The sequence below is a fragment of the Macaca mulatta genome, chromosome 20, assembly GCF_049350105.2.
Source record: "Macaca mulatta isolate MMU2019108-1 chromosome 20, T2T-MMU8v2.0, whole genome shotgun sequence".
NCBI lineage: Eukaryota > Metazoa > Chordata > Mammalia > Primates > Cercopithecidae > Macaca > Macaca mulatta.
The window spans coordinates 29,841,870-30,124,173 of record NC_133425.1 but is presented as its reverse complement, the minus strand read 5'-3'; the positions used below and the strand labels follow the sequence as shown (position 1 = coordinate 30,124,173).

The window sequence follows — 282,304 nt, the reverse complement described above, 5'->3', positions numbered from 1 at the left end:
CCGCCTTTCCTCCTCTAGGCTCGCTTCGCTGCCCCCCAGCGGTGGTGCGGCCCGGCCCCGGGACCGACTCCGAGAACCCCAAGCCGGGCCGAAAGTGCGAGGTCCTGACCGCGCCGCAGACGCGGGTTAAAGAAGAGGGTTAAACCTACCGAGAACGTTCGCTGCCCCTTCCTAGGGTGACGGGCTTGTGGAATTTTCCGTTTCCGGAGCTGGACCCCGGTATCCCGAGTGTCCTCCGCTCTGGACGTGGTCGTGAGCTCAGGAGCTGGCGTCTAGGAAACAGGGAGTTCTTCACCCGTAGTGCAGTCGGCTGTGCCAGAAGAGACAAGGGAGAATCCGGACGGGGCGGGGCGGCGGGGGAGCGGGACGTTAGCATCGCGGGGAGCCCCCAGGTCACCCCTGGATTGCGAGGTGGCTCCGCCTGAGCAGCCCTTCCTGGTGTGGCAGGGGCAGCTGCCCGCCTGGAAAATGGTCAGGCTCTGGCCCTGGGGAGGAAGAAGCCTTTGCCAAGAGCAACCGTCTACAAGCCCCAAAACCTGCGAGTGCCGGAAGTGTGGGCTGACCACAGCCTACCTCCCCGGCTTCATTCACCGCCAAGGCAGCCACGCTGGTGACAAGCCTTACCGTTGTCCGGGGTATAGCAGAAGCTTCCGATGTGGCTCTGATCTGGTTAAGCACCACTGGGTACACACAGGTCAAAAGCCATACTCCTGCCCTAAGTGTGACCATCGCTTCAGCCCTACACCTGTGCCTTGTGTGGTAAGACTTTCAGCGTCACCTCAAACCTGATCCAGCACCAGCGCTTACACACCGCTAAAAGCCTTACCGCTGAAGGGACTGCGGAAAGAGCCTCAGGCTTAACTCCAACCTGTTGCAGCACCTGCGGTCCGCATGGGTAAGAAGGCCTCTAAATGCCTTGTTTGTAGTAAGAGTTTTGTGCACAGTTGGAATCTGCTGCGGCACCAGCACAGTCACAAAGTCCGGAAACCTGATGTTTGGTGATGAGTGTGGCCAGAGCTTCCACCAGAGCTCCCACCTGCGTCGTCCACTACGCAGCCCACAGCGGCCAGAAGCCCTGCATCTGCCTGCAGTGTGGCAAGGCCTTAGCCGGAAGCTCCAACCTGGGCCAGCACCGGCGGACGCACCAGGGCGGCAGCCTCTGCCAGTAGCCCTGGCTTCAGTTTTAGCTGAAACTTCAGCTCTGACTCTGGTTCGGACCTCAAGGAAATGGAAGGAACCAGGTCTCTAAGCAGACCCCCTTCTGCTCCCCTAGGGCTGTTGATTTTAGAGCTAATGATGGGATTTGGTTGGGGCGGAGTGGGGGGTCTCCACATCTTTTTGCCCAACCCTTTGCCGAGTCAAGGAACCCCAGTCTGGGCTGGGCGTGGTGGCTCATGCCTATAATCCCAGCACTTTGGGAGGCCAAGGCTGGCGGATCACTGGAGGCCAGGGGTTCGAAACTAGCCTGGCCAACATATTGAAACCCTGTCTCTACTAAATAAAAAAAGCCAGGCGTGTTGGCTCTCGCCTGTAATCCCAGCTACTCGGGAGGGTGAGGCAGGAGACTCACTTGAACCCTGGGAAGTGGAGGCTGCAGTGAGCGAAGATCGTGCCACTGCACTCCAGCCTGGGCAACAGAGACTGTCTCAAAAAGATAATAAATTTTTTTTTAAAGAAAGGAGCCCCAGTCTGGAAGAATCTGAACACTAGAGCTGTCTGTGATCACTGCCTTCAAAGAGCCCACCCAGCTAAGAAGGCTTAGGTTTGTTCTTTGAAGTGACAAAGGCAAAACGTCGACCAGCTGAAGGGAGACTTTTGGGATGGCAGGAGAGAGTTTTGGACCCAGCGTGGGTCCATCATGGACCCAGCTGCCTGCAGATCTGGCAGTAGCTGATGCAGTCGCTTCACAGCCTAGGGAGTGATGGGGTTAATCACACCTAGAACAACAGGTACCTCTTCCCAGAGGAGTGGGACCAGAAATCAGGCAAGCCCCGTGAGGAGTGCCGGGGCAGGGCATTCCTAACCTCCAGAGGGAACCATGAGGGAGCTTGTGTTCTGGCAGACGGGCCAGAGAATTTGAACTTGGGACCATTGTGTGAGCCCTGGGTGTGTGAGCCCTTCAAAAGTCCTCTCAGCACGTGACAACTATCGTTATGGGTGATACTATGGTGGTGGGACCCCCAGAACAGACCTGTATGTTGAGTTCAGGAGATGCTTTGTTGCATTTCTGGGCAGGAGCAAGAGGCCCCTTCCCCTTCCTTATCCCCTTCCCTTCCAAGTTCCCCAGGGTCCTTTCCTGCCACTCTGTCAAGAGAGGGAAGAGTGGTGAAGAGTCACTTGTGCTTGGACACTGGGGACTGAATGTGGCCCTTTTGCCTGGGCATTGCCGAAACATACGTTTCTACTGGTAAAACGTTGTGTATGTGTGGGCGGCAAGCCACCCAGGTGCCAAGGCAAGAGACCGAGGGCACAAGCTGTTCAGTATAATAAAGAAAATATATAAAATAGGAATAGTTATATTAGATATAAATCATAGATGTGATTATATGTGAATATCAATCATTAGTTGTAGCAATTACTTTATTTTAATTATCTTTATTCCAATATTATAATAATGCTTGCTCTACAATCATAACCTAGGGAAGGCCAGGCATACAGAGCTAGGAGCTGAAGGGACATGATGAGAAGTGACCAGAAGACAGGAGTGCGAGCCCTCTGTCATGCCCGGACAGGGCCACTAGAGGGCTCCTTGGTCTAGCGGTAACGCCAGCGTCTGGGAGGACGCCCGTTGTCAAGCAGACCGTGGTCTAGCCCTAGCGTCAGTGTCAAGGAGAAGCACCTGCTACCTAGCAGACCGGGAAAGGGAGTCTCCCTTTCCCTGGGGAGTTTAGAAAAGACTCGACTCCACCACGTCTTGTGGAGGGCCTGACATTAGGCCCACCTGGAGGCGTAACCATCTCCCTGTGATGCTTTGCTTCAATGGTCATGCTCCTGGTCCACTTTCATGTTCCAGCCTGTACAGCTGGCTCTGCCCTCTAGATAGCAGTAGCAAAATTAGTGAAAGTACTAAAATAATGGCGTAAGCTGTCTTTCTCTCTCTCTCTCTCTCTCCCCCCCACCCTCTCTCCCCGCCTTGGCTGCTGAACAGGGAAAGACCCCCTGTCCAGTGGGCATGTGACCCACATGACCTTACATATCATTGGAGATGGCTCACACTCCTTACCCTGCCACCTTGTCTTGTATCCAGTAACAGTGCAGCCTGGCATTCGGGACCACTACTGGTCTCCGCGTCTTGGTGGTAGTGGTTCCCTGGGCCCACCTGTCTTGTCTTTTATCTCTTTGTCTTGTGTCTTTATTTCTATGATCTCTTGTTCTCCGCACACGGAGAGAAAAACCCACCAACCCTGTGGGGCTGGTCCTTACTGTATGTGGGAGCCGGGGGGAGGCTTCCCAAGCACCTACCTGTGCTCAGAGCAGAGACCAAGCAAGGACCTAATGCCCACCCCTGTGGGACAGTCCTACCATCAATCCAGGCATCTGGTCTGCTGCCCCCAAATTTTACCACCTTTTTTTTTTTGAGACAGAGTCTCACTCTGTTGCCCAGGCTGGAATAGCACAATCTCAGCTCACTGCAACCTCCGCCTCCTGGGTTAAAGCTATTCTCCTGCCTCAGCCTCTCGAGTAGCTGGGACTACAGGCATGCACCACAACGCCAGCCAGTGTTTGTATTTTTAGTAGAGAGTTTCACTATGTTGGCCAGGCTGGTCTCAAACTCCTGACCTCAAGTGATCCACCCACCTCAGCCCCCCAAAAATGCTAGGATAACAGGCATCAGCCACCACGCCTGGCAATTTTGCCATCTTTTATCAGGCCTTCTGTGTCTAGGATGCTACCCACATAGAGTAGAAGCTAAAGGGAAGGGATGTGAAGTGACCTCGCCCTCAGCTTCTAGCTCATGGTGTCAAGGCTTGTGTGACCTTAGACACGTCTTCCTCTTCTGAGCCTGTTTCTTCATCTGTAAAACAGGGATGGAGGTTGTGGTAAAGATGCCATGGGAACACCGCACATGCACGAAGCAGTTGGGCCAGGGATGACTCAGCAGACCTCAGTTTCCCTCTCCCTCCTGCCTAGAGCTCTGTTAGCAAGCATCATGCAGCTCACATGAGAGCTCCCCACTGAGGTTACAGAAATGAAGGTAGCAGCCTCAGTCCTTGGGTAGCTTGTTGCCCCTTGAAGGAAACATACTCAGGATCAGCAACAGCACAGAGTGAATGACGCCGGGGTGGCGAAGGGGCCTTTCCTGGGGCAAATGCGGGAGGCTTCGTGGAGATGACATGTAATGAACAGCACTCATCTCAGGCTGGGAGCAGCACATGCCCCTGGCAGAGGGTCAGTGATGAGATACAGGGTTCTTGACATCTTCCTCACCCAGGGCCCTTCAGGGAGTACAAGCCAGGGTTTGAGTGAAGGGCCTGAGCCCAGCACACGCATAGTAGGCACTCAATGAATAATTGTCATGATCAGGTCCTTTTTACACTGCTTACTAGTGGCCTTTAAGCCTCAGTTTCCTCAGAGTCGCCTTGAGTAAGTGTCAAGTGTTGTAGACCTCTGCAAAATTCGTAACTGCTTAGGTATGGGTAGAGTAGCGATGGAAGGAGGATTCAGAGACCTGTAAGCGAATTTCTCACATTAGGGCAGGTATTCCTGGAACCCCTCTCCTCTCCAATTGCATACAACAGGTTCTGACCAGAACAGGGAGGCAGGCCAGACTTCAGAAGCAGAGGGACGGGCTTAATCTAACAGGAGTATATCCCATGTCCTGCATGCACTGTACCCTGTGCTGGGTTTAGAAGCAGCTTCACTGTCCAAGCTTGTGACCCAGTGTCCAAACCCGAGGTGCGAAACACATTAGTTTTGGCTGTGTGTGTTTGTGTGTATGTGTGTGTTTTCAAACAAGCCAAGATTTTTACTTTTTGAGGTTCCATTGTGTTGCCCAAGCTGGTCTGAAACTTCTAGGCTCAAGTGATCCCCCTGCCTCAGCCTCCCAAAGTGCTGGAATTACAGGTGTGAGCTACCACGCCCGTTTATTTATTTATTTTTATTTTTGAGACAGAATCTCACTCTGTTATCCGGGCTGGAGTGCAGTGGTGCAATCGTGGCTCACTGTAGCCTCAATCTCCTGGGCTCAAGTGATCCTCCCACCTTAACCTCCTGAGGAGCCGGGACTACAGGCATACACCACCACACCTGGCTAATTTTTTTGATTCTTAAAAAATGTTTTGTAGAGACGGGGTCTCACAAGATTGCCCAGGCTGATCTTGAACTCCTGAGTTCAAGTGTTCCTCTAGTCTTAGCCTCCCAAAATGCTGGGATTACAGGTGTGAGTCACCTAACCTGGTCTTTTTATTTTTTTAAAGAGCCAATGTTTAAATAAGGAGATTTCACATCACAGTCGATTTCTGGGGTTTGGTTTGTTGTTTACTCTTATTTTTTTTTATTTGAGACAGGATCTCGCCAGGTTGCTGGCTGGTCTTGAACTCCTGGGCTCAAATGATCCCCTGCCGGCCGGGCGCGGTGGCTCACGCCTGTAATCCCAGCACTTTGGGAGGCCAAGGTGGGCAGATCACGAGGTCAGGAGATCAAGAGCATCCTGGCTAACACGGTGAAATCCTGTCTCTACTAAAAATAGAAAAAATTAGCTGGGCGTGGTGGCGGGTGCCTGTAGTCCCAGCTACTCAGGAGGCTGAGGCAGGAGAATGGTGTGAACCCAGGAGGCAGAGCTTGCAGTGAGCGGAGATCCTGCCACTGCACTCCAGCCTGGGTGACAGAGCAGGACTTCATCTCAGGGAAAAAAAAAAAAAAAAAAAAAAAGATCCCCTGCCCTGGCCCTTCCCTCCCCAACCCGCCTCAGCTTCCCAAAGTGGTAGTATTACAAGCGTCAGTCACCACGCCCGGCCTGCTTTATTATTTGTATCAAAAGATGCTGGAACATTGGATCTTTATGGGAGCAATTTGTCGAGTAGTGGCTGTCCTGGACATGGGGACGGGGACACTCCCTCTTGCATCCCTGACTCAGTGCATTTCATATGTGTTACTTGCCCGTCCCCTGCAGAAAAGCACTTGAGGTTACGGTCTCCATCCCACCCCACTGTGGGTGAGAAGGACTTTTCCATGCAGTGAAGCCACTTTTCCCCTTCCCTTCACCTCTCCCTGTTCCCTACTCTGCCATTTTCCTTCTTCTCCCCCACAATTCCTCTATGAAATACCTGACCTCCTTCCCTGAGCCCCTGCCACCCCACCTCCACTCCCTGCTATGACATCACCCCCTCATTTGAAGCTCCTTTCCCTATCTGAAGGGAGGCAGAGACAGAGTGCACAGGCTCAGCTAGGCAAGGCAGACCCTTGCATACATGGGTCAGAGGTCAGGGTCCCTGGCAGACATTCCTCCCAGAGCGACTGTAGGAAGCAAGCCAGTATAGAGGTACTCTAAACGCTAGACAGGAGGGGGTAGCGTCGATTCCTCTGGCCCTGCTCCTGCTTAGCTCTGGGCATAAGACTGACTCCAGTACAGTCACAGTTACGTCTCTGAGCTCACCCAGTCCCAGGTCCCAGGTTCCTGGCTCTGAGCCTGGTGAGACACACAGAGGCTGGTGCTGTGGGGTGGACGTGGTCACTGGAGCCCACCCACCCGGAAGCTCAGCTGTGGTGAGGCAGGCAGTTTTGGAGGGGTACTTGGGATGCTGGAGGAGCGTCCCCCGTCCTAGGCCAGATTCCCTCCCTCCGTCCCTTCCCTGGACATCCCCATAGGCATTCTCCAGGAGGACAGAGACTGTTGTCTGCACTGTCCCTCCTAAGTCCCCCACATCCCACAAGGGGCAAGCATAGAGAGCCACGAGAAAGGGCCCCGCACTGCCGAGGTGATTGGCAGCTTCTCTTTCCTGGGATCTGGGTCCCTTTCCCAAAGGAGTGGAGGAAGAGGGGGAAGCTGTCCCAGGAAGGGCTGAGGAGGGGAGGCTGGCTCAGGGCAGCCCTGCCTACCTTCTACCCCAGCGCAGCTGCAGGGCTGAAGGCCCCAGGGCTATTCAGCCATGGGCGCAGGTGAATCCCTAGCCAGGGACAGAGACCAGGGTCCATTTCGGAAGGGGATGGCTGGCAGATCCAAGACCTGCAAAAAGGAGGTCAAGGATTCAGTTCTGAGAAAGAGTCATGTAAAGTGACTCCAAATGCTGATGGAGTCAAGAAACCAAAGAAGGAGGCAGACAATCCAGTTTGCCGGTATTGGGTGATTTATTAGGGAAACTTACAGGCAGAAGCGTGGTCTACCTGCGAAATAGAGGTCTCTGCACTGCAAGGCCCCAGACCCAGGACTTATATCGTGGGGAAAAAATATGCATGCCCTGGAAGGAATGTCTAGGTGGTTGTGAGTGTCACAGCGTCTGATTTCTGGAATAGCACAAGGGTTGTTTTGGAGGAAACTTACAGTGAAGAGGTCTTTCTACATAAAGAGTAACCCATGAGGGCCAGGCGCGGTGGCTCACGCCTGGAATCCTAGCACTTTGGGAGGCGGAGGTGGGCAGATCACCTGACGTCAGGAGTTCGAGACCAGCCTGCCCAACGTGGAGAAACCCTGTCTCTACCAAAAATATAAAAATTAGCCAGGTATGGTGGCACGTGCCTGTAATCCCAGCTACTTGGGAGGTTGAGGCAGGAGAATTGCTTGAATCCAGGAGGCGGAGGTTTCAGTGAGCCAAGATCGTGCCACTGCACCCCAGTCTGAAAGAAAGAGTGAAACTCTGTTTCAAAAAACAAACAAACAACAACAACAACAAAAAACATCAGCTTGACATTTTGGAGGCATTCCCAGACTCAGGGTTAGTTAGCAGATTAGCGTTTAAAAGAAAGTCTTGTCCCCACAGATTCCCTGACCTCAGCTACCATGAAGGGTGGGAAGAGGAGTCCTTAGCAAGAAGTCCAGGAAGTTGACAACCTCCTCGGACCTGATAGGACACTCCCCTCTCCACCCTACCTCCTGGCTGATTTAATCTCAGGGGTGTGAGGACCTCTGAGATAGGTCTCTGCTGCCTGGGAATGGCTCTCTCTGATTCTTGGGAATGGGTCTCTGGTGCCTGCAAATGAGTCTCTGGTGCCTGGGAAGTGCCCATGGGGTCTCCCTTCCTCTCTCCTTCCACTGCTTCCCCACACACGCTATTCCAGATCATGGACATGCTGCCTCTCACCTCCCTCCACCCCAGGCGTGCTTGGGCTCTTGTGCTGTAGCCACTCAGAGTTGGAAGGGGGTGGAGGGGAGACAGCAGCTCCATCTGGGGCCATGCCCTCATGAATAACTTGAGAATGGAGAACTTTCACTCATCATGAAGGAGAAGCAACCCCAACCCCACTCCAGTCATCATCTGGGCAAAAACTCGGACCCAGAGGCTCCCAGGCTCCCAGTGTTTCCTGCTAGGATCGGCTGGAAGGAGCCAGGATTGGGATTCCAGGAATCCTGTCAGCAGAGAATCCCAGACTCCTCCTCTCCTGGACCCCAGGAGTCTCAACCGCACCACTCATGTCTCAGGGTTAACCAGAGACTCCCTGAGACAGATCCTAGAGGATTCCCAAGTGATAGGATAAAAAGAGAGGTACTGAGACCTCCTGGCGTGGGTGACCTCTCCCACGCTGGCCAACCTCCCTGATTCATGAACCTTGCTGAGCTCCGGGAGTGAATGAAGTAAAGGGAGCCCCTAGGAGTTCAGGAAGCAGAGATTTCCAAGTCCATGCACCAAAGCTCATGCCCTCAATTCTCAAGAAGGACCTCACTCAGTTAAAAAATTTTGTATCATGAAAGGGTAAATGAATGAATTAGTCAATCTGGTTTCTAAGCCAATGGTTTACTAGAAATATTATAGTAAATTAGAAAAAAAAAAGGTGGTGGCTCACACCTATAATCCCAGCACTTTGAGATGCTGAGGTGGGAGGACGGTTTGAGCCCAGGAGTTCGAGACTAGCCTGAGCAACATAGCAAATCCCATCTCTAGAAAAAATTAAAAAACTAGCCAGGTGTGGTGATGTTCACTGTAGTTCCAGCTATTCAGGAGGCTGAGGCAGGAGGACAGCTTGAGCCCAGGAGTTTGAGACTGCAGTGAGCTAGGATTGTGCCACTGCACCCCAGCCTGGGCAGCAGAGTGAGACCCTGTCTCTAATATATATATATATATATATATATATATATATATATATATATATATATATATATTTTTTTTTTTTTTAAAAATAATTCTTCAAAGGAGATCTGCTCTTCCTTTCCTACACCCATTCCCTTTCCTCCTTTTCCTGAACAATGCTGTCTTACAGCCTCTAGAGGCAGGCAGAGCCAAAGAGGCATCTGCTGGATGTGGGGAGTGAGACGCAGGAGGCCAGAGCGCGCATCAGAGCTCCAGCAGGCGGGGGGAGGGTGTCCACACGAGAGGGTGGCCTGGCTCCCCGTGGCAGAACCTGATAGGATTAGGAGGGCATCAGCCACGGGAAGGAGATGGCAAGAGAGATAAGAAACTGCTTCCACCAGCTATTGGTCAAATAAGTACACATATGAAAGATAACGACAGGCTTCTCAGTGTCAAAGAAAACCGAGACACAGATCAGGAAAGGGAGAGAATGTGGGTGGCGCTTGTGTGTCGAATTGGAACTGGAGGTATAGGAGTAGACTCAGGATTTTCAGAAAGTGTTTAGATAGACATAGAAATTAGTATGGGTGTGTATATGTGTATGTGCACGCAGATGTGTGTAAATGTCCATATGTTCCCTAGCTCTGGAAGGCCTTGGAGCAGTGCCATCTCAATAACAAAAAGGTTTTTATGGTTTTTTGAGATAGGGTCTCACTCTCTCACCCAGACTAGGGTGCAGTGGTGTGACCACAGCCCACTGCAGCCTCGACCTCCTGGGCTCAGGTGATCCTCCTGTGTCAGCCTCCCAAGTAGCTGGGACTACAGGCACATGCCACCACACCAGCTAATTTTTAAATTTTTTTTGTTGAGACAGGGGTTTTGCTACGTTGTCCAGGATCGCCCCGAACTCCTGGGCTCAAGCAGTCCTCCCACTTCAGTTTCCCAAAGTGCTGGTACTACAGGTGTGTAACAAACAGTTTTAAGGTAATCAGAATCAAGAAATGGTTGAGGTGATGCTCTGGAATAATGGAGACTAGAGAGTTGTGACAACTAAATGCAATGTGTGGTGTGGCAGCATTTTTCTGGGCTGTAGTCCCTAGATGGGTAGAGAGGAAAGCCCCGGGGAGGGTGAAGAGGTGGGGGTGTGGAAGACATCAGAGAGAGCACAGGGCAGAGCGCAGAGAACTGCGTCCATCACAGGCTTCGCCGCACCCTCGGCATGGCTGCTCCACACCAGCAGATGCCCTCGCTTCCCAGCAGTGGACACACGTCACTGGATCCTCACAAATGAGCAGCTGGGAGAATGTTTGCAGCCTGGAGATTCGGGGCTTTGTCAGCACCCTGGGAAGGTTTTGTTCTTGGGTTTCGGGTTTTTGGTTTTTAGATTTTTTTTTAGTAACAATATAGCTGTATTTATTCTCTACGGTACACTTTTAAGTTGCTTCAACATTTTCCCCTCAAAATAAAAAAGAACAACAAAAAAGAAATTCCAAAGCTTAGAACTGAATTATTTGGCCCTTTTTTTCTCTCTCTCTTTATTTTTTTGAGATGGAGTCTCCCTCTGTTGCCTAGGCTGGAGAGCAGTGGCACGATCTCGGCTCACTGCAACTTCCACCTCCCAGGTTCAAGTGATTCTCCTGCCTTAGTCTCCTGAGTAGCTGGGACCACAGGCACATGCCACCACACCCAGCTAGTTTTTTGTTTGTTTGTATTTTTAGTAGAGACAGAGTTTCACCGTGTTAGCCAGGATGGTCTCGATCTCCTGACCTTGTGATCCGTCCCCATTGGCCTCCCAAAGTGCTGGGATTACAGGTGTGAGCCACCGCACCCAGCCTTGGCCCTTTCTTTTCTTTTCTTTTTTTTTTTTTATCTCCTTGCAGTTCTCTCCCTTTTTTTTTTTAATTGAATTTACAAATAGAGGCGAGGTCTTGTTATGTTGCCCAGGCTGGTCTCGAACTCCTAGGCTCAAGGGATCCTCCCACTTTGGCCTCTCAAAGTGTTGGATTACAGGTGTAAGCCACCGCACCTGGTCCCAGCTCTCTTAATCGCCAGCACTCCTCTTGGAAGTCCCTCGTCTTGATGACCTTATTTAAGGTCACCTTCTCACAGGCCCTATCTTTTTTTTTTTTTTTTTTTTTTGAGAGGGAGTTTCATTCCTTTTGCCCAGGCTGCAGTGCAATGGCGCGGTCTCGGCTCACTGCAACCTCCGTCTCCTGGGTTCAAGCCGTTCTCCTGCTTCAGCCTCCCAAGTAGCTGGGATTACAGACGTCTGCCACCACACCCGGCTAATTTTTTGGAATTTTTAGTAGAGACGGTATTTCACCATGTTGCCCAGGCTGGTCTTGAACTCCTGACTTCAGGTGATCTGCTTGCCTCGGCCTCCCAAAGTGCTGGGATTACAGGCGTGAGGCACCATGCCCAGCCAGGCCCTGTCTTCAAATACAGTCACACTGGAGGTTAAACTTCAATGTATAAATTTGGGAGCGATACAAACATTCAGTCCATAACACCCCCTATCCCCCAACCCTAGGCAACCACTACTCTACATCTTATCTTTACAGATGACCTATTCTGGACAAGTCATATAAATGGAATCATACAGTGCATGATCTTTAGTGTCTGGCTGCTTTCACATAGCATAACGTTATCAAGGTTCATCCACAGCGTAGCATCTCATTTCTTTTTATTAGGAATAATACGGTTTCACTTTATGAATTACTGTGGTTTGAACATGTTCCCCCAGAGTTCATGTGTTGAAAACTTAACCCCCAATGCAACTGTTGAGAGGTGGGAACTTTAAGAAGTGATTAGGTTATGTGGGCTCTTCCCTCATGAATGGATTAATGGCATTATTGCATGAGTAGGTTAGTTATCAAGGATAGGTTCTGCCCCCACCCCATCCCCTCTCTTGCACTGTCTTACCCTTCTACTTTCTGCTGTGGGATGAGGCAGAAAGAAGGCCCTCACCAGATGCAGGGCCCTTGACCTTGGACTTCCCAACCTCTAGAACGGAAAGAAAGATATTTCTATTCTTTATAATTTATCCAGCCTTAGGTATTCCATGATGCAGCACAAAACAGACTAAGACACGGATATGCCACTTTTGTTTCTTCAATCATCAGACAGACATTTGGGTTGTTTCCACTCTGGGGCTACTATGAATAATGCTGCTATGAATATTCATGTACAAGTATTTTGTGGAATATGCTTTTATTTCTCTTGGTTATATATCTAGAAGGGAAATTGCTGGATCATATAACTCTATGTTTAAACATCTGAGGAACTGCCAGACTATTTTCCAAAGTTAGTGTACGATTTTACATTCCAACCAGCCATGTGTGAGGGTTCCAATCTCTCCACATTCTCATAAAAACTTGTTAATTACTTGTCTTTTTTGTTTTGTTTTTTTTTTTTTTTTTTGAGTCAGAGTCTCACTCTGTCACCCAGGCTGGAGTGCAGTGGCGTGATCTCAGCTCACTGCAACCTATGCCTCCCAGGTTCAAGTGATTCTCCTGCCTCAGCCTCCCAAGTAACTGGGATTGTAGGCACCTGTCACCACACCCAGCAAATGTTTATATTTTTAGTAGAGATAGAGTTTCACCAAGTTGACCAGGCTGGTCTCAAACTCCTGACCTCAGGTGATCCACCCGCCTCGGCCTCCCAAAGTGCTGGGATTACAGGCGTGAGCCACCACCTGTAAATATTATCATTTGTAAAATATTATTTTTTTAAATTATTTTTTATTATTATACTTTAAGTTCTAGGGTACATGTGCATAACGTGCAGGTTTGTTACATATGTATACTTGTGCATGTTGCTGTGCTGCACCCATCAACTCGTCAGCACCCATCAACTCGTCATTTACATAAGGTATAACTCCCATTGCAATCCCTCCCCCCTCCCCCCTCCCCATGATGGGCCCCGGTGTGTGATGTTCCCCTTCCCAAGTCCAAGTGATCTCATTGTTCAGTTCCCACCTATGAGTGAGAACATGCGGTGTTTGGTTTTCTGTTCTTGTGATAGTTTGCTAAGAATGATGGTTTCCAGCTGCATCCATGTCCCTACAAAGGACACAAACTCATCCTTTTTTATGGCTGCATAGTATTCCATGGTGTATATGTGCCCCATTTTCTTAATCCAATCTGTCACTGATGGACATTTGGGTTGATTCCAAGTCTTTGCTATTGTGAATAGTGCCGCAATAAACATACGTGTGCATGTGTCTTTATAGCAGCATGATTTATAATCCTTTGGGTATATACCCAGTAATGGGATGGCTGGGTCATATGGTACATCTAGTTCTAGATCCTTGAGGAATCACCATACTGTTTTCCATAATGGTTGAACTAGTTTACAATCCCACCAACAGTGTAAAAGTGTTCCTATTTCTCCACATCCTCTCCAGCACCTGTTGTTTCCTGACTTTTTAATGATTGCCATTCTAACTGGTGTGAGATGGTATCTCATTGTGGTTTTGATTTGCATTTCTCTGATGGCCAGTGATGATGAGCATTTTTTCATGTGTCTGTTGGCTGTATGAATGTCTTCTTTTGAGAAATGTCTGTTCAAATCACAAGATTCTTATACACCAGTAACAGACAAACAGAGAGCCAAATCATGAATGAACTTCCATTCACAATTGCTTCAAAGAGAATAAAATACCTAGGAATCCAACTTACAAGGGATGTAAAGGACCTCTTCAAGGAGAACTACAAACCACTGCTCGGTGAAATAAAAGAGGACACAAACAAATGGAAGAACATACCATGCTCATGGATAGGAAGAATCAATATCGTGAAAATGGCCATACTGCCCAAGGTTATTTATAGATTCAATGCCATCCCCATCAAGCTACCAACGAGTTTCTTCACAGAATTGGAAAAAACTGCTTTAAAGTTCATATGGAACCAAAAAAGAGCCCGCATCTCCAAGACAATCCTAAGTCAAAAGAACAAAGCTGGAGGCATCACGCTACCTGAATTCAAACTATACTACAAGGCTACAGTAACCAAAACAGCATGGTACTGGTACCAAAACAGAGATATAGACCAATGGAACAGAACAGAGTCCTCAGAAATAATACCACACATCTACAGCCATCTGATCTTTGACAAACCTGAGAGAAACAAGAAATGGGGAAAGGATTCCCTATTTAATAAATGGTGCTGGGAAAATTGGCTAGCCATAAGTAGAAAGCTGAAACTGGATCCTTTCCTTACTCCTTATGCGAAAACTAATTCAAGATGGATTAGAGACTTAAATGTTAGACCTAATACCATAAAAACCCTAGAGGAAAACCTAGGTAGTACCATTCAGGACATAGGCATGGGCAAAGACTTCATGTCTAAAACACCAAAAGCAACGGCAGCAAAAGCCAAAATTGACAAATGGGATCTGATTAAACTAAAGAGCTTCTGCACTGCAAAAGAAACTACCATCAGAGTGAACAGGCAACCTACAGAATGGGAAAAAATTTTTGCAATCTACTCATTTGACAAAGGGCTAATATCCAGAACCTACAAAGAACTCAAACAAATTTACAAGAAAAAAACAAATAACCCCATCAAAAAGTGGGTAAAAATATTATTTTTAAATATTATTATTATTATTATTATTATTTGAGATGGAGTCTCCATCTGTTGCCCAGGCTGGAGTGCAGTGGTGTGATCTCAGCTCACTTCAGCCTTCACCTGCCAGGTCCAAGCGATTCTCCTGCCTCAGCCTCCTGAGTAGCTGGGACTACAGGCACCCACCACCATGCATGGCTAATTTTTTGTGGTTTTAGTAAAGACTAGGTTTCACCATGTTGTCCAGGCTGGTCTCAAACTCCTGAGCTTAGGTGATTTGCCCACCTCGGTCTCTCAAAGTGATGGGATTACAGGCATGAGCCACCGCTACTGGCCTGATTACCTGTCTTTTTTATTATCACCATCCTAATATGTATGATGTGGCACCTCACTGTAGTTTTGATTTGCATTTATCTGGGGACTAATGATGTTGAGGGTCTTTTCATGTAATTATTGGCCATTTATATAACTTCTTTGAACTATCTATTCAAGTCGTTTGCCCATTTAATTTTTTTTCTTTTTCTTTCTTTTTCTTGAGACAGGGACTCCTCTGTTGCCCAGGAGTGCAGTGGCACAATTTCGGCTCACTGCAGCCTCCACCTCCACGGTTCAAGTGATTCTCAGCCTTCTGAGTAGCTGGGACTAGAGGCCAGGTCACCATACCGGACTAATTAATTTTTTCTCTTTCTTTTTTTTTTTCTTTTTTTCTGAGACTGAGTCTTGCTCTCTCACCTAGGCTGGAGTGCAGTGGCGAGATCTTGGCTCACTGCAACCTCTGCCTCCCGGGTTCAAGTGATTCTCCTGTCTCAGCCTCCTGAGTAGCTGGGATTACAGGCACATGCCACCATGCCCAGCCAATTTTTGTATTTTTAGTAGAGACAGGGTTTCACCATGTTGTCCAGGCTGGTCTAAAACTCCTGACCTCAGGTGATCTGCCCACCTCAGCCTCCCAAAGTGCTGGGATTACAGGGTTGAGCCACCACGCCCAGCCGAATTCCATTTTTAAATTGGATTATTTGTCTTTTTTGTCATTGAGTTGCAATAGCTCTTTATATAGTCTAGGTACAAATCCCTTACCAGATATATGATTAGTAAAGATTTTCAGCTGCTCCATGGGTTATCTTCTCCTTTTCTTTTCTGTTTTTTTAATCCTCTCCTTTTCTTAATAATGTCCTGTAAATCTCCTTGAAGTCTGGGTATTTGGAAAGAAAAAGAAAAAAAATTAAAGAATGTCATATGAAGCACAAGAGGTTTTAATTTTGATGGTGTTCAGTTTCTGTATTTTTTTCTTTTGTTGCTTGTGCTTTTGGTGTCATGTCTAAGAAAGCATTGCTTAATTCAAAGTTATAAAGATTCTAAGAGTTCTAACATTTAGGTCTATGATCCAATTTGTGTTAGCTTTTATATATGTTATGATACAGGGATCGTCTGTTGCTGAGGCTGGAGTGCAGAGGCACGATTGCAGCTCACTGCAACCTCTGCCTCCTGGGTTCAAGGGATTCTCGTGCCTCAGCCTTTCGAGTAGCTGGGATTAGAGGTGTGTGCCACCATGCCCAGCTAATTTTTGTATTTTTAGTAGAGACAGTGTTCTGCCATGTTGGCCGGGCTGGTCTCGAACTCCTTGCCTCAGGTGATCTGCCTACCTGGGCTTCCCAAAGTGCTGGGATTATAGGAGTGAGCTACCTCTCCCTGCCTATTGTATAATTTTTATTGAGAGTGCTATGGTTTGAACGTCACCTCCAACTCATGTTGAAATTTAATTGCCATTGTAACAATATTAAGAGATGGGGACTTTATGAGGTGATTAGGTCATGAAAGGTCTGTCCTCATAAGTGGATTAATGCCATTATCATGGGAATGAGTTAGTTATCACAGGGGTGGGCTCCTGATACAAGGATAAATTCAGCGCCATTTCTCTCTCTGTCTCACATCTCACATGATTGCATGCCTGATGTGATTTGGTTGTGTGTCCCCACCCAAATCTTGCCTCTAATTGTAATCCCCACATGTTGGGGGAATGGCCTGGTGGGAGGTGACTGAATCATGGGAATGGACTTCCCCCTTGCTATTCTCGTGATCGAATTCTCAGGAGATCTGGTGTGGCTCTTCCTCTTTGCTCTCTCTCTTCTGCTGCCATGTAAGACGTGCCTTGCTTCCCTTTTGCCTTCTGCCATGATTGTAAGTTTCCTGAGGCCTCCCCAGTCATGTGAGTCAATTAAACCTCTTTTTTTTTTTTCTTTTTTTTGAAACCGAGTTTCAATCTGTCACCCAGGCTGGAGTGCAGTGGCACTGTCTCAGCTCACTGCAACCTCTGCCTCCCAGGTTCAAACTATCATCCTGCCTCAGCCTCCTGAGTAGCTGGGATTACAGGTGCCTGCCACCACGGTCAGCTAAATTTTTTGTATTTCTAGTAAAGACAGGGTTTTACCATGTTAGTGAGCCTGGTCTCGAACTCTGTACCTCAAGTGATCTGCCCACCTTGGCTCCAAAAGTGCTGGGACTACAGGCGTGAGCCACCGCACTACTATTCTTCTTCTTCTTTTCTTCTTTTCTTCTTCTTCTTCTTCTTCTTCTTCTTCTTCTTCTTCTTCTTCTTCTTCTTCTTCTTCTTCTTCTTCTTCTTCTTTCTTCTTCTTCTTCTTCTCCTTCTCCTTCTTCCTTCTTCTTCCTCCTTCTTCCTCCTCCTTCCTCCTCCTTCCTCCTCCTCCTTCCTCCTCCTTCCTCCTCCTTCCTCCTCCTTCCTCCTCCTTCCTCCTCCTTCCTCTTCCTCCTTCTTCCTCCTTCTTCCTCCTTCTTCTTCCTTCTTCTTCCTTCTTCTTCTTCCTTCTTCTTCTTCCTTCCTCTTCTTCCTTCTTCTTCCTTCTTCTTCTTCCTTCTTCTTCCTTCTTCTTCCTTCTTCTTCCTTCTTCTTCTTCCTTCTTCTTCCTTCTTCTTCTTCTTCTTCTTCTTCTTCTTCCTTCTTCTTCCTTCTTCTTCCTCTTCTTCTTCTTCCTTCTTTTTCTTCTTCTTCTTCTTCTTCCTCCTCTTCCTCTTCCTCTTCTTCTTCTTCTTTCTTCTTCTTCTTCCTCCTCCTCCTCCTCCTCCTCCTCCTCCTCCTTCTTCTTCTTCTTCTTCTTCTTCTTCTTCTTCTTCTTCTTCTTTTTTTCTCCTTCTCCTCCTTCTTCTCCTCCTTCTTCTCCTCCTCCTTCTCCTCCTCCTTCTTCCTCCTTCTTTTCTTCCTCCTCTTCTTCCTCCTCTTCTTCTTCTTTCTTCTTCTTCTTCTTTTCTTTTTTTAATAAATTACCCGGTCTCAGGTAGTTTCTTACAGCAGTGTGAAAACAGACTAATACAATGCCCTTCCACCTTCTGCCATGGATAACCCTTGATGCTGGTGCCATGCTGTCGGACCTCTAAGCCTGCAGAACTGTGAGTCAAATAAATCTCCTTTCTTTATAAATTACCAAATCTGTGGCATGGTTATAGCAGCAGAAAATAGACTACACCAGAATATAGAATATATCAAGAGTGTAGAAACACAACTGACTTCGGTGTATTGATTTTGTTGCTACAACTTTGCAGAATTTGTTTATTAGCTCTACCAAGATTTTTTTTTCATGGATTCTTCAGGATTTTCTATAAAATTACCTCATCTGTAAATGGAGATAGTTTTACTTCTTCTTTTCTGATTTGCTTGCTTTTTATTTTTCCTTGCCTGATGGCAAGAGCTTCAAGGCAAGAACTGGTGAGAGCTTCCAGTACAAGGCTGAATAGATGTGGCAAAAGTGGGCATTCTTTCTTGTTCCTGATCTTAGAGGAAAAGCTTTTATTCTCTCACCGTTAGTATGATGTTGGCAGTGGGATTTTTCATACATGACCTTTATCACGTTAATTGAGTTTCCTTCTATTCCTAGTTTTCTATTTTTATGATGAAGGGTGCTGAATTTTGTCAAATGATTTTTACACCTATTGAAATAATAATGTTTTCCCTTTATTATATTGATGTAGTGTATTAATTCATTTTCATAGGTTAAGCTAATTGTGCATTCCTGGGATAAATCCCACCTGGTTATCCTTTTTATATATTTCTGAATTTTATTTTCTGGTATTTTGTTGAAGACTTTTATGTCTATATTCATAAGATATATTAGTCTCTAGTTTTCTTGTGATGTCTTTGTCTGATTTTGACAGTATGGTAATACTGAACTCAGAATAAGTTGGGAAGTTTTCACTGTCATGACTTTTATAACCTAATTATAAGTAATTCTGGTCAGGTACCGTGGCTCATGCCCACAATCCCAGCACTTTGGAAGGCTGAGGTGGGTGGATCACCTAAGGTCAGGAGTTCGAGACCAGCCTGGCCAACATAGCAAAACCCCATCTCTACTAAAATTACAAAAATTAGCCAGGTGTGGTGGCTGTGTGTGTAATCCCAACTACTTGGGAGGCTGAGGCACAAGAATCGCTTGAACCCAGGAGATGGAGGTTGCAGTGAGCTGAGATCACACCACTGTACTAGAGCCTGTGTGATAGAGCTCTGTCAAAAACAAAAACAAAAACAAAAAACAAAAAACAAAAAAACAAAAAAAGAAAGAGAGAGAGAAAAAAAAAAGAAAGAGAAGAGAAAGAAAGAAACTCCTTCTGTAGTATTCCACAGGTCACAAAGACCAACCCTGGTGCACTGTGGGAAGGTACTAACAAGGGTGTGAACACCAGGAGTAGGATCACTGGGAACTATCTCAGCAGATGGCTGCCATAGCTACCAACTGACTAACATTCACTGAACACTTACCATGAACCAGACATTGTGCTAAGCTCTTCACGTGGCTTATCTCCTTGAATCTTCCCAGCAACCTTATGAGCTAGTAGGTAGGTGCTGTTATTATTGCCATGTTACAGATGAAGAAATTGAGATACAGAGATTAGACTCACCAAACTGCCCAAACTCCCACAGCTATTAACTGGTGGAACAGGAATCAAACTCAGTAGGGTGTGTGTATAATATACTTTGGGGTTGTTTTGTTTTGTTTTATTGTTGTTGTTGTTGTTTGAGACAGGGTTTCACTCTTTCACCCAGGCTGGAGTGCAGTGGCATGATCTTGGCTCAATGCAACCTTCACCTCCTGGGTTCAAGCGATTCTCCTGCCTCAATCTCCTAAGTAACTGGGATTACAGGTGTGCGCCACTACACCCGGCGAACTTTTGTATTTTTAGTAGAGTAATTTTTGTTTTTTTAGTTTCACCATGTTGGCCAGGCTGGTCTCGAATTCTTGACCTCAAGTGATCCACTACCCTTGCCCTCCCAAAATGCTGGGATTACAGGCGTGAATCACCGCGTCTGGCGTTTTTTTTTTTTTTTTTTTAAGAGACATGGTCTTGCTCTGTTGCCCAAGCTGGAGTGCAGAGGTGCCATCATAGCTCACTGTAGCTTCAACCTCCTGGGCTCAAGTGATCCTCCAACTTAAGCATCCTGAGTAGCTGGGACCACAGGCGCCCACCACCAACCCCGGCTAAATTTTAAATTTGTTTGTAGAGATGGGAGTCTCGCTTTGTTCCCCAGGCTGATCTCTAACTCCTGGCCTCAAGCAATCCTCCCGCCTTGGCTTCCCAAAGTGTTGAGATTACAGGCGTGAGCCACCGCGCCCAGTCTGTTTATCTTGATTACTAAATTTTGGGGTGCCTCCTTAAATTCTGTGCCAGAGGCCAGTGCCTCACTCGCCCTACCCTAATCCCAGCCCAGTGACCCAATGTCCCCCTTCAACCTGCACCATGGAGCTCCCCAGCCCGGCTCCTCGAGCCTCCTCCCGCCCCTAGGGGTCGCCGTCGCGCCGTCATTCGCTTCCCTGCGTTCCCCGGCAAGACGCGCGTCGAGGCGCGGAAGGTGGGAGGCGGTGAGGCCGGGACGTGCGCATGCGCATGGCGCCGACTCCCTTGGCCTGGTCAGGGAGTGAAGAGGTTGGGTCTCAGGTGGCTGTTTGCGGCGTCCTCACTTCCTGGGTCGTTTCTCCCTGTCTTGGTGGGGACCAGGGGACAGGTCGGGGCAGTATTTGGGGGAAGCGAGAGGCAAGCAGGGCGGGCTGGATACGGAGCGCCCTATGGCTTGAAGCTAGGGAGGACGCCCGAGACCCCCGGCATCCTGGTCCTGGGGCGTGGGCCCCGGACGCCCGGCCTGGACGCCTCCAGCTCCCAGGGTCCCTTGCGGGGACCACGTTTCCCCGCAGGCCCCGCGGCGGCCGGGTCCTCGCCGCGTCCCCTTCCCGGAGCTACGTGCCTGGCTGCGTTCCAATACGCCATGTCCCTCGGGGGCGGCTCGCGGGGCAGGGGCACTCCCGGCTCGGCCGCACGCCCAAGTGCCATGTGGGAGGTACGCGGGCACGGTACCTCACTGGGTATGAGCGAGCTAAGGGACCGGGCGCGGTGGCTCACGCCCGTAATCCCAGCACTTTGGGAGGCCGACGCGGGCGGATCACGAAGTCGGGAGTTCGAGACCAGCCTGGCCAATATGATGAAACCCCGTCTCTACTAAAAATACAAAAATTAGCTGGGCGCGGCGCGGTGGCGTACGCCTGTGGTCCAAGCTACTCGGGAGGCTGAGGCAGAAGAATCGCTTGAACCCGGGAGGCAGGGGTTGCAGTGAGCCGAGATCTCACCGCTGCACCCCAGCCTGGGGAACACAGCGAGACTCCGCCTCAAAAAAAAAAAAAAAAAGCGAAGGGCCGCAGCCCGGGCCCACTGCCTCCGCCTCTGGACACGCGCCACCGCCGAGCCCCCGACCCCGCGCCAGGCGAGGCTTGGTGGGGCGTTCCGTGGACTCCACACGCTCATCGGTCTTATCAGGGAAGGGGCGGCCAGCACCTCCGCCGCCTTTGCGGCCGTCCACCCTCCATTCTCCTGCTGGAGCCGTTTCCCAGAGATTCTCCGGCAGTGCTGCACACCTGCCCGCCTTAAAATCCCGGCCTCCTTCCCCGAGTTCTGCCCTTAACCGCATCACCGCCCCCCCCCACACACACACACACATAGGCATGAACACCCATCTTTTCACACGCCCCGTTTTCTTTCTCAGAACTTAGCAAATACTCTTAAGCTGAGAGGGTTTGGTGAGGTTAAAATTTACCTTGTGACATTGAGTCCAGCAGTTCAGAGCCTTGAACACCTCAGTTCATGGCCTTGACCACCTCAGTACATGGCCTTGACCTTAGTTGTTTACTTCTGTATTCTGCTGGGCGTTGTGGCTCACCTCTGTAATCCCAGCACTTTGGGAAGCCAAGGCAGGAGGATCGATTGAGCCCAAGAGTTTGAGAGTAGCGTAGGCAACATAATGAGATCCTGTCTCCACTAATTATTAAAAAAAAAAAAAAAAAAAAAAAAAAAAAAAAAATTAGCCAGGTGTGGTGGTGCACACCTGTGATCCCAGCTACTCAGGAGATTGACAGAGGATCGCTTGAGCCCAGGAGGTCGAGGCTGCAGTGAGCCATGATGGTGCCACTGCACTCCAGCCTGGGCAACAGAGGGAGAGTCTGTCTCTAATAATAATAATCAATAATAATACTGTACGGTGTGCCCATTCCTCAGGAGGCACTGTAGTAGAAGGATAAGCTGTGGAGGTAACTGAGGATAAACAGATAACCATTTAGCTAAAAAGGTTCTTAACCTTTGCTGTATGTTGCTATTCCTGGGTACAGCACAGGCAAAATAATTTTGAAAGCTCCCAGGTAATCCTAATGCGCAGCTAGTGCTGAGAACCACTGCTTTAACCCCTGAGCCGGATAGGTAGGGCCTAGGGTGGCCCGAAGCGCTAGGCCGGGCACCGCCAGTAGGGAGCAGTCTCAACCCTTTATCCCTATGAGTTGCTCAAATTGTAACATTTTCTGTGGGTTCCATGCTGTGAAAACAGGAAGCACTGCCCTACAGTAACAAACATGCTGGACAGCCCTTGTGTCAGATCATTCATTGGAAGAGAGGGGAATCAAATCACAAAAGGCCAACTGGAAAACACACTCATCTAGGGATGAGATCAGGAAAGCCTGGGCAAGGCTGGTGACAGGGAATGTAGGAGAGGAGTTAGAGTCACAGGAAGAATGTTGGGTGCTAGTGGAAAACTAGATGGAAATTTCTGGCAGCCTGTGGTACTTTCAATTGGCACAAGGACTGATTTCGGTAATATGTCCCCGTTGACTCCCAGAGGAGAGTTGCGGGAATTGCTTTGGTCTTCCTAGGGCCCTCAAGACCATGAATGGCTGGAGTCTGGACCAGTCTTAGGCACTAACAAATTGAACAGTAGCTCATTCATAGTAGTATAAAAGCTGCTGCTTTATTGAGGCCAGAGGCCCTTTCTTATACGGGGCAGCAGCTGCGCTCCTGGGAATGATTCCTACATAAAAGATTCCACAGGAAGGCCGGGCGCGGTGGCTCACGCCTGTAATCCCACCACTTTGGGAGGCCGAGGCGGGCGGATCAAGAGGTCAGGAGATCGAGACCATCCTGGCTAACATGGTGAAACCCCGTCTCTACTAAAAATACAAAAAAATTAGGCGGGTGTGGTGGCAGGCGCCTGTAGTCCCAGCTACTCGGGAGGCTGAGGCAGGAGAATGGCTGGAACCGGGGAGGCAGAGCTTGCAGTGAGCCGAGATTGCGCCACTGCACTGCAGCCTGGGCGACAGACTGAGACTCTGTCTCAAAAAAAAAAGGATTCCACAGGGGAAAAAACTAAGCTCTGTGCATTCCATGAAGATGCTCATTACAGCATTATCTCTACTAATGATCTATTCCAATAATAAAGGAAATTAATACAATATAACATGGTATTTCAAACAAAAAAGCCATTAAAATAGATCATTATGAAATAATATGAATGAATGAGAAATGTTCATAAGTTAAAAAAATGTATATCTTTCAGAGAGCAAAATTAGACTCGTCTGTTGCTTGGAATGGCTTCCTCTTGCTCTGTGTCTAAACTATGATTATGGAGTAGTTAAAATGAGTATGCATGTTGGCAAAGCCTGAATAAAATATGCAAATGTGAAAATATTTTTTGTAGAGATGAAATTATGGAGGAAGGGGTGTGTCTATTTCAAAATTGTCCTAATGAGAAGTATTGTGGCGTAGTAGTAAAGAGGAAGCTCCCTGGAGCCAAAAATGTTTTTACCATATGTATGGCTTTTTAAAATTATTTAACCTTTCTATGCCTCAGTTTCTTCATCTGTAAAATGGGGTAATCGTTAGTGTCCTGGAGAGTTGTAGTGAGGTCTAACCAATATGTGGAAACTCTTAGAATGGCACCTGTCACATAGTAAGTACACGGTAAATCCTGGCTATTTCAATTCCATTTTATTTATAGCTTAATAAAATCTTGTAAAGATAGTTGGCCAATCAGCACTGATACTCCTGTCTACCTGTGTTACATCTCTGAAAAAGCTTAGCCTATCTGTGTCGACACCTTACTGAAGTATAAGTTATATATAAAACACACCCATTTTAAGTGTACAGGTTGCTGGGGTTTGGTGAATGTATACACGGGCATAACCATCACCACATTCAGGATGTGAATGGACTTTGCCATCACCCTCTCATGCTCTGTGCAGTCAGCTGCTCTCTCCCTGACCCAGCCACAGAGAACCACTGGTCTACTTTCTGCCCCTATTAATAAGTTTCGCTTTTTGTAGAAATAGAATTTCACAGAAATTGAATCATATATTATGCATTCTCTTGTGTCTGGCTTCTCTGGTTTAACATAATTTTGAGATTCATCCATTGCTTGCAGGTAACAGCAGCTCCTCTTTGTTGCTAGTATTCTGTTACATGGGTAAACCACACTTTGTTTATTCTTCCACCCATTGATGGACATTTGGATGTTTCTAGCTTATGCCTATTATGAATAAAGCTGATATGCACATTTGTGAAAAAGTCTTTGTGTGGACATACGTTTTTATTTTCCTTGGGTAAATCCTAAGAGTAGAATTATTGAGTCATGTGGTAAGTGTACATTTAATTTACTGTTAACCGAAACTGGTTTACAAAGTGCCCAGGCCATTTTACATTTCCCCAGCAAACGTGTGAGACTCCATATCCTCAGCAACAATTAGCATCATCGGTCTGCTTGATTTTAGTGGGTGCATAAGGGCACTCACTGTGGTTTTAATTTGCATTTCCCGGGTGACTGATGGTAGCTCACTTCTAGGGAAGGAAGGAGAGGGATGATTCAAAAGAAGTTCCACCGTTTTTAAGCTTAGGTGTCCAAGAGAATGAAACTGGTGCCACCGACACAAGTGAAATTAGGAGTCAGTGATTTTTTGGCATAGGGGTGTTACATCTGAAGTGATGGCAGGATGTTAAGGGGGAAATACCTGGGTGGCAGCATGCTTTGCAGGCTTGGAGCTCAGTGGGAGGTCAGGTCCTGAGATAAGAGCCAGGTATCCGCTGTGAGGTGACACACAAACAGGGAGAGAGAGAGAGATGAGTCCCAAGGATCAAGCCAGGGCTCAGAGTGGCCAGAAGCATCTGTTCCCCAGCCCCCATTTCCAAGTAATGGAAAATCCAGACTGATAGACCTAGTAGGCCTAAAAATAGATAAAATTAACCCACTTATATATGAGCCACTGGAGTATTTTCTAGTCCTATTGCAAACTCTACTCTTGGCTAATTTGATTGTTAAAATTGTAAATTACAAAGTTATCTATACCCTTTTTAAAAAAGAGTTTCAATATGGTTAGTGACAAATCAGTTAATTATCTTTGTGACCCGAGGGGCCTCCTTCTTTTAATCACCGTAACCAGTAAAGCAATAATGGCTTTCTGAAGTTGATTCTTTTTGATGGTTTGTGTTTGGATGTTCAAGGTTAATGAGAAAATGATCCTTACCACACTTTTGTAATTTTAATACAGACAGGGTCTTGCTTTGTTGCCCAGGCTGGTCTCCTGGGCTCAAGGGATCCTCTGGCCTCAGCCTCCCAAAGTGCTGGGATTATAGGCGTGAACCACTGTGCCCAGCCTCTTGCTACACTTTCATTCAGGATAAAGATGGTAATATCCAAGACTACTAAAAGTCTTATAACCACAATCCAAATTTTAAAATAAATCTTACTATTAAGAAGGATTGATTGGCCATGTGCAGTGTCTCACGCCTGTAATCCCAGCACTTTGGGAGGCCAAGGTGGGCAGATCACGAGGTCAGGAGTTTGAGACCAACCTGACCAACATGGTGAAATCCCGTCTCTACTAAAAAACCAAAAAAAAAAATTAGCCAGGCATGGTGGCAGGCACCTATAATCCCAGCTACTGGGGAGGCTGAGGCAGGAGAATCGCTTGAACCCAGAAGGTGGAGGTTGCAGCGAGCCAAGATAGATAGCACCACTTCACTCCAGCCTGGGTGACAGAGCAAGACTCCCTCTTGGGAAAAAAAAAAAAAAAAAAACATTGATTATAGGAGGCCGGGCATGGTAGCTCACGCTTGTAATCCCAGCATTTTGGGTGGCCTAGGCAGGCCAATCTCTTGAGCCCAGGAGTTGGAGAACAGCTTGGGCAACATTATAAAAACCGGCTTCTACCAAAAAAAAAAAAAAAAAAAAAAACCTGGTGTGCACCTATAGTCCCAGCTACTTGGGAGGCTGAGGTGGGAGGATCACTTGAGCTGGGGAGGCAGAGGTTGCAGTGAGCCGAGATTGTACCACTGCATTCCATACTGGGCAACAAAGACAGACCCTGTCTTTAAAAAAAAAAAAAAAAAAAAAAAAGGAAAAAGTAAAATAATAATAAAGAAGCATTGATTATAGGATTCGGAAAGCAGTCTCCTTAGTCTCCTTTGCAGTTTGTAGTAAAATTCTTCTGTGGTTTTCTCTCCCTGTGGAGAGAATGATGGTTCCAGGATCTGAAATCTTTCCTTCCGCAGGAACTGGGCACAACAGTGAGGACCAGCTTATCCAAGAGGACGGACTTAGTGAGGGTAACACCCAGGGACATGCCTGAGAGCCTCAGGAAACACCTTCAGATGACATTGCCCAGAGTCTTACATTAGAGAACTCTCCAGACAGCCTTTGAGGCCTGGGGCTGGGTGCTGCTCCCAGACTGTGAGCTACTGGCCACCGGAAGCCTGAGTCCGGCAGAGGCCCCACAGCGGCGCCGAGTGCGGCAAGAGCCTCCCGCGCAGTTACTCCCTGAGCGGTCATCTCCGAAGCGGTGCTCGCGAGAAGCCTTCCCCCTGCTCTGACTGTGGAAAGCGTTTCAGCCAGAGCTCCGACCTGCTGCAGCGCCGTCAGATTCACCTGGGCCGTCAGCCCTGCAAGTGCGGGGCCTGCGGGAGAGGTTTTACTCAGAGTGCATCCCTCCTCCAGCACCGGTGGGTCCGCAGCGACTGGCGAGAGGCCTTGTCGCTGTCCCCAGTGCGGCAAGACCTGCTGTGTCCGCTCCAACTTCATCAAGCACCAGCGAGTCTACTCAGGAGAAGCCATTCGTCTGTGGGGAGTGCAGCAAGGGCTTAGCGGCCAGCTCTGCTGCTGGCTCGGCCAAAGCCCTGCGTCTGTCCCCAGGGCCAGCAAGTTTTGGGGGACCGGTGGAAGCTGATCCGCCACCAGTGAATTCACACAGGAGAGCGTCTCTTCTGCTGCTGCAGTTGCGGTGACAGCGTCAGTGAGAAGACCTCCCTCTCCCAGCGTGTCCTCCCGCACCCAGGGGAGAAGCCCTGCAGGCGTGGAATCGTGGAGAGCGTCAGCCTCGCACCCAGCTCAGTCGCCCCGGGCAGCACCTCCGGGCTCCGGCCTTGTGGGAGCCCCGGGTCCTTCCTTCAACATCTGCCCCCATCCACACTCCTGCCTCGACTTCCTTTCCTTTATCCTGTCCCCCCACTCAGTCTCCAGCCTCTGGTTCCACCCAGCCTTCCCCAGATTCCTCCTCGCGCCCCATCTGGTCTCCTTCACTCATCGCCCACGTTCCCCAGCATGGAGCAGCCCGCCCTCAGCCCTCCTCCACTCACCCCTTCCAGATCCCCTGCAAAGCCCAGATGCGAATCCGCCGTCGGTGGGGAACTGGGGGCAGCCGTGTCCGCCAGTTTTTTCCTGCTCCGGGTGCGGGAAGCTTCTCCCGCACCGGCACACCCACGTCGGGGAGCAGCCTTGCCTCTGTTGCACCCAGAGTTCCTCCTCGGTCCAGCGCAGGGAGACCCACTCCGCCGAAAAGCCACACCTGTGTGCGGAGGGCGGCCGCGGCTGCCCAGCACGTGCACCTGGCCAAGCCCCAGCGCGTGCACCCCGGTAGCGGCCGTTCCCTGCCCGCAGTGCCTGCAGTGCCTCCGGGAGGCCTGGAAGTTGCCCAGGTTCCGCCAACCGCCCAGCCGGCAGCTCAGCAGGAGGGGGCGAAGGGGCCCAGAAGCTGTGCGAGTGCGGGACGGGACTCGCGGGAGACGGTTCAGGCCCCAGGCTACCCTGAGCCAGCCCGGGAGGCCTCGCAGCACAGAGCGGCCTGACCGCTCTGCCAGGCCGGAGCCAGGCTTCGGCGACAGTGCCAAGCTCTTCCGCCGCCCTCAAACCCACACTGGAGAGGAGCCCTACCAGTGTTTCCGGTGTGGAAGGCCTCCAGCCGGAAGTCCAACCTGGCCCAACACTGTAGAACTAGCGTGCTGCAGCCCCGGGTGGACTGTGGATCTGAGATGCAGTCCCCTCCCTCCACACAGACCCGCTCAGGACGGCTTTTCTGTACCGCAGATCTTTCTCAGAAGTGCTGGGGGCTATTTTGTATGTTTGTTTTTTTTGTATTCCCCTGAATTCTCGCTCCTTTCCCTTGTGCATTAAGAGATTTAGGCAGGTGAGGCTGCGGGCGGTGACTCACGCCTGTAATCCCAGCACTTTAGGAGACCGAGGTGGGAGGATCACGTGAGCCCAAAGAATTTGAGACCAACCTGGGCAGCATAGCGAGACTGTGTCTCTGTGAAATAAAAATAAAACGAGCTGGTGTGGTGCCACTGGCCTGTAGCCCGTGCTACTCAGGAGGGTGAGGCTGAAGGATTGCTTGAGTCAGAGAATTCAAGGCTGCAGTGAGCTATGATCAGGCCACTGCACCCCAGCATGGACGACAGAGTGAGACCCTGTCTCTCTAAAATAACTAAAATAACAAAAGGATTTAGGTAGGTAGTAGGCAAAGGTATACTAGTGAAGTAATAATAATATACAAGGTATATTCTTGGTGTGGACAAGAATAATATTGTGTTATCTTAATATTAGTGATTAATATTTATTTTTATTTTTTTATTATACTTTTAAGTTCTAGGGTACATGTGCACAACGTGCAGGTTTGTTACATATGTATACATGTGCAATGTTGGTGTGCTGCACCCATTAACTTGTCATTTACATTAGGTATATCTCCTAATGCTATCCTTCCCCCATCCCCCACCCCACAACAGGCCCCGGTGTGTGATGTTCTCCTTCCTGTGTCCAAGTGTTCTCATTGTTCAATTCCCACCTATGAGTGAGAACATGCAGTGTTTGGTTTTCTGTTCTTGTGATAGTTTGCTGAGAATGATGGTTTCCAGCTTCATCCATGTCCCCACAAAGGACATGAACTCATCTTTTTTTATGGCTGCATAGTATTCCATGGTGTATATGTGCCCCATTTTCTTAATCCAGTCTATCATTGATGGACATTTGGGTTGGTTCCAAGTCTTTGCTATTGTGAATAGCACTGCAATAAACATACGTGTGCATGTGTCTTTATAGCAGCATGATTTATAATCCTTTGGGTATATACCCAGTAATGGGATGGCTGGGTGAAATGGTAATTCTAGTTCTAGATCCTTGAGGAATCGCCACACTGTCTTCCACAATGGTTGAACTAGTTCATGGTCCCACCAACAGTGTAACAAGTGTTCCTATTTCTCCACATCCTCTCCAGCACCTGTTGTTTCCTGACTTTTTAACGATTGCCATTCTAACTGGTGTGAGATGGTATCTCATTGTGGTTTTGATTTGCATTTCTCTCATGGCGAGTAGTGATGAGCTTTTTTTCATGTGTCTGTTGGCTGCATAAATGTCTTCTTTTGAGAAGTGTCTGTTCATATCCTTCACCCACTTTTTGATGGGGTTGTTTTTTTCTTGTAAATTTGTTTGAGTTCTTTGTAGGTTCTGGATATTAGCCCTTTGTCAGATGAGTAGATTGCAAAAATTTTCTCCCATTCTGTAGGTTGCCTGTTCACTCTGATCGTAGTTTCTTTTACTGTGCAGAAACTCTTTAGTTTAATGAGATCCCATTTGTCAATTTTGGCTTTTGTTGCCATTTCTTTTGGTGTTTTAGACATGAAGTCCTTGCCCATGCCTATGTCCTGAATGGTATTGCCTAGGTTTTCTTCTAGGGTTTTTATGGTTTTAGGTCTAATATTTAGGTCTCTAATCCATCTTGAATTAATTTTTATATAAGGTGTAAGGAAGGGATCCAGTTTCAGCTTTCTACATATGGCTAGCCAGTTTTCCCAGCACCATTTATTAAATAGGGAATCCTTTCCCCATTTCTTGTTTTTGTCAGGTTTGTCAAAGATCAGATGGTTGTAGATACGTGGTATTATTTCTGAAGGCTCTGTTCTGTTCCATTGGTCTATATCTCTGTTTTGGTACCAGTACCATGCTGTTTTGGTTACTGTCGCCTTGTAGTATAGTTTGAAGTCAGGTAGCATGATGCCTTCAGTTTTGTTCTTTTGACTTAGAATTGTCTTGGCAATGTGGGCTCTTTTTTCGGGTGGCTCACGCCTGTAGTACTAGCACTTTGGGAGGCCGAGGCAGGCAGATCACTTGAGGTCAGAAGTTCAAGACCAGCCTGGCCAACATGGTGAAACCCCATCTCTACTAAAAATACAAAAAAGTAGCCAAGCATGGTGGTGTGCACCTGTAATCCCAGCAACTCAGGAGGCTGGCTGAGGCAGAATAATCACTTGAACATAGGTAGCAGGGGTTGCAGTGAGCCAAGACTGCACCACTGCACTCCAGCTTGGCGGACAGAGTGAGACTCTGTCTCAAAAAACAAACAAACAAACAAACAAACAATCACTGTGGCCTGGAGAATAGAATGCTCTGATTGGGTAGGCCTGGATCATGTGGCCCTTCTTGGAGCTAGAGGAGGGAGTTCATCCCACTTGAACTGTGAACTGAGAATAAGGTGGGCAGGAGGGTGTGTCTCAGTATCAGAAACAAAGGCATAGATATATTGGTCATATGACACAAAACAGTAGACATCCACTATTACATAGCTGCTGGCCCCTCCCAAGTGCAGAGGGAGCTCAGAGCCCTGTTTATTTAGCGTCTATGCCCCTGTTGCCACTGGACCCCACCCCAATGCTGTCTGAGCTCCAACTCTCCCTACCTGTTCATTCTAGCTAACCCATGTCCTGTATCACCATACAGTTGTTTTTCCAGGACAATTTCAATTTCAAATACGCTGTCCCTAGGGCCCCCATAAACATTTATACTTAGTAGATCACATGTTGTAATCAGTCTTTGCTTTAGAAAGTGTGGTCACAGTATGCAGCATTCCAGGAAGAGGGCACAAGAGAAACTGACCCTGAGTCATGCCTTCACCTCCTTCACCACCAACAGCTGAGATATGTCTGAAAAGAGGCTGAGATGCTGCCCTCCGGGGTTGATTTAGCACCTGGTGAGTTTGTTCTTCCCTCTGCCTAAAGTGGAGGAAAAATTAAACCTCTAGAAACTGAAAGTGTTGGCAGCAGCCAGGTTAATGAACTGTGTGAGTGAGAACTTACAAAAACAATGGTGAGTGCACAGCCTGGAAGAGACAGCTATGCACACCTTCTAGAGAGGCAGGTAAGATGGTGACAGGCCCAGAAAAGCACAGACTACCTGAGCAGCCCAGGACAGGAGTGGCCCTCCTCAGGGCATTCTCAATGTCTCAGCAAGAAAACCTCTCCATAGGAGCTCCCAAGCTGAGAACAAAGGGATGGGAATTCCCAGGGAATTGTTTGGCAACAACCACCAAAACTCTGAGGGGCCAGAACCTTTTCTTCCTTCCTTCCTTCCTTTTTTTTTTTTTGAGACAGTCTTACTCTGTCACCCAGGCTGAAGTGCAGTGGCACAATCTTGGTGCACTGCAACCTCCACCTCCTTAGATCATGCAATTCTCCTGCTCAGCCTCCCGAGTAGCTGGGACTACAGGCACACGTCACCACACCCAGCTAATTTTTGTATTTTTAGTAGAGACAGGGTTTCACCATGTTGGCCAGGCAGGTCTTGAAGTCTTGACCTCAAGTGATCCGCCCGCCTCGGCCTCCCAAAGTGCTGGGATTACAAGCGTGGGCCATCATGCCCGGCCTCTAGAACTTTTTCAAGTAAAAATACCTGTCTTCATATCTGTTTTCTCCAGGAGCCATTATCTTATATATGTAGGGAGGGCGCTATGTGTAGAGGGAGATGCCAGGTATCTTTAACTGGAATAGGGCCCCATCTTCTCTGCAACAATGCCAAAGTCCAGTTGGGAAAACAACTGTAGGAAGAATTCTGTTATAGCTCAGTGAGAGCTCAGGAATAATTTTTGTAACATTGTATAACATTTGACTGCTCAAGGAGGTTATTTTTCAAAAAAGTAGCAGCAGCAGCTAAAGTTGGGTGGAACCTACTCTTCGGTTTATTACCAACAAGAAACTGGTATAGAGCCCCTTCTTGAAAGTGTACCTTCCTCGTTTTTCTTTTGTATATTAAATTCAGATTATATGTCTATATAATTCATTTTTCTTTTATATATTAAGTTCATATTAGTACATCAGCCCTTGATGAAAGCTGGAAGCTTCCTATTGGATTGTAATTCTGAAAAGGCATTGCTGTAGGGTTAACCAAAGTAACAAGGTTCAAGCATTCATTACATACATATTTTTAGAACACCTACTTCATGCCAAGGCCCATGCCGGGTGCTGAGGACAGAACAGGCAGATGTCATCCCTGCCTGGTCTTGTGGCTTTCTCGTGACCTGCTTTGATAAAGGGTTCACACCGGCCCTGTGTAGGCTTTCTTTCTCCAAGCAGTCGTATTTTTCAGATTGAAATAATGCACTTTGCAGTAGACACCTGTCAGGCTTGTGGCTGCCTGGAACCTTTTGAATACTCATCCTAGACCTGGAGATTTTCCCTACAATTCCTGCCTCCCTAAGGCAGAATCCAGAGCTCAGTTTCCCAACCCCTCCTGCAGCTGGGGCACCTAGGGGTTGCCAGTTGGTGCAATCACATAATTCTTTTTCAGAAAAGAGCGACCCAGGATACAGGTTACATGAATAATCCGTTTTCAAGAGGGGATGAGACTGGAAGATTCTGGCTTTCCAGGGCAGCCTTAATGAAGCTTTTGGCATCCAGGCTCCAGCAGTGTGAGCTGTGGGGGTGTCACTGCAGCTGGCCAATGGAATGACTTGTTTCTGACTGTGGAGACTGTAGGCCTCTCTGGCTATACCAGACATGACTTGTTTCTGACTGTGGAGACTGTAGGCCTCTCTGGCTATACCAGACATAGTGAGCTACCTAAGATTCTCAATTACCTATCTTTTAAAACTAGTGAGAGTGAGTTCTGTTCTTTGCAAAGAACTGTGACTAATACATACACTGAACTACTGTTACCTGACAAAATCCAGGTTGACACATTCCTACCTTACATAAACTTCATAAAAATCATGTAAGGGCAGGGTGCGGTGGCTCATGCCTGTAATCCCAGCACTGCGGGAGGATCACCTGAGCTCAAGAGTTCCACACCAGGACAGTTTTTCCAGGACAATTCCAATTTCAAATACACTGTCCCTAGGCCCCCCATAAACATTTATACTTAGTAGATCACATGTTGTAATCAGTCTTTGCTTTAGAAAGTGTGGTCACAGTATGCAGCATTCCAGGAAGAAACTGACCCTGAGTCATGCCTTCACCTCCTTCACCACCAACAGCTGAGATACGTCTGGACACAACAGCTAAGATACCAGCTTGGACAATATAGTGACATCCCCCCGCCTCCATTATTTAAAAAATCTTTTCAGGTACGAATTATACATTTTACAGCTGAAAAAACAGACTCAAAAAGACACTTAATTCATTCTACAAATATTTATTAAAGCCCAACCGTGTGCCAGCCACTAGGCATAGAATAGGGAACAAAATAGTTTCCCTGCAACTATATAAAAAGAATGGCATATTGTACTTTAAATGCCCCTTTGCCAAAATAAGAGGCACAGGACAACAGCTGTCTGGAGACGATCTCAAGCTAGTCAGGACCCATTGTAAATATAGAAACCTCTAAAAATAGCCGCTCGTGCTCCAGACTCAACAGGTGATTGGCCCAGAGAGGGGAGGGGACCCCAGGCCACGGTAAAGGGAGCGAGGACAGCGCTGGTTCCCCGCTCCCCGTACCGCCATGGCTCTGCCTCTGAGGCCCCTGACCCGGGGCTTGGCCAGCGCTGCCAAAGGAGGCCACGAAGGGTCAGCAGGTGAATGGGGAGCGGGCGGATCCCGGGGATCCCCTACCCTGCCCACTTGTTCCCGGGCCCGCCGCCCCAGGCCCTGCGCGCTCACCCCTCTCCATCCGCAGCTCGCACCTGGCGCCTGCTCTCCTTCGTGCTGGCGCTGCCCAGCGTGGCCCTCTGCACCTTCAACTCCTATCTCCACTCAGGCCACCGCCCGCGCCCCGAGTTCCATTCCTACCAGCACCTCCGCATCCGCACCAAGGTACGCGGGACGGGCGCGCGGGCGGCCCGGGGGTGCTGCGGGGTGCATGGGGAGCGTGGGGAGCGTGGGGCGCGTGGCGGGGGAGGCGCGGACTCCGGACTCACGGCGCTCACGCGCTCTCCCTCCTCCGCTCTCTCCACAGCCCTTCCCCTGGGGGGACGGTAACCACACTCTGTTCCACAACAGCCACGTCAACCCTCTGCCCACTGGCTACGAACACCCCTGAGGCCCCGGACGCCCCCGGGCGCAATAAAGGTGTGAAGCTTCGTGTCTGAGGCTCTATGGGGAGGGCGGGGCCACTGGGAGTGCACCCGGAGGCGCCTGCTCCGTGCATGCGCCTTGCGCGGTGGGCGCTCCACGTGCTTTTCCCACATGGCTGATACTGGGGTGCTTGAGGAAGCCTCCTCCACGCACAGGTAGGCGATCCCAGCTCACTCTCACCTCGTAATAATGAGGCCTCTGTCTCACGCACACCTATTAAAAATTAGGGCTGTAGGCTGTAATGGGCTTCCTCATACACTGAATCCTCACAGTAACGCTGGGAGTAGGGTATAATTTTAGTTCCCCTTCTCCAGAGGAGGACCTGAGATTCTCGGGAATTAAATGACTTGTCGAAGTTCAGGCAGCTTGCAGAGCCCCCCTGGGAGCCCAGGGCTGCAGATCCTGAAGTCCCACTTCTTGCCTGACACCTGAGCCGCTGGTGTCTGTGAACCCCAGCTATCTGGATTTCAGACGGAGGCTCCACAGTCCTGTGTGTGAGGCCTCGGGACCTAATGCTGGATTTGGAATCTTTTGGTCATTCTCTATAATCTTTCTTAATGGGTCTTCTATTTGGGAAATCACATGCTCCAAGCCTGGCTTTCCTGGCTTCTGAATACCCCATGCAAGGGGGACAGGAGTTCAGATGAGCTCTGGACATTTCTTCACCTCCTAGGACAGCCTGCCCACTTACCATTACGGAGGAACCTGAAGTGTGTGCAGAAACCCACGGCCAATGCATCCTGCGTGCACGTGCATGCGCACGCACACACACACACACTCTTTGACTCTCCCCTGAGACGCCTCTCAGCCCCATCAAGAAAAGATGACCTCAGGCTCCCATCACCATAGAAAGTGAGAAAACTTTGTCAATGCCCACAAACAGGTTCCCCCAACTATTGCCAGAGAGGCACTCAGGTCCCTGGGTTATAGCTCTTCCATGCAAGGAAAGTGTGCTATAAACATCCTCGTTTCGTGTGACAATTCTTATGCACGTGAAAATTTATGCTGGCACCATGCCTGTTTCTGTAAAAAGTGGGTCATCACTAAAAAAGGTGGACAGATATGCAAAAATATTACAATCTCTACCTCTCTCGGAAGGTGCTTAGCATCTGGTAGGTTGCTCAGGCCAGTGCAGATCTATGCAGAAGTTGTTTCCATGTAAGTTGATTTATGGTTGCAAGCAAGACCAGCCCACGGGGGTAGAGATAAACAGGAAAGTGGATTATTAGGACAAAGGCACATTTGGGGACCCACAGCTGAAACCTTCCCCGCTGAATGTGGCAGTTTCTTCAAGCTTGTCCTCCAGCATTTCCTTGTAGTGGCGTTTGAAGAAGCCAAGCTATCAGGGGAAATAAGTGAGAAAAGCTGGGTAAGGCCGGGTGCGGTGGCTCACACCTCTAATTCCCAGCACTTTGGGAAGCTGAGGAAGGTGGGTCACTTGAGGTCAGGAGCTGGAGACCAGCCTGGCCAACCTGGTGAAACCCTGTCTCTACTAAAAATACAAAAATTAGCTGGGCATGGTGGTGCGCCTATAATCCCAGGTACTCAGGAGGCTGAGGCAAGAGAATCGCTTGAACCCGGGAAACGGAGGTTGCAGTGAGCCGAGATCATGCCACTGCACTCCAGCCTGGGCGACAGAGCAAGGCTCCATATAAAAGAAGAAGAAAGGAGAAGAGAAAAAAAGAAAAGAAAAAGAAAAAAAAGAAAGAAAGAAAATCTGGGTAAGAGGGCAGGGAAGAAAATTGGGAATAAGAAGAAGCTGAGAGAGGAGAGAAGGCAACAACTAAGCTAACTTACATTTGTGTGCGAGAACCTTTATGTGAACAACAGCTATCATATATTGAGCATCTGCTGGCCCCAAGCACAGTGGGTACACACACAACCCGTGGCGGGACAGCATAGATCCAGGGCAGATCTGTGCACATGCCCTGATCTCATTTCTCTCTCACTTCAGCCACTCTGTGATATAAGCATTATTATCATTTCAAAAATGAGAAACGGCGGGGCACAGTGGCTCACACCTGTAAACCCGGCACTTGGGGAGGCCGAGGTGGGCAGATCACATGAGGTCAGGAGTTCAAGACCAATCTGGCCAACATGGTGAAACCCTGTCTCTACTAAAAATACAAAAATTAGCCAGGTGTGGTGGCGTGTGCCTATAGTCCTAGCTACTTGGGAAGCTGAGGCATGAGAATCTTTTGAACCTGGGGGGTGGAGGTTGCAGTGAACTGAGACTGTGCCACTGCACTCCAGTCTGGGCAACTGAGTGAGACTCCACCTCAAAAGAAAAAAGAAGAAAAAAAAAAGAGAGAGAGAGAAACACGCTCAGAGAGGTGGAGCAACTTGCCTAACATTAAACAGTGAGTACATGATAGAACCAAAATGTGTGTCCAGGCCTGCCTGCCTCCACAGTCTGAGTTCTCACTATACCACCCAGTCTGTAGAAGGGCTTGGGTTGGATGCTGGTGGTGTCAAGAGTGGGATAAGGCCGGATGTGGTGACTCACGCCTGTAATCCCAGAACTTTGGGAGGCCGAGGCAGGCGGATCACCTGAGGTCAGGAGTTTGAGACCAGCCTGGCCAACATGGTGAAACTGCATCTCTACTAAAAATACAAAAAACTAGCCAGGCATGGTGCAGGCCACCTGTAATCCCAGCTACTCGGGAGGCTGAGGCAGGAGAATCACTTGAACCCGGGAGGTGGAGATTGCAGTGAGCCAAGATCACACCATTGCACTCCAGCCTGGGCAACAAGAGTGAAAACTCTGTCTCAAAAAAAAAAAAAAAAAAGAGTGGGATAAAACACTTGCCTTGTACAGTGTGGCTGTGATGAGCGCCAGCAGTAGCAGAGCCCCCACAGAGCTGCCCATGATGATGGGAATGGCGTTGTAGACCTCGTATTCTTCTAGCACCATCTCCATCTGATTCGGAGATCAGAGAGCGTCTGGCCTCCTGCCATCCCGGATGCCTCCCAGGTTCCCCAACCTTTAACTCCCTCCCCTCCTCCCTGAGGCTCTGCTCTAAGGGTTGAGACGCAGCAGCACCCGTGCCCTGAGAGACAGCTGTCTTGCCCAGAGACCTTCACCCTCCTCCCCCAAGGCTTGCAAACCCCCACCCAGCACCGCGGATGTAGCCCTAGGGGCCCTCTTTCCAGCCTGGTCGCTGCCCCCAACATGGTCTCTACCTGAGTTCTCATAAATGCCTCCTGTCCTGGAAGCTGGGAGTACACGGATGTGTCGAACGTAATTTCAGCCACACTCACAACCGACACCTTCTTCTGCGATGTCTGCAAAGGGGTTGGGGGAAGCCTGTGGAACTGGCTCTGGTGGAGGCTTAGAGCTCCAGGGATGCCCTGGCTTGCAGATGGGCACAGACATGCCAGGTCCTGCCTGAGTCCGGGGCAGGTGCTCTGCCACTGCCCTCACACACCTGGCGGACCCAGCCGAAACTGAGGTTGCCCTTCAGGGTGAAATCCAGCTCCTCCTGGACGCTGAAGGAGGGGATGTCACAGCGGAACCGCAGGCAGCCAGCAATGGAGCAGTCCTGGGGACAGAAGAGGGGTGAAGCTGAGGGGTTCTTCACTGAGGAAGGAACCATAGGTAAAAATATGGTCAGGTTTGGGGTGGGGAACAGATGAACAGTTACAGGACATGCACGGAACTCTGCGGCCTAGCGGTACATTTCTCGGTATCCCTGGTGGGGGCTGATCTTGCGGTGGGGGTTCAGGGACTTTCTTACCACCACAGGACTTCTTGAAATCTGGGTCAGGAAGTCAGAATGCTGGGGAGGTTTTCTCTCTGATACACAGGGGAGACTCTGGGGAGAGAGAGAAGCAGTTAGCCACAGAATGAGCAACATGTCCCTGGTAAGAGGCAGTGCCGTGCTGTGGGATGCCAGTCTGAAGAAAGAGGAGAGGCAGGCAGATACCTGGGATGGGGCCTCCACGACCACATCCCACACGGCCACCCCGTTCAGCAGGACAGGAACCCAGAAGTTAATGCTGATGGACAGATCTCGCTGGCTGAGGTTATTCACCTGCAGGAAATCAAGGCAGAGTGCTATTGTGGTCTCTGGAGCCTCCCAAATGCCACTTCCCTCCTGGCCCTACCCCAAGCTCCTCTCCATCTTCTCCGCCAACTTCCAACTTTATCCACACTGTGGAAGGCAGACAGGGATACTCCCTAGACTCTCACGCGGTATCGATGCTCAGCCTCTTTCATTTTCTTCTCATCAGAGGTTGTAAAGTTGAAGTACTTGGTGGATTCTTCCTGTCTGGAGAGAGAGCCTGTGGGTGAAAAACAGCCCTGAAACTGTCCCCAGTTGTGCCCTGTCCTACTGCAGAGAGCTCTGTTTGGCCAGGCACATTTCTCAGGGAAATAATAATGGACATTATTTGGCTGGGTGCAGTGGCTCATGCCTGTTATCCCAGAACTTTGGGAGTCTGGGGCAGGAGGATCGCTTGAGCCCAGGAGTTCCAGACCAGCTGGGGCAACATAGTGAGACCCCGTCCCTATTCAAAATAAACAAATAAAAGATGGTCCCACATAACCTTTGCTGCCTCGGCTTCAGCTCCCCTCCCTCCGATGTCCCTTGCCCCCATCACCCAGATCCACTAGCTCTGCCCTGTACACCTCTGGCTCTTTCATAGTCTCATGAGTTTGCTCAAGCTCTTCTCCTTGGAATGTTCTTACTATCTCCCATTTTGGAAATTTACACTTAAAAACCCAACTTAAACCTCACCTCTCCTACATGGGGCAAAGGCGTTTGCATTGCTTTCTCTAATAGGTAGTGGTTGGCCTCTGGTAATGCTTACAGAGATTGCAGCAGAACAAGTTAGCCTAAGGGGACTCTAGGAAGGAGAGCTGGATCACTCAGGAAGACATGGAGTGAGGGCCCCTTCATGGTGGGAATGAAGAAAACAGATTCGGCTGTCCTGGGGCAGGTGAGTAAACGTGAAGGAAGATGGTGCCTGTGCACAAGCCTATGAAAGGGACATCAGTGTTCCAGAAGGCAGGTGGGGTCTTTCCACCCAGACTTCCTTCAGCAAACACAGGCTGTGTGGTTGGCACTGGGGGTTCAAGTTAAGCCATACTCCCTGGTTTTAGTAATAAGGAGCAAGCTGGCCAGGCGAGGTGGCTCACGCCTGTAATCCCAACACTTAGAGAGGCTAAGGCAGGAGGATCGCTTGAGCTCAGGAGTTCAAGACTGGCCTGGGCAACATAGAGAGACCTCATTTCTGCAAAAAAAAAAAAAATACAAACATTAGCTGCACGTGGTGGCACACGCCTGTGGTCCCAGCTACTCAGGAGGCTGAAGCAGGAGGATTGCTTGAGCCTGGGAGGTCGAGGCTGCAGTGAGCTACGTTCACACCACTCCCCTCCAGCCTGGGCAACAGAGTGAGACCCTGTCTCAAAACAAACAAACAAAAAGCAAAAGTAAGCAGAGCAGCAGAGGGGCCTGCACCTCGCACGCAGCAGCCAGACCAGCCGCACAGAAACGGCTCCAGCAGTCCACCCCCCATCAGCCTGATGACTAAAAACACGGACTCCAGTGTCAAACTGCCTGGGTTCACATCTCAGGTCGACCACTTCCTACCTGAGTCACTGAGGCAAGCCGCTTCACGTCTCTGGAACCTGTAGCTTTTCACTCTTTAAAATGGGGATGCGAACCATAGCACCTCCCTGTAGTAGAGTTGTGACCAGGGCTTGGTAGTGCCCAGCACACAGGGAGTCCTCCATAAATCTTAGGGGTTTATTTTTCCCTAAGTATGCCGGTTTTCCTCTGTGCCTCCCACCCGAAACCCTTCTCTCTGTGCTTCTGTTTTCTCACCTTAAAATCTAGTTCTAAGCCTCTTTTCATTTTTAAAATTTTATTTTATTTTCATTTTAAATTTTTTTGGGGTAGAGATGGAGTCTCGGTATGTTGCCCAGGCTGGTCTTGAACTCCTGGGTTCAAGCCATCCTCCCATCCATGCCCGTAATCCCAGCACTCGGCCTCCTAAAGTGCTGGAATTACAGGCATGAGCCACCATGTGCAGCCTAAGCCTGTTTTCAGATCGAAGTAAACCACTCAGCTTTCCCCAGTGCTTGGAGAGGCATGCCATATACGGCATAGGCATGGGCTCTGCAGCCAAACTGTCTGGGTCTGATTCCTGGTTCTGCTGCTCACTTGGAGATTGACAGGAACAAAGTATTTCACTTATTGATGTCTTTGTTGATGAAAATCGGGTTAACAATATAATTATTGTGAGGATTAAATAAATGTAAATACATATAAAGTACTTAAGATGATGCAAGAAAACCACCTTAAAACAACAGCAACGTACAACGATGCCTGACATGGGTACATATAACTGTAAGCTCTTATTGTAAGTATTTCCCTGTGGATAGAAAAGGAAACGTACGTGTGACTTGAAAAGACAATGACACTGCTTGATCTCCCTCGTTCCTTCCCCTAACAACTTAATACATCAGAAGCAACAGCAGCCAGGTGTGGTGGCTCACACCTGTAATCCCAGCACTTTGGGAGGCCATGGCGGGCAGATCACCTGAGGTCGGGAGTTCGAGACCAGCCTGACCAATGTGGAGAAACCCTGTCTCTACTAAAAATACAAAATTAGCCAGGCGTGGTGGTGCATGCCTGTAATCCCAGCTACTTGGGAGGCTGAGGCAGGAGAATCGCTTGAACCTGGGAGGTGGAGGTTGTGGTGAGCCCAGATTGCACCAATGAACTCCAGCCTGGGTGACAGAGCGAGACTGTCTCAAAAAAAAAAAAAAAAAAAAAAAAGCAATAGCAGCAAACTCTGTCCCACAGCAATGTTATAGGCTTTCAGCCCAGTGTGTGGGATGCCTTGCTCTGCGTCCAGTCTGGCCTGCCTCTGCGCCTGTACCCACCTGAAATGCCCTCTTGCCTTCAGCCCTACACTTGCCCTTCCTGCGCTGCCTCAGCCGGGCTCTTAGAGACCTTCCCAACAGTTTCTCACACCTCTGCCCCACTCTGAGTTTTATAGAAACTCGACCTTTCCTTTCTGCTGTGTGGTGACAGACCATATCCTGTTGGGCACAAGCTCCCCAATTCAGGGTGCTCAGAAAAGTCTTGATCTCCATCTAGCAGCTTTGCTTCAGCACATTCACATTTAATACAAAGGACAGGATGTGTTTCATGTTAAAAAAGGAAGCCTTCCTTTTGGAGGCAGAGGGGGAAAAGAAAGGCACAGCCGTGGCAAAGTGTGTGTGTCCCACCAGCAAGTCGGTTTGAGAGAAGCAGCAAGAGCTATGGTATATATTATTAGGGTACAAATACACCAAGGATACATTCCGAGAAATTAATCGTAAGGCAATTTCTTTTTCTTTTTCTTTTTCTTTTCTTTTCTTTTCTTTTTTTTTTTTTTTTTGAGACACAGTCTTCCTGTGTTACCCCCGAGCTGGAGTGCAGCGGCACGATCTCAGCTTACTGCAATCTCTGCCTCCCAAGTTCAAGCGATTCTTTTGCCTCAGCCTCCCCAGTAGCTGGGATTACAGGCATGTGCCACTGCACTGGGCTAATGTTTGCATTTTTAGTAGAGACAAGGTTTCACCATGTTGGCTAGGTTGGTCTTGAACTCCTGACCTCAGGTGATCCACCTGCCTCAGCTTCCCAAAGTGCTGGGATTACAGGTTTGAGCCACTGCGCCTAGCCTTAGGCAATTTCATCCTTGTGCAAACATCATAGGTTACACTTACGGAAACCTAGATGGTAGAGCCTACTGCACAGCTAGGTGATATGGTGTAGCCTATTGCTCCTGGGCTACAAACCTGTGCAGCATGTTACTGTACTGGATATTGTAGGCAGTTGTAACACAATGGAAAGTATTTGTGTATCTAGACATAAAAAGGCAACGAGTTGCACTACAATGTTACAACTGTTATGGCATACCTAGGAGATTTTTCAACTCCATTATAATTTTAGGAGACCATCCATAGTAAATGTGGGTCCATTGTTGACAAAAACACCTTTTTTTTTTTTTTTTTTTTTTTTTTGAGACAGAATCTTGCTCTGTTGCCCAGGCTGGAGTGCAGTGGCGTGATCTCAGCTCACTGCAACCTCCACCTGCCGGGTTCAAGAGATTCTCTGGCCTCAGCCTCCTGAGTAGCTGGGATTACAGGCATGCGCCACTATGTCCAGCTAATTTTTTTTTTTTTTTTTTTTTTTTTTTTTACCAAGGCTCACTCTGTCACCCAGGCTGGAGTGCAGTGGCATGATCTCTGCTCACTGCAACCTCCGCCACCCGGATTCAAGTGATTCTCCTGCCTCAGTCTCCGGAGTAGCTGGAATTACAGGCACGCGCCACCACGCCCAACTAATTAATTATGTATTTTTAGTAGAGATGGAGTTTCACCGTGATGGCCAAACTGGTCTCGAACTCCTGACCTCAGTTGAACCACCTGCCTCAGCCTCCCAAAGTGCTGGGATTACAGGCGTGAGCTACCACGTCCAGCCCAGAAACATGTTTATGCAGCATAAACGTTATTATATATGGCTGTTCACCCACAAAGGCATCCCAAAACAGGAGAGCTTAGATGTGCATCATTGGAAGAGCAAGCTGGGACTCAGAGGGAGTACCAGGCGTAGAGGAAGGCCAGAGGTCCACGGGGAGGGCCAGGGACTGGGCACCTGCTGATCACAGTGTGGACTGCGTACTTCACCGGGAGCTCCAGCTGGAAGGTGGCCTTGCTGCTTGAAGCCTTATTGTTCTCGCTAGAGAAAGAAAGGGGGGACCAATGGGAAGGAATCCAGGAGAGGGGTCTCTAGCCGGGGCATGAGATGGAGGGTGGGGGCACCCTGGCCTGCACCCACCTGCTTGCACTGGCCCTCATAAGCATCCTGTCTCCCAGGGTGGCCTTGTGGGAGACATCGAATGTGACTATGAAGGTGCCCTGAGGGAAGGAGAAGGAAAGAATGGGGATAAAAGGAAGGGCATGGTGGAGTGAGGGACGGATTGGGACAAAGGAGGACAGTGATGGGGATTTCGGGGGAAGCACTGACGTTAGAGCCCTCATGGAAGATGGGGTGGTTGATGCTGCAGCGGCTGCTCCTCAGGCCCTCGTCCTCAGTGGGCACTGTCTCACATGCCAGGCGCAGGGCACGCTGATGGGGCTGCTTCTAGGAGAGGAGAATGAATTTTAAAAAGTTACCCGCATGCATGTGTGGGCTTGATACACAGCAATGGTGACACTGCAGAGCAGTAGGGAAAAGGACAGAGTTTTCTTTTTTTTTTTTGAGACGGATTCTCACTCTTGTCACCCAGGCTGGAGTGCAATGGAGTGCATGGTCCACTGCAACCTCCACCTCCCAGGTTCAAGCAATTCTCCTGCCTCAGCCTCTCAAGTAGTTGGGATTACAGGTGCCTGCTGCCATGCCTGGCTAATATTTTTGTATTTTTAGTAGAGATGGGGTTTCACCATGTTGGCCAGGCTGGTCTCAAACTCCTGACCTCAGGTGATCCACCAGCCTTGGCCTCCCAAAGTGCTGGAATTACGGGTGTGAGCCACCTCACCCAGCCAAGGACAGACTTTTCAATCAATTTCCATCAATGCCAGGAAAATGGACCCAAACAAACAAACAAAAAAAAGTAAAGTAAAGAAAGAACAAGAGGAAGAAGAGGAGAAAGAAGAAAGAAGAAAAATAAATTGGATCCCTACCCCACTCCATAAATTAAAATAAATTCCAACTGAATTAAAGACTTAAATGTGAAAAAGCAAAACCATGAAGCTTTTGGAAGATAATATAGGGGGCTATTTTCATAACCTGGAAGTGTTTCTTAAACAAGCCCACACACAGAAAAAACATGGTCAGGTGCGGTGGCTCACGCCTGTAATCTCAGAACTTTGGGAGGCTGAGGCGGGAGGACTGCTTGAGCCCAGCAGTTTGAGACCAGCCTGGGCAGCATGGTGAGACCCTGTCTCTAAAAGAAATAAAAATAAAAAGTAAATAAATGAAAAATTAGCTGGGCGTAGTGGTATGCACCTGTAGTCCCAGCTACTCAGAAGGCGGAGGTGGGAGAATTGCTTGAGCCCAGCAGGTCTAGGCTGCAGCAGTGAGTGGTGGTTGTGCCACTGCACTCCAGCCTGGGTGACAGAGTAAGACTCCTTCTCAAAAAAAAACAAAAAACAACAACAAAAAAAAAAAAACAAGAGAGGGAGGAAGGGAGGGACGGAGGGAGAGAGGGAGAAATACAAGGAAGTGATGACCACAAAGTCAGAATAGTGATGACCTTTGGGGAGAGGATGGAGCTGTGATAGGGAAAGGTGCACGGGGAGGGGGTTCTGGGGATACTAGCAGCGATTTATTTCTTGACCTGGATGTTAACTCTATGGTTTGTTTAATATTATTCATTAAACTGTATATATGCTTTATGCACTTTCTCATTCTCTCTGTGTGTGTGTGTGAGAGAGAGACAGACAGAGAGAGAGAGAGAGAGTACATATCATCACAGAAGAATTTTGAAGAACACTCTGTAACTCCCAGGGCTACAGGGCAGGGGAGAGGCCCCCTCCCACTAGAGCCTACAGCAGTTGTTACCTGGGCTCCCAACACCCGTCGGTGGGACAGCCCTGCTGGATAGTAGAGGCTGACCACAGTTCCATAGGAATCCTCGCCCGCATTCCACACAGTCACAATCACATTGAGCTCCAGGGAGCTCCCCACGGTCAGGATCTTCAGGCTGAAGGGAAAGGACTGGGAGTGGAACTCCACTGAACGGAAAGGCTGGGAGTGGGACTCCACTGGAAATAGACGGGAACTGGGAAAGGCAGGGCAGCCCTGGAAACTCTGGGCCAATAACATCCCAGTCAACATCACTTTTGTTAGAAAGAGAGCCAGAGAGCAGCGCAAGCATCCCAGGAGGATGGGGGACTCGGAAGCCCGAGTGTCTGGATATGAAAGGAGTTACAGCTCACCCTGAGAAGCTGAGGGTGACACCCAGGTCCCCTTCACAGAGGCCATCTTGCCCACAGTTCTTCTCAAAGGGGAGCTGCAGCAAAACAGTACATTCTGTTCCCATCTGACGTCTTAGTCTTTCTCCAAGACCCTCCTTAGAAGCACCCACCAACATTGAGCATTACTAAGCCACTGCCCCCAGCACTTTGCTGGACACCAACAAGGGGCGCAGGTGCGGTTTGGAGGTTGGCATATAAAAGAAAGATAGGACAAGATCCTTGGCTTCAAGGGACAGAAAGTTCAGTTGAGTCACATCCAGCTTATCCTGGAACAATTATTCCACAAACATTATTAAGTGCCAATAATTGTGCAGGTTCTGGGTTGGGTGAGGGCTGAGGGAAGGTGGAAACGACAGGCAAATTCAACATGGTTCCTATGCTCAAGGAAACTACAGTCCCAAGACAGCCTCAAATGTAGATGCAGATGGTTATAACAGCTGTGTGATACCTGCTGTGGCACCACCTTGGCGTAACAGGGACCAGAGAAGGAGCGGCAGCTGCTGAGTGTGGCCTTCAGAAGAGAGGGAGGTGAGGCTGGAGCTTCGTGGGGAGAGGGGAAGAGAAGGCAGAAGGCAGTGTTTTCCAAATGAGGGGCGAGAAAGGAACAAAGGCACAGAGGTAGGAATGAGGAAACTTGGGAGGGATATGGGAATGAACAAGAGACACTGTGCTAGGGAAAAGTGGGAACCGCCTGGGATGTGAGGTGGAAGCAGGGCCTAAGACCAGAAGGGAGAGCAAGGCTGGTGCATTTACCAAAAGCATGCCTAGTAAGGGGGAGTGGGATGCTGTGAAGCCAGAGAGGCCAGGAGGCCAAGTCAGAGAGGACATCAGAGGGAAGGACCGGGGTCTTTGTAAATGCAAGGGGGATTACGCAGGGGATTGAAAAGCCTAGATTTGCATTTTAGGGCCAGTTGACTCTAGCTCCTCTATGGAAAATGGGTGGGAGGGTACAGGAATAGATATGGGAACCACTTTGTGTTGACTCTGGTGTAGGGAGGAGAGAATCGAGGGGCTGGGGGAAGCAGCAGCTGGGACCAGGAGGAGAATGGGGTGGACTTCAGGTCAGTCCTGGAGACAGAACCCACAGGCCTGGGTGTGAGGAGGAGGGGAGAGACTGGAGTCAGGTTTCTGGGCTGGATGTGGTTGGGTGATTGGGAGCTACAGTGGATTCTTAAGTGCATGGAGACAAGATGAAGTCAGGACATCCCTGGGACTTCATTGGAAAACTCACAGAAGCAGTGAAGAGGTCTTGTGAGCCCATGGCCAGCACAGGGCGCAGGTTCTGTGGGGAGGAGATGGGCTCTCTCACCAGCGAGAAGTTGAGGTGCAGAATGATGGGGCTCAGCACGTCCTCCACACAATCCTGAGGGAGAACAGGCTTTCAAGAACCTGCAGTCCTCTGCGCTCCACCACAAGTCCTCCTGCACTGCATCCACTCCCCACTGCCCTGACAGTGCCCCTCCAAGAGGTGGAGCCAGGTTCTCCTGCCCCAGCTTTCCTCTCTCCAGCCCCAACATCCTAACCCTTCCCACCTCGCTCAGCAGAGAACGGGGGTGCTCCAAGCCACCCTTGGGCTCCTCCTCCCTCCCCCTTCTCAGAACCCGAAGTCCTCACTTTCAAAAGCAGCTTCAGGGTTTCACAGTGAACCCCCAGTCCCAGGGTTTTTCTTCGAGTCAAAGTCGGGTTCTTGGTTTCATCGAAAATGGCACGAGAAGTCAGACGTCCTGGGTCCAGTGCCAGATCAAACCTGACAGAGCTTTGGACGTCACCTGAAGTGCAGGGCAGAGTGGAAAATGAAAAGGCAGAAATAACCTAGAATGCTCTGTTTTCATTTATTTGTTCATACAATACGTGTTTGCCGGACACTTTTACAGGCCATGAACTGTACCACGTGCTGGGGATACATGTGGAGAAGATAAATGGACAGATGGATGATGGATGGATGGATGGATGGATGGATGGATGGATGGATGGATGGCTAGATAATAGATAGATGATAGATTAAACAGGTGATAGATGATAGATAATAGATGATAGATTTGGTAGATGAGAGATTAGATAGGTGATAGATCAGATAGATAGATGATAGATAATAGGTGATAGATGGGTAGATAGATGATAGATTAGATAGGTGATAGATTAGATTAATAGATAATAGATAGATGATAGATTTGGTAGATAGATGATAGATTAGCTAGCTAGATGGATATGGCCCCACTCTCACGAAGCTCACAATCTAAGAGAGAAACCAAGCACATGGGCCGTGATGTCACAGCGTGATCAGTGCAAGGGGAGGCTCTCCTGTGGTTCTAAGGATAGCATGCTCGCTGGACCTGGCCAGGCTGCCATCCCAGATGGACCATGGCTAAGCAGCCACCCAGAGAATGAGCAGGAACCAGGTGAGGAGTGGGGAGAACGTCTGGGACCGTGGAGACAGGGCCTAAGACTGGAAGGGAGAGCGAAGCTGGCGCATTTGCAAAAAGCGTGCCTAGTAAGGAAGAGTGGGATGCCGTGAGGCCAGAGAGGCCAGGAGGCCAAGTCAGAGAGGGCATTGGAGGGAAGGACTGGGGTCTTTGTAAATGCAAGCGGGGGTTACTCAGGGGAGTGAGGAGCCCAGATTTACATTTTAGGACCAGTCGACTCTAGTTCCTCGGTGGAAAATGGGTGGGAGGGTACAAGAAGGGATATGGTAACTGCTTCATGTCATGACTTTGGTGTAGGTGGAAGGGAATCAGGGGCTGGGGGAAGGCAGCGGCTGGGGCTCAGGAGAAAACTGGGTGGACTTCAGGTTAACCCTGGAGACAGAACCCACAGGCCCAGGTGTGAGGAAGAGAGGAGAGAATGAGCCAGGTTTCTGGCACAGGTGTTGAGTGGATGTGGAGGTGAGATTGGTTCCTGGGCCCATCCCATCCTCAGGATGGCATTGGGGCCCCTAATGGGATGAGGGGCCGGGGCACCTTTATGGGGGAAACACACCTAGTTGGTCCAGTGAGCTTTTCTGGATGGTGAGACAGATGGTGGCGTCCCCAGCTTCCAGGGCACTGGGCCCCTCTTCCCAGCACCAGTACACAGACTTGGCCACCTCTCCGGGGCTGAATCTCATGGTCACCCCCACTTTCAGCACTGGCAGACTCCTGAGGGGCAGGGTAGTGGGGAGGACAGAACACTGGCCTCTGGGAAGATAACAAGGCAGGGGGGGCCAGCACCAGTGAATCAGACACAGCACGGGAGGGCAGGATGTTGGGGAGTTGCTACCTGAGCAGGAGCACCTGGCCCCGGGCCCCCACAGCCAGGTCCATCAGTCCGTCCTGGGTGAGGTCCTGACCCCCGCTCAGCGCCTGCCCAAAATACTGCAGCCTGGGGGAGAGTTGGGAGCCGGCGATCCGCTGGCCAGAAGAGAAAAGTGTGAATCAGGCTGGAAGGTGGGGGAAGAAGTTGGAAATAAGTAACAAGGGGAATATGGAGGTAGGACCGTGGGAAAGGGAGAGAAGGGGTGAGTTGTGAACAGATGTCACCAAGAAGAGCCTGAAAAGAGAAGGTAGGAGTCGGGAGATGATTGCTAAGAAACAGATATAGGAGTGGAGATCAGAAGGGTGTCCTGGTGACCCAAGTGTCATTCATTCAATCAGTCTCTAGTTCCAGTTCTGACTCCTCCACGTATGAACCACGAGGCCGTGGGCAAGGACTCAATCTTTCTGTGCTTCCATTTGCTCATCTTTCCAGCGACCCGCTGGCCAGAGAGATGGGAGAGGCGGAAGTCAAAGGGAGGCGATGTGAAAAGTTTGAGAAGAGAGATTTGGAAAAGAGATTGTGGTGAAAGAGGATCTGAAGAGAGAAATTGGAAAGGAGAGATGTGGATGTGGGGATAGAAATTGAAAGCAAATAGGCCGGGTGGCTCACGCTTGTAATCCCAGCACTTCGGGAGGCTGAGGCGAGCAGATCAGCCTGACCAACGTGGTGAAACCCCATCTCTACTAAAAATACAAAAATTAGCCAGGTATGGTGGCCCACACCTGTAATCTCAGCCACTCGGGAGGCTGAGGCAGGAGAATTGCTTGAACCCAGGAGGCAGAGGTTGCAGTGAGCCAAGATTACGCCACTGCACTCCAGCCTGGGCGACAGAGTGAGACTGTCTCAAAAAAAAAAAAAAAAAAAGACAGAAAGCAAACAGGGTGAGGACCTTGGGCTCCCCAAACAGAGAAGGGGGCTCTTTGGGTCCGACCCGTCATGAGAGTAAAGGTTGGTGAGGAAGTAAGAGCATAATAATAGGCATAGAATATATTTGTGTATTCATCACTGGTCAGGTCACTCGTGAACCTTCAGTGAGTGCAGTGGTGATTGCCTTAGCACTCTCTGTTATTTCTACAAGAAGACTAAGGAGTTGGTTTTATCATTTCTGCATTTTATAGAAAGAAACTAAGGCTGACCGAGGCTGTCAGTCACCTGCCTAAGGCCACACAGCTCAGGATGGCTGGCCAGGCCAGGGATTTGAACTGACCTCTGACCTCAAAGCCTGCTCTCCTAACCATTAAGCTGCCCACACAGATGGAAGGCTTTCCAGAACAGAGGAGAGAAGAGAGATGACGTGTGCTTAGCTGATGAACCACTGAAACAAGGAAGGGAATGGTGACAGAGACAGGAGGCTGCGTTCAGTGAACTCAGGACATGGGAAAGAGCTGGGACTGGAAGAGGCTGAACACAGGGGCCTCACCTGGCTGTGGGAGGGGCTGATGCTGGATTCTGAGGCTCCGTGAAACAGGTAGACAGCACCCCGGTTCTCCTGCTCTCCCGGGGCCCCAATGGCCACGTCCGACAGCTTGTCCCCATTCACGTCCCCCAACACTGTCAGGGCTGCCCCAAAGCGGCCCCAGGGGTGGCCCTGCTCCCCACAGAGAACAGCTTCACACTGCCACTGCACCCTCTGCTGAACACAAGCAGTGTCAGACCCCGACCCAGGCGACCCCTCCACCCACACCGGACCCCACTCAGCCCAGGTCCCATCAGCCACTCACCCCCCTGGGCAAGGGACACACGGACACCTGGCCCCCTCGGGTCTGCTCGTAGTAATGGGGGGCCCCGATGAGGATCAGGTCAGTGTTGCCATCACCGTCCACATCCACGGAGCAGAGGGAGGCCCCAAAGTAGGAGCCGATCTGGGGGGCAGAGCCTGGGTCATGCTGCCTGTCCCCGCCAGAGGCAGCCCTGTGGGCAGGTCCCACCTCTCCTCAGGTACCAGGACCTCCCCCAAGGCCCCCAAAGCCCCTCCATCCTCTCCCCGGCCCCAGCCACGGTCCCCACCCTCATCTTCCCCTCTGGCTCCTGTCACAGCCAACCTGCGTCCCCGTGACTTCGGCCTTCAGCCTCCACTGCCCGGACACCTGGGTGAAGATGGCAGCCTTCCCGGTGTGCTGGTAGCGGGGGGCCCCCAGGACCAGGCTCTGCACCCCCTTCCATAGGGCTAGCTCAGTGGAGTAACCTGAGGGGCCCAGGCCTCAGCACAAAGGTCCCCATTCCCCCCACCCAGAACCCTGGACCCCACCCTGGGCAGCACAGCCCCCTTCTCCCCTCCCCAGAACCCTAGACCCCACCTCAGGCAGCGCAGCCCCCTTCTCCCCTCCGCAGAACCCTGGACCCCCACCCTGGGCAGCACAGCCCCCACCCATCTCCCCTCCCCAGAACCCTGGACCCCATCCCAGGCAGTGCATCTCCCACCTGTCCCCAACCCCTGGCCATTTCTCACCGAGGTAAGAGTCCCTCATGTCCACATTCTCCTGAGACATGTTGATGAAGGTGGGGCTCATATTTGGGGGGTACAGGAAGGCACCTCCAGACCAGCTAAAGCTCCCCACAGCCCCCAGGACGAGGCCATCCTGGGAGGAAAGAATTCCAGGGCTGAGCAGAGGCGGGAGCAGGAAGACAGTATGTCCCAGAGACACGCCTGCCGCCCGCATCACTTGCCATCCAGGCCTTTCTTCTCTGTCTTCCCAGCCCTCACCAGCAGCCTCTGTCCCCACAGCCACTGCTCCGCCAGCTCACTCTCCTCTCACTCACCGCCCTGTGTGCCCCCGCTGTGCTCACCGCTGCCCCTCTGTCTACTGCCCCAGTGCCAGGCTTCCCCAAACCCAAATGTGCAGCCACCCCTGCTGGAAAACCATCGCCAAGGCCCTTCCGGTGGCACCTAGGACCCTTCCCCATCAAAGCCATGGAGCCTCCCTCTGTTCCAAAGCACATCAAGCCTTTGGCCGGGACACCTCCCTCCCCTTCTCGTTTTCTGGGACTCAGCTCATTTCCCCTCCCTGTAAGAGTCAACTTCAACTTCACCTTTTTTTTTTTTTTTTTGAAACAGGCTGTTGCTCTGTCACGCGGGCTGTGATGCAGTGGCACAATCATAGCTCGCTGCGGTCTTGAACTCCTGAACTCATGCAATCCCTCCTGAGTAGTTGAGACCACAGGCACGTGCCACCATGCCTGGCTAATTTTTTAATGTTTTGTAGAGACAGGGTCTCACTATGTTGCCCAGGCTGTTCTCAAACTCCTGACCTCAAGTGATCCACCCGTCTCAGCCTCCCAAAGTGCTGGGATTACAGACGTGAGCCACAGTGCCCGGCCCAATCTGGATCCTTTGAACACACATGCACTTTGAAACCACATCTTTGATCCCACCTGGTCCTTCTCAGCCTCCAGCCCTCTCCTTCCAGGCTGCCTGGGCTCCCTGGGCTCTGGCAAGCCCCTCTCTCTCCCTCCAAGAACCTGGACCCAGGTCCGCCTGGCACTCGCTTTGTCCCGTGGCCAGAACAGTCTCCCCTGATTTGTCCAGGGCTGGCCTTTTCCATTACTGAGACTCCTCTGGCCATCTCTCTCTCTACCCTGATGCTCAGTGCTGTCTGAGAGGCTCTTGCTTACTGTCTCCTCCACTAGAATACGTGATCCTTGAGAGCAGGAACCCAGGCCACCCTCTTCCCTGCTGTGCTCCTGGCCCCTAACATACAGCGTGGAGGCCTCTCCCCAGCGAGAGGGTGAAATTGAGGACGGGGTCTGATCTTGTTTATGTCTGGCTCCCAGCCCAGGGTGGGCACAGAATTGATATCCAAGAGCTGTGGATTGAGGGCAGACTCTACCCACCATTGTGAGGGCTGCGCTGAAGCCTTCTTGGGACATCTCATGCTGGAAGGAGCTGCTTGCCCTGGACTGGGTTCCTGTAGGGAAACAAGTCAGTGAAGTTCCTAGAAGCCGTGAGACACATGAGGACTCAGAACACAGGGAGGAGAACATGATCTGAGGCTTGGGTTCTGGAGAGCAATTTTGAGTGAGTTGTGAACAGGAATGGCCCATCAAGACTGCGCGGGACAGGCCAGGAGCGGTGGCTCATGCCTGTAATCCCAGCACTTTGAGAGGCTAAGGTTGTCGAATGACCTGAGGTCAGGAGTTCGAGACCAGCCTGGCCAACATGGCAAAACCCCACCTCTAATAAAAATACAAAAATTAGCTGGGCATGGTGGCGCATGCCTGTAATCCCAGCTACTCGGGAGGCTGAGGCAGGAGAATCACTTGAACCCAGGAGGTAGAGGTTGCAGTGAGCCAAGATCGTGCCACTGCACTCCAGCCTGGGGACAAAGTGAGACTCCATCTCAAAAGAAAAAAAAAGAAAAAAAAAAAAGACTGCGCGGGACAATTGGGTGGGGACCCCTTGGCTCCCAGGAGCCCTCTTGCTCCCGTTTACCCTCAACTGCATAGATCTTCTCCTGCAGCTGCTTCTGGATGCTGCTAAGGGCTGCAAAGTTGTCCACCTTGAACACGTGGTCCTGTGGAGGCGCTGAGCCGATGGTGTTCAGCTCCTGCCTGGCGGTGGGTTCCTGGAAAGCGCGTCCCACCTGCAGCAGAGAGGCAGCTGAGGAGGAGGAGCCCAGCAGCACTGCACCTGCAGGAGGTGCAGGCTGAGCCTGGGGCAGGGGTGAAGAAGAGGCGCACCCCGATAGCGTAGCGAATGATGCCAGCCTTCTCTGCCTGGGGGATGACATCTCTGTATTCCAGGGGGTCTTTGTATTTCTGCCCATCTGTGATGACAATGAGGATCTTCTTGGCACTTTTGCGGGCCCCGTTCTTATGATGAAATAGCTGTGTCCTGTCAGGGAGGAAAGGAAGATGACTCTACTGAGATGTGACTCTACTGAGATGTGACCCTACTGGAAAGACGTCATTTGCCGTGCTCTCATCTGGAGAGGCTGCGGAGTCCTGGCACCCTCACAGTCTATCAGGCATATTAAGGAACTGATTTGGCCATTTTTGGTTTTCTTTTGAGACAGAGTCTCACTCTGATGCCCAGGCTCTGGAGTGCAGTGGCGTGATCTCGGTTCACTGCAACCTCCACCTCCCGGGTTCAAGCGATCTTCCTGCGTCAGCCTCCTGAGTAGTTGGGATTACAGGCGCCCACCACCATAACCAGCTAATTTTTGTATTTTTAGTAGAGATGAGGTTTTACCATGTTAGTCAGGCTGATCTCAAACTCCTGACCTCAAGTGATCCACCAGCCTCAGCCTCCCAAAGTGCTGGGATTACAGGCGTGAGCCACCGTGCCCAGCTAATTTGGCCATTTTTGAAAGCCACACAAACCATAATTAGATCAATAATAAAGGAAGTCACATTCTTTGTTTCTAAATTCTATCCAAGGCTGAGCTCTCTTCCCCAGAGGAAGTGTGGTTCAAAGCAGGGGCTTTGGAGTCAGACACACTTTGGGGATGGGACTTAACCTCTCCAGGCCTCTGCCTCTCTCCATGTATGATGAGGATGACTGTGCTGTAGCTGTCTCTAAAGATGGCCCCCAGTGAACCACACCTGGTTCCCTCCCACAGTGGACCTGGCCTCGCTGAGTCCCACTCTCATCAGCAGCATGTGGTGGAAGTGACACCATGCCAATCATAGGTCTCAGAAGCCTTGGTTTCTTTTGCTTTTGCACTTTTGGGAGCCCTGAGCCACAATGAGAGAAGTCTGGCTGCCCTATTGGAGGCACCCATGGAGTGGTCACATGGAAGAAGGCCACCGGAAGTAAGAGGCTCAGCCATCCCCACCAAGCCTGCCTTCCAGCATATCCCCCCCAGGCACCAGACACTAGCTTAGTGCTGGGTTGTTTAACCCACTTAATTTGGGGATGGTTTGTTAGGCAACAGTAGATAACTGAAACAAGTAGTGTCAGGTTATCCCGAAGATTAAACAAGGTCAAGCTTTTACAGTGAATGGCCTGTGGGTGACTACTAATTAGATGACAGCTGTAACAAACAATTAAACATGTACCTATCGGCCGGGCACAGTGGCCCACACCTGTAATCCCAGTACCTTAGGAGGCCAAGGTGGGAGGATCACGAGGTCAGGAGTTTGAGATCAGACTGACCAACATGGTGAAACCCCATCTCTACTAAAAATACGAAACTTAGCCGGGTGTTGTGGCACGTGCCTGTGGTCCCAGCTACTCAGGAGTCTGAGGCAGGAGAATCGCTTGAACCTGGGAGGCGGAGGTTGCAGTGAGCTGAGATCACGCCATTGGACTCCAGCCTGGGCGACAGTGAGACTCTGTCTCAAAAAAAAAAAAAAAAAAAAAAAAGTAACTGCCTGCTCATGTAACTCTATAAACTCAGAGCAAATACACACAGGTGCCAAATATGATATTGGAAATAACCCAAATATCCAACACTGGGTAAAGGGTTTAGCCAGTCATGACCTATCCTGTTAGTAGACACAGCCATTTCAAAGGAAAGCAGTATGGGAGGCCGAGGCAGGAGGATCTCTCGAGGGCCAGAGTTCAAGACCAGCCCGGGCAACATAGCAAGACCCGTCTCTACAAAAAATATTTTTTAAAATTAGCCAGATATGGTGGCATGCACTTGTGATCCCAACTCGGGAGGTTGAGTCAGGAGGAGGCTGCAGTGAGCCATGATCGTGCCACTGCACCCCAGCCTGGGTAACAGAGTGAGACCTATTTCAAAAAAAAAAAAAAAGAAAAAAAAAATTGTGGACCTAGATGAGGTGGGGAAAAAACCCAAACAGGATGAAAATAGTTTCTGTCCTGAATGTGACCATACAAAATAAGCCTGAATAAAGATGGGGATGGAAGTGGCATTGTGCTATGCGGCTGAGATTTATTGATTCACTTGCAAGTATCCCTTGATGTTACTAAAATACTATAGGGTGGTTGACTAGAGGGACTGTGGGTAATATAATACTTCTTTTTTAAAAAGTTTCCTTACTGTTATTGCCATTTGGGTTTTGCTTTTTTTTGTAATAAAACTTCTTTTTAAAAAAAGAAGAAAAGAAAGAAAGGGAAGAAAAGAAGGAAGAGAAGGAAGAGGCTGAGCGTGGTGGCTCACAACTGTAATCCCAGCACTTGGGAGGCCGAGGTGGGCAGATCACTTGAGGTCAGGAGTTTGAGACCAGCCTGGCCAATATGGTGAAACCCCATCTCTACTAAAAATACAAACATTAGCCAGGCGTGGTGGTGCAGGCCTATAGTCCCAGCTGCTCAGAGTCTGAGGCAGGAGAATTGCTTGAACTGGGAATACAAAAATTCGCCGGGCATGGTGGTGTGCACTTGTAAACCCAGCTACTTGGGAAGCTGAGGCAGGAGAATCGCTTGAACCCAGGAGATGGAGGTTGCAGTGATCCAAGATTGTGCCATTGCACTCCAGCCTGGGCGACAGAGTGAGACTCTGTCTAAAAAAACAAGAGAGAGAGAGAGAGAAGGAAGGAGGGAAGGGAGGGAAAGGAGGAAGGGGAGAAGGGAGGAAGGGAAGAAAGAAAGGAGGGAAGAAAGAAAGGAGGGAAGGAGAAAGGGAGGAAGGGAAGGGAAGGGAAGGGAAGAAGGGAAGGGAAGGGAAGGGCCAGCAGCAGGGAGGTCCAATCCTTGGCTGAGTCCAGCCCTGAGATGGGCTTGGCTCTGGGGAGCAGAGGCTGCTGGGAAACTCCCTGCACTCTGGGCTTGAGAACATCACTGGAGTTGGTGAGAACCACTTGGTCACCTCTGCCTCATTCATTTTTTCTCCCAGGCCCCACCACTGGAAGAACTTTGAGGGGTGAGGTGGAGACTCCAGGAGGGGGACACTCCTGTATTACTTTAATCTTACAGGACGGACGGAGGCCTTCCTCTGGGTTGCTGAGTCACAGGGGGCCACCGTTCAAGGCAGAAGATCCTCCCAGAAGTAAAGATGGTGCGTTTGGCAGGAGCATCTCTTGCTTAAGCCAAATTCTAGCAGCACCCCATGGCCGCTCCCAGGGGTGTGTGCAGGAAGCCAAGGATCCCCGACCTTCAGCCCAGCTCCTTCCCACAAGAACCACATGCCCTTCTCGGGGGCCCCACCTCCTACATCATTTTAGGCATAGACCGTATGTGCATAAGGCAGGCCCATGGTGAGTGCCTGAGTAGCACAGGGGTTGCGCAGGGGTGAGGGATGCAGGGGAGGAGGTGAGTAGGGAGAAAGGCACCAGGACGACCTTGGGTGACAATTCCTGAGTCCCTGACTGCTCCATTCTCTGATAAAACCTCAGGCATTTATCTGACACCTCCTGTGTGCCCCGAGCTGAGCACCCCATACGCATGATCTCAATCCTAAGCTGTGAGCTTATCCTCATCTGAGAGTCACTGAGACTTAGAGCCCGTCACTCCCAGGGTTACACCCAGAGTAGCTCGTGGGGAGCCAGGATGGAAGCCTGATGTGTCTGAGCCAAAGCCCGGGCCTCTGGCTGCTGTGGGGTGGGGAGGGGTTCTGGGATCCAGGCTCTGCAGAACCAGGCAAAGGGGAGGCACAGCTGCAGAGGAGCCTCGTCCTATATTAGGGAGACCGGCAGTGAGGCAGCCAGGAGCACCCCGGGGGGAGGTTTTCCCTGCAGCCCTGACATGCCCCTTGGTAGCCCCTTTCCCCGGAGCCTCCCTCAGCCTCTGAGAAGAGCTGTGCTGACCCAGGGTTAGGAAGTGGGGGTGGCAGCCACATTGGCAGGCCGGGGTTGGGAGTGCTTACACCACTTGCAGGATGCCCGTGGCTGTGAATGTCAGGCCTTTCAGTTGGACGATGGGATCCACCAGGCTCTGCTGGCTCCGGCTGGTCTGGAATTGGGTGAAGGTGAAGTGGATCTTCGGGAAGTTTGAGTACTGCATCAGTGCGAACTGCAAAGGCCAGCGGGGAGGGCCCAGGGTTCAGTGCCTGTTTCTATTGTTTATTTTAATTTTTTGTAGAGACAGGTCTCTCAAGCTCCTCGCCTCAAGTGATCCTCCTGCCTCAGCCTCCCAAGTAGCTGGAACTACAGGCACACACCACCATGCCTGGCTTTGTTTTTTGTTTTGTTTTGGTTTGGTTTGGTTTTGGTAGAGACAAGGTCTCACTATATTGCCCAGGCCGGTCTCGAATTCCTGGCCTCAAGCAATCCTCCCACCTCAGCCTCCCAAAGTGCTGGGATTACAGGTTTGAGCCACCACACCAAGCCATATTGTTTTTAGTTTTAATAAACTTTATTTTGGAATTATTTTGGATTTACAAACCATTTCCCATGTGTTTTGAGGCCCTACAAATAATATACTGAAACCCAGAGAAGAAAATTCATTGGCCCAAAAATACAAAATATAAACTGGAAAATCTAAACCAAATGATGTTTCCTTCACAGTTTACTAAAAATAACCTTGCCAACCACAATATTTGCTACCCTTAGCTTATAAAAAAATTTATCACACATTAAATCAATTTGTGTATTTCCTTGATTCTCAAGTATTTGTGGCTGGGCGTAGTGACTCATGCCTGTAATCCCAGCACTTTGAGAGACCAAGGTGGGAGGACTATTTGAGCCAGGAGTTGGAGACCAGGTTGGGCAATATAGCAAGACCCCATCTCTACAAATAAAAATTTTAACAAATTAGCCAGGCATGGTGGCATGCACCTGTAGTCCCAACTACTCAGGAGGCTGAGGCAAGAGGATCACTTGAGCCTAGGAGATCAAGCCTGCAGTGAGCGATGATTGCGCCCCCACACTGCAGCCTGGATGACAGAGCAAGACCCTGTTTAAAAAACAACAAATGGGGCGGTTTTGCACATACACAGACACTAGTTATTGGAAAATAAAATAATAAAAGTATATCATTAGTTACATAGAAAATACAATAAATCATCAATCAGTTGACTGAGTTATAGTCAGTCAAATTTCATAGCAAAATTATTTTTTAAACACTTTCAATGTTTTTAAACAGCAGAAACATTGTATTTCCTGTAGCTTTTGGATACATATTAAATGCCAAGGGGTGTCGCCTCCTAGGTCAGGGCTCAAGTTGGGCCTGCGCTGGGACCATAGCTTCATCCTCCACTCCAGCCCCATGGCATACGGCTCCACTGGCCTGCCCCCACCCCCTCCCAGGATGCCTCTCCCAGGCCAGCCTCCCCCGTCCCCCAACCCCCAGCCCCAGGTGCCCAGTCTTCACCAGGGTGTCAGTGCCCGCAAACTGGTCCATGACAGCTTGGACAAAGCCCTTCATCCGGTTAAAGTCATTTTGGTTAATGCTTCCAGAGCCATCGATCAGGAAGACGATGTCCATCTCTTGATGTGGACACTCTGTGGGGGAATGGGGAGGAATTGGAGACGCACTGTGGGGGCCCAGCCCTGTCCTGCAGCTCCTGCTCAACAGAACCTGGGAGCTGTTCTTGGCATCCCCACCTGGTTTCCGACCCCTCCTTGAAGGAGGCCCCAATCTGCCACCCCAGCCCCCTGCTCCCTCCCTCCCACATGGCCTGGAAAGAGGGAGATGAGAACCCAGGGCCCAGGTGGGCTCCTCATTCATTTAATCAATAAATATTCATTAAACACAGATGCTAGGGGTGCCACAAGCATCACGGGTGAATGTCTAGCAAAGTGGTTCAGGGTGCGTGTTCTGGAGCCAGTGTGCCTGGGCTAAACCCCAGCTCAGCCATGTGCTAATTGGTGAATTCAGGCACATTACTTAACTTCTCTGGACTTCAGTGTCCCTTTCTGTAAAATGAAGGCAATAGCAGTGGCTGCCATATGGGATTACTGCAAGGATAAAGCAACACACACATGGATGCTGGAGACAAGTCCTGGCCCTCCGCCAGGGTCAACCACTGGCACAATTCTCACCATGTGCCAGGCACCTTCGAGGCCTGTAGGATATGCCTGTAGGGCTGCTGTGGGGGTGGGGCAGGGATCCACCCCAGACCCAGCCCTAATCCCCGGTCAGATCAGAGGTCCTCATTTCCAGCTATGTGGAGTTGGCTCTGAGCTGAGTCCCTTCCCAGGAATCATGCTAGGCAGAGGGGAGCTCTTGCCCACGGGGACACCTCCTGCACCTGGAGGTAGCCTTTAGCAATGACTGGTTCAGTGTCTGAAGGGCCAGCTGCACTCTGAGCCCCCCAGGCATTGGCTGAGGCCTCTGGTTTATTCATTTTTTGTTTTTTTGAGGCAGAGTCTCACTGTCACCCAGGCTGGAGTATAGTGGTGTGATCACAGGTCAGTGCAGCCTCGACCTCTCCAGGCTCAGGCAATTCTCCCACCTCAGCCTCCTGAGTAGCTGGTACTACAGGCGTGCACCGCCTTGCCTGGCTAATTTTTGTATATTTTTGTAGAGACGGAGTTTCATCATGTTGCCCAGGCTGATCTCAAACTCCTGGGCTCTAATGATCCACCCACCTCGGCCTCCCAAAGCGCTGAGATGACAGACAAGCACCCCTGTGCTGGCCTTGGGCCTCTGTTATGATTGCATTGCGTCCACCCTTCACGCTCCCATGGAAGCGGCACCCAAGAACATTCCCAGTTGGGCGTGGTGGCTCACACCTGTAATCCTAGCACTTTGGGACGCTGAGGTGGGTGGATTACTTGAGGCCAGGAGTTCGAAACCAGCCTGGCCAACATGGTGAAACCCCATCTCTACTAAAAATACAAAAAAATTAGCCAGGCATGGTGGCGGGTGCCTGTAATCCTAGCTATTTGGGAGGCTGAGGCAGGAGAATCACCTGAACCCGGGAGGCAGAGGCTGCAGTGAGCCGAGATTGTGCCATTGCACTCCAGCCTAGGCGACAGAGTAAGACTCTGTCGCAAAAAAAAAAAAAAAAAAAAAAAAAGGAACATTCCCAAGTGACCTCAGAGTCTGTAGAGTTCGCTCTGCAATTGTGAGGACACATCATATGCACATAAACAAACAAGAATTTTCATGCTGTCCCCAGGCTCATGGGGGGTGTGGCCTGTGTTCAGGGCCCAGTTGGTATCTCCACCAGCAGCCACATCCTGTGCTGCCCACAGGGCGGTGGGAGATCAGGCCATCAGAGCACTAAGGTGTGAGGCCCACACTGCAGGGCTGTGGTTTCTGCCCCGCGCCCACCACTGCAGAAAAAAATGCCTTTTCCTCTTTCCTCTCCCCCACCCCACCTGCTCAACCACTTGGTGCTTCAAGGGTGCTGGGGAGAAACAGAAGGTCACCTTCCTTCCTGCTTCTTCAATCACCAGCAAATCTTGATATCCATGGGGCAGGTTGCGGATTCCCCAGGAGCTCCCCTTTTTTGCCCACATCTGGGCAGCCAATGTCTTACACTGGTACTTGTTTTTTCAGCTGCATCAAGAAACCACCCTCTCATCCTCTCTCAAGCCAGGTCTGTGGCAAATCCTCTCACAATGTCTCTTCTGTTTTCTTGGTCTTTTTATTGTATTCCCTGGGCTTCCACTAGCAGAAGCCTGGACATGTCCTTTTGAAAAATGACCCCACCAATCAGGCAAGGATGGCTCAAGCTCTGGGCTCTGCCTCTTTTTATTGATGGGAACTTAGCTATCTGAACCTTGGTTTTCTCATCTATGGGAATGGGCCTGCCCACCACCCGGGATGTTGTGAGGATGCAATAAGGTGATTCCTACCAGGTACTCAGCACTGCCTGGCACACAGGTGATGTTCAGTGGACCCTGGTCCCTTCCACTTGGACCCACACCCTCCTTGCCTGCACCAGGTTTATGCTCCAGTCCCATTTGCATCAGGCACCCCACCTCATGAGTTCCAGAGACGGCTGTGAGAAGACATTTACCCCTTGTTTTTAAGTGCCACCTCCCTAACCTGGCTTCACAGACATCTCAGGCTGGGCACGATCCCCCCCAAAAGCCCTAGATGTCTCTTCCCCCTTCCCTCAGTCCCCTCCATACACTCCACCCTCACCATTTGCTCTTCTGCTGCTGCTCCACCTTTGTCTAAAGGCCCAGCATGCCTGTGGTCATGGCCTCTCTGGTCTGAATCAGAACTTTCTCTCTGCCCCCATCAGAACTTTCACTCCTCAAACCGGGCATGAGGACTCATGCCTGTCATCCCAACACTTTGAGAGTCTGTGGCAGAGATTATTTGAGCCCAGGAGTTCAAGATCAGCCTGGGCAACATAGCAAGACTCCCATCTCTACAAAAACACAATGTTTTAAAATTAGCCAGGTGTGATGCATGTACCTGCAGTCCCAACTACTCGGTAGGCTAAGGGAGGAGGATCACTTGAGCCCAGGAGTTCGAGGCTGCAGTGAGTTATGATTGCACCACTGCACTCCAGCCTGGGTGACATAGCAAGACTCTGTCTCAAAAAAATTAACAGGGTGTGGTGGTGCATGCAGCCTGACAGAGACTCTGTTTTTTGTTTTTTTGAGATGGAGTTTTGCTCTTGTCACCCAGGCTGGAGTGCAATGGCACAATCTCGGCTCACTGCAACCTCCGCCTCCTGGGTTCAAGTGATTCTCCTGCCTCAGTCTCCCGAATGGCTGGGATTACAGGTGCACACCACATCCGACTTTTTTTTTTTTTTTTTTTTTGTATTTTTAGTAGAGGGGTTTCACCACATTGGCCAGGTTGGTCTCGAACTGCTGACCTCAGGTGATCCTCCCACCTCAGCCTCATAAAGTGCTGGGATTACAGGCCTAAGCCACCGTGCCTGGCGGGGACCCTGTCTTATAAAGAAAAAAATTGTAAAGAAAAACCCTACAAAGAACTTCTACCCTGGAGCAGCAGGGCTCCTGCCTGAGCCGCCCTCCCCTCCTGGCTTCTGTCCTAGCCACACTTGGCCCTCCAGGGAGGGCACATGAGCCCAAACACAGGCCTCATGCCTGCTCACCCTCAGTGCCAGCATGTGCTCCACAGGGAACCGTGGCCTGCCGGGAACCTACCTGGCAGGGCGTCGGGGACTGTCTGGATGATCTCCCAGTGCGAGCCCAGCAGGAGGCAGGAACCCTTTGAGTACGAGTTCTCCCCACAGACTCTGTGCAGGGTCGGGCCACAGGCCTGGAGGCAGGAACCTGTGAGCCAGGAGCCCCTAGCACCCCCTCCTCCTTCACCCCCAGCCCCAGCCTCCTCCCCTACAACCCCCCTCCCCGCCACCGTGGCCCAAAGCACTCACTCACCAGAAGCCAGGAGCGGTTGGTGGAGGCTGCTAGGGTCAGGCCCAAGGACATGTTCACGGCCTCGGGGTGGACTGCGAGGGCAGACACGTGGGGTCTCACTCACAGCACACACTTATTTGTGGGGAGGGTCTGGACTGGAAGCTAAGCGGGGGCACAGTTGGGTCCAGGAGGGTTGAGGGGCCCAATTCCCAGGTGGTCACTCACTGTGCAGCGGGATGGGCTGGCACACTCCGGTGGCAGCTGTGCAGTCATACAGCCGTCCCGTCTGGTTGGCCGCCACCACCTCCAGGGGTGCTCCCACCACGAGTCTGGAGACACAACCGTGGCCATGTCACTGTAGCCACAGGAGCGGTGGGAGCAGCAGGCACTGGGGGCGAGGAAGTGTCCCTCCATGGGGAAGTGAGACTTTGTGAGGGAAATCTTCTGGCATTTGCCATTTGGCAGAATATTCAGAAATCAGGGCCCGAGTATAACCCACAGATGCCCAGGGGTCATGCTGGGGTTTATTTGGTTTTGAGTGTGCATACGTACGTATGTGTGTATTTATGTTTAGAATTTTTTTTTTTAACATTCACCAAAAAGAAAACTATTTAAAGACCAAAATGGCATTTCCCAATCATGGGTAAGTACACTGCGTTTCTGAGTTGCCATTATTTTGAATCACCCAAGAAATAAGATCATCTCAAGTTAATTGGAACGATTTCCTGAAGACATGTGCTTTCAAAACCAATAGTTGATTCTGTAATTCATTGGACCAATTTAAATATTATATAAGCAATTTCAATTGGTAAAGCAGTGTACTAGGATCCATAACTATATCTAGAGTTATGTAGAGTCCATGGTTTATTTGCAAAAATCCTTGAGTGGGAAAGTTCTTTAATTTCGGAAATGTTTTCTCACTACCCACAATCTCCTCACCCCGGTGAGAAAAACAGACAAATACTGGTGTATGTTAATGCGCCAAGCAAGGTTTCATTAAATGGCCATGTGAGGGCTCCTTCTAGGTGCCGCTCCTTTACAGAAAGCTACAATCCCTGTGCATCATGATTCAGGGGATGCCTAAGGCTTTGTGATGAAAATCTGAGCATTGGCTAGAGAGGCAGCAGTTTGGAACCTGCTGATACAAACGATGAGCAAACCTTTAGGGTAGCCCATCAACCCACATGTTTTTTGAGATGGAGTTTCACTCTGTCGCCCAGGCTGGAGTACAATGGCGTGATCTCGGCTCACTGCAACCTCCACCTCCCAGGTTCAAGCGAATCTCCTGTTTCAGTCACCCAGCTAACTGGGATTACAGGCATCACACCAGGCTAATTTTTGTATTTTTCAGTAGAGACGGGGTTTCACCATATTGGTCAGGCTGGTGTTGAACTCTTGACCTTAGGTGATCCACCCACCTCAGCCTCCCAAAGTGCTAGGATTATAGGCATGCGCCACCACACTCAGCCAATGTATTCTTTTTTTAAAATGTGGCCTAAAAAACTGATGGTGCAGAAGTCTGACCACTGGTTCTCTGGGTTTGTTGGGTAATGAGAAGGGGTCCATGGCAGCCCTGTGCCTGTGGGATTTTACACAGGAGCAGCTGACCTAGGTGGGGCTCACCCAGGCACAAACATGTGTATCCCTCATCAAATTGGGTCTTTCGGATTCGTGCACTTCAGTTGGCCACATTTCGCAATAAATAAAAACAAAACCCTGGTGCCTGGCACTTGCTTCCATCCCCCCAGACTGCCGGTCACATGAGGAAGGGAGAGGGATGTGCAGCTGGAGCTCGGTGACCTCTCACAGCTCCTTGTGACCAACTGAGCCTTCCTGTCCACTGGGGCTCACTGCCAGCACCACTTCCTCCATGGAGCCCCCCTGGGTCTGCTGTCTCCCTGTCTGCGCCCCCCAGACCTTGGTGACGCCTGTGTCACACTGTGACTGGAACTCTCTGGGGCAGGAGAATGTGAGCTCCTGGAAGCGGGGATAGGCTCATCATTTGTGGGTCCCAATTCGAAAGAAACATGTGGGGTCTCTTGGGCTTGAGGGGCTCTTACCTTTCTTCTGTTCTCTCCCTCAACCTCTCCTGGGGTTTTTTTATTTGCTATGCAGTGTCCCACTCCCTCAGGGTACTCCCAGGGTGAGCGCACCTAACTGACTTTACCCAGCTCATGCCAGGGGTGGAAGGTGACAGTGGTCATTGCTCCCATGCGGATGGGGGAGCCAGCAGCTGATACCCCTTCCCTAGGAGGTGGTGGGAGGTGGGGCTGCTGCTGAGCTAAGGCTCCAAACCCCCAGTGCGTCTCCCTTCTCCCATAATTCTTTTTTTTATTTTGACGGAGTCTCACTCTGTCACCCAGACTGGAGTAAAGTGGCGCGATCTCGGCTCACTGCAACCTCCACCTCCCAGGTTCAAGCGATTCTCCTGTCTCAGCCTCCTAAGTATCTGCGATTACAGGTGCCTGCCACCATGCCCAGCTAATTTTTTTTTTTTTTTTTGCATTTTTAGTAGAGACGGGGTTTTGCTGTGTTGGCCAAATTGGTCTCAAACTCCTGACCTCAGATGATGTGCCTGCCTCGGCCTCCCAAAATGTTGGGATTATAGGCGTGAGTCATGGTGCCCAGCCCTGCCATCATTCTTTACTTACAAAACACAAATGCACAGATAAAATCAAGAATTGGCAAGGCAGTGTGGCTCACTGTAATCCCAGCACTTTGGGAGGCCAAGGCAGGAGGACTGCTTGAGCCCAGGAGTTCAGCCAGTCTGGACAACATAGCAAGACTCTGTCTCCATAAAAAGCAAAACAAAACAAAACAAAAAACAGGCATGATGGCATGCACCTGTGGTCCCAGCTATTCAGGAGGCTGAGGTGAGAGGATCACTTTGCCCGGGAGTTTGAGGCTGCAGTAAGCTGTGATTGCACCACTGCACTCCAGCTTGGGCAACAGAGCTGGAGTAAAAATAAAAATAAAAATCATCAGGAATTTCAAGAGGTTAAGGGCAGAACATTAAACTCCAAACTTAATGAGTGTGGGCCCTGTGTGACTGCACTGGCCCCCAAGAAGTGGGCCCTGCCTGGAAGGCAGGTTCAAGGCCTCCCTCCTGAGATAAGGTGGGGTCTTGTCTAGAGTTTTGTGGCCCTTCCTGGGATTGAGAATAATACATGCTGGTATCAGGGCCTCCAAGGAGCCAAGGAAAGATTTCTTACCCCTGCTGCCCTTCCTCCAGGACGCCTCCCTGGGGTAACCCGTGTGTACCCATCCGCAGGACATGATGCAGTGGAGGTTGGGGAAGGAGGGTGAGTGGGGCCTACCGAGATCCACCAAACTGCACCACGCTCTGCCCAAAGCCGCCTGCGTCCTCCTGGAAGATGGTGGGCTCCTCCACATCCAGGTTGAATCCATGAAAAGAAGCCAGGACTGAGGAATATTTGGTGGGGGTGGGAGGGAGTGAGAGTTAAAGAAGCCCCAATCCCTCGGACCTCCCAGCCTCTTTTTTTTTTTTTTTTTTTTTTGAGATGGAGTCTCGCTCTGTTGCCCAGGCTGGAGTGCAGTGGCACAATCTCAGCTCACTGCAACCTCCATCTCCTGGGTTCAAGCGATTCTCCTGCCTCAGCTTCCCAAGTAGCTGGGATTACAAGTGCATGCCGCCACGCCCCGCTAATTTTCGTATTTTTGGTAAAGACGGGGTTTCACCATGTTGGCCAGGCTGGTCACAAACTCCTGACCTCAGGGGATCTGCCCATCTCCCTCCCAAAGTGCCTCCCAAAGTGCTGGGATTATAGGCATGAGCCAGCGCACCTGGCCAAGCCTGATTTTTGATGGCACGTGAATGTGGCTCTGATGCAGTTTTCAGCAAGGGGACTCTTCCCTACGTGCAGTCAGGACTTGGGGGAAACAGGCCCAGGGAGATGATGTCCAACCTTTCCCCCTCCCTGGTGGCTTCTGTGGCCTTCCATTCCCGGAGGAGGCTGGGGAGACCTCTCTTGCCCACACCAGAGACCCCATCAGCGGGAGCGGGGAAGCCTGGGACAACATAGCCAGCTGAAGAGGTAGCTTAGTTGCCACGTGAGCACAGCCCCTGAGCCCCTCTTCATTCAGGTCACACTCTCCCGACTCTGGGCCACTCGCACACGAAGCACTCCCCTGCCTCAGCTCCTCATGAGAGTGGTGGGAGCCGTCCACCAGCCCCCAGCCTGCCCTCCCAGATGGAGTCCCCTCAGAATCCCTCCAAGCTTCTCCCCAGCCCCCTGGCCCCACTCACCACTCAGAAGAAGCACGGTGCCGAAGGTCATCCCTGAGCAGTGCGTCGAGGGGAAGTGAAAGGTTGGGGCCACAGCACAGAAGGTGCTCACCCTCCCAGGGGTTAGTTGAAATAATGATTCAGGGCCACCACGTGGCAGGAGGAGGGGCACAGTGGGTAGGAGGGCCCTGGTTAGTTAAGGAACAGAAGTGGGGGCAGGGGCCAATGACACCCTGGGGAAAAACCCTCATCCTGTCCCCCTCCACCACCTGCAAGGGACTTCCTTCTCCCAGAAGACCACCCGCCTCCAGGCCTCAGGAGCCAGTTGGTATCCAGGGAGCCCCATAGCTCTCTGACGTCCCACAGGAGTGGAAGGGCAGGAAGCAGAACGGCGGTGGAGGCCTCGGCGTGTGGATGTGAGCCTGGAGAGAGGCAGGGAGAAGGGGAGCTAGGCCAGGGTGTGGTTTCACAAAGTAGAACCCATCCAGAGGAGAATGGACACCCAAAATAACAAAGTCATGCCATGGGCTAGTACTCAGCAAGAAACAAGATCAAACTACAGACCAGGTGCTGCCGCTCATGCCTGTGGTCCCAGAGCTTTGGTGAGGCCAAGGCAGGTGGATTGCTTGAGTCCAACAGTTCGAGACCAGCCTGGGCAACACAGCCAGACCCTGTCTTTACAACAAATAAATAAATAACAAAAACAAACTACAGTTCTGTACAACAACACAGGTTAACTCAATTTTATCTTAAGTGAAAGAAACCAGACAACAGAATGCCTAATGTCTGGTTCCTTTCATATACGAGTTAGAGAATGGGCAAAATTCATCTACAAAGATGGAGACCAGAAGAGTGGTCGCCTACGGTGGGGCAGAGAGGAAACTTTTTTTTTTTTTGACAAGTTTTGCTATGTCGCCCACGCTGGAATGCGGTGGCATGATCAGGGCTCACTGCAGCCTCAAATTCCCAGACTCAAGCAATTCTCCCACCTCAGCCTCCCAGTCATGGGATTACAGATGCACACCACCATGCCCAGCTAGCTTTTTTTGTTTTTTGTAGAGATGAGATCTTACTATGTTGCCCATGCTGATCTTGAGCTCTTGGACTCAAGCAGTCCTCCTCACTCCTCCTCCCAAAGTACTGGGATTACAGGTGTGAGCCTCCACATCCAGCCAGGAGCCTTTAGCATGTGTTAAATTTAGCATTTGACATAGTATTTTAACATTTATACATGGGGTTGGGGAGAAGATAAATAAGTGGTTGTTATTTATTTTCTGTGATTTTCTGTATGTTTGAAATATTCCATGATTAAACATAAATGTTCCTTTAAAATGTGAAAAAAAAAAGTTCTATATATAAAAGGCTAGGAATAGGCCAGGCACGGTGGCTCACACCTGTAATCCCAGCACTTTGGGAGGCCAAAGTGGATGGATCATCTGAGGTCAGGAGTTTGAGACCAGCTCTGGCCAATATGGTGAAATCCTGTCTCTACTAAAAATATAAAAATTAGCTGGGCGCGGTGGTGCGCACCTGTAATCCCAGCTACTCGGGAGGCTGAGGCAGGAGAATTGCTTGAACCCAGGAGGTGGAGGTTGCAGTGAGACGAGATTGCGCCATTGCACTCCAGCCTGGGTGACAGAGCAAGACTCTGTCTCAAAAACAAAACAAAATGAGACAAACAAAATATTTAAAATGTAACTAAACATCAAGTGCAAATAATACAAAACAGTTTTCTGTAAAAAAATTTTACATCAATATACTTGAGAGCTGACATTTAATGGACAGAATAAATTAATTGTGATGCATTAATGATGCCCTTGCGGGAAACCAGGCCGAGGGATGTGATTGCTAACTTCGAGACTGACTTATCTACTGCCTTACAAAGACTGCCAAGGCAAAGTGGAGCAGCAACTTTCTCCCTCTTGTGCTGAGGGGTTTGTAGCCAGCAGTACCCCGTCATCAGTTCTGTGGATCTGTGAACTTCTCCCTGTATTTGGAACCACAAAATAATTTGTTGATGATTCTTCATAATTCAAAAATTTAAAAATCTATTCATTTTCTCCATCTTCACTGCATCTCATCTTTTACACGTTTCTATATCCCCTTTAATTTTGGGCTTCCTTCTGTAAGCAGTGTTTGAAACTCACAATTTGCTGATATCAGCAACTGTAAAATTCTCCAACTTTGCCTAACTCATATTATCGCTTGTCTCAGCAAAATTTTTTGTTTTCCACTCATTTTTGGAGAGCAGTGATAAGGGAAAACTGCAGTAAGATAGTCAAATGCTCACAATCACCGCACGCTGCCAGGAAATCATCTTTCTCCCAGGCCTGGAGCTGGAGCTGCCAAGGCTCGGAGTCCACAGCAGCTAAAGGTGATGCCCCCAAATTCAGTGCATCCTCCGGGGACTTGATGGCAGCTCCACCCTTAAAAGGACCACCAGCTATCAGTAAATTTTTAATTAATTAATTAATTAATTAATTAATTTTTATTTTGAGATGGAGTCCTGCTCTATCACCCAGGCTGGAGAGCAGTAGCGCAATCTCGTTTCACTGCAACCTCCGCCTCCCGGGTTCAAGCGATTCTCCTGTCTCAGCCTGTGGAGTAGCTGGGATTACAGGCACACACCACCACGCCCAGCTAATTTTTGTATTTTTAATAGAGACGGGGTTTTGCCATATTGGCCAGGCTGGTCTCGAACTCCTGACCATACGTGATCCACCTGCCTTGACCTCCCAAAGTACTGGATTACAGGAGTGAGACACCGTGCCCGTCTTCTCTCAGTACGTTTTTAAAAGTTACACTTAGATAAATAAGAAAACAACAAATTTATGTAATTGTTTTCAAATCAGTGTGAAGGAGAATATTTTTGCAGCCTTTCTCCAGAATGAACTGTGTCTGCTGGAGAGCACAACTCCATGTCCCCATGCCTTAGAGGCCACAGCCAGGGTTTGGCTTTGTTTCTCCTGGTCTTCCCCTCCTCCCGGGAAATTTGGCTTTATTCTTCACATGCATTCATAATTCTCTCTCTCCAAATCACTTTTTCCCCCCTGCATGAGAAAAATACATCCATAGTAATGTATTCAAGTTGCCTGCTTCCAATTCTCCCCTTTTCCGTTTGGGGTATGGATTAGATTCCCTGGAATATTTGCATTGAATTTTACCTATTCATCTACTTTCATCATCACAATGATCGCTGAGGGAAGCCAGGCTGTCAATAGACACATCTAAAATACAAAGTTGATAAGAAGGGTAGAGTTTGCAAATGAAAGTAATTAAATGAATTAGTCTAAAGCAGAGAAAAAGAAAACCTAGCCAATAGTTCATCAGATAGAAAAGGTTTTTCTTGATGGAAAGATATCATGAAACTGACAGTTAAAGTAGAATTAATTTTTGTTGTTGTTGTTGTTACGAGACAGAGTCTCGCACTGTTGCCCAAGCTAGAGGGCAGTGACATGACCATAGCTCACTGCGGCCTCGAACTCCTGGCCTCAAGTGATCCTCCCACCTCTGGTTTTTTGTTGTTGTTTGTTTGTTTGTTTTCTACAGATGGAGTCTCACTATGTTGCTCAGGCTGATCTCGAATTCTTGGGTTCAAGCAATCCTCTGGCCTCCCAAAGTACTGGAATTACAGGTATGAACCACCACACCTGCAGCCACTGCATCTGGCCTCGAAATTATTATTATTATTATTTTTTGAGATGGCGTCTCACTCTGTCACCCAGGCTGGAGTGCAGTGGTGCAATCTCAGCTCACTGCAACCTCCAGGTTCAAGCAGTTCTCTTGCCTCAGCCTCCTGCGTAGCTGGGATTACAGGTGCATGCCACCCACGTCTGGCTAATTTTTTTTGTATTATTAGTTGATATAGGTTGGTCTGCAACTCCTGATGTCAGGTGATTCACCCTCCTCAGCCTCCCAAAGTGCTGGGATTACAGGCATGGGCCACCACGCCCGACCCAGAATTAATTTTTATATCATCAGGTATAAAACCCTTGTCCAGAGGGCACAAATACAGACGTTGACTTCAAATTCTTGGTCATGTCACACTATATACTATCCTGAAGATTTTCAGTAGATCCTTTTACTTATCTGTTCACACTTGTTTTGTGCATTTCTTCATCATGCTGAATTCCTGACAGGTTTGTATAAACCATGTTGTGTGGAGACAGCTTTTTCCCTCTGAGCTGATAAAGTTTATAAAATGTACACATTCACTCAGGCTAGAAACGAAATCATGACTAACTTGGATTCTGTATGTATGCCTCTCTTGAGAATCAGTTTGGCCACTTTGCCCCACTCACCCATGGGTGGGCTAACAGGCACAGATGAACAGGGGCCAGCAGAGAACACCCACGACCAGCAGGCACTAGGCATCCAATCTAGTTAATGTATTTCTTTCTTTTCACTCAGTTATCCTAAAACCACCAGCCCATGTTCCTTGCTGCAAAAATTGCCAGGTCATGAGTTAAGTCATAAAAAGTTGGATGCTCAACTTTTTTCTGGCTTTATAGATGTGCATTTTGCAGACATGCAACATTAAAGACAATTTAGCTAGGCCGGGCATGGTGGCTCATGCCTGTAATCCCAGCACTTGGGGAGGCAGAAGCAGGAGGATCACTTTAGGGCAGGAGTTCAAGACCAGCCTGGGCAACACAGCGAGACACTATCTCTACAATTTTTTTTTTGAGACAGAGTCTCACTCTGTCACTCAGGCTGGAGTGCAGTGGTGCAATCTTGGCTCACTGCAGCCTCTGCCACCCGGGTTCCAGCAATTCTTCTGCCTGTAGCTGGAACTACAGGCACATGCCACCATGCCCAGTTAATTTTTATATTTTTAGTACAGACAGGATTTCACCATGTTGGCAAGGCTGGTTTCAAACTCCTGACCTCAGGTGATCCACCTGCCTCAACCTCCCAAAGTGCTAGGATTACAAGCATGAACCACCGTGCTTGGCAAAATCTTTTAAAAATTAGCCAAGCATGGTGGCACACACCTTTAGTCCCAGAAGCTCGGAAGGCTGAAGCAAGAGGATCACTTGAGCCCAGAAAATCAAGGCTGCAGTGAGCTCTGATTGTGCCACTGCACTCCAGCCTGGCAACAGAGCAAGATTCTGTCTCAAAAAAAAATTACCACGTGATTTATCAATTCCACTTCTGGGTGTATACCCAAGAGAATTGAAAGCATGGTCTCGAAGAGATATTTGTGCACCCATGTTCACAGTGCATCATTCACAAGAGCCAAAAAAAGCAACCCAAATGCTCATTGATGGGCAAATGGATAAACAAAATGCGGTATACACACAATGGAATATTATTCAGCCTTCAAAAGGAGGGGAATTCTGACACATGCTACCACGTGGGTGAACCTTAAGGACATTATGCTAAGCGAAATATGCCCATCGCAAAAAGACAAACACTGACATGCCAAAGCAGTCAGATTCACAGAGATAGAAAGAATTGTGGTTGCCAGGAGTTAGGGAGAGAGCAGAATTGGGAGTTGTTTAATGGGTATAGGGTTTCAGTTTTACAAGACAGAAAGAGCTCTTGAGATTGGCTACACTTAAAAATGGTTAAGATGGTAAATTTTATGTTATGTATATTTTATCACAATTAAATTTTAAGTTCCAAGTAACGATCTTTCTCTTTGACACTAATGTGAAAAGCAATCTCCTGCTTGCCTATTTCTCCATACAACACTGAAAAGATGAATAGGCAATGGCCATGATTTGATCCTGTTCACCATTTTCTCTCCTTTCTTAAGCAGTGAGTCAAGGGCGAGAGGCATCCTGTGAACTGCCGTGTGCTCTGTGAATACCGCCCTGCAAGCATCAGCCTCTTTAGCCTGAGTGCACCATAAGTAGTTAGCCCATCCTACTGATGCAGGGCAGGCAAGCTCCAAAATTGGGGCTTAGCCAGGGAGGGTTCTTAGCTTTACTCAGGAAAGAACTGAAGAGTGAGCCTGTGGTGGAAGAAAGCATGTTTATTGAAGCAGCAGTGGCAGCAAGGTGGCTGTTCCTTGCAGAGCAGGATGACCCACAGGCAGTGAGCCCACAGTAGCAGCCAGTGGGCTGCTGGCTAACTGTACTTCTACTGACTTTTAATTACGTGCAAATTAAGGGGTGGGCTATTCAGAACTTTCTGAAAAAAGAGTGGGGAGTTTCCAGAACCACAGGAGGTAACTTGCTGACCGTTGCTATGGGGTGTTACAATGGCATTTGTAAACTGTCATGGCACCAGTGGGAGTGTCTTTATGCTAATGCAACACAATAGCCAACCCTGAAAATGCAAACGTAATAAATGTACACAATAACATACAAAGGAAGAATATCAGAAAATAACATCTCGTCGGCCAAGTGCAGTGGCTCCCACCTCTAATCCCAGAACTTTCAGAGGCCGAGGCGGGCGGATCATGAGATCAGGAGTTCGAGACCAGCCTGGCCAACATGGTGAAACTCATCTCTATTGAAAATACAAAAATCAGCTGGGCGTGGTGGTGCATACCTGTAATCCCAGCTATTCCAGAGGCTGAGGCAGGAGAATCGCTTGAACTTGAACCTGGGAGGCGGAGGTTGCAGTGAGCCAAGATCATGCCACTATACTCCAGCCTGGGTGACAGAGCGAGACTTTGTCTCAAGAATAAATAAATAAATAAAAATGGGCATGGTGGTGCACCCCTGTACTCCCAGCTACTTGGGAGGCTGAGGCAGGGGGATCACTTGAACCCGGGAGACAGAAGTTGCAGTGAGCCGAGATCGTACCACTGCACTCCAGCCTGGGCGACAGAGTGAGACTGTCTCAAAAAATAATAATAATAAAATAAAATAGAAAACAACAACTTGTTGCCTGAACTTAGACAAGAGCCCACTGGAGTCCCTGGAGTCCATGTGCCACACAATTATTAAGGCTGCAACACTATTTCTGTGCAAATCACCAGTTTCAAATGTTTGAAATGTATGGGTTTCTTGCTCTTTTTATCTAAAACCTATCACTTAGAAGACCGTCACTGACCACCAGTGGTTCGTGGAACACATTTTGAGAAACACCACTCTAGGGTCAATTTTTTTTTTTTTTTTTTTTTTTTTTTTTGAGACACGATCTTGCTCTGTTGCCCGGGCTGGAGTGCGGTGGTCCAATCACAGCTCACTGTATCCTCAACCTCCCAGGCTCAAGTGATCCTCCTGCTTCAACCTACAAAGTAGCTGGGACTACAGGCACATGCCACCATGCCTGGGTAATTTTTAAATTTTTTTGTAGAGACAAGATTTCAATGTGTTGCCCAGGGTGGTCTCAAATTTCTGAGCACAATCCTCCTGCCTCGGCCTCCCAAAGTGCTGGGATTACAGGCATGAACCACTATGCCCAGCCACTAGGGCTGAATTCTTACAAAGTCTCATCATCTGACTCCCTATCTGGGGAAACTGCATAATAGTCGTCCTGCGGACTGAAAAGCTACAAAATCCACAGGGATTTTGGACCCTCTGCTGATGTACAGGAGAGAGATTTTTGGCTGGAGGTAAAGGGCCACTTTCCACCTTCCCTTCAAATCACTCAACCGCCTCCCTTCTGTTTTTCTAATTGAAATATCCACACAGCCCGGGTCCCTTGCTGGTGACAGCTGCAAGTGGCATCACTCCAAGGACAGGAATAGCTTGTCCTGTGTGCCCCCAGCTCAGTGCCAAGAACCATGATGAACTTTATGCCAGGATGGTGACATAATAGCCAGAATGACCTTACTGTGGGCAGCAGCTCTCAATGTGGGACCCCAAAGTGCTCTTCAACCACTCACAGACAGTGTGCCCTTCAACATATCCTAGGACTTGTAGGAAACGCTTGTGAGTATTGGTCACTCCAGAGACCTTTCCAGGTGGAAGAGTAGCCACTGGGGGGTTGTCCCTTCTCTATTCTATGCCCCTCCACCCGACAGCTCCACCAGCACCAGCCCTGAGAGTGGAATGAGCAGATTAAGAGGTCAGGTTACTCCCAAGAGGGATATTCACAACCCTACTCCGGTTAACTTCTTGTCCTGGCCCGCTGGTCAGGGTCCACCATGGTAAAGGGACCCCATAGGTCATCCTTCAGGACTCATATCCACAGAAGCCTTTTTTTTAGACCTTTGACATACATCCCAAGAGTGGTAGATGCGTCTTTTTGTGTATGTTTTAATTTATTAACACAAACATTTAAAGTACACTAAAAAAAATCATGTCGTGGCATTTCTTCAGTTACTATATTCGTAACCTCAAAAAATAGAAGTGGTTGGGTCTCTTCTGCCCCTGGGGCTGGGTGAGCTGCAGCTGCACCGGGGCCATGTCCCTCCCTAGAGGGCGCTCCTCACTCCCAGCCAGCCATGCTGCCCCACGCGGGAGGCCAGCTCTGCAGAACCCAGCGTGCAGGCATCTCACTCCCAATTCAGTCTGGGAAATCGGAACTGCGAGCTCCACGATGAAGCCATGAGCTGATGCTGACATGACACTAATTCACTGGAAATTAGGGTGATAGGGGACGCAGAGCCTCTCATGCTGCGTGCCCTGAAGCCCACCCTCTGGGATGGAAGGGGACTTCTCCCACGAAGCTGGAGAGTTCAGACACTGTCCTGAGGGTAATGGGGAGCCGTTGAAGACAGGTGGGGATGAGCAGCGGGTTCAGAACTGTATTTTAGAAAGATGAGGCCGGGCGAGGTGGCGGGCGCCTGTAGTCCCAGCTACTCAGGAGGCTGAGACAACAGAATTACTTGAACCCGGGAGGCGGAGGTTGCAGTGAGCTGAGATCACGCCATTGCACTCCAGCCTGGGCGACAGAAAGAGACTCTGTCTCAAAAAAAAAAAAGAAAGAAAGAAAGAAAAGAAAAGAAAGATCATTCGTGCCAGGCCTGGGGTATTGTCCATGTATTTCTAGGTAGAAATTGCAAGTCAAACCCTTTGGGGAACACAGCAGGGACCCTGTCCAAAGGGTTTCCATTTGGAACCTTGACAAGACAAAGGCCCATTCCCAAGCAAGATGCTTTCTCCCAAACACAGGAAGCAGGCTGATCCCAGCCTCTCTCCGAGGTGGGATGGTTCTTCCCCCTCAGGCCTGACAGGTGAGAGTAAGCAAGTGGGGAAACCTCACAGGGGAGAGGAAGTCCAAGGCAAAGAGGAGATGATTTCTCACTGGGTGGGCTGGGGGTCTATGTCCCGTTTTCTGGAGCAATTTGTCCATTTGCCTCCTCCATCATTTGCTTGTACTGACGCTTGAAGAAGCCAACCTGGGGGGAGGACGGAGAAGAAACTCAGGAAGTCCATTCAGTGGAAGACAGGAAAAGAGATGACTGAGGGAGAGGGGTCACTATTTCTGGAATCCTTGCTAGGTTCAAAGCACTGCACTAGGAACTTTACATGCATCGTGTCATCTAGATTTAGCCAAAATTCTTTTCTTTTTGAGGTGGAGTCTCACTCTGTTGCCCAGGCTGGAGTGCGGTGGCGTGATCTCGGTTCACTGCAACCTCCACCTCCTGGGTTCAAGCAATTCTCCTGCCTCAGCCTCCTCAGTACCTGGGATTACAGCCACCTGCCACCATGCCCAACTAATTTTTGTATTTTTAGTAGAGACGGGGTTTCACCAGATAGGCCAGGCTGGTCTCTAACTCCTGACCTCAAGTGATCCACCTGCCTCGGTCTCCCAAACTGCTGTGATTATAGCCATGAACCACCACACCCGGCCTAGATGTAGCCCAAATTCTATGAGCTGGGTAGAATCACTTTCACACTGAGAAATCAAGGCCCAGAGTGGAGCAGACACTGGCCTATGGTCAAAGACAAAAAGAACCCGTGGTGATGTCGACATTCAAACCCAGGTCTGTGCTTTTATATGATAGTCTGCTGTCAAGGGAAACATGTAGAATGATGGAGAAGAGCGGGAAAGAAAGGGAGAAAGATTAGAGGAAACCTGGGAATCACAAAGTGGGGGGCCATTGGGGACAGGTGACATTGCAGGTGGGAGGCAGTTTCTCATATGAAGTGACCCAGTAAGAAAGTGCCTTCAGTGGACTCCTCACTCTGCGAAAAGAGCGGGACCAGATGCTGGTGGTGTCAGGAGTGGCATAAAACACTCACTTTGTACAGTGCTGCTGTGATGAGCGCCAGCAGCAGCAGACCCCCAATGGAGCTGCCTACGATGAGGGGGGTGGGGTTGTGGACCTCGTACTTCTCCAGCACCGTTGTCGTCTGAAGTGGAGGTGACCCCGTCAGAGCACTCCCGTCCTCCTGCTATCCCAGACTCCTCCCAGGCTCCCCAACGTTTAACTCCCTCTCCTCCTTCCCCAGGCCCTGCTCCAAGAGGTGAGATGCAGCAGCACCCGTGCCCTGAGGGACAGCTGTCTTGCCCAGAGACCTTCACCCTCCTCCCCCAAGGCTTGCAAACCCCCACCCAGCACCGCGGATGTAGCCCTAGGGGCCCTCTGTCCAGCCTGGTCGCTGCCCCCGACACGGTCTCTACCTGAGCTCTCATAAATGCCTCCTGTCCTGGAAGCTGGGAGTACACGGATGTGTCGAACGTAATTTCAGCCACACTCACAACCGACACCTTCTTCTGTGATGTCTGCAAAGGGGTTGGGGGAAACCTGTGGAACTGGCTCTGGGGGAGGCTCAGAGCTCCAGGGATGCCCTGGCTTGCAGATGGGCACAGACACGCCAGGTCCCGCCTGAGTCTGGGGCATGGGCTCTGTCGTTGCGCCCACACACCTGGCGGACCCAGCCAAAACTGAGGTTGCCCTTCAGGGTGAAATCCAGCTCCTCCTGGACGCTGAAGGAGGGGATGTCACAGCGGAACCGCAGGCAGCCAGCAATGGAGCAGTCCTGGGGGCAGATACATAGCATGGGGCTGAGAAAGATGAGTGTGAAGGTGGGAGGCAGCATTACACAGTGTGATTTGAGGGCAGTGGCCACATCCGAATGCAAGAGGGTACTTCAGCAGGATGGATGTGGAATATGAACGCCTGGGTCAAATTCCTCTGATGTGTGGCCTACAGTGAGGGCCGGCCCAGAGCCCTCCTCACCAGCACGGGATTCTTCTGAATGTGTGCCAGGAAGTCAGACGCTGGGGGTGCAATTTTCTCTGAGGAGCACCGAAGGGATGGGTTCTGGGGAAAATGCAGAGAACAAGTGTCTCAGCTTGGACGTCAGAGACTCACATGGGGCACAAGGAATCCAGGTAGAAAGGGCATTCGTGGAGGAGCCACATGCAGTCCTTGGGTACCTGGGGCTGGGAGACCTCCACCTCCATCCACACAGCCTCCTGGTTCAGCTCCACAGGCACCCAGAAGTTGATGCTGACAGGCAGGTCCCTCTGTCCCAGGTTATTAACCTGCACAGAGGGCGCTGAGGGCAGAGCCCACGCCAAAGCCCACATCCCTCCCCAGTCTCCGGCTCCCAGCCTCCCACCCCAGCCCAGGCTCCTGTGTCTCCACCACCTGCCTGGTATCTGTGCATGGCCACACGGCTCTCCTTCTCCTCAGAGTCTGAGAAGTTGAGGTACTTGGTGGATTGTTCGTGGCTGGAGAGAGAAGAGGCATAGGTGGATGTGAACTACCACAGGGCATCTGCAGAAGGCGTTGGCTAGACCATGAGAGGACAGGTGGTCGGTGGGGCCTTGGCGTGTCCTGGAATGAGGGCTGTGGCTGAGTTCGGTTAAAAGAGAGTTTAGAGGCCAAGCGCGGTGGCTCATGCCTGTAATCCCAGCACTTGGAGATGCTGAAATGGGGGGGATCACCTGAGATCAGGAGTTCGAGATCACCCTGGCCAACATGGCGAAACCCTGTCTCTATTAAAAATACAAAAATTAGCCGGGCGTGGTGGTGTGCGCCTGTATTCCCAGCTACTCGGGAGGCTGAGGCAAGAGAATTGTTTGAGCCCGGGAGACAGAGGTTGCAGTGAGCTGAGATCATGCCACTGCATGACACAGCAAGACTCTTTCTCAAAAAAAAAAAAAGAAAGAGAGAGTTTAGAGGCCAGGCACGGTGGCTCACGCCTATAATCCCAGCACTTTGACAGGCTGAGACAGGCGGATCACCTGAGGTCAGAAGTTCAAGATCAGCCTGGCCAACATGGAGAAACCCCATCTCTACTAAAAATACGAAAATTAGCCAGGTGCGGTGGCGGGTGCTTGTAATCCCAGCTACTTGGGAGACTGAGGCACAAGAATTGCTTGCAGCCAGGAGGCAGAGGTTACAGTGAGCAGAGATGGTGCCACTGCACTTCACACAAGTGCTAATTGGCTGAGTACAGTGGCTCACACCTGCAATCCCAGTACTTTGGGAGGTCGAGGTGGGAGGATCACTTGAGGCCAGGGTTCAGGATCAACCTGGGCAACATAGTGAGACCCTGTCTCTACAAAACAATTTTTAAAATTAGCCAGGCATGGTGGCACACATCTTTAGTTTCAACTACTTGGGAGGCTGAGGTGGGAGGCTCGCTTGAGCCCAAGAGCAGTTCAAGGCTGCTGTGAGCTGTGATCACATCACTGCACTCCAGACTGGGCAACAGAGCAAGACCCTGGCTCTTAAAAAAAAAATGAGTGCAAAGAGCTCATAGCTGCCTGCAGAAGAGGCTGCCAGTGGGGCTGGGTAGTCGCTGCAATGAACGGAGCAGACAGCTCTGCCACTGACCGCAGGAGAGCAGGGGCCAGGGCCTGCCCCTCTGCTTTCCTTCCAGCCCTTTGTGGGGATGTAGGATCCCAGGGCTCTGTGGGACACAGCACAGGGTTGGGGTGACCCAGGCTGACACTGTTGACGAAATGCTACTGAGCATTGCCCCTTCCCAGTCCCCCACATGCCTCCCTGGGGGCCCTTTTCTCCCATTTCCTTGGTTTTTCCAGGCCTGGGGCTCGGAGGTGAGGGAGGGGCCACAGCAGACTCTTTATGAAGTCTCAGTTTAACACCTCCTGAGCCCGTTTTGGGCACAAGCCCGGAGACCCAGTGGGCAGCTGGGACCCCCAACGGGTGGCCGGTCTCACCACTGCCTCACTGCTTCACTCTTCCGGCACCTGTATAGTCCAAATGCCAGCCCACTACGCCTACTCTGAAACCTCATTCCTCCTCTGCCAATTTTTTGTAGAGATGGGGTCTCACTATGTTGCTCAGGCTGATCCTGAACTCCCAGCCTCAAGCGATCCTCTCACCTCGGCCTCCCCGCAAAATGCCCCAACCTGGCACTCCCTGTGCCCCAACCCACAGAGTCACATCTGCTGTGTGTGGCCGAGCTGTGGACCACACATGCCTAGAGGAGGTGGGGCCTGCCTGTGGGTCCCCGACTAAGGGGTATGAGAGCCTGGGGCACACCCCAGCACACCAGCTCAGAGCATGCACCTGGCTGGGAGCCTCCACGCGTGTAGGTGCAGGTGAGAGTGGGAAACACCAGGCACAGGAGAACATCCAGCAAGGCACACCCCACAAGGGCGAGGGTTCGTGTCTGGTTTTGATCACAGGTAATGGGGGCTCAGTAAATCATCGATGAATGTCAAATGAATGTGTGGAAAATAACCGCAGCACCATGCCTGGCACATAGCAAATTTGAGGAAGGCATTGGCTGAAGGAAGGTGTCTGCTGAAACACTTGACCTTTTAGTTTCAAACACCTTATCTCATCTTCTCTGGCAGCATTTCAAGGCCTTTTTTTTTTTTTTTTTTTTTTTTTTTTTTTGAGATGGAGTTTCACTCTTGTCGCCCGGGCTGGAGTGCAATGGTGCAATCTCGGCTCACTGCAACTTCCACCTCCCGGGTTCAAGCGATTCTCATGCCTCAGCCTCCCAAGTAGCTGGGATTACAAGTGCCTGCCACCACTCCCGGCCAATTTTGTATTTTAGCAGAGATGGGGTTTCTCCATGTTGGCCATAGCCAGGCTAGTCTCAAACTCCTGACCTCAGATGATCCACCCGCCTCAGCCTCCCAAAGTGCTGGGATTACAGGTGTGAGCCACCACACCCAGCCAGCCCTATATTTTTATCCAGCTTCTCCCTGACATACAACCTCTGTGGCAGGCAGGTCATCTGTCCCTATCCTTCCCCAAGGGTACTGGGAAGAGGAAGAGGGGCTTCTAAAAGCCCTGCAGGATACAAGTGTATTCCCAGAACAAGAAGAAATGTCCAGTCCAGATGCCAAGGGCCCCTCGATGCTGTGGACACTTCCGTGTTAACTGAGGCCTCTCCTTACAAGGGGTCCTAGCCCCATCTCGGAAACGCACATCCCCTGCGCCCCTGCAATACAGAACCACAGTGGCCCTAGATGGAATTCGGGCTTGGACCAGGATAACTTTGCTCCCCAGTGAGGCTTAGAAGAACATCAAAGGTAGGGACATGTCTCGTATCTCCTGGGGAAGCCAAGAGAATCTTGGTGCTTTTGAGAAAGGCTTCAGTAACCTCTATTAAAACTGGGATATAATGATAATAACATTACAATTATTATCATAACTAGCCCACAATAAACACTTGTTGACAGCCAGACATGATAGCTCATGCCCATAATCCCAGCACCTTGGGAGGCCGGAGTGGATGGATCACTTGAGGTCAGGAGTTTGAAACCAGCCTGGCCAACATGATGAAACCCTGTCTCCACTAAAAATACAAAAATTAGCTGAGCGTGGTGGTGCATGCCTGTAATCCCAGCTACTCCAGAGGCTGAGGCAAAAGAATCACTTGAACTTGAACTTGGGAGGCAGAGGTTGCAGTGACCCAATATCACGCCACTGCACTCCAGCCTGGGTAACAGAGCAAGACTCCATCTCAAAAAAAAAAAAAAAATGGGCAAAGGATACCAATAGACACTTCTCAAAAGAATATATATGGTGTTTCAGTAATAAAACATTAACAAAAAAGTAAAAAAACAGAACATCATACATGGCCAAAAAATGTATGAAAAAATGCTCAGCATCACTAATCATCAGAGAAATGCAAATCAACCAAAATGAGAAACTATCTCACACCAGTCAGAGTGAATATTATTAAAAAGTCAAAAACAGCAGATGCTGATGAGGCTGCAGAGAAAAAGGAACCCTTACACACTGTTGGTGGGAAAGTAAATTAGTTCAGCTACTGTGGAAAGTAGTTTGGACATTTCTCAACAAACTTAAACACAGAGCTACCATTTGACTGAGTAATCTCATTAGTGGATATATCCCCCCTTTCCCAAAATAAATCATTCTACCAAAAAGAGACATGTACTCATATGTTCACTGCTGTGCTATTCACAATAGCAAAGACATGGAATCAGCCTAGATGCCCATCCGTGGGATAAGGAAAATGTACATATACATGGGGCATATACACCCACGGAATACTATGCAGCCACGAAGAGAATGAAATCATGTCCTCTGCAGTAACATGGATGGAGCTGGAGTCCATAATCCTAAGCAAATTAGCGCAGGAACAGAAAAGTAAATACCGCATGTTCTCACTTACACGTGGGAGGTAAGCACTGAGCAAACATGGACACAAAGATGGAAACAATAGACACTGTGGACTGGAGGGTGCAGGGAGGGGCATGGGCTGAAAAACTACCTATCGGGCTCCATGTTCACTACCAGAGTGGTGGGATTTGTACCCCAAACCTCAGCATCATGCAATATTCCCATGTAACAAATCTGTACAGGTACCCCCCAATCTAACATCAAAGTTGAAATAAAAATTTAGAAAATAGGCTGGGTATGGTGGCTCATGCCTGTAATCCCATCACTTTGGGAGACCGAGGCAGGTGGATTACCTGAGGTCAGGTGTTGGAGACCATTCTAGCCAACATGGTGAAACCCTGTCTCTACTAAAAATTCAAAAATTAACTGGGTGTGGTGACGTGCACCTGTAATCCCAGCTACTCAGGAGGCTAAGGCAGAAGAATCACTTGAACCCGGGAGGCGGAGTTTGCAGTGAGCCGAGATCGTGCCACTGCACTCCAGCCTGGACAACAAGAGAAAACTCTGTCTCAAAAAACAATAATAATAATAAAAATTGAATCAAAGATAAAAGGAAACAAAAACCAAAACAAAACAAATGTGTTGACTGGTAAGTGCTGCTGGCAGTTTTATCCACTACCACATCTCATGTTCAGCTGCTGCAGGGGGCAAGAATCACCCCCATCCGGGTCAGAGAGAAGAACCCTTTTTCCTGCGGTGGGGTACCTGCTGACCTGCTAGCCACAGTGTAGACGGCATACTTCAGCGGGAGCGCCAGCTGGAAGGTGGTCTTGTTCGTCCTGGGGGTGTTGTTCTCACTGGAGAAAGAGGAGAGACCCAGTTGCCAAAGGCCCCAGAGGAGGAGAATGGGGTGTGAGGCTGGAGATGAGGGGCACTGCCCCTGGCCTGGCCAGGCTCACCTGCTCACATTGGCTGTCAGAAGCAGCCGGTCTCCCAGGACAGCCTTGGGGGAGACGTCAAAGGTAGCCAAGAAGGTGATCTGAGGAAAAGGAACTGAGAGGTCACAGAGCAGTAAAGACAGGGTGGGGCAGGGGAGCGGCAAGGGGACAGAAGCCAGGCTGACCTGGGCGCCACCACGGAAGATGAGGTGGTTGATTCTGCAGCTGGTAGTCCAGGTGCCCTGGCTTCCAGCTGGGGCGCTGTCACATGTCAGGCGCAGGGAACGCAGCTGCCCCTGTTTCTAGGCATGAGAAAAAGTAGGCGAATATTAGTTGAAACTGAAAGCAATGGCAAAAACCACAATTACTTTTGCACCAACCTAATATAACAACATTCCAAAGACACGCCATGAAGTAGTGATGAAGCTTCCTGGAGCCCGCCTTAAGCTTATGTTTTTTTTTGTTTGTTTGTTTTTTGAGACCAGGTCTCACTGTGTCACCTAGGCTAGAGAGCAGTGATGCAATCACAGCTCACTGCAGCCTCAAACTCCTGACCTCAATCCATCCTCTCACCTCAGCCTCCTGAGTAGCTGAGTACAGGCACACACCACCATGCCTGGGTAATTTTTTTTAACATTTTTTTTATAGATGGGATCTCACTACGTTGCCGAGGCTGGTCTTGAACTCCTGGCCTCAAGCCATTCTCCCACCTTGGCCCCCAAAACACTAGGATTACAGGTATGAGCCACCATGTCCAGCCAAGGTTATGTTTTTAAAAGCTCCCCCATAGCTATCTGGTCAAACTTTCTTCCAAAGTAGAAATCTCAACTGTATTAAAATGTTCACCTTTTTATTGTTATTTTAAAGGCCTCTTATTATGGAAATTTTGAAACACATTCAAAAATAGAGAGACTGGAAAATCAATTACCATACAGGCATCACTAATTTTAAGTAACCAACATTTTTCTACTCTTGTTTCTAGTATGTTCTCTTTCTGAACACTTTAAAGCACATTCCGAACATCATATTGTTTCATCTGGAAATACTTCAGTGTATACCACCAACAGATAAGGGTATTTTAAACATAACCACAAGATCCAACAAATCACCAAATGCCAACAAAATTAACAATTACTCCTTAATATACCAATATTGGTTATGTTCTATTTTCTTAGATTGTCTCCAAAAATGTTATTTTACAGCTCATTTGTTAAAAGCAATATTCAACAAAGGTCCACACATTACATTTGGTTGATATGTCTAGGAGCACTTTCATTGACAGGGATCACCCCTCACATGCAAGAGATGGCCCTTCCTGGTGCGTTCTTTTATACATTAATCAAAATGCACTTCCGTTAGGAATATTAGACTAAGAGAGACAGCAGAAATAACAACCGAACATCATATGTGGACCTAGGTTGAATTTTGGTTCAAATAGACCAGAAGTAAAAAGATATTTTTGAGACAATTACAGAATTTTGACTATGATCTTAATACCAAGGAATCACTTATTTCACTGGGTGTGATAATGGTGTTGAGGTCATATAAGATGTCCTCATTGTTCAGAACTATAGAGTGTGTCTTTGTCTGTTCCCTGCTGCTGTAACAGATTACCACAAACTAGTTAGTGTATCAATAGAAGCTTTGTGGTTCTGGAGGCTGGGAAGTCCAAGAACATGGCACCAGTATCTGGTGAGGGTCTTTGTGTTGCATCATCTCACAGCAGAAGGCAGAAGAGCAAGACAGTGCATGTGAGAGTGAGAGGGAAAGGGGGCCAAACTTATCCTTTAATTAGAAACCCACTCCTGAGCCAGGCTCCATGGCTCACGCCTGTAATCCTAGTACTTTGGGAGGCCAAGACAGGTGGATCACTTGAGGTCAGGAGTTCAAGACCAGACTGCCCAACATGGTGAAACCCCATCCCTAGTAAAAATGCAAAACTTAGCTGGGTATGGGGGTGGGCACCTGTAATCCCAGCTACTCGGGAGGCTGAGACACAAGAATTGCTTGAACTCGGGAGGCAGAGGCTGCAGTGAGCCAAGATCATGCCATTGCACCCCAGCCTGGACAACAGAGCAAGACCCCATCAAAAAAAGAAAGAAGAAAGAAAGAAAAAGAAAGAAAGAAAGAAAAAAGAAAGAAAGAAAGAAAGAAAGAAAGAAAGAAAGAAAGAAAGAAAGAAAGAAAGAAAGAAAGAAAGGCCAACCCACTCCTGAAATGACTAATCTACTCTGGAGATAATAGTACTCATCCATTCATGAGGGCAAAGCCCTCATAACCTAATCACCTTTTAAAGGTTTCACCTTTCAACACTGTCGTATTGGGAATTAAGTGTCTAACACGTGAACTTTGGGTGATGCATTCAAACCATAGCAGAGTGAATAAGGAGGAGTACAATGACCCCCATGTCTGAGATTTGTTTTAAAATACTTTAGCCTGTCAGGCACAGTGGCTAATGTCTGTAACTCCAACACTTTGGGAGGCTGAGATGGGAGGATTGCTTGAACCCAGGAGTTAAAGAGACCAGCTTGGACAGCATGGTAAGATCCCAACTCTACAAAAAATTAAAAAATTAGCCAGGTATGGTGTGTGTGCATGTGGTTGTAGCTACTCAGGAGGCTGAGATGGGATTTTTGCTTGAGCCCAGGACGTTGAGGCTACAGTGAGCTGAAATTGTGCCACTGCACTCCAGCCTGTGTGACAGAGCAAGACCCTATCTCAAAAAGAAAGAAGGAAGGAAGGAAGGAAGGAAGGAAGGAAGGAAGGAAGGAAGGAAGGAAGGAAGGAAGGAAGGAAGGAAGGAAGGAAGGAAGGAAAGAAAGAAAGAAAGAAAATACCTTAGCAAAGGGGAACAATTGATGAAACAAATGTGGCAAAATGTTGCTAATTGTTGAATCTAGGTGACAAGTTTTGGGGAGGTTTGTTGAACTACTTTCTACTTTGTAAATGTTTTAAATTATTCATAATAACATTTTTCTTTTCTTTTTTTTTTTTTTTTTTTTTTTTTTGAGACAGAGTCTTGCTTTGTCGCCCAGGCTGGAGTGCAGTGGCACAATCTCGGCTCACTGCAACCTCCACCTCCCGGGTTCAAGCAATTCTCCCGCCTGGGCCTCCCCAGTAGCTGGGATTACAGGCGCCCGCCACCACGCCCGGCTAATTTTTGTATTTTTCGTGGAGATGGAGTTTCACCATGTTGGCCAGGCTGGTCAAACTCCTGACCTCAGGTGATCTGCCTGCCTCAGCCTCCCAAAGTCCTGGGATTACCAGCGTGAGCCACCGCCCTGGCCATAATATTTTTGTTTAAAAAATCTGGCTCTCTTTGACTCCCTGTGGTCCCAGTTCTCCATTCTAAAACAGAGATTGGCAAACAACAGCCACTACTTATTTTTATACATAAAGTTTTACTGCATCGCAGGTATTTTCATTCATAAACTCATTCATGTCAATGGCTGCTTTCATTCCACAACAGCAGAGGTTAGCAGCTGTGACACAGACCACGTGGACCACAAAGTTGAAATATTTACTATCTAACCCTTTATAGAAAAAGGTTGCCAAGCCTTAATGTACAGCGACCAATAAATTCAACCCCTTGCTTCTACAGAACAGTGTTTTAAAATATTTGAAGGCTGAGATATGTTTTCCTTCAAAAGAGTAGTATTGATATAACAAGGAATAGAAAGACATTTGGGCAGGGTCCCCTCTGTCTCCACATTAGTGGCCTCTCAGGAAATCATTCCTGATAGTCAGTGTCCTTAAACTGCGATGCCCAAAGTTGAACACCGCACGAGTGGAGGCGTGCCCCAGATGGCACTACCACCTCCAAGCCCAGCCCAGGCTCTGAACTGCACAGGAATCTACACTAGTGCCCAGCCCAACCTCCTCCTCCTTTCCCAGAGGGAGCACCTGGCCCTCTGCCACGTGGCGGTAGGACAGTCCTGCCGGGTGGGAGAAGGTGATGGTGGTTCTGTAGGAGTCTTCCCCGTCATTCCACACCATCACTTCTGCGTTCAACTCCAGGTTACTCCCCACCAGCAGGGTCTTCAGGCTGGGTATCAGGGGTGGGGAAGGAGAAGATAATTCTGTGACCGAGGCTAGAAATGGTCTGGGATAAAATGGGGTGAGTGGGGATGTGGGAGATAGACAGGGGACAGGACACCTGGGTTCTTCTTCTTCTCTTTTTTTTTTTTTTTTTAAGAGACGCAGTCCTGATCTTTCACCCAGGCTAGAGTGCAGTGGTGTGATCATGGCTCACTATAACCTCCAACTCCAGAGTTCAAACAATCCTTAAGCTTCAGCCTCCTAAGTAACTGGGACTATAGACATGCTCTACTCAGCTGATCTTTTGTTGTTGCTGTTGTTTTGTTTTGTTTTTGTAGAAATGGGATCTCACTCTGTTGCCCAGGCTGATCCCTAACTCCTGGCCTCAAAAGATCTTCCCGCCTTGGCCTCCCAAAGTGCTGGGATTATAGGCGTGAACCACTGTGCCCAGCCAGGACACCTGGGTTTTGAGTATAGGATGAGACAATGTTAGGGATAGCCAGAGACAGGAGTTCCAGATTCCAGGAAGGAGGCTGGGGCAGTAGGGCAGGTCTAAAGTGGGGGCGCTCACCCTGGGAAGCTGAAGGAGATGCCGAGATCGTCCTGGCAGATATGGTCGGCTCCACAGTTCTTCTCAAAGGGGAGCTGCGTGGGAAGGCAACGGGGGGGTTTTCTCCGAGATCCAGGCCCCACGCTGTGCGCCCTCTCTGGGAGACCCCAGCGCCAGGACTCACGGAGGCCATGAAGTATCTCTGAGCATCGGCGGCCAGCATAGGCCGCAGGTTTCTGAAGGCAGGGAGGGGCTCGCCCACCAGCGTGAAGTTCAGACGCAAGGTGATGGGGGTCACAGAGTCCTCCACGCAGGTCTGGGGGATGGGCGTGGGGAAGAGCGGAGGGTGAGGGGAGCGCTGTGCAGAGCTGCGCTCGGCCCCACCAGCAGTTCTCATCCTGCCCCTGCCCCTGCCCAGCTCCCACGCGGCTTCCGCTTCCTTCAGGGCCTGCTTAGCATCACCGCCTTCAGGAGGCCTCCCTGACACCCTCTCTGTTCTCTCCCCTGCTTTGTCTTTGTTTTTTTTTTCTCCTCCCCACAGACCTCCCGATCAGCAATGACTGTTTTGGCCACCGCTATGCGCCTGGCCCCCAGGGCAGGGCCTATCTCCCAGGAGCAGCTCGATAAATGCGTGTCCAGTGAGTGCCTGAAAAAAAGCCCAGCCGGAAGCCGCAGAGCTCTCTCAGGCTGCCGGATTCTCTTTCCTGAAATCCAACCGTGTGGCCCCTGGCAGTTGCAGCCGATCTCATCACTTGTTCGCTCGCTCACTCACTCACTGGCTATGCAGTAAGTAAGCACCTCCTTCATGCCTGGTCCTGCGCTGGGCTGAGCCACAGGGAGGCTGGAACGCAGCCTGTTCTCTCCCTGCCCTGCCTTCTGCCAGCCCCAGCGCGGCCGCCACCCATGTTCGTGCCCAGACGCACCGGGAGCAGCAGGGTGAAGGTTTCACAGTATGTCTCCAGCCCGAGGACTTGGACTCGGCTCAGACTCCGGTTCTTTGTTTCCTGGAAGGTGGCACGGGGACTCAGGCGGCCAGGGTCGAGAGCCAGGTCCACGGTCAGAGAGCTTTGGAGGTCATCTGTAGGCGGTCACAGAAACGGCGTTGAGAGAGACTGGAACTCCTTGGGTGGACAACGGGCAGGGTGGGAGAAAGGCGTCTGGGGCTGGGGGACCCCAGAGGTCAGGGTGTCCTGGGTTGGAGGGGAGGGACTCACGGCTCCCAAGCAGGTTCTTGGAACGTTTGTCAATGTAAAGGCAGATGCTGGACTGTCCCAGGATCTGGTCAGAGACCATCTGCTCGCGACACTCAAATGCAGACCTGGGGATCTCCGCAGGTTTGAACTGAATGCTCACCTGCACCCAGAGCACAGGTCTCGTCCTGCGGGCAGAGCACCGAGCTGAGGACAGGCCCTTGGCTCCTGGGAGCACCATGTGGGGTGGGGTGGGGGTGGGCACCCCCATCTGGACCTAGGACCACCCGGGGAGCGTCCGAGAAAGGCTGCTCTCACCTGAGCAGGAGCGCCTGGCCCCGGGCCCCCACAGCTAGGTCCACCAGTCCATCCTGGGTGAGGTCTTGACCCCCGCTGAGTGCCTGCCCAAAATACTGCAGCCTGGGGGAGAGCTGGGAGCCGGCGATCCGCTGGCCAGAAGAGAAAAGGGTGAATCAAGCTGGAAGGTGGGGGAAGAAGTTGGAAATAAGTAACAAGGGGAATATGGAGGTAGGACCGTGGGAAAGGGAGAGAAGGGGTGAGTTGTTAACAGATGTCACCAATAAGAGCCTGAAAAGAGGAGGTAGGAGTTGGGAGATGATTGCTAAGAAACAGATGTAGGAGTGGAGATCGGAAGGGTGTCCTGGTGACCCAAGTGTCATTCATTCAATCAGTCTCTAGTTCCAATTCTGACTCCTCCACCTATGAGCCATGAGGCTGTGGGCAAGGACTCAATCTTTATGTGCCTCTGTTTCCTCATCTTTCACATAATGATACTATTAGCTCAGAGTTTAGCCGTGCGCAGGAGAGGAATTCCTACAGTTCTTAGAACAGCACCCAGAATACGGCCAGCAGTCAATAATGTATCACAATGAGTATTAAGGCTGAAAGGGACCTTGGAGCTCATCCAGCCTCACCTCCCTGGTTGCAAAGATGCAGGAGAGAGGTTGGGGACCGGCCAACTCCATGTAGCCTTTAAGAGGCCGACTCCAGACCTAACACCAGACGCTCCGACCCCAGGCCCAAGTCCCCTTTTTGTTTCTTGCTGTCACTCTGTCTCTTCAAAGGACAGAAAAAGCTGGGGTGGAGTAGGGAGTGGTCGCAGCCACACGCAGATCCACCCTCCCGGGCACTGCCTCCCCTGTAGAACCTATCACCTTCATTCCCAGTGCTCATGTTATGCCCGCTCCCTGGAAGAATCTGCCCTTTAAATCTCTGTGCACCAATGGAACTGGCAGGCATTAAAAGTAATAATAATGGGTGGACGCGGTGGCTCACGCCTGTAATCCCAACACTGGGAGGCCGAGGCGGGTGGATCACCTGAGGTCAGGAGTTCCAGACCAGCCTGGCCAGCATGATGATACCCCGTTTCTACTAAATATACAAAAATTAGCCAGACATGATGGCACACACCTGCAATCCAAGCTTCTCAGGAGGCTGAGGCAGGAGAATCACTTGAACCCGGGAGGAGGAGGTTGCAGTGAGTGGAGATGGCGCCACTGCACTCCAGCCTTGGTGACAGAGCAAGACTCTGTCTCGAAAAAAAAAAAAAAGTAATAATAATGAGCCCGGCACACTGGCTTGTGCCTGTGGTCCCAGCTACTCAGGAGGCTTTGGCAGGAGGATCTCTTGAGCCCAGGAGTTCGAGGCTGCAGTCAGCTGTGATTGCGCCACTGCACTCCAGCCTGAGGGACATGATGAGACTCTGTCTCTAAAAAATAAAAACTTAAAAAAGAAAAAGAAAAGAAAAAAGAATAATAACAAAATAAAAAGAGAAATTTACCAGTTACTGAGGGAGTCTAGAAAGGGTAGGTGTACCCCCTCTAAATCTAAAATAAAAGTTCAAAAGTAAAAATAAAAAAATTAGATTGGTAAAAAATGCTAACGATCATTTAAGCCTTTAGCAAGGCATAATCTTTTTGCCTATGGAGGGTCTTGCTGATGGTGACACGGTGACACGGTTGACTGATCACAGTGGCAACTCCTGGAGGTTGGGGAGGTTATGGCAATTTCCTAAAATAAGAGAGTGAGGAAGTTTGCTGCCCGGATGGACTCTTCCTTTCATGAAATTTCTCTGGAGCATGGGTTGCTGGTTGATAACATTTTACCCACAGTAGAGCTTCTTTGAAAGTTGGAGTCAATCCTCTCAGATTCTGTGCTCATTTATCGACTACGTTTATATAATATTCTTTTTTTTTTTTTTTTTTGAGACACACTTTCACTCTGTTGCTGGAGTGCAGTGGCGTGATCTCGGCTCACTGCAACCTTCGCCTCCCAGGTTCAAGTGATTCTCCTGCCTCAGCCTCCTGAGTAGCTGGGATTACAGACAACCGCCACCACACCCAGCTAATTTTTTAAGTAGAGATGAGGTTTCCCTATGTTGGCCAGGCTGGTCTCAAATTCCCGACCTCAGGTGATCTGCCCACCTCTGCTTCCCAAAGTGCTCGGATTACAGAGGTGAGCCACTGTGCCCGGCCTGTTTATGTAATATTCTTAATCTTGTGTTGTCATTTCAACAATTTTCATAGCATCTTCACCAGGAATAGATTCCATGTGAAAAAAAAAAAAACCACTTTATTTCCTCATCCGTAAGAAGCAGGTCCTCATCTGTGCAAGTTTCATCATGAAACTGCAGCAATTTAGGCTCCATCTTCTAATTCTGGTTCTCTATTTCCACCACATCTGCAGTCACTTCCTCCCCTGAAGTCTAGAACCACTCAAAGTCATCCACGAGAATCGGAATCAGCTTCTCCCAAACTCTTGTTAATGTTGATATTTTGACCCCCTCTCGTGAATCATGAATGTTCTTAATGGCATCTAAAGTGGTGAATTTTTTCCAGAAGGTTTTCAATTGACTTTGCCCAGATCCGTCAGAAGAATCACTATGTATGGCAGCTATAGCCTTATGAAATGTATTTCTGAAATAATGAGACTTGAAAGTCAAAATTACTCCTTGGTCCATGGACTGCAGAATGGATGTTGGGTTTGCAGGCATGGAAACAACACTAATCTCCATGAACATCTCCATCAGAGCTCTTGGGTGACCAGGTGTATTGTCAATAAGTAGCAAACTTTGGAAAGAAATCTATTTTTCTGAGCAGCAGGTCTCCAGAATGGGTTTAAAACACTTACTCAACCATGCTGTAAACAGATGTGCTGTCTCCCTGGCTTTGCTCCATTTCTAGAGCACAGAAGGGTGGATTTAGCATCATTCTTTGGGGCCCTGGAATTTTCCAAATGGTAAATGAGCACTGACTACAACTTGAAGTCCTACCAGTGGCATTAGCCTCTAACAAGAGTCAGCCTGTCCTTTGAAGCTTTGAAGCCAGACATTGACTTCTCTGAAAGTTCTAGATGGCATCTTCTTCCATCAAAGGTCGTCTCATCTACATTGAAAACCTGTTGTTGAGTGTAGCCACCTTCATCAGAGATCTTCTGGAGAACTTGTTGCACCTTCTCCATCTGTACTTGCTGCTTCACCTCGTACTTTTATGTTATGGAGATTGCTTCTTTCCTTAAACCTCATGAACCCTGCTGACTTCCACCTCTGCTGACTTCCAGCTTTTCTTCTGTAGCTTCCTCACCTCTCTCAGCCTTCATAGAACTGAAGAGCATTTGGACCTTGCTCCGGATTTGGCTTTGGCTTAAGGGAGTATTGTGGCTGGTTTGATCTTCTATCCAGAGCACTCAAAACTTCTTTCGTAATAGCAATTAGGCTGTTTCACTTTCTTATCATTCCTATGTTCACTGGAGTAGCACTCTTAATTTCCTTCAATAACTTTTGTTTTGCATTCAGAATTTGGCTGTTTGGTGCAAAAGGCCTTCAGTCCGTCTTGGCTTTTGACATGGCTTCTTCACCAAGCTTAATCATTTCTAGGTTTTGATCTAACATGTGAAATATGTGGCCAGACATGGTGGCTCACGTCTGTGATCCCAGTGCTTTGGGAGGGCAAGGCAGGCAGATCACTTAAACTCAGGAGTTTGAGACTAGCCAGGCCAACATGGCGAAACCCCATCTCTACTAAAAATACAAAAATTAGCCAGGCAGGGTGGCACGCACCTGTAATGCCAGCTACTCAAGAGGCTGAGGCAGGAGAATCACTTGAACCCCAGAGGGGGAAGTTTCAGTGAGCCGAGATCACACCAGTGTACTCCAGCCTGGGTGACAGAGCGAGACCCTGCCTCAGTAAATAAATAGTGAGAGACATGTGACTCTTCCTTTCACTTGAACACTTAAAGACCATTGTCGAGTTATTATTTGGCTTAATTTCAATATTGTTGCACTGCAGGGAATGGGAATAGGGAGGCCAGAGGAGAGGGAGAGAGAGACAAGGGAGCTATCTGTGGTGGAGCAGTCAGAACACACACATTCATGAAGTTTGCCTTCGTATATGGACATGGTTCATGGTGCCCCAAAACAAGGACAATAGTAACATCGAAGATCACTGATCACAGCTCACCATCACGGACATGATCATTTCAAAAAGTTTGAGACATCGTGAGAATTACCAGACGTAACAGAGACACAAAGTGAGTGCGTGCAGCTGGGAAAACAGCACCGATAGACTTGCTCAGCGCAGGGTCGCTGCACACCTTCAACGTGTAAAGAATGCAGTATCTGCAAAGCGCATAAAACAAGGTATGCCTGTGTGTGATGGGTCATGGGAGTTGGTACGAACTGTTCGTGGTTTCATGACAACATGTGGGCCCTTGTGATTCTCAACCGTCTTTCACCCTCTTCTTTAGATTCCCCTTCAGTTGTTAAACTATGTCTTTTTTGTTTATTTGTTTTGAGATGGAGTCTCACTCTGGCACCCAGCCTGGAGTGCAGTGGCGTAATCTCAGCTTACTGCAACCTCCGACTCCTGGGTTCGAGCCATTTTCTTGCCTCAGCCTCCCGAGTAGCTGGGATTACAGGCATGCGCCACCACGCACAGCTAATTTTTGTATTTTTGGTAGGGACGGGGTTTCCCCACATTGGCCAGGCTGGTCTGGAACTCCTGACCTCAAGTGATCTGCCTGCCTCGACCTCCCAAAGTGCTGGGATTACAGGTGGGAGCCACTGCGCCTGGCCAGTTGTTAAACTATCTTAATGATAATTAAAACAGATTATAACAACATGACACCTATTGTGTGCCAGGCACTGTGATAAGCACTTCATGCATACTAACTCATTTAATCCTCACAGCAGCAGCCCAGTAAGGTTAGTTCTATTAGTATCACCATTTTACCAACGAGAAAACTGAGCACAAAGACAGTGTGTGATCTCCTGTCAAAGATCACACAGCTGGTGTGTGACAGAACTGCAGGGACCTTCCCTGCCACTTTTTTCTTTTTGGTAACAACTTTTTTGAGCTATAGACCACATAGCACAAAACTCACCCCTTTAAAGTACATGACTTAGTGGTTTTTGGTATGTTTACAGAGTTGTGAAACCACTACCACAATCAATTTTAGAACATTTCCACTACCCCAAAAAGAGACTCCATACCCATTCGCAGTCACCCCCATGCCCCTGACTTCCCCCCACACCCAGCCCTGTGAAACTGCTCATCTACTTTCTGTTTCTACAGATTTGCCTGTTCTGGACATTTGGCCTGAATACATGTGGCCTTCTGTGTCTGGCTTCCCTCACTTAGCATGTTTTATAGGTGGAATTGCCAGATCACATGGCAACTCTACGTTTAACTTTTTGTTTGTTTGTTTGAGACGGAGTTTTGTTCTTGTTGCCCAGGCTGGAGTGCAGTGCCGCAATCTCGGCTCACCACAACCTCCACCTCCCAGCTTCAATCAAGTCTCCTGTCTCAGCCTCCCGAGTAGCTGGGATTATAGGCACCCACCACCATGCCCAGGTAATTTTTTTTTTTTTTTTTTTTAATAGAGATGGGGTTTCACTGTGTTGGCCAGGCTGGTCTTGAACTCCTGGCCTCAGGCGATCCACCTGCCTCGGCCTCCCAAAGTGCTGGGATTACAGGTGTGAGCCACTGTGCCCAGCCTATGTTTAATGTTTTGAGGATCTGCTAGACTGATTTCCAAAGCAGCTGCGTGGATTTACATCATCCCTAGCAGTGCCGGAGGATGTTCGGTTCTCCCAATCCTCACCAACACCTGTCATTATCCGTCTTTGTTTCTAGTCATTCTAGTAGGTGAGAAGTGGCATTTCATTATAGTTTTGATTTCTGATGACCAATGATGTTGAGAATCATTTTATGCACTCATTGGCCCCTTGTACCTCTTCTTTGGAGAAATATCTATTCCTATTCAAATCTTTTTTTTTTTTTTTTTTTTGACACAGGGTTTTGCTCTTTCACCTGGGCTAAAGTGAAGTGACACAATCATAGCTCACTGCAGCCTCAACCTCCTGGGCTCAAGTGATCATCCCACCTCAGCCTCCCGAGTAATTGGGACTACAGTTACTACAGCACCACGATGCCTGCCTAATTTTTAAAATATTTTCTAGAGATGAGATCTCCCTATGTTGCCCAGGCTGGCCTGAAACTCCTGGCCTCAAGTGATCCTCCTGCCTCAGCCTCCCAAAGTGTTGGAATTACAGATGTGAGCCACCTGGAGCGGCCCCTTTGCCTATTTTTTAACAGGGCTTTCTTGACTTTTGCCAAGGAAAGCAGCCCTTGTTCTCAGGGAACCCTGCTCCCTTGGGTGGAGGGCGGCTGCAGGGATGGGTATATGGTGGGACCTTGATGGCAGGAAGGGAATAAAATCATGTAGCATCCAGGGAGGCGAGGAGCGAGTGGAAGCGTAGGTTGAAATGACTGGACCTAAGTGGTGAGCAGCAAGGAGCCCGGAGACTGCACGCCGGGTTAGAGGTCAAGAGGCCGGAGCACCCTTCACCATCCCGGACCCACTCTGAACCTCTGGCAAACCAAGGCTCTTGTCTTCCCAGTGTCCCACATTCCATCTGTAAAATGGGTTTTCTGTGCCTCACCTGTGTGCCTTGTAAAACTGGCAAGGGGCTGGGCGTGGTGGCTCACGCCTATAATCCCAGCACTTTGGGAGGCTGAGACAGGTGGATCACCTGAGGTCAGGAGTTCAAGACCAGCCTAGCCAACATGACAAAAGCCTATCTCTACTAAAATACAAAAAATTCACCGGACATGGTGGTGCATGCCTATAATTCCAGCTACTCCGGAGGCTGAGGCAGAGAATCACTTGAACCTGGGAGGCGGAGGTTGCAGTGAGCTGAGACTGTACTACTGCTACAAGGTGCTCAGAGCTGGGCAAGGGAGGTAGGAAAAGGTAAAAAGGGACAGTTTTCCTGTATGACAGAGAGGGAGAGGCAAGGAGGAGGCTGCTCTAATGACAGAAGCGGGACACGGCCTCACCTGGCTGTGGGAGGGGCCGATGCTAGGTCCCAAGGCTCCATGAAACAGGTAGACAGCACCCTGGTTCTCTTCCTCTCCTGGGGCCCCGATGACCACGTCCGTCAGCTTGTCCCCATTCACATCCCCCAGCACTGTCAGAGCCGCCCCAAAGCGACCCCAGGGGTGGCCCTGCTCCCCGTGGAGAACAGCATCACACCACCACCTTCTCCACTGCAAAATGAAAGCAGTGCCAGGCCCAACCCAGGCAACCCCTCCACCCACACCGGACCCCATCCAGCCCAGGTCCCATCGGCCACTCACCCCCCTGGGCAAGGGACACACGGACACCTGGCCCCCTCGGGTCTGCTCGTAGTAATGGGGGGCCCCGATGAGGATCAGGTCAGTGCTGCCATCGCCGTCCACATCCACAGAGCAGAGGGAGGCCCCGAAGTAGGAACCAATCTGGAGGGCAGAGCCTGGGTCATGCTGTCTGTCCCCGCCAGAGGCAGCCCTGTGGGCAGGTCCCACCTCTCCTCAGGTACCAGGACCTCCCCCAAGCCCCCCAAAGCCCCTCCATCCTCTCCCAGGCCCCGGCCACTGCCCCCACCCTCATCTTCCCCTCTGGCTCCTGTCACGCCCAACCTGCATCCCCGTGACTTCGGCCTTCAGCCTCCACTGCCCGGACACCTGGGTGAAGATGGCAGCCTTCCCGGTGTGCTGGTAGCGGGGGGCCCCCAGGACCAGGTTCTGCACCCCTTTCCAGAGAGCCAGCTCGGTGGAGTAACCTGAGGGGCCCAGGTCTCAGCACAAAGGCCCCCATTCCCCCCACCCAGAACCCTGGACCCCCACCTCAGGCAGCGCAGCCCCCTTCTCCCCTCCCCAGAACCCTGGACCCCACCCCAGGCAGCGCAGCCCCCATCTCCCCTCCTCAGAACCCTGGACCCCACCCCAGGCAGCGCAGCCCCCATCTCCCCTCCTCAGAACCCTGGACCCCACCCCAGGCAGCGCAGCCCCCATCTCCCCTCCTCAGAACCCTGGACCCCACCCCAGGCAGCGCAGCCCCCATCTCCCCTCCTCAGAACCCTGGACCCCACCCCAGGCAGCTCATCTCCCACCTGTCCCCAACCCCTGGTTGTTTCTCACCCAGGTAAGAATCCCTCATGTCCACATTCTCTTGAGACATGTTGATGAAGGTGGGGTTCATATTTGGGGGGTACAGGAAGGCACCTCCAGACCAGGTGAAGCTCCCCACAGCCCCCAGAATGGGGCCATCCTGGAAGGAAAGAATTCCAGGGCTGGGCAGAGGCCGGAGCAGGAAGACAGCGTGTACAAGAGACACGCCTGCCGCCCCCGCCCCTTACCCACCTGACACCCACCCTGGCCTTCCGTGCTCCCGCCTCCCCTCACCGCACATCATCGGCCTAAGGGGCTCCACTCACAGGCGTGAACACAGCGCTGAAGCCCTCCTGCGCCATCTCCAATTCGAAGGAGCTGCTGCTTGTGGTCTCCGTACCTGGGGGAAGGTGTGACACTCGAGTGCCAGGGAGGGAGACAGGCTTTGCCAGGTCCAAGAACACTTCAGCTTTAGGAGAAGCTAAGACTGGAGGCCCAGGGAGGGCTGATGCCTATGACAGGGAACAGGCTCTGCCCTCCAGATCAGCTCCAACTTCAGGGCCCCCCCTCTGCTCCATGGATGTGAACAGCGATGGCAGCACAGATCTGGTCCTCATCAGGGCCCCCCACGGGTCTACGAGCAGACCCGAGGGGGCCAGGAGTCCGCGTGCCCCTTGCCCAGGGGAGTGAGTGGCTGGTGGGACATGGGTTGGGTAGGTCCCAGTGTGGGTGGAAGGGTCTCCTGGGCTGGGCCTGCAGTGGAGCCGGTGGTGGTGTGAGATCATTTTCTGTGGGGGGCAGGGCCATCCCTGGGGCCACTTTGGGGCGGCTCTGACAGTGCTCGGGGACATCGATGGGGACAAGCTGACAGACGTGGCTATCGGGGTCCCAGGAAAGCAGGAGAACTGGGCTGCTGTCTACCTGTTTCGCGGAGCCTTGAGTTCTAAGTGGAAAGGTGTTACGACTGAGGAGTCCCCAAGCTAAGAGCTCCCTTCAGACTCACCTTCAATGGCAAAGATCTTCTCCTTCAGCTGATTTTGAATATCTTTCAGAGCATCAAAGTCCTCCACTTTAAATATGTGTTCCTGGGAGGGCTTCGATGCAATGTCATTTAATTCTTTCCAAGAGTTTCTGTTTTGAAAAGCTGATCCAACCTGTCTCCAAAAAAGATCAACTCAGTAAAAATAATAAATCGAATGTTCCTGTGTGCACTGGGTGCAACATCCTCCAATAACCCCACAAGATCAACATGATCACACCCGTGGACACAGGAGAAACATGAGGCCCGGACGGCATCAGGGAGTTTAGGAGAAAGGATCATGGTCTCCAGTCTGGGGCAGAGTTTTCATCCTGAAGGCAGTAAGAGCCGAGAGAGCTGATGTTTCTATCCTTGAAAGGCATGTTGTTGGCAGTGGTTCATGCCTGTAATCCCTGAGCTTTGGGAAGCCAAGGTGGTAGAATTGCTTGAGGCCAGGAATTTGAGACCAGCCTGGGCAACATAGCAAGACCCCATCTCAACCAAAAAAAATAAAAAAATAGCCAGGTTTGATGGCACACGCCAGTGGTCCCAGCTACTGGGGAGGCTGGGGTGGAAGGATCACTGGAGCCCAGGAGTTTGAGGCTGCAGTGAGCTAGGATTGCACCACTGCCTGAGGGATAGAGCAAGACCCTGTCTCAAAGAGAAAAGAAAATAAATAGAAAGGGAAGTTGCCCTGAGAGGAAGCCGTTGGGAGAAGGGGGAAGCCGTCCCATGCCCTACCCCAATTGCATAGCGGGTGATGCCTGCTGCATCAGCCATGGGGATGACATCCTTATAATCCAGGCTGTCGCCTTCTTTCCTCCCATCAGTGATGACAATGAGAATTTTGGTGGCATCCCCACGGGCCCCACGTGAGGCCTGGAACAATTCGCGCCTATGAGGAAAGAAGAGACCTTGGAGGCCTGTGAACAAAACCACACTAGCCCCTGGTGCCCTTGTGAAAATGAGAAGATGCCTTTTCCTTTGGGAGGTCCTAGTCCCACCCAGAGGCCCAAGCTTGGCAAGGGTATCACGGGCTGGATTTCAGTCCCTGCCTGTCCCCTTCTCGTGGAGACAGATGAGGCCCAAGGGAAGACCTGGGTGCTTTGGGACTGTGCCTGGAAGAAGTCAGGACTCACACGACTTTTTGGATGGCAGTGGCCGTGTGTGTGAACCCTGTCAGCTGGTGAACAGAAGCCAACAGGTCGAGGGGGTTTGAGGTGCGCCTGAATTCCTCGAAAGTGAAGTGTATGTCGAATTTACTGGAGAACTGCATCAGGGAAAACTGGAAGAAGCACACAGGGCCGGGGCTGAGGCCATTTCACCAGGATCCAAGCACCTGCCCCCCCAGCAGCCTCCCTGCCCCAAAGGCACACCTGGGTGCTGGGTCTCTGGAACTGGTTTATCACAGCTCTCACGAAGTTCATCATCTTGGCAAAGTTGCCAGAGGAGATGCTGCCCGAGCCATCAATCAGGAACACAATGTCCAGCTCCTGTCTTGGGCACTCTGGGGAAGGAGGTGGCACCGATCCTCCAAGAGACACTCCCAAAGCCCAGGACAGTGGCCTCTTGGCCACAAGAGCTCACTCTCCCAAAACTCTTCCTCCCCTAAGCCCCTAGTCTGGCGATGGGAGTCAGACTCCATACCCTGGGTCCTTTCCTCATCGGGGGCAGGACTTCCCTAACCCCCTGCCTGGAACAAGGCCCTTCATTCTCTTAAAGTTGCATAAAGAGGCTGTGATATGCCGGGCGCAGTGGCTGACACCTGTAATCCCAGTACTTTGGGAGGCCGAGGTGGGCGGATCATGAGGTCAGGAGATCGAGACCATCCTGGCCAACATGGTGAAACCCCATCTCTACTAAAAATACAAAAATTAGCTGGGTGTGGTGGCATGCACCTGTGGTCCCAACTACATGGGTGGCTGAGGCAGAATTGCTTGAACCCGGGAGGTGGAGGCTGCAGTGAGCCAAGATCGTGCCACAGCACTCCAGCCTGGCAACAGAGTGAGGTTCCACCTCAAAAAAAAAAAAAAAAAAAAAAAGTCTGTGATGAAGCTGCTCACCCCTGCGCAGCCAGCCCTATCGATAAAAAAAAGTGAAGGTCAGACCGGGTGCAGTGGCTTACACCTGTAATCCAAGCACTTTGGGAGGCCTAGGCAGGAGAATTGCTTGAGCCCAGGATTTCAAGATCAGCCTGGACAACATAGCGAGATCTCACATCTACTAAACATTGTTAAGAATCAGCTGGGCTTGGTGGCTCTTCTCTGTGGTTCCAGCTACTCTGAAGGCTGAGGTGGGAGGATCACTTGAGCCCAGGAGTTGGAGGCTGCAGTGAGCTGTGATTGTACCACTACACTCCAGCCTCAGTGACAGAGTAAGACTCTCGAAAAAAAAAAGAAGAAAAAAAAAACAAAACAGGAAGATTTCTCCAATTCGGATGGTAGGAAGCAGAGGGCTTCCCCCTCCACCCTGGATATCTGTGCCCCTCCCTAGACCCATTCCTCCTTCCTCCCTCAATGTCACTCCATCCAGCAATGATACAAACTGGCACCAGTTCCTGGCCAGTGTTTGTCCTCACTGTTCAGTGCTGAATGGTAGTTTTGTTAATTTTTTTTTTTTTAATTGAGACGGAATCTCACTGTCACCCAGGCTGGAGTGAAGTGGTGCGATCATAGCTCCCTACAGCCTCCAACTCCTGAGCTCAAGCGATTCTCCTGCCTCAGCCTCCCCAGTAGTTGGCACTATATGTATGTAACACCATGCCCAGCTACTTTGTATTTTATATTTCTTTTTTGTAGAGATGAAGTCTCACTATGTTGCCCAGGCTGGTCTCAAACTCCAGGCCTCAAACGACCCTCCTGCCTTGATTGTTAGTATTTGAAACAAATCATCACAGGCAACAGCCACACACTGGACCTGTTCTGTTCTCAGCTTAAATACAGGCCCCCACTCCCCTCCTGTGTGAAGGCAGCGTCTGTCCTGAGAAGAGGACGCTCTTACAGCACCTGGAGAGGAGACCCCCTTCCATGTGACCTCTCAGCATCCCCTCTGCCCCAGAGGCCTCCACCAGAGAGACAGGTGTCCTGGGCATTCTGATGAGTGCCCAGGCCCCTGTGGATGGAGTCTGGACCCACGGAGGTGCTGGAAGGTGCACCCTATTTGCAACCAGATGTCAGTCTCACCAAGGGCTTGAGAGCAAATGTGAAACCAAGGGGTGGCCTCAGCCTGCCAGGTCTGAAAAGCCCACTGTTCCGCTTCCTTGTCTTCCTTCCCCATCAGCACCAGGGAAGCCAGGCCCTGCGTCTCAACCTGCATGTGCACACGCACACACACACACGTGCGCACACATGCATGTACATGTGTGCACGCACACATGTATACACATGCATATGTATACACACATGCGCAAACACACACACAGGTTGCTCACACTGCACTTTCACTGACCTTTCCTAAACTACTGCACAAACCAATTGGTCATTTCCCAGGACCCACTGGATGAAAATAGATCCTCTTCTCTAAAAATAACAGCAGCTGGCCTTCATGGGGCCGTCGCCTAGTGCTAGCTGCTGTGCTAGCCCCTGGCCATGAATCATCCTATGTTACTTCAGTGCTGGGTGTGTTATTCTCCCCACCCAACAGATGAAGAAACAGATGCTTGGAGAGGTTAAGGTCACAGGAAAGGTCCGGCGGCGTGCCAGGAACAGGCAGGGTGTGCGGGCAGCAGCGTCGGGAACCACTGCAACACGTGGTAACTCTTTTTCCAGATCCTTCTTTCTGATCCAGTCTGGCAAGACTGTCTCTAGCCCACCGCACCCCCAATTGGATGTGCGTGAGCTCCTCAAAGACTTGGTGGTCCCGACACTCACCCTGCCCGGACGCCGGGAGCCTCCGGGTGAGCTGGGTGGGGGCCAGGAGGAAGCAGAGTCCGGTCAGGTACATGTTCCTCCCACACCCGTGGTGCACGGTGGGGCCGCAGGCCTGGGGACACAGCAGGCTGCTGGGGGGCTGCTCCTGCTCCCTCCCACCCTCGCATTCCGGCACCTCCACCCTACAAGAGACTCCCAGCCCCTGTGGCCCCGGCTCCTCCCTCCCTCAGAGGCCTCCTGTGCCCCAGGGCCACTCACCAGCAGCTGGGGGGGGCTGGTGGTAGCCGCCAGGGACAGGCCCAGGGACATGTTCACGGCCTCCGGGGGGACTGCGGGGACAGATATGTGCATGGTCACTTTCGGGGGTACAGAGAAGGCTGTGGAAGAGCTGGGCAGGGGTCACCTCCACCTGGGAGACAAGGTCTGATGGTGAAGGGAGCTGTCGGGTTTTGACAGAGCTGCAGGGGTGTGATGAGCAGGGAGGCCTTAAGAGGCCAGGAAGCATGTCTGAGGGTGAGGGTCTCAGACACAGCAAAAGTTGGAAGTGAAACTCCCGTGAGCCCCACGGGCCCCTGGAGCTGGGGAACCTGGTAGCCCTGCCCTGGGTCCCAGGAGGGGCGGCGACTCACCCTGCAGGCCAATGGGCTCACAGGCACCGGTGCTGTAGCCGCACTGGTAGAGGCCGCCCGTTTGGTTGGCAGCTGTTCTCTCTTGCGGGGCTCCAACCACCACCCTGCGAGGAGCCAAAGGACACTTCAGGTGAGAGTATGGACGCTGCGGCACAGCTGCCGCTCCGGCGAGTTTGCGTTCCCTCTCTAAACCTCAGCTTCCTCATCTGCAAGATGGATTTTCATCATTTAAATTCCACGTGGAAGGGATTTCTGTCTGTTGGATTCTCTGGCGTATGGAGACAATAAATATTTGTTGAGTCTGGGTGTGGTGGCTCACACCTGGAATCCCAGCACTTTGGGAGGCTGGGGTGGGAGGATTGCTTGAGCCCAGGAGTTTGAGACCAACGCAGGCAACATAGTGAGACCCTGCCTCTCTATATTTTTAAATGTATAGAAAAAAAAGAAAGAAAGAACAAGTAAGTGTTTGTTGCACGACTGATTCCTACTCACAGGTTGTCGTGTGGACTCAGTCAGCGTCCACCTGTGATGAGCCTGGCACTGCACTTACTGCTCTGTAAATGTTAGCTGTGAGGCTGCGCCTGCTTTCAGGGCAAATCTTCATTAGCCAGGGCAGTCGCTACACCAGACAGAGAGGAGAGTTTGCAAATAACAGGGCAGGGCCAGGGGCACGCGGCCCTGAGCAGGGAGAGGATGGATGGAGCCGAAGGCCAGCGCCACCTGGGCCTCACCAGGAGTTGGCATACTGGACCACGCTGTCTCCAAACCCAGCGCTGTCCGCACGGAAGGCTGTCAGCTCCTCTGTGTCCAAGTTGAAACCCAGAGAAGTTGCTAAGGCTGGGAAAGAGGTGGGAAGAGAGCTTTGGAGAAGGGTCTTCCTCCTGCCTGGCCACCCTCTACCCCTTGCCCCAGCACCCCAATCTCCCCTCTGAGCCTGATGCCCAGGGTGCCTGGGTCTCCTTCCCAGGGTCCAGGGAGGCCGCTTGCCCACCATCCGCTATCGAGTTTCAGTTCTCCGTTTCTGCAGAGCAGTACCCAGGCTCTAAAAAGGATCTTTCCCCAACGTGCCCCTCAAGTGCTATGAGAGAGACTCCAGGAAAACCTGGGTACCAGAGCATTCTGTCCACAGAGCACAAGTTTGGCACGTTCTATCTATTTTGAAAATCTCTGGAGTGTCGAGACAACTGGCGTCTCTTCCAGCATCTCTGGAACTCCCCCAAAATTGGTTCATCAATATCCTCTCCTCCACAAACTCCAAATCTCAAACCCTATGTGCCAGCCTCCCCCTCATGCTTGACTCAGTCTCTCTTCCTACCCAGATCCTAAGGCCCCAGCCTGAGCCCCCAGTTCAGGGCCCTGGCCCCCTTGGGCCTGGGTCCCCAACCCTACTTCACTGGGGCCCAGGCTCACCTGTGAACAGGAGGAGCGCTGCCCTGGTCCTGGTCATGACTAGAAGGTCAGACGAGGAGCTCTGAGCTCTTGGGCCGCTGCAGGAAGAGCTGGACCAGGGTACTGAGGAAGCAAGTGGGCAGAGAGGTGGCCAGGGGCAGGAAGAAAGTTGTCAGCATGAGTCAGAGGGGGCGGGCAGAGAACGCAGCTGATCCGAGGACGGGCGGCCGCCCACACACCCCCCGCCCCACTGCAGTCTCTCATCAGATGACTTGGCTTGATGCCCTTTGCCTGGGTGGATGCAAATCCCTGCTCTGCCCCTCCCAGGCTCCCCCTTGACTGCCAGAAGGCACCCCTTGACCTTGACATTTCAACCAGACTGGAGGGGGGTGGGGCAGATGCCAACCCCTCAGGACCCTAAAGGAAACCCTGGTGGGAGCCCTTCACTCTGGCCTGGAAAGTCTGGGCCAAGGAGTGGGGCATCCGAGTCCCTAAGAGGAGCACAGAGCGAGTATTTGTTCATTCATTCATTCTCTCATTTATTCATCATTTATTCAAGATGCCTAATTTGAGCCTGGAGACGCAAGCCCTCTTCTAGGTGGGGAAGAAAATACAAACCACAAAGCCCCAGCCCTGGGAGTCAGTGGAGAGGCAAATTTATAAACAGCAAGTTCCCCCCGCTGTGAGGGGGAAGCGCAGAGCCCACAGGGTGCCTCACCCAGGCTGAGAAGGTGTGGCTTTCTGAGAAGGCTTCCTGGAAGAGGTGGCACTTGAGCTGAGCACTGAAAGCAGCCAAAGTCGAGAGATGACAGGGCAGCCAGACATGGATGAGGCAGGGGACAGGAGGGTCTGTGTGTGAAATCAGCAATGGGAACCAGTCAGGTGGGAAGTGGTAAGAGACAAGGTCAGGGTCACTGGGAGGAAAGGAAGGAGAAGCAGGCCCCAGGCCCTGGAAGCCCCCCTAATGTACATCAATTTTTTTTTTTTTTTTTTTTTAATTTCAGAAACAGGGTCTTGCTCTGCCACCTAGACTGGAGTGCAGTGGTGTGATCATAGTTCACTGCTGCTTCGAACTCCTGGGCCCAAGGGATCCTCCTGCCTCAGCCTCCCGAGTAGCCAGGACTATAGGATTGCACCACTGCACCTGAATATATATATATGTGTGTGTGTGTGTGGGTGTGTGCACGCATGCGCGTGCGTGTATACATACATATGTGTGAGTGTGTGTATGTATATATTTTTTTAGTAGAGACAGAGTTTCCCCATGTTGGCCAGGCTGGTCTCAAACTCCTGGTCTCAATCAAGCCTCCTGCCTCAGCCTCCCAAAGTGTCGGGATCACAGGTGTGAGCCACCGCACCCGGTGAAGATACATTGCTTTTGTCCTGAGGGTAGAGGGGAGCGCTGAAGGGAATTCATGAGGACTGAGATCTTCACATTTTCATTTTAGAAAGTGGGTTTTATGGGCATGGTTTGTTTGGGAAGCAGCTGGAGACTGATTTGTCAGGAGAGAGATGTTGGGGGTCTGTGGGGTGGGTAGGCTGGTGAGTGTGGGGATGGGCTGGAGGCTGATCGGTCACTGCAGGGAGGACAGAGGTGATGGAGGAGGAAGTGTGGGGGTTAGACCAATCTCAGTTTTGAGGAAAACAGAGTGTAGTGTTTAAGAGCTTGGACTATTTCAACCTCTCTGTGCCTCAGTTTCCTCATCTGCAAAATGGGAGTGATCATGAAAGTCCACACCCCTTGTCGTTGCTGGGAGAGTTGAGTCGTGTGGAGGGCTCGGGAGAGCGGGTGGGAGCCTGGGCGGGCAGCTGTGATCATTGCTGTGCTGTGACTGCCGTCCTGGTGGGAAGAGGGCATCTGTGGAGCCTCCGAGACAGAGGTCAGACGTAGTTGGGTGTGTGGGTCTGGACCTCAGGAACAGCCTTGGATTCTGGGCCCATCAGCAGAAGTGCTGGGCGAGGTCCTGGTGAGAGTGTGATGAGGGAGGAGCATGCAGGCCACGGAAACAGCAGTGATGGCTTCGGAGCAGGAGATGCTGAAGACTGAGGCGGCCCCACAGAGAGGCAGGAGGAGGCCGGGAGAGAGACGGGCAGGCCGGACGGGGGCATGAACCATGGCGCAGCCTGCCAAACATCCACTGAGGCAGGAGAGGAGGAGGTCCCCGGCTCTGGTCGCAGAGGCCATCAGAGATCCCGGAGTGGGCCACGCCAGGACGGCGGGAAGGCCAGGCTGGCATGGGCAGAGGAGGGGCCGGCACGAGGAAGGCGGCAGCGCTGTCACCTGGAGTGAGAGCCTCGGACACGCTTCCAAGCAGCATGGCTGGGAGAGGGCCCTGGAGAAAGGGAAAGACAAGGAAAACTGCAGAGAGAGAAGATGGAGGGTTGAACGCCAAGAAGGAAACAGAGACAGAAAATCCCCCAAAAGAGGAAGAATTCGTGCAGGTTCTGGAGAGGATAAAAGAGGAACTCGCAATTGGGGATGTGACTGGCAATTGGGGCTGTGCAGGGCTGGGCTTGTGGGCAGGATGAGGGCCAGAGAGCCCTCACCTTTGAGGAGGCCATGATCCCAGCCTTCTCGACACCCCCTTTCCCTGGGTCGAGGTCCACCTCTGGAGGAGGAGGCAGGAGAGGAGGACCCCAGACGCATGAAAGACCCGCTCTCCTCCCAAGCTGCCCACCGACTTCCGCCATGCCCTGGGCTCAGCCAAGGTGAACTTGAATTGGAAGAAAGCCATGGTGAGATCACTCGCTTTTGGAACAGACAACTCAGGCTCAGCAAAGAGGAAGGCAGGACGTGTCCTCAACTCACCCCACCCCCTTCTTACAGGTGAGAGCCGTGCGGCTGCAGTCAGGACCTCAGGGTGTCTAAAACTCATAGCCCCACTTCAGTGAATCATGACTGTGATGTTTCCAGAGAAAGGATGGCAGCTGGGGAAATGATATCAGCGAGGAAGGAGGGGGCTGCCCGTCACGCATCTCCTCAGCCCCGTGGGGCTCTGAGTCAGCAGAGCCCAGTTCCCCATCTAGCCTCGTGGGGTGCTCAGAGCCCAGACTGATCTCATGGCAAGAGGTCAACGGCAGAGGGAGGGTCTGGGGGAGTCTGGAGAGCAGCCAGCCTGTCTTGGGCTGATCCTCACCATCCCTGCTCCATCCCTGAACCCAGGGACGCTGGTTGAAAAAGGTTCCAGCAGGGCAGCAGGTCAGGGGGGTGTGGTTCTGACACAAACAGGGGAGGAGGTAGATATGGAGAAGCCAGATCGGATGCTGCTGCCTTAATTCGGATCTGATTTGCCTAAGTGGAACTGAAAAATTTGGGGTCTATCTCCTGTGTCCTTTGTTTTCTGTGGAAAGAAGAGAACAGAAACCTGGTGGGCAGAAACCCTCGGATTTCTGGTCCGTTTTTGCCCCATGTTCACCCACGAGGCCCGCGTGGAGTTACCCTAAAGTTTCTGCCCTTCCTCTACCTGCCTGCAGTCGCTCTCACTTCTCTCTTTGAAGGACAATCCCTGCTGCACCCCCACATTTTCTTAAAATACAATTTATTTTAATTCTAAAGTGTAGAAATACACACATACAGAGGTACTCGGGAAGACGCTGTGCTCCAAAAACACCCTGAAGGCCTGGCGTTCTGGTGTGGTGACAGTTTGGAGCACCGTCTGGGAAGCTTGGGAGGCGGAAAGGAGAAGCAGGCATGGGATAACGATGGGGTAACGATGTCAGGCGGCCGACACAGGAGCTGCCATGAAGACATTTACAGCACCACGCACTTTATTTATTTTCTTAGTAAAAACAATTTTTTTCTTCTCTCTTTTTTATGTATTAATTTTTTTAGTAGAGATGGGGTTTCTCCATGTTGGCCAGGCTGGTCTTGAACTCCTGGCCTCAGGCGATCCACCTGCCTCAGCCTCCCAAAGTTCTGTGATTACAGGCATGAGCCACCTCACTCAGCTTCTTTTATCAAATTTTAGATTCAGCGGGTACATGTGCAGGTCTATTACACAGGTATATTGCGGGGTGTTGAGGTTTGCACTTCTGTTGATCCTGACACCCAAATAGTGAGCAGAGTACCCGAAAAGTGGTTTTTCAACCCTTGCTCCCCTCCCTCCCTCTCCCCTTCTGGAGACCCCAGTGTCTGTTGTTCCCATCTTTATGTACATGTGTACCCAATGTTCAGCTCCCACTTATAAATGAGAATGTACAGTATTTGGTTTTCTGTTCCTGTGTTAATTCACTTAGGACTATGACCTCTAGCTGCATCCATGTTGCAGCAAAGGACATGATTTCATTCTTTTTCATGGCTGCATAGTATTCCATGGTGTGTGTAGCATGTTTTCTTTAACCAATCCACCATGGATGGGCACCCAGGTTGATTCTACGTCTTTGCTATTGCGCTTTATTTATACTAGCTAATCGAACCCTCACAGCAGTCCTGTGATGGGGACTGCTGTCACCCCTATTTAACAGATGCAAAACTGAGGCCCTGAGAAGTTGGGTCATCTGCCTCAGGTCACCCAGCAAGTGCGGGCTGAGGACAGGACTCAAGGTGCTGGAGTCTTGACTATTTTGCTAATGACTTTACTTCCTCCTCTCTGCCCTAAAGGCTGCTTGTGTCATATTTGTTCCCTCAACCACTCATCCCACACACATGGGCTGCCCACATGACCCAGGCTCTGTGCTGGCCACTGTGAGAAGCAAGACAAACAGGAAAGGGTCTCAGCCCTCACGGAGTCACACCCCAGAAGGAGATTACACCCCAGAAGTTTTACTAGACAGTAGAGTGACCCAAGGAAGGAAGTGATTAGCTCTGCTTGATGAATTGCAGAGGGAGAGGCTTGAGATGAATGAGGCAGTGCCTGATGCGCCAGGGGCTGGGCAGGGACTGCTGCCTTCCACACACTGGGGCTGTGTCCTTCTAACATTTCTTTTATTGTTTTGTTTTTCAGAAACAAAGTCTTACTCTGTCACCCAGGCTGGAGTGCAGTGGTGTGATCAGAGCTCACTGCAGCCTCAACCTCCTGGGCTCAAGTGATCCTCCCAATTCAGCTTCATGAGTAGGTGGGACTACAGGTGTGCACCACCATGCCTAGATAATTTTTAAATGTTTTGTGAAGTTGGGGGTCTTGCTATGTTGCCCAGGCTGGTCTTGAACTCCTGGCCTTAGACAATCACCCCCACCACCTCAGCCTCCCAAAGTGTTGAGATTACAGGTGTGAGCCACCATGCCCTGCAGTTTTAACCCTTTTATCCCCAGTTCTTCACACAATGCCTGATACATGGGAGGCACACAATCCGTACTTGGCTCATGAATGAAGTGAAAGAATGGCAGAGTGTTATCCAGGCAACACAAGGATCTGATAGTTCCAGTCCCAGTCACTATTGCAGCTCAGTTATGTGCCTGGGAAACAGCATTTGCTGCAATTGGTCTAAGCTAAGGGTGGGGGATGGGAAGTTAATAATCAGTCTTTCTCAGTGAAGAATAAAAGGTGACCCTCTCTAGATGAGAGTTCATTGAAGGGAGATACTGCATCTCACTTCTCCTTGTCTCTCCAACAATGGGCATTGGATACCGAGCAGATACAACCAGGGGTCAGTTCCTGTCTGTGGGTGTAGGATGGATAGGTGATGCGAGGGTGAATGGGTTTGTGTGTGGACAGGTGGATGGATGAAAGGATGAGGTGGAGGGTGGACGGGTAAATGGGTGGGTGGGTGGGTGAGTGAACAGGTGGATGGGGGGAAGGATGGGGTGGTGGGTGGATGGGTAGATGGGTGGGTGAACAGGTGGATGGGTGGAAGGGTAGATGGGTGGGTGTGTGGGTGGGTGAACAGGTGGATGGGTGGAAGGATGAGGTGGTGGATGGATGGGTAGATGGGTGGGTGGGTGAACAGGTGGATGGGTGGAGGGATGGGGTAGGGGGTTGATGGGTAGATGGGTAGGTGGGTGGGTGAACAAGTGGATGGATGGAAGGATGGGGTGCTAAGTGGATGGGTAGATGGGTGGGTGGATGAACAGGTAGATGGGTAGGTGAAGGAGAGACTGCACAGGTTTGAAGCGAATGGACAAAATGCTCAGCCCGCTCACCCACAGACCTGCTCAATAATTGCATGAATCAGAAGCCATCTGGAGCAAAGCAGGAGTCGCCTAAGAGGTAAACTAACTTGAATCGGTGCGAATTTAGAATAAAACAAGGATTTAAGTTGAGTGACAGGCAACAGGAAACAAGTCAAGCAGAGAAAAGCAATGAGAAGTTGGGGAACGTGGCCAACGCATCCCTGGCGGACAGGGAAATGCTGGGTCACGAGCAAAGGGAAAAAGGAGGAGGGACCTCCTGCTGGCAAAACCCAGGAAGAAATGAGGGCTGTACCTGCTCAGACTCCCACGCTGGCGAGCAGTTTCACCAGAATGAGAAGAATATGGATTTAATTTGTACTTAAATTCAGGGAAATAGACATACAGGAGAAAAGGGGAAGTGAAGACAAGTCACTGAGAAACCGGGGAAGAAGGGAGAGAAGAGGAAATATTATAGAAAAGAGGTGGTCACAGAAGGGGGCTTGGGTTTGCAATGTTGGTGACAACACCCATACCTTCCATTTGAAGGCTTCCGTTTGAAGGTGGAGGCTCCCCTACATCCACCCATCCACCTCTTCACCCATCCACCCACCCATCTGCCCATCCACCCACCACCCCATCCTTCCATCCATCCACCTGTCCACACACAAATCCACCCTCCCGTCACCCGTCCGTCCTACACCCACCGACAGGAACTGACGCCTGGTTGTATCTCCTCAGTGTCCAATGCCCATTGTTGGAGAGATGAGGAGAAGAAAGCAGGATGGAATGGGGAAAGAGGCTAAGTACAGGGAGCTCTCCCCTGACCCTGACTCCAGCCTGGTTCCCGGAAGCTGTGAGCATGAACGGGTCCCTCCTTGAGGCTGAAGTGTGGCCCTTGGTTCTCCCTGGGTGGGTCAGTCATTGACCACCAGCCATTCTTCCCCGCTTCCTCCAGCTTATCCTACTGCCACCCAGGAGAAGTTGGGGCTCCCCTGCAGCCAAGACCATTCCCCAGAGACTGGGGACACTTGTGAACCTTGAGCACCAACACAGCAACTGAGAAATTGGTGTTAACCCAATGTTAACCCTCCAAGCAAGAGTTTTTAAGGGCAAGGTACATTTCAGGAAAGCAGAAGTTATAGGCAAAATCATAAACCAATACCTGGAGGTTATACATTAGTTTGGCCTAAAAAGCTAGGATATCTTGAAGCAAGGCTTACAAGTCATACATGAGTTCAAAGATTCTTTGATTTGCAATCGGTTAAGGAAGCAAGGCTTTGACTAAAAACTTGGGATCAGCAGGAAGGAATGTTAAGGTCTGGCCTATGGGAGTGACTGTCTCTCCAGGGCCCTCAGGAAGAAATTTAGAGCAAAGAATAGTGATCAGAGTTCAGTCTTCAGTTCCATTATCAGTGGCCTACATACCAGCAGATGGCATTTTCCATTTGGGGGTGATATGGTTTGGATTTGTGTCCCCACTCAAATCTCATGTTGGATTGTAATCTGCAGTGTTGGAGGAGGGGCCTGGTGGGAGGTGATTGGACCATGGGGGCGGATTTCTCCCTTGCTGTTCTCATGATAGTGAGTTATCAAAAGTTCTGGTTGTTTAAAAGTGTGTAGCATCTCGCCCTGCTCTCTCTTCTTTCCTTCTCCAGCCTGTAAGACATGACTCCTTCCTCTTTGCCTTCACCATGACTGTAAGTTTCCTGAGGCCTCCCCAGCCACGCTGCCTGTAATGCATGAGGAACCAACCATTAGCCAATTGAATCTCTTTTCTTTATAAATTACCCAGTCTCAGGTAGTTCTCCGTAGCAATGCAAGAACAGACTAATACAGTGGGGGTCCAGGTTTCTGAAAAACAACTCAGGGATGTATGTTAAAACCCTTGGTTTTCTGGGGAACCACACATCTTGTGGCTCTCACTTTCTTGTTTGAAGTGACTACTATCTTCCTGCTTACCAGGCTGCTCATATACTTCTCTGGATTAGCAAGGCATCTAGAATTCTCCTTGAAGAAACTCAAGATTTTTCTTTATTTCCATGTGTTGGGGAACCCAGCAGGCCTCTAAGAGGGGTCCCCGCTCTGTCTCAGGCACGACAACATCTAGTGACCACAGAATGATTTCATCTTAATCCCTTTTTAGGGTAAAAGAAGGTAGCAAGGGAATCCCTAGGAAGGTGGGGTGAGAGAATAGAACAGGGCAGACATCCAGGGTCTCTGTGAGAACTTGAGTCAGTGTGGCCGTGCCTGGGAGGGGCTGGGCTGGAGATGCCTGTGTGAATTAAGAGAGGGAGAATTCCAAAGAGGAGGAGTAAGGCGGGGTCATCCCACTCAGCTTCTCTTTCCTGGCCCTGGCATGGTAGCACGATTGGTCTCAACAGGCAAATGCGTATGTGGCAGAACTTGGCAACCAATGCATCCTGTTCACGTTCACTCAGCCCAGCCTGCAGAGGGATCTTATCCTTTAATGGCAGTGGGGGATGGGGGGCAGATAAAGGGAAGGATTCTAGCACTTGTTCAAGTCTGCGCCAGCATGGGAATGCCCACAGAGGAAGCAGAAAGGAAGTTGCTCTATTGATCTATTTATCACAGTAGCTGGACCAGATGATTGCAGAAAGACACAAAGATCAACCAAACGAGAACAGGCAAAGCCTATTCATTCAGAGCTGGCTCTAGCAAGGGAGTCAGTCGCCATCACTTGCGTTTTGGCAGAGACTCAAAAATGGGCAGCACAGTAGGAAAGCTTTGTAGTGGAAAATGGGAAGGTTTCAGGGATGCCCCAAGTAGAAGCTGCTGGCGTGGGAGGCTGTACGTCGCTCACTGGAAGCAGGCATCCTGTGCAATTGACTGGGGGACATATTTGGCTTTGTCTGGTTGGTCCTAAGTTAGAAGCAGGGACAAAAACTAGGGAAGCTATCAGTAATTGATTAAGTCCTGGACATGGGGCTGATAGTTAGTTATTGATAGGCCTTCTGGGCTGGTTGCGGCAGGCTTTGGGGCAGATGTCTATTTTTATGTCTGGTCTGGCCACTATCCCTTTGTATATTCGGTCTCTTGGGCTCTAGAAAATGTGAAGTGTGCCAGGTGCAGTGGCTCACTCCTGTAATCCCTGCACTTTGGGAGGCAGAAGCAGGAGGAACACTTGAGCTCAGGAGCTCGAGACTGTCCTGGGCAACACAGTGAGACCCTGACTTTAAAAAAATTTAAAAATCAGGCTAGTACTGGCCGGTTACAGTGGCTCACACCTGCAATCCCAGCACTTTGGGAGGCCAAGGTGGGCAAATCACGAGGTCAGGAGCTCGAGACCAGCCTGGCCAACATGGTGAAACCCTGTCTCTCCTAAAAATACAAAAACTAGCCAGGCGTGGTGATGGGTGCCTGTAATCCCAGCTACTCAGGAACCTGAGGAAAGAGAATTGCTTGAACCCAGGAAGCGGAGGTTGCAGTGAGCTGAGATTGCACCATTACACTCCAGCCTGGATGACAGAGCGAGATTCTGTCTCAAAAAAATAAATAAAAAATTAGACTAGCACAGTAATGTGGGCCTGTAGTCCCAATCACTCAGGAGGCTGAGGCAGGAGGATCCCTTGAGCCTAGGAGATCAAGGGTGCAGTGAGCTGTGATCACACCACTGCACTCAGCCTGGGTGAAAGAGAGAGCTCCTGTCTCAAAAAAAAAAAAAAAAAAAAGAAAGAAATGAAAATGTGAAATGGCCCCGTTGGGTACTGTATGGTCGTAAAGACGTGTTAGGATGAAGGGAAACAGATGTCTGAAAGCTGTCTCTCCTCAAAGAGGGCACAGAGGATAGGCAGCTGGGGAAACCCAAGTCTGCTCATTCATTCATTCCCTTTCTCAGCAATTGTTTGTTACATGTTCCAGGTATTGTCCTAGGGTCTAGGGGTGCGATGGGGCTTCCTGTCCCCTCGGAATGTACAGTCTCCAGGGAAAGAAATGCAGGTTGCCATGGCAGCAAGCAAGAGGCAGAATTTCTCCCAGCTGGGGGATCAAGAGGATCTGGAGGAAGATCACTTCCGCTGAGGCAGGGGTCAGGTGAACGAGAAAAGGAAGTGAGTTCTGGGCAGAGGATACAGCATAGGCAAAGGTTGAGAGGTGAGAGGGAGTTAGGGGAACCAGACAGGTCCCGACCTTCCCAGATAGGCCATGCTGAAGCCAGGCTTCTCCGGTAATTACTAATCACAATGCCTTTCACTTTCAGAAGGGTGTTGGTCACCCGAAGTGTGGCTCACCTCGGAAATGTGAGGTTCAAGATGGGGAGGTGGGCTGGAGCAGAAACTGAGCTACAGAGGAAGCCAGGGTCTCAAAAGTCACCTCAAAAACAACTGCCCAGGCTCAGGGGCCAGAGTGCTATGTGGAGTTGGGGGACCGGAGTGATTGGAGAGCCGTGTCCTGCCTCATAGGGCGGTTCTGTTGTAGCCTCATATTGCCAAACATTTCAGTTTTTCTTTTTCTTTCTTTCTTTTTTTTACCCCCGTTTGAGGCAGGGTATTGTTCTGTTGTCCACGCTGGAGTGCAGTGGTGCCATCATAGCTCACTGCAGCACTGACCTCCCGGGCTCAAGCAATCCTCCCACCTCAGCCTCCAGAGTAGCTGGGACCACAGGTGTGCACCAGCACACCTGGCTAATTTTTGTTTGTTTGTTTTTGAGATGGAGTTTCACTCTTGTTGCCCAGGCTGCAGTGCAATGGTCTGATCTTGGCTCGCTGCAGTCCCCACCTCCTGGGTTCGAGCGATTCTTCTGCTTCAGCCTCCTGAGTAGATGGGATTACAGGCACCTGCCACCACGCCCAGCTAATTTTTTGTGTTTTTAGTAGAGATGGGGTTTTGGCATGTTGGCCAGACTGGTCTCAAACTCCTGACCTCAGGTGATCCACCAGCCTCAGCCTCCCAAAGTGCTGGGAATACAGGTGTGAGCCACTGAACCTGGCCCCTTTTTTTTGTTTTGTTTTGTTTTTTTAAGAGACGGATCTTGGCCGGGCGTGGTGGCTCAAGCCTGTAATCCCAGCACTTTGGGAGGCCGAGATGGGCGGATCACGAGGTCAGAAGATCGAGACCATCCTGGCTAACACGGTGAAACCCCATCTCTACTAAAAACACAAAAAATGAGCCGGGCGTGGTGGCGGGCGCCTGTAGTCCCAGCTACTCGGGAGGCTGAGGCAGGAGAATGGCGTGAACCCGGGAGGCGGAGCTTGCAGTGAGCTGAGATCCGGCCACTGCAGTCCAGCCTGGGCACAGAGCGAGACTCCATCTCAAAAAAAAAAAAAAAGAGACGGATCTTGCTATGTTGCTCAGGCTGGTCTGCTCTTGAACTCCTGGGCTTAAGCAATGCACCCTCCTTGGCCTCCCAAATGCTGGGATTACAGAACTGCACCACCATGACTGGCCTCCACTTTTACAAGAAAAGCTATAAATACAGATTCCTCTCAGAAATCCCTCAAGTTTAAAACGTCAACAACTAATCAAAAACCAACAAACAAGACTGTGTGGGTCAGATAAAACCTGAGAACTGGATTTGGCCCAGAGACTGCGAGTTTACAATCTCTTTTCTGAACTGGAAGTGATTACGAGTTAAGCATCTCCAAAAGCAAAGCCCAGGTGTTTTCCCTGGGAAAGGGAAATCCACACCATCCGGGCACACGTCTCTTGGGAATCACTGCAGAGAGGGAGGGAAGCACCTTTCTAGTAGCTCTCTCATGCATCTGCAGGGGGACAGATCATGGCCTATTTCTCTCTGAAGTCATCCTGCCACCAGGTGGGAAGGGATGAAGGTGGGGGACCTACCCCACAGTGCTCTCAGAGGTGGAGGGTAAAACCCTAGAGACCAAGCCACGTGGGCTCATCACAGAAGGTCCTACACAGGGAGAAAACATAACTGCACCTGTGACCATCCTGGGGACTCTCTATTTTGAGTGCTGGCCTTATCGTGAGAGGAAAGGTATTGAAATGCTAGGGGCTGGGGTAGCTGCACCATCAAGAGGCCTTCAGAGGCCGGGAGTGGCAGCTCATGCCTGTCATCGCAGTGCTTTGAGAGGCCAAGGAGGAAGGATCACCTGAGGCCAGGAATTCAAGACCAGTTTGGGCAACATAGCAAGATCCCGTCTCTACAAAAAAAATAAAACAATCAGCCAGGCATGGTGGCACATGGAACTACAGAGTTCCACCTACTGCGGAGGCTGAAGTGGGAGATCACTTGAGCCCAGGAGCTCGAGGTTGCAGTGAGCTGTGATCATGCCACTGCACTCCAGCTTTGGCAACAGAGCGAGACACTGTCTAAAAAAAGAAAAAGAAGAACAAGAAGAAGACTTCAGGCTTTACCACAGATAGGAGAACAGAATCTTGGGGAAGGTGGTGATATCAGTTACAACACAGATAAACGCTGTATCAGAGGCTCTGAGTAATAGTGTTTTCAACAAGACCAGTGTTCTCGTCTCTTTCCTATAATGGCATGAGAATATGGAGTCCAGGGCTGACATGGTGCCTCCGCAGAGGCAGGACCCAGCCTCCTCTGTTCCACTCTTGCATTCTTCGATGTCAAACTCATCTTCGAGGTCCAAAATGGTGCACTGTGATGCCGACACCCCAGCCAGTAGGAAGATGGTGAAAAGAAAGGACACTTCTTTTCTCAAAGGACCTGGCTCCAAAGTTGCTCACTTCACTGCTGCTCACATCCCATCAGCCTGAACCTCGCCAGGCAGCCACGCTAGCTGCACAGGAGGCGGGGAGATGTACCCTGTAACTAAGGGGCTAAATGCAATATCCATTGCAGCATAACAAACCACCACGCAGGACCGAGACATCAGCAATCGATTATTTCTCACAATTGCATGAGGTGACAATCCATGCAGTTCTGTGGGACTGTCCAGTGGCTGCAGGTATTGGACAGCTGGATAGAAGGACCACAGTGGCCTCACGCATGCACAGTGGCAGTGGCCTCCGCTGTCTCCTCCATGAGGCCACTCATTCTCCAGTGGGCCATATGGATCACGGCGCGGTGGCCTCAGCATTCCGAGGGGTGCAGGGCAGGAGCTGCTGTGCTCCTAAAGGTCGAGGCTCCAGAACTCACACGATCACACTCCTACTGTATTCTATTAATCAAAGCAAACCACAGGACCAGCCCAGATTCAAGGAGGTAGACAGGCCACACCATGTGGTGTCAGGGGCAGCAATGTCACACTGCAAGGGTGTGGGGCCAGGAAGTACCACTCACTGGGGGTCAGAACTGTAACCATCTCCCATGGTGGCCCAGATTAAGATTCTACTCTAAGTAGGAAAAGGAGGGTGGATACTGAAGGGATTCATTTGCTCTGAAGCGAGAAATCCCAAAAAATAAAAGCAGACAGACATTCCTGGACTTGGCCACTTATTACCAGATTTATGGTACTGTGTATTAGTCACTTTGTGGTCATGCTAGGGCAATTTGTCACTTGAAATGATTTACTTTTCTAACCCGTCATAAAGTTCCTATCTGGCTGAATTCAACACAAGCTTCTCATTCGAAGACACCGAGGTGAACTCTGAGCTCATGGGACTTTAACTACCCTGCAAGGACGGGCGGCTACAGGCATGGAGGCTGCAAGGACAGGTGACTACAGGTATGGAGGCTGCAAGGACAGGCGACTACAGGTGCGGAGGCTTCAAGGACAGGCAACTACAGGTATGGAGGCTGCCAGGACAAGCAACTAGGTACGAAGACTGCAAGGACCACCATGGAGGCTGCAAGGACAGGCGACTACATATGGAGGCTGCAAGGACAGGTGGCTGTAGACATGGAGGCTGCAAGGACAGGCAACTACAGATATGGAGGGTGAAAGGACAGGCGACTGGAGGTACGGAGCTCTCTCGTTCTTAGAGCAATTCAGGACTTCTGGAGATATTGAGGACTTTTATCTTTCAACATAAGGAAAGAGAGAAATTCGTAACAGATTTTATTTAAGTCAGGCGAGGAAATAGGAAATAACCGTCTAAAGGTGACCATGTATTGTGTCACCCCCACAGATACAAAGGGCCATTGTCTCATCAGCCACCTTTTCAGGGCATCTCACTGCACTTTGAGTGAAATTGAGACTCCTCGCTCCAGCTTGTAAAGCACTTGTGCCCAAGCCCTGCCCACTCTCCCAGCCTCCCCTGCCCTCCCCTCTGCCTGGAGGACTTCTGTCCCTGCTTCAGTCAGGTGTCACCTGCCTTGGGGACCCTTCCTTCACCTCCCTAAGGAGTAAGCCCTCTCTCCTCCTGCCACATGTGGAACAAGTGTCCCTCTAAGTCGTGAGTTTCTTGTATTTCAATGAAGATCATGAAATTACCATTTTTTGGCCGGGCACAGCGACTCACACCTGTAATCCCAGCACTTCGGGAGGCCAAGGCAGGTGGATCACCTGAGGTCAGGAGTTCAAAACCAGTGTGGCCAACATGGCAGAACCCCATCTCTACCAAAAATACAAAAAAAAAAAAAAATTAGCCGGGCATTGTGGTGCACACCTGTAATACCAGCTACTGAGGAGGCTGAGGCAAGATAATCACTTGAACCCGGGAGGGAGAGGTTGCAGTGAGCTGAGATCACGCCACTGCACTCCAGTCTGGGTGAAAGAGTGAGACTCCACCGAAAAGAAAGAAAAGAAAAGAAAAGAACAGAAAAGAAAGAAGGAAGGAAGGAAGGAAATAAATAAAGAGAAAGAAAGAAAGAGAGAAGAAAGAAAGAAAGAGAGGAAAGAAAAGAAAGAGAAAGAGAAAGAAAAAGAAAGAAAGAAAAAGAAAGGAAGAAAGAAAGAAAGAAGAAAGAAAAAGAAAGAAAGAACCATTTTAGTCCAAAAACATGTCATCAATTTCATATACTTTAACCTAATATCATAACAGTTAAATAACAGCCACCCTCTCCCCACACTCCCTCATGCCTGCTCTGGGGCCATTCCTCTGAGGCTGTCAGGACAGTAAAAGAGAAAAGCTTTAGAGCTAGGCAGAGCTGGGATCAATTCCTAGCTCCATTCCTTCTCAGCTGTATGAACTCAGGCAATCGGTATGATCTATCTAAGCCTTGGTTTCCTCATAAGTGAAATTCATATAAATACCAAGGACTGGTGTGAGGATTAGAGAGGATGTATGTTCAGCCAGGGTAGTGTTTACTGTGTTTGCAAAGTATGAGAGACAGGCACTGGGCGTCCTCCCTCCGAGGAAGCCGCCACCAAAACGTCACTTGCACACACCTTGGCAGCAAGTGCTGCTGGTGCCCTGACCTGAACCAAAAAGACCGTGCCAGGGGCTGTGTTCACCTGTCAGACATGGAGCCGGCAGCACTGGTATCGCTTTCTCTGGCCAGAAGAGCCCGCTCTGCTCACACTCAGGGCAGGCCAGAAGTGGTATGAAATTAACACTCCCCACCAAGAGCAGCCCTCATCCAATAGCTAAGTGGAATCGGTGTCTACGCACTCCAGTCTTCTCCCTTGGGTGTGGTGATACTGAGGCACGTGTTTGCACTGCCTCCCAGAACTGCCCAGTGGGATGAAGCTCCAGGAACTAACAGCAGCTTCTCTGTGGATGATACACCTGTTATTGGCAGCCTTCCCTTCCTTAGTATTTCCTGGAGCCATCTCTTTATTTTATTTTTATTTATTATTATTTTTTTAAGATGGAGTCCTGCTCTGTCACCCAGGCTGGAGTGCAGTGATGCAATCATATCTCACTGCAACATCTACCTTCCAGGTTCAGGCAATTCTCCTTCCTTGGCCTCCCAAGTAGCTGAGATTACAGGCGCCTGCCACCATGCCTGGCTAATTTTTTTGTATTTTTAGTAGAGACGGGGTTTCACCATGTTCGACAGGTTGGTCTCAAACTCCTGACCTTAGGTGATCCACCTGCCTCAGCCTCCCAAAGTGCTGGAATTACAGGGGCATAAGCCACCGTGCCCGGCCTTTATTTTATTATTTTGTTTATTTTTGAGAAAGGATCTCACTCTGTCACCCAAGCTGGAGTGCAGTGGTGCAATCATGGCTCACTGCAGTCTAGACCTCCTGGGCTCGAGTAATTCTCCTGCCTCAGCCTCCGAAGTAGCTGTGACTACAGGCACGTAACACCAGGCCTGGCTAATTTTTTTTTAATTTTTCAGGAGACAGGGTCTCAATATGTTGCCCAGGCTAGTCTCGAACTCCTGAGCTCAAGCCATCCTCACACCTTCACCTCCCAAAATGCTAGGATTTCAGGTGTGAGCCACCGTGCCTGGCCTGCCACCTCTTAAATATGCTTGTTTCACTCAAATTCTTGGGTTTGCTTCTGGGAGAACCCAAACTTCCAGGAACATATCCTATAAATTATCCTTACATATATGCAAAAATGACATATATTTGATTTATTAACTCAGCATTGATGCAATAACAAGAGATTGAAAATAATATATCAAAAGAAGACTGGTTAAATACACTATGGTACACTCACACAATGGAATACTATGCAGCGGTATAAAAGAATGAAAAGTAATTTATGTCAATATGAACCGATGTTTGAGAAACATTAGTGAAAAAAGCAAGATACAGACCAATATAAAGTATGCTATCATTTGTGTAAAAAAGCTTGTGTGTGTGTATGTGTGGTGTATGTGTGTGCACACGTGTGTACATTTGCACACCGCCTGGAATCTGAGGGAAACCTCAAAACACAAGCGTGACTACCTTTAAGGAGGTGACTTGAATATCTGGAAAGGGAGAGTTTTCACTGTACACTCTTGAATGCTTTTTGATTTTTGTACCATAGACAGGCTTATCCATTGAAAAAATGAAAGTCACATTGAAATAATAAATGAATCCATAAAGGGAGATTCATCATTCCTCAGTGGACATCTTTACTGGGCATCAGCGCTGGTGTGGAGTGGATTTGGTGAGGCTCCTGGTTCCACCCACGGCTTCTCACGGAATCTCCATCCAAGCTGCGCTGGCTCCCGTAGGCCGCACAGGCTCTCCGGCGACAGGAAGTCCCACTTCCTTCAGTGGAGAGGAGCTGCTGCGTTTCCCTCTGTGTTCACCCACAGGATTGACCGTCCCCTCTCCGGGAGGAAAACCCAGCAGCGGCTTCACCCAGGCACAAGGGAGCCCAGGCAGTTCCCTTCTGCGGGAGAGGCTGCGCTGCCACCACCTACCCACACGCCAGAGACATCTGAGTCACACACGTGAGCCATACACCCCTGAGCACACACATGCACTCACACACATGCACACACATATGCATACGCTTACACACATTTGCACACACTTGGACACACGCACACACAGTTGGACACACTCACATACTTGACGCACACGTGGACATGTGAGTGCACATGCACGCACACGCACACGTGCACACGCTTGCACACAGACACTTGCACACACTCACACACATGCACATACACACTTGCACACACACAAATGTAAGCCCAAGCTGGTCCTGTCTTGGGGAGACTTCGCCGTCTGGTGTGTCCAGCAGCCTGGGGGCTATGTGTGGTCTGGGCAGAGTCCTGCTGGCCACGGAGAGGCAGCTCGGTTGGTCGGGAAGGAGCCACTACTGGGGTTCGGCCCCCGGGGGACCCCCTTCACTCATCATGTCCTTGTACTGCCGCTTGAAGAAGCCGAGCTGTGGGGCAGAGGAGGGCAGTGAGGGTGACAACAGCCAGGGAGAGGGCGACTCCACAGACCAGGGGGAGGGGGTGGGAGGGCCAGCACGGGTCCCAGAGCGCGTGGCAGAGACAGAAGGGACCCAGGAGGGCGGGGCGGGAGGAGAGTGACATCCGCTTCAGGGCCTGGAGAGAAACAGAAACTACAACAAGGAGGGCGACTCTGCATTTGGTGGAGTCTGTACCTGGGGCGTTCTCAGCGCGCCCTGCGCATGAACCTGGCCACCCTCCCTAAGAGACTGAGGCGCAGAGAGACTCCCGGACTCGCCCCAGTCACAGAGCTGGCAGCCCCGCCGGGGAAACTGAGGCATGGAGCTGCAGCGCGAGGCCTGAGAGGAGGAAGGGAGGGGTGGCGGAATGGAGGGGAGCACCTTGTACAGCGCGGCGGTGATGAGGGCCAAGAGCAGCAGCCCCCCCAGAGAGCTGCCCACGATGAGCGGCAAGGGGTTGGGGACCTCGAACAGCTCCACTTTGGTCTCTGTCTGGGGGAGGAAGGAGGGACGTCAGGGGAGACGACTCCGGATATCTGGGGGTTCCCCATTCACACCGTGTGCACCCCTGAATCAAGTGGGGAACCCCTCCTCAAGTCCCCCAGAATCCCAGCCCTCAGTCCTCCTCCGCCACCTCTTCTACCTCCTCTCCCTCCCTCCTCCCTCGGTTTCTCTGTCCTCTATCTTTCTCTCTTTCTGCCTCTCTCTGTCTCTCTATCTCCATCTCTCATTGTCTCTGTCTCTGTCTCGCTCTGTATCTGTCTCTATCTCCATCTCTCCCTGTCTCTGTCTCGCTCTGTATCTGTCTCTGTCTCCATCTCTATCTGTCTCTATCTCCATCTCTCACTGTCTCTGTCTCTCTCTCTCTCCTTTGTGTCTGTCTCTGTATCTGTTGCTCCCTCTGTCTCTATCTCTCTGTCTCTGTCTCTTTATGTCTGTCTCTCTCCCTATGTCTCTCTGTTGCTGTGTCTCTCTCTCCCCTCCCCCAGAGATCTCCACAAGCCCGGCCCCTCTCCCTCCAATAGTTCCTCAGCATCCAAGACAGGTACCTGGGCCCTCACAAACGCCCCCTGTCCCGGAAGCAGGGTGAACGTGGAATTGTTAAACATGATCTCAGCTGTGCTCACGACCAGGAGGTGGTTATGCGAGGTCTGTGGAAGAGAGCGGGTGTGCACTGCACCTGGGCCCTGAGCACCACGCCTGTGCCCGGCGAAGCATCAGGACCCCACACACCTTGATGTACCAGTCAAACGAGAGGTTGCCTTTGAGGGTGGCATTGAATTCTTCCTGGATGCCAAAGAACGGGATGTCACACTTGATTCTCTGGCAGACAGCGATGGAGCAGTTCTGGGGAACGCAGGAGGGGAGGGGACGGGTGAGGAAGCAGAAGGCAAAGAACACCCCTCCCCATGTGCTCAGAGACCATACAGGTTGCAGCAGGGAAGCGCGCTGGGTCTCCATATGGCCCTGGGACTGACTTAGCTTCTCACCACCACTGGGTCCTTCCGAAGCTTAGCCAGAAAGTCGGTGTGAGGGGTGGGAAGTATTTCCTCGGTGTGGCACGTACTCGAGAGGCTCTGAGGAAAGAGACGCACTGAGAAGGGGCAGAGATGAAGGCGCCAGGGCCCACCTCTCAAGAGGTGAGATGGCTTGGGTCCAGGAGGGAGGGGGAGCAGCTCCAAAACCCAACAGTGGAGACAGAGGTGAGAGGAAGGCCCAGGGCGCTGCAGGAGTCAGGCCGAGCTCCGCTCACCTCGGAGAAAGTGACCTGGGGGCGGTCCCATATGATCGTCTGGTTCAGCCGGACAGGCACCAAGAATACCAGGCTGATGGGGAGGCTCCTCTGCCCCAGGTTTTTGACCTGCACCGGGGAGGGCGGGGTCAGGGCTCTGGCCGTCCTCCCCCACCAGCCTGGAAAATCAGCCTCCCCTCCCTATGGGGCAGGCCACAGGCCGGGGCGTCCTGCCCCTTCCTGTTTGAGAGAGTAGAGTGTACACCTAATATGCATTCCAGTGCCACATGGCCTGGTCTCCAGTCCTAGGTCTCCCACTTACTCGGTGGGAGACCTCGGGCGTGTTCTGTAAACCTCTCTGAGCCTCAGTTTCTTCATCTGTAAACTGGGGATCATGACAGTGCCCCACAGAGTCGTTACGAAGGTAACACAAGATAATTACGTGCGTGCATGTCACATACATACGTGCGTGCATGTGTGCATACTGACAGCAGCGTGGACCAAGTCCGGCACACCACAGGCGCCTTGCGCACATTTCCCATCCCTGTTTCTGCATTGTCTACCATCGATTTTCCTCCCCAGCCTCCTTCTCAGGACCAAGATGCCCCAGGTCCCCACCTGATATTGATGCTGCATGACCCGACTGGTGTTCTCTGAGGCCGTGAAGTTGATATATTTAGTGGAGACCTCATGGCTGAAGGGAGAAAGAAGGGACAGGAGGTGACAAAACATGATGGGTGCCCTGGGAGGGTGTCTCAGGCTAAGTGTGTAAGGAGCGAACAGGCACATGGGTAATGAAGGCCTGGGGGGTGGAGATGTGGTAGGGTGCAGGAGGATGGGGGAAGCAACGTATGCTGGACACACAGTGCGTGTCCATTTGGGCCACTTACACACACATGCACAAATGCACACCCATGCACGCATACACGCATGTAGACTCTCAGACACACACACGTGCACAAATACACACCCATGCACACATACATGCACATAGACCCTCAGACACACACATGCACAAATACACACTCATTCACACATACATGCACACATAGATCCTCAGACACACATACATGCACAAATACATACCCATGGACACACACTCATGCACACATACGCACATGAATCCTCTCACACACGCACAAATACACACCCATGCACACACACATATGCACATAGATCCTCACACACACATGCACAAATACACACCCATGCACACATACATGCACACAGATCCTCAGACACACATGCACAAATACACGCACAAGGATCCTCACACTCACACACATGCATAAATACACACCCATGTACACATACACATGCACATAGATTCTCACACAAATACACACCCATGCACACATACACACATGCACATAGATCCTCAGACACACAAATACACACCCTTGCACACATACACATGCACATAGATCACACTCACATGCACACACGCCCATGCACACATACACACATACAGATAGATCCTCAGACACACACATGCACAAATACACATCCATACACACAAACATGCATAGATCCTCACACTCACACACCCATGCACACATACACATGCACATAGATCCTCAGACTCACACACACACAGACATGCACAGACTCTTGCACACAGATCAGTCATGTCCAGCCCAGAAGGGAGGCTCAGCTAAAGTCCTGAAGCCAGCACCTGGTGACCACCATGTAGACGGCATATTTCACCGGCAGCTCCCGTTGGAATTCGGTTTTGTTGGTTCTGGACATGTTGTTCTCACTGGAGGGAAAGAGAGAGCTCCAGCAAGCTCTTGAGAACGGACAGTCTTTCCTCCTCCCTCTCCCTCACTCCCTGCCTCCAATCAGCCACCAAGTTCTGTTATCTCTGCGTCTGAAACCCCACTCTTCTCCAGCCCCTGCCCCTGCCTAGCCCAGGCCCATCCCTCCCCACCTGGATGTCTACAGCCACCTTCCTCTAACTGGTCCCTGAATTCACACCTGCTCCCACCCCAATCGTCAGCCCTCCTGAAGAGTGATCGTTCTAACATGCCAATATGATTATGTCACTCCCAGAGGCGGAACTGCAAATCCCTAGCAACACCCATCAGCCATTTTGGGACATGGCCTGTATCTAACCACCACCAGCTCCTTCAACCCTGCATTTCATGCTGAGGCCACTCTTAAACACACCCGGATCTTCCCATCCCTGATACCTGCTTCCTGCCTTCTGTCTTCATGCCCGCCCTCAGTTCATGCTTTTGCTTTGTCTAAATATATTTTCTTTTTTTCCCCCTTTCATTTTCTTTTTTTATTTTTATTTTATTTATTTTTTATTTTTTTGAGACTGGGTCTCACTCTGTTGCCCAGGCTGCAGTGCAGTGGCACAATCTCAGCTCACTGCAGCCTCCATCTTCCAGGCTCAAGCAATTCTTGTGCCTCAGCCTCCGGAGTAGCTGGGATTACAGGCATGCACCACCATGCCTGGCTAATTTTTGTATTTTTTGTAGAAACAGGGTATTGATATGTTGTCCAGGATGATTTTGAACTCCTGGGTTTGAGCTATTGTTTTGCCTCAGTCTCCTAAAGTGCTGAGATTACAGGGCTGAGCCACCACATCCAGCTCCTAAATATATTTTCTTTAGGAATCTTCTCTGAACACCAGACTCCCAAGAACACTGGCCATCCGCCATCTAATCTTGCATCTCATACTGGATTTGAGATGCCAGATTAATGGCTAGTTTTCTTGCCTGTCTTTGCCACTCAATTATCATCTCTGAGAGGGCAGGAACCACCATCGTGTGATCCACCACCGTCCCACCAGCACTCAGCACAAGACCCAGCACATGGTGGGTGCTCAGTGAGTGTTTGCTAAGTGAACAAATGCATTGAAGGGAGAACCAGTGGGCAAAGGGCAAAGGCCCACCCTGGGCCAGGGGCTGGGGCCTCAGAAGGGCAACTGCATGCAGAAGCCTGGCAGAGAGCACCTGGTCACATTGGCCTTGAGGAGCAGTTTGTTTCCAAGGGAAGCCTTAGAGTCCACATCAAATGTGATATTAAAGGTGACCTGGAATGGGAGAAAGGAGAAGCAATGATAGAAATAGGAGAGAAGAAATAACCCAAATGCCCGTCATCTGATTAATGGAGACATGAAATATGGCCCATCCATACAACAGGATATTGTTCACCAAATAAAAAGCAATGAAGGCCGGGCGCGGTGGCTCACACCTGTAATCCTAGCACTTTGGGAGGCTGAGGCAGGTGGATCACCTGAGGTTGGGAGTTCGAGACCAGCCTGGACAACATGGCGAAACCCTGTATCTACTAAAAATACAAAAATTAACTGGGCGTGGTGGCAGGCGCATGTAACCCCAGCTACTTGGGAGGGTGAGGCACAAGAATCGCTTAAACCTGGGAGGCAGAGGTTGCAGTGAGCCAAGATTGCATCACTGCACTCCAGCCTGGGTGACAAAGTGAGACTCCATCTTAAAAAAATTTTTTAAATGTAAAGCAATGAAGTACTGACACATACAACGATGTGAATGATCCTTGCTAAGTCCTTGCTTAATATTATGCTAGCAAAAGGATCACATACAGTATTATTTCATTTATATGAAATGTCCAGAACAGGCAAATCTATAGACACAAAGTAGATTAGTGGTTGCCTAGAGCTGGGGGAGATGGGAGGGTTGGGGTTGAGGGCCAACAGGAACAGAGGCTTTTTGTGAGGTAATGAAGATGTTCTGAAATGGATCATGATGATGGATGCAAGACCCTGTGAATTCACTCAAAGCCACTGAACTGTATGCTTTATTTTATTTTATTTTATTTTATTTTTGAGACAGGGTCTCACTCTGTTGCCCAGGCTAGAGTGCAGTGGTGTTATCATAGCTCGCTGCAGCCTCAACCTCCCAGGCTTAGAAGATCCTCCCACCCCAGCCTCCCAAGTAGCTGGGACTACAGGTGTGCACCACCACCCCCAGCTAATTTTTACAGTTTTTGTAGAGACAGGGTCTTGCCATGTCACCTAGGCTGGTTTCAAACTCTTGGACTCAAGCAATCCTCCTGCCTCGACCTCCTAAAGTGCTAGGATTACAAACATGAGCCACTGTGCTGGGTTTGAAATGTATGCTTTAAATAGGTGAATTGGATGGTATGTGAATTATATCTCAATAAAGCTGTTTTGTACAAAAAGGAATCACTACTAAAGAAGAGAAGAAGAGGCCGGGCGCGGTGGCTCAAGCCTGTAATCCCAGCACTATGGGAGGCCGAGACGGGCGGATCACGAGGTCAGGAGATCGAGACCATCCTGGCTAACCCGGTGAAACCCCGTCTCTACTAAAAAATACAAAAAAGTAGCTGGGTGAGGTGGCGGGTGCCTGTAGTCCCAGCTACTCGGGAGGCTGAGGCAGGAGAATGGCGTAAACCCGGGAGGCGGAGCTTGCAGTGAGCTGAGATCCGGCCACTGCACCCCAGCCTGGGCGGCAGAGCAAGACTCCGTCTCAAAAAAAAAAAAAAAAAAAAAAAAAAAGAAGAGAAGAAGAAGAAAAGAATCCCCAAAGAAATCAAAGAAAGAAGGAGGGGAGGAGCCAGGAGTTCTGACCTCTGAGTTTTCTGGGAAGATGGGGTGGTTTATGCTGCAGCTGGTGCTCTTCAAGGCCCCAGGCACTTCGGTGGAGGAGGCAGACTCACAGGCCAGGCGCCAGGATCGCTGTGAGCGCTGGTTCTGGAAGGCAAGGGAGGCAAAGGTGGTGATATCCACCTCCAGCCATGAGGACGGTGAAGCAAAGGTCAGATGGAGCCTGAGAAGGATGTGGTTACCTGGAGCCTGGACACCTTCCGGTAGGACAGGCCAAGTGGGAAGAAGAAGGTGACCTGTGTCCTGTAGGAGTCCTCGCCGTCATTTCTCACAGTCACTGTCACGTTGAACTCCCGGGGCCCACCCACCACGAGGCAGTCCAGGCTGTGGGAAGAAGACAGGCCGGGGGTGGGGCGCTGGGGGATTCCCTGTGGCAAAGCCTGCTTCAGCGGAACGGAGACTCAGGCACTGGATGAGAGACAACAGTACAGGGGCAGCCACATGGGACCTCAGAGCCCAGGAACACCCGGCTCCCTTGGGGGCCAGGAGGAGAACACAGCGGGTCATGGTCCGGGTCCTCCTCTGGAGGAGGTGTGGAAGAAAGGAAACTCACCTCATGAAACTGAAGGTGATGCTGAGGTCATCCTGGCAAATGTTGTCATTGCCACAATTCTTCTCAAAGGGAAACTTTTAAAAAAATGAGTATGATCAAATGAAAGGAAAGGAAATAACCAAATGTTGTGAAATTAAACAATAAAATAAAATGTTGAAGTAAAATTAGATGCAATCAAATAAAATGAGTTTCAACCACCTTGGCCTCTGGTCTCTTCCACACCCCTGCAGGATCCCAACTCCGGACTCACTAAGGCTATGAAGAGTCTCTGAGCATCCTCAGCCAGCACCGGCCGGAGGTTCCCGAAAGCAGACAAGGGAGTTCCCACCAGAGAGAAGTTCAGGCGCAGCACAATGGGGCTCACTGGGTCCTCGATGCAATCCTAAGAGATAGCCGGGATTTGGGGATCTGCCCTCCTTAGCTCCCCAAGCCCACCCCATGCTTGGAGAACACAGGGTTCTGGCCACTCTCCTGCTCACCGGCAACTGTAGCTTCAGGGTCTCACAAGTCTGGGTCAGCCCCAAGGTCTTCGTCTGCCTGCGCGTGCTGTTCTTTGTCTCACCGAAGACAGCGCGGGAATGTGGGCGGCCGGAGTCCAGAGCCAGGTCGTAAGTCACAACACTCTGGATCTGCCCTGAAGGGACAGGGTGGCACAGCGGGTGAGCGGCCTGCACCTCAGAGCCCGGCAGATGGGAGCTCAAGGCCCAGCTCCTCTGCTTCTCAGCTGTACGACTTGCGGTATGTTGTCTGAACTCTCTGAGTCTCCCTTGCTTGCTTGCTTCCTTCCTTCCTTCTTTCCTTCCTTCCTTCCTTTTTCCTTTCTTTCTTTTCTTTTCTTTCTTTCCTTCTTTCTTTCTTTCTCTTTCTTTCTTTCTTTTCCTTCCTCCCTTCCTTCCTTTCCTTCCTTCCTTCCTTTTTTCCTTCTTTCCTTTCTTTCCTTCCTTCCTTTTCTTCCTTTCCTTCCTTCCCTTCTTCCTTCCTTCCTTTCTTTTTAGTTTTCATTTTCTTTTTTGAGACAGAATCTTGCTCTGTTGCCCAGGCTGGAGTGCAGGGGTGCAATCTTAGCTCACTGCAACCTCTGCCTCCCAGGTTCAAGCGATTCTCCTGCCTCAGCCTCCCGAGTAGCTGGGATTACAGGCACATGCCACCACGTCCTGCTAATGTTTGTGTTTTTAATACAGATAGGGTTTCACCATGTTGGCCAGGCTGGTCTCGAACTAATCCACCTGCCTCAGCCTCCCAAAGCACTGGGATAAAAGGCGTGAGCCACTGCGCCTGGCCTCCATTCTTTATTTTTAAAGTGAGGATAATAATGATAATAATGACACCCAATGGTAAAAAGGAAGTGAAACAGTGCTTATCAAGCATTTAGCACAGTGCCTTTTATACAATAAGTGCTCAATAAATGGTAGCTATTCTGTTACTCAATACAAAATTTACTGTATTTTTCTGGCTTCTTTAAATTTTTTTTCTCTTTGTCTTTGGTCTTCAGCAGTTTGATTATAACATGCATTGATATAATGTCCTTTATATTTATCCTGCTTTGATTTTGTAAAGAATCTTGATGTCTTTCATCAGTTTGGGGAATTTTTTTTTTTAATGGACTTTCACTCTTGTCACCCTGGCTGGAATGCAATGGGGGGAGCTCAGGTCACTGCAACCTCAGCCTCCCAGTTTCAAGCGATTCTGCTTCAGCCTCCTGAGTAGCTGGGATTACAGATGCGTGCCACCACACCTGCTAATTTTGTATTTTTTGTAGAGATGGGATTTCAGCATGTTGGCCAGGCTGGTCTCAAACTCCTGTCCTCAGGTGATCCACCTGCCTCGGCCTCCCAAAGTGCTGGGATTACAGGTGTGAGCCACCGCGTGACTGGCCAGTTTGGGGAAATTCTTTTTTTATTATTATTCTTATAATTTTATTAGTATGCATAAATGGTTAATGGATGGTTAATGGACAGATTAGTATGCATAAACGGTTACCAACTTGACTGACCTATCTTACCTACCCTGTAGAGAAAGTATATGTTATTTTAGCTAACTTACCCAGTGCCTGTTCACAAGCTGGCTAAAACTGTCATCTTGGACCCAAGTTGATACAATAGATAAATCTAACTTATATAATCACCCATTATATCTTAACAAAAAATAAATTAAAAACCATTAGCTAAAATAATGTCACTTTTCTTCAGCTTTTAAAATGCCTGTCCAACTTGCTTACTGGGATTAGAAGCAGAAGCCTGACAAAGAAGCATAAGATAAAAATACTGTGAGACTGTCCATCATCGATGCTTTGTTGGTGGGACGTTCTCTCATACTGATGTATCAAAAATACATTTTGAAGAGTAAAGGAAGAAATATCTTCATTCAGTTCTTAAATTCCTTACCCCTTAAGTGTCCACATTAATAAGTCTTATGTCCAAGTGAAACATCATGACAATATCTGAGTTTTGCAATGTACACTACACTGAAAGGCAAATCAAATATCAAAGTACTTAAGAATCTGGGAAATGCTACTCAATCCCCTTTTTCTGCTTTATTCATCTGGACACAAGTACATAACCCTGGAAACAGAAAACATGCTCTTGTGGTATTTCCAGAATAGTAACAATTAACTTTTCCACCATGAATAAAAGCAGCCCATGCAGCCCAGGCCAATTACACAGAAATAGGCAGCTCCTATAAAAAGAGTAGCAGTCCTCTGGTCTGTCTCTCATTATCGCAAAGGTGGTTATCTCCACTGCAGTGTTGGCCCAACTTCCTCCACCAGGAGGTGGGAATAGACATTCTTGAACAGAAGACAGTCTGATCGCTTTCATTTTTACAGCAGGATTTGTTCCAGTATTTATAATGGCATTTCAATGAGTCACCTATTCCACTGCATATTCTGATCAAATGACATCCAAGAGCTTAAGAAGATCATCACCCTGACTGGATATGAGCAAAAGGCTTGGCCTGGTACAAACTCTGGACAATCAATCAGTTGAGAGAAGTCTGTTGGTGGCACATCGCGTGGAAGAGGGCCTGGAACTGGCCACTTTTCTGGTTCTATCTTTTTTCTCATTTTCTCATCCACAATTTCTACTTCTGTGCTATCCTTCAGTGCTTCTAAGATGAGATTAAAGTTTGTAGTGAGAGCCTGAACACGCTGAAAACCAGCAATCAGGGAAATAGGCAAGAAACCTTGTTCATCCATCTTTCCCTGAAGAAAGAAGTCTCGTTCCCAATTTTCTACACTGAAGTAATATTCAATTTGATGCTTAATATACTCTTTAAGCAATGCTTCTTCCACAGGATACACCTGTACACCTGTACCATCATCATAGTAATACATCATGCTGGTATTAAGTCCTGTTTGAAATGGTCAATCAGTCCTTTCACCATGTTCTTGATAACCATATGAATAGTCAAAGTTCAGTCGAGGATTTCCTCTGCCTCGTCCTCTTCCCCATCCTCTGCCTCTTCCTCGACCTCTAAAGGAACCTCGGATATTACCACCCTCACTTCTCACACTGGAAACTTCATCTTGATCATCTCTTTTTTTCTCTGTCTCGCCTCCAATTTCGTGTATCATTTCTCCTATTGTTATGTGTTGGTTTCTTTGCTTCAGGTTGACATCTTCAGGTGTTCCGGGATCCAGGTCTTTCTTGACTCTCTGATCTTACATCATCTAAGTGGAGTGGTACCCACTTGCGCTTATTAGCTCTCTTTCGTTGATTACTTGACTGAGCCTCATCCTTACTGACATTTTCACCGGACCATTTAACTTTGTTTTCCGATTTTCTTTGCTCTCATTGTTACTTCTCTTTTCAACCTTCTCTTCTTTTTCTTTTCTATTTTGTGGCTTTTTATTTCCTTGGCTGAGGACACTCTGAAATCCAGTGTTCGCTGATTCACTTGGCGTTGGCCAATTCTCCATATCGCTGAAATCACTAGCCTTGTTGGATTTCTTTGTCTTGAGTTTTCCTGCTTTTATAATTTTGAGGAAACCGAACTCGGCTCCTTCCCTCGCCGGGCCACCCACGGGAGTTGAGGGATTCGACCGCCCGGGTGCCGTCAGGCCCGAAAGCCTGCCCCGCCCCAGCGGCCCTCCAAGTGCGAGGGATGACTAAGGGGACAACTCCCGGCTCACGGGCTGAGGCCGCTCCTACTGCGGGCTCAGGGGCGGGGCGCGCACTAGGCCTCTGTGGCTCGCGGCCTGTCCCCGCGGCGACGGTGGCCAAGGGCCTGAGCGGGCTGCGCACACGGCGCCGGGAGGACCGGGCGCTTGATTTGCCCTTAGGCCCTAAAGCTGGGTCGCGGCTAGGCTAAGGGAGGGGACGCTGTGTCGCCCCCTGGCCTGGGGCGGCTCCCAAGTGAAGTCGGAAATTCTTTAACATCTTTCCTATTCCATCCTATTCCATCTTTCCTATTCTGTCTTTCCTATTCCATCTTTCCTATTTTCTTTCTCTCACTCTCTCTCTCTGTCTCTCTCTCTCTCCTCCCCCACCACCACTTTCTGTAATTCCAATTACATGTTTGTTAGATCTTTCACCATATCCCACACATCTCTTATGATGTTTTTCTGTATTTTTCATTCTTTTTACCTGCATATTTATCCAGATACTTTCAAATGACTTGTCTTCTAGTTCACTAATTCTCTGTTCTGCTTCTAATCTGCTATAAATCTATTTACTGAATTCTTCATTTCAGTCATTGCATTTTTTGGTTCTAGAGTTTCCATTTGACTCTATTTTATGAATTCCAGGTTTTTGATGAAGTTCTCATCCTTTCTCTTTTTTCTTGAAGATATTAATTATAGTTACCTTTTTAAAATTCCTATCCAATCATTCTAATTTCTGAATCACCTGTGGGTCTGTTTCTATTGTATATTGTTTCTCTTGGTTGCTAGTCAGTTGTCTCAATGGAAAGACCAAGGCATTTACCAAGGCCTCTCAAATCTCTGTCTCCCCAGCAGTGGGGAGCTGCTGAATTCTCTGATCAGCTCTTTGGCTTTTCAGTTGCTGTTTTCTACTGGGTTTCTTGGAGTACTGACCTGGGCATTCATGTCTTAGGAGTCAGCCAAAGAGTAGAGGGGGATTTCTATGTAGGTTTGGGAGTAACTCTTCTTCAATTCCCTACTCTCTAACATTTTGCTCTTAATTTCTAGCCATGCTGGCTGCCCTCATATCTGGAATGCTATCTCCTCAGCCTAGGAAAACTGCTCCTAGAAAGGTAATCATTTTTTAGGGATGGGTCTTGCTATGTTGCCCAGGCTGGCCTCAACCTCCTGGGCTCAAATGATCCTCCCACCTCAGCCTCTCAAGTAGCTGAGACTACAAGAAATTGCCATCATGCCCAGCTAATAATTTTACCTTTAAAGAGGATACAATTCTTTCTAGTACTGTCATTACTAGAGACAGTTATTCCTACTACTGTCACTACTAAAGACAGTTATTCTTAGTACTGTCATTACTATTCTCCCACCCCAAACACAATTCTACTCTTTGAGAATAGGAACAAGGGAAGAAGTCACCAGTGATAAAATGTGTATGTGAGTGCTTTGTAAATTTCTGTTTAGCTTCATCAATTCAATCTCCCCAAATAGGTTTTCTCTCCATTTATTAAAAAACAAAAACATGGTTTGTTCACAGGCATGGGGACCTCAGTCCTCCGGAGAACTGAGGGAGTAAGGAAGTGCCACATGCCCACCTCTTTAGGGAGGTCCACTGGACTTCCCCACCCAGCAGGGCAATAGCCTGCTCACTCAGGTAAGTCTTGGAGAAGGTTGTCAGAGCCTGTGAGAACTCAGTTCAGGACAGCCAGAAGGCTGGGCAGAGTGGGTTGCAGCACCCATTCATGTCCTCGGTCATTTAACCTCTTGAGACTCACCTTCTCTTAGCCGATCCCGTGTGCTCTTCTGGACACGGAGGCAGACTCTGACCTCCCCAGCTTCCTTGCCTTTCACCATCTGATCATTACACTCAAATACATTCCTTGCCACTTCCCTGGGATTGAACTCCATAGTTGCCTCGACTCTCAGAACTGGCTGGGACCTGCAGGGACACCAGAAAACCATCAGGGACCTTCAAACAAGAAACATTCCTTCAAGGGAGAATGTCTGGTTGACTCCAAAAGGCATTCTCACCTGACCAACAGCACGTGCCCCTGGGCTCCTACAGTCAGGTCCACCAGTCCATCCATTGTGAGATCCTGCCCCCCACTCAGTGACTGACCAAAATACTGGAGTCTGGAAGGGAGCTTGGAGCCTGCTATCCGCTGAGGGTAAAAAAGAGGTGGAGAGAGAGGGGGTAGGAAAGACAGGAGATATATAACTCAGTCATCCAGCATGACCCAGACAGAGGTTCTCTAAGCTCTACTCAAGTCTCATCTCTTGCAACTAACCAAGGAACTAGGGCAGCTTAGACCTTATCAAGGAATTATTCACCTTTAGACCACAACCTCAAGAGGATACCCATAATTTCTTTTTTAAAAAAACTTTAAAAATAAAAACGGGGGTCTCACTTTGTGGCCCAGGCCGGTCTTGAACTCCTGGGCTCAAGCAATTCTGCCCTATCAGCCTCTCAAGTGCTAGGATTACAGGTGTGAGCCACCACACCCAACCCCAAGTTTCTATTAATTACCTGCATTTCCCTGGGTACAGGGAAAAGTAAAAGTATATTATTCAGCTCAGCTGAATTTCATTTATGTAGTCAGAATAATGCAAATACTGAATGTTGATCTAACCAAAATGATCACATAAACATGAGGAGTGAATGGGGGTAAAAGAGTGCTACTATGTGGCAAAAGGAAAACTGAAAAAGAGATCAATCTCCACCTTCCATGGTGGGAAGTCAGTGCTAAAACAAAAATCAAAAAGTAGCAAAATTATTATTATGTAATTTGAACAGATAGAGAATTGAAAGAGCTGAAAGTGGTTCTGTCAAGAGCAGGGGAAATGAAGCCAAAACCATAGTGTATGTGGAAATTGTTGTTTTTTTAACAGTGAGCTTTTTGGAACTATTTTGACTCTTTAAAGTATGTGCAAGAGTAATATTGAAAAACTGACAGCCAAATAATAAATTTTAAAGAAATTTTAAAAGTGATTTTGTCATGTCCTTAATGCCAGTGAATTGGACACTTTTAATTATGGTATAAAAGTTATAAGACAAAGATATTAAAAATAACTGTAGCTAAAATTATGTTACTGGATACACAATATAAATAACTGTAAATTGTGAATCAATAACATAAAACATGTAGTGGGGAATAAAAGTATAGGGTGTATGTGATTTAAGTTCAGTTGTTATCAGCTTAAAATAGACCATGATAATTATAAGATGTTTTGTGGAAAACACAAAGAAAATACCTTTAGAAGTTATATACACAAAAAGAAAACAGAATGAAAGCATATTAATACAAAAATTAACAACAATAAAACACAAAGGAAGACAGCAAGGAAGAAAAGAGGGACAAAAGACCTACATAACAAACAGAAAACAATTAATAAAATTGCAGTAGTAAATCCTTCTCTAACAATAATTACTTTAAATGTAAACAGAAGTAAACTCTCAAAACAGAGTGGCAGAATTAATAAAAATACAAAATCCAATTATATGCTGTCTACAAGATACCCACTTTGTATTTACTGACACTTAGGCTAAAAGTAAAGGAGCAGAAAATGCTATTCCATGAAAATGGCAACCAAAAGAGAGCAGAATGACATGCTAATACAGACAAAATGACTTTAAGTCAAGAAACAAATTATGATATTATATAATGATGAAATGGCCATTTCACCAGGAGTTGTAACAATTAATTATATACACACCCATCAGACATCTAAATATATAAAGCAAATAATGACAGAACTGAAGGGAGAAATAAACAGCAATTCAATAGTAAGAAACTTCAAAATCCTACCTTCAATAGCAAGTAGAACAACTAGGCAAAAAAAAAAGAGAGAGAGAGAAATAGTACATTTGAATTACACTATGGACCAAATGGCCTTAACAGACATATACAAAATACACAAGCTAACTACTGCAGAATATACATGCTTCTCAAGCACACATGGACCATTCCCCAGGACAGACCACATGTTAGGTCACAAAACAAGTCTTAACAAATTTAAAATGATTGAAATTATATCAAGAATCTTTTCCAACCGCAATGGAACGAAACTAAAATTCAATACCAGAAGAAAAACTGGAAAAAACATACATATGTAAAAATTAAGCAACATACCCTTGAACAACCAATGGATAAAAAAAGAAATTAGAAAATAATTTTTTTATCCATTGAGATAAATGAAAACAAAAACGTAATATACCAAACTTACTGGGAGGCAGCAAAAGCAGTACTAAAGGGAATTTCAGAGTGATAAACACCTAACTTTAAAATAAAAAGAAAGATTTCAATTACAAAACCTAACTTTACACCTTGAGGAATGAGAAATAAAAGAACAAACTAAACCTAAAGTTAGTAGAAGGAAGAAAATAATAAAGATCACAGAAAAATAAATCAAATAGAGAATAGGAAAAAAATCAATGAAATTAAGTTGATTTTTCAACAAGATAGAATTGACAAGCTTTGGCCAGGCACGGTGGCTCATGCCTGCAATCCCAGCACTTTGGGATGTCGAGGCAGGTGGTTCACCTGAGGTGAGGAGTTCAAAACGAGCCTGACCAACATGGTGAAACCCTGTCTCTACTAAAAATATGAAAATCAGTCAGGTGTGGTGGCACATGCCTGTAATGCCAGCTACTCGGGAGCCTGAGGCGGGAGAATCACTTGAATTTGCGAGGTGGAGAATGAAATGAGCTGTGATCATGCCACTGCACTCCAGTCTGGGCAACAGAGCAAGACTCCGTCTCAGAAAAGAGAAAAAGAATTGACAAGCTTTTAGGTAGACCAAGGAAAAAGGGAGAAACAACAGAAACAAAAGGTAAGTAAAATTATAAATGAAAGAACATACAACTGATGCCATACAATAAAAAGGATCATAAGAGACTACTGTGAACAATTATATGTTCACAAACTCGATAACCTTGAAGGAATGGATAAATTCCTAGAAATATACAACCTACCAAGCCTGAATCATAAGGCAATAGAAAGTTTAAACAGATCTATAATGAGTAAGGAGATTGAATCAGTAATCAAAGTCCTCCTAACAAAGAAAAGCCCAGGACCTGATGGCTTCTCAGGCAAATTCTACCAAACATTTAAAGAAGAATTAATATCAATTCTTCTCAAACTCATCCAAAAAATTGAAGAGAAGGGAATACTTCCAAACTTATTGTATGAGGCAAGCACTATCCTGACACTAAATCCCAACAAATACACCATGAGAAAAGATCACTACATGCCAATTTCCCTATTGAACATAGATCCAAAATCCTAAATAAAATACTAGCAAACTGAATTCAATAGCACAAAAGGATCATACACCATGACCATGTGGGCTTTATTCCTGGCACACAAGGATGGCTCAACATATGCAAATCAATAAATGTGATGTACCACATTAACAGAATAAGGAATAAAAATAACATGATCATATCAATAAAAAAAAAGAAAGCATTTAATAAAATTAAACATCTGCCTTAGCTTATTTGGTATAACAAATAACATAGACTGGATGGGTTACAAGCAATAGATATTTATTTCTCAGGGTTCTGAAGACTTGTGACATCCAAAATCAAGGGGCAAGCAGATTCAGTATCTGGTGAAAGCCTATTTTCTGGTTCATAGGCAACCATCATTTTGCTTTGTCTAAGTGCACTAATCCTATTCATGAGGGCCACACTCTTATGACCTAAACACCTTCCAAAGGTCCCATCTACAAATACCATCACACAAGGAATTAGGCTTCAACATAGGAATTCAACTTATGGCTTCAACATATGAATAGCAAGACACAAACATTCAGGCCACAGGAATAGCCACTCATGATTAAAAACCCTCAACAAACTAGAAATACAGGGAAATTACATCAACATGATGAAGAACATAAATAAAAAGTGTCTGGTTAACATCATACCCAGTGGTGAAAAATTGATTTTACCACTAAAATTAGGAACAAGGCAAGGATGCCCACACTCACCACTTCTATTCAACACAGTACTGAAAGTCCAAGTCAGAGCAATTGAGCAAGAAAAAGATAAGAAACGCATCCAAGTTAGAAATAAAGAAAAAATTGTCCCTGTTTGCAATTGACATGATCTTATACATAAGAAACTTGTTACAAACACTCTACAAAAAAGTTATCAAATTTAATAAACAAATTTAGTAAAGTTATGGAATACAAAATGAACATATAAAAATTAGTTGTATTTCTATACACTAATGACGAACTATCTGAAAAAGAAATTAATCCCATTTACAATGGCATCAAAAAATAAAATACTTACAAGTTAATATAACCAAGAAGGTGAAAAATATGCGCACTAAAACTATAAAACATTGATGAAAGAAAATGAAGATAAAAATCAAGGGAAAGATATCTCATATTATGGATTGAAAGAATATTTTTTAAAGGTCCATACTACTCAAAGTGATCTATAGAGTCAATGTAATTCCTACCAAAATCCCAATGGCATTTCTTACAGAAATAGGAAAAACAATACTAAAATTACGAAGTCACGAAAGACCTCAAATAGCCAAGACAATCTTGAGCATATACAATAAAGGTAGAGGTATCACACTACCTGACATCAAAATATGCTACAAAGGTATAGTCAGCAAAACAGCATGACACTGGCATAAAAACTGAGACATTGACCAATGGAACAGTATAGAGAGCTCAGAAATGACCCCATGCATTTACAATCAACGAATTTTCAACAAAGGTGCCAAGAGCATACAATGGGAAAAGGACAGTCTTTTTAACAAATGGTGTTAAGAACACTGGATATCCACAGGCAGAAGAATAAAACTGAGCCTTCATCTCAAACCAAATACAAAAATCAAAAGCGTTGGGCTGGGAGCAGTGGCTCATGCCTGTAATCCCAGCACTTTGGGAGACTGAGGCGGGTGGATTACCTTAGATCAGGAGTTCGAGACCAGCCTGACCATCATGGTGAAACCCTGTCTCTATTAAAAATACAAAATATTAGCTGGACGTGGTGGCAGATGCCTGTAATTCCAGCTACTTGGGAAGCTGAGGCAGGAGAATCTCTTGAACCCGGGAGGCAGAGGTTGCAGTAAGCCAAAATTGCACCATTGCACTCCAGCCTGGGCAACAGAGCTAGACTCTGTCTAAAATATAATAAAATTTAAAAATTAAAAAAAATTAAAAAGTGAGTTAAAGGCTTAAATGTAAGATCCAACACTATAAACTATTAGAAGGAAACATAGAGGGAAAGCTTTGTGATATTGGTCTGGGCAATTATTTTTTTATATGATCCTGAAAGCACAAGCAACAAAAACAAAAACAGACAAGTGGAATTGCATCAAACTAAAAAGCTTCTGCACAATAAAGGAATAATTAGCAGAGTGAAGAGACAACCTACAGACTGGAAGAAAATATTTGCAAACCATATAACTGATAAATGGTTAATATCCATAACATATAAACAACTCAATAGCAAGATAATAAATAACCCAATTTAAAAATGGGCAAAGAGGGTCGGGTTGGGTGACTCACGCCTCTAATCCCAGGACTTTGGGAGGCTGAAGCAGGTGAATCACTTGAGGTCAGGAGTTTGAGACCAGCCTGGCCAACATCGTGAAATGCCATTGCTACTAAAATACAAAAATTAGCTGGGTGTGGTGGTGGGCACCTATAATCCTGGCTACTCAGGAGGCTGAGGCAGGAGAATCACCTGAACCCAGAGGCAGAGGTTGCAGTGAGCCGAGTTCACGCCACTGGACTCCAGCCTGGGTGACAGAGTGAGACTGTCTCAAAATAAAAGAAAAAAAACTGTCCCGTACTACCACAGGAGGACCAGCCTAACCATTTGCTGCAATAGTTGGCTGTAATTGATCTTGTGAAAACTACTATAAATTTCATATGCAACCAAAAAAGAGCCCATATAGCCAAGACAATCCTAAGCAAAAGAACAAAGCTGAAGGCATCACACTATCTGACTTCAAACTATACTACAAGGCTACAGTAACCAAAACAGCATGGTGCTGATACCAAAACAGATATATAGACCAATGGAACAGAACAGAGGCCTCAGAAATAACACCACACATCTACAACCATCTGATCTTCAACAAACCTGACAAAAACAAGCAATGGGGAAAGGATTCCCTATTTTATAAATGGTGCTGAGAAAACTGGCTAGCCATATGCAGAAAGCTGAAACTGGGTCCCTTCCTTACACCTTATACAAAAATTTACTCAAGATGGATTAAAGACTTAAATGTAAAACTTAAAACCATAAAAACCCTAGAAGAAAACCTAGGCAATACCATTCAGGACATAGACACGGGCAAGGACTTCATATCTAAAACACCAAAAGCAATGGCAGCAAAAGCCAAAATTGATAAATGGGATCTAATTAAACTAAAGAGCTTCTGCACAGCAAAAGAAACTATCATCAGAGTGAACAGGCAACCTACAGAATGAGAGAAAATTTTTGCAACCTATCCATCTGACAAAGGTCTAATATCCAGAATCTACAAGGAACTTAAATTTACAAGAAAAAAACAAGCAACCCCATCAAAAAGTGGACCAAGGTTATGAACAGACACTTCTCAAAAGAAGACATTTATGCAGCCAACAAACATAAAAAAAAAAAAAAAAAAAAAAAAAAAAAAAAAAAAAAAAAAGCTCATCATCACTGGCCATTAGAGAAATGCAAATCAAAACCACAATGAGATACCATCTCACGCCAGTTAGAATGGTGATCATTAAAAAGTCAGAAAACAACAAATGCTGGAGAGGATGTGGAGAAATAGGAACGCTTTTACACTGTCAGTGGAAGTGTAAATCAGTTCAACCATAATGGAAGACAGTGTGGTGATTCCTCAAGGATCTAGAACCAGAAATACCATTTGACCCATCAATCCCATTACTGAATATATACCCAAAGGATTATAAATAATTCTGCTATAAAGACACATGCACACGTATGTTTATTGAAGCACTATTTACAATAGCAAAGACTTGGAACCAACCCAAATGCCCATCAATGATAGACTGTATAAAGAAAATGTGGCACATATACACCATGGAATGCTATGCAGTCATAAAAGAGAATGAGTTCATATCCTTTGCAGGGACATAGATGAAATTGGAAACCATCATTCTCAGCAAACTAACACAGGAACAGAAAACCAAACACCACATGCTTTCACTCATAAGTGGGAGCTGAACAATGAGAACCCATGGACACAGGGAGGGGAACATCACTGGACCCTGTTGTGGAGTGGGGATCAAGGGGGAGGGAGAGCATTAGGACAAATACCTAATGCATGTGAGGCTTAAAACCTAGATGACGTGTTGATGGGTGCAGCAAACCACCATGGCACTTGTATACGTAGGTAACAAACCTGCACGTTCTGCACATGTATCACAGAGCTTAACGTATAATTTAATTTTTTTTTTTTTTGAGACAGAGTCTTGCTCTGTTGCCAGGCTGGAGTGCAGTGGCACAGTCTTGGCTCATGGCAACCTCCGCCTCCTGGTTCAAGCAATTCCCCTGCCTCAGCCTCCCAAGTAGCTGGTATTACAGGCACGTGCCACCAAGCCCAGCTAATTTTTGTATTTTTAGTAGAGATGGGGTTTCACCATGTTGGCCAGGCTGGCCTTGAACTCTTGACCTCGTGATCCGACTGCCTAGGCCTCCCAAAGTGCTGGGATTACAGGCATGAGCCACTGTGCCTGGTCCAATGTATAATTTTAAAAACAAATAATAAATAAGTAAAACATGAAGATTTAAAAAAAAAAAAAAAAAAAAAGACTGCCCCCTACTACCACAGGAAGACCAGCCTACCCATTCACTGCAAAAGATGGCTATAATCGATCTTGTGAAGGCATTACTGAGCAGATCAAGATCTCTGCAAATGAACACTAAAGATGTTCTGAATAAATTATAGTCCGGCGGAGTGCAGTGGCTCACACCTGGAATCCCAGCACTTTGGGAGGCCAAGGTGGGAAGATCACTTGAGCCCAGGAATTGGAGACCAGCCTGGGAAACATAGAGAGACCCTGTCACTGCAAAAGAAATTTAAAAATTAGCCAAGCATGGCAGCATACACCTGCAGTCACAGTCAGGAGGCTGAGGCAGGAGGATCACACGAGCCTGGGAGGTCAAGGCTGCAGTGAGCCATGATTGCACCACTTCACTCCAGCCTGCGTGACAGACCAAGACCTTGTCTCAAAAAAAATAATAATAATAAATACATTTTAATCCAGTGGCATTTTAGTGTCTTTTTTGAAAACAAAAATTACATGTAATGTTACATTCTTGCCTGTTCTGTTGACAGCATTAATTGATCCATTGAATTTCTTTTCTTTTTTTTTTCTTTTTGTGACACAACTTTTAGTCTCACTTGCATTTATGTGTGTTTTTCAGACCACAATTAATAATTATATTGAAAATGTAGCAGCAATTGTCTTGAAGTATGTTCATATATTATTGGACACTAACACTACATTGGACTCACTTGTGTGAACTCACTGTTAAACATGATTTAAAAGCCATTAAGAGTACCTTGCAGCCAGGCATGGTGGCTTACACCTGTAATCCCAGCATTTGGGGATGCTGAGACACGCAGATCACAAAGTCAGTAGTTCAAGACCAGACTGGCCAATATGGTGAAACCCCATCTGCACCAAAAATACAAAAATTAGCTGGGCATGGTGGCACATGCCTGTAATCCCAGCTACTCAGGGGGCTGAGACAAAAGAATCTCTTGCCCAGGAGGCAGAGGTTGCAGTAAGCCAATACCATGCCACTGTACTCCAGTGTGAGCAACAGGGCAAAATTCTCCATCTCAAAAAAAAAGAAAAAAGAGCGCTTACCTTGCATTAGCACTCTTAAAAATGCTAATAGACATCACTATTAGCTGTGAAGGTTTGAGTTTCATATGTCCGCACTGATATTCTTATCAAAAATTTCTACATTAGCTTCAAATATTCAGTTTAAAACTCAAACTTTGAGATTTGTGTAGTTTTTAGTTGGTTCATTTTGAAAATTTAATATGTTGATGGAAGTTTTAAATTATCATCATTATTTTACAAAATGATGGAGGAGGAGCTAAAAATCCTTGTTAGTTAAGGGAATTATGAAGGGTCAAAAAACTTCCTCATTAGGACACAAGGAAAAAGGATGGCCTGCTAAATCATGCAAAAATGCTTTTTGGTACCTTGGATTAGTCATATAATAGCTATAGCAAGAAATAGATACCACGAACAGACCAATAACAAGCAGAGAGATTGAATCAGAAAGAGCCCAGGACCAGAAGGTTTCACAGCTGCATTTTAACAGACATTCAAAGAATTGGTACCAATGCTATTGATGCTATTCCAAAAGACGGAGAAAGAGGGAATCTTCCCTAAATCATTCTATAAAGCCGGTGTCACACTAATACCAAAAACAGAAAAGGACATAACAAAAAAAAGAAAACTACAGAACAATATCCCTGATGAACATAGAAGCAAAAATCCTCAACAAAATACTAGCTAACCAAATCCAACAGTACATCAAAAAGATAATACATCACGATCAAGTCGTTTTCATCCCAAGGATGCAGGAATGGTTTAACATATGCAAGTCAATAAATGTGACATATCACATAAACAGAATTAAAGACAAAAACTATGTGATCATCTCAATAAATGCAGAACAAGCATTTGATAAAATCCCTTTATGATAAAAATAAAGCTTTCAGTAAATTAGACATAGAGGGGACTTATCCCAAAATAATAAAAGCCATATCTGACAAACCCACCGCCAATTTCAGATTGAAGGGGGAAAAGTTGAAAGCATTCCCCCTAAGAACTGGAACAAGACAAGGGTGCCCACTTTCAGCACTTCTATTCGACACAGTACTGAAAGTCCCAGCCAAACCAATCAGGCAAGAGAAAGAAACAAAGGGTTCCAAACTGGAAAAGAGGAAGTCAAACTAGAGCTGTTTGTCAATTATATGATCATTTACCTAGAAAATCCTAAAGGCTCATCCAAAAGATTCCTAGATCTGATAAACAATTTCAGTAGTCTCAGGTTACAAAATCAATGTATGCAAATCAGTAGCACTGTTGTACACCAACAACAACAAAGCTGAGAATCAAATCAAGAACTCAATCTCTTTTGTAACAGCTACAAAAATAAAATAAAATACCTAGGAATATAGTTAACCAAGAAGATGAAGCTCCATACAAGGAAAACTACAAAACACAGCTGAAATAAATTATAGATGACACAAACAAATGGACACATGCTCATGGATAGGAAGAATCAATATTGTGAAAATGACCATACTGCCCAATCTACAGATTCAATGCAATTCCCATCAAAATACCAACATCATTTTTCACATAACTAGAATAAAACAATCCTAAAACTCATATGGAACAAAAAAAGAACCCAAATAGCTAAAGCAATACGAAGCAAAAAGAACAAATCTGGAGGCATCACAGTACCAGACTTCAAATTATACTACAAGGTTATAGTTACCAAAACAGCATAGTACTGGTATAAAACTAGGCACTTAGACCCATGGAACAAAATAAAGAACCCAGAAATAAAGCCAAATACTTTCAGCCAACTGATCTTTTACAAAGCATACAAAAACAAATTGGGAAAAGGACACCCTATTCAGTAAATGTTGCTGGGAAAACAGGGAAATCACATGTAGAAGAATGAAACTGGATCCCCTTCTCTCAACTTATACAAAAATCAACTCAAGATGGATCAAAGACTGAAATCTAAGACTTGAAATCATAACAATTCTAGAAGATAACATTGGAAAAACTCTTCTGAACATTGGTCTAGGCAAATAATTCATGACTAAAACCCCAAAAGCAAATGCAACAAAACCAAAAATAAATAAATGGGACCTAATTAAACTAAAAAGCTTCTGCACAGCAAAGAAATAATCATCAGAGTAAACAGACAACTCACAGAATGCAAGAAAATATTTGCCAACTACGCATCTGATAAAGGACTACTATCCAGAATCTATAAGAAGCTCAAACAAATCAGCAAGGAAAAACAAATAATCCCATCAAAAAGTGGGCAAAGGATATGAATAGACAATTCTCAAAAGAAGATATACAAATGGCCAACAAACATATGAAAACAATGCTCAACATCACTAATCATCAGGGAAATGCAAATTAAAACTACAATGAAATACCACCTTACTCCTGCAAGAATGGCCACAACTAAAAAGTCAAAAAACAATAGATCTGGCATGGATGTGGTGAAAAGGGGACACTTTTACACTGCCAGTGGGAATGTAAATTAGCACAACCTCTATGGAAAACAGTAAGGAGATTCCTTAAAGAACTAATAGTAGATCTACCATTTGATTCAGTAATCCCACTACTGGGTATCTACCCAAAGGAAAAGAAGTCATTATATGAAAAAGATACATGAACATGCATGTTTATAGCAGCACAATTCACAACTGCAAAGATATGGAACCAACCAACCTGTGGTACCCATCGACCAATGAGTGGATAAAGAAAACATTTTGTATATATATACACACACACATACACACACACACACACACACACACACACACACACACACACCATGGAGTACTACTCAGCCATAAAAAGGAATGAAATAATGTATTTTGCAGCAACTTGGATGGAACTGGAGGCCATTATTGAAGTAACTCAGGAATGGAAAACTAAATATATGTTTTCATTTAAAAATGGGAGCTAAGCTATAAGGATACAAAGACAAGAGTGATACAACGGACTTTGAGGACTTGGAGAAGGGGAGTCTGGAAGGAGGTAAGAGACAAAAGACTATATATTTGGTACAGTGTACACTGCTTTGATGGCAGGTGCACTAAAATCTCAGAATTCACCACTATAGAATTCATCCATGTAACCAAAAAACACCTGTACTCCAAAAAGCTACTGATTTTTTTTAAATCATATAATAACTATAGTTCACTCAGTACTTGCTTAAATTTTAGATAATAACTATAGTCCATTCAGTACTTGCTTAAATTTTAGAAAAGCTATATAAATTACTGGTATGTAACTTGAAGATTGCTCTGGCTGGGCGCAGTGGCTCACATCTATAATCCTAACACTCTGAGAGGCCGAGGCAGGAGGATGGCTTAAGACCAGAAGACCAGGCTGGCCAACATAGTGAGACTTCATCTCTACAAAAAATTGAAAAATTAGCCAAGCGTGGGGGTGCACACCTATATTCTCAACTACTTGGGTGGCTGAGAAGGGAGAATTGCTTGAGCCCGGGTGTCAAGGCTGCAGTGAGCTGTGATCTCGTCACTGCACTCCAGCCTGGGCAACAGGGGGAGACCCTGTCTCAAAAAAATAAAAAGAAAGCGACAGAGACAGAGAGAAAGAGAGAGAGACACAGAGAGAGAGAGAGAGAGAGAGAGAGAGAGAAAGAAAGAAAGAAAGAAAGAAAGAAAGAAAGAAAGAAAGAAAGAAAGAAAGAAAGAAAGAAAGAAAGAGAAAGAGAGGATTGTTCTTCCTTAAGAAAGAGAGAGAAAGAGAAAAAGAAAGAAAAGATTGTTCTTCCTTAAGAAAGAGACAGAAAGAGAGAAAGAAAAGATTGTTCTTCCTTTAAGAAAGAAAGAAAAGAAGAAAGGAAAGGAGAAAAGAAAGAAAAGAAAAGAAAAGACTGTTCTTCCTTTGGCTAATTAAGTAATGCCCTCACAGCACTAGATTGCATGGTGCACTTACTGGATAAACTCAATAGTGCCTCTAGTTGGGTTGATTGAGGATGTCTGAAAAGTGCTCACAGAGCCCAATGCCTGCTATTGCACAACAGATGAACATTTTCCTTTCTACACTGAGAATTTTCTTCTGTTTTTAGTGTGGTTTATTTTTGGCTCAGAAATAGTTGCTATGATGAAAATATTCCTTTGTTAGAAAAGACAGTAGCTAACATCGTTTTGAAAGAACCATGAGCATGAGCTATTTTTAAAAGCCATAAGAAGTGGTTTGTTTATTTGTCAGGGTTAATTCTTGATTATGTTAACACTGTTTTATGATAAGGTGACTTTTTTAGATTCAAGTCAAAGAGGTTGTCTATTTTTATCATTACAGATCACAGTCACAACATAGTGAGTTCTGCATACTGACTCATGTACTGAAACCTTAAATAAGTTAGCAAGAAAAGCAATAGTTTTCTGAAGCCATGATATGGGTGATACACAGTTCATACTCGGATTATAATAAAGCTCTTCAAAATTGTGAATTATAGAACACTACTTTTTATAAAACCATATTTTTAGGGATATTTAGGAGTGATATAGAACTGGTAAATTAGTAAAATAAGTTTTACTGGATTTTTGTATATAATCATCTCTAGTACTCTGGAAATTGAGGATTCATTATGCTGTGATCAACTTCAAATACTTTTCAGTTCCAAATATATGAGTTAATAAAACTTGCTTTTACGAGTATGTGCCAAATTGGGCAACATCAATGGATTTTCTAAAACGAATGTAAGTGTCTTTCATGTAATGTTATTTGACTCTAAAAAAATGCAGGATTTTGTATATATAAATGACAAAGTTATAGTACTTAAAATAGTATGGTACTAGCATAAAGATAGACATATAGACCAATGGAACAGAATAGAGAGCCCAGAAATAAACCCATCCATATGGGTCCAACTGATTCTCCAAAATAATACCAAGAATATACAATGGGTAAAAGATACTCTCTTAGACAAATGGTACTGGGAAACTGGATATACGAATGCAAGATAATGCAACTTGCCTCTTATATCATACACAAAAATCAATTAAAAATGAATTAAAGACTTCAATGAAAATGTAAAACATCTAGAATAAAACTCAGAGGAGAAGCTGTAAAGATGGTGGTTTGAGCAATGAGTTTATGGCTATGATACCAAAAGTACAGGCAACAAAAATAACCAAATCTGACTGCATCAAACCAAGTGAGACTTCTACAGAGCAAAGGCAACAATAAGCAAGGTAAAATATAACCTACAGAATGGGAAAGAGTATTTGCAAACTATGTATCTGATAAGGGGTTAATCTCCAAAATACATAGTGAACTCATACAACTCAATAGCAAAATATCTAATAACTTTTTTTTTGAGACACGATCTCCCTCTGTCTCCCAGGCTGCAGTGCAGTGGCACAATCTCGGCTCACTGCAACCTCCGCCTCCCGGGTTCAAGTGATTCTGCTGCCTCAGCCTTCCGAGTAGCTGGGATTACAGGCCACCACAGCCCAGCTAATTTTTGTATTTTTAGTGGAGATGAGGTTTCACCATGTTGGCCAGGCTGGTCTCAAACTCCTGACCTCAGGTGATCCGCCCGCCTCGGCTTCCCAAAGTGCTGGGATTACAGGCATAAGCCACCGCGCTTGGCCTTAATAACTTAATTTAAAAATAGGCTTAAGGGCTTGAAGACACATTTTCTTCAGACACAAAAATGCCCAATAGATACGTGAAAAGATGCTCAACATCACTAATCATCAGGGAAATGCAAATCAAAGCCACAGTGAAATATCACTTGCACACCTGCTAGCCTCACTATTGTCAAAAAAACAAAAGACAAGTGTTAGTAAATACATGGAAAAATCGGAACCTTTGCACACTGTTGGTGAGAATGCAAAATGGTGCAGCCCTTAGGGAAAACAGTATGTAAGTTCCTCAAAAAATTAGAAATAGAACTACCATATGATTTAACAATCTTCCTTCTGGTTATTTATCCAAAGGAATTGGGATTATGATCTCAAAGAGATATGAACATGCCCATGTTCATTGCAGCACTATTCACAATAGCCAGGATGTGAAAACAACCTAAATGACTATCAACAGATGAGGGATTTTTTCTCCCCTCTCTACCAGGAAATGAGGGATTTTTTTAATGTGGTATATACACACAGTAGGATACTATTCAGCATTAAAAAAGAAAGACATCAGCCTGGACAACATAGGAAGACCCCATCTCTACAAAAAAAATAAAAATAAATTAGACAGGCAGAGTGGCATGGGCCCACAGTCCCAGCTACTCAGGAGACTGAGGTGGGAGGGTCGCTTGAGCCCAGGAGGTTGAGGCTTCAGGGAGCCGTGTTTGCACTGCTGCACTCCAACCTGCATGACAGAACAAGACTTTGTCTCAAAAAAAAAAAAAAAAAAAAAAAAGAAGGAGGAGGAGAAGAAAAAGAAGAAAGATATTCTTTCATTTGTGACAACATGGATGAACCTGGAGGACATTATTCTAAGTGAAATAAGCCAGTCACAGAAGGATAAATATGGCATGGTTTCACTTATATGAGTTATCTAAAATAGGCAAACTGGCCGGGTGCAGTGGTTCATGCCTGTAATCCCAACACTTTGGGAGGCCAAGGCAGGTGGATCACTTGAGCCCAGGAGCTCAAGACCAGCCTGGACAACATGGCAAAACCCAGTCTCTACAAAATATACAAAAACTAGCCAGGCATGGTGGTGTATGCTTACAATCCCAGCTACTCGGAAGGCTGAGACAGAAGAATCGCTTGAACCCAAGAGGTAGAGGTTGCAGTGAGCCGAGTTGGTGCCACTGCACTCCAACCTGGGCGACAGAGTGAAACTTCGTCTCAAAAAATAAAAAAATAAGATAACCAAACTCATTGAAGCAAAGAATATAATGGTGGCTGCCAGGGGCTGGAGAACAATGAGGAGTTGCTAATCAATGGGTATACATTTTCAGCATGCAAGATGAAGTTCAAGAGATCTGCTGTACAACATTGCACCAATAGATGACAGTATTACATTGTGCATTTTAAAATCTGTTAAGATTTTAAATAAAAAAAATTTTTAAACATAAAGAAAGAAAAACGTGAGGCTGGTAAAAACCCAGAGACCAGAGGCCAGAAGACTAGACGGTCTCAGGTGGCTGTGGTGGGAAAGAGGATGACACAGGGAAGATGGAACCAGACTGTAAGGGTCCCTCTAGACAGTGAGCTCCACCTGGCAGGAGACAGAAAGCCAACTTACAGAGGAAAACAGTTGTCAGGGCCAGAATATAGGGTGACAAGTCATCAGAATGGGCTCCATGCTTTGCAAGACTCAGTGCAAAAATTGTAGGACCCCTTGTTGAAAAATTATTAAGAATTGAAGATGGCAATAGCAGAGCATGAAGCCAAGCACAGGGCCCTTCTGAAAGAGCGGCACGTGTGACTGCACAACTCCACATCTGTGAAGTGTGCAATACTGTAAGGTGGCCAACCTCATAGGTTTCCCAGGATGTGGGATTTCAGTGCTAAATCTGGGACAGAGCTAGGCAAACTAGAGCTCTTGGTCACCTTACCAGGACCAAGATTCAGAAGAAAGGAATGCCTGCATCCCAATACTGCTAGCTTGCCATGTGCCATCGCTGGGCCTTGCTCTACTCATCTACAAAGTGGGAGTGATGAGGCTATCATGTACCTCCTATTGCTGTAGAAATAATCAATCCGGAACTAAGAGTCTTTGAGATTTTTGTGAAGTGTGTGTGTGTGTGTGTGTGTGTGTGTGCATGCACGTGCAAGTCTGACTCTGTCACTCCAGCTGCTGGAATACAGTGGTGTGACCAGGGCTCACTGCAGCCTCAACCTCCCAGGCTTAAGCAATCCTCCGGCCTCAGCCTCCAGAGTAGCTGAGACCATGGGTGTGTGCTACCACACCTGGCTAATTCTTTTTCTCTTTTTTTTGGAGAGATGGGTTCTCACTATATTGCCCTGACTGGTCTTGAACTCCTGGGCTTAAACAATCCTCCCAACTCAGCCTTCCAAAGTGCTGGGATTACAGGCATGAGCCACCAGGCCCAGTCACATGTTATTATTTTTGAAGGTTCTGAAAGGAGTACTGTGAGAACTTATCTAGCAGCTGTGGGCACACTGAATTAGAAGGAGAAAGATCAACAAAGAGGCTACTGTCATGACAAGGACAGTGATCAGGTCTCACCTGGCTATGAGAGGGGCTGATGCCAAATCCTGAGGTTCCATGAAACAGGTAAACAGCACCCTGGTTGTCCTCCTCTCCTGGGGCCCCAATGGCCACATCCGTCAGCTTGTCTCCATTCACGTCCCCCAGCACTGTTAGGGCTGCCCCAAAGCGGCCCCAGGGTTGGCCCTGCTCCCCGTAGAGAACAGCATCACACTGCCACCGACCCCTCTGCTAAACACAAACAGTATCAGGCCCAAACTCAGGCGACCCCGCCACCCACACCGGGCCCCACCCAGCCCAGGTCCCATCACCACTCACCGCCCTGGGCAAGGGGCACACAGACACCCGGCCCCCTCGGGTCTGCTCATAGTAATAGGGGGCGCCGATGAGGACAAGGTCAGTGCTGCCGTTGCTGTCCACATCCACGGAGCAGAGGGAGGCCCCGAAGTAGGCGCCGATCTGAAAGAGACAGGGCCATAATCACACACCTCTTCCCACCTAAAGCAGATGTGGGGGTTTTCTCTCTGTGAAAAAAAGTTATGTCTGCTGGAGAATCCCTCTGGAGAAGATGTGATCTTCTATATGGTTCATGATAAATTATCATTTGAATGTGCTACCAGCTAAAGGAACCTATATAATAAGCCTGGCAGAGTGGTTTCTGCCTGTAATCCCAGCTACTCAGGAGGCTGAAGTGGGAGGATCCCTTGAGCCAAGGAGTTTAAGGCTGTAGTGAGCTTTGTCACCATTGCACTCCAGCCTGGGCAACAGAGCAAGACCCCAACCTCTAAGTGTGTGTGTATATATATGTATACACATATATATATATGTTTTTAATAATTTAAAAGATAAAGAATAATTTAAAAGATAAAAACATATATATATGTTTTTAACAATTTAAAAGATAAAGAATAAAGAAGCCTATAGTAGAGTCAATGAGCAGTGCATGAGGATTTACCCCAGATGGTATTCCTGGGAGATTATTAAGGCAGCAAAGAAGGATTTGGGTTGGAAAATACAGATAGAAAATTCTAGAAGAGCAGACAGAATACCACCCTTTCAATATATTAGGAATCTTAGGGGGGGTAAAAAGTCAAAGTTGGCACTCTAATAAGGCTAATAACTGGCTTAGATTAAAAATAACTATTGCTACCCAGGAATATTTGTTGTGATATTAAGAAATGCTGTTTACCTACAAGTAAAAAGATGTTTCGAATATCTTCAAGGTCGATATGTAGAATTCATCCATAAAATTCACCTATTTAATCACCCATTCATTCATTCATTCATTCATTCACCAAACGTGTTATTGCTAAGCACACAGCTGGGTAATAGAGAAACAGCGCCTTCCAGGGCCTGAGCTCAGTGCAGCCAGGTGGAGGGGAGGAGAGTAATCGATGGATTAACAGGGAGATGTGTACAGCAATTTCAAACTGGGACAAGTTCTAGGAAGGGAATGTGCAGGGGACATCATGCCACGGCTCTGCAAAGTGATTTCTGCCTCATACACCATTGAGGGATGATTCATTGATAATTCAATACAGGCATTTAAGCTTTATCCTAAAGTCAACAGAATTTTTATTGTTTTTTAGGTCAGATTTATTGGGGAAGAGTTTACATACAATAAAATTCAGGCTTTTAGTACATAGTTTTATGAGTTTTGACAAACATACAAAGTCATATAACTGGCCGGATGCCTCCCAGCACTTTGAGAGGCCAGTGGGTGGATCACCTGAGGTCAGGAGTTTGAGACCAGCCTGGAAATCATGGTGAAACCCCATCTCTACTAAAAATACAAAAATTAGCTGGGCATGGTGACTGTAATCCAGCTACTTGGGAGGCTGAGGCAGGAGAATTGCTTGAACCCAGGAGGTGAAGGTTGCACTCCAGCCTGGGCAACAGAGCAAGACTCTGTCTCAAAAACAATAAAGTCATATAACCAACACCACAGTCAAAACAGAAAATAGCTTCTTCATCCCCAAAATATTCCCTTCTGCCCCATCATAGTCAATCTCTCCCCTCCAACTACCAACATCTGGCAACCACTCAACTGTTTTCTGCTCTTATTGGCTTTTCTGGAATGTCATATAAATAGAATTATATTGTATGTGGCCTTTTAATTTGGCTTCTTTCACCTACAATAATGCATTTAAGATTCATCTGTGTTGTCGCATGTATTAGTAATTTGCTCTCTTTTATTGCTGATTAGTATTCCCATTGTATAGGTGTGCCACAGTTGGTTTATCCATTTCTTAGTTGAAGGACATGTTGGTTTTTTCTAAGGGGTGATTATTAATAGAGCGACCAGAAACGTTTGCATACAGGTTTTCATGTGGACATCTGTTTTCATTTCTCTTAAGTAAAGGCTTAGGAGGCTGGGCGCAGTGGCTCACACCGGTAATCCCAGCACTTTGGGAGGCTGATCACGAGGTCAGGAGATCAAGACCATCCAGGCTAATACAGTGAAACTCTGTCTCTACCAAATATAGAAAAATTAGCCAGGCATGGTGGCGGGCGCCTGTAGTCCCAGCTACTTGGAAGGCTGAGGCAGGAGAATGGAGTGAACCCAGGAGGCGGAGCTTGCAGTGAGCCAAGATCATGCCACTGCACTCCAGCCTGGGCAACAGAGTGAGACTCTGTCTCAAAAAAAAAAAAAAAAAAAAAATCCTTAGGAGGGAAGTTGCTGGTATGATAACCATATGTTAAACTTTTAAAGAAATTCCTTATTTTGAATTAATTTTTATATGGCGTGAGGTATCAATAGAAGTTTATTTTTATTTTTTTACTATGAATGTCCAATTGTTCGAGAACCGTTTGGTGAAAAACTCTTAAACCATCTTTGCACCTTTATTGCAAATTAATTGATAAAGTGTGACATTAATGTAAAATGTGTGGGGAGGAGAAGTTAAAGGGTCGAGTTTTTGTATGTGGTCAAAGTTGTTATTAGCTTGGCATAGACTGTTATAACTAAAAGATGTTTTATGTAAGCCTCATGGTATCCACAAAGAAAAAAAAAAAAAAACTGTGGTAGATACACCAAACATAGAAAAAGGAATCAAAACATATTAACAACAAAAAAAATCAAATCACAAAGGAAGACAGCAAGAGAGGAAGGAAGAATGGAACAAAGGAACTACAAAGCAGTCAGAAAACAATAAACAAAATAGCAATAATAGTCCCTTACCTGCCAATCATAAATTTATATGTAAATGGATTAGATTCTCCAGTCAAAAGACATAGAGTGGCTGAATGGATTTTGTAAAATCCAACTATATGCTGCCTATAAGAAACTCAATTTAGATTTAAGATCACACATAGGCTGAAAGTGGAAGGATGGCAAAAGATATTCCATGCAAATGATAACCAAGGGAGATCAGGGAGAACTATGCTTATATCAGAAAAAATAGATCTTTCCTTAAAACTGCCACAAGAGACAAAGAAAGTCATCATATAATGATAAATAAGTCAATTAATCAAAAGAATATAACAATTGTGAAGATATATGTACTCAACATCACGGCACCTAAATACATAAAGCTAATATTACTAGAACTGAAGGGAGAAGTAGGCAGCAATACAATAATAGTATTATCATTATTATATTCTAATAATAGTAGGGAACTTCAATATCCCACTTGCAACAATAGTTCAGAGAGACAGAAAATCAATAAGGAAACAACAGACTTGGACAATACTATAGACCAGATAGATCTAACAGACATTTACAGAACATTCCATTCAGTAGCAGCAGAATACACAGTCTTTTCAAGCACATGTGGAACATTTTCTTTTTTTTTTTTTTTTTTTTTTTTTTTTTTGAGACGGAGTCTCGCTCTGTCGCCCAGGCTGGAGTGCAGTGGCCGGATCTCGGCTCACTGCAAGCTCCGCCTCCCGGGTTCACGCCATTCTCCTGCCTCAGCCTCCCGAGTAGCTGGGACTACAGGCGCCCGCCACCTCGCCCGGCTAGTTTTTTGTATTTTTTTAGTAGAGATGGGGTTTCACCATGTTAGCCAGGATGGTCTCGATCTCCTGACCTCGTGATCCACCCATCTTGGCCTCCCAAAGTGCTGGGATTACAGGCTTGAGCCACCGCGCCCGGCCTGGAACATTTGCTAAGTAGATCATATGTTAGGCCACAAAACAAGTCTTAAGAAATTCAAGATTTAAATCATATCAAGTATTGGCCAGGCACAGTGGCTCACGGCTATAATCCTAGCACTCTGGGAGGCCAAGGTGGACAGATCACCTGAGGTCAGGTGGTCAAGACCAGCCTGACCAATATGGTGAAACCCCGTCTCTACTAAAAATACAAAAATTAGCCACGCTTGGTGGTGGCCACCTGTAATTCCAGCTATTCAGGAGGCTGAGGCAGGAGAATTGCTTGAACCTGGGAGGTGGAGGTTGCAGTGAGCCAAGATTTTGCCACTGCACCTGGGTGACAGAGCAAGACTCTATCAAAAATAAATTTTAAAAAAATAAATAGATAAACAAATCATATCAAGTATTTTTTCTGACCCAATGGTTATGACACTAGAAATCAACAAGAGGAAAATTTTAAAAGTCAAAAATAGGTGAAAATTAAACAACAAATTGCTGAACAACCAGTGGGTCAAAGAAGAAATCAAAAGAGAAATCAAGAAATATCTAAGAAAAATGATGATGAAAACACAACATACCAAAACTTATTGGATGCAGAAGAAGCAGATTTAAGAGGGAAGTTCATAGAGTTAAACACCTACATTAAAAATCACCTAAATATTGATTGATCATTTCTGGTGGTATGGAAATTTTTTGTTTTATTCTTATAACATGTTTGTGTTTTCTGATTTCTACATGATGTTGCATTCCATTTATAATAAAAATAAAAAACACAATTTCACTTTAATTTTGATGGAAGGAAGGAAGGAAGGAAGGAAACAACTTAACTTTACACATCAAGGAAATAGAAAAAGAAAAAAAACTAAACTCAAAGTCAGCATAAGAAATAAATGATACAGATCAAACCAGAAATAAATCAAATAGCGGCTAGAAAAATAATAGAAAATGTCAATAAAACTGAGAGTTACTTTTTTATTTATTTTTTATAAAGATGGAGTCTCACTATGTTGCCCCGGCTGGTCTCAAACTCCTGGGTTCAAGTGATCCCCTCACCTCAGCCTCCAAAGTGCTGGGATTACAGCTGTCAGCCACCACACCTAGCCAGAGTTGCTTTTTTAAAAAGATAAATGAAATTGACAAACCTTTAGCTAAACTAAAGAAAAAAAAAAAAAACTCAAGTAAGTAAAATCAGAAATGAAAGAGGAGGTGTTACAAAGGATCATGAGAGATAACTATGAACAATTTAATACCAAAAAATTAGATAAACTGGAATAAATGGATAAAATTCTAGAAAAATACAACCTACCAGGACTGAGTCAAGAAGAAATTTAAAAATCTGAAAAGACCAGTAATAAGTGAAGACATTGAACCAGTAATCAAAAACCTCCCAACAAAGAAAAGCCCAGGACCTGATGCTTCATAGGTGAATGCAAACATTTAAAGAATTAATGTTGCCAGGCGCAGTGGCTCATGCCTGTAATCCCAGCACTTTGGGAGGCCAGGGTGGGTGGATAACTTAAGGTCAGGAGTTCAAGATCAGCCTGGCCAACATGGTGAAAACTTGTCTCTACTAAAAATACAAAAATTAATCGGGCATGGTGGTGAGCACCTGTAATACCAGTTACTTGGGAGGCTGAGGCAGGAGAATCACTTGAACCCAGGAGGCAGAGGTTGCAGTAAGCCAAGATTGTGCCATTGCACTCCAGCCTGGGCTACAAGAGCAAAACTCCATCTCAAAAAAAAAAAAAAATGAATTAATGTCAATCCTTTTCAAACTCACGTAAAAAAAAATTGAAGAGCAAGGAACACTTCCAAATTTATTTTATGAGTCCAGCATTACCCTGATACCAAAGCCAGACAAAAATTCTACAAGACGTAATTATAGGTCAATATCCCTGATGAACATAAACGGACAAATCTTCAACAAAATACTAGCAAACTGAATTTGATAGCACATTAAAAAGATAATAACTGGCCAGGCGCGGTAGCTCACGCCTGTAATCCCAGCACTTTGGGAGGGTGAGATGAGCGGATCATGAGGTCAGGAGATCAAGACCATCCTGGCTAACACAGTGAAACCCCGTCTCTACTGAAAATACAAAAAAAAAAAAAAAAAAAATTAGCCGGGCATGGTGGTGGGTGCCTGTAGTCCCAGTTACTCAAGAGGCTGAGGCAGGAGAATTGCGTGAACCCAGGAGGTGGAGCTTGCAGTGAGCCGAGATCACACCACTGCACTCCAGCCTGGGCGACAGAGCGAGACTCTGTTAAAAAAAGATAATAACCATGATCAAGTGTGATTGATCCCTGGGATGCAAGATGCAAGGATGATTCCACATATGCAAATCAATTAATGTGACATGTCACATTAACAGAATGAAGGACTAAAACCACATGATCATCTCAATATACACACACCAAAAAAAAAAAAAGCATTTGACAAAATTCAACATTCTTTTATGATACAAACTCTCAATAAGTTCGCTACAGAAGGAATGTACCTCAATATGATAAAGGCCATATATGACAAGCCCACAACAAACATCATACTCAATGGTGAAAAATTGAAAGTTTTACCACTAAAATGAGGAAAAAGGCAAGGATGCCTACTCTCACTACTTCTACGTAACACAGTACTGGAAGTCCTGGTCACAGCAATTAGGCAAGAAAAATAAATGAAAGAGACCCAAATCAAATATAAAAAAGGAAATTTATCTCTGTTTACACTTAAAATGATATACATATAAATATATATGTGTGTGTGTGTGTGTATATATATATATATATATATATATATATATATAAAAAACCCTAAAGACTCCACCAAAAAAGAACTACTAGAACTAATGAATAAATTCAGTAAAGTTACAGGTTACAAAATCAATGTCAAAAATCAATAGTGCTTCTATACACTAACAATGAACTGTCTGAAAAAGAAATCAAGAAACAATCTCATTTACAATAGCATCAAAAAAAATACCTAAGAGTAAATTTAACCAGAGAGGTGAAAAACATGTACACTGAAACTATAAAACATTGATGAAGGAAGTTAAACAAGACAAAAATAAATGGAAAGATATCTTATGTTCATGGATTGGAGTATTAATGCAATATTCTGATTCAGTACAATCCGTATCAAAATCCCAATGGCATTTTTTTACAAAAATAGAAAAAAAATTAAAATTTATATAGAACCACAAAAGACCCCAAATACCCAAAGCAATCCTCAGGAAAAAAATACTGGAGGCATCACAATTCCTGATCTCAAAACATACTGTGTCAAGAAAGCTCTAGTAATCATAACAGCAAGGTGGTGGCATAAAAACAGACACATCAACCAACGGAACAGAACAGGGAGGCTAGAAATAAAACTATGCATTTATGGTCAATTGATCCTCAATAATGATGCCAAGAATATGCAAAGGAGAAAGGACAGTCTCTTCAACAAATGATGTGGGGAGAACTGGATATTCATATTCAAAAGGATTAAACTAGATCTTTATCCCAAACCATATACAAAATCAACTCAAAATGGATTAAAGACTTAAACACAAGACCTGAAACTATAAAACTACTAGAAGAAAACAAAGGGAAAAGCTTCTTGACCATCAAGCTTTTGAGCAATGATATTTTGGATATGACCCCAAAAGCACAGGCAACAAAAGCAAACCAGACAAATGGGGTAGCATCAAACTAAAAAGTGTCAGCTTAACAAAAAAAGAAAATTTCAGGCCAATATTCTTGATGAACACTAATGCAAAAATCCTCAACACAATACCTGCAAACCAAATCCAGCAGCACATCAAAAATCTAATCCACTGTGATCAGGTAGGCTTCATCCCCGGGGTGCAAAGTTGGTTCAACATATGCAAATCAATAAATATGATTCATCACATAAACAGAACTAAAGACAAAAACCACATGATTATCTCAATAGATGAAGAAAAGGCTTTAATAAAATTCAACACCCCTTTATGTTAAAAATTCTCAATAAACCAGGTGTTGAAGGAACATACCTCAAAATAATAAGAGCCATCTACAACAAACCCACAGCCAATATCATACTGGATGGACAAAAGCATTCCCCTTGAAAGCCATCACAAAACAAAGATGCCTTTGCTCACTAGTCCTATTCAACATAGTATTGGAAGTTCTAGCCAGAGCAATCAGGCAAGAGAAAGAAAAAAGGGCATACAAATAGGAAGAAAGGGAGTCAAACTATCCCTGTTTGCAGACAACATGATTCTATATTTAGAAAACCCCATAGTCTTGGCCCAGGAGCTCCATCAGCTGACAAATAGCTTCAACAAAGTTTCAGGATACAAAATCGATGTACAACAATCACTAGCACTCCTATACACCAACAAGAGCTGAGAGCCAAATCAGGAAGGCAATCCTATTCACGGTTGCCCAAAAAAGAATAAAATAACTAGGAATACAGCTAACCAGGGAGGTGAAAGATCTGTACAGTGAGAGTTACAAAACACTGTTCAAAGAAATCAGAGATGACACCAAAAAAATGGTAAAACATCTCATGCTCATGGATAGGAAGAATCAATATCATTAAAATGGACACACTTCCCAAAGCAATTTATAGATTCAGTGCTATTACTATTAAGCTACCAATGACATTCTTCACAAAACCAGGAAAAACTATTTTAAAATTCATATGGAATCAAAAAAGAACCTGAATAACCAAGGCAATCCTAAGTAAAAAGAACACAGAAGGAGGCATAACATTACCTGACTTCAAACTATACTACAGGGCTACAGTAACCAAAACAGCATGGTACTGGTACAAAAACAGGCCCATAGACCAATGGAACAGAATAGAGAGCCCAGAAATAAGGCCATACACCTATGACCATCTGATCTTTGACAAAAATAAGCAATGGGGAAAACACTTCCTATTCAACAAATGGTGCTAGGATAACTGGCTAGCCATATGCAGAAGACTGAAGCTGGACCCCTTCCTTACACCATATACAAAAATAAACTCAAGATAGACTAAAGACTTAAATGTAAAACCCAAAACTATAAGAACCCTGGAAGACAACCTAGGCAATACCATCCTAGACACAGGAATAGGAAAAGATTTCCTGACAAAGACACCAAAAGCAATCTCAACAAAAGCAAAAATTGACAAATGGGATCTAATTAAATATAAGAGCTTCTGCACAGCAAAAGAAACTATCAACAAAGTAAAGAGACAACCTACAGAATGAGAGAAAATATTCACAAACTATGCATCCAACAAAGGTCTAAAATCCAGCATCTAGAGGGAACTTAAACAAATTTACAAGAGAAAAACAACTCCATTAAAACGTGGGAAAAGGAAACGAACAGACACTTTTTTTTTTTTTTTTTTTTTTTTTTTTTTTTTGAGACGGAGTCTCGCTCTGTCACCCAGGCTGGAGTGCAGTGGCACGATCTGGGCTCACTGCAACCTCTGTCCCCCGGGTTCACGCCATTCTCCTGCCTCAGCCTCCCGAGTAGCTGGGACTACAGGCGCCCACTGCCTCGCCCGGCTAGTTTTTTGTATTTTTTTAAGTAGAGACGGGGTTTCACCATGTTAGCCAGGATGGTCTCGATCTCCTGACCCGCCTGTCTCGGCCTCCCAAAGTGCTGGGATTACAGGCTTGAGCCACCGCGCCCGGCAACACTTTTCAAAAGAAGACATACATGCAGCCAACAAGCATATATTTAAAAAGCTCAATATCATTATCATTAGAGAAATGTAAATCAAAACCACAAGGAGATACCATCTCACACCAGTTAGAATGGCTATTAGTAAAAGTAAAAAAATAGATGCTGGTGAGGTTGTGGAGAAAAGGGAACACTTATACTGTTAGTGGGAGTGGTAAATTAGCTCAACCACTTGGGGAAAGCAGTATGGCAACTCCTCAAAGAGCTAAAAGCAGAACTACCATTCTACCCAGCAATCCCATTACTAGGGATATACCCACAGGAATATAAATGATCCTACTATTAAACACACATGCACATGAATATTTATTGCAGTTCTAGTCACAACAGCAAAACATGGAATCAACCTAAATGCCCACCAATGACAAATAGGATTTTAAAAAATGTGGTACATATACACCATGGAATACTATGCAGCCATAAAGAAATAGCAAGATCATGTCTTTTGTGGGAACATGGATGAAGCTGGAGGCCATTATCCTTAGCAAATTAATACAGGAACAGAAAAACAAATACTGCATGTTCTCACTTATTAGTGGGAGCTAAACAATAAGAACTTATGAACACAAAGAAGGAAACAACAGACACTGGGGTCTACTTGAGGGTGGAAGTTGGGAGGAGGCAGGAGCAGAAAAAATAACCATTGGGTACTAGGCTTAATACCTGAGTGATGAAATACTCTGTACAACAAACTCCCATGACATGCGTTTACCTATATAACAAACTTTCACGTGTACCCTCAAACCTAAAGTAAAAGTTAAAAAATAATAAAATATCGATCTAATTTTTAAAAATTAAATAAATAAAAAGTGACAGCTACTTAATGGTTTGTATCAAGATTCTTTTCAAAATTCTTTTGGATACTCAATTTTTTTATTTTTATATGCATTTTAGAATTGGCTAAATTCTGCAAATTATACTTTCAGGACTTTTACTTTTTCATGTATACATAATAATTGCACATATTTATAGGGAACATGTGATATTTTGATACAAGCATACAGTGTGTGATGATCAAATCAGGGTAACTGGTATATCCATCACCTCAAGCATTTATCATTTCTTTTGCTGGGAACATTCCAATTCCACTCTTGTAGTTATTTTGAAATATACAATAAATTATTGTTAACTATAGTCACCCTACTGTGCTACCAAACACTAGGTCTTATTTTTCCTAACTGTATTTTTGTATTCATTAACCATCCCCTCTTTAACCCATCCTCCTCACTACCCTTCCCAGTCTTTAGTAATCATCATTCTACTCTCTACCTTCATGAGATCCATTTTTTTTTAGTTCCTACACATGAATGAGAACATGCAATATTTGTTTTTCTGTGCCCGGGTTGTTTTACTTAACATAATGTCCTCCAGTTCCAATCCTGTTATGGCAGATCACAAGACATCATTCGTCTTATGGCTGAATAATATTCCTTTGTGTACTAGAAAAATGCAAATGAAAACCACAATGAAATATCATCTCATTCCAGTTAAAAAGGCTTTTATCGAAAAGACAAATAATGATGGATGCTGGCAAAGATGCAGAGAAAGAGGAACCCTCATGCACTGTTGGTGGGAAAGTAAATTAGTAAAGCCACTACAGAGAACAGTATGGAGGCTCCTCAAGAAAACTAAAAATGGAACTACCATATGATCCAGCAATCCTAGTGCTGGGTATATTGCCAAAGGAAAGGAAATCAGTATACTGAAGAGATAAACTGCACTCCCATGTGCACAATGGAATATTATCCAGGATTTTTACTGCATTGAATCTGTAGATCAACTCAGGAAGAACTGACACCTTAACAATATTGGAACTCCAATATTCGAATCCATGACCACAGTGTATCTCTCCATTTATTTAGATCTTTTATTTCTCTCATTAGTGTTTTGTAGTTTTCAGCATAAAGTTATCATACATGTTTCATTTGATTTATACCTAAATATTTCATGGTATTTGATGCTATTGTAAATGGTACTTTTTAATTTAAATTTCCAGTTGTTCAATTATATTATAGAAATACAACTGGTTTTTATATGTTGCTCTTATATCCTGAGAACTTACTGAAAAAACCTATTATCATAGCTTTTTTATAGATTCTTTGGCATTTTCCATGCAATTGTAACATCTTTAAATAGAGATGGTTTTATTTCTTCCTTTCCTCTCTGTATTTTTTTTCTTGCTTTATTGCATTGGCTAGGTCTTCCAGTACAATGTTGAATAGGAATTATAAAAGTAGATATTCTTGCCTTGTTTCCAATTTTAGGTGAAAAGCATTCTCTTTCACTTTAAGTATACTGCTTGCTAGAGAATTTTTGTAAATGCTCTTTTTTCAGGTTGAGGCAGTTCCCTTCAGTTCCTAGCTCACTGAGAGTATTTTTAATCATGAAAGGATGTTGTATGTTGTCAAATTCTAGTTCTATATCTGTTCAGGTGGTTACATGTTTTTTCTTCTTTAATCTGCTGTTATGGTGAATCACATTGTTTTCTTCAAAGTAGTTTTTATAATTTAGATTAAATGTACAGACCATAAACTTTACCATTTTAAAGTATAAGGTTCACTGGGTTTTAATACATTCACAATGTTGTGTAATCATCACCACTACCTCCAGAACATTTCCATCTTACCAGAAAGAAATTTTGTATCTGTTTGCAGTACTTCCAATCCCCAATCCAACCCCCAGCCCCTGGAAACCACTAATTTATTTTCTGGCTCTATGGCTTTGTAAGTTTTGAATTGTAAAGTGTGAACCCTCCAACTTTGTTCCCCTTTTCTAAGATTGTTTTCAATACAAGATCAATATGTAAGAATCAGTTGTATCTCTTCTTCTTCTTTTTTTTTTTAGACGGAGTTTCGCACTTGTTGCCTAGGCTGGAGTGCAATGGCATGATCTCGGCTCACCATAACCTCTGCCTCCCGGGTTCAAGCAATTCTCCTGCCTCAGCCTCCCAAGTAACTGGGATTACAGGCACGTGTCACCACACCCGGCTAATTTTGTATTTTTAGTAGCAACAGGGCTTCTCCATGTTGATCAGGCTGGTCTCAAAATCCCGACCTCAGGTGATCCAGCTGCTTCAGCCTCCCAAAGTGCTGGGATTACAGGTGTGAGTCACTGGGCCCAGCCAGTTGTATTTCTATATCATTGAACAATTGAAAATTTAAATTTAAAAACCAGTACAATTTACAATAGTGGCAAAGGCCATGAAATATTTATTTATTTATTTTTATTTTATTTTTTTTTTTTGAGACAGAGTCTCGCTCTGTCGCCCAGGCTGGAGTGCAGTGGCCTGATCTCAGCTCACTGCAAGCTCCGCCTCTCGGATTCACGCCATTCTCCTGCCTCAGCCTCCCGAGTAGCTGGGACCACAGGCGCCCGCCAGCTCGCCCGGCTAGTTTTTTGTATTTTTTAGTAGAGACGGGGTTTCACTGTGTTAGCCAGGATGGTCTCGATCTCCTGACCTTGTGATCCACCCGTCTCGGCCTCCCAAAGTGCTGGGATTACAGGCTTGAGCCACCGCGCCCGGCCCGAAATATTTAGGTATAAGTCTAACATATGGGTCCCTTCTGTTTCCATATGAACTTCAGGATCAGCTTGTCCATTTCTGCAATATTGATATGTGGGATGTTGAACAAGCCCTGCATGTCTGGGATAAACCACACCTACTCTTCTTCCTGTTTTCTCCCACCACTCCTCCCACCTCCATACACCCATATTCTGACCCTCCGTTCCATTCTATCTCCCTCCTCTGGCCCCTTGCTTCCCCACACCCCTTTCACTTTTCTTGTGCTTCTGCCTCAGGCCTTGGCTTAGCTGCCACTTCCTCCAGGAAGACTTCCCTATCGCCTTTCTGTGGGTGCCCCTCCCACTTGTTCTCATAACTCCCAGAATGACCCAGTTTAAGCATCTATTACTCTTAACGGTAATGTGCGTGTACTTGTGTGGGGTGGGGGATTTGACCAGCCAGCCTTCCTCATGTGGTTCTGACCACACACCCAAAACAGAGAAGTGGAGTCCAATCCACACTTGACTTCCCGTAATTCCTCTACACTTTCTTCCCCACCCCATCCCTTATACATATCAGGCATTGACACCATCAATGGCCAATATGTGTTTAGAGAGACCACGTGAAGAATTTGACTATTGGCAAAGAATTATGACAAGCTGTTCAGGTATCAGGACAAACTGGTTTCATCTTCATATAATGCGTTAATTACAGGTCAAAGAGAACCATTGACAAAAATTTTAAAAACACACAGAACTACAGGCAGACACAAAAAATGAAGTACCTGGGAACACAGCTAACCAAGGAGGTGAAAGTTCTCTACAAAGAAAAACACAAAACACCATTGAAAGAAATCAGAGATGACACAAATAAATGGAAAAGTATTCCATGCTCATGGATTGGAAGAATCAATATTGTTAAAATGACCACACTGCTCAAAGCAATTTACAGATTCGATGCTATTTGTATCAAACTACCAATGCCATTGTTCACAGAATTAGAAAAAACTATTCTAAAATTAATATGGAACCAAAAAAAGAGCCTGAATAGCCAAAGCAATCCTAAGCAAAAATAATGAAGCTGGAGGCATCACACCACCCAAATATGAGGCTATAGTAACCAAAACTATAGGTATTTGTATCTATAGTATGAGGCTATAGGTACAAAGACAGACACATAGACCAATGGAATAGAACAGAGAGCCCAGAAATAAAGCCACCCACCTACAACCACCTGATCTTCAATAAAGACTATGAAGCAAGCAATGAGGAAAGAACTCCCTATTCAATAAATACTGTGGAGATAACTGGTTATCCATATGCAGAAGAATGAAACTGAATCCCTTCCTTACACCTTACACAAAAATCAACTCAAGGTGTACTAAACATTTAAATGTGATTAAAGACTTAAATCACATGGATTAAAGATTTAAATGTGAGCCCTCAAACTATTAAAATCGTAGAAGAAAACCTAGGAAATACTTTCTCAACACCGGTCTTGGCAAAAAACTTTTGGCTAAGTCCTCAAAAGCAACTGCAACAAAAACAAAAGCAACAAGTGGGAACTAATTAAACTAAAGAGTTTCTGTAGAGCAAAAGAAACTATCAACAGAGTAAACAGAAAACTTACAGAATGGGAGAAAATATTTGCAAACCACATCTGATAAAGGTCTGAAATCCAGAATCTATAACGAACGTCAACAAATCAACAAGCAAAAAACAAATAACCCCATTAAAAAGTAGGTAAAGGACATAAACAGACACTTCTCAAAAGAAGACATATAAGTAGCCAAAAAAATTTGAAACAAAAGTTCATTATCACTAATCACCAGAGAAATACAAATCATAAACCACAATGAGATACCATCTCACACCAGTCAGAATGCTATTATTAAAAAGACAGTAACAGATGCCGGTGAGGCTATGCAGAAAAAGGGACGCTTATACACTGTTGGCTGGTGGGAATGTAAATTAGTCCAGCCACTGTGGAAAGCAGTTTGAAGATTTCTCAACGAATATAAAACAGGGCTACTATTCAACCCAGCAATCTCATTACTGGCCATATATCCAAAAGAATATAAGCTGTTCTACCAAAAAGATACATGCTCATATATTCATCACAGCACTATTCACAATAGAAAGACATGGAATCAACCTAGGTGTCCATCAATGGTGGATTGGATAAGAAAATGTGGTACATATACACCATGGAATACTACGCCACCATAAAAAAGAATGAATCACATCCTTTGAGACAACATGGATGCAGCTGGAGGCTATAATCCTAAGTGAATTGACACAGGAACAGAAAATCAAATACTGCATGTTCTCACTTATAAGTGGGAGCTAAACATTGGTTATACATAGACATAAAGATAGGAACGATAGATACTGCAGACTACCAGATGGGGGAGCAGGAGGTGGGTTGAAAAACCACCTATTGGTCCAGGCTCAGTGGCTCACGCCTGTAATCTCAGCATTTTGGGAGGCCAAGGCAGGAGGATTGCTTGAGCTCAGGAGTTCAAAACCAGCCTGGGCAACATTGCTTGAGCTCAGGAGTTCAAAACCAGCCTGGGCAACATAGTGAGACCCTGTCTCTAAAAAAAAAAAAAAACAAACAAAAAGAAAGAAAGAAAAGAGAAAGAAAAAAGAAAAACCACCACAGGTACTATGCTCACTACCTGGGTGATGGGATCTGCAGCCCAAACCTCAGCAACATGCAATGCTGCATGTAACAAGCCTGTACGTATACCCCTGAATCTAAACGTTGAAATTATTTTTTTTTTAATTGAGACAAAGTCTTGCCCTGTCGCCCAGGCTGGAGTGCAGTGGCATGATCCCAGTTCACTGCAACCTCTGCCTCCTGGGTTCAAGCGATTCTCCTGCCTCAGCCTCCCGAATAGCTGGGATTACAGGCGCACATCACTACGCTTGGCTAATTTTTTTTATTTTTTATTTTTAGTAGAGACGGAGTTTCACCATATTGGCCAGGCTGGTCTCAAACTCCTGACCTCAGGTGATCCACCTGCCTCAGCCTTCCAAAGTGCTGGTAAGGGAGTAGACCACCCCTCATGTTGTCTTATGCCCAATTTCTGCCTCCAAAGAAAGAAGTAAAAACTAAAAGGCAGAAATGAAATCTACAGGCAGACAGCCCGGGACCACGCCCTGGGTCTGGTTAAAGATTGACCCCTGACCTAACTGGTTATGTTACCTATAGACTCCAGATATGGTATGGAAAAGCATTGTGAAAATCCCTGTCCTGTTCTGTTCTGTTCTCATTACCGGTGCATGCAACCCCCAGTCACGTACCCCCTGCTTGCTCAATTGATCATGACATCCTCAAGTGGACCCCCTTAGAGTTGTGAGCCCTTAAAAGGGACAGGAATTGCTCACTCTGGGAGCTCGGTTTTTGGAGACCTGAGTGTTGCTGAAGCTCCCGGCCGAATAAAGCCCTTCCTTCTTTGACTCAGTGTCTGAGGGGTTTTGTCTACGGCTTGTCCTGCTACATTTCTTGGTTCCCTGACCATGAAGTGAGGTGATTAATGGACAGTCAAGGCAGCCCCTTAGGCCTGCCCTGTGGAGCATCCCTGCAGGGACTCTGGCCAGCTTGAGCAATGCAGATGCTGACAGCACTCCTGGGTAGGCAATTGCCCTGGTGGAATGCCTTGCCAGAGCAGTGTGTGGCAGGCCCCCACAGAGGATCAACACAGTGGCTGAACACCAGGAAGGAACTGGCACTTGGAGTCCAGACATCTGAAACTTGGTAAGACTGGTCTTTGGAACTTGCCCACTCCGTTTGAGTGGAAGTGTGGCCTGATCACCCATGATGTGTCTGTACTGGCATTTTGGTTTTTGTTTTTGACTTGACTTGGATTGCTTGATACTTTGGTTTTGGTTTTGACCTGGCTTGGATTCCTTGATACTCTGATTTTGATTTTGATTCTGGTTTGGTGTAAACTTTAAAAGTGTGTGTGTGCCCTTTTTACCCGTTCTTTGTTTTGTGGTGTGTGTGTGGTGTGAGCATGGTGTTTTGTCTCAAGGAAGCAAGGGTCAGGCACAAAGTAAGCCCACTCCACTAGGAACTATGTTGAAAAATTTCAAGAAAGGATTTAAGGGAGACTATGGAGTACTATGACACCAGGAAAACTTAAAACTTTGTGTGAGACAGACTGGCCAGCATTAGAGGTGGGTTGGCCATCAGAAGGAAGCCTGGACAGGTCCCTTGTTTCAAAGGTATGGCACAAGATAACCTGTAAACCAGGGCATCCAGACCAGTTCCCATACATAGACACTTGGTTACAGCTAGTTTTAGACCTCCCCCCACCTCCCACCACACTGGTTGAGAGAACAGCAGCATAAGCAGCTGAAAGAGGCAAGGAAAGACCAGCAGAGAACAGAAAGGAAAGAGACAGAGGAAAAGAGGCAAAGAGAGAGAGGAAGAGATAGAAAGGAAGAGACAGAGAGACAAAGAGGGAGTCAAGGGGAGAGAGAGAGAAAGACAGAGGCAGAGAGAGAAAGGAAGAGACAGAGGCAAAAGGAAAGTCAAAGAGAGAGAGACAGAAAGTCAAAGAGAGAAAGGAAGAGAGAAAGAGAGAGATATGCAAGTAGTTAAGAAAAAAACAGTGTACCCTATTCCTTTAAAAGCCAAGGTAAATTTAAAACCTATAATTGATAATTAAAGGTATTCTCCGTAACCCTATAACATGCCACACCACTTTGTTGTCAGTGTAAACAAGGGCATATCCTGAAAGCACTGAGGCCTTCATATCAAAAATCCTTAACCCAGTAACCCACGGATGGCCCACATGCATTCAATCTATAGCAGCAACTGCTTTGCTAACAGAAGAAAGTAAAAAAATAACTTTTAGAGGAAACCTCATTGTGAGCACAGCTCACAGGTTCAGAAGTATCCTAAGGAAAAAAAAAAAAAAAAAAAAAAAAAAAAAAGATGATTTGACATTAACCACTGAAAATTCCCTTAACCCAGCAGGTTTCCTAACAGGGGATCTCAATCTTAATTACCATATAAAGTTCCAACCAGACCTAGGAGGAACTCCCTTCAGGACAGAACTGTAGATGGTTCCTCCCGGGTAACTGAAGGAAAAAAAAAAAAAAAGCCATCTATACCAATTCTAAGTTAATTTGAACTAAACAAGGTCTTATTAATAGCAAAGGATAATTGAAATCCCAAACTTACAAGGTTTTCAACAAAAGCAAAGTTTGCTAAAAGTTAAAGTTTAACGTGTATTATAGTAACTTCTAATCTTGTGGCCCTAGACAGTCTAGTCCACAGGCATAAAAGAAGTTCGCTTCGGAAAAGAATGGTTATCTTCGAAAAACAAAAGGGGGGGAACTGGGGAAGGGGGCAGAATTTATGTAAAAAGAATGTTATGTGGTAAATTCTTGCCCTGAAATAAATTAACTGGTTGTTTAAAGAAAGAAATGTTTGTGATAAGTCTGAAAGTTGAAGCAGGTCGAAGAATTATCTGTGAAAGTCATGAAAGAGAAAAAAAAGTTATAAAAAAATTTATGCAAGAAATGTTGTATAATTTAAACAGTACTCCTGAGTACTATTTTAAAAACAGTTTACGTCCAAAGTGTATAAGGAAAGTAAAATATACCTTTGGTAAAAAGATTACAAGGAGGCATAAGAATGTAAATTTTTGCCTACACTAAAAGGTTAAAAAAATTTTTTGTTTTGAAGGTTTAAGCAAGTTTTAAAACGTTAATTGTAAAGAAAATGCTGTGTGTAAACGTATTAGCTAAAGTTAAAGGGGTATCATCCAGTTTTTCTGTGAACTGAATATTAAAATAAAAACACAATGAGTTTTTCTTAAAGCACTAACCTGCTCTGTAACAGATTATAAAAGGTTAAAAAAATGTCTACAAAAATCTTACCTTATGGTCTGACTTTAAAAATTGAATAAATATGTCTACAAAGTTTTATTAAAACTAAGTTTAACATTAAAAACATACTAATATGAAGGTGAAATTTAGCTTATCTAGTATAAAAATCATATAGAAAGCATTGTCAAATATAAAATGGTGTTTGGCTTCTTTGGTCTAAAAACTAATAAAAATAGGTGCTAAAGGAAATTTCTCAGTAGAAAGGTACTGAGGACTATGAAGTCCACTGCTGATGTCCCCACATTTAAAACAAAAGGTCAATTTCTTAAAAATTATATACTTGGTTTATCTTCCACTTTCCTTTCCCTCAAAACCGAAAAAGTCTTTTAGCACATGTACCACCCCTAGAATTTCTGGTAAACCAGCACCAGCCTGAAGATCACATTCTCATCAAAAGGTGAAAAAAAAGGAAACTCGAGCCACTCTAGGAAAGACTCTACCTTGTGCTGCTAACCACCAAGACTGCTGTTCGTACAGCGAAGAAAGGATGGACTCATCACACCCGAGTCAAGGAAGCGCCACCCTCTCCAGAGTTGGGGGCCATAGTCCCAGGGGAAAACCCTACCAAACTAAAGCTAAGAAAAATTTAACTCTTTCATCTATTCTATTACTCTTTCTTCTTTCCTTGCTCTATTGCTCACCCTCTAGTTGTTAACATAACCAAGCCAATTTCACCTCAAACTACTGCAATTAATGCTTGTCTTGTTATACCCTGTAGGGAGGTGCCAAGTCAAAGACAGCTCTCTACTTCAGAAAAGTACCTCTGTCGCTCCTGACTCTCCTCAGACTGGGCATTAGTAAATTAGGACCATTTAATCTGGGGAAATTTTGGTAAAGTCTCCAGTGTCAACCAGGAGTCTTGCCCCGCAATGTAGAGCTTTTATGCTGTAGTTGGTCCAAAGTTCTGTGGACCACGAAAGAGCAAGGATGGACTGCCCCAACTGGTTTTTGTAATTTCCTAAAATCATTCATTCATTTTTACTAAAGGATCATAGAAATTAAAGACTTAAACTTTGGCAATTAAGACAGGATACCAAGATGCAAATGCCTGGTTGGAATCGATCAAATATTCCATTGGCACGTTAAACAAAAGCAATTGTTATGCTTGTGCACATGGCAGGCCGGAGGCCCAGATTGTCCTCTTTCCACTAAGGTGGTCCTCCAGTCGACCAGGTGTGGGCTGCATGGTAGCTCTTTTCCAGGATTCTACAACCTGGAGCAATAAGTTGTGTCAAGCTCTCTTGGCTATATCCCAAAGTCCAGCACACTGCGGGTCAGCCCCTGAGAGGCATCCAGCTTCCATCCCCCAACACTAAGTTCATTTCGTGTCTCTCATGACAGGGAGGAAACAGCGTTCCTTGGAGACCTGAAGGGATGCAGTGAGCTTAAGTATTTTCAAGAGCTTATCAATTAGTCAGCCCTTGTTCATCCCCGAGCAGATGTGTGGTGGTATTGTGGTGGACCTTTACTGGGCACTCTCCCAAATAACTGGAGTGGCACTTGTACCTTAGTCCAATTGGCTATTCCTTTCACCCTGGCATTTCATCAACCACAGGGAGGAAAAATAAGCCATCGTAAAGTGAGAGAAGCCCCTTATGGTCTTTCGACTCTCACGTCCATTTAGACACAATTGGAGTCCCAAGGGGAACACCAGATCCATTTAAAGCTTGAAATCAAATAGTTGCAGGATTTGAGTCAATATTTTGGTGGGTGACAGTTAATAAAAATGTAGATTGGATAAATTACATCTATTACAACCAACAGCATCAAGCTTTTCGTGAGTTAAAACAAAAACTCATGTCAGCCCCATCCCTGGGGCTACCTGATCTGACAAAACCCTTTACACTCTATGTGTCAGACAGAGAAAAAATGGTAGTTGGAGTTTTAACCCAGACTGTGGGGCCCTGGCCAAGGCTCGGGCCTATCTCTCAAAACAACTAGACAGGGTTTCCAAAGCCTGGCCCCCAAGTCTAAGGGCCTTGGCAGCAATGGCCCTGTTAGCACAAGAAGCAGATAAAATAACCCTTGGGCAAAACCTGAATATAAAGGCCCCCCATGCTGTGGTAACTTTGATGAATGCCAAAGGACATCATTGGCTAACAAATGCTAGATTAACCAAGTACCAAAGCTTGTTATGTGAAAATTCCCACATAATCATTGAAGTTTGCAACATCCTAAACCCCACCACCTTGCTCCCAGTATCAGAGAGCCCAGTTGAACATAACTGTGTAGAGGTATTGGACTCAGTTTATTCCAGTGGGCCCAACCTCCGAGACCATCCTTGAACATCAGTAGACTGTGAGTTGTATGTGGACGGGAACAGCTTCACCAACTCCTACAAAGTGATTCTGAAAAAGACGACAAGCCCTACTCCAGTCACACCCGGAAGCTGACTGGTCTACACATGGCCGAAGCATGAGGAAACTCATCACAGGACTCGTTTTCCTTAAAATTTGGACTTTTACAGTAAGGACTTCAACTGACCTTCCTCAGACTGAGCACTGTTCCCAGCATATACATCAAGTCACTGAGGTAGGACAAAAGTTGCTACGATCCTATTATTTTATGGTTATTGTAAGTGTACCAGGACTCTAAAAAGAACTTGTTTGTATAATGCTATTCTATACAAGGTGTGTAGCCCAGGAAATGACCAACCTGATGTGTGTTATGACCCATCTGAACCTCCCATGACCACAATTTTTAAAATGAGATTAAGGACTGAGGACTGGTGGGGGCTCATAAATGACACGAGTAAAGTGTTAGCTAAAACAGAAGAAAAAGGAGTGCCCAAACAAGTGACCTTGAAATTTGATGCCTGCACTGTCATTAATAGTAATAAGTTGGGAATAGGATGTGGTTCTCTTAATTAAGAAAGAGGCTATATGGCAGAAAATAAGTATATTTGTCACAAATTAGGACTGTGTGGAAATAAATGTGGATACTGGTCTTGTGTCATTTAGGCTACCTGGATAAAAAAATAAAAAGAATCATGTCTACCTTCAGAAAGGGAAAAAGTGGCCCTTCCTGTACCAGTGATCAGTGTAACCCCTTATAACTAGTAATAACCAATCCCCTTGATCCTCACTGGAAAAAAGGGGAGCATGTAACCCTAGGAATCTATGGGGCTGGACTGGATCCTCGAGTAAGTATCGTGGTTTAAGGAGAAGTTTATAAACACTCTCCTGAGCCAGTATTTCAAACCTTCTTTTATGAACTGAATGTGCCAGTAACAGAAATTCCGGGAAAAACAAGAAATTTGTTTTTGCAATTAGCTGAGCATGTAGCCAAGTCTCTCAATGTCACTTCATGTTATGTATGTAGAGGAACTGTAATGGGAGATCAATGGCCATGGGAAGCCCGAGAATTAGTACCTAAAGATCCAGTTCCTGACAAATTCCCAGCTCAAAAGAATCACCCTGATAACTTCTGGGTCCTAAAAGCCTCAGTCATTACACAATACTCTATAGCAAGAGTGGGGAAGGACTTCACCCTTCCTGTGGGAAGACTCAGCTGCCTTGGGCAAAAACCGTATAATAGTATGACAAAAACAGCCACCTAGTGGAGTTCAAACCACACTAAGAAAAATCCATTTAGTAAATTCCTAAAGTTGCAAACCATGTGGACCCACCCGGAGTCCCACTGGGACTGGACAGCCCCCACTGGATTATACAGGATATGTGGGCATAGAGTTTATACCAAATTACCTGACCAGTGGGCAGGTAATTGTTACTGGCACTATTAAACCATCTTTCTTTCTACTGCCCACAGGAGAACTCCTGGGCTTCCCTGTCTATGCTTCCCATGAAAAGAAAAGCATAGCTATAGGAAATTGGAAAAATAATGAATGGCTCCCCTAATCATACAATATTATGGGCCTGCTACTCAGGCACAAGATGGCTCATGGGGATACCAAACCCCCATTTACATGCTCAACCGAATCATACAGTTACAAGCTCTCTTAAAAATAATCACTAATAAGACTGGCAGAGCCTTGACTATTCTGGCCTGGCAAGAAACTCAGATGAGAAATGTTATCTATCAAAATAGATTGGCTCTCGACTACTTGCTAGCAGCTGAAGGAGGGGTCTGTAGGAAATTTAACCTTACTAATTGCTGTCTGCACATAGATGATCGAGGGCAAGTAGTTGAAGACGTAGTTAGAAATATGACAAAACTGGCACATGTGCCTGCGCAAGTGTGGCATGGATTTGATCCTGGGGCCATGTTTAGAAAATTGCTCCCAGTGCTAAGAAGATTTAAAATTCTTATAATAGGAGTTATAATAGTAATAGAAACCTGCTTACTGCTCCCTTGTTTGCTACCTGTACTTCTTCAAATGATAAAAAGCTTCATCACTACCTTAGCTCACCAAAATGCTTCAGCACAAGTGTACTATATAAATCACTATCGATCTGTCTTGCAAGAAGACATGGGTAGTGAGAATAAAAGTGAGAACTCCCACTATTGAGTGAGAGTCTCAAAGCAGGGGAATAAGGGAGGAGACCACCCCTCATATTGTCTTATGCCCAATTTCTGCCTCCAAAGAAAGAAGAAGTAAAAACTAAAAGGCAGAAATGAAATCCACAGGTGGACAGCCCAGCACTGGGTCCTGGGTCTGGTTAAAGTTCGACCCCTGATCTAACCAGTTATGTTATCTATAGATTCCAGACATGGTATGGAAAAGCATTGTGAAAATCCCTGTCCTGTTCTGTTCCATTTTGATTACTGGTACCTGCAGCCCCCAGTCACATACCCCCTGCTTGCTCAATTGATCACAACCCCCTCACGTGGACCCCCTTAGAGTTGTGAGCCCTTAAAAGGAACAGAAATTGCTCACTCAGGGAGCTCAGTTTTTGGAGACATGAGTCTTGATGAAGCTCCCAGCTGAATAAAGCCCTTCCTTCTTTAACTTGGTGTCTGAGGGGTTTTGTCTATGGCTTGTCCTGCCACACTAGGATTACAGGCATAAGCCACCATGCCCCGCCTGAAATTTTTTTTTTTTAAAGAACTACAGGCAGAGGAGCTTCCAAGATGGCTGAACAGGAACAGCTCCAGTCTACAGCTGACAGCGTGAGTGACGCAGAAGATGGGTGATTTCTGCATTTCCAACTGAGGTACTGGGTTCATCTCACTGGGGCTTGTCAGACAGTAGGTGCAACCCATGGAGCATAAGCCAAAGCAAGGCAGGGCATCGCCTCACCCGGGAAGTGCAAAGGGTCAGGGAATTCCCTTTCCTAGCCAAGGGAAGCCGTGACAGATGGTATGCAGAAAATCAGGACACTCCCCCCTAATACTTCACTATTCCAATGGTCTTAGCAAACGGCACACCAGGAGATTATATCCTGCACCTGGCTCGGAGGGTCCCATGCCCACAGAGCTTCACTCACAGCTAGCACAGCAGTCTGAGATTGAACTGCAAGGTGGCAGTGAGGCTGGGGAAGGGGCATCTGCCATTGCTGAGGCTTGAGTAGGTAAACAAAGCAGCCTGGGATCTCAAACTGGGTGGAGCCCACCACAGCTCAAGGAGGCCTGCCTGCCTCTGTAGACTCTACCTCTAAGGGCAGGGCATAGCTGAACAAAAGGCAGCAGAAACTTCTGCAGACTTAAAAGTCCCTGTCTGACAGCTTTGAAGAGAGTAGCGGTTCTCCCAGGATGGAGTTTGAGATCTGAGAATGGACAGACTGCCTCCTCAAGTGAGTCCCTGACCCCTGAGTAGCCTAACTGGGAGGCACCTCCCAGTAGGGGCCAACTTACACCTCATACGGCTGGGTGCCCCTCTAAGACACAGCTTCCAGAGGAAGGATCAGGCAGCAACATATGCCATTCTGCAATATTTGCTGTTCTGCAGCCTCTGCTGGTGAAACCCAGGAAAACAGGGTCTGGAGTGGACCTCCAGCAAACTCCAACAGACCTGCAGCTGAGGGTCCTGACTGTTAGAAGGAAAACTAACAAACAGAAAGGACATCCACACCAAAACCCCATTTGTACATCACTATCATCGAAGACCAAAGGTAGATAAAACTACAAAGATGGGGAGAAACCAGAGCAGAAAATCTGAAAATTTTAAAAATCATAGTGCCTCTTCTCCTCCAAAGGAACGCAGCTCCTCACCAGCAATGGAACAAAGCTGGACAGAGAATGACTTTGACAAGTTGAGAGAAGAAGCCTTCAGACGATCGGTAATAACAAACTTCTCCGAGCGAAAGGAAGATGTTCAAACCCATCGCAAGGAAGCAAAAAACCTTGAAAAAAGACCAGACGAAAGGCTAACTAGAATAAACAGCATAGAGAAGACCCTACATGACCTGATGGAGCTGAAAACCTTGGCACAAGAACTACGTGATGCATGCACAAGCTTTAGTAGCTGATTCAATCAAGTGGAAGAAAGGGTATCAGTGATTCAAGATCAAATGAATGAAATGAGGTGAGAAGAGAAGTTTAGAGAAAAAAGAGTAAAAAGAAATGAACAAAGCCTCCAAGAAATATGGGACTATGTGAAAAGACCAAATCTACGTCTGATTGGTGTACTTGAAAGTGACGGAGAGAATGGAATCAAGTTGGAAAACACTCTTCAGGATATTACCCAGGAGAACTTCCCCAGCCTAGCAAGGCAGGCCAACATTCAAATTCAGGAAATACAGAGAATGCCACAAAGATACTCCTTGAGAAGAGCAACTCCAAGACACATAATTGTCAGATTCACCAAAGTTGAAATGAAGGAAAAAATGTTAAGGGCAGCCAGAGAGAAAGGTTGGGTTACCCACAAAAGGAGGTCCATCAGACTAACAGCGGATCTCTCGGCAGAAACTCTACAAGCCAGAAGAGAGAGGGTGCCAATATTCAGCATTCTTAAAGAAAAAAATTTTCAACCCAGAATTTCATATCCAGCCAAACTAAGCTTCATAAGTGAAGGAGAAATAAAATCCTTTACAGACAAGCAAATGCTGAGAGAGTTTGTCACCACCAGGCCTGCCTTACAAGAGCTCCTGAAGAAAGCACTAAACATGGAAAGGAAAAACCAGTACCAGCCACTGCAAAAACATACCAAATTGTAAAGACCATCGATGCTAGGAAGAAACTGCATCAACTAATGAGCAAAATAACCAGCTAACATCATAATGACAGGATCAAATTCACACATAATAATATTAACCTTAAATGTAAATGGGCTAAATGCTCCAATTAAAGGATACAGACTGGCAAATTGAATAAAGAATCAAGACCCATCAGTGTGCTGTATTCAGGAGACCTATCTCCCATGCAGAGACACACATAGGCTCAAAATAAAGGGATGGAGGAAGATCTACCAAGCAAACGGAAAACAAAAAAAAAAACAGGGGGTGCAATCCTAGTCTCTGATAAAACAGACTTTAAACCAAGGATCAAAAGAGACAAAGAAGACCATTACATAATGGTAAAGGGATCAATTCAACAAGAAGAGTTAACTATCATATATATATATATATATATATATATATATATATATATATGCACCCAATACAGGAGCACCCAGATTCATAAAGCAAGTCCTCAGAGACCTACAAAGAGACTTAGACTCCCACACAATAATAATGGGAGACTTTAACACCCCACTGTCAATATTAGACAGATCAATGAGACAGAAAGTTAACAAGGATATCCGGGAATTGAACTCAGCTCTGCACCAAGCAGACCTAATAGACATCTACAGAACTCTCCACCCCAAATCAACAGAATATACATTCTTCTCAGCACCACATCGCACTTATTCCAAAATTGACCATATAGTTGGAAGTAAAGCACTCCTCAGCAAATGTAAAAGAACAGAAATTATAACAAACTGTCTCTCAGACCACAGTGCAATCAAACTAGAACTCAGGATTAAGAAACTCACTCAAAACCGCTCAACTACATGGAAACTGAACAACCTGCTCCTGAATTACTACTAGATACATAACGAAATGAAGGCAGAAATAAACATGTTCTTTGAAACCAATGAGAACAAAGACACAACATACCAGAATCTCTGGGACACATTTAAAGCAGTGTGTAGAGGGAAATTTATAGCACTAAATGCCCACAAGAGAAAGCAGGAAAGATCTAAAATTGACATGCTAACATCACAATTAAAAGAACTAGAGAAGCAAGAGAAAACATATTCAAAAGCTAGCAGATGGCAAGAAATAACTAAGATCAGAACAGAACTGAAGGAGATAGAGACACAAAAAAACCTTCAAAACATCAATGAACCCAGGAGCTGGTTTTTTGAAAAGATCAACAAAATTGATAGACCACTAGCAAGACTAATAAAGAAGAAAAGAGAGAATAATCAAATAGATGCAATAAAAAATGATAAAGGGGATATTACCACCGACCCCACAGAAATGCAAGCTACCATCAGAGAATACAATAAACACCTCTATGCAAATAAACTAGAAAATCTGGAAGAAATTGATAAATTCCTGGACACATACACCCTCCCAAGACTAAACCAGAAAGAAGTTGAATCCCTGAATAGACCAATAACAGGCTCTGAAATTGGGGCAATAATTAATAGCCTACCAACCAAAAAAATTCCAGGACCAGATGGATTCATAGCTGAATTCTACCAGAGGTACAAAGAGGAACTAGTTCCATTCCTTCTGAAACTATTCCAATCAATAGAAAAAGAGGGAATCCTCCCTAACTCACTATTTTTTGAGGCCAGCATCATCCTGATACCAAAGCCTGGCAGAGACACACACACACAAAAGAGAATTTTAGACCAATATCCCTGAAGAACATCAATGCAAAATTCCTCAATAATTTACTGGCAAACTGAATCCAGCAGCACATCAAAAAGCTTATCCACTATGATCAAGTTGTCTTCATCCCTGGGATGCAAGGCTGGTTCAACATACGAAAATCAATAAACATAATCCACCATATAAACAGAACCAAAGACAAAAACCACATGATTATATCAATAGATGCAGAAAAGGCCTTTGACAAAATTCAACAGCCCTTCATGCTAAAAACTCTCAATAAACTAGGTATTAACAGGATGTATCTCAAAATAATAACAGCTATTTATGACAAATCTACAGCCAATATCATACTGAATGGGCAAAAACTGGAAGCATTCCCTTTGAAAACTGGCACAAGACAGAGACGCCCTCTCTCCCCACTCCTATTCAACATAGTGTTGGAAGTTCTGGCCAGGGCAATCAGGCAGGAGAAAGAAATAAAGGGTATTCAATTAGGAAAAGAGGAAGTCAAATAGTCCCTGTTTGCAGATGACATGATTGTATATTTAGAAAACCCCATTATCTCAGCCCAAAATTTCCTTAAGCTGATAAACAACTTCAGCAAAGTCTCAGGATACAAAATCAATGTGCAAAAATCACAAGAATTCCTATACACCAATAACAGACAAACAGAGAGCCAAATCATGAGTGAACTCCCATTCACAATTGCTTCAAAGAGAATAAAATACCTAGGAATCCAACTTACAAGATATGTAAAGGACCTCTTCAAGGAGAACTACAAACCACAGCTCAACAAAATAAAAGAGAACACAAACAAATGGAAGAACATTCCATGCTCATGAATAGGAAGAATCAGTATCATGAAAATGACCATACTGCCCAAGGTAATTTATAGATTCAATGCCATCCTCATTAAGCTACCAATGACTTTCTTCACAGAATTGGAAAAAACTACTTTAAAGTTCATATGGAACCAAAAAAGAGCCTGCATTGCCAAGACAATCCTCAGCCAAAAGAACAAAGCTGGAGGCATCATGCTACCTGACTTCAAACTATACTATAAGGCTACGATAATCAAAACAGCATGGTACTGGTACCAAAACAGAGATATAGACCATGAAACAGAACAGAGCCCTCAGAAATAATACCACACATCTACAACCATCTGATCTTTGACAAACCTGACAAAAACAAGCAATGGGGAAAGGATTCCCTATTTAATAAATGGTGCCGGGAAAACTCGCTAGCCGTATGTGGAAAGCCAAAACTGGATCCCTTCCTTACACCTTATACAAAAATTAATTCAAGATGGATTAAAGACTTAAATGTTAGACCGAAAACCATAAAAACCCTAGAAGGAAACCTAGGCAATACCATTTAGGACACAGGCATGGGCAAGGACTTCATGACTAAAACACCAAAAGAAATGGCAACAAAAGCCAAAATTGACAAATGGGATCTCATTAAACTAAAGAGCTTCTGCACAGCAAAAGAAACTACCATCAGAGTGAACAGGCAACCTACAGAATGGGAGAAAACTTTTACAATCTACCCATCTGACAAAGGGCTAATATCCAGAATCTACAAAGAACTTCAACAAATTCACAAGAAAAAAATCAAACAACCCCACCAAAAAGTGGGCAAAGGATATGAACAGACACTTCTCAAAAGAAGACATTTATGCAGCCAACAGACACATGAAAAAATGCTCATCATCACTGGCCATCAGAGAAATGCAGATCAAAACCACAGTGAGATACTGTCTCACACCAGTTAGAATGGTGATCATTAAAAAGTCAAGAAACAACAGATGCTGGAGAGGATGTGGAGAAATAGGAATGCTTTACACTGTTGGTGGGACTGTAAACTAGTTCAACCATTGTGGAAGACAGTGTGGCGATTCCTCAAGGATCTAGAACTAAAAATACCATTTCACCCAGCCATCCCATTACTGGGTATATACCCAAAGGATTATAAATCATGCTGCTATAAAGACACATGCACACATATGTTTATTGTGGTGCTATTCACAATAGCAAAGACTTGGAACCAACCCAAATGTCCATCAATGATAGACTGGATTGAGAAAACATGGCACATATAAACCATGGAATACTATGCAGCCATAAAAAAGGATGAGTTCATGTCTTTTGTAGGGACATGGATGAAGCTGGAAACCATCATTATGAGCAAACTATTGCAAGGACAGAAAACCAAACACCACATGTTCTCATTCACAGGTGGGAATTGAACAATGAGAACACTTGGATACAGGGTGGGGAACATCACACACCGGGGCCTGTCGTGGGGTGGGGAGACTGGGGAGGAATAGCATTAGGAGATATACCTAACATAAATGACAAGTTAATGGGTGCAGCACACCAACATGGCACATGTATATATATGTAACAAACCTGCACGTTGTGCACATGTACCCTAGAACTTAAAGTATAATTAAAAAAATAAAAATAAAATAAAAAACTATAGACACCATATCATGGGTGCAGTCCTATTTCAGGAATTTGCAAGAATGATTTTGACTACAGAGCTTTGCCTCACTCACTAGTTCCCACATAATATGTGACCATGCTGCTTTTGCAGGGGTGATATTCAAAACAATGAACATCTGGGGCTGCACAGGTACTGAGCAGGGGCATGGCTGGAGCAGATCCTAGAGGGTCTGTGAAGTGTCCTGCCTGACCTCATAGTTGCTGGATCACGGGGAAGCCCACAGAGACTGGGGAAGCACCACAGTGCATGGCGGAGGGAGAATCCACCATTTATCAATGAATACGGAATTAGTTCAATATTTTATTAACTAACAGGGCTATCCTGGTTATATATGGGTTGAATACCAGCTCTGAGTACAGGAAGACCCATAGAGAGCTCTGTACAGGCAAGCATTGTTATTTATCGTTGTTAAAAAGCTGAGGACACAGCTTTCTCAAATGCTAAGCTGATGCCACAACTTCCCAGCTCACAGCCTCCAACGGCTCCTTTACCAGAGGGCCATGCATGTCATCTGAATGCCCCTCCTGGAATCTCTAAGCCCCCAAGGCACCTCTGTTTGCACATTCATGCTCCACAAACCACACTCACCTGGGTGCCCTTGACATTGGCGTTGGACTCCCACATGCCAGTGTTCTGCCTGAACATCGCCACCAGGCCGATGTGCTGATATCGAGGTGCCCCCAGAACCAGGTTTTGCACTCGGTTCCGCAAGATGACGGTGGCAGCATAACCTGAAGGTGGGGGTCTGAGAAGTGAAGTGCATTCCCTGACCCCTCCTCCACCATGCAGACCCACTCCTTGAGTAGGCAATGGGGCAGCCCCATGCTTGCTGTGTTGGGGTAACTGATCCCTACACTATATTTCTCTTTATGAACATAATTACAATTCAATTTAGAAGTTTCTGTCCGGGTGAGGTGGCTTACACCTGTAATCCCAGCACTTTGGGAGTCTGAGGCAGGCGGATCACCTGAGGTCAGGAGTTCCAGACCAGCCTGGCCAACATGGTGAAACCCGGTCTCTACTAAAAATACAAAAAAAGGCCGGGCACGGTGGCTCACGCCTGTAACTCAAGCACTTTGGTAGGCCAAAGCAGGTGGATCACCTGAGGTTGGGAGTTCACGACCAGGCTGACTAACATGGAGAAATCCCGTCTCTACTAAAAATACAAAATTAGCCAGGCGTGGTGGCACATGCCTGTAATTCTAGCTACTCAGGAGGCTGAGGCAGGAGAATCGCTTGAACCTGGGAGGCAGAGGTTGTGGTGAGCCAAGATCGCGCCATTGCACTCCAGCCTGGGCAACAAGAGCGAAACCCCATCTCAAAAAAAAAAAAAAAATTAGCCAGCGGTGGTGGTGCATTCTTGTAACATCAGCTACTCGGGAGGCTGGAGTAGGAGAATCGCTTGAGCCCAGGAGGCAGAGGTTGTAGTGAGCCGAGATTGTGCCATTGCACTACAGCCTGGGAGACAAAAAAGAAACTCCACCTCAAAAACAATCAAAAAAAAATTGAAGTTTCTGTCTTTAAAGCTATCCCAAGAACCTATGAAAGACCCAGACATCTATGCTAGTGGACTTATGTCAAATCCTGACCCCTTCTTAGAGCAACCCTTGCCCTCCCCACTTACCCAAGTAAGCATCATTCATGTCTGAATCCACTCTGGTCATGTTGATGAAGGTGCTTTTCTCATTTGATGTATATAGAAAGGCTCCACCAGCCCAGTCATAGCTCCCCACAGTGCTCAGCAAGGGGCCGTTCTGGGAAAGAGGTAGGATGAGGAAGGAAGAAGGGACCACCGCTGCCCCTCACAGAGCTACCTCCCAAGTACCTATCACAGAGAAGAGTCCCCAAACTCCTGCATCTCTCCTATCTCTTCTTTTTGCTACCCCCTGCCCCACCCCCGCAATTTAATGAAGGGCCACTTACAGACGTGATGGCAGCACTGAAGCCTTCCTGAGACATCTCATGCTCAAAGGAGCTGGCACTTCCTGTCTGAGTACCTGTGAAGAGGAGAACTTTCTACATTAAAGAAAGCAGAAGGCTGGGCACGGTGGCTCACGCCTATAATGGGAGGCTGAGATGGGCAGATCACTTGAGGTCAGGAGTTAGAGACCAGTCTGGCCAATATGTTGAAACCCCGTCTCTACTAAAAATACAAAAATTAACTGGGCGTGGTGGTATGCGCCCGTAATCCCAGCTATTCGGGAGGCAGGAGAATCACTTGAAGCTGGGAGGCAGAGGTTGCGGTGAGCCGAGATCGCACCACTCCACTGCAGCCTGGGCAATAGACCAAGACTCAGTCTCTAAAAAAAGAAAAAGAAAAGAAAAGAAAGCAGAAGAACCTAGAATAGGTACTGAAAACCCAAATGCTCTGGTGGCCAGACAAAAGGAGACTCCGACGGGATCTGTGTCAAGCTGGACAGCATATGTCCCTCTTAGAAGGGTGACAGCCATTCACCTCCAGCCACTTCCTGCCAAGTGGGAATGCTGTCTTCAAGGTCTTCAAAGTGTCTAATCTTCCAGTTTTTCAAGATAAACCATAAACCCAGACTGTATATGAAATCCCCCAATTTCTAAATTCCTTTTATTCAACAAACATTTATTGAGCACCTTCTGAGTACCAGGCACTATTCTAGGCAATTGGGATATAATAGTGAACCAAACAGACGACTGCTGGCAACACATCCAAATTTCTGTTAAAATACTGGGTGGGATTTGACTCCCCCATACTCCAATTTACCAGCCTATAGCCAAGATTTGCAAAATTAGAGGTAAAAGTATGGATTCTTTGACTTCAAAGGAATTAACCAAGTGAGGCTGGGACTGAGAGCTGAAGGAAGTGGAGAGAGTTGATGCTGGGGGATACCAAGGGTTAGGAAGGTCTGGATTCTAGAGGGGACTATGTGTTCTGGGGTGGGAGGCTGCCTAAGGAGCTGCTCTGGGAACACAGATGCCTGACTCACCCTCGATCGCAAAGATCTTCTCCTGAAGCTGCTTCTGAATGGTCTTCAGAGCCTCAAAGTTATTCACCTGGAACACGTGATCACGAGGTGGCTTGGATGCGATGGTATTAAGCTCTTGGCGGGATTTCGAACTGCGGAAGGCATCTCCCACCTGTTACCAAGGAACAGAGGCCAAGCCATGATCTGAGGGTAGCAGTATCATCTGACAAAGACAATTCTGCAGGAAACTAGTGTGAACCATTATTCATCAAGTGAGGAAATGCATCAGAAGGTCCCTGAGACAGGGTTGCCAGGTATAGTTGGGCAGGTTGTACACTGCACAAGGCACTGTGCTAAGGAAGCAAGTTGGGGCAGAAACCCAGCTGCTGATCCATGTGCTGTGGCCACGTCTCCTGGTGTGGAGCTGACCTCCGCCTAGAGGAAGGTGAGGCTTTGTCTTTATATGAAGGTATTTCCTACAGGCCAAGGCACGTATCCATGGTTATATCGCTTTCTGTGTCACACACGTGCTGTCGTAGTTTGATTACACTGATGATCCTGACTCCTTGCCTCTTCCTGTACCCAGGCCTTTTTCCCTAGCGCTCTGCTGTGCCCTCCTGCTCTTGGTGGAGTCATCTGCCCACTTCATTACCTCTGGGCTCAGGCATGAGTCTTGCTTTAGCCCATTGTATATAGAGCACCCTTGACATAACTAACTCCATCTTAGAAAAAGGCTGCATTGCATATTTCACAGGGCACTTTGCCAACAAGGATAAGGTTGTTTTAAACAAATTTTTTAAATAGGCCAAGTACGGTGGCTTATTCCTATAATCACACACTTTGGAAGGCCGAGGCGGTCGGATCACTTGAGGTCAGAAGTTCAAGATCAACCTGGTCAATGTAGTGAAACCCCATCTCTACCAAGAATAAAAAAAAAAAAAAAAAAATTTGCTAGGCATGGTGGTGCATGTCTGTAGTCCCAGCTACTCAGGAGGCTGAGGCACAAGAATTGCTTGAACTCGGGAGGTGGAGGTTGCAGTGAACCAAGATCATGCCACTGCACCCCAGCCTGAGCGATAGAGCGAGACTCAGTCTCAAAATAAATAAATAAATAAATAAACAAACAGATAAATAAATACATAAAATAAACAAATAAAGACTACATCCAACCAGATAAGGACACAAACAAGCACATTCTTCCCTGTCTGTTCTCACCAGAGGGCTCTGTGACTAGAAGAAATCTAGCCTTCAGCAGTTCAAAGCAGCCGTTGGAACTCACACCTCGCAGTCGCTTGTGATGAGAGCCTGGCATTTGCCACCGAGGACTCTGCCGCATCAAAGATTCTGCCTTGCAAGATTAATGTGACTAGGACCCTTGGGCCCAGACCAGGAGTCCTTTTCATTCATCCTTTCTCCTCTTTCTTTTTCTTCTAATGTCAAACGTTACTTTGTTTGCTGTGGAATGTTCAACCTATAACTTTTATATATTGATTAAGTATACTATTATATACAGTTTGCAGTATTGACTGATTCGTGGGTGGCTTGAGCCAGAGTGTCCGAGTGAACAGGATGCACTAAGGAGAACTGCCTCCTTGGGAATTCCATGCAGCTCGTGGCATTTGTGATTGAAATAGGATCAACGAAAGCCTGATGTTGCAGAAAGACACCAACCTGCATGGACCTAGTTATCTCTAACCTTGCACCACTCATGACACCCATGGATGTTATCAAACATGATGCAGAGGCATGAAAAAGCACTTGCAACATCTCCACTGTTCTCTTGCTCCCGTTTTCACCATGAGGACATGCCCAGGCTAGCCCTGGAGAATGAGAGCCAGGTTGCCAAAGGGCCAAGTCACCCTAGTGGTTCCACCCAAGGCCATCAGGTCCAGCAGATGACATAGCTGGCAACCCTCAGAAGCAGAGAGAGCCTGGCCAAGATCAGCAGAGCAGCCTGCCAACCTGCAGCTAATGGCTGAGGAAGGCTATTGAAACCAGAACTCTTGGCCAGCTGACCCACAGGCTTACTTATTATTTTAAGCTGCTGAATTTTGGGATAGTTTATTACACAGCATTGATGTGGCAACAGATAGCTGATATGGTGTATATGAGCTAGCAAGAGCTCTCATGTCACTTTGATTTTATTAATATTTGCAAATTGGAGGATGGACCCACATAGAAACCCTCCACGGAAGCATCACCCTGAGAGCGGCATTCCATACCCCAATGACGTAGCGAATGACTCCCTCTCTGTCTGCCTCAGGAATCACGTCCTCATATCCCAATGGATCGCCAAACTTTTCTCCATCTGTGATGACAACTAGGATCTTACGGGCATTCTTTCGGGCTCCCTGGTTGACGTTAAACAGTTCTCGTCTGTGCAGGAAAGAGGAGGGACAAAGTCAAATGCAAGCAGATGACATGCTAATTTTTTTTTTTTTTTTTTTTTTAAGAAATAGACACTCACTCTGTTGTCCAGGCTGGAGTGCAGAGACACAATCATAGCTCACTGCAGACTTGGACTCCTGGGTTCAAGCAATTCTCCTGCCTCAGCCTCCTGAGTAGCTGGGACTACAGGCATGTACCACCACACCTGGTTTATTTTTTTATCTTTTTAGAGATAGAGTCTCACTATGTTGCCAATTGGTCTCGAACTCTTGGACTCGTGTGATCCTCCCACCTCAGCCTCCCAAAGTGCTGACATTACAGGTGTGAGCCCCCGCACCTAGCCAGAGATGCTATTAACGTCAGAAAGGAAATGTCAGCAGAGTCCCAGACACAGATACAGCTGGGTGAGGCCTCGGAGGGGCTCCGTCTCCCCTGAGACTTAGCACTGAGATGCAACTGCCCCAGGACCTGGAAAAGCAGCAGGGAAGGGAAAGGAAGCCTTCACGGTTTTTGTTTTTATACTTTCGCATAATTTGGGGTTTTCAACTGAGTATTATTACTTTTGAATTTTAAAAATATATATATATTTATGGCTGACGCCTGTAATCCCAGCACTATGGGAGGCTAAGTCAGGTGAATCACCTGACGTCAGGAGTTCGAGACCAGCCTCGTCAACATGGAGAAACCCCGTCTCTACTAAAAATACAAAAATTAGCTGATGGTGGTGGTGAGCGCCTGTAATCCCAGCTACTCGGGAGGCTGAGGCAGGAGAATTGCTTGAACCCAGGAGGTAGAAGTTGCACTGAGCGGAGATCAGGCCACTGCACTCCAGCCTGCTCTGTCTCAAAAAATAAATAAATAAATAAATAAATATATGTATATGTACACTTAATTGGCCTTCAGGAAACCTCTCCCACAGCACTGCACCAGCTCCCCAGTGCCTCTAGGACGCTACAGTGCTTCTTGTACTTCTGTCCCAACCCCATCCTTGCCTCTACACACACCCCAGAATCAGAGCGAACTTCCCAAAATGAGACATGGTGATGTCTCACCACGGGCTGTAAAGCTGCCTTTGGTTCCCTGGCCTGAGCCGATCTTTCTAGCCTCCCTCCAGACACTTTTTCTCACTTCCCCACTCCACTCCCACCTTTCACTCAACGACTTGTCCTTTGATGAATACACCACGCACAGCCCCTCCTCCCCACCTCTGCCCGTGGGGGAGCATCCTCTACTACCCTTGTCTGAACGGCTCCCTTCATCCATCAAAGCCCAACTAAAAGTGTCTCCTCCTCCCTCCATCCTAAGCGAAAAGGGGAAGCTTACACCACTTTGCGGATGGCCGTGGCCGTGTGTGTCCGCCCATACAGCTGCGTTATTGAGTTCACCAGTGATCTCGGGTTAGGTTTGCGCTGGAACTCTTCGAAGGTAAAGTGAGTCCAGAATTCTTCGGAGTACTGCATCAAAGAGAACTGCGGAGGGGGTGGCTGGTGTGATGCTGGAGAAGGTGCCCCCACCTCTCAGACATCTCCCAGCAAGCTCCACAAAGATCTTAAACACTCCAGTCTCCAAATTCCTCCTCTGCACTGCCCCTAATCCCCTGCCTCACCAGGACAGAGAGCTGCCAGCAGCTCCCATCTCTCCTCAATACTAGAAGACGGCCAGCGGCCAGGAGCAGTGGCTCACACCTGTAATCCCAGCACTTTGGGAGGCCGAGGCAGGTGGATCACCTGGGGTCAGGAGGTCAAGACCAGCCTGGCCAAAATGGTGAAACCTCATCTCTACTAAAAATACAAAAACTAGCCAGGCATGGTAGCACGCGCCTGTAATCCCCGCTACTCGGGAGGCTGAGGCAAGAGAATTGCTTGAACCCGGGAGGCGGAGGTTGCAGTGAGCCAAGATTGCGCCGCTGCACTCTAGCCTGAGAGACAGAGCAAGACTCTGTCTCAAAAAAATAAGAAATAAAAATGAAAATAGAACTCAGCCAGCAATGACATGTGGGCTCCATCTGCCATGCCAACCCTTAACAATTAGAGCTGCCCGCTTTATAAAAGGCGAAAGAATGCTGAGACTGCATCCAACGGAGCAGAAAAGAGACTCAGGAAGGCAAACCACAATCGACTGTCAATTTGGCAATGTCTGCAGTTGAACTGGGAGGAGAACGTGGTGGCCCCGTTGCCATGTATCTTCCAGCCCTGTGTGAGCTCTTCCCTAACCTACCCATGGGCCCTCACCAAGGTTTTGGACTTTTTTAATTGCTCCATCATGACCGAGACAAAATCCTTCATCTGCTGAAATTCACGTGGGTTGATGCTACCAGAGCCGTCAATCAAGAAGGCGATGTCCTGTTCAGGACACCCTGAGGAAGGGGAAAAAGAGTATGAATCAAGTAATTTGACACTTGGTGTTTTGGGCTTTTTTGTATGTCAGCTCTCTGCTGAACAATGAGGATATGGGACCCCGTCTCTATAAAATATATGTTATATAATATATATAAACATATATATTATAGAGATGGGGTCTCTATAAAATATATATGTATTTTATAACATATATACATATATGTTAAAAATTAGCCGGGCACAGTGGCACATGCCTGTAGTCCCAGTTCCTCAGGAGGCTGAGGGTGGGGGATCATTTCAGCCCAAAAGGTTGAGGCTGCAGTGAGCTCTGATCACGCCATTGCACTCCAGCCTGGGCCACAGAGAAAGACCTTGTCTCTAAAAAATAAATAAGTAAGCAAACAAACAAGGGCAAAGTAGTATGGAAAATTTTCATTAATTCTGCCCAAGGGAATCAGGGAATGTGGTGATGTTTGACTGGATCTTGAAGAACAGGAAATAACTTGCCAGCTGGGCACAGTGGCTCGCACCTGTAATCCCAGCACTTTGGGAGGCTGAGGTAGGTGAATCACTTGAGATCAGGAATTCGAGACCAGCCTGGCTGACATGGTGAAACCCCATCTCTATTAAAAATACAAAAAGTTGCTGAGATCGCACCACTGCACTCCAGCCTGGGTCACAGAGCAAGACAAGAAAGAAAGAAAAGAAAGAAGAAAGAAAAGAAAAAAGAAAGGAAGAAAGGAAGAAGGAAGGAAGGAAGGAAGGAAGGAAGGAAGGAAGGAAGGAAGGAAGGAAGGAAGGAAGGAAGGAAGGAAAGAAGGATTGATTTGCCAGATATATAAAAGGAATAGATTCTAGAAAAGAGAATGGCACACACACATAAAGCGATGTGGAATGTGCTCCTCTGCCTTCTGCCCCATCCCCAAATCCACTTTCTACCCATTGCCACTCAGCTCTGTGGCCTGGGAGGTCAACCTGCAGGGACCCCATCACCAGGACTCTGTTGCCCTCTGGATTCCCATTGGATTTGGTGGATTAGGGGGCTCAACAGAAGACTGGAGGGAGGAGGACAGTGAGGTCCGGGTGTTCTCCCATTGAGGTTGCTTGGGCACAGCTATGTCCTTCACAAAAGACCAACTGTTCCTCAGAAGGAGGCCAGCCCCACATGACTCTCTCCGGACCCTGGTGAGCTCTCCCTCCCCTCAACCCTATAAGCCCAGGGGTGAAAATAGACCTGCTTGCCCAAGGCTTGCAAAGTCCCTGATGGCTCCCTTAGATCTCTCACAGTTTTATAATTATTCCCTTTATAAATAAACCCCCCTCTTTGTAAATAAATCTTACTGAAACTGCCTTTGCAAAATTATGGCGGAGACAGTGAAAGAGATCTAACCTAACCGACTCCATCTTGCTTCTAACCTCCAAGCTGTCCTTGTTCATTCCTGGGTGTAGGCTGAACTAACTTTGGGAGAAACTTAGTTTATAGTTTATAGTTTAAACAAAGATCGTAACAGCTCTTTTCCAAAGCAGACCTCCTTCTTGCCTGGGGACTAGATTGCCTTTGTAGGACTAACATTAGTCACAAGATTAGAAATTATGGTTTAGGAGTCATGCAGCTGGAGGGTACAAGATTCTGACCCTCCCTAAACTGCTCCTAAAATCAGCACTTGAGATATTTTACAGACCTTGCACTTGACGGATCAGCTGGCACTGCCCAGATCAATAAACTGGCTCATCTGATCTTGTGGCCCCCACCCAGGAACCGACTGAACCCAAGAAGACAGCTCCAACTCCTGATGATTTCATCCCTGACCAATCAGTACTCCCGGCTTGCTGGGTCCCCCCACCCACCAAGTTATCCTTAAAAACTCGGCTCCCCAAATGTCAGGGAGATTGATTTGAGTTGATAATAAAACTCTGGTCCCCTGCACAGCCGGCTCTGTGTGAATTACTCTTTCTCTATTGCAATTCTGCTGTCTTGATGAATCGGCTCTGTCTAGGCAGCAGGCAAGGAGAACCCCTTGGGCAGTTACATTACTGGAATGTGCTTTTGGTCCCAGCTGAGACTCCTACTGATACATGGGACAAGGGCCTCAAAAGGATTCTGGCAGAATCCAGGAATGCCGTTCGATGGAAACAGCACTACAGGGGCAAACGTATGTGACGGCAATGGAAACCCAGTGGTGGCATCAAGCAAAGAACAGCGGGCAAGGGCCTCTCTACTCCAATAAGGAGTTTGACTTTATCTGTAGGCAATGGGGAGCCACGGAAGGTTCTTAGAAAAGGAAGTGAGATTATTTGTTTTGTATTTCAGAAAGACTGGCAGGGCACAGTGGCTCATGCCTGTAACCCCAGCACTTTGGGAGGCCTCCTGAATAATTAAGACCACAAGCACACGCCACCATATCTGGCTAATTTTTTTTTTTTTTTTTTGTAGAGATGGTGTCTCATTATGTTGTCTAGGCTGGTATCAAACTCCCGGCCTCAAACAATGCTCCTAACCTGACCTCCCAAAGTGCTGGGATTACAGGTGTGAGCTACCACACCCTTTCGAATTTTGAACCAAGTGTATGTGTTATATATTTTTTAATAAATGAAAACATTTTTAAAGAAGTAGTCTTGAACCCTGAGAGTGAGGTCTAAAGAGGCAGAGGTGTTAGCTGAAGCCACAGAACTGGGTGATTTCAGGAAAGAAGAACACGTGGGTGAAAAGAGAACCCGGAACCCAGTGCCCCTAGGTGGAGAGGGAGGTGGAGGCCAGCCAGGGGTGAAGAGAATGCACTCAGGAAGTTTGGGTGGTGAGGGTGGGGAGAGATGGCAGGAGATGAGGAGGAGATTAGAAGACAGAAGATCATTTTCATGGCTATCAATTGTGGTGGTTGATCGTTATTCAGATACAGGTAGAATGAGAATGTTTACAGCCAGAGGAAGGGAGAAGTTAAATGTCCTAGAGAGAAAACAAGTGATTCAAGAGATGCTGGGCGAGGCACAGTGGCTCACACCTGTGATGTCAGCACTGTGGGAGGCTGAGATGGGAAGATCTCTTGAGACCAGGAATTTGAGACCAGCCTGGGCAACAAGGTGAAACCCCATCTCTACAAAAAATACAAAAATCAGTATATGCACACCTGTGATCCCAGATACTCCGGAGGCTAAGGCACAAGAATTTCTTGAGCCTGAGAGGCAGAGGCTGCAGTGAGCTGAGATTGTGCCACTGCACTCCAGCTTGGGTGACAGAGCGAGACCCTGTCTCAAAAAGAAAAAGGAAAGAAAAAGAAAAAAGGAAGACAGGTGATCACCTTAGTTGGTACATGAGAGACTCTCAAAAGTCCAGATGGAAGAATTTAGTCATGAAACGGAGGAGAGACAGGTCTTCCTCTAAAACCAGTGAGTCACTGCCAGGAGTGCTGTCATTATGGAAATTTGAGAAAAAGGAGAAAGTGCAATGTTACAGCTCTTTCCGAATTTGTCTAACAAATTCCAGTGAAGACTGGAAAACCGTTTATTAAGATAAAATAAGAGAAGGGGAAAGTGGAGGGAGTCCATGCCTGAAGCTTTTGTTTTCTCTGTGGAGGAAGGAGGATTATCTGTGGAGGGTGAAGTATAGAGGAACAGGGCTTGAGAAAGAAAAAAAAGAAAAACATGCAAGGGAGAAACATTCGCCTATGGTGCCAGAATCAACATGAAGACAAGCAAAAAGATGGCAGAGCCATTGAACAAAGCAGTGGGAAAAAGCAACTGGAAAGATCCATGCACCCTGACCAGGCACAGTGGCTCATGCCCACCACTCATTCCCTGGCTCATTCCCAGCACTTTGGGAAGCCGAGGTGGGCAGATCACCAGAGCTCAGGAGTTCAAGACCAGCCTGGCCAACATGGTGAAATCCCATCTCTGCTAAAAATACAAAAATTAGGCGGGCGTGGTGGCAGGCACCTGTAATCCCAGCTACTTGGGAAGATGGAGCAGGAGAATCGCTTGAACCCTGGAGGCAGAGGTTGCAGTGAGCTGAGATAGTGCCACTGCACTCCAACCTGGGTGACAGAGCGAGATTCTGCTTCAAAAAAAAAAAAAAAGGTCCATACAGTCGTTCAGAATCTCAATCAATGGAGGTTTGGGGAACAGGGGTCTGGAAGGCAGCCCCTCAAGATGGTTCCCAAGATTCCCACCTCCTGCCAATGACACCTTGCGCCATTCCCTCCTCTGCAGTGTGACCTGGACTTATTTTTTAAAGACAGGGTCTTGCTCTGTCAGCCAGGTTGGAGTACAATGGTGCAATCATAGCTTACTGCAGCTTCAACTTCCCAGGCTCGAGTGATCCTCCTGAGTAGCTGGAACTGCAGGTGTGTGCCACCACATCTAGCTAATTTTTTTTTTTTTTTTTTTTTTTTTTGTAGAGACAGGAGTCTCCCTATGTTGTCCAGGCTTGTCTTGAACTCCTGGCCTCAAGCAATCTTCCCACGTTGGCCTCCAAATAGCTAAGACTACAGGTGGTCATCACCACACTCAGCTAATTTTTTTTCTTTTTTTTTAGAGACAGGGTCTCGCTACATTGCCCGGGCTGATCTCAAACTCCTGGGCTCCCAAAGTGTTGGGATTGCAGGTGTGAGCCACTGTGCCTAGCCAAGGAGTTTTCCTAAAGTACAAGACCCTAGCACCTCCTTAGCCTCCCTCTCCAATGGGACCCACTTCCCCTACCCTTCTGCACCCAGAGCCCAGACCTTGAGCAGATGTCACCTCAGTCCTGCCCCCTCCCCTGGTCTTTTGCCGCCCATCTGTTCCCTCTGCCAAATGCAACGCACCTCGGAGGGTCCCCGGGAACTTCTGGGGCTGCTGCCGTAGGTTGGATCCAAACAGGAAGCAGAGCCCTTTCACATACGTGTTCTCACTGCAAGTCTGGTGCATGGTGGGGCCACAGGCCTAGGGGGCAGGAGCCAGTGGAAGGGGCTGCCCCTGCTTCCTGTCCTTGTACCCCAGCACCTCCACCCTCCACAAGACCCCCTGCCCCACCATGCATGGGCCCCCAAACACCCCCATTAGGATGCTCCTCTGATCCAGGGCCACTCACCAGCAGCTGGGGGGGGCTGGTGGTGGCTGCCAGGGACAGGCCCAGGGACATGTTCACAGCCTCCTCGGGGACTGCGGGGACAGATATGGGCAAGGTCACCCTCGGGGGGGACAGAGAAGCCTGTGGAAGAGCTGGGCAGGGATCACCTCCATGCGGGAGACAAGGAGGTCTGACAGTGAAGGGGGATCCTAGATCTTGGGAAAGAAAGGAACATGGAGGGATTGCCTGGGGATGTCTAGGGGAGAGACTGCAGGCAGAGGAGAGGGTAGGGGGGCACACACCTGTGCCCCCACCACAGATCCTCCAGCACACAGGAGTGCCTGGCAAGTCCCTTTGTGTTCACAGGGGGAATCCCAGTCCTGGCCCGGCGGGGCGGTGACTCACTCTGCAGGCGGATGGGCTCGCATGAGCCTATGCTGTAATCACACTGGTAGAGGCTGCCCGTTTGGTTGGCAGCCACTATCTCCTGGGGGGCTCCAACCACCACCCTGTGGGGAGAAGTGGAAATAGAGAAAACTCCGACATGTGGGGAGAGAAGGAGACCACAGAAGAAGTTCTGCCACCCAGAGGAAGGTGGGGGCCCATACCCAGATTCCTGAATTCCCATGACTAGGAGGAAGAATTAGTAAAGAAAAAAACTGGGAAAATGTTAAGACTCAGAATGAGAAAAGGTCTTCCTAAGAATGACACAAAAACCAGAAGTCATGTAAAAATAGGGCCAGGCGCAGTGGCTCATGCTTGTAATCCCAGCACGAGGGGAGCGGACGGCCTGAGCTCAGGAGTTCAAGATCAGCCTGGGCAACATGGTGAAACTCCGTCTCTACTAAAAATACAAAAAATTAGCCAGGTGTGGTGGTGCGTACCTGTAATCCCAGCTAAACGGGAGGCTGAGGCAAGAGAATTGCTTGAACCCAGGAGGCAGAGGTTGCAGTGAGCCGAAATAGCACCACTGCACTCCAGCCTGGGCGACAGGGCAAGACTCTGTCCCAAAAAATAAATGAATAAATTTTAAAAGTAAAAATAGGTCAATTCAAGCTGGGCACCATGGCTCATGCCTGTAATCCCAGCAACTTGGGTGGTTGAGGTGGGAGTATCACTTGAGGCCAGGAGTTTGAAACTAGCCTGAGTAACATAGCGAGACCCCATCTCTACAAAAAGGTTTTTAAAAATTAGCTAGGTGTGGTGGTACACACCTGCAGTCCCAGGACAACTTTTTTTTTTTCTTTTTTTTCTTTTTTGAGACAGGGTCTCACCCTGTTGCCCAAGATGGAGTCCAGTGGCATAATCATAGCTCACTGCAGCCTCTGCCTCCTGGGCTCAAGTAATCCTCCCACCTCAGTCTCCCAAAGTGCTGGAATTACAGGCATGAGCCACTGGACCCGGCCCACACAGTCATTTCATTTATTTTTATTTTTATTTATTTTCTTTCTTTGAGACAGATTTTCACTCCATCACCCAGGCTGGAGTACAGTGATGTGATCTCGGCTCACTGCTGCAACCTCCGCCTCCTGGGTTCAAGCGTTTCTCCTGTCTCAGCATCCTGAGTAGCTGGGATTACAGGTGTGTGCCACCATGGTTGGCTAATTTGTGTATTTTTAGTAGATATAAGGTTTCGCTATGTTGGCCAGGCTGGTCTTGAACTCCTGGCTTCAAGCGACCAGCCCAGCTCGGCCTCCCAAAATGCTGGGATTACAGGCGTGAGCCACTGCGCCCAGCCTCCACACAGTCATTTTAAATAAATTTCTGGACCGGGCACGGTGGCTCATACATGTAATCCCTGCACTTCGGGAGGCCAAGGCGGGTGGATCATGAGGTCAGGAGATTGAGACCATACTGGCCAACATGGTGAAACCCCGTCTCTACTAAAAATACAAAAAATTAGTCAGGTGTGATGGCACGTGCCTGTAGTCCCAGCTACTCGGGAGGCTGAGGCAGGAGAATCGCTTGAACCCAGGAGGCGGAGGTTGCAGTGAGCTGAGATCACTCCACTGCACTCCAGCCTGGGCGACAGAGTGAGACTCTGTCTCAATAAATAAATAAATAAATAAATAAATAAATAAATAAATAAATAAATTTCTGTATGTGATAAACTACCATAAGCATATTCGAAAGAAAAATACTGCACAAAGGAGAGAGATTCACAACTCATACCCCAGACTACTTTCTTCAGTGTACTCAAAGCTTGTACAAACTAGTAAAAAAAAAAAAAAATTGAAAAATGGCCAACAGATAAGAAAAACATGTTCATGGCCAGGCGCGGTGGCTCAAGCCTGTAATCCCAGCACTTTGGGAGGCCGAGACGGGCGGATCACGAGGTCAGGAGATCGAGACCATCCTGGCTAACACAGTGAAACCCCGTCTCTAATAAAAAATACAAAAAAAAACTAGCCGGGCGAGGTGGCGGGCGCCTGTAGTCCCAGCTACTCGGGAGGCTGAGGCAGGAGAATGGCGTGAACCCGGGAGGCGGAGCTTGCAGTGAGCCGAGATCTGGCCATTGCACTCCAGCCTGGGTGACACAGCAAGACTCCGTCTCAAAAAAAAAAAAAGAAAGAAAAACATGTTCATAGAAAATACCTCTCTCATAAAAAAAAAGAAGCAATTTAAAGCTAAATTAAGATACCACTTCTCACCTACTCAATTTGCAGAGATCAGTAAGTTTGATAGCACACTGAGTTGACAAATGAGTGAGGGAGTATGAGGAAGTAGGTATTTTCATGAATTTCTGGTGTGAGTGTAAATTGTTGCCACTTCTGTAGAGGGTGATCTGGAAAAATCTATCAAAATTGCACGTGCTCATGCACCCCTGGATACCACAATCCCAGTCCTAGCCTTTACTTCCAAATAGGCTTGCACATGTGCAGAATGACAGCATTGTTCATAGAGCAAAAGTTTGGAAACAATCTAAATGTTCATTAACAAGAGATCTAATGTAATGTAAAAGGGGATTACAAGCCAAGTGCAGTGGCTCACGCCTGTAATCCCAGCACTTTGGGAGGCCAAGGCAGGTGGATCACCTGAGCTCAGGAGTTCAAGATCAACCTGGCCAACATGGTGAAACCCCATCTCTACAAAAATACAAAAATTAGCTGGGCGTGGTGGCAGGAAGCTGTAATCCCAGCTACTCAGGAGGCTGAGGCAGGAGAATTGCTTGAACCCAGGAGGCAGAAGTTGCAGTGAGCCAAGATCGTGCCACTGCACTCCAGCCTGGGCGACAGAGCGAGTCTCTAAAAAAAAAAAAAAAAAGTAAATTATAGTACCTCCAAATTTATGGCATGCAATGCAAGCATAACATGGAATTAATGGACTTATCTGGTCAAATCACCAGGCTGTATTATGGGAGATAAAGCAAAGGGCAGAGACCAGCCCCCTTCTTCTGGAAAGGTACTATCGCCTCCACAAATACTATTTCTGTAAAGGTAAATGTTTTAGGCTTCGGGTTGCATACAGTCTCTATCACAGCTCCTGGATTCTGCTATTACAGCTCAAAAGTGGCCACAGCCAGGCACAGTGGTTTACGCCTATCATCCCAGCAAGTTGGGAGGCCCAAGCAAGAGGATGACTTGAGGCCAGGAGTTTGAGACCAGATTGGGCAAGAGTGAGACCTCGTCTATACAAAAAAATCAAAAAATTAGCTAGGTGTGGTGGCACATGCCTGTAATCCCAGCTACTCGGGAGGGTAAGGTGGGAGGATTGCTTGAGCCCAGGAGTTTGAGTCTACAGTGAGCTATGATTGCACCAGTGCACTCCAGGCTGAGTGACAGAGCAAGACCATGTCAGAAAGGAAAGAAATAAAGAAACGGAAGGAAGGAAGGAAGGAAGGAAGGAAGGAAGGAAGGAAGGAAGGAAGGAAGGAAGGAAGGAAGGAAGGAAGGAAGGAAGGAAGGAAAGGAGGGAGGGAGGGAAGGGAGAGAAGGGCGAGAGGGAAGGGAGGGAAGGAGGGAAAGAGGGAAGCAGGGAATGAGAGAGGGCGGGAGGAAGGTAGGAAGGAAGGGAGGGAGGGAGGCGGGGGTGCAATAAACAGTAAGTGACAAGTGAACGGGGTTGTTTTCAATAAAATTTATTCACAAAAATAGGCAGCAGCCTGCAGGCAGGCCTTAATTGCAGTACAATGTGTGCTACACATGGTGTGTTGGCTGAGGGAGGGACGTGTATGTGTTATGTACACACAGAGTCTCCCCAAAGCAACACACAAGAAACCATTCGTCAGGTCCCTCCTGGGAAGGGAACTGGGGGAAGGGAGTGAGGAAGAGAGTTTTACTCTTATACCCTTTTGCATCTTTTGAATTTAGAACACTGTAAATTCAAAAGATAAATTTATTGTATCTTTTGAATTGATTTATCTATTCAAAAATATCACTCTGGCCGGGCGCGGTGGCTCAAGCCTGTAATCCCAGCACTTTGGGAGGCCGAGACGGGCGGATCACGAGTTCAGGAGATCAAGACCATCCTGGCTAACACGGTGAAACCCCGTCTCTACTAAAATACAAAAAAAATTAGCCGGGCGAGGTGGCGGGCGCCTGTACTCCCAGCTACTCGGGAGGCTGAGGCAGGAGAATGGCGTGAACCCGGGAGGCGGGGCTTGCAGTGAGCTGAGATCCGGCCATTGCACTCCAGCCTGGGCAACAGAGCTAGACTCCGTCTCAAAAAAAAAAAAAAAAAAATCACTCAATGAAATCGCTGATTTTTTTCAGGTATGTAAGTCTTGGAGAGAAAGCACTGAGAAAGGGGGCTCCATCTGAGGGTCTCACCTGGATCCCTGAAGCTGGACCACACTCTGCCCGAAGCCCTTTGCGTTCTCTTGGAAGGTCATTACGTTTTCAGTGTCCAGGTTGAACCCATGACATAAGGTCAAGGCTAAAGGGAGAATGGGGGAAGAGTGAAACAGAGGAAAGTAGCATGCCAGCCAGGGGCAGGGGCACACGTCTGTAGTCCTAGCACTTTAGAAGGCTGAGGCAGGAGGATCACTTGAGCCCAGGAAGTTGAGGCTGCAGTGAGCCCTGATTGTGCCACTGCACTCCAGCCTGGGCAACAGAGATACCCTATCTCAAAATAAAACACATACACACACACAAAAAAAAATGATAATAATAATAATTTAAAAGAAAGCAATGGCTGGCCGTGGTGGCTCACGCTTGTTATCCCAATAATTTAAGAGGCTGATGTGGAAGCATCACCTGGGCTCAGGAGTTTAACACCAGCCTAGGCAATACAGTGAGACCCCCATCTCTACAAAAAATAAAAAATTAGCCAGGTGTAGTGGTACGTGCGTGTAGTCCCAGCTACTTAGGAGGCTGAGGTGGGAGGATTGCTTGAACCCAGGAGGTCAAGGCTGCAGTGAACCATGATCATGCCACTGCACTCCAGCCTGGGCAACAGAGCAAAACCCTGTATCAAAAAAAAAAAAAAAAAGAGAGATAGCAGCATATCTTCCTGCTCCATTCCCCTTCCCGTCCATTCGGTCACCCTAACTAACCCAGCATCCAGATGTCTGCCTCCCAGGTACAACTCTGATAGCCTGGGGCAGGGATTAGCACACTTTTTCTATAACAGCCAGATAGTAAATTTTAGGTTTTGCAGGCCAAGAGGCTGATAGAATATGTTGCACAAGTACTCATACAACAAGACAGAAAATACTTGTCCACAAATTTGTCATTAGGGAAATTCCAAACGTAATGATTAAGTACAATTTGTTCGTAATACAGGTTTATGAATGGGACAAATAGAATTCTTTGGGGGTGGTGCTCCCTATGATCAAATCGATTGTCAGTGTTCATCTTCAACCTCTGGCTGGCAGGTTGTGCAAAAACAGGTGGTGGGCCATATCGGGCCCCCAGGCCACTGTTCGCTGACTCCTGACCTAAGAACCACCATCATGGGGTACGTCCAGTCCCGCTCTGAATTCCAGCCTCCCTTCTGAGCACCCAAATGGTCTCTTCCCCCAGTGTCACCACAATGATGATTTGCCCAACAGTGAAGTTTCTATGCATTCTCAATTAGATAATTTCCTTCCTATGCAGCTCTCAAGCATTTCCTTCCCTTTTGTGGAGAATTTCATTTTCCACAACATACAAGCATAAAAGGAAACAAACTCAAATCGTTTTGATTCATCAGTCATTCAACAAACATTTGCACCCGGGTCCTTGGAAAACGGAACCGGAGGCAAAGTGGAGATGGTGAGAGGGGATCCAGGAGGAAGTACTCAGGAAGGGGGTCTCACACTTGCTGTGCACCCTGGGCCATGTCACTTCTCCTCTCTGGGCCTCCGTCTCCTCATCTGTGAAGCAAGGACCAACCAAGCAGCCTTGCACAGTCCATGAATGTGGTCATTCATCCAGGCTTCCCTGGCCAGCCTGTCTGGGTCTAGCTGTTCTCCCTGCTTCTTCTTGAACCCTTTCTCCTTCCCCAATCCCCTTTGCCTCTCCCCAGACTGAATCCTACATACTCTGGGCCCTCTCTTTATGACAGACCCAAAAGTTCCCCTCCTCCTCACCCAGAGTCCCCCACCCCACCCCCATGCACCTGTTAACAGAAGGACTCTGAGAGCCATGGCTGGAAGGAGCCAGAACCTGGAAGGAGGTGAACCGGGGGTTGCAGGCGCCACTGAGGAACCCCAAGGAAGCTGCCAAAGCAAGGAAGGGCAGAAAAGGAGAAGTAGGAGGCAGAAGTCTATCAGAGATTCAAAGGAAGAGGGCGGAGGCTCAGTGACCACACAGCCCTGCCTGGTCTTCCTCCCAATCCTCCCAGCACTGCCCACAGCCTGACCAGCCTTCCTCCCCAGCTTCCTGGCTCAAACCATCAAAGTCACTACCACTATCCAAAAGGTGCCATTTGTCACATACTCGTTTCTTGGGTTGGCCAAAGCATATGAACAAGCTGAACAGACTTAGCCTGCCTCCTGGAATTCATGTTCTAAACATTAATACGGGCCAGGCGCAGTGGCTCATGCCTGTTAATGCCAGCACTTTGGGAGGCCAAGGCAAGAGGATTGCTTGAGCCTGGGAGTTTGAAACCAGCCTGGGCAACACAGAGAGACCCTGTCTCTACAAAAAAATATTTTTAATTAGCTGGGCACAGTGGTGCGCACCTGTATCCTCTGCTACTCGAGAGGCTGAGGCGGGAGAATTACTTGAGCCTGAGGTCCAGGCTGCAGTGAGCTATGATCACACCACTGCACTCCAGCCTGGGCAACAGAGCGAGACCCCGTCTCTACCAAAAAAATACATTTAAAAAATTAGCCAGGCATGGTGGCACATGCCTGTAGTCCTAGCTACTCAGGAGGCTCAGGCAGGAGGATTGTTTGAGCCCAGGAGTTTGAGACCGCAGTGAGCCCCAATAATGCCACTGCATTCCAGCCCAGGTGGCACAGTGAGACCCTGTCTCAAAATAAATAAATAAATAAGCAAACATTAATACCGATCAAACAAGTGTAGGAGGTCAAACTCTGTGTCTTCCTGGAAACACACTTTGCAAAATGTCTCTCGTTCAGCCCATGGAAACGGGAGCGCCCTTCAGCCAGAGCAGTCCTCATTTGTAGCCATACAAGGACAACTCAAGTACAGGCACACCTTGTGCTTTTTAAGTATTATTTTGTGCTTTTTTCAGAGACAGAGTGTAGCTCTGCTGCCCAGGCTGGAGTGCAGTGGTATAATCACAGCTCACTGCAGCTTCAATTAACCTCCTGGGCTCAAGTGATCCTCCTACCTCAGCCTTCTGAGTAGCTGGAACTACAGGTACATGCCATGGCCAGCTAATTTTTTTTTTTAATTTTTTGTAGAGACAAGATCTTGCTATGTTGTTCAGGCTGTTCTCAACCTCCTGGACTCAAGTGATTCTCCTTCCTCAGCCTCTCAAAGTGCTGAGATTACAGGTGTGAGCCACTGCATCCAGCTTATTTTGTGTGTGTGTGTGTGTTTTGTTTTTGTTTTTTTTTAAAGGCCTCAAGCTCTTCACCCAAGAATTTTCACTACTAGTAATTTATCCTAAGAAATAGTTAAGAAGTATAGTCAAAAGTATATGTACAAGCTTGGCTGGGCTCGGTGGCTCATGCCTGTAATCCTAGCATTTTGGGAGGCCAAGGCGGGTGGATTACTTGAGGTCAGCAATTGAAACCAGCCTGCCCAACGTGGTGAAACCTCATCTCTACTAAAAAGGACAAAAGAATTAGCCAGGCATGGTGGCAGGCACGTACAATCCCACCTGGGAGGCTGAGGCAGGAGAATCGCTTGAACCCTGGAGGTAGAGGTTGCAGTAAGCAGAGATTGTGCCACTGCACTCCAGCCTAGGTGACAGAGCAAGACTCTATCTCCAAAAAAGAAAAAAAAAAAGAAATATATATATATATATGCAAGCTTGTTCATTGCGGCATTATTGTTAATAGTGAAAGGCTAAAAAAAAAAAGACCTGAATATTCAACAACAGAGGAATGGTTCAATGATACTTCACTCTGTCATCTATCCTTACCCTCCCCTGTGTCTGTCACTTTTAATTCTGTTTTCGAAGGCACAAGAAAATAGGTATCCTTCCACACACACGGAACACAAACCTCACCTTTATGTGACCGCCAATGTGAATCTCAAGCCAACGATTTTTTTCACTCTTTCTCAACACCTTTTTTTTTTTTTTTTTGAGACAGAGTCTTCCTCTGTCACCCAGGCTGGAGTGCAGTGGTGTGATCTCGGCTCACTGCAACCTCTGCCTCCCGGGTTCAAGTGATTCTCCTGCCTCAGCCTCCCGAGTAGCTGGGATTACAGGCGTGTGCCACCACGCCCAGCTAATTTTTTGTATTTTCAGTAGAGACAGGGTTTCACCATTCAACACATTTTCTTTTGCCTCTAATTCTACTTTCCTGATAACTAGATGGAAAAAAATGCTTGCTGGCTGGGGAAAAAAAAAAAAGCAATTAAAATTATGTACATTTGGTTTAAAATTATCTGTTTATAATTTTTATATCTAGCCAGGTATGATAACTCCTGCTTGTAAGCTCAGCACTTTGGGAGGCCAAGGCAGGAGGATCATTTGAGCTCAGGAAGTCAAGACCAGCCTGGGCAACACAGCAAGACCCTGACTTTACAAAAAAATTTTAAAAATTAGCTGGGCGAGGCCAGGCGCGGTGGCTCAAGCCTATAATCCCAGCACTTTGGGAGGCCGAGACGGGCGGATCACGAGGTCAGGAGATTGAGACCATCCTGGCTAACACGATGAAACCCCGTCTCTACTAAAAACAAAAATAAAAAAACTAGCCGGGCGAGGTGGCAGGCGCCTATAGTTCCAGCTACTCGGGAGGCTGAGGCAGGAGAATGGCTTAAACCCGGGAGGCGGAGCTTGCAGTGAGCTGAGATCCGGCCACTGTACTCCAGCCTGGGTGGCAGAGCGAGACTCCGTCTCAAAAAAAAATTAGCTGGGCGTAATGGTGCAACCTGTGGTCCCAGCTAATGTGGTCAAGAGGCTGAGGTGGGAGGATCGCTTGAGCCAAGGAGGTCAAGGCTGCAGTGAGCTATGATTGCACCACTGCACTCCAGCCTGGAAAACAGAACCAGACCGTGTCTCTAAATATATATAGGCAGGGCGTGGTGGCTCACGCCTGTAATACCAGCACTTTGGGAGGCCGAGGTGGGAGGATCACCGGAGGTCAGGAGTTCAAGACCAGCCTGCCCAACATGGTGAAACCCCATCTCTACTAAAAATACAAAAATTAGCCAGGTGTGGTGGCGGGCACCCGTAATCCTAGTTACTTGGGAGGCTGAGGCAGGAGAATCTCTTGAACCTGGGAGGCGGAGGTTGCAGTGAGCTGAGATTACACCATTGCACTCCAGCCTGGGCAATACAGCTTGACTCAATTTCAAAAAATAAAAAATTAAAATTAAATAAATAAGTACATACATACAAAAATAAATCATATATATATGCAGGAGAACCAAATGTTAATAGTCGTTATCTCCAAGATGGAAGGATTACAGGTATGTTCCAGTATCTATTGCTGCAGAGTGAGTTACTCCAAAACTTAGTAGTTAAAAACAGCAGGGTATTATAATCTCTCGCATATCTGTGAATCGCCTGGCCTCAGCAGTTCTCAGCAGGGTCTCACATGATTGCAGTCGGATCATGACCAGGGCTAGAGTAATCCAAAGCTCAATTGGGCTGGGCTCCCAAAATGGGTCACTCCCACAGCTGGCAGTTGGCTGTGGGCTAGGAGCTCAGTTGGGACTATCACCTGGGCACCCCCATGTGCCCTCTCCATGTGGCTTGGGCTTCTCGCAGTGTGGTGGCTGGGTTTCAAGAGCAAGTGTTTCAACAGACAGGAAGCAGAAATTTCCAGACTACTAAGGTCTTGATCTGGAAACTGGCACCAAGTCATCTGTACCACATTCCATTGATCAGGCAGTCACAGAGCTCATCCACGTTCAAGCAAAGGGGACACAGATCCCACCTCCCAACGGGAGGAATCTGTGGTTGTATTCAATCTTCTATAAGATGACTTTAATTTTCTTTTCTGTATTATTTGTACTTAAAACATTTATACAGGCCAGGTGCAGTGGCTCATGCCTGTGATCCCAGTGCTTTAGGAGGCCAAGACAAGAGGATCACCTGAGCCCAGGAGTTTGAGGCTGCAGTGAGCTATGACCTCAACACTGCACTCCAGCCTGGGCAACAGAGCAAGACCCTGTCTCAAAGAGAAAAACAAAAAAAGATCTTTATACAAAAAAAAAAAAAAAAGACTTTCATAATCATTAAAAAAACCAATAGATAATTTAAAACAACAGGTTACCTGTATTTGTTAGCAGGTAAAGAGGCCAAGGAAAGGAAGAACTAAGTCATGAGCCCAAGATGAAAAGATACCAACCAGGGTGCCGGGGGAGGAGTTTAGTGGATCAGCTGGGTTTGCTTTGGGAAAAGTTTTCATACTCTGGCCACGATGGGGGTTGCTCAAACTCAGACAGGGAGGCCCCTCCTTGCCCTGAACAGTGGCCAAGGGTCCACTCTCTGTAAAAACATAGGCAAGATCTCAGACTGGCTGTCCAACCTGCAGAGGCTTTCTCAATGAGCCACCACCGAGTGTGCACCTGACCTGGTGACTGTGGGTGGGGACTTTTCTATAGGCTGTTGGCTGTTCCCTCCCACCTGTCCCCCATCCCCACTCTTGATAAAATCTTAGCTTGGTTTCCCCTATAAGTGGACTCTGAGACAAGGCTTCACGCGTAAGTAATTTATCTGGAAGGTGATCCCAGAAACACTGGCGGGAAAGTGAGGAAAAGGAGCAAATGCCAGGCATAATGGTCCATTGCCTGTAATCCCAGCACTTTGGGAGTCCACGGTGGGAGGAACGCTTGAGCCCAGGAGTTCAAGACCAACCTAGGCAACATAGGAAGATTCCGTCTCTTAAAAAAATTTTTTTAATTAGCTAGTGTGATACTGTGCACCTGTAGACCCAGCTACTCAGGAAGCTGAAGCAGGAGGTTCACTTGCACCCAAGGGGTCGAGGTTGCAGTGAGCTACAATCATGCCACTATACACTGTACTCTAGCCTGGGCAACATAATAAGACCCCATCTCTTAAATTTTTTTAATTAATTAATTAATTAAACATTAATATGTATCAAACAGGTGTAGGAGATCAAACTATCTCCCTGAAAACACTCTTTGCAAAATGTCCCTTGGACATTTTGAGCCCAAGTGTTGGAGGCTGCAGTGAGCCATGATCATACTACTGCACTCCAGTGAGATATTGTCTCAAAAAAAAAAAAAAAAAACAGAAAGAAAGAGCTTATAAAAGACATGTAATTAAACAAATTACTGGCCGGGCATGGTGGCTCACATTTGTAATCCCAGCACTTTGGGAGACTGAGACAGGTGGATCACCTGAGGTCAGGAGTTCGAGACCAGCCTGGCCAACATGGCAAAACCTGTCTCTGCTAAAAATACAAAAATTAGCCGGGCGTGGTGGCGCACCCCTGTAGCCCCAGTTACTTGGGAGGCTGAGGCAGGAGAACTGCTCGAACCCGGGAGGTGGAGGTTGCAGTGAGCTGAGATTGCACTACTGTACTCCAGCTCCATCAAAAAAATAAATAAATTACCACTGTAGATAACTGGCACTCAAGACACTGAGGAACTCCGGAAGCCGGTGAAGAACGTGCCTCAGAGCTACCTGCCTGCGGAGGAAGGAAACGAGATTCTTATCCACAACTCATATCAGTATGTGTTATTTCAGCTCTCTAGGGCTGTCTCAATTCTCTGATGCTGCCAGCTTGTCCTGCACCCAGGAGTCTGACTGCACATCCTGGCTCCTGAAAGCCACACGAGCAGGTCCTGGAACGCATGTACAGCTGCCTGCCAAGGGCTGGGGGCTGGGGGCTGAGTAACAGTGCTGAGAGCTGAGATTGACCAAAAATTAACCACAATTTACCATCCAGGTCTTCCTCAGGAAGTTGTGAGCTTTTGAATAGACTCCAGAAATCCAAAATAGTTACATTAGACAGTTTCTGCCAATTGTGGTCTAGGTGGGGAGATGAAATCCTGGTGCCTCCTATTCTGCCATCCTTATCTCTGAGAAGCGAGAGAGAGCCCTCAGGTGAGTAGTTGCAGGTGCTGCCAGCAGGAACCAAGCCAGCTCACATGAGAGTGTTAAATGCTGACAGGACACGGATGGAACAACTGCAGTGTCTGCTACAGATACTCAAATATTTTTTTATAGCACTTATCATTACATGAAATTATATTATCTATTTTAGTTGTCTATTTTTTTGAGGCAGGGGTCTCACTATGTTGGCCAGGCTGGTCTTGAACTCCTGTCCTTAAGCAGATCTCCTACCTTCGCCTCCCAAAGCGCGAGGATTACAGGTGTGAGCCACCTTGCCCAGCCTTAGTTGTCTGTTATCTGACTCCCCAAAATAAGATCTGTGAGAGAAGAGATTCTTGTCTGTCTTGCTCATAAATCTATCCCCAGGGGACAGATAGTACCTGGTTCATAGTAGACAGTCAATACAAATTAATTGGATGAGAGAGAGAATTCTGGGAAGATGGCAGAGTAGGAGGCACCAGGATTCCATCTCCTCACCTAGACTGCAATTACAGTGACAGAATCTGTCCAAAGTAACTATTTTGGATTTCTGGAGTCTATTCAAGGCTCACAACTTCCTGAAGAAGACTCGAACGGTAAATTGTGGCTGCTCCCAGCACAGTAACTGTTACCCATCCCCCAGCCCCCAGCCCTTGGCAGGCAGTTGTGCATGCGTTCCAGGAGCAGCTTATATGGCTTGCAGGAGCCAGGATGTGCAATCAGATGCCATCCTCCAAATATCAGAGACGGGTGCCCTGATTGTTGATTGCTGCCTCTGATATCAGAAGTGCAGATACGGAGGCGCCAGCCATTGCTGGACCAGCCCCTCCCCATCATTGCAAGCCCTTCCTCCTCTGGCTGAAGCAACGTCCAGGGAACTTAAAGGGCCAGAGCCTTTTTCTCCCTTCATTTTTCTCTTTTTCCCCATTTGGTAGCCAAATATTTAAAGACTAGGACATTCAAAAGCAACTGAATTTACAGAGAAACTTAGAAAGTCACCACACAAGCCCAGGGAAAGGCACAGAAAAGACCTGAGAAGACCTCAAGTTTATACCTAGGCTGATTCCTGGCACAGAGACAGTTTACCACAACCAAGAAATACAATAATACCAGAAAATAACAGAAAACTCTCAGGAAGGGGGAGACTCTGATTTCCAGAGTTACCACATTCTTAGATTCAAGTGCCTAGTTTTCAACAACAACAAAATCGTAAGGCATACAGTTAAAAGAAAACTGTGTCCCATTCAAAGGAAAACAATAAACTGATAGGAACCACCCAGGAAAAATACCAGATAGTAGACCTACTCAACAAAGACTTTAAAATGACTGTACTAAAGATACCCAAAGAACTAAAGGAAGACATACAGAAAGTCAATAAAACAATGTGTGAACAAAATAGAAATTGCAATAAAGGGTATCAAACCTAAAAGGAAGCCAAAAGACATTTCTGGAGCTAAAAAGTACAACTGAAATGAAAAACTCACTAAAGAGATTCAAAGGTAGATTTGAGTAGGCAGAAGAACAAATCAGCAAACTTGAAGATAAGACCATGGAAATTATTACATCTGAAGAACAAAAAGAGAAAAAGATTAGAAAAAAGTGAACAGAACCTAACGTGTGTCCGGAATTTATTCTTTCCGGTGGGTTCTTGGTCTCACTGACTTCAAGAATGAAACTGCGGACCTTCGTTGTGAGTGTTACAGCTCTTAAAGGTGGTGTGTCCGGAGTTTGTTCCTTCACATGTTCACATGTGTCCAGAGTTTCTTCCTTCTGATGAGTTTGTAGTCTCGCTGACTTCAGGAGTGAAGCCGCAGACCCTTGCAGTGAGTATTACAGCTCATAAAGGCAGTGTGGACCCAAAGAGTGAGCAGAAGCAAGATTTATTGTGAAGAGCAAAAGAACTAAGCTTCCACAGGGTGGAAGGGGACCTGAGCAGGTTGCTGCTGCTGGCTGGGGTGACCAGCTTTTATTCCCTTATCGGGCCCTGCCCACATCCTCCTGATTGATCCATTTTACAGAGCACTGATTGGTCCATTTTGCAGAGTGCTGATTGGTCCCTTTTACAGAGTGCTGATTGGTGCGTTTACAATTTTTTAGCTAGACACAGAGTGCTCATTGGTACATTTTTACAGAGTGCTGATTGGTGCATTTACAATCCTTTAGCTAGACACAGAGCGCCGATTGGTGCATTTACAATCTTCTAGCTAGACAGAAAAGTTCTCCAAGTCCCCACCTGACCCAGAAGTCCAACTGGCTTCACCTCTTAAAAGGACCTGTGGGACACCATTGGAGAGACCAGCATATGCACTATGAGTGTCTCAGAGGAGGAGAGAAAGGGGCAAAGAAGATTTTGAAATAATAATGGCCAAAAAACCCAAATTTGGTAAAGTCATGAAGGTTAACATCCAAGAAACTCAACGTACCCACAAGTAAGATGAATTCAAAGAGACCCTCACTGAGATACATTATAATCAAACTGTTGAAAGACAGAGAATCTTGAAAGAAGCAAGAGAGAGGCAACTTGTCACCTACTAGAGAGATTCTATAAGATTATCAGAAACTTTGAAGACTAGAAGACAGTAGGCTGATATATTCAAAGTGCTAAAAAAAAAACTGTCAACCAAGAATCCTGTATCTGGCAAGATTGCCCTTCAAAAGTGAAGGAGAAATTAAGACATTACACATAAGCAAAAGCTAAGATAATCCATTACCACTAGACCTACTCTGCAAGAAATGGTAAAGGGAGTCCGGCAGATTTAAATGAAAGGACGCTAGACAGCGTCAGTCATTTGAAGTAAAAAGATTGCAATAAAGGTAAATATAAGGGCAATTATAAAAGCTACTACTATTGCAATAATGGTGTATAACTCCGCTTTTTTTAATACATGATTTAAGAGAAAAACACTTTTTAAAATTATTAGTTTATGTTTTTGGACACACATATATAAAGGAACACCTGTAATTTCAGCTACTGAGGAGGGTGAATTGGGAGGATCACTTGAGCCTAGGAGTTCAAGGCAGGAGTGAAGTATGATCACACCACTGCACTCCAGCCTGGGTGACAGAACAAAAACATGTCTCTAAAAAAAAAAAAAAGAAAAGAAAGTAAATGAAAACAATTTCACTTACAAGAATATCAAAAAGGATAAAATACTTAGGAGTTAACCTCCACCAGAGTGTTAAAGTCTTATATAATTAAAACTACAAAAACATTTCTGAAAGACATTAAAGAAGGCATGAGTGAACATTATGCTAAGTGAAGCCATTTACCAACAGACAAATAGCCATATGATTCCATTTAATGAGGTACCTAGCGTAGTTATAGTCATGGAGACCAAAAGTAGAATGGTGTTTGCCAGGGGCTAGAAGGAGGAGAGAATGCAAAATTATGGTTTAATGGGTATCAAGTTTTAGTTTTGCAAAATAAAAACAGTTCTGGAGATAGATGATAGTGATTGTTACACAATAATATTAATGTACTTAATTCCACTAAATATACTTAAACTTAATTCCACTAACTATACACTTGCAAATACTTAAGACAAGACAGGGCATGGTGGCTTATGCCTGTAATCTCAGCATTTTGGGAGGCTGAAGCAGGAGGACCACTTGAGCCCTGGAGTTTGAGGTCATCATGAGCAACATAGTGAGACTCCATCTCTACAAAAACTTTAAAAATTAGCTAAGCATGGTGGTGCACACCTGTAGTCCCAGTTACTTGGGAGGCTAAGGCAGGAGAATTGCTTGAGCCTGGGAGGTTAAAGCTGCAGTGAGCCATGCTTGCACCACTGCACTCCAGCCTGAGTGACCGAACAAGACCTTGTCTCAATATAAAAGTGGTTGAGACCGGACACGGTGGCTCATGCCTGTAATCCCAGCCCTTTGGGAGGCCGAGGCAGGTGGATCATGAGGTCAAGAGATCAAGACCATCCTGGCCAACATGGTGACACTCCATCTCTACTAAAAATACAAAAATCAGCTGGGCGTGGTGGTGTGTGCCTGTAGTCCCAGCTACTCAGGAGGCTGAGGCAGGAGAATCACTTGAACCCAGGAAGTGGAGGTTGCAGTGAGCCAAGATCATGCCATTGCACTCCAGCCTGGAGACAGAGAGAAACTCGTCTAAAAAAAAAAAAAAAAAAAAAAAAAGGTTGAAATGGGTCAGACGCACTGGCTCACACCTGTAATCCCAGCACTTCGGGAGGCTGAGGCAGGCCGATCATTTGAGGTCAGGAGTTCATGACCAGCCTGGCCAACATGGTGAAACCTCATCTCTACTAAAAATACAAAAATTAGCTGGGCATGGTGGTGTGCACCTGTAATCCCAGTTACTTGGGAGGCTGAGGCAGGAGAATCACTTGAACCTGGGTGGCTGAAGTTGCAGTGAGCCATGCCACTGCACTCCAGCCTGGATGACACAGCAAGACTCTGTCTCAAAAACAGAAGAAAAAAAATGGTTGAAATGGTAAATTGTATGTTATATATATATTGCTACAATAAAATTTGGAAAAAAATAGTAATTGAATGAAGGAATGAGGTGACATGGAATGAAAAAGATAAACTGGACCCATTCAGGTTTCCTCCTTTAAGAATCTGGACTAAAAACCAAGACTGAAAGGAAGACACCCAGTTAGCAGTGGGAACTGAGGCTGAAATCTTGGGATGCGGATTTACAGCTGGAGAGGATTTGTATAAACTAAAATTATAAGCAGGAGAAGCTAGTTATTAGTGAGAAAAGATCAGACTCAACTTGCAGAGATGAAGACACTCTGCGTGAGAGACAGTATAATCCCCAGAAGAGAGACGCACAAAGGTGACCTGCAGCTGCCTCTGATTCACATGAGTTTTCAATCTGGATTATGGATTTCTGTATCAGTAAGGATAGGCTAGGTTATACTGCAGTAACAAGCAATACCAAAGTCTCAGTACCTAATACAAAAGTTCACTTCTCCTTTGTCCAAAATTCACTGCAGGTCTGAGAAATTTCTAGGCAGCTATCCTCCATGTGTTATCTCAGAATTCCAGTCTTTTTTTTTTTTTTTTTTTTTTTAATTTTAGAGACGGAGTCTCACTTTGTTGCCCAGGCTGCTCTCAAAATGAGGCTCTAGTGATCCTCCTGCCTTGGCCTCCCAAAGTCTAGGATTACAAGTGTGAGCCTCTGTGCTGGCATCCCATCTTCTGGAAGAACAATGACACAGAAAGCCATGCAATGAGGCTCTTAAATGTTTCTTTTTTTTTTTTTTTTTTTTTTTGAGAGAGAGTTTTCACTCTTGTTGCCCAGGCTGTAGTTCAACGGCACAATCTCACTTCACTGCAACCTCTGCCTCCCAGGTTCAAGAGATTCTCCTGCCTCAGCTTTCCAAGTAGCTGGGATTACAGGCTCACCCCACCACACCCAGCTAGTTTTTTTGTATTTTTAGTAGAGATGGAGTTTCAACATATTGGCCAGGCTGGTCTTGAACTCCTGACCTCAAGTGATCCTCCCACCTCAGCCTCCCAAAGTGCTGGGATTACAAGCGTGAGCGACCGCACTCAGCCTCTTAAATGTCTCTACCTGACTGTGACACATACCATTCTGCTCACATTTAATCAGCCAAACAAATCACCAGTCCACATCTAACTTTAGGGGGCAGAAAGTACAATCATGCAGTGGTGAAGCCTATCATCAAATCCTAACAGCAAAATATCCCTAACTTGAAATGATTTTAAGTGAACCAGTGTTCCTAACATCAAATCAACCTAAATAGAACATAATGCAACTTGTAGGGTATTCAAGGGTAAAAGCAACACCATTTACCTAGTGCTTTAGAACTCACTGTAATAGATATGATCTCTTCTGATACCCACACTTAAGCCATGAGTTAGTTGGTATTATTAATGATAATTGGCCAGCTGGGCGTGGTGGCTGTCACCTGTAATCCTAGCACTTTGGGAGGCCGAGGCAGGTGGATCACCTAAGGCCAGGAGTTTAAGACCAGACTGACCAATATGGTGAAACCCTGTCTCTGCTAAACAATACAAAACATGGCCAGGCATGGTGGCGTGCACCTATAGTCCTAGCTACTCGGGTGGCTGAGACAGGAGAATTGCTTGAACCCAGGAGGTAGAGGTTGCAGTGAGCTGAGATCATACCACTGCACTCCAGTCTGGGCAACAGAGCAAGATTTCGTCCAAAAAAAAAAAAAGATAATTGACCAGGTGCAGTGACTCACGCCTGTAATCCCAGCATTTTGGGAGTCTGAAGTGGGTGGATCACTTGAGGCCAGGAGTTTGAGACCAGCCTGGTCAACATGGTGAAATGCCATCTCTACAAAAAATACAAAAATTAGCTGGGCTTCATGGTGCATGCCTATAATCCCAGCTACTCGGGAGGCTGAGGCATGAGAATTGCTTCTACCCGGGAGGCAGAGGTTTCGGTGAACTGAGATTATGCCACTGCACTCCAGCCTGGGCAACAGAGCAACACTCCATCTCAAAAAAAAAAAAAAAAAGAGAGAGAGAGAGATGTCATCTTCATGAATAACTGGATAACAAGACCACAGATGTCAGTACAGATGTCGGTACTCCATTTAATTACTCAAATTCATTATAATCTCACCCAGTAGAATTTTTCTAGAATTTGACGTGCTGATTCAAAAATTGACTGGACTAGAAAACACACAGCAACAGCCTATAAAGCAAAGGGACATACCTTATGATGTCATGTTATTCCATAACCAGTGCCCTATCAAAGCAATATTCTAAAGCCACAGTAGGTAAAAGTACAGCATTGGCTCTGGAATAAGTATATAAGACCCTCAGAAAGAATACAAAATACATACATAGAAATCTGGTGTTCCCGAGGTCAGGAGATCGAGACCATCCTGGCTAATGCGGTGAAACCCCATCTCTACTAAAAAATACAAAAAAACTAGCTGGGCGAGGTGGCGGGCGCCTGTAGTCCCAGCTACTCGGGAAGCTGAGGCAGGAGAATGGCATGAACCCGGGAGGCGGAGCTTGCAGTGAGCTGAGATCTGGCCACTGCACTCCAGCCTGGGCGACAGAGCGAGACTCTGCCTCAAAAGAAAAAAAAAAAAAAAAAAAAAAAACAAGAAATCTGGTGTTCCCATCAGAAACAATACATTTCTCCTACTGAAAAAGCAAACAAGCCTTTCTTTGATTCCACTCCCCTCATCAACCACCACCCATTTTTTACTTCCCTTTTGCAAAACTTCTCCAAAATAGTTGTCTGTGTTGGCTGCACCCTATTCTACTACTCATATCCTCCCTTAACCCCATTTCAACCAAGCCTGGGCCCCAGCCCGGCACCTACTCCACCTAAGCTATTTTTATCAAGGTCACCAAAGCTGCCTGTGTGCCTCCAGTGATCAGTTCTGTCTTCATGTTGAGTGACTCAGCAGCAGCTTCTGACACTCAGCCCTCGCTTCCTGTAACCGATTTCTACATCTGTCCTCTGACCCCACACGCTCCTGGTTCCCGCCTACTGCCCTGGACCCTCCTTCCCAGTTTCTCTTGCTGATTCTCCTCTTCTCCCAACCTCTTCAGAAGGATCTCAGAGCTCAGTCCTTTGACTGCCTTTTTTTCCCAACTCCTGGGTTCAAACGATCCTACCACCTCAGCCTCCTAAACAGCTGGTACCACAGGCACACACTACCATGTCCAGCTAATAAAGTTTTCAATCTTTTTGTAGAGATGGGGTCTCACCAAGCTGCCCAGCCTGATCTCAAACTCCTAGCCTCAAGCTGTCCTCCCACCTCAGCTTCTCAAAGTGCTGGGATTACAGGCATGAGCCACCGCGCCCAGCCAAAGTCAATTTTCAGTACAGCAGCCAGAGGCAAGACATATCATGCCACTCCTCTGCTCAAAGCCTTGCGAAGGCTTCCATGTTACTGATAGTAAAAGCCAGTCCTTTCTACAACCTACAAGGACCTGCATGACCTGTCATCCCAGCCCCAACCCTTAACTCTCTGAGCTTATCTCATTTTCTGAGACGGCAGTCACCCTGGCCTCCTTGTCGTTCCTGAAACCTGCCAGGCATGCCGCCACCTGAAGGCCATGGCACTGGCTGTTCCCTCTGATGGGATCACTCTTCCCTCAGGGACCTGCAGGCTCACTGCCCCAGCTCCTTCAAACAAGTGGGTTTTGCATCACATGATTCTGTATACTCAACTTCGCAAACCTTCTTTGCCACGTTCCTCAACATTTTCCAGCTTTGCTCTCAAGGGAATGAAGGTATCAGGTCTTCATCTTCCCCTTTCCTGCACAGCACCCAGGGTCACAGTTTCTTTCTTCCCAACAAAATCTCCCGGTCCCACCTCTCCAAATTGCTTTCCTTGTCTACACAGACAACTTGTCTCTGTCTGAGCTCCTCCAATTTGCTTCGCTCATCACACTCAAAGAAACTTACTACAGGATCCGCCCTCCTGAGAAAGTTGTGGGAACAACAAGAACAAAATATTGTTTTTCCATGCCACTGGACTGTCAAGAAAAGTTCCTGTGATCCTGTCAGGCCTCTGAGCCCAAGCTAAGCTATCATATCCCCTGTGACCTGCCCATATACATCCAGATGACCTGAAGCAACTGAAGATCCACAAAAGAAGTGAAAATAGCCTTAACTGATGACGTTCCACCATTGTGATTTGTTTCTGCCCCACCCTAACTGATCAATGTACTTTGTAATCTCCTCCACTCTTAAGAAGGTTCTTTGTAATTCTTCCCACCCTTGAGAATGTATTTTGTGAGATCCACCCCCTGCCCACAAAACATTGTTCCTAACTCCACCGCCTGTCCCAAAACCTGTAAGAACTAATGATAATCCACCACCCTTTGCTGACTCTCTTTTCGGACTCAGCCCGTTTGCACCCAGGTGAAATAAACAGCCTTGTTGCTCACACAAAGCCTGTTTGGTAGTCTCTTCACATGGACACGTGAGATAATCCCAGCTACCCAGGAGGCTGAGCGGGGAGAATCACTTGAGCCCAGGAGACTGAGGCTGCAGTGAGCTATGATTGCACCACTGCACGCCAGCATGGGCAACCCCCAGGGAGATACTGTCTTAAAAAAAAAAAAAGGAAGAAAAGTTCCACCTGAATGTCATCCTCAGCCGTCTGGTTAAGCCTTTGGGTCTGGAGTCAGACTAAGGGCACTAAAATCCTAGGTCTATGCCGGGCACAGTGGCTCACACCTGTAATCCCAGCACTTTGGGAGGCCAAGGCAGGTGGATCACCTGAAGTCAGAAGTTTGAAACCAGCCTGGACAATATAGCGAAACCCTGTCTCTACTAAAAATACAAAAATTAGCTGGGCATCGTGGACATGCCTGTAATCCCAGCTACTCAGGAGGCTGAGGCAAGAGAATCACTTGAACCCAGGAGGCGGAGATTGCAATGAGCCAAGATCATGCCACTGTCCTCCAGCCTGGGCAACAGAGCAAGGTCTCGTCTCAAAAAATAAATAAATAAATAAAAAATAAAAATACCCTAAGTCTGTAAGTATGCCCTCGAACAACTTACTCTCTGAACCTCATTGTCCTCATCTGGAAAATGGGGCAATAATTGTACTAACATCTTGGGGTGATTGTGATAGTTAAATGAGATAATAGTAGATGTCAAAGTGCATGTAGTCAACATTCTCTGGAATCATTCTACCAGCCGCACTGGGTTGATGGATGGCCTGGCTAGCGCACCCTCGATGACACACACAGGTTGGTGGCTGAAAGCTGCCTGTGGCTCAGTGGGAAGCATTCTGGATGCTTCCCCTGCCACCTCAGTTGCACACGCAGTGGGCCAAATGTCTGGCAGGCCAAGGAAATTGTTCTGCCACAGGCTTTTTGAGTACCAGGTGTTTCCACCGAGGTCACACAAAGAGCACAGTTGGCCAGAGGTGACTTGCAGGGCAGGGACAGCCATTTCACCTTCTCTAAAATAGTTGCTCTTGCCTCCAAACTTTGAAAGCAGAAGTTGCTCTGGGCCTGACCCGAGCAGGGCAGGAAACAAAACCGCTAATTCCTGGATTAGGCTACTTGGTACTCAGTAAATCTCATGTTCTACTTGTTCTGTTGTTTTTCCCCAAAAGGCCCTAACTGATGTGTGACTTAACAGAGTTTTTGTAAGGATTAAATTAAATAATGCATGTGAAAAGCTTAGCACAGTGCCAGGCATGTAAGATGTGCCCCCCTCCCCACAAAGATGATTATTCGTATTGGTGGAGAATAAGGTTCAACTGCTGTAATAAGACCCAAAATCACAGAGGCTTAGCCTAGACTGTCCTGTGACAGCCCCAGCATCAGCATTTGGAGGTTACAGAGACTCTATGGTGTTGGAGATCCAGGCTCCCTCCAGCAGGTTGCTCTGTCATCCTGACGGTTTTGTCCTCATCTGCCTGGTCAAAGACAGCCCACCGCCAAGTCTACACTCGGGCTAACAGGAAGGATAAAAAGAAGTGGTGCCTGGCAGGGAGTGGTGGCTCACACCTGTAATCCCAGCACTTTGGGAGGCCAAGGCAGGCGGATTACCTGAGGTCAGGAGTTCAAGACCAGCCTGACCAACATGGTGAAACCCTGTCTCTACTAAAAATACAAAAATTTGCTGGGTGTGGTGGCACATGCCTGCAATCCCAGCTAGTTGGGAGGCTGAGGCAGGAGAATCACTTGAACCCAGGAGGCAGAGGTTGCAGTGAGCCGAGATCAAGCCACTGTACTCAAAAAAAGAAAGAAAGAATTGAGGCCAGGCACGGTGGCTTACATCTGTAATCCCAGCACTTTAGAAGGCCGAGGCAGGCAGATCACTTGAGCCCAGGAGTTCAAGACCAGCCCAGCAACATGGCAAAACCTTGTCTGTATAAAAATTACAAAAAAAAAATTAGCTGGGCATGATGGTGTGAGCCTGTGGTCCCTGCTACTTGGGAGGCTGAGGTGGGAGGATCACCTGAGCCTGGGAAGTCAAGGCTGCAGTGAACCATGATTGCACCACTTCACTCCAGCCTGGATGACAGAGCAAGAATCTGTATCAGAAAAAAAAAAAAAAAAAAAAGCAGGGCACAGTGGCTCACATCTGTAATCCCAGCATTTTGGGAGGCCAAGGTGGGTGGATCACATGAGGTCAGGAGTTCGAGACCAGCCTGGCCAACATGGTGAAACCCCGCCTCTACTAAAAATACAAAAATTAGCCAGCCATTGTGGAGGGCACTTGTAGTCCCAGCTACTCAGGAGGCTGAGACAGGAGAATCACTTGAACCAGGGAGGCAGAGGTTGCAGTGAGCCAAGAGCATGCCACTGCACTCCAGCCTGGGTGACAGAGTGAGACTCTGTCTCATAACAAAGAAAAAAAATGGTGGGAAGGCCCCTTTCCTTTAAAGGTGAGACCAAATGTTACACACATCATTTCCTCTCACATCTCACAGGAATTAGTCACATGGCCACACACAACTGCAATGGCAACTGGGAAATGTAGTGTTATCCTAAGTATCTATGTGCTAATTAATCGGGTTGCATTACTAAAGGAAGAAGAGAAAAGCACATGGGGGCAACCAGCTCTCTCTGCCACAATATCATTATCATTACTCTAAACATGCTCTGGATGAAACATCTTGTACAATTTGACAAAGTAACCATGGCCCTTAGGCATCCTTGACCTGATAGAAGTATCATTACCGTCACACTCAGCTCAGGGTCTCTCTATTCAGAGCTTTACAGGCCTCGGGATTTGGGGAGAGGCTGCAGATTCAACAAGAGCTTTCCTCCAGAAAAGTTTTATGTGCCTTAAATAAGGTGGCGAAATTGAGGGAGACAGGAGCTTCCTGGTTCCACAAGAAGGAACACAGAGGTTGGAGAAAGGGCGAAGGCAAAGCCCTGAGGGGAGGCAGGCATCCCTCACTCCAAGTGGCCCTCAGCAGAGGGGAGAGCCATGGTAAAGCTAAGTAGCACCCCCAGGAACACCTCAGCTGTACTTCAGCTGCTGGGGACCACAAGCAAAAGATGTACCCAGCTTGGAGTCTAGGGAGAGTCGGGGCATTTCCAACCACAAATGGGCACCAGGCATGTGGAACCCCTGCCATCCCTCCAATTATTTCCTCTCAATCTCTCACAGTGGGGGAGCCACAACCAGAGGAAAGAGGAGAAGGAGGAGAAGTAAAAGGGTGGATCGCACCCCCGGCCCCTCAAAGTCCCTAGAGCTAGCATTAAACTGTATATGGTGTGATGACTTGGAGATTATGCCCATCTTTCCACTAGACTCTTCATTCAACAGGTAATAGCTATGTGCCAGGTGCTGCTCCAGGCTTGGGGAAATGGATGTGAACAAGACAGGAAACCTCCCTACCTTTAAGGAGCTGCCTCAAGAGCAGTAACTACGTTCTGCTCATGGCTTTATCCCAGGACCCGACACCTTCTCTGGCTGGGGCTCGCTGAATGTTGCTTAGATGAACCACATCACAATTGATTTTGTGTTGGACACTTGTGGTTATCTCCAGTTTCCCCCTTCCCAGCGACTCTCAATTTCCACTTGGAGGACTACGTGTTGGGGGAAGAACTGGCTTTGCCCCCAGGTCTGAGGGTGGAGCATGTGAACTACACTAAGGCAATGCGAGTATTCTATCGCCCTGACATAAGTGGTTGGTTCAAGTGTGGGCATGCAACTAATCAAAGTGGATCTCAGGGCAAATATTCTTTTTCTCTTCCCAGTGTGATGTAAAACCTGGAACCACTGCAGTTATTTTTACTACTGTGGTGCTGGGATTACAGATGTGAGCCACTGCACCCGGCCAAAAATTTTTTAAAATTTAAGAAAAGAAATCATGGGAGATAAGAAATGATTACTGTTGTTTTGAACTTCTAAGCTTAGGGTCATTTGTCACGCAGTTTCAGATAAGTATTGGGTTGGTGCAAATGTAATTAAAGTAATGGCCAAAACTACAGATGTTTGCATCAAACTAATAGTACAATTTACTACTGGGCATGTCTGGAATACCATCCTTCTGCTTCTTTTTGTTTTCCTTAGAAACTCCTACTTGCTCTCCAAGGGCCAACTCAAGTTGTCACCTCTCCTGAGAAGCATGCCCTAATTTTCCTGCTTAGCCCCAAGCTCTGTTACACATAGCTCTACTAGCAGTCCTCACACTGTGATCTTATTGTTTATGAGGTAATTTCTCTCACTACAGCTTTTTGAAGGCAACAATTTTGAATGATCCAAATGCATACTCCCAAGATTGAGCATGGTATGTGCTACATTAAAAGGAGTTTAATGAAGGTTGGTTGAATAAATAATGGAAACTTCAGCTGTGGACAAGACAAAGAATGCTGCCAGGCGTGGTGGCTCATGCCTGTAATTCCAACATTTTGGGATGCCGAGGTGGGCGGATCACAAGGTCAAGAGATCGAGACCATCCTGGCCAATATGGTGAAACCCTGTCTCTACTAAAAAATACAAAAATTAGCCAGGCGTGGTGGCGGGCACCTGTAATCCCAGCTACTCAGGAGGCTGAGGCAGGAGAATTGTTTGAACCCGGGAGGCGGAGGTTGCAGTGAGCCAAGATTGTGCCATTGCACTCCAGCCTGGCGATAGAGCAAGACTCCATCTCAAAAAAAAAAAAAGACAAAAGACAAAGAATGCCTTCCACTGGTTTTGGGAGTAAAGCAGAGGTAATAAAGAAAAAAAGAAAGAATGGAGAGAAGGGCTGAAGATATTATTGATCTAGCTCCTAGCTCTTTAGCCCACATTGAAAATCCCTTTCCCTGGTCATAAAAATGCCAAGTAAGCCTACATAAGCTATAGTGGGTGGTTCCATAGTATCTTTTGCCCTCAAAAACTTAGTCTAAGGATAGGAAAAGATGAGAACCATTGCAAAATAGAACTGGAGCCAATGGCCGGGCACGATGACTCACGCCTGTAATCCCAGCACATTGGGAGGCCGAGGCACACAGATCACTTGAGGTCAGGAGTTTGAGATAAGCCTGGCCAACATGGTGAAACCTCATCTCTACTAAAAATACAAAAATTAACCGGGTGTGGTAGCGCACACTTGTAGTCCTAGCTACTTGGGAGGCTGAGGTGGGAGGCGTCATGGGTATCCCTGTGAAGAGACCACCAAACAGGCTTTGTGCAAGCGATAAAGCTGTTTATTTCACCTAGGTGCAGGCAGACGGAGTCTGAAAAGAGAGTCAGCAAAGGGTGGTGGGATTATCATTAGTTCTTATAGGTTTGGGATAGGCGACAAAGTACATTCTTAAGGGTAAGGAAGAATATTACAAAGTACCTTCTTAAGGGAGGGGGAGAATATTACAAAATACCTTCTTAAGGGTGGAGGAGAATATATGTATCAGTTAGGGTGGGGCAGGAACAAATCACAATGATGTAATGTCATCAGTTAAGGCTATTTTCACTTCTTTTGTGGATCTTCAATTGCTTCAGGCCATCTGGATGTATAAGTGCAAGTCACAGGAGATATGATGGCTTAGCTTGGGCTCAGAGGCCTGACGTTCCTGTCTTCTTATATTAATAAGAAGAAAACAAAATAGTGGTGAAGTGTTAGGGCAGCGAAAATTTTGGGGAGTGGTATGGAGAGATAATGAGCAATGTTTCTCAGAGCTGCTTCTAATGGGATTAGGGACGGTGTGGGAACCTAGAGTGGGAAAGATTAAACTAAAGGAAGATTTTGTGGTAAGGGGTGATATTATGGGGTTGTTAGAAGGAGCATTTGTTGTATAGAATGATTGGTGATGGCCTGGATACAGTTTTGGATGAACTGAGAAACCAAACAGAAGACACAAGGTCCGAATAAGAGAAGGAGAAAAATAGGTATTAAAAGACTAAGAATTGGGAGGACCCAGGACATCCAATTAGAGAGTGCCCAAAGAGGTCTGACATAATTACTTGCTTGGTTGGAGAGTTTTTGGGCTCTATCCTTGAGTTTTTTTATGTTGTCATACACCAGGCCAGATTGATTTAGGTAAAAACAACACTCTTCATTTAAAAATATACAGAGTCCTCCATTTTCAGCAGAGAGTAAGTAAAGGCCTCAGCAGTTTTGGAGGACAACTGCAGCTAAAGAGTCAACTTGGGCCTAAAGGACTGATAAAGTTTGTGATATGTCTGTGATGCTAGCAGAGAAGTCATTAGAGAGGCTACGGAAAGTCATGACAGATATTGAAATGCCTGCTATTCCAGTACCGAGAGCAATAATGGAGGCAGAAAGTCCTAAACTGATCAGCAAGGGAATTAGTGGAATAACTCTTTTTTGTCATGTCAGTGTCATGAGGGGAACAGGAAGCTCTTCGGTCCCACTTGCAAATTGAATTTGGGGAGTAAGGAAAACTAGTGTGCCTGTGCCTGTCCAATTAGCAGGTAGACACATGTAGGCAGAGGATCCGCAGAGGAAGAAAAGACCTTACGTGAGGCAAAACTGGAAATGCAAAGTAAAAAGATGAGAAAGAGTACTAAAAGAGGTGTCTTGTTCCCAGACTCCTAGGGATCCAGCCAGGGCGGCAGACATCAGAGCCTGTAATGGGGACTGATGGGGTAACTGCGTAAAGGAGGAGGTTCGATTTTCATGGTGTAGGAGAAAACGCTGAGTGTCTACGAGCAACCTTTCACTGTTATTTATGGCTCTGGGTATAAATAAACAAGAAGAGGGCCTGGGAGGAGAGTCTGATGAGCAAGGGGAAGGTAGCCAAGGATGGAGTGAAATACAGGGTAAGTGTCTTCCTAAGCAATAATTACTGCTAATGTTTTTAAGTTTGCCTGTATTGATAGAGGGCTTATCTGTAATACAGAGCTGGAAGGCTCCAATTATTTCAGTGGCGTGTGTAGTTGGGCTTTGGAGATGAAGAGTGAAGGAACATCGAGAAGGTGAAAGGTTACCCAAGGGAATTTCAGTGGGTCTTTGCCTAGAGATACATAAAGGAGCGGCCACAGGAATAGTAGTTTGTGTTGTGCGGGGTCCAAATGTGGGGGGAGTAGAGTTGATGTAAGGAGAAAGGTTTTTTAAGTAAGTGCAGAGGAGGGCAGCAGCTTGCTGATGTGAAATGTCTGGAGAGGTCTTGATGGACCTGTCTAGAAAGTAAAGAAGTTCTTCAGGAGGGTAAAGGTGAGGGCTATTAAAAGAAGTTTGGAGGTGTAGGGAGACAGGAGATGTTGCCCAGTCTGTATGTAAGGCGGGACAGCTGTGTAGGTGCAGGAAGAAAGGGAAATGCGAAGCCAGCAATTGTTCACTAAGGAGGGATTAGAAACGGCTCGGAGAGGGTGAGTAAGATCGATAGTGTGGTGGAGATAGCTGGGGAGAGGTAGAGGGTGGCATAAAAATGGGAATGAGAAAAAGAGTGAGTATAAAAGTAAAGAATAGAACTTCATCAGGGTGAAAGTATTGGAGGGTGCCCTGCCAGCAAAGATCGTCTGTCCACTCTAAGACGGAGTTAAGAGTGGCGGTTTGGGGATAGCACCAGGAGATATCAGCTTGAGGGCTTGGAGAAACAATGTAAACCGGCAGTGTAAACAAGAGCAGGGCATTTACGAGTAGTTGAGAATGGTGAATAGGAGTATGACTAGACAGAAGTTAGTAGAGATGACGAGTTTTTGGGGCACAGTTCAAGTAGTGGGTAAAGCCCTGTTGCAAAAAGTAGGGTAAGCATGAATAGACTTAATAGAATGAAGGGATGTATTAGACTCATGAGGGTTATTACCGTTCTTCAGAAATGCGAGTGAGTTTAAGGGAAGTAGGGGAGAGTACTTGCGACTTCCAGGAGGAAGAAGAGAGATTAGGCTGGCTGTCCAATGCACACAGCTTCATTCTGGAACGGCGAACGCAGTCGGGAGGATCCTGCAGGTGGATGGTAGTTGGGGTACTATAGATGACTAAGTAGGGTCCGGTCCTTCGAGGTTGTAGAGTCTGAGGGGTCAGGTTCTTAACAAAAACTGATCGTCCAGCTAAGGGGTCTTCATATGGCTCGGAATCTGCAGTAGGCAAGAGAAGATTAGCAGCCTGGTGAATTTCCTGTCTAGCTTGCTGGAGGACTGGAAGATAGTCACCTAGAGGGCTGGTGTCTAGGACAAGGTTGGGGCAGAGCAAGAAAGTGTGTCCGTATAAAAGTTCAAATGGACTGTACCCTGTAGCATCTCGAGGACAGGCTCTAATTATGAGAAGGGCAAGAGGTAAAAGTACTGTCCACTCCTTTTTAAGTTGGAGGCTGATCTTGGTGAGGTGTGTCTTTAAAAGACCATTAGTCCATTCTACATTTCCTGAAGATTGAGGATGGTAAAGGGTATGAAGGTTCCACTGAATACCAAGAGCCTGAGAAACTGTTTGGGAGATTTGACTAGTAAAGGCTGGTCCGTTATAGAACTGTATAGAGGTGGGAAGGCCAAACCGAGGAATTATGTCTGACAGAAGGGAAGAAATGACTGTGGTGGCTTTCTCAGACCCTGTGGGAAAGGCCTCTACCCATCCAGTGAAAGTGTCTACCCAGACCAAGAGATATTTTAGTTTCCTGACTTGGGGCAAGTGACTAAAGTCAATTTGCCAGTCCTGGGCAGGGGCAAATCCCTGAGCTTGATGTGTAAGGAAGGGAGGGGGCCTGAACAATCCCTGAGGAGTAGTAGAATAGCAGATGGAACACTGAGAAGTGATTTTTCTTGAGGATAGAGTTCCACAATGGAAAGGAAATGAGAGGTTCTAAGAGGCAGGCTAGTGGCTTGTAATCTACATGGAAGAGGTTATGAAATGACTACAGAATAGAATGGGCCTGTGAGGCTGGAAGGAGATATTTTCCTTGATATAAGAAACATTTGCCTTGTGTAGGAAGAGATTGATAGGTGGGCGTTTTAGTGGGGGAGTAGGTAAGAGTGACCAATGAGAAGGAGAAAAACTGGCCATGAGGGACAGAAATTGGAAGCTAGCTGCTTCTTTAGCTACCTTATCAGCATAAGCATTGCCCTAAGCAGTAGGACCTGATGCCTTTTGATGGCCCTTGCAGTGAATGACTCCAGCTTCCTTTGGAAGTAAAGCGTCCCTGAGAAGAGTTTTTATTAAAGGGGCATTAACGATGGAGAACCCTTGCGTAGTGAAGAAACCTCTTTCAGCCCATATAACAGCATGGTGGTGCAGGATATGAAAGGCATATTTAGAGTCAGTATAAATATTGACACATAGTCCCTTTGCAAGAGTGAGGGCTCGAGTTAAGGCAATGAGTTCGGCTTGCTAAGAGGTAGTGGAGAGGGGCAGAGTGGTAGCCTCAATGATAGATGTGGAAGATACTATAGCATAGCCTGCCTTTGCTGGTGAGTGACGATTAGACCTGGTGGAACTGCCATCAATAAACCGAGTATGATCAGGGTGAGGAACAGAAAAGAAGGAAATATGGGGAAATGGAGTGAATGTTAGGTGGGTCAGAGAGATACAGTCTTGGGGGGTCAGGTTTGGTATCAGGAATAATGTGGAAGGCTGGATTGAAGTCCGGGCCAGGAACAATGGTAATTGTTGGAGACTTAACAAAGAGTGATTACAGCTGAAAGAGCCAGGGAGCAGAAAGTATATGCATCAGATGTGAGGAAGAAAATAGATTTTGGAAGTTATGAGAACTGTAGAGAGTGAGTTGAGTATAGCTGGTGATTTTGAGGGTCTCTAAAAGCATTAAAGCAGCAGCAGCCACTGCATGGAGACTTGATGGCCAGCCTAAAACAGGAAGGTCAAGTTGTTTGGACAGAAAGGCTACAGGGCACAGTTCAGCTCTTGTGTAAGAATTTTGACGTGTGTAATGAAAAAGGGTTGAGACGAGTTAGGGAGAGCTAGTGTGGGAGCAGCTTTAGGGCTGTTTTTTAAGGAATGGAAAGGGGAGTGGGGAAAGGATTTAGGATTTATGGGGGTCAGCTAGGTTTCTTTTGTGAGTTTATATAATGGTTTAGTCAGGATGGTAAAACTAGGTATCCAAAGGCAGAGTAGCTAACCATGCTCAGGAAGGAAAGGAGTTGTTGTTTTGTAGAAGGAGTTGGGGTTTGGGAGATTAGCCAGACATGATCAGCAGGGAGAGTTCGTGTGTTTTTATGAAGAATTATGCCAAGATACATATAGAATAAGGAAGAAATTTGGGCTTGACTGAAGTAATGAAGGCTGTCCATGAAGCCTTGCAGCAGTATAGCCCAGGTAATTTCCTGAGCCTGATGGGTGTCAGGATCAGTCCAAGTGAAAGCGAAGACAGGCTTGGATGAAGAGTGCAAAGGAATAGTAAAGGAAGCAAGTCTGAGATCCAGAACAGAATAATGGGTTGTGGAGGGGTTGTGGAGGGAGGTATCGAGGATAGGAGAGTATATGGGTTTGGCACCATGGGATGGATAAGCAAAATAATTTGGTTGATAAGGTGCAGATCCTGAACTAACTTGTAATACTTGTCCAGTTTTTGGACAGGTACAACGGGAGAATTGCAAGGAGAGTTTATAGCCTTTAAAAGGCCATGCTGTAACAAGTGAGTGATAACAGGCTTTAATCCTTTTAAAGCATGCTGTGGGATGGGATATTGGCATTGAGGAGCAGGGTAAGGGTGATTAGGATTTAATGGGATGGTAAGGGATGCATGATCTGTTGCCAAGGAGGGAGTAGAGGTGTCCCGTACTTTTGGACTATGGTGGGGAGATACAAGGGAAGGATGCCAAGGAGGCTTTGAACTGGGGAAAAGGGTGGCAATGAGGTGTGGCTGTAGCATAGGAATAGTCAGGGAAGCAGATAATTTAGTTAAAATGCCTAGACCTAATCAGGGAACTGGGCAGGTGGGGATAACTAAAAAGCAGTGCATAAAAGAATATTGTCCAAGTTGGCACCAGAGTTGGGGAGTTTAGAAGCCTGGCCATCAATACCCACAACAGTTATGGAGACAAAGGAAACAGGCCTTTGAAAGGAAGGTAATGTGGAGTTGCTAGCCTCTGTGTTGATTAAGAAGGGGATGGACTTGCCTCTACCGTAAGAGTTACCGAAAGCGTCTGTGATGGTCCAGGAGGCTTCCAAGGCAATCGGGCAGCGTCAGTCTTCAGCCGCTAAGCCGAGAATATCTGGAAAGGATTTAGTCAGAAAGTCTTGGGCCAGAGTTCCAGTGGCTCTGGGAGTGGCAGCCGGGTGAGTTGGACAGTCCGATTTCCAGTGGGGTCCCACACAGATGGGACATGGCTTAGGAGGAATCCCAGGCTGCGGGCATTCCTTGGCCCAGTGGCCAGATTTCTGGCACTCGAAGTAAGATCCTGGGGGAGGAAGTCCTGAAGGAATGCCTGACTGCTGTGGCTTAGGCATTTTGAAGTTCTTGTGTGCTGGAGATGTGGCTGGGGTTTCTCTCACAGTGGAGGCAAGCAATTGCAACTCAGAAATATGTTGCTACTAGGTTGCCTCTACTGTATTATTGTACACCTTGAAGGCGAGGTTAAGTCCTGTTGTGGGGTTTGAGGGCTGGAATTTAATTTTTGGAGCTTTATTTAATGTTGGGAGTGGACTGGGTAATAAAATGCATGCTGAGAATAAGACGGCCTTCTGACCCTTCAGGGTCTAGGGCTGTAAAGCGTCTAAGGGTTGTTGCCAAATGGGCCATGAACTGGGCTAGGTTTTTGTCTTTACCTTGGATAGTTTCTTTAAGTTTGTCATAATTAACAGTTTTGTAAGCTGCCTTTTTAAGCCCTTCAACTAGGCAGGAAATCATGTAATCTTGCCTAGCTATACCTGGGGAATCTGCCTGATAGTTCCATTGGGGAGCCTCTTGGGGAACTGCTCTAATGCCTTCCTGGAGGTCTGGCTCGTGGAGCCGGCGGTTGTCAGCATGAGATTGGGCCAGAGAAAAAACTTTTTCCCGTTCATCTGGGGAGACGGTAGAAGTCAGCATGACATTTAAATCACTCCAGGTTAAATTGTAGGACAGAGTTAGATATCGGAATTCCTGTATATATTTAGTGGGGTCTGATGAGAAAGAGCCTAAACACTGACTTATCTGAGAGAGGTCTGATAGAGAAAGAGGAACATGTACCCTGACTATGCCTTCAGCTCCAGCCACCTCTCTAAGAGGAAATTGTTGGGTAGATGGGGAAGAGCTAGTCACGGAATGAAACTGTAAGCCGGACTGGGTGTGAGGAGGGGAGGTGATAGAAGGATTATAAGGTGGAGGAGCGGAGGCTGAGGAAGAATTGGGACCTGGCTCAGCCTGGCGAGGAGCAGCCTGGGGAGCAGGGGAGAGGTCAGATGGGTCTGTAGAAAATGAAGATTGTAAAGACTCAGTGACGCTTGGGGTTGGGACTGGGGACAGGCGGGAGGAGAAGAAGGAGGACTTGGGAGGAATTGCATTGCAAACAGAGACTAGGGAGGGAACAAAGTGTGAAAAATGCCTGGATGTAATGCACCTCAGACCATTTGCCCATTTTTCGACAACCATTATCTAGGTCTTGTAGGATGGAGAAATCAAAAGTGCCCTTTTCTGGCCATTTAGAGCCATTATCAAGTTTGTATTAGGACCAAGTGGTGTTGCAGAAGAAAATAAGGTGTTTAGATTTTAGGTCAGGTGTGAGTTGAAGAGGTTTTAGGTTTTTGAGAACACAGGCTAAAGGAGAAGAGGGAGAAATGGAGGGTGGAAGGTTGCCCATAGTGAAGGAGGCAAGCCCAGAAAAAATAAAGGGTGGAGACATGAAGAGAAAGCGTGGGGGGTGCTTGCCCCCCAGGTAAGTGGTGCTTGCCGCTAAGGGTGAAGGATCAAGGCAGGCATCCCCACAGTGATCAGACACCTCTGAAACGTGGGTGAATAATCAAGCAGGCGTCCCCACAGTGATTAAACACCAAGGGAAGACTGTCTTCCGGAGTCCGTGACCGGCGCCGGAGTCTTGGGTTCATGGATAAAACACATCTCCTCTGTCTCTACCAGAAAAGGAAAGAAAGTGAAATTAAAAGAAGGGAGAGATTGAAGGGTGGTGCCAAGATAGAAAGGAGAAAGAGATTGAGGGATAGTGAGAGAGGTTGGAGAAGAGAGTAAAAAGTGGCCACTTACCTGATTTATAATTGGTGAGATGTTCCTTGGGCTGGTTGGTCTGAGGACCCGAGGTCGTAGGTGGATCTTTCTGATGGAGCAAAGAGCAGGAGGACGGGGTATTGATCTCCCAAGGGAGGTCCCCTGATCCGAGTCACAGCACCAAATGTCACGGGCATCCGTGTGAAGAGACCACCAAACAGGCTTTGTGTGAGCAATAAAGCTGTTTATTTCACCTGGGTGCAGGCGGGCTGAGTCTGGGCTGAGTCTGAAAAGAGAGTCAGTGAAGGGAGATAGGGGTGGGGCCGTTTCATAGGATTTGGGTGGGTAGTGGAAAATTACAGTCAAAGGGGGTTTTTCTCTTGCAGGCAGGTGTGAGGGTCACAAGGTGCTCAGTGGGGGAGCTTCTGAGCCAGGAGAAGGAATTTCACAAGGTTAATCACTCAGTTAAGATGGGGCAGGAACAAATCACAATGGTGGAATGTCATCAATTAAGGCAGAAACTGGCCATTTTCACTTCTTCTGTGATTCTTCACTTGCTTCAGTCCATCTGGATGTATACGTGCAGGTCACAGGGGATATGATGGCTTAGCTTGGGCTCAGAGGCCTGACAGGAGGATCACCCACACTCTGGAAGATCAAGGCTGCAGTGAGCTATGATCACACCACTGCACTCCAGCCTGGGTGACAGAGCAAGACCCTGTCTTTAAAAAAAAGAAAAAAGAAAAAAGAAAGAAAAGCAATGTTGTCCAAAGGGACAGGGAAAGGTGAGGAGGCTGAATCTTGACCATGTCTAGAAAGAACATCCGGTTTCAGGCACTTCCTGCTCACAGACAGAACAAGGGGAAGTGTGGCTTGATACGGGGCTCACCAGGGGGCTAGCAGAGCCACGGGTTGAATATCTTTTTCCAGAATCTTGATGATGAAAATGATTTAGAGGGTAGAGTGGGAAGATCTCAGAGGTAAGGCACTAAGCCTAAAAACAAACAGGAATTTGAGAAGAGGTTGGAATAATAAATACCCAATTCAAACACAGAAAGGAGAAGTAGATATTGCAAAGATTTAGAAAGTAGAAAAGAGAGGACAGGCTGGGTGCGGTGACTCACGCCTATAATCTTAGCACTTTGGGAGGCCATGGTGGGCAGATCACTTGTGGTCAGGACCAGCCTGGCCAACGTGGTGAAACCCTGTCTCTACTAAAAATACAAAAATTAGCTGGGTGTGGTGGCATGCATCTATAGTCCTAGCTACTTGGGAGGCTGAGGCGGGAGAATCGCTTGAACCCAGGAGGCAGAGGTTGCAGTGAACTGAGATCACGTCACTGCACTCCAGCCTGGTGAACAAAGCAAGACTCAGTCTCAAAAAAAAAAAAAGAGAGAGAGCACAAATTCAGATGTAGTTATAGATATGCAAATTAACTGGTTGATCTGAACGACACAGTTAATAAGGTAGCATTAATAGATGTATGTCATGCCTGTAGTGCCAGCTACTTAGAGGGTCGAGGGCAGGAGGATGGCTTGAGCCCAGGAGTTCAAGGCTGCAGTGAGCTATGATGTACTGCACTCCTGCACTCCAGCCTGGGCAACAGAGCAAGATCCTGTCTTTAAAAAAAAAAAAAGATGAATAGGCTGTGTGCGGTGGCTCACGCCTGTAATCCCAGCACTTTGGGAGGTCAAGGCGGATGGATCACTTGAGGCTAGGAGTTTGAGACCAGCTCAACACGGCGAAACCCCGTCTCCACTAAAAATACAAAAGTTAGCCAGGCGTGGTGGCACATGCCTGTAAGTAATCCCAGCTACTTGGGAGGCTGAGGCACTAGAATGGCTTGAGCTTGGGAGGCAGAGGTTTCAGTGAGCCGAGATTGCACCACTGCACTCCAGCCTGGGCAAAGAGCGACACTCTGTCTCAAAAAAAAAAAAAGAATAAAACATAGCTTTTTAAGCACTAAAACACATTTCACAAATACCATTCCAGTTTCATGCCACAGAAAGGCAGAAATGATACATACCACATCCCTGATTAAGGTAAAATCAGAAATGATAGATTAAGGTAAAATCAGAAAATACTGAAAATATAACTAAAAGTGCCTAATTCTTGAAAATTGAAAATGTAGAACAAATAGTCAATACATAGTATAATGACATACTGTATTTTACAGTAATAATAATAATACATAACAAAAACTGACACTGATTGAGAATTTACTCTGGGCTAGACATGGTTCTAAGTGATTAGCATGTGTTCACTCACTGACTCTTCATAGAAATCCTATGAAGAAGGTATTCTAGCCCCATTTTGCAGATGAAGAAACTGAAGCACATGGAAGTTATGTAACCAGGCTGGGTGCAGTGGCTCATGTCTATAATCCCAGCACTTTGTGGGGCTGAGGTGGGAGGATCACTTGAAGCTAGGAGTTCAAGACCAGCAATATAGCAAGACCTCATCTCTACAAAAAAATTTAAAATTCATACCACTGCACTCCAGCCGGGGCAACAAAACAAGACTCTGTCTTTAAAAAAAAAAAAAAAAAAAAAAAAAAAAAGGCCGGCGCGGTGTCTCACGCCTGTAATCCCAGCGCTTTGGGAGGCCGAGGCGAGCAGATCACCTGAGATCGGGAGTTCGAGACCAGCCTGACCAACATGGAGAAACCCCATCTCTACTAAAAATACTTTTTAGCCCGGCATAGTGGCACATGCCTGTAATCCCAGCTACTCAGGAGGCTGAGGCTGAGGCGGGAGAATAGCTTGAACCTGGGAGGTGGAGGTTGTGGTGAGCTGAGATCGTGCCATTGCACTCCAGCCTGGGCAACAAGAGCTGAACTCCGTCTCAAAAAAAAAAAAAAAAACGGAGGAAGAGAAGAGAATATAGCTTTTTAAACACTAAAATACATTCCACAAAAACCATTAAGCATTTTTAGTTGTCTAGGGTGGTACACACCTGTACTTTCAGCTACTCAGGAGGCTAAGGCAGGGGGATCACTTGAGCCCAGGAGGTCGAGGCTGCAGTTATGCCACTGCACTCCAGCCTGGGCAGCAGAGCGAGACCCTGTCCCAAAAAAAAAAAAAAAAGTTATGTGATTATACACCAATAGACATGCAAATTAACTGGTTGATCTGAACGACACAGCTAATAAGGTAGCATTAATAGATGTATGTCATGCCTGTAGTGCCAGCTACTTGGAGGGTCGAGGGTATTTACAACAGAGACTATGTCTGTTGGGATGCTTTGAGCTACAAATAATAGAGATCGCAACTTCAGGGCAGGGTAATCAGAAGGTCAGCCGCATGGTTAAAGACCGAGTGATTTTGTCTCATATCACTGGATTCCCGCAAGGCTGAACTGAACTGTTGTCAGGTTCCTCTTTGCTGCTCTGAAGCTTCTCCTCACTTCCCCTTTTCCCAGTGAGGAGTGAGGCTCCCTTGCCTAATGTGTTTCGCTTCCCTGGTATCTACAACTACAATTTGTTGGACTTCCTGCTGGACTCTTACAATTGAAGCAATAAATTCCTCACTTATTCATTTACTCATTAAAATATATAAACTCCAGATAAACTTGAGAGGCTGAGGCAAGAGGATCTCTTGCGCCCAGGAGGTCAATGCCTCCTGAGCTACGATCGCACTACTGCACTGCACTCTGGTAACAGGGTAAGACCCTGTCTCTTTAAAGAAAAAAAAAGTATCTCTCTGTCTTTTTTTTTTTTTTTTTTTTTTCCTCTCTTCTTGAGATGGAATTTCACTCTTGTTGCCCAGGCTGGAGTGCAATGGCGAGGTCTCAGCTCACTGCACCGCTGCCCACCAGGTTCAAGCGATTCTCCTGCCTCAGTCTCCCAAGTAGCTGGGATTACAGGCGCCTGTCACCATGCCTGACTAATTTTTGTATTTTTAGTAGAGACAGGATTTCACCATGTTGGCCAAGCTGGTCTTGAACTCCTGACCTCAAGTGATCTGCCCACCTCGGCCTCCCAAAATGCTGGGATTACAGGCATGAGCCACCACGCCCAGCTTGCCCTATCTCTCTTTCTCTCTCTCTCTCCATATATGTATATCTCTATATGTATAGATATAGAGAGAGAGAAAATGTGTGTGTGTATATATATCTATATATATAAAATGTGTATGTATATATAATGTGTATGTGTGTATATACATAGAAAGAGAGAGAGAAACAAGTATGTACCAGGCATCAGGGACCTACAAATAAGCAAAACACACAAGGTCCCTTCCCTCACAGAGCTGATTTTCTTTCTTTCTTTCTTTCTCTCTTTCCTTCTTTTACTTTTTAGTAGAGGTGGGTCTCACTAGGTTGCTCAGGCTAGTCTTGAACTCCTGGGCTTAAGTGCCTCAGCCTCTGAGAGTGCTGGGATTACAGGCATAAGCCACAGTGACGGGCCCAAACACAAATCTTTCTTTCTTTCTTTCTTCCTTTCTTTCTCTTTCTTTCTTTCTTTTCTTCCTTTTCTCTCTTTCTTTCTTCTTTTTTTTTTCCGAGGCAGAGTCTCGCTCTGTCACCCAAGCTGGAGTGCTGTGGCGCGATCTCGGCTCACTGCAACCTCCACCTCCTGGGCTCAAATGATTCTCATGCCTCAGACTCCCAAGTAGCTGGGATTACAGGCACACACCACTATGCCTGCTTAATTTTTTTTTATTTCTCGTAGAAACAGGGCCTCACTGTGTTGCCCAGCTGGTCTCAAACTCCTGGCCTCAAGCATTCCTCCCTCCTCAGCCTCCCAAAGTTCTGGGATTACAGGCATGAGCCATCACACCCGGCCTCGCTTGTCTTTTTTTCTTTCAGAGAATTTGTTTCTCATAATTGCAACCATAGTGGATTTATCGTTTGATGTGATTGTTGTCTGAGTATTGCCTATTTCATTAAAAAACTCTTTGATATTAGATCTCACACTATTTGATTCGCGAAGTTGCATGATGGTTTAAGGGAGAAGGAAAAGCGTTCATTCGCACAGCGAAAGTCATTTCTACCCATTCGTCCAGGCCCTGGGCAACTGAACAGTGAGCATTTCCTAGCTCTTGAGTCCTTTCCTGAAACACCCAGCTCCACCCCAGCCTTGCTAAATTATCTGCTCTGTCTCAACTCTGGGACAAAAGCCAGAAAAACGGTAGCAGCAGTTTAGATTGGCCATGACGACTTTCAGCTTTACTAATACAAGCCTCCCTTGTGAGGATCTTAGAGTCACATTCTACCCCCATCCGCACCCCCTGGCAAATGCTTCAGACTTCTTTCAAGATGGGGATTAACTAATAACCGCATGGGGAAGAGAAGCCAAGATTGAGAGACAGATCAGGCTCCTGGCCCAACACCATTACTGTTGCCGCTGGGAACTGCTGAGAGACTGTTTTCTCCAATAAACTGGAGACCTGATTCCAATCCTCCCTTCATTCCCTAAGACGGTCAATTAAGATCAAGGATATAAAAGTACTTTGTAAAATCTGAACGTGCAACCCATGTGATTGCATCTGAATTTGTATGTTTCGAGTTACAGTTCAGGTTTCAAGCTCCAGTTAGAAATCTTTTAGGGACTGAGGCTGGGCATGATGGCTCACGCCTATAATCCCAGCAGTTTGGGAGGCCGAGGCAGGCAGATCACCTGAGGTCAGCAGTTCAAGACCAGCCTGGCCAACATGCGTGAAACCCCATCTCTACTAAAAATACAAAAATAGCCAGGAGTGGTGGCGTGAGCCTGTAATCCCAGCTACTTGGGAGGCTGAGACAGGAGAATCGCTTGAACCCAAGAGGCGGAGGTTGCAGTGAGCAAGATTGCACCACTGTACTCCAGCCTGGGTGACAGAGCGAGACTCCATTTCAAAAAAAACAAATAAAATAAATCTTTTAGGGACAAGAGATTTTCCTACCAGGTAGAGCAGCAGGGATGTTGACCCCAAGAGCCCATGCTCAGGACCCAGGTCCCACCCTGCTGGAAGGAGCTTGCACTGCCAAGAGAAGTGTGTGTTGCCATCACTCAGGCACTGTGAAGGCACAAAAAATGCCTTGTGCAGATGCCACTGAAGCCAAAGCTGTCCAAACATTTCCTCTGTACCACAAGGGGAAGACCTCCATAAACAGAGTTAAGGGACAAGCTGTCCGATTAGGAGAAAACACATGTATGTAGCAGAAAAAAAAAGTATGCAGATATATAAAGAAGCACAGTAACTCATGAAGGAAAATAAGCAGCCGGGCGCACAGTGGCTCACGACTGCAATCCCAGCACTTAGGGAGGCCGAGGCAAGTGGGTCACTTGAGGTCAGGAATTCGTAACCAGCTTGGCCAACATAGTGAAACTCCTTCTCTACTAAAAATACAAAAAGCCGGGTGTGGTGGCATGCGCCTGTAGTCCCAGCTACTCAAGAGGCTGAGGTAGGAGAATCGTTTGATCCCAGGAGGCAGAGGTTGCGGTGAGCTGAGATCGTGCCACTGCACTCCAGCCTGGGCGACAGAGCGAGACTCCATCTCAAAAAAAAAAAAAAAAAGGCAAGGCATAGGAGCAGATCATTTTTAGAAGATGAATTATAACTAGTCAATAAATACATACAATGATAAAAATATAAATTAAAATTTTAAAAAGCCATGTAATACCATTTATTTATTTCCCATCATGTTGGCAAAAAGAAATAAGAATTTGAGCTTGATAATATTGAGTGCTCCAGCGCAGCCAACATGGTGAAACCCCATCTCTACTAAAACTACAAAAACTACCCAGGCGTGATTGTGCACAGCTGAAATCCCAACCCAGGAGTCGGAGGTTGCAAGATTGCGACCAAGATTGCGCCACTGCACTCCAGCCTGGCAGCCTGGGCAACAGAATGAGATTCTGTCTCAAAAAAAAAATTTAAAAAAAGATTGCTGGAGAAGATTTGGAGAAACTATATTCTCATACAGTGCTGTATGGAGTGCAAATTCATGGAACTTTTGTTTACAGCGCCAAAGCTGAGGACAAAACTGATTAATACAAAGCCCTACATTCTAAAGCGAGTCGCAGACACACCCTTTAGGATTCCTAGTGAGAGAACAGGTCCATCCTGCTAATTTCCACCCTCCTCACCCACCTCAATGAAACAGAAAACTGTGGTGGTTCCTCACCTACTCCCACGGAGGTGCCCCACACCTCAAAGCAAGTGAGGACGTTGCTTCAAAAGAAGCCCTGACCAGCCTGGGCAACATACTGAGACCCCATTTCTACTAAAATTTAAAAGTGAAAATTAGCCAGGCGTGGTGGCACACACCTATAATCCCAGCTACTTGGAAGGCTGAGGCGGGAGGACCGCTTGAGCCCAGGAGTTCGAGGCTGCAGTGAGCTGCGATTGCGCCTCTGAACTCCAGCCTGAGTGACAAAGACCTTGTCTCAAAAACAAACAAATAATACAACAACAACAACAATTAAAAGAAGAAGAAGCCCTTGTGGAGACTGGAGGCAGCTCTCCTGGGCTGCAGGAACTGGAAGGCTCAGATGAAGGCTGGCAAGAGGTTCTTAGGAGAACCCAATGCAGGCCCCTGAGTGTGGCACCCACCAGTGCTGTCATCCAACCCAGAGGATTCCGGAAGAAGGAAGAGAAGGTCCAGAGCAGCCCAAAGGGGCCAGACAGGGAGAGAGAGGAGGGTATGTCCTTTTGGATAGGTGAGAAAAATGAGACCCCTAGGCCTAGTGAATGCCAACAAAATGAGCAGGCTCTAGTGTTGTGGCAGCCCCTGCCCTAAACACCTGCCTACCTTGGCAAAGGGATGGGCAGTGAGAGGCTGCCGAGAGTGGAACCCCCTGGGGCAGGGGTGGGGAGGAAGGACTGAGGGGTTTTCATAAGAGGCCAGCCAGAAAGCATCTGCCTACACCACCTCAGAAGAAGCCAGCACCTCCCAGGAGAGCACATGACAGGTGTCACAGATCGTAGACACACCAATCATATGTCACCCTTTTCCTCTGATTAACCTTGACCTTGAAGGAGCCAGCAGAGAGGAGTAGGGAGGGTTCCTTCACCACTTTAGGTCACTTTTTTTTTTTTTTTTTGAGACGGAGTCTCGCTCTGTCGCCCAGGCTAGAGTGCAGTGGCCGAATCTCAGCTCACTGCAAGCTCCGCCTCCCGGGTTTACGCCATTCTCCTGCCTCAGCCTCCCGAGTAACTGGGACTACAGGCGCCCACCACCTCGCCTGGCTAGTTTTTTGTATTTTTTTAGTAGAGACGGGGTTTCACCGTGTTAGCCAGGATGGTCTTGATCTCCGGACCTCGTGATCCGCCCGTCTCGGCCTCCCAAAGTGCTGGGATTACAGGCTTGAGCCACCGCGCCCAGCCACTTTTTTTTTATTTACTTTTTTTTTTTAATACTGGGTCTCCTTCTGTTGCCCAGGCTGGCATGTAGTGGCACGATCATAGCTCACTGCAGCCTCCAACTACTGGACTCAAGCAATCCTCCTGCCTCAGCCTCCTGAGTAGCTGGGATCCCAGGCATGCACCACCACATCCAGCTATTTTTTTTTTTTTCCTGGTGAGATGGGGGTCTCACTATGACTGGTCACAAACCCCTGGGCTCAAATGCTCTTCCCATCTCGGCCTCCCAAAGTGCTGGGATTGCAGGCGTGAGCCACCGTGCTCCACCAGGTCTCTTTAAATTGGATGTGATATTAACTTTGGAACCATGCTGGGCTTTTCTTCATATCTGAAAATGAGACTCTCAAAGTACAAAGCTATCCTCCCACCTCAGCCTCCCAAGTAGCTGGGACTACAGGCATGAACCACCATGCCTGGCTAATTTTTTTTTGAGATGGAGTCTTGCTCTGTCACCCAGGCTGGAGTGCAGTGACACAATCTCTGCTCACTGCAGCTTCTGCCTCCTGGTTCAAGTGATTCTCCTGCCTCAGCCTCCTGAGGAGCTGGGATTACAGGTGCACACCACCACGCCCAGGTAATTGTTGTACTTTTAGTAGAGATGGGGTTTCACCATGTTGACTAGGCTGGTCTCGACCTCCTGACCTCGGGTGATCCGCCTGCCTCGGCCTCCCAAAGTGCTGAGATTACAGGCATGACTCATCGTGCCTGGCCAAAAAAATTTTTTTAATTAAATTTTTAAAATAAAAATAAAATAAGTTCATATCCTTTGCAGGGACATGGATGAAGCTGGAAACCATCATTCTCAGCAAACACAAAAACAGAAAATCAAACACTGCATGTTCTCACTTATGAGTGGGAGTTGAACAATGAGAACACACGGACACAGGGAGGGGAACATCACACACCAGGGCCTGTTGTGGGGTGTGGGGCATAGGGGAGGGATAGCATTAGGAAACATACCTAATGTAAATGACGGGTTGATGGGTGCAGCAAACCACCATGGCACATGTATACCTATGTAACAAACCTGCACATTCTGCACATGTACCCCAACTTAAAGTATAATTAAAAAAAAGAATTATATCTCAATAAAGCTGTTATTTTTAAAAAATAAAAATAAAAGGACAAGATACACTCTGTGTACTAACATGCAGGGCTCTCCTGACTGCACAGCTGAATGAAAAAGCATGTTGCAATCTGGGATAGCATGTGATACTTATGCAGAGTATGACATCATTTGTACAAAAAAAAAATTATATATTTTCTGTGGGATATATCTATATACAGGAAGCCTTGGAAAACTACTCACGGCAGGGTGTGGTGGCTCACACCTGTAATCCCAGCACTTTGGCAAGTCGAGGTGGGCGGATCACCTGAGGTCAGGAGTTCGAGACTAGTCTGGCCAACATGGCGAAATTCCGTCTATACTAAAAGTACAAAAATGAGCCAAGTGTGGTGGCACGTGCCTATAATCCCAGCTACTCAGCAGGCTGAGGCAGGAGAATCACTTGAACCTGGGAGGCAGAGGTTGCAGTGAGCTGAGATTATACCACTGCACTCCAGCCTGGATGACAGAGCAAGACTGTCTCAAAAAAAAAAAAAAAAAAAAAAGCTACTCACTAAACTGACAATATTACTTCTGATGAGGAAGAAAAAGAAATAATCAGCATTGGGTGTGGGGTCAAAGGAAACCTTTCCCTTATCTGTAAGATATGATTAAGTACAGATGTGCCTTGTTTTATTACAGTTCACTTTATTGCTTTTCAAAGATACTGCATTTTCTACAAATTGAAGGTCTGTGGCAACCCTCCGTCAAGCGAATCTATCGGTGCCATTTTTTCAACAGCACATGCTCACTGTACTTCTCTTTGTCAGATTTTGCTAATTCTCACGATATTTCAAGCTTTTCATCATTCTTCTGTCTGTGATGGTGATCTGTGATCAGTGATCTTTGAAGTTACTATTTTAATTGTTTTGGGGTACCAAACCTCAACCATAAAAGATGGCGAACATAATGGATAAGTGTGTGTGTTCTGACTGCTCCACTAATCGGTGGTTCCTGTTCTCTCTCCCAATCCTTGTGCCTCTTTATTCTCTTAATATTGAAATTAGTACAATGAGTAACTCTACAATGTCCTCTAAGTGTTCAAGTGAAAGGAAGAGTCATGTTAAATCAAAGGCTACAAATTATTAAGCTTAGTGAGGAAGGTGTGTCAAAAGCTGAGATAGAGGCTGGGCGTGGTGGCTCACGCCTGTAATCCCAGCACTTTGGGAGGCCAAGTCGGGTGGATCACCTGAGGTCAGAAGTTTAAGACCATCCTGGCCAACATGGTGAAACCCTGTCTTTACTAAAAATATAAAAATTAGCAGGATGTGGTGGTGGGTGCCTGTAATCCCAGCTACTCAGGAGGCTGAGGCAGGAGTATCGCTTGAACCCAGGAGGCGGAGGTTGCAGTGAGCCAAGATCGTACCACTGCACTCCAGCCTGGGTGACAGAGCGAGACTCCGTCTCAAAAAAAAAAAAAAAAAAAGGCTGACAGATAGACTGAAGGCTAGGCCTTTTGCACCAGTTAGCCAAATTGTGAATGCAAAGGAAAAGTTATTGAAGGAAGTTTAAAGTGCTACTCCAAGGCTTGGCTCAGCCAATAATTTCAGTACTTTGGGAGGCCAAGGTGGGAGTATCACTTGAGTCCAGGAGTTTGAGACCAGCCTAAACAACATAGCGAGACCCTGTCTCTAAAAAATGTATTAAAAATTTAAAAATTAGCTGGCATGGTGGTGCACACCTGCAGTCCAGTACTCAGGTGGCTGAGGTGGGAGGATCATTTGAGCCCAGGATGTCCAGGCTGCAATGAGCCATGATCGCACCACTACACTCCAGCCTGGACAACAGAATGAAATCTTGTCTCAAAAAAAAAAAAAAAAAAGGTGTTACTCTAGTGAACATGAATAATAAGAAAGTGAAACAGCCTAACTGCTATTATGAAGGAAGTTTTGAGTGCTCTGGATAGATCAAACCAGCTACAACATTCCCTTAAGCCATAAGCCTAATCCAGAGCAAGGTCCGAATGCTCTTCAGTTCTATGAAGGCTGAGAGAGGTGAGGAAGCTACAGAAGAAAAGCTGGAAGTCAGCAGAGGTGGAAGTCAGCAGGATTCATGAGGTTTAAGGAAAGAAGCAATCTCCACCACATAAAAGTACAAAGTGAAGCAGCAAGTACAGATGGAGAAGGCACAACAAGTTCTCCAGAAGATCTCTGATGAAGGTGGCTACATTCAACAACAGGTTTTTAATGTAGATGAGACGGCCTTCGATGGAAGAAGATGCCATCTAGGACTTTCAGAGAAGTCAATGCCTGGCTTCAAAGCTTCAAAGGACAGGCTGACTCTCTTGTTAGAGGCTAATGCCGCTGGTAGGACTTCAAGTTGTAGTCATTGCTCATTTACCATCCAGAAAATCCCAGGGCCCTGAAGAATGATGCTAAATCCACCCTTCTGTGCTCTAGAAATGGAGCAAAGCTGGGGAGACAGCACGTCTGTTTACAGCATGGTTGACTAAGTGGATTTTTTGTTTGTTTGTTTTTTGAGATGGAATCTCGCTCTGTTCCACGCTGGAGTACAGTGGCGCAATCTTGGTTCATTGCAACCTCTGCCTCCCATATACAAGTGATCCTCCTGCCTCAGCCTCCCAAGTAGCTGGAATTACAGGCGCCCACCACTACACTTGGCTAATTTTTTTTTGTATTTTTAATAGAGATGGGGTTTCAACATGTTGGCCAGGTTGGTCTCGAACTCCTGACCTCAGGTGATCCACCCGCCTCGGCCTCCCAAAGTGCTGGGATTACAGGAGTGAGCCACCACGCCCGGCCAAAGACTGAGTGTTTTAAGCCCACTCTGGAGACCTACTGCTCAGAAAAATAGATTTATTTCCAAAGTTTGCTGCTCATTAACAATCCACCTGGTTACCCAAGAAATCTCTGATGGAGATGTTCACGGAGATTAGTGTTGCTTCCACGCCTGCAAACACAACATCCATTCTGCAGTCCATGGACCAAGGAGTAATTTCAACTTTCAAGTCTTATTATTTCAGAAATACATTTCATGGCCGGGCGTGGTGGCTCACGCCTGTAATCCCAGCACTTTGGGAGGCCGAGGTGGGTGGATCACCTGAGGTAAGGATTTCAAGATCAACCTGGCCAACATGGTGAAACCCCATCTCTATTAAAAATACAAAAAATTAGCCAAGCGTGGTGGTGGACGCCTGTAATCCCAGCAACTTGGGAGACTGGGGCAGGAGAATTGCTTGAACCTGAGAAGTCAACGTTGCAGTGAGCTGAGATCACACCACTGCACTCCAGTCTGGGTGACAGAGCAAGACTCTGTCTCGAAAGAAAGAAAGAAAGAAAGATAGAAAGAAAGAAAGAAAGAAAGAAAGAAAGAAAGAAAGAAAGAAAGAAAGAAAGAAAGAAAGAAAGAAAGAAAGAAAGAAAGAAAGAAAGAAAGAAAGAAAGAAAGAAAGAAAGAAATGCATTTCATAAGGCTATAGCTGCCATAGATAGTAATTCCTCTGATGGATCTAGGCAAAGTCAATTAAAAACCTTTTCTGGATAACTTGCAAGTTATTCAGAAAATCTAGCTAAGATCATTGATGAAGGTGGATACACGTTACAACAGATTTCCCATGTAGACAAAACAGCCTTCTATTGGAAGAAGATGCCATCTAGGACTTTCATAGCTAGAGAGAAGTCAATGCCTGGCTTCAAAGCTTTAAAGGGCAGGCTGACTCTCTTGTTAGGGACTCATGCTGCTGGTGACTTTTAAGTTGTAGCTAATGCTCATTTACCATTCCAAAAATCCTAGACCCCTTAAGAATTATGCTAAATGTACTATGCCTGTCTTTATAAATGGAACAACAAAGCCTGGATGACAACATATCTGTTTATAACATAGTTGACTGAATATTTTAAGCCCACTGTTGAGAACTACTGTTCAAAAGGAAATTTCTTTCTTTTTTCTTTCTTTCTTTCTCCATTGCCCAGGCAGAGTGCAGTGGCATGATCATAGCTCACTGAAGCCTCAACCTCCTAGGCTCAAGCAATCCTCCTGCTTCAGCTTCCCGAGTAACTGGAACTACAGGTTTGTGCCACCATGCCTGACTAATTTTTTTTTATTTTTGTAGAGACAGGGTCTTGCTATGTTACCCAGGCTGCTCTCAAACTCCTGGGCTCAAGTGATCCTCCCTCCTCAGCCTCCTGAAGTGCTGAGATTACAGATGCAAGCCACCACATCTGGTCAAAAAGATTCCTTTCAAAATATTACTGCTAATTGACAAGGCACCTGGTTATCCAAGAGCTCTGATGGAGATGTACCAAGAGATGAATGTTGTTTTAATGCCTGCTGATATGGTTTGGCTCTGTGTTCCCACCCAAATCTCATGTCAGGTTGTGACCCTCAGTGTTGGAGGAGGGGCCTGGTGGGAGGTGATTGGATCATGGGGGCAGTTTCTAATGGTTTAGCATCATCCCCCTTGTTTAAAAATGTGTAGCACCTCTCCCACCTCCCGCCAGCCATGTGAAGATGTGCCTGCTTCCCCTTCACGTTCCACCATGATTGTAAGTTTCCTGAGGCCTTCCCAGAAGCAGAAGCCTGTACAGTCCACTATTAAATCTCTTCTCTTTATAAATTACCCAGTCTCAAGTATGTCTTCACAGTAGTGTGAGAATGGACTAATAACACAACATCTATTCTGCAGCCCATGGATCTAGGAGTCATTTTGCCTTTCAATTCTTTTTTTTTTTTTTTTTTTTTTGAGACGGACTTTTGTTCTTGTCACCCAGGCTGGCATGCAATGGTGCAGTCTCGGCTCACTGAACCACCTCCTGGGTTCAAGCAATTATTTTCCCTCAGCCTCCTGAGTAGCCAGGATTAGAGGCACCAGTCACCATGCCCAGCTCATTTTTGTATCTTTAGTAGAGACGGAGTTTCACCGTGTTGGCCAGGCTGGTCTCGAACTCCTGAGCTTAGATGATCCATCTGCCTCGGCCTCCCAGTGTGCTGGGATTATAGGCATGAGCCTCCGTGCCCAGCCTCCTTGTTGTCTTCTTTTAATAAATTATTTATTTATTTATTTATTTATTTATTTATTTATTTATTTGAGATAGAGTCTCATTCTGTCACCCAGGCTGGAGTGCAATGGCATGATCTCAGCTCAGTGCAACCTCCGCCTCCTGGTTTCAAGTGATTCTCCTGCCTCAGCCTCCCAAGTAGCTGGGATTAGAGATGCCCACCACCATGCCCAGTTAATTTTTGTACTTTTAGTAGACATGGAGTTTTGCCATGTTGGCCAGGCTTGTCTTGAACTCCTGACCTCAGGTGATCCACATACCTTGGCCTCCCAAAGTGCGGGGATTACAGACGTGAACCACAGTACCTGGCCTAAGAAATTCTTTTAAGAAATTGCCACTGCCACCCCGACCTTCAGCAGCCACCATCCTCATCAGTCAGTAGCCATCAACATTGAGGCAAGACCCTCCACCAGCAAAAATACTATGACTCATTGAAGGCTCAGATGATCCTTAGCATTTTTAGCAATAAAGTATTTTTAGACTGGGCACAGTGGCTCACACCTGTAATCTCAACACTTTGAGAGGCTGAGGCAGGTGAATCACTTTCACCCAGGCATTTGATACCAGACTGGGCAACATGGTGAAATCCCATCTCTGCTAAACTTACAAAAAATTAGCCCGGCATGGTGGCGTGTGCCTGTAATTCCAGCTACTTGGGAGGCTGAGGTGGGAGGATCACCTGAAACTGGGAGGTCGAGGCTGCAGAAATCACACCACTGTACTCTAGCCTGGGTGATGCAGTGAAACACTGTCTCAAAAATAAATAATTTGAAGAACTCACATTTTTGAGGGTCTGAAGGCCTATACAAATGGCCAGCACCAATGCAAAACTTTGTGGACATCTCTTATTTCAGCTTGAAAATTCATGCAGATTCTGTACTCTATGTTTGTTTTAACAGGAACATGACATCTTGATTTTTTTTTTTTTTTTTTTTTCTTTTGAGATGGAGTCTCGCTCTGTCGCCCAGGCTGGAGTGCAGTGGCCGGATCTCAGCTCACTGCAAGCTCCGCCTCCCGGATTTACGCCATTCTCCTGCCTCAGCCTCCCGAGTAGCTGGGACTACAGGCGCCCGCCACCTTGCCCGGCTAGTTTTTTGTATTTTTTAGTAGAGACGGGGTTTCACTGTGTCAGCCAGGATGGTCTCGATCTCCTGACCTCGTGATCCGCCTGTCTCGGCCTCCCAAAGTGCTGGGATTACAGGCTTGAGCCACCGCGCCCGGCCGACATCTTGATTTTTACTTTTGGTTAAATTACACAACTTTCTCACCACCACCAGTATCAAAAAGAAGAATCTTGGCATAAAGTTGATACTCCAAGATGCGTCATGCTCCTGTGGACCGGGGTCCTTTGTAGTCAGACTGTCATGCAGCCAGGGGATGCGTGAACCCAGTATAAGAGGCAACCTAGTGGGGCTCTCATTGTTGTGAGATCTAGGGTTGTGAAGATCAGTGAGATTCTGAATAGAGAGCTATTGATACATAATAAGGTCTCAATAAATTTTCTTTCTTTTTTTTCCTTTGAGACAGGGTCTTATTCTGCAGCAGGATAATTTAGGAATCCGAGAGACTGAGGGGTTGAAGAGGATACTTATGATTTATTACTTAGTGCACCAGCCCAGTCAGATTAACATCCAAAAAGACTGAGCCCTGAACAAAGAGTCCGATTACCTTTTAAGCATTTTGTGGGGCAGGGGGAGATCTGTGCAGGGGGAAGCATATTACAGAAGCAAGAAACAAAGACAGTTATTCAATTGAGACATGCATTACATCATTTCGTACTTTTCAAGGAAAAACATGTTTTACGACTTGAGTTTATCTGCGTAGTGACCTTGCAGCTGCACAGCTAGAGAAACAGGGTCTTCACAATGCTGGGGAAAGGGAGAGATAAGGCTCACCAGCCACAGAAAAACAGGCAGTTAATTTTTAAAGGACTCCAGCTCTTTCTCTTCCTCAGGGGGAGTTGGGTTTTCTTACATACAACTGAGTTTTTGCTCACACATTCTTTAATTTCTTTTAATTCCTGTTACAACTCTGTCACCCAGACTGAAATGCAGTGGCCCGATCTCAGCTCATCACGACCTTCACCCCCCGGGTTCAAGTGATTCTCCTACCTCAGCCTCCTGAGTAACTGGGATTACAGGCATGTGCCACCATGCCTGGCTAATTTTTGAATTTTTAGTAGAGACGGGGTTTCACCATGTTGGCCAGACTGGTCTCGAACTCCTGACCTCAGGTGATCCACCTGCCTCAACCTCCTGAAGTGCTGGGATTACAGGCATGAGCCACTGCGCCCGGCAACAATAAATGTTCTTGCTTGCAGTTTTATCATGGCCTTGGCAGGTTCAAGTTTGCTATTATGCTGCCTAAAGATGTCAGGAAGCACAGGAAACGTCTTGGCAGTCAGTTACTGGGGGTTTCCAGCATTCCCGTGGAGAGGAGGGACTCGCAGACGGGATGCTGGTGCTTTAGAACACATGTGCTGCAGAAACTCCCTTCTCTGTTCACATTTCACCATCCTGCATCCCCAGGGAGACCCTGCCTGGGTCAGGCAGCCCCACCTGACAAGGACCACCTGGATTAGGCAACGTTTCCCACAAGGCCCACCTCACACAGTCAGCCATGGCCATTTCCTTCCATGCACGCAGCTCAAGCTGGGGCAACTATATGCAGAAACAACCTGTGGCAGCTTCGAAAGAAAGTCTCCTGATATAATTCCAACAAAAGGGAGCATACAGTACTCAGCTCTGCAGGGGTCCCGGAAAGCACAGGAGTGTTTGGAATGGTGGCTTTGGCCGCAGGAGAAGCCACAACAGCCTTCCCTCCGTCCCTCCCACACACAACAGCAGCCTTGCAACACAGTCTGATGACCTTCCCCATCTTCCCTCACATGGGCATCTTCCCTCCTAAAATCTCTGCCCATTTAATCCTATCTTGGCATCTGCTTCTCAGAGTACCTATTTCCTCAGAAGGAGGCTTTGGGGTCTCAGATACCACCATCCCTCCCCAGACACCCATGGCCTGTGTGTAGACGATTCAATGCCATGGGCCACACATGCTGGAGAAGCTGCTGGGAGATCCAGAGAAGAGAGTAACTGATTCTTCCTGGAGGCCTAGAAGGTCAAGAGAGGACAGGAAATGGCGGTGTTGCAGGAGAGCCATGAAGGATAAGTGGGATGGAACCGACATTCCTAAAAAAGAAGTGCAGGGGCCAGGACCGGCAGCTCACGCCTGTAATCCCAGCACTTTGGGAGGCTGAGGCGGGCAGATCATTTGAGGTCAGGAGTTCGAGACCAGCCTGGCCAACATGGCAAAACCCTGCCTCTACTAAAAATGAAAATAAAAGTGAAAAAAGTAACCTGGCGTGGTGCTGGGTGCCTGTAACCCTAGCTACTGGAGAGTCTGAGGCAGGGGAATCACTTGAACCTGGGAGGCGGAGGGTGCAGTGAGCTGAGATCGTGCCATTGCACCCCACCCTGGGCAACAGAGCAAGACTCCATCTCAAAAAAAAAAAAAAAAAAAAAAAAAAGGAGGTACAGAGACCCCAGCAGTTCAGCATGGCCAGAGTGTAGACATGCACGGGTGGTGGTCCAAGGTGAGGCTGGACACAGCCCACAGCCCAGTCCACAGTGTGAGGAGCAACATGGGAGACCACAGGTCCCTCCCTCACAGTCCTTAGCCTGGGCAGTGACATAGAGTTCAGTGACAGTCAATGGACAGCCTTTCCCCAACACTAGGATCCCAAAGGGCTTTTGTTATGTGGGGTTTATCTTTCAATATTTGCCCTGTTAGATATTAAAACAGAGAGTTTTTCTTTTTAAGATGAAGCTGGGGCCAGGCGCGGCAGTTCACACCTGTAATCTTAGTACTTTGGGAGGCCAAGGCGGGCGGATCACCTGAGGTCAGGAGTTCGAAACCAGGCTGGCCAACATAGTGAAACCCCCATCCCTACCAGAAATTCAAAAATCAGCCAGGCATAGTGGCACCCACCTATAGTCCCAGCTACTCGGGAGGCTGAGGCAGGAGAATCACTTGAACCTGGGAGGCAGAAGTTGCGGTGAGCCGAGATCACGCCACTGCACTCCAGCCTGGGTGACACAGCGAGACTCCGTCTCAAAAAATAATAATAAAATAAAAGATGAAGCTGGGCTGGGCTCAGTGGCTCACACCTGTAATCCCAACACTTTGGGAAGCTGAGATGGGAGGATCGCTTGAGGCCAGGAGCTCGAGACCAGCATGGACAATACAGTGAGACCTCATCTCTACCAAAATACAAAAAATAAATAGTCAGGCATGGTGGTGGGTGCCTGCCATCCTAGCTACTCAGGAGGCTGGAGTGGGAGGATCATGTGAGTCCAGGAGATCAAGGCTGCAGTGAGCCACGATCACACCATTGCACTCTAGCCTGTGCGACAGAGCAAGACCTTATCTCAAAAAAAAAAAATTGTTTTTTAATTAAAAACAGATGAGGCTGGAAGGCCAGCCTGTAATCCTAGCACTTTGGGAGGCCAAGATGGGTGGATCACCTGAGGTCAGGAGTTCGAGACCAGCCTGGCCAACATGGTGGAACCCCCATCTCTACTAAAAATACAAAAATTAGCTGGGCATGGTGGCAGGTGCCTTTAATCCCAGCTACTCCGGAGGCTGAGGCAGGAGAATCCCTTGAACCTAGAAGACGGAGGTTGCAGTGATCACACCACTGTACTCCAGCCTGGGCAACAGAACAAGACTCTGTCTCAAACAAAACAAACAAACAAACAAACAAAAACATGGTGGCTGGGCACGGTGGTTCACGCCTGTAATCTCAGCACTTTGGGAGGCCGAGGCGGGTGGATCATGAGGTCAAGAGATTGAGACCATCCTGACCAACATGGTGAAACCCCGTCTCTATTAAAAATATAAAAATTAGCTGGGCATGGTGGCGGGCGCCTGTAGTCCCAGCTATTCGAGAGGCTGAGGCAGGAGAATCGCCTGAACCCAGGAGGCAGAGGTTGCAGTGAGCCGAGATCACGCCACTGCACTCCAGCCTGTCTTTTTGAGACTCCGTCTCAAAAAATAATAATAAAATAAAAGATGAAGCTGGGCTGGGCTCAGAGCAAGACGCCGTCTCAAAAAACAAAACAAACAAACAAGAAAAACATGGCAGAACAGCTCAAATGCTAAGCCAAAGACTGGGGCCTTTATCCTACAGGCAAGAGGGAGCTGTTGACAGTTTTGAGCAACTGAGTCTGTGACCACATTTGCATTTTTAGAAACATTACCAAGTCAAGATTGAAGGCTAGAGGGCAATTAGGAGGCCTTGCAGTAAGTCATTTGTCTTTTCACGCGGATTTAATGAGGAAGGAGTCAGAATATAATAGTTTTATTAATGGTATTGAATTTTACAACCAAATAATCCCTTTACTATATTGTTTTATTTTCTAACATAAAAGAGCTTCTACCATTAATCCTCTCTTCTGTCTCCTGAAGCCAGGGCTCCACAGGCCTTCCTCTGGGAGACACACCCAGGTGTGCCGCCTTCCCCTGCCAGATCCTCAGGCCTTTCTTACCCAACTCACAACCTCCCTTTCACCCTTAGTCCCATACCCACCATCTCCTGAGAAAACCCCCGCAATGGGCTGCCCGGGCCCCAGGCCCTTCCACCTATCCCACCAGCACACCCTCCCTGTGAGAATGAGTGACCCCAGGCCAGCGTCTTCCCTCAGGAGAGAAGACTGTCTGGATCCCCAAAGGCCTCTCCCTCCAGGGAAGAGGGACTCTCACTCTGGCCTCAGTGGTTACTCCAGAGCCCAAGAAATGCCTGCGCGCTAAAACCAAAGAAGGTGTGAACCAGCAAGTAAGTGGGGAGTGGCCAGTTCTGGGACATCTAGTGGGGGCCCTTCTCTTCCCCATGAGCAGCAGGGACCAGTGTGACCTTGGCATGGGGCTCTTTCTCTTAACTGGCTTCCTCAACGTTCAAGACGCTCGATAAACATATCCCAGAGTCAAAGCAAGTTAAGTCGAAGGTTGTTTATTTGCCTAGAAACGGCTCTGGCAGTTTTCCAATGTCTTCTTTTTGTTGTTTTTCTGGTTTTTGTTGCGATAGGGTCTCGCTGTGTTGCCCAGGCTGGTCTCAAACTCCAGGCCTCAAATGATCCTCTTGCCTCAATCTCCCAAAGTGTTGGGATTACAGGCATGAGTGCCCAGCCCTTAAATGTCTCTGCGTTGGTTTATGTTTATTTGTTTCCTTCCACTCCTGGTGCAAACCTTACATGTTTTTGACAGGGGAAACATATTTTTGGACCTATGCCTCTCCTCGATCTACACTGAGAGTGAAGAGCCCAGTGGGATGTGCACTAGGTCAGGGCTTCCCCCAGCGTCAGCCCCTGTGGCCAGCAGCGTCACCTGGGAACCTGCCAGAAATGCACATTTTTGGCAGGGCATGGTGGCTCACACCTGTAATCCCAGCACTTGGAAGGCCAAGGCAGGAGAATCACTTGAGGCCAAGAGTTCAAGATCAGCCTGGGCAACATAATGAGACACCATTTCTACAAAAACTAAATTTAAAAAAAAAAAAAAAATGGGCATTTTCGGCCAGGCGAAGTGGCTCATGCCTGTAATTCCAGCACTTTGGCAGGCCAAGGCGGGTGAATCCTTGAGGTCAGAAGTTCGAAATCAGCTTGGCCAACATGGTGAACCCCTACTAAAAATAAAAAATAAAAATAAATAGCCAGGTGTGGTGGCAGGCGTCTGTAGTCCCAGCTACTTGAGAGACTGAGGCATGAGAATTGCTTGAACCCTGGAGGCAGAGGTTACAGTGAGCCGAGATGGCACCACTGCACTCTAGCTTTGGGTGAAAGAGCAAGACTCCGTCTCAAAAAAAGAAAGAAAGAAAGAAAGAAAGAAAGAAAGAAAGAAAGAAAGAAAGAAAGAAAGAAAGAAAGAAAGAAAGAAAGAGAAAGAAAGAAGCATTTTTTGACCTGTCTGACCTACTAAATCAGAAACTTAGCACCCTATGCTTTAACAAGTCATGGTTAAGGGCTTTAAAAAGGTGATTTGAATGCATGCCTAAGGTGGAGAACTAAGGGGAAGGCCTTTGGGTAAGGTGAGTCTGAAGTGGGGGACCCAAGGCCTAAGGAGGAGGGGAGTGTGAGGCTGAAGGAGCCCCTTACTCTACAGGTTCTCAAGCTCCTCCTGTCAATCCCACTACCTGGCCCTGGCCCTCCCTCGCTCAACCTTAGTTTCTGCCTGGAATTCTCAGGGCTCCTGGTTCCCAAATTCTGATTTCCCCACTGACCTGACTCCAGATCTCCCTACCCCACTGGGTCTTGTCCCCAGCATCACCCCAACCCCTCACCAGCAGTCCCGAGGCCATGCCAACCCCCATGCTTCTTTTTTTTTTTTCCTTTTTTGAGACAAAGTCTCACTCTTGTCGCCCAGGCTAGAGTGCAGTGGCACAATGTCTGCTCACTGCAACCTCCACCTCCTGGGTTCGAGCAATTCTCTTGCCTCGGCCTTCCAAGTAGCTAGGATTACAGGCTACACCACCGCGCCCAGCTAATTTTTGTATTTTTAGTAGAGACGGGTTTCACCATGTTGCCCAGACTGGTCTTGAACTCCTTACCTCAGGTGATCCACCCGACTCCGTCTCCCAAAGTGCTGGGATTACAGGTATGAGCCACCAAGCCAGTCCTACCCCCACGTCAGTATTCTGGGAGACTCCCCAGTTCCCAGCCCCCTGGGCCCTGGCAACCCGCACCCCACCCTTCTCCCTTCAGACCCGACCAAGGAGACCTAAGCTCCAACCCAGGTCCCTGCGCCCCTCCCGGACCCGTCCGGCGGCTCAGGCTTCGGCGCCTTCGGACCCCACGAGCAGCAGCGGCTGGGAGTTCTTGCCCTTGTCGTGCCAGCACACGTCGAAGAAGGGGTACACGGGCCCAGGCAGGCGCTCGTGGAAGGCAAAAAGCGGCACGAGCGCGTCGGCGTCGCTGGCATCGTAGAAGGAGAGGACGCCGTCGCCGAAGCTCAGGTAGAGGCCGATGCGCGTGGGCCGCCGCTCGGGGCTGCGCAGAGCGCGCGGCTCCTTGGCCTCCACGTGAGCCTCCAGGATCTTGCCCTCACGCAGCCCCAGCAGCCACAGGCCCTGCGAGGGCACCGCGTGCAGGCGCCCGCGGCGGGGCCCCTCGGCCGCGATCACGCCCAGCGCCCAGCGCGGCTTGTCGCCCACCTCCACCTCCCAGTAGTGTTCGCCCTCGGAGAGCTGCTGGTGCGCCACCACCGCCACCGCCTTGTCGAACTGGCGCGGGTCCTCCCCCGCCGGCGGCGCCTTCTGCTCCGAGCACTCCACGCGGCGGCCGGAGGAAGACACCACCAGGCTGGGGTGCGCAGAGCTCGGGTCAAAGGTCAGCTCCTCCAGCGCTGCCAGAGAGACCACGATCAGAAAACCCTAGGTTTCTGCCTCGCTGGGGCCTTCTCCCAACCAATTACAGGCCAGCTTTGTCTCCCCTAATCCTCTTGGCATCTCTGTTCACCGGCTTGGGCCACAAGACCACACCTGGCTCAACTTCAGTTTGCTCAGCTGTGAGATGAGGCCATGATTGCTTTTGCTTCCCTCTAGGGTGGCAGGCAGGCCTGCATTTTCTTTCTTTCTCTCTTTTTTTTTTTTTTTTTTTTTGAGGCAGGGTCTCACTCTGTGGCCCAGGCTGGAGCACAGTGGTGCAACCTTGGCTCACTGCAACCTCCAACTCCCAGGCTCAAGCAATCCTCCCATCTGCCAAGTAGCTGGTACTACAAGCATGTGCCACTACACCTGGCTAATTTTTTTAAGTTTTTGTAGAGACAAGGGGTCTCACTATGTTGCCCAGGCTGGTCTCGAACTCCTGGGCTCAAGTGATCCTCCCACCTCGGCCTCCCGAAGTTTTGGAATTACAAGCGTAAGCCACCGAACCCGGCCAACAGAACTAAATTGGTACAAGGCATCACCATCTGAGGCCCAGAACAAGGCCCAAGGCCCAAGGTCAAGGAGCCCGATCTTTACATCAGCCTAGACCCAGTCTCTGAGCCTTAGTTTTCTCTCGAATAAAATGAGGCTGTCTGCATTCCCACCTCCACTGAGGCAAGGAAGGGCTGCCCCAGCAATGTGTATGCCCCAGAGCTCTGTAACCTGCATCATCCAGCTCTTGCAGGGAGGAACTGAGCCCTTGGGCCTCCCCAGCCACAGGACACCAGAGTCACTCTCTAACCCAGGCCAGTCCCCAGGGTTCCAGGAGCTCTGCAGAGCCTCAGTCCCCAATTGGCAGGATTTATCATCTCCACTGTCCAGAGAGCGGCAGAGACTGACCAAGGATCACAAGGCAAGTCAGTGGCTCAGACCTAGGCCCCAGCGTTCCATGCCACCAACAACAGCAGCATCTTCGTGTCAGTCACCCACTGCAAACCCCATGCTCTCAAAGGCCCTCCTCCCAACACAGGTTAGAGGACTGCAGGGGGGAACCCCAGAGGCAAAGGGGCATTGGGTACTTCCTTCAGTGGCCTCCCCAGTTGGGACTGGGAGGCCTCTCCAGGGTGGGTAGGGCCTCCCATCAAATGCCCAGTCACACACAAACCTGAGCCAGTCCCTCCCGGTACCTGGCATCAGAGCCCGGAACATCTTCCTCCACACCTGGAATTTGAAGTCATCTGAGATGATTGGCAGCTGGATGTCCAGACGGGCGGGTGGGGGAGACTCTGCCAGGATCTTCTGCAGCCTGGGGGTGGGGAGGGTAAGGGGAGGCATCTGTGAGCAGGGAGGACAAGGGCTGGGGGGATTCCAGGATCTCTCCACATCGCACCCCTGCTTAAAACTCTTCCTTTGGAGTTTTGATTTGGGAAGATGAGAAAATTCTGGAGGTAAGCACTGGTGATGGTTGTACAATGTGAATGTACTTAGCACCACTGAACTTTAAATGCACACTTAAAAATGCTTAAAATGAGCCAGGTAGAGTGTAGTCCCAGCTGCCCAGGGAGGCTGACTCAGGAGGCTCACTGGAGCTCAGAAATTTGAGTCCAGTCTGGGCAACATAGCAAGATCCTGTCTTTAAAAAAAAAAAAAAAAGAAGCTTAAAATTGTCAATTTTATGTTACATATATTTTACCACTGTTTATTGGTCTTTTTTTAATTTTGTTTTGTTTTTTGAGATTGAGTCTGACTCTATCACCCAGGCTGGGGTGTAGTGGCATGATCTTGGCTCACTGCAGCCTCTGCCTCCCGAGTTCAAGCAATTCTCCTGCCTCAGCCACCCAAGTAGCTGGGATTATAGGTGTCTGCCACCATGTCTGGCTAATTTTTGTGTTTTTAGTAGAGAGGAGGTTTTGCCCCGTTGGCCAGGCTGGTCTCGAACTCCTGACCTCAGATGATCCACCCGCCTCAGCCTCCCAAAGTGCTTGGATGACAGGCGTGAGCCACCATACCCAGCCCAACTACATTTTTTTTCATCCTTCTTTTGGGATAAGGTCCAAGCTTCTCAGCTTTGCCAGTATACACACACCTACTACCCCAGTTCCTCTTCCCTCCCACTCGCCAGCCCTCTAGCTGGCTGTCCCCTCTCCCAGCAATGCCCTTCTCCCAGCAACGCCCTTCTCCCCACAATGCCCTTCTCCCTGCAATGCCCTTCTTCTTCCAGCAATACCATTCTCCCCACAATGTCCTTCTCCCAGCAATGCCCTTCTCCCAGCAATGCCCTTCTCCCCGCAATGCCCTTCTCCCTGCAATGCCCTTCTCCCAGCAATGCCCTTCTCCCAGCAATGCCCTTCTCCCCACAATGCCCTTCTCCCAGCAATGCTCTTCTCCCAGCAACACCCTTCTCCCCATAATGGCCTTTTCCCTGCAATGCCCTTCTTCTTCCAGCAATACCCTTCTCCCCTCAATGCCCTTCTCCCAGCAATGCCCTTCTCCCCACAATGCCCTTATCCCAGCAATGCCCTTCTCCCAGCAATGCCCTTCTCCCCACAATGCATTTCTCCTCCCAGCAATGCCCTTCTCCCCACAATGCCCTTCTCCCAGCAATGCTCTTCTCCTCACAATGCCCCTCTTCTCCCAGCAGTGTTCTTCTTCCAGCAATACCCTTCTCCCCACGATGCCCTTCTCCCAGCAATGCCCTTCTCCCAGCAATACCCTTCTCCCCGCAATGCCCTTCTCCCCATAATGCCCTTCTCCCAGCAATGCCCTTCTCCTCACAATGCCCTTCTTCTTCCAGTAATGTTCTTCTTCCAGCAATACCCTTCTCCCTGCAATGCCCTTCTCCCAGCAATGCCCTTCTCCCAGCAACGCCCTTCTCCCAGCAACGCCCTTCCCCCCGCAATGCCCTTCTTCTTCCAACGCCCTTCTCCCCGCAATGCCCTTCTCCCCACATTGCCCTTCTCCCCACAATGCCCTTCTCCCTGCAATGCCCTTCTTCTTCCAGCAATACCATTCTCCCCACAATGTCCTTCTCCCAGCAATGCCCTTCTTCTCCCAGTAATGCCCTTCTCCCAGCAAAGCCCTTCTCCCAGCAATGCCCTTCTCCTCGCAATGCCCTTCTCCCCATAATGCCCTCCTCCCAGCAATGCCCTTCTCCCAGCAATGCCCTTCTCCTCACAATGCCCTTCTTCTTCCAGCAATGTCCTTCTCCCAGCAATGCCCTTCTTCTCCCAGCAATGCCCTTCTCCCCGCAATGCCCTTCTCCTCGCAATGCCCTTCTTCTACCAGCACTTTGCCTAGCCAACTCCTGTTCATCCCTCCAGGGCCCATCTCAAACATTCACTCCATGCCTGGCCACCCCTTTCCCTCCACAGCCCCACTGAGCACACAGTGATGCCTTTGTCCCCACCCACATGTGTCTCATGGCACCAGTCTAGGAGGTCCCTGAGCAAAAGGATCCGTCCAGATCATTTCTGTCTATAACCATGTGTTCAGGCAGGGGTGGGGCAGCAGACTGAATTGCAGGTGTGCAGGCACAGTAGTGAGTGGAGAGTGAGCCGGCTGGTGTCCCTAGAAGACTGGGACAAGTCGGGCAAAGGGGCAGGGCCAGGTTGCTCTCACCTGCTGGTCACCAGGCAGTATTTCTGGAGAGAGAGAAAAAGAGAATGGTGGTGAAGCCGATGTTGGGGACACTGGAGACTTTTGAGGATGGGGTAGACAACTAGGAATGCTAAGTGCAAGGTCAGGAAGAATCAGAAAAGCTCAAAGAGGCCAGATGAGGTGGCTCATGCCTGCAATCTCAACATTTTGGGAGGCCAAGGCAGATGGATTGCTTGAGGCCAGGAGTTCGAGACCAGCCTGGCCAACATGGTGAAACTCATCTCTACCAAAATTACAAAAAAATTAGCTGGGCGTGGTGGCAGGCACCTGTAATCCCAGCTACTTGGGAGGCTGAACCAGGAAAATCACTTGAACCTGGGAAGAGGAGGTTGCAGTGAGCCGAGATCACACCACTGCACTCCAGCCTGGGCAACAGAGCAAAGTCCTGTCTCAAAAAAAAAAACAAAAAAGCCAAAAGAGACCTAGAACTCAAGGCCACCCCTAACCCTTCACTTTTATGTGGATTACAAAAAGGTATCTTCGCCTCCAAGCAACTCTGATTCCACCTGATAGAAAACTGTCCTAATAGGCCGGGTGCAGTGGCTCACACCTGTAATCCCAGCACTTTTGGAGGCCAAGGCAGGCAGATTGCTTGAGTCCAGGCATTTGAGACCAGTCTGGGCAACATAGTGAGACCCTATCTCTACTAAAAATACAAATATTAGCCAGGCATGGTGGTAAGTGCCTATAGTCCCAGCTATGGGAGGCTGAGATTGGAGGACTGCCTGAGCCTACAAAGTCAAGGCTTCAGTGAGCTATGGTCATGCCACTGCACTCCAGTCTGGATGACAGAGTGAGACCCTGCCTTAAAAAAAAAAAAAAAAAAAGTGTCCTAATAAATATATAAACCGACAAGGTCTGTGATATGAATAGTACTCACTTAATACAATGTCCTTATGCAGTGCTCAGCCTAAACAACCATACAGCAGCCCTGAGGCCTGCCCCTCCCGGACATGTGACGCTGGCTCATCCCTGCCCCTCTCTGGGCCTATCTGACAATGGGATGAGGTCTCTGGGGCCTGAGCAGTGAGGGGGCTGAGGCAGGGAGGGGACGGGGGGGTCACCCAGTGCTCACCATTAGGAACTCAGTCTGCGGCTTGTCGGCCACCTCCTCCAGCACCTTCTCCATCTGCCGCAGCTGCTCCAGGTAAGAGTTCAGGCTCCCCAGCTCCCGGCGCAAGGCGACCCCTGCCTCACCCCGCACACGCTCTGCCTCACGGTCCAAGGAGCCCTCCAGTGCAGCCAGGAACACCCGCATCTTGCCCAGCTGCTCCCCCACGGCCCCCCGGAACTGACGCACTGTCTCCTGCGGGTATGGGGCAGTGATTGACGGAATAAAGGCTCTTGGCTGGAGACCCCTAGCCGGGCCCCCAGCCCCCGAGACATGGCCCTTTGAAGTCCTCACCTCCACTTCCACCAACTGATGCTCCAGCACAGCTACACTCTTCTCCTTGCGCATGCATGCCTCCTGCAGCTGCAGTTTCTGCTGTGGCAGCTGCGTCTGGGGGACGAGGCATGGAGAAGTGATGTGGATGCCACTCACCCCAAACCCACACCTCCCAACCTAAACCTGCCCTCTGTGGCTCAACCTCAATGCCACTTCCTCCTCCAGCCATCTTCCCATCCCCAAACCCACTTACATGCCTACCAGCCCCAGCCGTTGCTACTCCTGAGGTCCGAATGCTTCCCCTGCCCCTTGCCTATTTTGGTGCGGTTTTTTTATTTATTTATTTTGATGTTTTGTTTTGAGACAGGGTCTCGCTCTGGAGTGACCCTGGAGTGCAGTGTCATGATCACAGCTAACTACAGCCCCAACCTCCCAGGCTTAATTGACCCTCTCACCTCAGTCTCCCAAGTCCCAAGTAGCTGGAACTATAGGCACACACCACCATGCCCAGCAAATTTTTTGATTTTTTTTTTTTTTTTGAGATGGGGTCTCACTCTGTCGCCCAGGCTGCAATGCAGTGGCACAATCTCGGCTCACTGCAACCTCTGCCTCCTGGGTTCAAGTGATTCTCCTACCTCAGCCTCCCAAGTAGCTGGTACTAATTTTGGTGCACCACCAGGCCTGGCTTAATTGTGATATCTTTAATAGAGACAGGAATTCACCATGTTGGCCAGGCTGCTCTCAAACTTCTGACCTCAGGTGATCCACCCACCTCAGCCTCCCAAAGTGCTGGAATTATAGACATGAGCCACCACGCCTGGCCATGATTTTTTAAAATGTTTTTGTAGAGACAATCTCACTATATTGCCCAGGCTAGTCTCCAACTCCTGGCCTCAAGCAATCCTCCCACCTCAGCCTCCCAGCATGCTGGGATTACAGGTGTGAACCACCACACCCCCAGCCCCTTGTCTGTTTTGTTGACCCCTCCCTGGCCTTGCCTTCCCTGATCCCCTCTGCTCAGCAGTCGGCCCCATAGCACAGGTCTTTGTGAGGATGGCAAACGCCAAAGTGGTTTGGTCTCTCCCACCAGACAGGCAGGCACAGAGCTTGGCACACAACAGACCTCAGGGGGTACGTGAAGGATATATGAAAGAAGAAAGGCAAACTCCCCCTACGCCTGGGCTTCCTCTCTTACCTAAAAGCAGAACATCAGCCTCAGTCAGACTGTCAGCCTAACCCCCACGTCAGCCAGCCTGTACATGCACGGGCTTGGAGTGGGGGGCACGGAATTTAATTAAAATGTCCCCTGCTGGCCGGGTGTGGTGGCTCACGCCTGTAATCCCGGCACTTTGGGAGGCCGAGGTGGGTGGATCACAAGGTCATGAGTTCGAGGTCAGCCAGGCCAAGATGGTGAAACCCCATCTCTACTAAAAATACAAAAATTAGCCGGGCGCAGTGGCAGGTGCCTGTAATCCCAGCTACTCGGAAGGCTGAGGCAGGAGAATGGTTTGAACTAGGGAGGCAGAGGTTGCAGTGAGCCAAGAATGTGCCACTGCACTCCAGCCTGGGAGACAGAGCAAGACTCCGTTTAAAAAAAAAAAAAAAAATCCCCTGCATAGACGAACCAAACACTCCGTGGTCTAGATCTCACCCAAGACCTCAAATACAAATATGCAAATATAGGAGAGCTCCCAATACTCCTGCCAAAGAAAATTTTTTTTTTTTTTTTTTTTTTTTGAGACAGGATTGCCTAGGCTGGAGTGCAGTGGCACAATCACAGCTCTGCATCCTCGAACTCCTAGGCTCAAGCAATCCTTTTGCTTCAGCCTCCTGAATAGTTGGCACTACAAGCATGAGCAACCATGCCAGGCTACAAAGCCACTTCTTTGCTGGAAGGTGCCTGGCCATGGAATGAGTTCCACTCCTGCCTCCATGACTTCCAACCTGTTTCCTCCTCTGCAGATTGGGAACAGCAATCCCCACCTCCACAATTTGGTGCCCCCACTTTCCCAGGGGAAACTAGGGGACCCTCTAGGTGGTGTTTGCAGAGTCCCCTTCTGGCAGGAGCCACAGGGTTGAATATGAGCTGCCAGATCAGTCTCCTCCCCGGTTCTTCCCCGGGGGCGGCGGCTCCACCTGCTGCAGGAAAGGTAGGACCTGATGGCTCCAGGCCCTCCCAGGCTCAGAGGCTCAGGGCTCAGCCATAGGAAGGAAGCGAGAGGCCATCCTGAAGGTGCTGGAGAACCTGACCCCGGAGGAGCTCAAGAAGTTCAAGATGGGCCGGGCGGGGTGGCTCATGCCTGTAATTCCAGCAGTTTGGGAGGCGAGGCGAAGGCGGGCGGATCACGAGGTCAGGAGATCCAGACCATCCTAGCTAACACGGTGAAACCCCCTCTCTACTAAAAATACAAAAAAAAATTAGCCGGGCGTGGTGGCGGGCGCCTGTAGTCCCAGCTACTCGGGAGGATGAGGCAGGAGAATGGCGTGAACACCGGAGGCGGCAGAGCTTGCAGTGAGCGGAGATCGCGCCACTGCACTCCAGCCTGGGCTACAGAGCAAGAGTCAGTCTCAAAAAAAAAAAAAAGAAAAAAGAAAGAAAATAAAAGAAAGAAAAATTCAAGATGAAACTGGGGACTGTGCCACTGCGCGAGGGCTTTGAGCGTATCCCGCGGGGCGCACTCGGGCAGCTAGACATCGTGGACCTCACCGACCAGCTGGTCGCCTCCTACTACGAGGACTACGCAGTCGAGTTCGTCGTGGCCGTGCTGCTCGACATGGGCATGCTGGAGGAGGCGGCACAGCTGCCGCGGGCCGCGCGAGGGCCACTCTGAGCTGGTACGTGATCTAGGGACCCAACCCCGCTTCCTCGCCAAGGACCCAGGCGTCGGGTCCCGCCCAGAGCCTTCCTGTTCCCCTCCTCCTTCAGGGTCCCTCCTGGGGTCTTCCCTCAGACCTCCGGCCAGCCCCTCCCGGCGGCGAAGGGCTGGGCTGCAGCGAACCCCGGTGGGCTGCATCTCGCCCCACTGCCCCCTTCCAGGCTCCTGGGCTGCCTGGGCCCTGTTCCGTTTCATGGGTTCCGTGCTCTCTTCGCAGATAAAGACGGGCAAGGTTGGGCGAGGTTGGAATGCGCTCAAAGCCCTCGCGCAGTCGCACAGTCCCCAGCTTCATCTTGAATTTCTTTCTTTTCTTTCTTAAGCACAGGTGTGCTGGGATGGGAGGGCTCCCGGGAGGAGGCTCCTGCCCTGAGCTAGGAGACCACCAGCTAGGCCTGGGCTGAACTGGGCCAGGCAGGAGCTGGCGGGACTGAGAGGCTGGGTCCTTGGGAAGCCCGGGGGCCTCGAATACCAACGAAAGGACGGTAGTCTACCCCCTCTAGGAGGCAGGCCAAGGGAAGGAGTAGTGCAACGCCTGTGAAGCCAGCCCCGCGCGCGCACCAGCAGCGTAAGACGACGGCAGTGTCTCCACCTCGGGGACCAAGGACGCCTCCGTGCCTCCAGACCCCGCCTCCTCCAGCCCCTGCACCTGTCATTTCTTCTTCCACTGCCCAATAAATATTCATGACAGACTTTCCTGGGGCTGCGCGCACACGTGCCCGCCGGTAGCTACACGCGTGTGCTTTTGCCACACGTATAGCACGCACTAGCCAGTGTGCGTGGGTCTCTATTTGCCTCTGTCTGGGTGTCTGCTGAGTACCTCGGGACGCACACAACCACGTGTGGGCTCCCAAGGCGTTCGGGACTTCCAGCTCCACCCAGAAAAACATCCTGGACGGGGCTCTCGGTGCCACCCTGGGTCCGCGCACGCAAGTGCAGATCCCGGTTGCCTGGCCCTTCCAGTCTCCCTTTTGGTGAGGCCCCGCCTGGGGACCGTGAGGCCAGCCAAAGTTCCGAAGTTTCAGGGGTGCGTGGGCCTCCGCTGAGCACCACAGGACAGCCCTGGCCCGGCCGCCTGGCTCGGCCCGGAACGCCGCGCCTCCATTCCAAAGTGGGCCAGCGCCGCGCAGGGAGCCTGCCCGACCGGCCCACCTGGTGAAAGAATGAGCGCGTGGGCCGTAGGGGCTGGTCAGTCGCTGCTCCGCCTGGTTCCGGCCCGCCCATCAGACCAGCCCTGGGGCTCCGCCCTCCCATCTCCAGGTCCCTCTAGAGGCTAAGGCCGGGAACCTAGGTTTGCTCAGCCCCCTTCTCGCCAGTCTCCGTCCCTGCGCGGCTTTCCTCTGTCAGCCCCGCCTTCAGCTCCTCAGACACTCTTTCCTGGCTGCTTCGCCCCGCCCCCGACCCCGGCAACTCCAGGTCCTCTTTAGAGACTCAGAATCCAAATCAGTACAGCGACCTCCCCAGCGGCCAGCCCCCGCGCCGCCGAACAACCCCTCCGACCCCGATGCGTTCGGATCCCGCACCTTGAGGCGTGCGTGGGCCTCGGCGGCGGGCAGCAGGCGATGACCGCGGTGCGAGCCGAGTGAGGCGCACACTCCGCACACCAGCGCGCGGTCCTGCTCACAGTAGATGCTCAGCGGGTCCAGGTGCTCCTCGCAGTGGCCCTGCGGCACCTGGGCCAGCCCCTCCACCAGGCGCGCCAGCTGCAGGTTGGTGCTGAGTGCCTGCGGCCGCGTGGGGGCCTGACAGCAGGGGCAGAGAACGGTGCCATCCGCCGCCGGTTCCCCGGCCACGCGGCCCAGGCAGGCGCGACAGAAACTGTGGCCGCACTCGGCTGTCACGGGCGCGTCGAACAGCTGCAGGCACAGCGGGCAGGACAGCTCCTGGTGCAGGAGGCCCGGCGCAGCCGACATGGCGGGCCTGGGTGGAGGAGGAGTCGGTTAGGGGGACCCACGGCGCCGTGCTCCCGGCCCAGCCCTGGCCCAGGCCGGGCCCGCCGCGCCGCAGGGAGAAGCCGTAGCCTGTAAAGACCTCCCATCCTACACTGGATGGGGCTCTGACGGCCAAAGGGGAAGAGGAACTCGGTCTCAGGCCCAAAAGTAGCCTCCACTGCAATTCTCAGCTCCAGCTCCAAAAATATGCTCTATCGGTCAACCCCAGTTCCTGAACACAAGCCCAGGTCCTAGCCCACTGTCCTTGCCCTCGCCTTAGCCCCAGGCTTCAGCCTCTGACCTCAGCCCTGGCCCCAAATTCTCCAGAGCCCCCACTTCGAGACTCCCCTCCCCCACTTTACCAAGATCTCCAGCCCTCCCCTCCCCCCCTTCCAGCCCACGGGACTCACAGGTCTGGTTGGAGATCTTAGGCTGAAAGACACTGGAAGGAGGACCGGTAAGGGTCGAGCCGAGCTGGACTGGGGTCAGGGCTGTGTCCAAAGATCTGAGACAAGCAGCAGGCTCCAAGCAAGGACAGGGACTCACAGGGGAAGCTGGCAGTGGACACCACGCGTGATGGGCACACAGTGCTCAGTGGAAGACCCTCCCAGACTGAGCCATGGCTCCAGGACTATATTTAGCTGCCCTGCCCAATCCCTCCCATCACTTCCGGAAACCGTTCTAAAAGTGAGAGCTGAGTAGTCCCCGTGCACGCATCACATGCCAGGGCCACCTGTCTTGGCCCATCCACTGTTCCCTCCCCAGCCAGCCTGTAGCCAGAGCTCAGAGCCAGCGGGGAGACAGGACCTTTCTCACCACAGAAAAGACAGAAAATTGAGGGGGGATCTCCCCTTTCTCCCCCAACTCCCACCTCCACACTCTCCAGCTCCTTCCTCCTTGCTGGCAGCCGCTCCCCAGCCTGTTGCCCATTCATTCCCCAAGTTTATGGCTGACCAAGGTCACCCTGGCAGGATTATCCCACCTGCAGGAGGGCAGGACCTCACCCCACTCTGAAATGTTTTCTTCCTCCAGAGCTGAGGGGAGGGTCTTCTCCAAGTTGGTCTCTCTAGTACACCCAGGACAAGCCTTGGGGCAAAGTAGGCCTCTCTAAATGCTTGGAGAATTAATGACAGAGAGAGATTGAATAAATGAATGAACTGAATCCAGAGCCTGCAGCCCAGAACTCAATTCTGCCCTGGTTCCTGTATGTGTATCTTTCAAATCTCAGCTGAAATTTCATTTAAGTGGCACTGGGATAACTGGCTAGACATATGCAAGAGAATGAAAGTGGACCCCTGCCTTTCACCATATAAAAAAATTAACTCAAGATGGGTTAAAGACTTAAATGTAAGACTTCAAACCATAAAAATTGTAGAAGAAACCCCAGGAGAAATACCATTCTGGATATCAGCCTTGGTAAACCATTCGTGACTAAGTCCTCAAAGGCAACAAAAACAAAAATTGTTAAGTGGGGCCTCATTAAACTAAAGAGCTTCTTCACAGCAAAAGCAAAAGCAACTATCAACAAACAGACAACTGAAGAATGGAAGAAAATATTCACAAACTATGCATCCAACAAAGATCTACCATCCAGATTATATAAGGAAACTAAACATTTCAACAAGCAGAAAACAACTCCATTAAAAAGTTGGCAAGGGCCAGGTGCGGTGGCTCACACCTGTAATCCCAGCATTTTGGGGGGTCCAGGCGGGTGGAACACTTGAGGTCAGGAGTTTGAGACCAGTCTGGCCAACATGGTGAAACCTCGTCTCTGAAAAGTACAAAACTGGCCGGGCGCGGTGGCTCAAGCCTGTAATCCCAGCACTTTGGGGGGCCGAGATGGGTGGATCACGAGGTCAGGAGATCGAGACCATCCTGGCTAACACAGTGAAACCCCTTCTCTACTAAAAAATACAAAAAACTAACCGGGTGTAGTGGCGGGTGCCTGCAGTCCCAGCTACTCGGGAGGCTGAGGCAGGAGAATGGCATAAACCCGGGAGGCGGAACTTGCAGTGAGCCGAGATCGCGTCACTGCACTCCAGCCTGGGCGACAGAGCGAGACTCCGTCTCAAAAAAAAAAAAAAAAAGAAAAGAAAAATACAAAACTTAGCCGGGTGTGGTGACAGGTGCCTGTAATCCCAGCTACTTGGGAGGCTGAGGCAGGAGAATCGCTTGAACCCGGGAGGCAGAGGTTGCAGTGAACAGAGATCGCACCCTTGCACTCCAGCCTGGGTGACAAGAGTGAAACTCCGTCTCGCAGAGGTTGCAGTGAGCCAAGATCATGCCATTGCACTCCAGCATGGGCAACAAGAGCAAAACTCCGTCTCAAAAAAAAAATCAATAAATATTAAAAAAAAAAAAAAGAAAGAAAGAAAAGAAATTTCATCTAGAATAAAAACCAAAGTGCTAACTGTGGCCCACAAAGCCCTATCTGCTATGACCGCATTAATCACTCTGACCCATTTATCACCCCTTTCCCCGTTGATCACTCGCATCAGGGACTTTTCAATTAAGGTCCCCTCTGCCTGGAACACTCTCCAACCCAAGTACTGCATGGCTTCCTCTGTTTCCTCCCTCAGACTTTGCTCAATATCACCTTTCCAGCAAGGCCTCTCCCAACTCCCTGATTTTAAATCTCCTATCTCCTCAACATCTCACTGCCTGGCTTTCTTTTTCTCCGTAACATTTATCACCATTCTACTTGTTTGCTGGTTTCTTCTCTGTCTCTTCCTACAGAATAGAAATTGTGTTTACTGCTTGTCTCCAGCTTAGACTAAAGTGTGTGACACACATTAGGCGCTCTACAGACACTAGGTGAATGAACAAACATGCAAACTCAGTCCCTCGCATTTGGTCTCTCCATCTTTCTCTTAGCTTCCCTCAAACCTTTCCCTGGTTTTACTCTTTCTTATCTCAACTGCTATCTCTCTCAGAATGAAGTTTTGTTTCTGTTTCAGTCTCTTAATCTCCCCTTTGGACTCTCCCTTTGCCTTCTCTCTTAGGTTCTTAATTTTTTCTTTTCCTTTTTCTTTTTTTTTTTTTTTTTTTTTTGAGATGGAGTCTCACTCTGTCACCCAGGCTGGAGTGCAGCGGCATGATCTCAACTCACTGCAACCTCCACTTCCCAGATTCAAGCGATTCTCCTGCCTCAGCCTCCCAAGTAGCTGGGATTATAGGCACGCTCCACCACGCCCAGCTAATTTTTGTATTTTTAGTAGAGACGGGGTTTCACCATTTTGCCCAGGCTGGTCTCGAACTTCTGACCTCAGGTGATCCACCCGCCTCAGCCTCCCAAAGTGCTGGGATTCCAGGCATGAGCCACTGCACCCAGCTGCTCGTTCCTTCTTGCATGTTGCATGGTGACAGCACAAACTTCTGCTGGTCTGCTTAGGAAGGTAGCTACTTCAGGCTGCCTGACACCTTGTTTAACCTAGGCCCTCATTCAGGCTGTAACCATTTGGTTCTTTTAGGAGGAGAAAAGTTCTATTATTCTTCCGGATAAGAGCAATTACCTGTGTAAATGACTGCAGATTCTCGGGGTATGTGAAAAGTCTCAGGAAGCTGGCCCTTTTTTTTTTTTTTTTTTTTTTTTTGAGATGGAGTCTCGCTTTGTGGCCCAGGCTGGAGTGCAGTGGCAAGATCTCGGCTCACTGCAAGCTTCACCTCCCGGATTCACACCATTCTCCCACCTCTGCCTCCCAAGTAGCTGGGACTACAGGCGCCCACCACCACACCCAGCTAATTTTTTGTATTTTTAATAGAGACAGGGTTTCACCATGTTGGCCAGGATGGTCTCAATCTCCTGACTTCGTGATCCGCCTGCCTCGGCTTCCCAAAGTGCTGGGATTACAGGCGTGAGCCACCGTGCCCAGCCAAAGCTGGCGCTCTTTACCGGCACACTGAGAAATCCAGGGGAGTTTTGTGTCCCCACCTTCTTTGTCCTTAAGTCTCTGAGGTCTCACGGTGTCGCCCAGGCTGGAGTGCAATGGCGCAATCATGGCTCACTACAGCCTCGATCTCCCAGGCTCAAGTGATCCTCCCACCTCAGCCTCCCAAGTAACAGGGACCACAGGCATTCGCTGCCATGCCTGGCTAAAAGCCCCTGATTTCTTCCATTCTTGATGGCTCAGACTCAGCCTTGTATTAGCAACACAAGAGGGTTTGAAAGAGGGTATATCTGGAGCTGGTCTCTGAAACCACAAGCTGCTCAGGCTCAAAAACTCAACTTCGGCCGAGCGCGGTGGCTCAAGCCTGTAATCCCAGCACTTTGGGAGGCCGAGACGGGCGGATCACGAGGTCAGGAGATCGAGACCATCCTGGCTAACACGGTGAAACCCCGTCTCTACTAAAAAGTACAAAAAACTAGCCGGGCGAGGTGGCGAGCGCCTGTAGTCCCAGCTACTCGGGAGGCTGAGCCAGGAGAATGGCGTAAACCCAGGAGGCGGAGCTTGCAGTGAGCAGAGATCCGGCCACCGCACCCCAGCCTGGGTGACAGAGCGAGACTCCGTCTCAAAAAAAAAAAAAAAAAAAAAAAAAAAAAAAAACTCAACTTCCAGAACTTAAATCTCATCCAGAGTTTCCATCATGGCCAAGTTGGGGCTGAAGGTCCTGCTGTCAGGTGTCCAAGACAGGTGGGTGATAGTCAACTCAATCCCTCCCTGCAGATGGGCAAGGACTGGCCTCTGATCCATGGAAAGAACATTGATTGTCCTAAGCAGACTGAGAACAAGAAGAGGCAAGAAGCCACGTGCAACAAAGGAGGGAGTGGTGAACCAGTGTGGCTGGCCCTACGAGGTCACTCAGACCTAAAGAGCTCACTAGGGACAGATTTCAGCTTGTGCTAAGGGAAAGCTTCCCAACAGTTCAAGCAATGAGTGCCTTGGAAGGTGAGAGCTCCTGGTTATTGGATACATGCAGAGAGAGGCCAGAAAGCCCCAGTCAGGGCTGCTACAGAAGCAAGTCCTGAATGCTGACTTCACGAGCTCATGCTGGGCACTCCCAGGGAAAATCACCTGTCTCTCTGGGCCTCAGCACCTTCAGTTACAATATAAGGATAAATAACACCATTCTGGCCGGGTGTGGTGGCTCACACCTGTAATCCCAGCACTTTGGGAGGCCAAGGTGGGAGGATCACTTGAGTCCAGAAATTCGAGACCAACCTGGGCAACACAGCGAGACCCCCGTCTCTACCAAAAACAAACAAACAAACAAAACAGTATGGTGGCTCATGCCTGTAGTCCCATAATCCCAGCTACTCCAAAGGCTGAGCCAGGAGAATTGCTTGAATCCTGTCTCAAAAAGAAAAGAAAAGGAAAAAAACCAACCCGTAGAGTTGTCATGAGGATTAAACTAAAAAATATGCCACATAGGCTGGGTGCAGTGGCTCACACCTGTAATCCCAGCTCTTTGGGAGGCCAAGGTGGGTGGATCACTTGAGGTCAGGAGTTCAAGACCAGCCTGACCAACATGGTCTACTTCTTTCTTTAGTAGAGACAGAAACCCTGTCTCTACTAAAATTACAAAATTAGCTGGACATGGTGGCTGGTGCCTGTAATCCCAGCTACTTGGGAGGCTGAGGCAGGAGAATTGCTTGAACTCAGGAGGCGGAGGTTGCAGTGAGCTGAGATCGAGCCATTGCACTCCAGCCTGGGCAACAAGAACGAAATGCGGTCTCAAAACAACAACAACAAAAACCAGAAGAAAGAAAGAAAAAGAAAAAATGTATATGCTACATAAACAGGGACAGTGTGCTGGCACCCAAGGGTGCAGTGACTGCCACTACCAGGTTCCAATCCTGACTAGAATTTCCTTGTTGTGTGACCTTGGGCAAGTCGCTTAACCTGATTTTCTCACCTATAAAATGAGAATCGTGTAAGGATTAGTATCAAGACTATGGATTTCTGTAAAGATGCAACAAGTAAATTGTTTTGTTTCTTGTTTGTTTGTTTTTTGAGATGGAGTCACTCTGTCACCTTAACTCACTGCAATCTCTGTCTCCCAAGTTCAAGCGATTATTCCACCTCAGCCTCCCAAAGTGCTAGGATTACAGGCACACAACACCACACCCAGCTAATTTTTGTGTTTTAGTAGAGATGGGGTGTCGCCATATTGCCCAGGCTGGTCTCAAAATCCCAAGCTCAGGCAATCCACCCACCTTGGCCTCCCAAAGTGCTAGGATTGCAGGTGTGAGCCACCACACCCAGCTATTTTATTTTGTTTTGAAACAGAGTCTCACTCTTGTCTCACAGGCTGGAGTACAGTGCTTGAACCAACTCCTGGGTTCAAGCAATTCTCCTGCCTCAGCCTCCCAAGTAGTTGGCACCCGCCAACACACCCAGCTAATTTTTGTGTTTTTAGTAGATACAAGGTTTCACCCTATTGGCCAGGCTGGTCTCAAACTCCTGACCTCAGGTGATCCACCCGCCTCAGCCTCCCAAAGTGCTGGGATTGCAGGCGTGAGCCACTGCACAATCTCTTCACAATTCTGAACTCATTGCAGCCTCATAACAATGCTTTCACTATCCTACAGGGAGGCCATGGGGCACAGGGGCTAAGTGACTTGCCCAATGTCCTGACAGTCTGTGGTCCTTCTTGCCCCAGGAGAAGCAATCTGACTCCAGCAATCAAGGAATTACTTTGTTGTGGGGGTGGGGGTCACACCCAGGAAGCAGGCATCCTAATTCCACCAACTGCTCTGGCTCCTGTCCAGGGGGGCAAGGGTGAGCCTGGGCTGAGAACTGGAGGCTCTTTCCTGCCGGGGGGGAGGGTCAGACCGGGCACAGTGGTTCACGCATGTAATCCCGGCACTTTCGGAGGCTGAGGCGGGAAGATTGCTTGAGCCCAGGAGTTCTAGACCAGCCTGGGCAACATGGTGAAATCCCATCTCTAAAAAAACATACAGGCCGGGCGCGGTGGCTCAAGCCTGTAATCCCAGCACTTTGGGAGGCCGAGACGGGCGGATCACGAGGTCAGGAGATCGAGACCATCCTGGCTAACACAGTGAAACCCCGTCTCTACTAAAAAAATACAAAAAACTAGCCGGGCGAGGTGGCGGGCGCCTGTAGTCCCAGCTACTTGGGAGGCTGAGGCAGGAGAATGGCGCAAACCCGGGAGGCGGAGCTTGCAGTGAGCTGAGATCCGGCCACTGCACTCCAGCCTGGGCGACAGAGCGAGACTCCATCTCAAAAAAAAAAAAAAAAAAAAAAAAAACATACAAAAATTAGCCAGGCATGGTGGCACATGCCTATGGTCCCAGCTGCTTGGGAGGCAGAAACGGGAGGATCGCTTGGGCTTGGGACGTTGAGGCTACAGTGAGCCGAGAGGGTGCCATTACACTCCAGGCTGGGCAACAGAGCCTGACCCTGTCTCAAAAACAAAAGCAACAAAAGAATTTGCAGTCAGCTCACAGAGCACATGCACCTGCCAAAAGATGCCACTTGTTCTCACCGAGCTCCAACCTGAAACTGTTGCAGGAGGGACGCTTCCAGTTATCCGAGAGAAACAGCTGCATTTCCCCAGTGCCTTGTCCCTTGCCTCCCTGTGACATCTCACCGAAGTGCTAACACTTGCCCTGAGGTGATGTCAGGTGATGGTCACAGCCAGGAGCTTCCCCGTCTCCATCTGAATGTGTGTGTCAGTAGGACGTAACAGGGGTCAGATCCCAGGGCCAAGCTGGGCCCCAGAGGAAGGACCCTGGGTGGTGATGCTCAGAAACAGGGGGAGCTTCACCCCACGGGGACTCACATGCTCACCTCCCTCTCTACCAAGAAGCTGGGTGTGAGAAGGAGCGAGGCATCACTCACACACGTGCGCACACACACACACACACACTCCTGTAGGTGCATTTTCCTGCAGCCCCAAAGGTTCCATTGAAAGGCATCACATTTGTTTTACCTAAAGCAAAGGCCACCCCATCCAAACAAGGGCTCCAGAGATGCAGGCAGGAGGCCACATGGCAAAGGGGCCCCCTGCTCTGCGTTGTAGGGATTGAATCAGGCAATCATTTTTCAATGTATCAAACACCCAAAGCTCTTCCAATTCTACCGAAGTGAAAAGAGCAGTTTTCGATGATTCTAGACTCTAGGATTCTTGTGTCATTCTACAACGGCTTATCAAGGTTGGGTCTGTGCCAAGCTCTGTGCTGGAATGTGACCTTGGACAAGCCCTTCCACCTCTCTGAACCTATCTTCTCATTTACAAAGTGGGGCCACAATTCCCCATCTCAGAGGGATTGCTATAAGGCTTAGAAATAATGCACGTGGGCTGGGCATGGTGGCTCACGCCGGTAATTCCAGTACCTGGGGGGGGCCAAGGCAGGCAAGATTACTTGAGCCAAGGGGTTGGAGACCAGTCTGGGCAACATGCCAAAACCCCGTCTCTACTAAAAATATAAAAGGTAGCTGGGCATGATGGCTCAGGCCTGTCATCCGAGTTACTCAGGAGGCTGAAGCACAAGAATCGCTTGAACCCATGAGGCAGAGGTTACAGTAAGGGGACATTGCACTACTGCACTCCAGCCTGTGTGACAGAGCAAGATTCTGTCTAAATATATATATATTACAAAAATTGGCTGGGCATCATGGCATGCACCTGTAGTATCAGCTATTTGGGAGGCTGAGATGGGAGGATCATTTAAGCCCAGGAGGTCAAGGCTGTAGTGAGCTATGATCATGCCATTGCATTCCAGCCTGGGCAACAGACTGAGACCCTGTCTCAAAAAAAAAAAAGAGAAAAAAAGAAAAGGAAGGAAGGAGGAAGGAAGTAAGGGAGAGGGGGAAGGAGTGAGAGAAGGAAGGAAAGAAAGAGAGAAAGAAGGAAGGAAGGAAGGAAGGAAGGAAGGAAGAAAGGAAGGAAGGAAGGAAGGAAGGAAGGAAGGAAGGGAGGGAGGGAGGGAGGGAGGGAGGGAGGGAAAGATGGAAAGGAAAGAAAGAAAAAGAAGGAAAGAAAGAAAGAAAGAAAGAGAGAGAGAAAGAAAGAAAAGAAAGAAAGAAAGAGAGAGAGAGAGAGGAAGGAAGGAAGGAAGGAAGGAAGGAAGGAAGGAAGGAAGGAAGGAAGGAAGGAAGGAAGGAAGGAAGGAAGGAAGGAAGGAAGGAAGGAGTGAAAGAGGCTGGGCGCAGTGGCTCATGCCTATAATCCCACCACTTTGGGAGGCAGAGGCAGGAGGATCACAAGGTCAAGAGATCAAGACCATCCTGGCCAGCATGGTGAAACCTCGTCTCTAATAAAAATACAAAAATTAGCTAGGCATGGTAGCGCGTGCCTGTAGTCCCAGCTACTCAGGAGGCTGAGGCAGGAGAATTGCTTGAACCTGGGAGGTGGAGGTTACAGTGAGCCGAGATCACGCTACTGCACTCCAGCCTGGCAACAGAGCGAGACTCTGTCTCAAAAAAAAAAAGAGAGAGGGAGAGAGAAAGGGAAAAAAAAAAGAAGGAAAGAAGGAAGGGAGGGAAGGAAGGAGGCATGTGAAAGACTGCAGACTAAAGGCTTATTTCTATTATTCATTAGAAGAGGTGACTCCTAGGTTGGGTGTGTTGGCTCACACCTGTAATCCCAGTGCTTTGGGAGGCCTAGGCAGGAGGATCGCTGAGCCCAGGTGTTGGAGATCAACCTGGGCAACATAGAAAGACTTCATCTCTACAAAAAAATTTAAAAATTAGCTGAGCGTGGTGGCATGCGCCTGTAGTTCCAGCTACACAGGAAGCTGAGGTGGGAAGATCGCTTGAACCCAGGAGTTCGAGGCTACAGTGAGCTATGATTGCACACTGCACTCCAGCCTGGGCAACAGAGTGAGATCTCATCTCTGAAAAAGAAAAGCAGAAAAGAAAAAAGTGATGCCTGATGAATGTCAGAAGACAGGTGGGAACTCACCAAGTAGACCAGAAGGAAAAAGAGGCCAAGCAGAGAGCAGCCCCCACAGGGGGAGAGGTTCACAGATCACAGGGTGGAAGGGGCAGCTGAAGAGGTTAGCGAGGACCTTGAAGGCCAAGCCAAGGTCTTGGGACTTGACTCTGAGGGCACTGGGGAGTCATGGGGGGGTCTCTGAGCCAGGCAGGAGCAGGATTATATGTGTGGGTTAGGAAGATGTATCCTTCTGGCCACAGTGCACAAAAGAAGATGGAGATTCTGGAAGAATAAAGGCCAGTGAGAAGGCATGATAAACATCCATGAGCCAAGGGACACTGGCTGTTGGACCACAAGTGCCACCCATGGTGAGGATGTTGGCACACAGCTTACCCCAGCCTACACGGTACAAGGATGGGGAGCAAGGTCGAACATGGTGGCTCACACCTGTAATCCTAGCATGTTGGGAGGCCAAGGCAGGGGGATTGCTGAGCCCAGGAGTTCGAGACCAGCCTGAACAACATAGGGAGACCCATTCTCTATAAAAATTTAAAAAACTAGCCAGGCATGGTGGCACACCTGTAGTCCCAGGTACGCGGGAGGCCGAGATGAGAGAATTGCTTGAGCCCAGGAGTTCGAGGTTGCAGTGAGCCACAATCCCTCCAGTGTACTCCAGCCTGGGCAATAGAGTGAGGCCCTGTCTTCAAAAGAAAAAACAACAACAACAAAAAGGCTTTCAGCAGGGTAGCAGAGCACTGCTCCCCATCCTGGTTTTTTGTTTTTGTTTTTTCGTTGTTGTTTGTTTTGAGATGGAGTTTCGCTCTTGTTGCCTGGGCTGGAGTGCAATGGTGTGATCTTGGCTCACTGCAACCTCCACCTCCTGGGTTCAGGCGATTCTCTTGCCTCAGCCTCCCCAGTAGCTGGGATTACAGGCACCTGCCACCACGCCCGGCTAATTTTTGTATTTTTAGTAGAGATGGGGTTTCACCCTGTTGGCCAGGCTGGTCTCGAACTCCTGACCTCCACCCACCTCGCCCTCCCAAAATGCTGGGATTACAGGCATAAGTCACTGTGCCCGGCCCATCCTGGTTTTTTGTTTGTCTTGTTTCTTTTTGAGACAAGGTCTCTGTTGCCGAGTGGCACAATCATAGCTCACTGCACCCTCAACCTCCTGGGCTCAAGTGACTCTCCAGCCTCAGCCTCCCAAACCACTGAGATTACAGGCATGATGAGTCACTGCACCCAGCCATGCTGGAAGCTTTTGAATACAACATGCTGCAAGTATCACAGCCTCATTCATTCCTTCACTCAGCAAATCTTTACTCAGTACCTACTGTGTTCTAGATACATTTTTTTTTTTTTTTTTAGATGGGATCTAGCTCTGTCACCCAGGCTGGAGTGCAGTGGTGCAATCTCGGCTCACTGTAGCCTCTGCCTCCCGGGTTCAAGAGATTCTCATGCCCCAGCCTCCCTATTAGCTAGGATTACAGGCGCCCTCCACCACACCCAGCTATTTCCAGGTACATTCTTGACGCTAGGGATTCAGCAAAGAACAAGACAGTTAAGGTCTCTGATGCTCACAGGGCTCACATTTTAGAGAGGGATTAATGTCCAATAAGTAAATAAATGTATAATATGTCAGGGTCGTATGACTATAAGGAACAGTGATTGTTACAACCCAGATGAGAAGGAAAAATAAAGGATTCCAAATACCCCACCCTGGGAAGTAGAGTCAGGATTCAAACGAAGAACTATAGGGCTTCAAGTTCATGGTCTTTAGTCTTCTGGAGGCTGCCTCTCTTTGAAGAGCTTGTGCATAATGCATAACTTGCAGTTACTGGTATCCTCCCTTGAGCCACAAGGTCCATTCATTCATTATTCATTCTGGAGCCATTTATTGAGCACCTACTATTTGTCAAGCCCTGTTCTGGATGCTGAGGACATAACAATGATCTGGACAGGCATGATTTACAGACTGGCAGGGAGAAGTGGTTTTAAACAAGTGCACAGGATTCGTTACACTTGCCATGAGAGCTACAGATATGTAGCACATGTTATGAACTAGCCTGGGAAAAGCTCTAAGCCTGGTCTCCCAGAAGAAGTGACATTTAACTTGAGGCCTAAAGTTTCTCAGGCAAAGAGGGAAGTGATTTCAAGGCTGAGGGAACAGCACGTGCAAAGGCTTGGAGAGGTAAAAGGAGGCTGGCACGCTTGAGAAACTGAGAGACCAGCATGGCCACAGCTCGGAGATGGAGGGAAAGCAGGGCGTGGCATAAGACAAGGCCAGGGAGGCTCACAGAGGTCAGACCAGCAGACCTCCCCAGCCATGTTAGGAACAAATTGAGGGCGAGCCACGGTGCCTGGTGCCCATAATCTCAGTATTTTGGGAGGTGAAGCAGGAGGATCGCTTGAGCCCAGGAGTTCAAAGCTGCAGGGAGCAATGGTCGCGCCACTGCATTCCAGCCTGGGCAACACAGTGAGACCCTGTCTCTAAAAGAAAAGAGAAAAAAAAAGGAAGAATTTTTGGCACAGCACAGGTTCCAATGCTATCCCAAGCCCCTGGGCCCAGAGTGGCTGACTCCCTACCCAGGATGCTCCCTCCAGTTGAGAATGTTCTCAACCAATAGCTGTTGTCATCACTTCCCAAGAAATTCAGCTCTTGGGATCAAATTCTGGCTCCCCTAGGAAGCATCTGGCAGGGTTTCAGGAGCCATCGGGTCTGCCATGTTATGCTGGAATATTTATAAGCACCTGAGGGTTATCATCCCCATGTGGTAGAAAATGAAACTGAAGCTCAAGAGAGCTTTGCACTCCCTACCCTTTTTTACACCTCATTTTTCTCCAGCATGTGGAATTGAGGGAGCTTCATGCATCTAGCTGTCATGATTCCAAGATTCTATGACATGTGGGAGAGAATCCTAAGGTTCGGGGAGCCGCAGAGGTTTCGGGGGTTCTAGAAATACGAGATCCTAAGCCTAGGTGCTCCAATAAACCCAGTGAGAGCAAGCCCAGGTTTCTGGTCTGTACCCGCTGGTGCAAGCCCAGAGACAAGCAGGCGCCACCAATGAGCCCCTCTGCGGGTCTCCTCCCAGGTCCCACCTCACAGGCCAGCTGGAGGGCGCGATCCTGGCGTCCCCCGACGGCCTGGGGCCCCAATCCAGAGGCCTGGGTGGGCAGGGACCAAGGGCGTAGTCAGGGAGTGCCTTTTGCTGGAGGGCAACGGACCGGGGCGGGGAGTCGGGAGACCAGAGTGGGAGGAAGGCGGGGAGTCCAGGTTCCGCCCCGGAGCTGACTTCCTCCTGGTCGGCTGCAGCAGCCGGGTGAGCGGCGGCAGCGGCCGGGGATCCCGGAGCCATGGGGCGCGCGCGCGATGCCATCCTGGATGCGCTGGAGAACCTGACAGCCGAGGAGCTCAAGAAGTTCAAGCTGAAGCTGCTGTCGGTGCCGCTGCGCGAGGGCTACGGGCGCATCCCAAGGGGCGCGCTGCTGTCCATGGACGCCTTGGACCTCACCGACAAGCTGGTCAGCTTCTACCTGGAGGCCTACGGCGCCGAGCTCACCGCTAACGTGCTGCGCGACATGGGTCTGCATGAGACGGCCGGACAGCTGCAGGCGGCCACGCACCAGGGTAAGCCGCCCCCGTTCCCCTCCACCCGGTCTTCCCCTCCACCCACACCAGCACTTACCCCTCGGGCTCTTCCGCTTTCTGTTCCTCCTACCCCTAAACAAAGCTACTCTACCGGAAAGGAGGCTCCCCGTGCTCGGCCTCCCAAATGAGAGGACCCCGCCACACGGCGGGAAGGGAAGGGGACCACTTGGCTCATATCCTTTCAGGCTCTGGAGCTGCACCAGCTGGGATCCAGGCCCCTCCTCGGTCAGCAGCCAAGCCAGGTGAGGCCTCCACACCCAGCCCAGCCCCACTACACTCCCGCACAGCCTGCATCTGTGCTCCCGCAACCAGGGCAGGGCAGGGCAGGGCACAGCTTGGCAACCCTGCGCACCCCACCCACCAGCCCACACCCTGCCGGGGAAGGGAGACAATATTACCCACATCCCACTGCATGTGGGGTCCTCTTGGGCCGCCCCGTAAAGCCCCCGCTCCTAGGCTTGCAGAGGAATTCCTGAAGAACTCAAGTTCAGCAGGGACAGGCCCCACACCCTGGCTGCTGGCTCATGTTCTCCTCCCACCCCCAGGCCTGCACTTTGTAGACCAGCACCGGGCTGCGCTTATCGCGAGGGTCACAGACGTTGAGGGGCTGCTGGATGCCTTGTACGGGACGGTCCTGAAGGATCAGCAGTACCAGGAAGTGCAGGCCGAGTCCACCAACCCAAGCAAGATGCGGAAGCTCTTCAGCTTCATGCCAGCCTGGAACTGGACCTGCAAGGACTTGTTCCTCCAGGCCCTAAGGGAGACCCAGTCCTACCTGGTGGAGGACCTGGAGCGGAGCTGAGGCTCTTTCCCAGCAACACTCCAGTCAGCCCCTGGCAATCCCAACAAACTCATCCTGCATCTGATGTTTTTGTACACAATACATGAAAAGCCAGCTTGAACTTGTGTGTTTTCCTGCTTCTAGCCTGCTGGCATGTGCAGAGCTCAGCTATGCTTCAGAGGCCGCCCAGCCTCCAGCTCCATGTCCCTTATGCCTCCTGCACCCCAAATGCTTCCTCCATCCTTCCTGGTATGGCCATGGACTATCCCTCCTCATTCACCAGGTGGTGCTCCTTGAGTGCTCCCCTAAAGGGTCTAACCTTGCCATTATAGACAACAGCCTGTGGCCCAGTTCCAAAGGTTAAAAGAGGCATGTACGAAAGGGCACGAACTGTGGTGGGCAGCTCTGTCCGAGGCATTTAGAAACACACTAGTCTTCATAGCTCCCCTACATTCCACATTCTCCACAGGAGAAAAATGCAAAATTAGAGACATTTTCAGGGGCAGACACATTAGAGCATTATCTAAACATAGGACAGAAGAGCACAAGTCACCAAATTACTCGAGGGCTCCTTCTGGCCCTGGCTCTAACAGGCTTAAATGCCCCCTCTGCCCCACCCCATTCCATGGGGGTAAGGCTCATAGGTTACACTTTGCTCAAAAAACATGCCAACCACCAAAGCAAATTTTCAGGAAATGAGTTGTGGTAGCTGCCTCTTTTCTTGATGCAATTTTTTTGGAGGGTTATTATTTATTCATTCATTTGAAAGGAACATTTAAAAAAATTTTTTTTGAGATGGAATCTCACTGTGTCACCCAGATTGGAGTACAGTGGTGCGACCTCAGCTCACTGCAACCTCCACCTCTCAGGTTCAAGCTATTCTCATGCCTCAGCCAGTCAAGTAACTGGGATTACAGGTGCTTGCCACCACACCTGGTTAATTTTTGCATTTTTACTAGAAACGGGATTTTGCCACGTTGCCCAGGCTGGTCTCAAACGCCTGGCCTCCCTCAAGTGATCCATCCACCTCAGCCACCCAAAGTGCTGGGATTACATGTGCGAGCCACCGCGCCCGCCTTCTTGATGGAATTTTTGCCTACAAAGGGAAATATGAGTCTCTCACTCCAGGAAATTTGGTCTTTCCAGAGGCTGTTTGGGAAAGCAGGAATCTAGGGCTACTTCTGAGTATACTTTACAAGCAATCCTTTCTGGCCTTGAAGAGGGAAGATTTGCAAAGCAATGGGCAGATACCAAGGAGGCCCTGGATCCTATTCTTAGGAATCACCAGACAACCACTTTCCAACCTCACTGCCGCACCAGCCTTTTCTCTAATTACATCTTATCTGCAACACTTCCTACCTTGTCCTCCCTGCCTCTAGCTCCAAGAGCCTGAGAAATCCAAACTGATCATGGGAACAGACTCTCACTTTCTTTGAGATAGGATCTCATCTGTTGCTCTGGCTGGAGTGCAGTGGTGTGATCATGGTTCACTGCAGCCTCAAATCCCTGGGCTCAAGCAATCCTCCAGCCTCAGCCTCCTGAATAGCTGGGACTACAGGTGCACACCACCATGCCCAGCTGACTGTCATTTTTAACAGGACACCTAAACTCTCCTCCTAACCTGGCGCTTAACCCCATGCAACGTCTCCTCTCCTCACATACCCACGATCCCACCACTATCTGCTCACACCCAGTGCCCTAGCACATGCTGACCCCTTTATCTCTGGACACATTGACATCTTCTACGTGCCCCAGACTGCCTATACGCATGCACTCCTCTGGATTTTAGAGGCTTTTCCCAGTGTCTCTGTGGCAATGCAAACCATGTGCTGGTCTACCTTCACAGAAGACTCCACCACTCCCCCGCTTAAATGGACGCTTAAATGGAGACATCTTTTCAACCTCTGTACAAGTGCCTTGCATGTAGAAAGTAATCAATATATGGCAGTTACTGTGTATCTCTAGTATCTAACAGGATTTTTTTTTTTTTTTTTTTTTTTTTTTTTGAGACGGAGTCTCGCTCCGTCACCCAGGCTGGAGTGCAGTGGCCGGATCTCAGCTCACTGCAAGCTCCGCCTCCCGGGTTCCCGCCATTCTCCTGCCTCAGCCTCCCGAGTAGCTGGGACTACAGGCGCCCGCCACCTCGCCCGGCTAGTTTTTTGTATTTCTTAATAGAGACGGGGTTTCACCGTGTTAGCCAGGATGGTCTCGATCTCCTGACCTCGTGATCCGCCCGTCTCGGCCTCCCAAAGTGCTGGGATTACAGGCTTGAGCCACCGCGCCCGGCCACAGGATTTTTTTAAACTTCACAGGAACCTAATCATTCTCATGGCATGGGGCCATATAGGTAACACATCCTTGCATGACAGACATCCTTAGAGTCACTACAAAAACCAGGGCAGGCCTGAGGGAAGGAAGTGGTTCCAGTAAGGTTTCCCTAAGATAAAACATTTCTTGGGGCTTCCTTTTTCCTTTGGGCTGCAGGAGAAAGAATCCTACCAGAAATCTCCTCAGATTTTAGGCATAGCATAGTGGTTAATGACAGTTCTATAGCTAAAGAATAGAGGTTCAAGTGCCAGCCCCACCTCTCACTAGCTGTGTCAGCATCCCCTCTGTAAAGTGGGAGTGACAGGACATAGCTCATCCTCTAACAGCAGCTGGCTCATGTTAAGTACACCTCAGAGTTAGCAATCACCTCCACTAGGACGGTTCTGCTCCTAGCCCCTCAGTGGCTGAGAACTGCAGGTGGGCACCTGTGCTATCCCAAAAACAATCTAGAGTGCCTCTCTGGCAGCACCCCCAGACTCATTCTGTTGCTCCCAGTCCTAGTAGTGGCTCCATGGATGTGGAAAGCCCAGCCCCAGTCCAGATGGCCCCAGCCAACTCCAGCATCTTGGGACACATCCCAGACAAGCTGAAGGGCAACCACTGCTAATGGCAACATTCCTGCCAAGCCCCAGAACTGGACTTCAGAGACATTCAACAAAGTGAAGGAGCAACTCAAAATCATCTTCCCCTAACACCTGAAGGGCTCTCCCATGCTTCTCTGAGGCCCTGCAGGAACCAAATCCCATCCCTGTGCTGAGGACTCCCTCCATGATGGTCCAGATCTCTGCATACCAGCAAAAATCCCACAAAGAGGACAGCATCCTCTTTTTTGCTCAAACCTCCCATCTAAGCTTCACAAGACTTAAAAAAAAAAATTAACAGAAGCCAGTGTTGGCTGGGCTTTTGCTAATTACAAAAACCCACATGCAGGACCCTGTCTTCCTTTTCCTTAGCTCCCAGCCAGCACAGTTTATATAGAAATATAATCCTAGCACTTAGGGAGGCCGAGCAGAGAGGATTGCTTGAGCTCAAGAGTTCAAGACCAGCCTGAACAACCCAGGGAGACCTCATCTCCACAAAATAATTTAAATTAGCTGGACATGGTGGTTCATGCCTGTAGTCCAAGCCACTCGTGTGGCTGAGGCGGGAGAATTACTTGAGCCCAGCAGTTGGAGGTTGCAGTGAGCTGTGATCATGCTACTGCACTCCAGCTTGGGCCACAGAGCAAGACCTGTCTCAAAAAAATAAAGCAGTGGGGTGGGGGAGGGAGAAAGATGAAAGTTTTGTACAAAGTCAAGTTCCCTTTCAGAAACAATTTGACTGCCAAACTCTAGAACGTTACTCTAAGAGAAGCGTTGAACCAACAGCAGCATTGTCACCAGAAAGCCTGTCATAAATGCTTTCTTTGGGGGGAGGGCAGGGGGACAGTCTTGTTCTGTCACCCAGGCCTGCAGGCTGGAGTGCAGTGGTGGGAACACAGCTCATTGCAGCTTCAACCTCCCCGGCTGGGACCACAGGTACATGCCACACATTTTTTTTTTTTTTTTTTTTTTGGAGACGGAGTCTCATTTCTATCGCCCAGGCTTGAGTGCAGTGGCATGATCTCAGCTCACTGCAACCTCCACCTCTCAGGCTCACACGATTTTCGTGCCTAAGCCTCCCAAGTAGCTGGGATTACAGGTGCATGCCACCACACCTAGCTAAATTTTGTACTTCTAGTAGAGGTAGGGTTTCACCATGTTGGCTAAGCCGCCCACCTTGGCCTCCCAAAGTGCTGGGATTACAGGTGTGAGCCACTGCACCCAGTCAATGTTTTAAAATTTTGGTAGAGACAAAATGTCGTTGCTACCCAGGCTAGTCTCAACTCCTGGGCTCAAGTGACCCTCCCACTTCAGCCTCCCAAAGTGCTGGGATTACAGGAGTAAGCCACCGCACCTGGCCTGAAATGCACATCTAGGGCCCCACCTGGACCTACTGAGCTAGAATCCATATGCTGACCAATGATAAAGTTCAATTTATAAATTAAGCACACGATATTATTATACTGTACTGAAACTGTGTAAGGCAAAACCATAGATAAGGGAGGATTCCTGTGTGTGTGTGTGTATATATTTTATCTTTTTAATCTGTATGTGTGTGTACATATATATTCCCCCCCCCCCCAAGTTATAGAGGATGTGGTTCTAGCCATCTCAGACTGACAGGTTTGCGCACCCCTGCTCACAAGGATGGGGATTTGCCTTGTTTCCTCCTCAAGAGCACAATGAACAGGATGAGTCAACTTTCCCTCAAAGCCTGGAAAATCAAAACCAAAAAACAAGCACAACAAGCCTAGGTTCCCCCCCCACCTATTTTTTTTCTTTTTTTTTAGATAGAGTCTTGCACTGTCACCCAGGCCAGAGAATAATGGCACAATCTTGGCTCACTGCAACCTCCACCTCCTGGTTTCAACCGATTCTCCTGCCTCAGCCTCTCAAGTAGCTGGGATTACAGATGCCTGCCACCACGCCTGGCTAATTTTTTGTATTTTTAGTAGAGACAGGGTTCACCATGTTGGCCAGGCTGGTCTCGAACTCCTGACCTCGCGATCTGCCTACTGCAGCCTCTCAAAGTGTTGGGATTACAGGCATGAGCCATCGTGCCTGGCCGCCAGGTCCATTCTTAAGAACACTGCACTCAACAGTGACAAGGAATCTGTGTGATTGTGCAACACTGCCACCCCTCCGCGTGATGAGCACAGGCAGGATGTCACCTGGGAAACGGTTCCTGCCCACTTCATCCGGCCCTCTACTGCCCTTGCTTGGACCCTGCTCGCTGAAACGCTTCGTGGTTGGCTCCAGGGTCCAGCACCAGCACTCTCACAGGGACAGCACATCCACCATCTTCAACCCAAGCACCCAAGCTTTCCTCTGCCTCTTGCCCCTACACCGGTGGCCCTCAATTGTTTTCCAGTTAAGAGTCTCTACTGCCCCAATATTTAGAGCTAAAGCCACAATCCAAGG

At 47.8% G+C, this 282,304-nt stretch overlaps 10 protein-coding genes, 5 long non-coding RNA genes and 2 pseudogenes across 102 annotated transcripts in view; 9 read left to right on the top strand and 8 right to left on the bottom strand.

The window, feature by feature from the left end:
• Positions 1-2,499, bottom strand: part of ARMC5 (armadillo repeat containing 5) — a 10,206-nt gene extending 7,707 nt beyond the window's left edge. Inside the window, exons 1-2 of one of the 2 annotated variants that reach the window (XM_077986013.1) lie at positions 625-2,499; positions 150-272 (exon numbers count right to left, since the gene is read on the bottom strand). In XM_077986013.1, the coding sequence (XP_077842139.1) occupies positions 150-272; positions 625-729 (228 nt within the window). In that variant the 5' untranslated portion in view covers positions 730-2,499. Of the gene's footprint in view, positions 273-624 lie in introns of those variants that run through there. The other variant, XM_077986014.1, reaches the window with a different exon arrangement.
• LOC144338011 (uncharacterized) overlaps positions 1-8,698 on the top strand; it is an 8,923-nt gene extending 225 nt beyond the window's left edge. Inside the window, exons 1-3 of the long non-coding RNA XR_013411723.1 lie at positions 1-1,452; positions 3,761-5,064; positions 7,553-8,698. The exon at positions 1-1,452 is cut by the window's left edge and continues 225 nt beyond it. This is a non-coding gene — a long non-coding RNA (uncharacterized LOC144338011). The remainder of the gene's footprint in view (positions 1,453-3,760; positions 5,065-7,552) is intronic.
• A 15,976-nt stretch (positions 8,699-24,674) lies between these two features.
• On the bottom strand, positions 24,675-27,113 carry LOC106994994 (uncharacterized). The gene is made up of 3 exons (XM_077986018.1): positions 26,709-27,113; positions 25,048-25,120; positions 24,675-24,877 (listed from the first exon to the last, which is right to left on the bottom strand). The coding sequence occupies exons 1-2, from the start codon at positions 27,111-27,113 to the stop codon at positions 25,091-25,093; spliced, it is 435 nt and encodes a 144-aa protein (XP_077842144.1). The 3' UTR covers positions 24,675-24,877; positions 25,048-25,090.
• Positions 26,733-32,407, top strand: ZNF843 (zinc finger protein 843). The gene is made up of 2 exons (XM_077986017.1): positions 26,733-30,428; positions 31,957-32,407. Exon 1 carries the CDS (start codon positions 27,695-27,697, stop codon positions 28,154-28,156), a length of 462 nt encoding a protein of 153 aa, XP_077842143.1. The 5' UTR covers positions 26,733-27,694; the 3' UTR covers positions 28,157-30,428; positions 31,957-32,407.
• A 1,611-nt stretch (positions 32,408-34,018) lies between these two features.
• Positions 34,019-34,648, top strand: COX6A2 (cytochrome c oxidase subunit 6A2). The gene is given in 3 exon segments (NM_001194578.2): positions 34,019-34,143; positions 34,245-34,381; positions 34,524-34,648. Coding segments are annotated over 3 exon segments (294 nt in total). The 5' UTR covers positions 34,019-34,070; the 3' UTR covers positions 34,608-34,648.
• Positions 34,649-35,484: 836 nt separating this feature from the next.
• On the bottom strand, positions 35,485-69,220 carry ITGAD (integrin subunit alpha D). 3 transcript variants are annotated; one of them, XM_077986010.1, is made up of 31 exons: positions 69,115-69,220; positions 67,255-67,655; positions 66,305-66,410; positions 63,213-63,316; positions 63,009-63,079; positions 62,775-62,889; positions 59,065-59,195; positions 57,620-57,765; positions 53,586-53,739; positions 53,338-53,488; positions 52,740-52,813; positions 51,358-51,487; positions 50,951-51,093; positions 50,630-50,770; positions 50,329-50,541; positions 48,873-49,003; positions 48,594-48,751; positions 47,232-47,386; positions 46,849-46,980; positions 45,579-45,652; positions 45,202-45,343; positions 43,666-43,782; positions 43,477-43,556; positions 43,294-43,377; positions 38,835-38,913; positions 38,569-38,676; positions 38,380-38,457; positions 38,071-38,184; positions 37,826-37,927; positions 37,452-37,562; positions 35,485-35,981 (listed from the first exon to the last, which is right to left on the bottom strand). In XM_077986010.1, the coding sequence occupies exons 2-31, from the start codon at positions 67,283-67,285 to the stop codon at positions 35,868-35,870; spliced, it is 3,489 nt and encodes a 1,162-aa protein (XP_077842136.1). In that variant the 5' UTR covers positions 67,286-67,655; positions 69,115-69,220; the 3' UTR covers positions 35,485-35,867. The 3 variants fall into 3 exon arrangements, with proteins under 3 accessions (XP_077842136.1, XP_077842137.1, XP_077842138.1); XM_077986011.1 differs by lacking the exons at positions 62,775-62,889; positions 69,115-69,220 and having other exon boundaries at positions 67,255-67,343; XM_077986012.1 differs by lacking the exons at positions 62,775-62,889; positions 69,115-69,220 and having other exon boundaries at positions 50,329-50,538; positions 67,255-67,343.
• Positions 69,221-75,378: 6,158 nt separating this feature from the next.
• Positions 75,379-104,814, bottom strand: ITGAX (integrin subunit alpha X). Of its 19 annotated transcripts, none has more exons than XR_013411719.1 (31): positions 104,699-104,814; positions 104,020-104,125; positions 103,289-103,392; positions 102,918-102,988; positions 102,660-102,771; positions 100,167-100,297; positions 99,930-100,075; positions 99,532-99,685; positions 98,776-98,926; positions 98,099-98,172; positions 97,803-97,932; positions 97,302-97,444; positions 96,981-97,121; positions 96,681-96,890; positions 89,641-89,771; positions 89,347-89,510; positions 89,056-89,210; positions 88,317-88,448; positions 88,154-88,227; positions 87,448-87,589; positions 83,730-83,846; positions 83,566-83,645; positions 83,372-83,463; positions 78,684-78,762; positions 78,466-78,573; positions 78,266-78,349; positions 77,952-78,065; positions 77,707-77,808; positions 77,325-77,435; positions 76,342-76,477; positions 75,379-76,040 (listed from the first exon to the last, which is right to left on the bottom strand). XR_013411719.1 is itself a non-coding variant. In XM_077986006.1 (31 exons), the coding sequence occupies exons 4-30, from the start codon at positions 102,966-102,968 to the stop codon at positions 76,400-76,402; spliced, it is 3,225 nt and encodes a 1,074-aa protein (XP_077842132.1). In that variant the 5' UTR covers positions 102,969-102,988; positions 103,289-103,392; positions 103,781-104,125; positions 104,699-104,814; the 3' UTR covers positions 75,379-76,020; positions 76,384-76,399. The 19 variants fall into 19 exon arrangements, 12 of the variants coding, with proteins under 12 accessions (XP_077842132.1, XP_014981512.3, XP_077842134.1 ...); XR_013411720.1 differs by having other exon boundaries at positions 75,379-76,020; XR_013411718.1 differs by having other exon boundaries at positions 76,384-76,477.
• On the bottom strand, positions 91,491-94,762 carry LOC144338009 (uncharacterized). The gene is made up of 2 exons (XR_013411722.1): positions 94,370-94,762; positions 91,491-91,643 (listed from the first exon to the last, which is right to left on the bottom strand). It is a non-coding gene; the product is annotated as an uncharacterized LOC144338009 (long non-coding RNA).
• Positions 91,966-100,549, top strand: LOC114674433 (uncharacterized). Its single transcript, XR_003725517.2, has 2 exons — positions 91,966-93,979; positions 99,621-100,549. It is a non-coding gene; the product is annotated as an uncharacterized LOC114674433 (long non-coding RNA).
• Positions 104,815-107,138: 2,324 nt separating the features above from the next.
• LOC144338008 (uncharacterized) lies at positions 107,139-110,196 on the top strand. Its single transcript, XR_013411721.1, has 2 exons — positions 107,139-107,504; positions 109,621-110,196. It is a non-coding gene; the product is annotated as an uncharacterized LOC144338008 (long non-coding RNA).
• Positions 110,197-121,065: 10,869 nt separating this feature from the next.
• ITGAM (integrin subunit alpha M) lies at positions 121,066-215,154 on the bottom strand. 15 transcript variants are annotated; one of them, XM_077985903.1, is made up of 32 exons: positions 204,017-204,041; positions 201,989-202,088; positions 200,218-200,323; positions 195,854-195,957; positions 195,470-195,540; positions 195,204-195,321; positions 190,300-190,424; positions 189,392-189,537; positions 187,903-188,056; positions 185,702-185,852; positions 184,665-184,738; positions 184,366-184,495; positions 183,330-183,472; positions 152,617-152,757; positions 152,317-152,529; positions 137,166-137,186; positions 135,391-135,521; positions 135,135-135,298; positions 129,746-129,900; positions 129,517-129,648; positions 129,267-129,340; positions 128,896-129,037; positions 128,678-128,800; positions 127,062-127,141; positions 125,774-125,857; positions 124,717-124,792; positions 124,120-124,227; positions 123,857-123,943; positions 123,600-123,713; positions 123,416-123,517; positions 122,748-122,858; positions 121,066-122,336 (listed from the first exon to the last, which is right to left on the bottom strand). In XM_077985903.1, exons 2-32 carry the CDS (start codon positions 202,014-202,016, stop codon positions 122,265-122,267), a joined length of 3,480 nt encoding a protein of 1,159 aa, XP_077842029.1. In that variant the 5' UTR covers positions 202,017-202,088; positions 204,017-204,041; the 3' UTR covers positions 121,066-122,264. The 15 variants fall into 15 exon arrangements, 14 of the variants coding, with proteins under 14 accessions (XP_077842029.1, XP_028696466.2, XP_077842030.1 ...); XM_028840633.2 differs by lacking the exons at positions 201,989-202,088; positions 204,017-204,041 and adding an exon at positions 214,840-215,153; XM_077985904.1 differs by lacking the exons at positions 201,989-202,088; positions 204,017-204,041 and adding an exon at positions 214,840-215,153 and having other exon boundaries at positions 152,317-152,526.
• LOC144337994 (la-related protein 1B pseudogene) lies at positions 132,021-135,053 on the bottom strand (annotated as a pseudogene). Its single transcript, XR_013411701.1, has one exon. The product of XR_013411701.1 is annotated as a la-related protein 1B pseudogene (transcript).
• On the bottom strand, positions 192,820-263,471 carry TRIM72 (tripartite motif containing 72). 50 transcript variants are annotated; one of them, XM_077985960.1, is made up of 9 exons: positions 263,115-263,467; positions 262,297-262,693; positions 257,919-258,014; positions 257,589-257,819; positions 256,475-256,497; positions 254,044-254,162; positions 252,023-252,834; positions 242,439-242,507; positions 192,820-192,906 (listed from the first exon to the last, which is right to left on the bottom strand). In XM_077985960.1, exons 2-7 carry the CDS (start codon positions 262,684-262,686, stop codon positions 252,260-252,262), a joined length of 1,434 nt encoding a protein of 477 aa, XP_077842086.1. In that variant the 5' UTR covers positions 262,687-262,693; positions 263,115-263,467; the 3' UTR covers positions 192,820-192,906; positions 242,439-242,507; positions 252,023-252,259. The 50 variants fall into 50 exon arrangements, with proteins under 50 accessions (XP_077842086.1, XP_077842085.1, XP_077842087.1 ...); XM_077985959.1 differs by lacking the exon at positions 242,439-242,507 and adding an exon at positions 240,568-240,636 and having other exon boundaries at positions 192,820-192,901; XM_077985961.1 differs by lacking the exon at positions 242,439-242,507 and adding an exon at positions 207,281-207,349 and having other exon boundaries at positions 192,820-192,901.
• Positions 193,848-193,905, top strand: LOC114674497 (U7 small nuclear RNA; annotated as a pseudogene).
• On the top strand, positions 223,416-250,885 carry LOC144338003 (uncharacterized). The gene is made up of 2 exons (XR_013411709.1): positions 223,416-223,703; positions 249,419-250,885. It is a non-coding gene; the product is annotated as an uncharacterized LOC144338003 (long non-coding RNA).
• PYDC1 (pyrin domain containing 1) lies at positions 259,763-260,755 on the top strand. Its single transcript, XM_015125993.3, is given in 3 exon segments — positions 259,763-259,796; positions 260,081-260,168; positions 260,497-260,755. Coding segments are annotated over 3 exon segments (357 nt in total). The 3' UTR covers positions 260,732-260,755.
• Positions 263,472-275,837: 12,366 nt separating the features above from the next.
• Positions 275,838-277,172, top strand: PYCARD (PYD and CARD domain containing). 3 transcript variants are annotated; one of them, XM_077983969.1, is made up of 3 exons: positions 275,838-276,172; positions 276,276-276,435; positions 276,739-277,095. In XM_077983969.1, the coding sequence occupies exons 1-3, from the start codon at positions 275,899-275,901 to the stop codon at positions 276,794-276,796; spliced, it is 492 nt and encodes a 163-aa protein (XP_077840095.1). In that variant the 5' UTR covers positions 275,838-275,898; the 3' UTR covers positions 276,797-277,095. The 3 variants fall into 3 exon arrangements, with proteins under 3 accessions (XP_077840095.1, XP_077840094.1, NP_001181501.1); NM_001194572.1 differs by having other exon boundaries at positions 275,859-276,172; positions 276,379-276,435; positions 276,739-277,172; XM_077983968.1 differs by lacking the exon at positions 276,276-276,435.
• Positions 277,173-282,304: the final 5,132 nt, after the last annotated feature.

Excerpts from the sequence above, each read along its gene's own strand:
- LOC106994994 (XM_077986018.1), bottom strand. The coding sequence starts at position 27,113 with ATGAAGTTGGAGCGGACACAGCAGGTCTTGCCGCACTGGGGACAGCGA. Across the intron at positions 25,121-26,708 it reads TGTCTGGAGAGTTCTCTAAT|CGGATACCTGGCTCTTATCT; the intron begins GTAAGACTCTGG and ends GTCACCTCACAG.
- ZNF843 (XM_077986017.1), top strand. The coding sequence starts at position 27,695 with ATGCGAATCCGCCGTCGGTGGGGAACTGGGGGCAGCCGTGTCCGCCAG.
- ITGAD (XM_077986010.1), bottom strand. The coding sequence starts at position 67,285 with ATGACCTTCGGCACCGTGCTTCTTCTGAGTG. Across the intron at positions 63,317-66,304 it reads GTGCAGTTTGGTGGATCTCG|ACTCGTGGTGGGAGCACCCC; the intron begins GTAGGCCCCACT and ends TTGTGTCTCCAG. Across the intron at positions 49,004-50,328 it reads TCAGCCCCTCCCACAGCCAG|CGGATCGCCGGCTCCCAACT; the intron begins GTGAGGCCCCTG and ends TCTTCTGGCCAG.
- ITGAX (XM_077986002.1), bottom strand. The coding sequence starts at position 104,735 with ATGACCAGGACCAGGGCAGCGCTCCTCCTGTTCACAG. Across the intron at positions 102,772-102,917 it reads CCAGCCCCCCCCAGCTGCTG|GCCTGCGGCCCCACCGTGCA; the intron begins GTGAGTGGCCCT and ends CTGTGTCCCCAG. Across the intron at positions 76,478-77,324 it reads TCACAGCAGCACTGTACAAA|GTTGGCTTCTTCAAGCGTCA; the intron begins GTGAGTGTTTTA and ends TCCTCCCCCCAG.
- ITGAM (XM_077985903.1), bottom strand. The coding sequence starts at position 202,016 with ATGGCTCTCAGAGTCCTTCTGTTAACAG. Across the intron at positions 152,530-152,616 it reads TGTGCCCCTTGCCCAGGGCG|CAGAGGGGTCGGTGGCAGTG; the intron begins GTGAGTGGTGAT and ends GTTTGTGTTTAG. Across the intron at positions 127,142-128,677 it reads TCTTCCCAGAAAACTCAGAG|GTCACCTTTAATATCACATT; the intron begins GTCAGAACTCCT and ends CTCCCATTCCAG.
- TRIM72 (XM_077985933.1), bottom strand. The coding sequence starts at position 262,686 with ATGTCGGCTGCGCCGGGCCTCCTGCACCAGGAGCTGTCCTGCCCGCTG. Across the intron at positions 258,015-262,296 it reads AGGCCCACGCACGCCTCAAG|ACGCAGCTGCCACAGCAGAA; the intron begins GTGCGGGATCCG and ends CTCGTCCCCCAG. Across the intron at positions 252,835-254,043 it reads GTTCCGGGCTCTGATGCCAG|CGCTGGAGGAGCTGACCTTT; the intron begins GTACCGGGAGGG and ends TCTCTCTGGCAG.
- PYCARD (NM_001194572.1), top strand. The coding sequence starts at position 275,899 with ATGGGGCGCGCGCGCGATGCCATCCTGGATGCGCTGGAGAACCTGACA. Across the intron at positions 276,173-276,378 it reads GCAGGCGGCCACGCACCAGG|GCTCTGGAGCTGCACCAGCT; the intron begins GTAAGCCGCCCC and ends ATATCCTTTCAG. Across the intron at positions 276,436-276,738 it reads TCGGTCAGCAGCCAAGCCAG|GCCTGCACTTTGTAGACCAG; the intron begins GTGAGGCCTCCA and ends TCCCACCCCCAG.